This window comes from Arvicola amphibius, chromosome 7 (assembly GCF_903992535.2).
Source record: "Arvicola amphibius chromosome 7, mArvAmp1.2, whole genome shotgun sequence".
In the NCBI taxonomy this organism is placed as follows: domain Eukaryota; kingdom Metazoa; phylum Chordata; class Mammalia; order Rodentia; family Cricetidae; genus Arvicola; species Arvicola amphibius.
In genome coordinates, this window is record NC_052053.1 from 31519285 (window position 1) to 31807642 (window position 288358).

The 288358-nt window shown below is 43.3% G+C and overlaps 2 protein-coding genes across 3 annotated transcripts in view; both read right to left on the reverse strand.

The window, feature by feature from the left end:
- Positions 1–920: 920 nt before the first annotated feature.
- On the reverse strand, positions 921–154073 carry Kif5c (kinesin family member 5C). Its single transcript, XM_038337821.1, has 26 exons — positions 153651–154073; positions 106724–106814; positions 96802–96875; positions 90826–90930; positions 86536–86584; positions 86211–86266; positions 85392–85479; positions 81630–81754; positions 79217–79321; positions 78721–78869; positions 65732–65880; positions 55208–55380; positions 50321–50389; positions 47985–48191; positions 45604–45750; positions 42218–42406; positions 37884–38001; positions 35542–35618; positions 34450–34559; positions 31762–31863; positions 31484–31544; positions 26819–26890; positions 24394–24498; positions 18944–19160; positions 17805–17918; positions 921–4563 (listed from the first exon to the last, which is right to left on the reverse strand). Exons 1-25 carry the CDS (start codon positions 153774–153776, stop codon positions 17812–17814), a joined length of 2871 nt encoding a protein of 956 aa, XP_038193749.1. The 5' UTR covers positions 153777–154073; the 3' UTR covers positions 921–4563; positions 17805–17811.
- A 59664-nt stretch (positions 154074–213737) lies between these two features.
- Positions 213738–288358, reverse strand: part of Epc2 (enhancer of polycomb homolog 2) — a 96010-nt gene continuing 21389 nt past the window's right edge. Inside the window, exons 2-14 of one of the 2 annotated variants that reach the window (XM_038337148.2) lie at positions 280490–280649; positions 253921–254066; positions 244945–245151; positions 239091–239239; positions 237753–237885; positions 235624–235815; positions 232358–232447; positions 230885–231021; positions 230425–230768; positions 219262–219398; positions 217078–217237; positions 215958–216291; positions 213738–215000 (exon numbers count right to left, since the gene is read on the reverse strand). In XM_038337148.2, the coding sequence (XP_038193076.1) occupies positions 214928–215000; positions 215958–216291; positions 217078–217237; positions 219262–219398; positions 230425–230768; positions 230885–231021; positions 232358–232447; positions 235624–235815; positions 237753–237885; positions 239091–239239; positions 244945–245151; positions 253921–254066; positions 280490–280649 (2262 nt within the window). In that variant the 3' untranslated portion in view covers positions 213738–214927. The remainder of the gene's footprint in view (positions 215001–215957; positions 216292–217077; positions 217238–219261; positions 219399–230424; positions 230769–230884; positions 231022–232357; positions 232448–235623; positions 235816–237752; positions 237886–239090; positions 239240–244944; positions 245152–253920; positions 254067–280489; positions 280650–288358) is intronic. The other variant, XM_038337149.2, reaches the window with a different exon arrangement.

Below are 288358 nucleotides of genomic sequence, written 5' to 3' on the forward strand. Positions count from 1 at the left end.
AAACCTTATTCAGCAGATAATCCTGTGGTCTGTCGTTGGTCATTCTCCAAAGGTCCTCAGACTCTAGTGTCTTCTCATGAGATTTCAGATTTGTGCCTTAAAACTAGGAACCAACACAAAACAGGAATGCACTTGGCTCAATCATTCTCAAACGACACCGGGAGGCATTCAGCATAAATAGTACTTGGTTCCTCAGATGAAGAACAGCAGGCAGGGCACGATGCCTGCCATGAGAACAGGCGTTTTTCTCAGGCAAGAAGAAGCTCAGCCATTTCCTAGCTGGTCTACTGAGCTTTAGTCTGATTCTGCTGTTACATAGTTGATGTTACCATCTGAATCTTAACCGTCCCCCTACAGGCTCATGCTTTGTGCACTTGTCCCACGTGGAGTGTCATTTTGAAGGCTGTGGCGCCCAGCTGACTGAAGCAGGTCACTGGGGCGCTTGAGGGTTATACTTGCCTGGGGTTCCAGCCTCCTTTTTCTCCTTCCTAGTAACCGTGATATTGGCAGGTACCCTGGATGCCATGCCTAAGCCTCTCAGCATGCTTTTCCCTACTACAGTGGAGACACTCTGAAACCAGGAACCAAAATAAATGGGTCCATCATTAATCTTGCCACTCTGGTGAGAAATACCATTTAAAAAAATCCATATTTTTTCAGAGATAAAGGTAGAAATATTATTTTTTATTATTTTAGTCTTACTGTGCAAATTTAAGCAGCTATCAAGCCAATGAAGAGGAGGAGGAGGAAGAAGAGAGATAAAGAGAGAGAGCAAGGGCAAAGCTGACTTAGGTAGTACTACCTGCTAAGTGGCTGTTCCTTTGTAATGAACTTCTTTCAAAAGAAGATTCATTCCAACACAAACTTCCCGCCCTCAAGTCAGACGCCCTACTGAGACTCAAACAAGGACGCCAGAGCAGTCAAAGTTTAACTCAGTTTTATTGTCCAGTTTTGAGTATTTTCAAATTATACAACATGCAGTCTGCCAGAGTAGCCGTACATCTTCATTTAGAACCTAGGGGATAACCAGACTTTTCCAAGGGCTGGGGCAGGGGGTTACTTCCAGATCTTTGGGGGACATTTCTATCTCACAGGATAGCTATTTAATACACACTGCCACTCACCCCATCAAACCACAGAAACAAATTTCTCCACCGTTTTTCTTATTGAACTCTACTGTACAGAACATAAAGCCCAGAGAACACAAATCTGCAGTAGACACGACACTTCACAAACTAGACACAGAATTCTACAGAGCCCTGTTCCCCTTGAAGTGGCACACACGGCAAGTGTTTAGAATTGATGCACAGTTCTCAGTGACTAAGCAGACCTCAGAGAATGGTGCCCCCTTTGGCAGTTATCTGGTCCTTACTCAACATTCTTTTAAAAACTCAAAATTAAGTTATGGCAGTTTTTAACAGTGATGGTGGCTTTAGCTTGCTCAAGCTCGTCAGGATGAGACAATAAAGTGGAACTTGCCCCATGACGAACTCGCGCTAACGACAAGCTCCCCCAATGCCTTTCACCTAGAGTCCCATTGGCACCTGTCCTTCAAAGGAAGGGACTGTTGAGGCCTTATGTTCCCAGAGCTCTTTTCTAGAAAAAGGAAAGCACATAAAAACCTTCACACTCTGGTGAAGTCTTGGTAGCGTGCTGAGACCGAAAAAAATCACCCCTCTCCATGAACTCAATGGCTTTGAGGAGTCACTGGATCTGTTCAGGATGAACGTTCTTATCCCTTCATCTATTCTAGAGTGTATAAAAATCCTGATTTTCTTCACCATACGGTTCTAGAGGCTTTAAGAGTTTTACCGCCTCTTACTGTTATACTACCTGCTGTCCAATAGAGCAAACTGCTCGGCATTAAAGAAGTGATACGGGCACGCAGGATTCTCTAAGAAACGCAGCTGTTGCTGTGAGCCCCAACCATGACCGCATTCGCCGTCACCACCCCACGGTCCTGCAGGCGGAGGGTATCTGTATAAACCGCATCTCAGCACAAACATTCAAGACGTGGGCAGGAAACAGGAAGGTATTCAGAGTACACGTTGATATACACACCAGCCATATACAGCATATGACCAAAAATGTAACCATCCATTTGGCTGTTCAGAAGTGGGGTTTTTTTTAAGTTTAGAATATAGGATACAATAGTCTTTCAACAATGAAAATTTTTATAAACATGGCCTTTTTAAAAAGCGGCCTGAGAGTAGAATGTCCTGATAAAAGAATTAATAGTCAACGTGAGATTAAGGGACCCACTGGAATAAACTATATAATCTGTTCCAGTGATGTGCCTGGCTTTTAGTCACAGTGTGAGAAAATTAGATTAGAGGTCTTATAAAGACTGGCGCTAGATGAACTGACTGGCTGATCAGCAACTAGCAGAATTATCTCTAAAAGACATCAAAGCCAACTTTCTCCGTGAATAAAAGTACAGCGAATTTTGTAAGGCCCTTGTAGAGATCAAGCAATGGGAACTACAAATGAAAGCTGTCCTTTGAAACTTGAAAGTGCCCCACAATTCTCCAGAAGTAGAAAACGGGAACCTAGGGGGAAATTGCTTTAGAAAGAATCTAAAATAATCCATTTTATAATGGGTATTAATGAAAGCCAAGAACAGGGTATTACTGACCTGTGCCCAATTTCCAAACACAATGTAGCACAGTTGCATAAAAGACAATAGCAGGTCCTACAGACGAGAAGCGTTTAATTGGAAGTCCTCTTAACAGGCCCCCATTTCGGCTTCCAAAGCCAGAGGCAAGTATAGACAGCAAGCTTCTAATCTGGCATCAGTCAGAACCTGATGAGGTTTGCAAACTTGCCCTGCAAAGGACCCACAGACTCCAGACAGCAGCCAAGAAGTTATGCTGAGCAGACGGTGGCAACAAAATTAAACCAAGGGGACACAGTTAGACAAGCACAAAACCATCTCTGTGAAATAAATACTTCAATAGAAGGTGTCTTCTTTTCATGGTTAGCTAAAAACAAACACATGTGGCTAGAGGATGACAGCTAACTAATCAGTCAAAGCAACGTCGCTTTGTTAGGGAAAGGCTATACAAAAAGAATCTGAAAGGTAATGTACATGACACTCACTATTTTACACGTGCATGTGCACAAGCACACACATTAACTACACTACCTTTTTCTAGCCTCACCCTCGCAGCCGTGAGCAAGCCCAACACCTCCCCGGCATGGGCTTGACTTCAGTGGCGCAAGCTTACACAGACAGTGAGAGCTTACACTTCTTGGGCACATAAAGGTGCCAGGATGGATGATTTCTCTGAGGTTGGCGGGGACGTTACTAACTCTCAAACTACCAAAAACAAATAGCAGCACATAGTCCCGACTTACTTAAACCTGTTCGATTCGCTTGAAACTCTACTGCTACTTGGCAACTGATTCTTTTAGTAAGCCCAACTGGAAGTAAAGGAATCACTTTTAGATTCACGGATCTGAATAAAATAATAACTAAATGTTAAAAAAGAATCCAGTTATATTGCTTTTTCCATCCCCTAACTGTGCAGAGAAGAAAAAGTCTATTTGGTGCCAAAGCAATTCAAATTGGCAGCTCACAATGATGGGTTACAATGAAGACGAATTCACAGACAGGCACAACTCTCGTCCATGACTTCCCCGGAGGGAATTCTTTTCCAGCTACTGGAATGATGCTGGATTTCTTTAGGAACAGCTCCTTAAGCTCATGATGATTTGCTGAGCACAGGCCATCACAATGCAGGTTCCAGGGGATCAGGAGGAAGCGGTGAGAAGGGGCGGGGGGGGGGGCATCCCCATCTCCACTCATCCAATTCCGCAGCATTTCCAACACTTCTATAGGAATGATGCTCGAACAACTGGCCAGGCAGAGACTAGTCACTGCAGGTTCATCAGCAAGCAGCTCGGAGGTGAACTGTGTGTCTCTTCGCGTTTTCATAGATGTGTCTGAATGAGCAAATTCTACACTGCTACTGTCAAACTGTTTTTCTGCCTTGAAGAAATCTGCTTTACATGTGAACAGATGCCATACTAAAAGGTATATTTTACAGATCCAAAGATATGACCAGGATATTTAAAATGCTCTCTGGGGTTGGTTTTGGAAAAGTGTTCAGAATGAAAACTTTGAACCCTATAGCAGCACTTTTTTGTTCCCTAAAAATATAAAGTAATGTGTTTATTTTACAGGAAACCAGACAGTTGAGGCGGAGCATGGCCATAGCACTTGGTTGTCCCCTCAAAGACGGCACAGCAGGGCGTTCGTTCCATTCCAATGGGTCAGTGCACTGCAGGGACCTTCCTAGACCACGCGACCCTGGAGGCCGAGAAGTGGGAATGGTTCGGAGCAGAGAGTGGGTATTTTGTAACCACCTCCTTCCAGTTCTTAGGAGACAGATCCAAGCACGTATCTGTACACACAAATTCTACACAGCTCGGACATCTGAATCTGCTGTACTACAGACGGCTGGGCAAGCACGTGTAAAAAGAAATGGAAACTTATATAGGAGAGGAAAAGAAAGGAACAGGTGACTAATATAGTCCTTTTCATGCTACGTGGAGTCGTATCTGTTGAAAGAGAATGAGAGAGAGAACACAGGAGTTAGGGACCAGCAGGGATTCGTGCCTCAGCCCTTGCTTCAGTTTCCATGTTTAGAGCAGAGCCGTGCAATACAAATGCAGTGTGAGCCGCTTATTTTATTTCTTCCGGTGTCTGCATTAAAACGTTAAAAGTGAAGGGAAAAATTAATCTCAATAATCCATTTATGTAGTCTAGTATTAAATATTACTTCATTATGTACACGTGGAGCTATTTTTCACTACAATGTTGCCACTGAGAGATTTCTGCATACCCCACCCTGAGAGTGTAGTGTCTATTTCTTACTATCTGCGCTTCTCAGTTGGATCTTGGCTAACATAATAGATCATATAGCTTGTTTTTTTTTTGTATATCCTGGAGTTAAGTATTTTTGTCCCGACACAATCTCTATACTCTCTTCCAAGAGTCAGTACCTTCTGAGTCTGTGTGCAGCACAAAGCACTTCCTGCCCTAAGGAACAACCAGGCAGTCAGTCACTTGTTAACCGGTACAGGTATTACCAGGCAGGTCAGGCATGGTCCTGACCAAAGCAGGTCAGGCATGGTCCTGACCGAGATGTTCCACAAAGAGGGGACTTATCTTGAGGTGTGTTTTGCTGCAGTGAAGTCATTAAAGTTTCAGTATGATACCCCCTTCAAGTTCACTCGGCCTCTCACTAGAGGTCTGTCCATCTGGTCCTGGGCAGGTCCACTGGATGGGCATCTTTTTTTTCTTTTTTTTTTTTTTTTTTTGGTTTTTCGAGACAGGGTTTCTCTGTGGCTTTGGAGCCTGTCCTGGAACTAGCTCTTGTAGACCAGGCTGGTCTCGAACTCACAGAGATCCACCTGCCTCTGCCTCCCGAGTGCTGGGATTAAAGGCGTGCGCCACCACCGCCCGGCTTGGATGGGCATCTTGGACCAATCCTTATTGGAAGCCAACCCTGAGTGGTCCTCCTTTAATTCTAGTAGATTCAACACTCAGAACATACCCAAAGAATCAGTTCCTGCCAGCATCATGGGGGCCTGGCCCATCTGTAATCTGGCCTGTGGATTTCCTGCAGAGCTCCTGGTACCCTAGGGTTGGAGAGGTGGTGGTGGGGCATGATGGGCAGGTACAGCCTTATCCTTATGAAACCCAAAGGAAGGGGCACAACAGCACAAAGAACACTTCATCTGCTCTCCTGAGTTAAACAAGCCTCCATAACCAGACACGCTGTACCTCCCGTTTCCCTCTAGCCTCCAGTCCAAATCGATGCCCACGGGCAGTGTCTCGCAATCCTACCTCGGTACTTTTGCTTTGTTCCTTCCAACCTCCTCATTTATACTGTCAGTGGCATCACGTATTTTGCATAAATAAACACAACATAAATTGTATATGAATACAAGAGAGGAAGAGGAACTGGGCGGGAGAGAGGACACTTGATACGTTTTAAGGATGCCCGTCCCTCCTGGACCCACACAGTAAACAAACAGGAATCTCATCTGGTATCATTTCCCACACTTAGAGCCCTGCCCCATTAAAAGGAACTTAAACAACCTTCCATGATAATCCTGTAACTTCTAGAAGCTACAGAAAGATAAACAGTTTGTAGGAAGGACACACTTCACGTTTGGCCTCTTTGGAGAGAATCCATGCTTCCTGTTGAGTACAGAATGAGGCTGTCATTTCCAATCCACTTTGAGCTGAAAGCCAACAGGAAGCCTTTTTGAACACCAACCCTGAGATCCTACTTCACCTAAGGGTTTATTCTTCCCAACAGATCAGAGCCCTGGGCAGAGGGGATTGGTCTTCCAGTGTGCCTGGAGGCAGGGAGGTACAGGGTGCATACCTTACATTGTGAGGTTATGGACTCACACAATGATTGCAGGCAACCCATGTTGACACAGGAAGTATTCAGCACACAAATGCCGTGGCGCAGCCTCAAAAACTCCAGCAGACCATGAAGTGACAAGATTTCCACAAGAAAGATGGCATTCAACCCCCGCCCCACACTCCCCTGAAGTACAAGATCCAGCGCGTTTTGGATAACAGTTTGAACAGATGGGGGGACGGGGCACAAAGGAGGCCCAACCTACTTAGATTAGTCCCCTCAAGGGCAGTGAGAAAGAAGTGCGCTGTGACAGGCTGCTGAAAGAAAAGGCAGAAGCCAAAACAGGGTCCTTTCGTCTCTACAATGAAGCGTCCCCCTGCACTCCAATTTTCAGATCATTTTGGGTGAGCTAGAGTATCCCCATCCGCCTTCCCACGACCCGGACGTCCATTTCCTTTCATGGATGCACCACAGGAAATGGAAGCAAATGTCAAAGGCAAATTATTTCGCTCCCCAAGAAAACCATAACTGCCTGTTTTCATCTTAACACCCACACCTGTGACCTTCTCCAGTGTTGTAGAAGAGCTGCTCACTCGCCTAACAGTGGCCAGGGAGCGGACCAGGGCACCAGGCAGTGTGCTGACCTGAGGCTCTGCCAAGCTGAGGCCAGCAGTTCAGAGAAGGGACGTGTGACCAGATTTAGAAGGAAATAGAATCGCCTTGCTTTAGAAGGGGGGCGAAGAAGGCTGAAGGAGCTAATTATATATATATATATATATATATATATATATATATAATCTTATATATATATAATCTTATATATATATATATAATCTTATATATATATAAGAGTTTTGCAAGAAGTATTTAGATTCCAACCCTCAACTTTGGCTTTTGAAATTGCTTGCAGTAGGTTTAAGCTTAATCCAAACAGTACATAGTTTTATCTTTCCCTTTGCCTTTCTACAGCTCAATCCCCATTTATAAGAATTGCCAGTTACACTTCGCTTATCATGGTGGCACAATCTACAGGAGGGGAAAAAAATCGCTCCGCATTTACGAGGGGAGAAATGCATAACCCAGACTACTGAAGCAAGCGCTTCCGCTTCCTGGTGCCACCACGTCTCCCTCTGCACTCCAGGTGTAGTTTCCAAGTCACCAGCAGCACCACGCACAGCAGGAACCTCCGTCCTGGTCCCTGCAGACCCATTTCTTTTCCTTAGACCCCAGCTCCACCACTGCTCTAAGACGAGTCAGTATTGCGAAGGTCAACCTTTTGTTAAGTCCTTTTCTGGGCTTCTTTTTTTAAGTTCCTTCCGTATGGTCTTTTCACATCCCTACATGAAGACCCTAAACTCTCCACACATCACTGATCTCCCCTGAAATGACAGAATGGCTGTCGAGAGAAGGCAGAGCAGCGTGGAGAAGGAGCAGACATCGGTGTAAAGCGATGGCAATTAGCTAAAGGGTTTAAAAAAAAATCATCTTTCCCTAAAAGTGTCATGTCTTCCTGCACTCATTCATACGCACATACCTATATACAGACACACCAACACACACACACACACACACACACACACACACACACAGACACATACACACACACACACAGTTAAATAGAAATAAAATGTTTAAAAAGTGCCCACTGGTTAAGAACCATACTGCTCTTGCAGAGGACCATAGTTCAGTTCCCAGCACCCACACGAGTCAGTGTTCACACCCTCGGGTAACTCTAGCTACAAGGGAACTGCCACCCTCTTCTGGCAGTTTGGAGACATCTGTTTCATGTGTACATTCCCACACACGGACATACACAAAATTAAAAATAAAACTCCTTTTAAAGTCATTTGTGATAACTTATTTAAATGAACCATTCACTAAAAGTTTTACCTTCAAAAATTTATATGATGCATACATATAACAAATAAATAACAAAAGCCCTCTTGTGCCACTTTTAGAGTGCAAAGGGTCCTAAGGCCCAAACTTTAAGAACTGGCACACAGAAGCTGAGTCCCTGGTCGAAGGCCCAGTGTGGCGCTTCTCTTTGGAACACGGAATAAGGAGCCCTGGCTAGCCGGTTTGGACATGCGCAGAAACAGGCAGAGGGCTGCTTCTTCTAACAAGCCTGACCCCTCCCTCAGGCCAACGAGGCAACTGAAAGTGGGGTGAAGCACGGCAGCCCGGTCTCGTTGGTCCCCAGCTCACCACTTCTGTTTTGCCCCTTAGCCACTCACTCAGACCAGAGAGATCCAGCACCACTTCAAAGTCTAGTCATTGCTTCTGCCTATAGTGGGCTCCTCGAATAAACGAAAGAACGTTGTGATCACGCGGTAGCCTGAATGCTTGGCCCCTATCATCTCATAGGGAGTGGCACTATTAGGAGGTGTGGCTTGGTTGGAGTGGGTGTGGCCTTTCTGGAGGAAGTGCGTCATTGTGCCAGTGAGCTTTGAGGTTTCCTATGCTCAGGATACTATCCAGTGTCTCAGCTGACTTCCTGTTGCCTACAAGATGTAGGATTCTCAGCTATTCCCCCAGCACCATGTCTACCTGCAGGCCATCATGCTCCCTGCCATGATGATAATGAACGGAACCTCTGAAACTACAAATGAGCCACTCTAAAAGAAACGCTTTCCGTTACAAGAGTTGCTACAGTCATGGTGTCTCTTCACGGCAATAAAAATCCTAACTAAGGCAGATCATCTAGCCGCCAATAGCTAGGACTTTAAAAGAGCAATATGAATGGTCTAGAGGTTTATGGGGGCTGCACCTGTCTGGAGAATGCACCCAGGTAGACTCAGTGTCTCAATCTTAGGGGCTAAGCTGACAGCCACTTCTGGCACACCCTCCCTGTGCAATGTAACCCTGCTGAGGACTGTGAACATCTTAGGGGTCCACAAGATAATTTACTTGTGATTGGGTGTCACAACCGAGAAAGGGTGACTGTGAAGGGACATCCTAACAATGGTGCAGAACAAATGGGATTTGGGTGATTAAGACAAAAGGTCACAGATGAAAAGACAGACACACAGACAAGAGCAGAGTGTATGAGCGTCCCCTTGGGAAACTCGGCCAACACCCAAAGTCCTAAAAGGAAGGGCCTTGGTGTAGCATTAGCCAAATGCTAAGCAAGGAAACACCATTCTTCCTGGATGGAGGAGGGAAGCGGTGAAGAGGGCAGGAGTTCTGAGGACATTGGAGCTTCTTCTGATCAAAGAAAGACACCCATACTGCAACTGGGCCAGAAGTTTAAGGCTTCAGCTTCCTTGTAAGTAATGATGGTGAAAGGGTGAGTGTTTTAAGGGAGAGGGGTGTGGGGATGGGGGGAGTGGATGGGGTGGGGACTGGGAGCCAAGGAAACAGGCAGCGGGGAGTTGTGTTAGAATTACTGAATCTCCCATCTCTGCCGCACACCAGAATCTCCCTTGCACAAGCCCAGTTTACTGAGATGAGACTAGAAGGTAATGTGTGCATTCCAAGTAGGCGGCTCCATCGGGGCAGGGCAAAGGTCAGGTAGTGTCAGGAGTCACAATTTCAGGCTGGGTGACAGCTAACTACTGCGGCAGGCAGCAGACAGCAGCGGCCGCAGGTAGAGCTTCTCTACACATCCATTTCCACCCCATCATCCACGAATTTAAAGGTGCTGTTTATACTAATAATTCACAAGCCTATTCACATTAGAGATCCTGAAGAAGCAGGACCTACACAGGACAGATATCCTTCGATGACAGTTACCAATCCAGGGACAGGAGTGGAGGCAGGATCACAACAGGATGCCAGGCTAAGCAGACGATCCCACCAGGCTCTGAAAGTGGCTGCCCTGAGAGCTTTCCCTATGTCTCAAAACATGAAACCAGAACGGAAAACCATTGATTTGCTTCCTTAAATATATTTCCCGAGTGCTAGATAACACTCTACATCCAGCACTGTGGTTTCCAAAATGGCACTAAGCATTTTCCCAGTGCTTGGCAAACATTCCCCCACACCTATGGCCTCATACTCATTTTCTCTGACTTTAGCTGTCTCTAAGCTAGCCGCTAAGTAGGGAAATAAGGCAATTCATCCCTGCACAAGGAGAGGCCTGCTGTGGTTTTAACAGAAGGGGTGTAATACCTTGGTCTGGTCAAGGCATAGCAAGCAAGGGCCCATGGACAGAGCAGCTGCAAGTCTCATTGAACTTTGCTATTTATTTTCAATGAAAACTCAACTCGTCTTTTATTAAATTATGCTAAGGTTAAGTCGCCTGGATTTTTGATTTGTGGTTTTGTTTTAGTATCATTTCTAAATTGGTTTTGACTTTATGGCCATGTTAAATATGTAAGAACAGGGAATGTCTGCTATTTTAGATTTATAAACATTTAAGTATTATAAGTTCTGTCAACGTTATGGGGGACCTCTGAGAATTGTATTCCTTAGAAATGTTTTTTACCTTTATTTGAGAAAAAGGTAATGGTCTAGACTCATGGTTCTCAATCTGTGGATTGTGACCCTCTGGCATTCCAAAGACCCTTTCACAGGGGTCACCAAAAGACCAATGGAAAACACAGATATTTACATTATGATTCACAAAAGCAGCTAAATTACAGTTATGAAGTAGCAACCAAAATAATATGTTTGGGGGTCACCACAACATAAGTAATTGTGTATTACTGGGAAATTACTGTGTATTACATTAGGAAAGTTGAGAATCACTGGTTTAGATATAAGGGAAAGAGATAAATATCTCCCCTCTCTCTATATATGTCGATACATAAATATCTCCATATATATCTACACACACACACACACACACACTGTGGGGGAGGGTGGGAGCGACAAATACACTTTTAAAGTCTTAATAGGTGAGGATTCAGCAATGCCCTCCTAGCGCCATCTGGTGGATACATTTGACCAAGTCCCGATGGGATTGTCAAGAAAAAGCGCTATCCTTCAGGGCCCTCAGAACCAGAGCTGGATAAATATTTAACTGGGTGTCTACGCTCAGTGTGGAGCCTCTGACAAGCACTCCACACTGCCTGGGAGGGCCATTTCACACCTCCTCTATTCCCAGGCCTGCAGCCCTTCTCCCCTGCACCCAGCCTGCTGATAACCTACCTTTTTCATTTGCTTGAAAAGCAGGCCTCATGCTGGGCAGCCTGGCCTCTGCTCGCCACACCTCCCTTCTGGCTGCACCTGAACTCCCAGCCCTGCCACCTGAGCTGCATGGGAGCCACCAGCTGATAATCAGGTGCGATAGCACCTATCTCAACCCCACATTTTCCTTATCTCTGCCTTCCATCAAATATAGCCCCACAGTTTCTAACTCATTCCTCACCATCCCTCACCCCCACCACCCCTTCCCCATAACCACCACTCCCCCCACTACACAATCACCCCACCTACCACCACCCAATATCCAGTTCCACAAAGGCTCTCCTAAAACTGCCCAAGGTTGCCACCATCTGGCTTTCACCAATCCCCCAGTGTCTGTTACCCGGTGACCTTACATCGGCCTACTCAGACCTTCCCTGGTGTCACCTCCTTTTTGCGACCTCTTACTTGTCAGTTTTCAGGCCTGTCCCCACCCTCCTCTCCCCTCTCTAGTCTGTGGACACTCTCTAAGACATCAGATGTTAAACACAATCTGTGGGTCTCTGACTCTGGCCTCTGATGAGCTTCGGGCTCCTGCCCACCTACTATGGAACAATTTCCCCCAAACTGAAAAGTTCTATCCTTAAGACTATGGAAATAAGCAACCCACAAATATCAGGAAGTCCCTGAAACTGATCAGCCATATAAGCAGCCCCACCACCCCAGTGAGGTTAGGCAAACAAGACTACAGAGTAGTCTCCCACCTACTGAGCTACCTACATGTCATGCAGAAGGCACCAGGCTTCCAGTTGGACTTTCAGTGATACTGCTGTCTTTGGGTCATCCTCATTCCTGCAAGTAACCCTAAGTAATCCTCTTGATTCACCAAGTGACTTTGGTGGAATCAGTACTTTGGTCTGTTATTGGTTCCTTATCTGGGATGAAGAGACAATTATTTGCATTGCATCTCCAAGGAATAATATCATATCACATAAATGGTACCTAATCAGGGAAGGATATAAACCAAAGAAGGGCTGAGGAGGGGTGGCTGCATGGCCCCTGCAATGGTTGTTAAGATATATAACTGAGGTTGATTTCTGTGAGAGGAATTCCTAATAAGGCTACCTTTCCCTATCTGGTATGGGATGGAGTGACTCCTTGCTGGAAGTGGTGGCTGCAGTTTTCATGAAATTTGTGATAGGACATAAAACCAAGGCCACATTGTCTGGTAGTGGATTCTGCATCTTCCTCTGCTTGGCATGGGGTAGCATGAATCCTCGATGAATGGAGTCTACCTTGTGACTATGGGATGCCTCCACAGAGCCGATGGATTGAACCGTGTGTTACAGTCTCTGAGCGTGACACGTGTGAGATAAGCATGTCAGTAGCCTGGCCCCTGGTGTGGGTGGAAAGACGTGTAACTGAGGCCTGGCTGTCTTCCCAGGTAGAGGTTGCTGGTTTAAGAGGGAATTACAATGGGAAAAGAACATGCAGTAACTGCTTGTCTCTATATTAGCCTGATTTGAAAAGGAAAGGGGAAGAACGCGGGGTTGACATAGAGGCATTGCCTTGCCACTTCTTACAGATACAAAAGGCGACAGTCTACGCTAAGTAGCCCTTTCTGGGATCCAAAAAGCTGGAGCCTGTGGAAGAAGTCGACTAATGAGGAAGAAGAGAACAAAGTAAAAGTGACTTAAAGAAACACACACATACACATACATATGGACGGACACACACACAGACACACATATGCACACACACACACACACACACACACACAGAGAGAGAGAGAGAGAGAGAGAGAGAGAGAGAGAGAGAGAGAGAGAGAGCTGAGCAGTGGTGGTGCACACCTGTAGTCCCAGAACTTGGGAGGCAGAGGCAGGTGGCTCTCTGGTCTGCAGAGTTGAGTTCCAGCACAGCCAGGGCTACACAGAGAAACTCTGTCTTGAAGACAAACAACAACAAAACAAAGTCCCCAGGTCTGATCGTTAACACAGAGAAAGGGAAATCCATAACTCAGCATGTACATGGGGACCTTAAAAATGGTCCATGCAAGACCAGGATCACCAGGAAACATCTGTCTCTTAGCTTCTTGACCTGGGAAAGCCTTCTAAACATAAAAGGGGCCATCAGAGCCTGGCTTGTGAGGCTGGGGGACATGGGTGCTGATGGGATCAACCTGAGTGCGGTGGCAATAAAGAAACTTAGAAGTGGAACTACCCACTCCCCATCTCACCCTCCAGACAAAAGCGAGGGAGCCTGAACTGTCAGCACAAGGAACCAGTGTCTGATAGACTCTTCATAGGAGCCATTAGGACTCAAGGCTTCCACAGGTGTGGAACCCATGCATATGAGGGGCCAGAAGATGATCAAGGAGGACAGGTGTCACTGAGACAACTGGCCTGAGAGAGGCAGCGTTTGATACCTAGCTCACTGAGTCCGAGGAACCCGTTTTCACAAAGCTTAGAAAGGGACTGACTCAATGGGGATCCCAGGAATGGTACGGGGCCTTAGTGGCTTTGCTGAGCACCATGATGACATGGGACCTCCATCTGCTTTGGCAGATATGAACAACACAGCCAGCACAGACGGGCCTCAAACACACAGAGGCCTGCTTGCCTCTGCCTCCCAGGCCTTGGGATTAAAGGAATGTGCTACCATGCCCAGCCTCTAACATTGCACCTTTGAAGAAAGAATTTATAAATGGGATGAGATCTTTTTGTAGCATATTAGGTCTTGTTAAGACTTCTAGTCCGCTCTTAGCTGCTCAAGACCAACTGGCATTTACTTGAAATGGACTGCAATGGTCCTTTGGACGTCCTGCACACACTCTGTAGAAAGGTTTAGTTACATAACGCCAACTCTTGAGCATCTTATAGATTTATAAAAACGTGTGGAACATGTGGAAGAGTGATTGAGGCAGATGTTGAGTTTAAATGGAGGCATCCTGCATGAGCAGGAGTGAGTGCTCCTAGAAACCAAGATTCTTACAAAAAATAAACAAAAAACAAAACAAAACAAAACAAAAAAATCTCAGAGCCAGCAGTGGCCTAACTTTCTAGGAGTTGCTGGCTAGAGAAAAGTTCCACCCTGACCCCCACAAAAAAATAGCAAAAGGTCATTGCCACTGCTGCTAGTTTGTGCCAGAATTAAATGGCGAGACCTTGCTTGTAAAGAAGATGCATGCATTAATTACAAAACATAGAGAAATCAGACTGGGACAGAAAGTTTCCTCCCTGCTGGCTGGCTTTCATATGCTGGGAGGTGCTTACTCAGGCTGCTAGGGGACAACTGTCACCAATCATCTGACTGGACCCCGCACGCTTACTATCAAAATGCCAGCCAAGACATAATTGCAGGTGCAATAGTGGCACAGATGGTTTGGGGTCTGACCAACTGCTTTCCATTTAGATTTAAAGCCCACTCTGTAGGCGGGACTTCATTTCTGGTACTGTGTGCTAGGGATGTTCACAGGCCCCAGTGGAAAAGCAGCTGCCATGGTTTTGTTAAATAGAGGTAATGTGCCTGTCAAACTGCCTTCTAAATATCTGTGCATGTGTGTGTGTGGACCACTGTTGCTTTCAGAAGTTGGTCAAGGAGGGAAACTTCCTTCTACACCACAGAAACTCATAACCTCTGGGGAAGTTCTTGAGATCAACTGATGCTGTGATCCAGTAGCTTAGTGTGTGGCCTTAGCCAGGCATCTAGATCACCTGCCCTGGGGTTCAGGGAATATCACAGAAGACAGTACAGGAAGAATGTAAAGAGCTAGAGGGCCGGGCAGTGGTGGCGCATGCCTTTAGTCCCAGAACTGGGGAGGCAGAGGCAGGCGGATCTCTGAGTTCGAGGCCAGCCTGGTCTACAAGAGCTAGTTCCAGGACAGGCTCTAGAAATTACAGGGAAACCCTGTCTCGAAAAACCAAAAAAAAAAAAAAAAAAAGAGCTAGAGGAAGGCGTGGAATGTGGTATAGCAATTTCCTCTGGACTGAAGCATTCCATCCTGGAAGGAAGCCTCTTAACATTTAAGATATAAACAATCCACAAGTCCCAGAAAGCTCCTGAAACTTACTAGGTACACACAGGAAGCACCCAGCTGTGGGAACTGGATGGATAGAGCATGCTGTAAAGGGGGCTTCAGTTGCAGCTCAAGTCATCACAAATTACTTGCAACTCACTCAGCAAAGAAAGAAAGAAACTGCTACAGTTGTTTCTCTGAAAGCTTTGAAACTTTCACCAGTTGTGATTATTTTTTCTTGAGATGGGCTTTCTAGGTGTCAGGCTAGTCTGGCATATATAGTTGAAGATGTAAGGATGACCTTGAACTTTGATCTTCCTGTTTCTGAGATTATAGTCACAGCAATATAAAACCTAACTACCCTTTGGGGCACTGATGTGCCCAGCTAAAGAGCTGCCTTTTCTAGCCTCCTCTGTGGCCACATGCTTCTGATCCAGTCATGGGGATGGAGACCTCAGCTTCATGGGTCCTCTGGGGGGAGGCCAATGAAATGAGTTTGCTGTGGCTCGGGAAGCTGCCTTGTCTTACTCTAGCTTCCTCTTGGAAAGAAAGCACAAAGCTCACCATCCAGTAGGAGTCATTCTGGGGACCATGAGGTGATCTTGAGGAAAGGAGGCACCCACAGAAGACTGTGAGCCTGTTACAGTCTGGGTTTCTGTGGTCTCTGTGGGCCTTACCAACTGTCCCCAGGCCTTGTGCTTCCTTCCCACGAGAAACAAACTGCTAATGCAGATGAGCATGGTTGCTACAGAGAAGCAGGTATTACATTTTGGTGGATATCAAAACCACTGGCTAGGGACTGGAGAGATGGCTCAGTGGTTAAGAGCAGTGGCTACTCCTCCAGGGGACCTGGGTTCAATTCTCAGCACCTACATGGCAGCTCACAACTGTCTGTAACTCTAGTTCCAGGGGGATCTGACACCCTCACACCAATGCACATAAAATAAAGTTAAATAAATTATTTTAAAAAACCCACTGGCTATTCTTGGTAAAAACAGAGAATCCCAGGAGGCCCCATCCCACCAGTAGCCTGGCCTGTGGTCCAAAGTGCTGCCACCAACCTCCTGAGCTGACGCCTTTCTTACTGCTGTGTGGTACTGAACCCAGGTCCCATACATACTAAGGACACTCTCTACCCCCCACCCCACCTGCCCATCTCCACCTCCAGGCCCCACCAGGATTGGAGGTTTTTCTGTGTTAAACTGCCCCAAATACCTACCTTTCAGATTTTGTCCTCACTGCTGACAACATGCAGTCAAAAGCAATTTGGTAATATCCAATTTATTTTATTTCAGATTGGAAGCACAGTTTGGACACAAAGGGGCGGCTCACTGGCAAGCTCATTTCCGATCTGGTGCTACTGCTGGGTGTGCTGTACCCGTGCAGACGATCTAGGCCTGCCTCTGGCTCCTGCTCACCTGACCAGGCCTTGAACTATTCCTTGGTGCTTGGATAAAGCTTCAGAAACAACCTTCTGGAAGCTTCCAGCTGGGCCTTAGCAATGCTGCCATTGTGCCCTGTGCAAGCGCTCTGCTCCACCCACGCACTTATACGCTGATTCAGAAAGGACTGAACAAATCTGAGCTTAGATGCTCACCCACCTTGTCCACTAGCCTCCCTAGCGAGGGAGCCACATTCATGATCAACCATCACTTCACATCTATACACTCAAAGTCTGAGATTTCCTGTGCCACATCTTCTGGCCCTCTCTTGTCCACCTGCCAGCCCAACCTATTCAGTTACTGGGGGTAGACTTGGCTCTTCCCTTTCTCTCTGTTCAAAAATATTTCACTTTTCCTTTTGTGCTGTCAGAGCAATGTCGAGCATGTGGGTTGCAGGACCTAGAGCTCAGAGACCACAGTCTCAAAGAAAAGTGGGTCTAGGCCCACTTGAATACAAATCATACATTCTTTAAAATGCCATCTCAAGGCTTGCAATAAGTTAAAAAACATGACGGTTACCGGCTCTATATTCTGTTCCTGAGACGAAAAGCCACCCCTATGTCTATCTGTCTTTGTAGACACAGTTGCAGAGGGAAGCCCTGCAGACCAAAGAAAGCTCAGATGAGGCATTCATCATCCTGAGAGGCGATTAGGTCGGGCCTGGCTCAGGGCTGCACCAACCTCAGGGACCCTTGGCTAGAGGACCCTATGACTCTCTGTGTTGACAAGACTAGTGTTGTCTGGATCCCAGGCCTCTCCTGGAACAGAGCTGACTTATTTCTACTAGAGAATGTGGCTGGAACCTTGAGCGGGGTCCTGGAACAGCAAGATGGCTCTACCTCCACATAAGCCCGGGTCTGCTGTCAAGAGAAAACACCCCAGATGGCAGGGACTCACTCTGCATTTACTTCTGGTAGTGGGTGGGGTTTGAAGAGCCACCTCCTCCTCCTCGGACAGCATGGACAGCTGTTGGAGATGATGCCGGGTAATGTCCTGGCCGGATGGGCTTGGCTATACCCCAGAGGAAGGAGAGAGAACACGGTCAGTGAAGCCAGTCACAGTGCTACTCAACACTGCGCTGCTTAACTAAACCCCCAGACCTTCCTGCCACGAGGGGGCCTGGCCTCTGAGAAGTAGTTAGTAAATTCAGGGCATCCATGTAATTCGGGGAGCAGAAAGAACTGCTTGATTAATCGTCTTATTTGTAAGCATGAAAAACAAAATAAGTAAGTGGAAATTAGAAGCAACGGACTTTGGGTTTTATCTGCACTGGATTCATAGTCCCCCATGGATTTCACAAGAATTCCACCTATGATGAGTTTTCTAGAAAAAGTAGGCCACAATTTTCAGTAGATTCTCAAAGGGCAAGAAATCTAAGAAATTCAATATATCATTAATCTACAGGATTTTAAGAATGGAAACACAAAGGTGCTATCTCACAATACAGCTATAAAACAATATCTGATGGAAAATAACATTATATGTTATTAGAGATGTTTCGATTAAAAACAACTCTCGAGAACACCTGTAAGCCCCTTTATTCCTGGGCAGATGTCTGCCAGCTTCGGCCTGGCATCTACGATGGAGCAGTAGCTATGACTACCATTCCTATATGAGCAAAATGCGCAACTCCATAGGCCTGGGGGCTTGAACTTCAGGCCACCATTCAGCTTCCAAAACCACTCGGTGCTGCCAGCCTGGTCTTTCCAGTTATTTCCCTGAGGCAGACAGATGGTCCTCTTCATGATCCTGCTGAGAAGTAATCGTATATTACATTGGTTCCAAGAGCATGCCTCTGTTTACAGCCAAAAACTATAGCACAGCTGGCTTGTGGGGCTTAGCGCACAGCTCTGAAGAGCATGCTACACACGCTACACACGGCTATTCAGGAAGACAGTGGTGTCTGAATGGCATGTTTTCCCAGGATGAACACCCAGGGTGCCAGGAATTCCAAGGCCCACAGGCTCTACCATAGCCTCTCAGATGACTCATCTCCTAAGGGTCATGGTAGCTCTCAAGCTTTGGGACACACATACCGATCTGCGCGGAGTGTGCCCTCCTGGCCATGTTCTTGGCTCTCACAGCCTCCTTGATGCGATCCACCTCCTGCTGGTAGCGCTTCCGGTCCCTCATGGCATTCTCCTTGGCCTCTTTCAGTGCGCTCTCCAAGGCTTTGACGCGCTCGGCAGTGGCACGCAGCCTCTTCTCCAGTTTGGGGAGTTCACAGCGCAGATCTGCATTGTCCCGAACCAGCTGCAGCACAGACACAAAAGCTGATCCTGAGCTCCAGTCTGACAATACAAACATGTCTGAAAATCTTTCCTTAGAAAAGAGAGTCCCTGAGACAGCTTCTAGGGCATACTGCTTGGGTAGGGCCACCCAGGGGAGAGTTTTTACAGGCTCAGCCTGGAAGACACACAGCTGACTGCAGCTGTGGTCCGATGGGGTAAGACTACATTTTGAGGGATAACGGAACTTTGAGCCATTTACACGATACTGATTTTGAAGGCATGTAACATATAACGGGGAGGGGAGGAGTCATAGAAGCTTGCACCGGCATAAAGCCGGTAAGGCCGGCAGCGTGTGTTGAAGAAAGATTACCTGCACGGTACTTAGGATTGAGTTGTGCATAAACTGTGACGGTGAAGCCCAAGCTGCAACGGAGACACCAGGATACTGGAAATCTACATACAGATGTGCAGGTACTGAGTAGAGCCAGCCCACAGGTACCTGAGAGAGGCCACAGGTAGCCATGGCAACAGAGCCTGCGGTGTGGGGCTATCACAGACCGAGATCCTAGATATGGAACTGCAGGGTTTGCTGTTTGCCCTGCTGCCTTTCTACCTTGGTTTGTTCCAGTATTTTTATGCTTTTCCCTTGTTTCTTCCTTTTGAAAATATTTCATTTTGGTTTTCCCCTGTAGGCGCTCACAATTAGAATGTTACCTTTAGTCTCAGAGCAGACTCTGAACTTGGGCTTTCAAAAATGTTGGTGTTGGCAAGACCCTGAGAGATGAGCTAAATGCATTTTACATCATAAGATGGCTATGAATCAGGATTGGAGAGATGGTGAGGTGGTTAAGAGCACTGACTGCTCTTCCGGAGAACTTGTGTTCAATTCTCAGCACCCACATGGCAGCTCACAACTGTCTGTAACTCCAAAACCTGACACCCTCACATAGACATACATGCAGGCAAAATACCAATGCACATAAAATAAATTTTTTAAAAAGATAGCTATAAATCTTATTATTATTATTATTATTATTATTATTATTATTGGTTTTTCGAGACAGGGTTTCTCTGTAGCTTTTTTTTTTTTAAATATTTATTTATTTATTATGTATACAATATTCTGTGTGCATACCTGCAGGCCAGAAGAGGGCACCAGACCCCATTACAGATGGTTGTGAGCCACCATGTGGTTGCTGGGAATTGAACTCAGGACCTTTGGAAGAGCAGGCACTGCTCTTAACCTCTGAGCCATCTCTCCAGCCCCTCTCTGTAGCTTTGGAGCCTGTCCTGGAACTAGCTTTTGTAGACCAGGCTGGCCTCGAACTCACAGAGATCCGCCTGCCTCTGCCTCCCGAGTGCTGGGATTAAAGGCGTGCGCCACCACCGCCCGGCCTCTTTTTATTATTATTATTTGTGTTTTTGGAGTCAGGGTTTCTCTTTGTAACAGCCCTGATTGTCCTGAAAATCATTTTGTAGATCAGGCTGGTCTGGAACTCACAGAGATCCACCTGGCTTTGCCTCCCACGAGCTAGGATTAAAGGTGTGTGCCCCTGCCCAGCTGATGGCTATGAAGCTTCAAGGACCAAGGTGTAATGTTTTGGTTAAAAATCAAGGGGCTGGAGAGATTTCTCAGTGGTTGAGAGCACTTGCTCCTGCAGAAGACCAGGTTCGATTCCCAGCACCCACACAGTGGCTCACAACTGACTGTAACTTTAGTTTCAAGAGATCTGGCACCCTCGCCTGGCTTCCTTGGGCACCAGGCATGTACACGGTGCACAGACATACATGCAAGCAAAACACCCATAGACATAAAATAAAAAAATAAAGTTAAAAGTGAAATAAAATTGATCTTTTTGGATGTCCAGTTGAGAAGGTAGACTGATGGTGCCTAACTGTCCACTTGACTGCCTTTCTGATCGCAGGTCTAGGCATGCCTTCCATAATTTCCAGGAAGGTTTAACTATGGGGGAAAGATCCATCCTGAATGGGGGCATTATCACCCTACAGGATGTTGGACTGAGGAAAAAAATGAAAAAACAGAGAAAGCCTGATGAATTCCAGCATTCATCTCTCTGTCGCTTGATCTGCCCGATTGTGAGGATATTTCTGCCACTGCAGCCATCTGGCAGGAGGGAAGACCTTCTAAAGAGAGACACTGTGTCCCTGCCTTTGGTTACCAGACTATCGAGACAATGATCCCCAAGGAATTGGAATCTCCCCAGAAGTTTCGGACTGGGGAAGTAGAAAAACTGAAGTCCTGGTGCCAGCCAGGAGGACCTTGTTTCTCGGGAAGAGATCTCACACTGCTCTAACAATTTGTAAGACATACTGGAAGCAGAGGCAGAGAAAAGAATGTGCAGTGATGGGCGGGACCATAGTTTGACTAGGGCAGCTTAGTTATATATTTTCCTTGCCCTTTTACTTAAACCCAAACCTCATGAAAATACGCCACAATGAATTTGGGGTGGGGGTGTCAGTGGACCTCCTTGCTTGTTCCCCTTCCCAATGTGACCAACAATGATTCAATATTTCTCTGCCTTTCACCATGGCTCAGCATTTTAATTGCTATTATTGATGACACTGGCTGAGCTTAGCTTGTTGAGACTGCAAAGGTCCAGGCTTGCACCCCGAAACCTCAAGTCATGCCCCGCAGCTGTTAACTAATCCTGCCTCCATGCATCTCCTGCCATGATGGATTGTTGCTTTCAAACTGTGATGTAGAATAAGTCTGTTTTCCTTAAAGTGGCTTCTTGTCAGGTATTTAGTCACAAGGATGAGAAAGGAAAGTGCCACAGGGTCCACAAGAGTCTGGCAGGATTTTATTTCTGTCTCCTTTCTTCAGATCAGAATCCTGCTGGATGCCCCCTCCATCCCTACCTAACCTGTCTCATCCCATTCAAGGCTGAAGACACAGAGAGAAATCATTGTAACTTAATCTTTTCTCTTGAATTATCTTAGGTTCTAAGAACAGCAGGACCAATCCATAAATACCTTTGTGGCAAGGAACGGGCACTATCCCTAAGGAGCAGGCAAGTTTGCAGGACATTCCGCCCTACGATAAGGACAGTCATCCTGAAGGAGAGGCTGCGGCACTGCAGATCGCCTTGCATGCGACCCGCCCAGCCTAGCTTGATGGCACTGCCGGAGCCCAGGGCATGGACCTTTAATCTCCAGTTATAATTGCTGGAATCCATATGGATCAGAGAAAGGATCAAAAATCAGAAGAAGGTATCAGAGCAAGCTGCTCCTGTTCTGACCTATTTTGCTTATGCCGGCAGCAGCTCCATGCCTGGCAGACTTGGCTTTTAATAAATATTCCTTGAATTCATGAATAAAATAATGAGTTGCAGAGCCAGATTTCAAGATGCCTGGCGGTCTTTGCTTCTGTATTTCTCATTATCAGCTTGCTTGAATGATTTCACTATGTTGATCTCCCATCCTCTCTCTGGGGAAAATGTCATCAACAGCTCTATGGAAACAAACTTCACAAGTCGAAGAGAAATGCCGTGCCGTTAGCTCTGGCCCCAAAAGTTAGGCCATTTGCACCCTATGCCAAACCCTGAGAGGGAAAGAGTCACGGACAGGCTGACATTTACAGAAAGAAAGGGAGGCAAATGGCCTGCCTAAGTCTCTGCCATACTGGCCATGCTTATCGCTCTCTGTCACTCTGGATAGATGTCAGGAAAACAATCCCAAGAGACACCCAAGATGGCCAAGGCGAGATGAGACCAACAGAGCTCAGGTTGCTGGTTCTAGTCTCTGCGTTCCCACCTGTCTTAGACACTGTTCTATTGCTGTGGGGAGACACCACGACACTGCAACTTTTATAAAAGAAAGCGTTTAACTGGGGCTTGCCTACGGTTTCAGACATTAGTCCATTATCATCATTATTGGGAGTAAGACAACATACAACATGAAGAAGTATCTGAGAATTCTACATCCTGATCTACAGGCAGCAGACAGAAAGTCTGGGCCTGGCATGGGGCCCACCCCCCAGTGACACACCTCCTCCAACAAGGCCACACCTCCAGTCCTTCTAATCCTTTCAACATAGTGCCCCTCTTTGGTGACTAGGCATATGAGCCTATGGGGGCCATTCTCATCCAAACCACCACACCATCTGTGGAATGAAGTGCTGCCTATCTCCTTGGCAGTAAAACAAGGGACCTGAACCAGCTCAATCAGCACATGTACTCTGTGGAGACTTCTGTTCTATAGAGGGGCCTCAGAGATGCCAGGGAAGGGCACAAAGGCAGTTAGTATGCAAGGGTGGGTGAGGGAGGCAGGATGGAAACACAAGGCTCAGCACTCACTCCAAGTCCTAGAGTGTGTCCCCTTTCATTTTCCACAAATAGATTCCATATAAGGGGATTTCCTCAAAGGAAGTCAGCCTCATTAATGAGTGTGTGTGTGTGTGTGTGTGTGTGTGTGTGTGTGTGTGTGGTGTGAGTGTGTGTATGTGTAGTCTTACCTTGTATGTGTGCAGGCACTTGTGTTCTATGGCGCACATACAGAGGTCAGAGGACATTTGTGGAAGTTAGTTTTCTCCTCTACAGTATGGGTTCTGGAGACTGGACTCATCAAGCGTGGCAGCACACAACTATGCAATGAGCCATCTTGTTAGCCAAAGAAAGTTTTTCATATATGAAAGAAGTTACTGAGGGCTAAAGGGCTTTTCTGTTTAGTTTCTTAATTCTTTAAGAGATTTTACAATGTTTCTGGATCACATCCACTCCTGTCTCTTCACCCTAACTCCTCCTAGACCTACCATCTTGTTGTCACAAAGTGACAGGATCTTACTATGGCGCCCAGGCTGGTATTAAAAATTTAAGTGGGGGGGGGGGGGCTGGAGAGGTGGCTCAGAGGGGAAGAGCACTGGCTGCTCTTCCAGAGGTCTAGAGTTCAATTCCCAGCAACCACATGGTAGCTTAGAGTCATCTATAAGGAGCTGATACCCTCTTCTGGTATGCTGGCATAAAGCAGGCAGAATACTGCATACATAATAAATAAGTAAATCTTCAAATAAACAAACAAAAAACTTAAGCAATCCTCCCACCTCCCTGGTAGCCAGGAACACAGGAACATGCCACCATTCTCAGTCAAGAGTCAGGGATTTTCAAGAACACAGCACACACATTCTCCGACCACGCATAGACATCCAATTCCACAGCTGTTCTGTGTTGCAGCCAAGCAACCAAGGCTGAGCCAAGGGAGAGCAGAGGTTGGGGGTGGGGTACAGCAAGCTCACCCACCTGCTTGTGCACCTTGGTGAGCTGTTCCAAGTTATTCTCCAGGAAGGAGATCTTCTGCTTCTGGGCGGCGCTACCCCCTCCGTCGTCACTGTCCAGCTCCACGCTCTGTATCCACACGTGACAGTTAGTGGCACGCCCCGCTGCCCCACTCACCTACCCCGTGTTCAAGATACACCAAAGCTCTTGAAAAGGAAATATCCCCAATCCCACTAAAAGACAGTCTGGAAGTGAAAACAAAGAGAAGCTGTAGACGTGTCCACTCTGTGGACTTTCTGATAAATTCGCTTGGCTTGCGCTTAAGTGTTGTGAGAGGAATCTCTTCAGAATGCTGGAAGGAGAATACCTTCAGATCTGCTTTTGTACGCTGCACACATTTCTCTTTAATGAAACGTACCTCTTCCCTGCAGGTAAAGAGAGTCTTCTTCTCAAAAAGTACGCGCTTACAAGTTACTGAGAAGAACCAGTGTGAAAATAAGACTCCAGCTTAGCTTAGCCATCAGGACCAGAGGAGAAATCCCCAAGCCTGTCAGTCTGAGTCACTGTTGCCGCTGGGAAATCCTAATGGCTTCAGGTTGTCTTTTAAACACCCAAAGCTACGCACCCTCTCTGTGAGTCAGTCTCAGCTGCACCACAGCACCCAGGTGCTGAGAAAATCCTCCGGATTTATCAGATCTTGAAACTGGCAACAACACCACACTCTTGACAAGTGAGGGGGCATGGATAAATTGAAATACATGTGCAAACACAACCTAAGTGCAAAAATAGCAAAACATGTTTGTCTGGTGTAACTGTGGAAGAAATCATCCTTCTCCAGAAGGGCAATGGTTTCCACTGTCGGTTCAGCCCGAAACACACGCTCTCAAACGTGGATATCGACCGAGATCCCCAGGACGCTTATTAAAACTCGGATTGCTCAGCTCATCCCTGTCTTGGATTCCTCAGATCTGAGGGTGTATTATGCACTTAAACAAATTCTCAGGAGATGCCAATGTAGCTGCCAGAGGCCCATGGGCTGAAAATCTAAAAGTAGGGTCATCCTTAGGAAGTTTTACAAAATGAGACCAGGGGGGTTCCAGTGTCCTCTTCACCTTTCCTCTGACCAATCCCCCACTTCCCCCCAGGGACAGAGGTCTTTGTCATAAATGTTCTTCAGGGACCCATCCTGCCTAGTCTGTCCATCACATCTACCTTGACCTCATCTTCCTGTCTGGTGCAGGCCCCAAGGTAACACATGCTTTGTAGACTGTGGTCATCATACAGTGGACTGAGCATGCCATTTAGGCTTTGAAAACTCCCATGATTCTCTGCCTTCAATATTTGCATCACCAAGATTCCAACTTGTAAAGCCATGCTGCCATAGAGGCTTGCCAACTGCATGCTGTGTTCTGTTGGGCACGCACACCACTGCTCAGCAACCCACTTAACTCATTTCTAGTAGATTCCATTCACAGCAGGCTGAGTCTGATCTCATCTCCCCCAGCTCCACATTCTCCTCCCTCCTCCACTGAGGACATCAGCCATCAGATAGATGTGGCCTCTTCCTACCGTCCTAGGGTTTCCTGCAAAATGTTCCAGATTGACTCTCTCTGACCTCTGGAATACTCAGTGCCTTCTCTTTACTAAGTAGTCTACTCATTTGTGCCATTAATTCTGCCCCTCAGGCCTGTTTCTATCAACTGCTCTCCTTTGCTTCTTCAAATACACCCATGTGTACGAGTACATACACATGTACACACACTCAAACATGCATGTGCCTTTACTAAACATTTGCAGATGCTTCTCTGAACACGTTCCTTCAATCTTTTCATGTCACTTCCACGAGCCCGTGCTCCATTACACTCTGGCTTCACGTCTTAAATTTCTGAGCTGACCTACTGAGTTACCAGTATGGAGACCCCCTAGGCTCACTGGGATTCTGAGAGCTTGCACACTTATGCCTCTTTTCAGCCCTGTGATCACACCCAAGCCTACATCTGCACCTGCAACACAGAGAAGCAAGAACCCACTGCCCGGGAGCTGGGATAAGCAAGTACTACACTAAAGCGCCTCACCAATGGCCTGGACAAACAAGAGGCTCTGGCCAACTCACTTCTGTACGCTAGGGGACCATGCTTTTGTTTTCTGACAAGAATGTTCTGGGTTTTTCTGGTCCAAAACAGTGACTTTCACATAGCAGGGGCCAGACAAATCTATGCCATTTTAAATAAAGACCAGCCAGAGACAGTGTTATAACTTCCTTTTACTTAGAAGGAAAATCAGATGGCAAAATATTCCCAGGTAATTTCAGCCCCTAGCGCATTCTTTTAATAACGTTCTCTGGCATGAGGTAATTAATTTATAAGTATAACCAGCCTTTATTTCAGCCGGAGATGATACCCCGTGGCCGACATCTTCCCTCCACCTGTTCAGGCATGACAGCTCTCACCTTTTTCACGCGGGTGGTCAAATCCTGGACAAAGAGTTTGCGCAGGTTGTGAAGGGTCTGCAGTTCTCTAGACTGAAAGAGAGTTTTCACAGGTAGCATCTGTGAGGTGATGGACTTGCATTTTCTCTAGAGGTCATGCGCTCCCCTGACACCACCGCCGTGTTGCTGGGGCTGCCAGTGATACTGATGGTACCATGGTGTTGCCTGTGCCTTGCCTACTCTTCAGCCACACTGCTATCAGGAGCACGTGTGTGTGGTGCAGGATCCTGGGGACTCCAGCTACGGGCTGGAAGTCAGAACACAGCCAGCTCCTTTCCTCCACTCTTAAAAGAGCCAAACAAACTCCTTAGGAAGTCACCTGCCAGGATGAGGGGGTTAAGGGGTCTGCTTTTGCTTTTGTTTACTTCCCACATAAATATTACACATCATACCAACAAGCCAAATTAAAAGGTAACCGTGGCTCTTCTCAACCAAACTGGCTGGCATCTCCCATGATTCTGCACCCACTACTGGCATTTCCCATGAATCTGCACCTACTACTGGCGTTTCCCATGATTCTGCACCCACTACTGGCATTTCCCATGATTCTGCGCCTACTGCTGGCATTTCCCATGATTCTGCGCCCACCACTGGCATTTCCCATGATTCTGCACCCACCCACGACTGCCCCAATCCACAAGTATCTTTGCCTCATATCAGCAGCTCATGGGACGAAGCACCCCCCGGACTCTCCATCTGGTGGTTCTGGGCAAATCACCTGAACTTCCTATGTGTTTTCTCTTCAGGTAAAGATGAGAAGACTTTGACTCACTGGCATCAAGACTAGACAGGAAAGTCCAGCCCTTAGGAAGGTTTCTGGCACACAGTAAATGCTCAGTAAGACAGCTAATAGGAGTTCATAGCCCAAGAGCTGGCAATTTTCTCCTTCATTATTTTCTATGAATGAACCCCTAAGATTATAAATAATGAGATGAGGGCCTGAACCAAACCTGGCAGTCTTTGGTAACAAAACCAGAAGATCACAACATTTCCTTCTATTCAACTCTTAGTCTACACACACACACACACACACACACACACACACACACACACATTTCATTATATATATTAGCAAGGGTCTTAATTTCTGTAGCTCTGGTTGACCTTGAATTCATTAAATAGACCAGGATGGCCTCAAACTTATATTGATCTTCCTGCCTCTGTCTCTCTCAGGCTCAGATTAATGTTGTACACCACTTCCCCATCTATCCTTTAAAAGGTTTAGTGTGTGTGTGTGTGTGTGTGCGCGTGTGCGCGCGTGCGTGTGCGTGCACACACATGTGTGTACACATTTATATGAACGAACTGCTGGAAGATTTGAGAAGAGGGCATTGGATCCTCTGGAGCTGAAATTATAGGTGGTTATGAGTTGCCCTACATGGGTGCTGGGATCTGAACTCGGATCCTCTACAAAAGTAGTAAATGTTCTTAACTACTGAACCATCTTTCCAAGCCGGTTCTTCGTATGTTTTCTACAAGAGATATTAGTTTCATGTAAACTATTTCCTTATAAGTGAGAAGTAGATGGAGAATCTTTTAGGTGCTTTTATCTATGTAAGTTGACAGGATGTCAGGGGATGAATGCTAGCATTAAAAAGGTAGAAACAGGACCCAGAGTTAAGGAAAAACAGTCTCTTGAAATACAATTCTCTGTTAATTTAAGGCCTTATTATTAGGTTCAATTCTGTGTTGAAATAAGAAGCACCTGAAGTCAATTGCATCCTCGGATGAGGTAAATTGCTTTCTACGGGAAGCCACCCAGCTCTGATATTACAAATATTGTGCACACAGCACCATCTGCGAGTGAGCCGCCTCACGGCACAGGAACAGGGGCACAGTGCATTGTTCACCGTTACCCAGGCTGCTCTCCAACCCTGCCAGAGGGGCTCAGCCCCACCTCCCTTAACGTTTACAAATGCCCTGCATGTTGGTCTTTATTTCTGCCTACATTTTGATCACAGTTAATATTTTCTGACGAAAACCACCACCGCACAAAAGGAACACAAGAAGGTTTGATATGCTGTTCCAAAGCCAGGCCTTTCCATGGGACGTAAGGGTCCTGAGCTGGCCCCTTTCTCTCATTTTGAAGTTTGGTGGGGACAGGCAAAGGCATTTAAGGCATTTATACTGCTGTATGCTTGGGCAGTTGGCACTTGGCTTCCTGCAGCAATGATGCTTCCTCCGTCACATTCATAATTATTCCTCTTCCTCCGGCTTCAGACAATTCTCTTCCCTTCAGTGGCTTCTGCCCTCCATTTAAGAGCTCGAGGCTAAGCTTCCGATCGTGGTGAACCATAAGGACAGCACTAGAGAGGTGGTCATTGTCATTGTCATGTGAGGTGGGATCGAGAGGGAGCGGTTAGTATCCTGTCTCGAGCCACAGGACACCACAGATAGTCTACAGAGAGATTCCCAGAGTGCAATCTGCTGCGGCATCCTACCCCTCCCCACAACAACCACGAGGTAGGGCTGGTTCACACAGGAGGCCTTGAGAACTGAACGGACAGCCAAGGACAGCAAGAACCTGTCTCTGAAGACGATCTACAGCTCCGCTTGGGAAGGATCCAAAGCGAAGGACAAACATTTGAGTCTAAAACAGCACACGCTGCAGGAATCTAGTCCTAGATTTAAGGAAGAGGGTGTGGGGGTGGTGAGGGAAAGAGGAAGATGAAAAGGAACCACCATGGTTTGTCCTTGTGTGTGGGATGGAAGGACATGTGTGGACGTGGGGGGCAGCCCTCGAGAGTGAGCGTGTGTAGGCGCGGCCACATTACTAAAGAAATAAGCGTGTGGGAGGGAAGGAGGGAGCATAATTGAGCAGACAATGAAGACCACTAGGAAACATGTCACTTAATACATAGCCAAGAACCCCAGAAAGCAGAGCAACCGGCTACCAACCCTTTATCACACTCACAGGGACTGGAACAAGGAAGTGTGTGAGTGTGAGAATGTGAATAAGTCGGGATGTGAGTGAGTGGGGGGAAGAGAGTGGTGCGTGCGTGCGTGCGAGAGAGAGAGAGAGAGAGAGAGAGAGAGAGAGAGAGAGAGAGAGAGCGCCCACGAGAGTGACTTGCATGAGTCAGCATGAGTGTGAACTGTGACTGCGTGTGTGGACACGTGTGAATTTACTGAGCTCTTGTGCAGATCGGTCTGTAAGTGTGAGGGGAAGTATGAGAAAAGGCAAGCAAGTGTGAGTTGAAAGTTTGTTAACAATTTGTGTAAATGAGCAAAATGTGTCTGGGTGAGAAAAGATGCAGATGTGAGTGTATATGAGCATCATGTGGACAATCAGGGCATGTGGCCAAGCCCGGAAGACATCATGAAAATGAGTGTGTGGTATGATCACAATCTGTATGTGCAAGCCGTGTGTGAGCACCACAGAAGCACGGAAGGTAAAAAAGGATACACGGGGATGGGGGTCCACAGAGGTACAAGTAGAGGACATCCCATAGTTTCACATGTCCCTGCTGGCAGAAATCTAGTAAAATTTCAATGTTCAAAACTTTCCTGCAATTCTCTAAGTACCTTGAGTTGTGAACTGCAGAACTGCAATACTCCAGTAAACAACGTAGTTGAAACAATTGCCTTTGTGGCTGCTTTCCCTACAGACTTCACCCTTGAAAGGTCAGCTTCCGGTCAGCACAGGCATCTGACCTCTGTCCCCAAGGCCTGTGTCCTCATTCCTCAGAGGAGCAGTTTGTCCCGGCCCAGGCGCCAGCATGCAGCCTCAGTCCCAGATGGATGTGGCCATCTGCCTACAGTCTGACTCTCTGGGTTGGGCGTCTGATGTGGGGATGGGCTCTGTCCCATATAAACCACATGACCCAGGAGTGGACTCAGAAAGGGCTGCGGAGTGTAAACACATGTGAGCCTAGACCCATGTCCACCGCATTCCGCTGGTGTTAGAATGGTATGTGAGAAGCCACAGCTGCAACATGGGATCAAGCTACTAGCCTGGGTAGCCCCTGAGACCAACGCTGGCAGAGGCAGCCAGCGGCTGTAGACACAGCACAGAGAAACCCAATAGTGATTTCAGGCACAGAGCCTCCCCAGAGGCCGGTGGCATCTACTGCTCTTCTCTCTGGCCCCACTCCAAGGCACCTGCCCCAGCATTGTCTGTCCTCTTGTGCCTGTCTCCTACTGTCCTTCACCCCGCCGCACGCTGCCATCCCTGTTACCCCACATGCCACATGTTATTGCTTCCGGAATGTTCTTCCCAGCACACTCTTCCCCTCAGCTCCCTTCATCAAGGTCAGCGTCTACAAAGGAGACTTCCCTACACTACATAGTGATAGAACCACATACCTAGACAAATGCCAGCCTCCAGAGGTGCTCGCTAAACATCTATTGAAAGCGGAGTGGAATCACAAAGTGCAGCGGCTGGTGTACCATGGAGTTCAGTTCTCATTCAAGTTAGTTCAGGATTACAGTACTAATGGCTGACTAACCAACCAATGGATCACTTCTTCTAGGAGTAAATCTACAAATCCCAGTTTGCCACAGATTGTTTTGTGTCTAACTGCTATACAGGAAAGGCAGATGCAGATAAAATTATAGAATAAATAATTCAGTAGATCGCAAACAAACCAGGCCTCTGAGAGTGGACTGAGTTGCGAACTAACTCACCACGGTCTCTTCCAGCCCTTTGAGGTCCTCCCTGGCTTGGTCCCTTTTATCGTTGAGCAACCTGAGGGACAGAAAGCAACCATGAGTCACCAAGGGAGAACCAGACTGGGGCAGATGTAATTTGCACCTGTGGCAAAGAAGCCAGGCTAAGCAAAGAACAGACAAAGCCACCGCTGCTTTAACAGCTGGCCCTAGCCAGAATCCGGCCGGCCACCACCACGGAGGCTGTTTCTCAGGCCCTCCCAGGGACAAGCAGTTGGGATGCTGATGGCACTCACAGGAGTTTCTCCAGCTTGACTTCTCTCTCCTGGTCCTCTATTTTCAGCTTGTTATAGTCAGAGCTCAGCCTCTCCTGCTCCAGCTGCAGTTTCTGATTCAAACTGAAATGGAGAGGAAAAAAGCAATATATTCCACATCAGCTTCAACTTTCTGAGTCATCTGCCTAAAGCCCTGGGTCTGTTCCAGCCCCATTAGTTCTGTGCAATAAAGGCAGCGATTTGGGAGGATTTGGGGATCAGAGAACAGGCTCACAGCTTCTTCTCGGCCCAAGTGAAAACTGATTTCTGGGAAGCAGCTAGGAAGCATGAAACAAAGATGAAACAAAGGCTTTGAGGGTGCATTTATAGTTAGTTTGTGTGCAAGGGCTTCTGTGGGGGAAAACAATGACATCAGGGAAAGAGTGATGCAGAGAGAGAGAGAGAGAGAGAGAGAGAGAGAGAGACCCCCTTTCACAGATTTTGCTTCTATAACCACCCAGAGGACAGCTGACAGATGCTCACTCAGGTAACTATTTGGCCATTTCAAGCCCTCGCCCCCACCCCCACCGCAGCAAGGTGCCCCAAGCTATCTTCCAAGGAGAGCAGCTGTGGGATGTTCAGACAAGCGCTACGAAGAGCATCACTCAGGCTGTGAGCAGACAGAAAATCATCATCTGGTTGGGGGTTGTGCCGGCCAGATTCATGTCAACACGACATGAGCTAAAGTCATTTGGGAAGAGGGGCTCTCACCTGAGGAACTATCTCCAGAAGATCTGCTTGCAGTGTTTTTTGGGGTTTTTTTTTGTTTGTTTGTTTTTTTAACTGATGGTTGATGTGGATGTGAGAGGGACTAACTCACAGGGGAGGGCTGCTACCTTCCCTGGGCTGGTCCTGGGTGCTGTAAGAAAGCAGGCTGAGCTAGCAGGTGGTGATGCATACCTTTAATCCTAGCATTTGGGAGGCAGAGGCAGGCAGATAGATCTCTGTGAGTTCGAGGCCAGCCTGGTCTACAGAGCAAGTTTCAGGACTGCCCAGGGCTAAATGGAGAAACACTATCTTGAAAAACAAAAACAAAATAACAAAAAGAAAGAAAGAAAGAAAGAAAGAAAGAAAGAAAGAAAGAAAGAAAGAAAGAAAGAAAGAAAGAAAGAAAAGGAAAGCAGGCTGAGTTAGCCATGAGGACCAAGCCTGTAAGCAGCATCCTCCATGGCCACTGCCTTAAGTTCCTGTCCTGACTTCCCTGGGCGATGAACTGTGAACCGTAAGCTGAAATAAACCCTTTCCTCCCCAGGTTGCTCATGCCCTTAGCGTTTTATCACAGCAATGGGAACCCTAAGACAGGGACGTCTAATGTACTTCTGCATCATGCCAATGCTCATAAACCAGGCTTTATGTGGGGCTGAGACCACAGGATTGTGTGAAAGAAGTCAGAAGCACCCAGTGCCAGAGCTGAGGAAGCTCCCCAGGCAGGGACTCAGGCACTGATGTTCTCTCTCTCCCCCTCCCTTTCTTCCCTCTCTTTTCCCCATGATGCTTTGAGAGAGATTAATCAGAACCACATCCAGGGGAAGCTCAAGGTGTGATCAGATGGGGCAGGTGCAGGAGGGAGTGAGGGCATGCGAGGCCTGTCCTTAGGCAGACTGCACAGGGCCAGGCCACCTCCTAGACTCTCCTCCGCTGCCCCTTCTCCCTCAAGATGCAAATGCACTTGCAAGCGGCTCACATACTCGGCGAAGATTTGGATCAGTAGCCTGGAGAATTAAATGCTTAGCTCCAGTCTGATTCCGTTTAGCAGTGTGACCTTAAGCAAATAATTCAACCTTGCTTCCCAAATCTAATGCTTCATCTGCAGAAAGCAGAGGTGCTGGGGGGTGGGGGCACCTTGGCCCAGTGAGGGAGAATGGTATTTCAGTAGACATGTGTTCTTTGAGAGGACACCTTTTGGGGAAACATCTCAAGGGCTGCTCTGCAAAGGGGTGTGGAGACCGCCAAGGAGGTCTGCTATGCAAACAGCATAAAGAACCCCCAGAACAGGACCCCCCAGAAGGGAGCTTTGCACCTGGGGGACTTGTGCTACAGAAAAGGAAAGGGTGCTGTGGAACAGGGAGCTCCCCAGAGATCCTGAGATGGCAGGGTGGCGCTATACGGCAGCATCTGGAGTTAAAAGCTGCAATGGCACCATCCCGCTAGCAGTGGCCTGGCACATTGCTGGCGTCCATTGTGCACAGACGCACTCGCAGAGGTGTCTGAGGTGTGCACACAGGTGACCAGGTGGCTACAGGTGCATTCTTTGTTGGGCTGAATGGGTAGCAATGCCAAATGGCTTCTTTGGAGTGTTTATTGATTCCTGGGGGAAGAACCATCTTTTCTTTTCTCTCTAGCCCCCCACCCCCCACCCCATATTTTAATATATTCTCTCAGGCTCCTGGGCATGTATCTCCCAACCTGAGTCACCACTGAACTGATCCTGCCCCAGGCTGAGGTGATGGAGAGGGGTGTCTGAGTCTGCCTACCACCTGCTATATCAGAGCTCCAGGAGGCTGGGCTCCAGATGGAAGAACAGACCTCAGAGGTAGCACCACCCAGGCAGAACACAGAGCCCAAGCACAAGGAGACAAGGGCCCACAGCTAAAAGTCATGCCCTTTAAGGCTGGCTCACAAGGCCTGAGCATGCCCACCCCATGTCCCGTGAGCCCCTAGTCAACTCACTCCCGAATCTCATCAATGATTTTCTGCTTCTCCTCAATTTCGTCACGAAGTCTGGACAGCTGCTTCTGGTGCGCTTCCCGGTGAGTCTCCATCTGCTGCTCCAGAGCCTTCTGCAAGCCAGGCCAGGAGAAATGTCGCATCAGCTTGTTGGCATCCTGCCTACACAGTGACAAGCCCCGGATCCATGTCTACCTTCCTCAGATTTTAAATCCAAAAATTAAGGGTGGTTTTTGGCTCTAGGGCCCAAGCTCCTGGCCTTGCTTCATCTGCACAGCAAAGCCCACAGATCTGTCATGAAACTGAGTGGGCCTTGGAGTCAAACCAGCCCAATAATTGCACAGACGTTAGCCTTTGCCTTCAACCACTCATCTGAGCTATATGGTCTTCCCAGCCAAGCCAGTCAGAACACTGGCCTCTTACTACCCGAGTGACCTCAGACATGTCACTTAACCCCTGGAAGAATACTGCCTCACCTGCTGAATTGAGGGGCAGCCCCCTTTCTCTGTCCAGCCCACCACAGACCTATGGAACATTCAGAGATGCCCAAAAGCACTCTCGAGTCAGAGCAGGCCACCAGAGAAGGCGGGGCTGTGTTTTGTTGGCCGGAGCAGAACCCACAGCATGATATTAGCTGTGAGCTTCTGTTCAGAGAGGTTCGTGGTTTATCTAAATCGATCAGAATTCCTGCTCTTTGAAGACCGTTTTATCCATTTTTGAACGCTTTAGTTCCCAGTTGTTATTTTTTCCTACATTTTCCATTCTTGATTTTAATGTGACCATGAAGATCTGTGTTTTAGGAAACTTGGGTTCGAAGATCTTCTTTGTGGGGTTTCAAAGGAAAGGTTTCCTTGAGACGTTACCACTGGTCACGTGGCCCATGTGGTCACTGCGGTGCTGCCCATAATCCCAGGGACAGACCTGTACCCACAGATGCTTATGGCTCCCGGGCAGTCCCCTCACCACCTCCTGACTGCATGAGGCCCCAGGAGAGCTGCTCTGAAGGCCCAGCCAGGATGCCTCTCCTCTCTGTCTCACGCTGATGTGCACAGGTCTGAGGATGTGCACGCACACCTCAAACACACACACACTCACCTTCATCTCCTCAGCGTCCTGTAGCCTTGTCAGGTGCTCCTTCTCCTTATCTTGGAAACTGACTTCATGCATTTTTTCTGTTTCAAATTGAAAAAGTGACTTCAGCATTAACTGGCAGGACTTGTACCCAAATCAAAAACTCAGGGAAAAAACCACGACAACACAGTGAAAACCGCAGCCAGTTCGTATCAGAGTAGCACCAGTGTTGGCCTCCTGACCAAGCACCCGAAGCCGGGGCTGACCTCTCCTGTGGCCTCTGCTGGTCAGGTCACTTGGGACCTCACGTGGATTGGGGTCTCCCTACAGGGAGCAGCCAGGGAAAGGAAGGGGCTAATTAGAAGCAGGTAGCCCCAAAACTTTCTCCCACCTGGCCTCTGTGGGTGCCCCCCAGAGGGCACCAACATGAGGGTGTGATCAAGCCTCACAGATTATAAAGCCCCTCTGAGTGTGAGGTGACATCTGGATTCATGTCACTGGCAAAATTCCACTAGGAATTAATTTACCTCCCAGGAGTAGCTGATGGTTTTCGAAGGATCTGAAGCAGGAAAACAAGCTAAAGATGCAAACAAGGAAAGCAGAAATATATCCTAATGCTCTCTGGATTCACCGGGGCCCCAGGTGGGCAGGGCTGTTGCCAGCAGTCTCTGCGTGCTCTTCTTGCTCGGTGGGGCTTCCTGAGCAACAGGCAAGTGCAGCTTAAGCTGGAGAGCTTTGGGGGGGGGGGGTTCAGGGAACAAATATCATTTGGACAGTGACATCTAACTTATTATATCTCTGGTCTGTTTCACCTTATTTCAGGTCTTCTCCCTGCATGTATGTCTATTCAATGGCTCCACTGAAGGAAACATATGCAAGAGGGGAGAATGCTTTTCCTTTCTTTTTCTTTGTAGGCCAGCCTGGCTTTGAACTCACAGAGATCTGCCTGCCTCTGCCTGCCGAGTGCTGGGATTAAAAGTGTGCGCCACCACCGCCCAGCAAGAATGCTTTTCTTTAATGCAGCGTTAGGTGGCGTACTCTATTCTCAACATCACTCTTTATCACTACCATAAACTGTTCCAGAGCTATGGCAGGGCTCGTTCTTAATTTGCCTTTGAACCTGAAGCAGCATGTATATTATAGTAAATAGTTTTACATGAAAATAAAAGAAACAAAATAATAACATCATCAATCCTATTACTCATCAAAGCATTTTTATTTTAAATATTAATTTCTAAGACCACAGGATCCATTTTTAATACTTGCAATAAAGATTTTAACCTAATACTGTGTCACCAAACATCGCTACGGGCATGTCTTGTCTCCAACATGAAGACCGAGATTCTATTAAATTCTATTGAACTTTTAGATATTTTGGATGGTTTCCTTTCCCCCTCGTCTCTGCATTCTTGTTTACGCTTTTCTGATCTAAAGTTCTGTGATGAGGGCTGGAGAGATGGCTCAGTAGTTAAGAGCACTTGCTGTTCCTCCAGAGTATAAAGTTGAGTTCTCAGCACCCACAGCAGGTGGTGCACGAGTGCCTATCACTCGACCTACAGGGCATCCAACAGCCTCTTCTGGGCTCCTCAGGCACCTGTGTGCATGTACACACACACACACACACACACGATAAATCTTTTAAAATATAGTTAAAATTTGATGATCAAATGTTATGAAGAACTGTTATTGCTATTCAAATTGCTCTGTAAAAATTCAATTTTCATTTCAGCCTCTACTATGTATGGTTGGTCTCACTCTGCACATTGTAAAGTTCTTAATCTTGTTCTGCCTTCTGCGTTTCTGATTTCCACTCTCGATTCTTGCTCCTGTTCACTCAATTTATTAAGCATTTCCCACGTGTCAGATATCACTCGGCTAAGGGAAGACTTTGTTCAAAAGCTGAGCTTCCCAGCTCAGCCATAGTGCGAGTACAGAACTCTGTGGAAGGGTCTGACATAAGAGAACTGGCGGTTCAGAGTCACCCCTGGGATACAGCAGGTATACAGAGAAGGCTGGTGGGGAGACCCCCATGGCATATCGACTTGGCCACCATTTCTACCTAGGCTGCACAAGGCAGTCAGAACAGAAATGAGCAGAGCCAGAGACATCTGACAGGTGCAAGGGACAGCTCTGCTGAGTGACCAGAGGCCACCTGGGGTGAAAGAGGGGGATGCTGCCCCGGGCATCTGGGTGGACAGAGGGAGGCTGGGAAGGCAGCAGATTCAGAGAGGCTAGCATAGCTCTCTTTTAGTGGTTCCCAGCAGACACAGAATTGCTGTAACCAAACAGACCTAAACATCAAGACTCTGGCAGCTAGAGTCTGACTCAGGCCCGGAGCCTGGTGCCTGCAAAGTGTCAGTATTCACCTTGGGCTCGGAGTTTGGCCAGCTCTTCGTTGAGCGAGTCCTGGGACTCCTCCAGCTGCCTCCTCTTCTGTTCCATGTTCTGCATGTAGTCCGTCAGAGATTTGATCTTGGCTTCATGCTTTGAGGAGGAAGAAAACAGATGAGAAGGAAAGGTGAGTAGCTAGTGTCTGCTTGCCTAGGCTTGTCTGGAGCTGTCCAATAGGAAGCAAAAACTTAGAGACCTCACTATGGAATGCCTCATATTTCAACCTTTGCCTGGGATTCACAGTTGAAGACCAAGGCAGTTCTCTTTCACCTATGTGCTCTGCAGCTTGTGTCTACACCACACACACACACACACACACACACACGCACACGTGCACACACGCACACGTGCACACACACACACGCACACGTGCACACACACATGCACACACACGCGCGCACGCACACACATGTACACACACACGTGCACACACACACACTCTGCATACCATGCCCCTTGTGCTTTTCCACTTCGTGTGGAGATCAAAGCCTACCCTGGTTTCCTTCCTCATGGCAAACACTGAATAGCGACTGGTGTAGCTTGGCAGTAGAACGCCTGCCTAGCACGAGCAATGGCCCGGATTCAGTCCCCAGCACCGTAAGGAGCAGGAGAAGGATGTGTGTGAAGGCGCTAGGACCCATCTAGGGCTGAAGTCCTCTTTCTTTGAACATGTACCTGTAGACTCAAACAGTACATCTATTTTTCTTCTGTCCCTCAGACACAATGCACCAACTCTGGTAATTAGAGAGACCCATCACACACACACACACACACACACACACCCACACACACACACAATGTCCTGGCTGCCTCCTTCTCAGACCTTAGCATTTTCCTGAAGCTCTTGCTTTCATGTGAAATCCCCATTTTTCCCCCTATGAGGGTATAGAGTGGATACTTCATAAACATCAGTGGAAGGATTCAGGAAGTGGATGGGAGCTCAGTCACTGAACAGGCATAACGATGGCTTCTGGACAGACTACACAGACAGACAGACAGTCTACACAGACTGTTCCCGTTCTGGTACTGGGGGTTTGTGTTTAGGCAGGAAGATCCTGCAGAATAAATGTTGATGATATAACACCTCTGCAACTCAGTGGGAAGACACAGAAGAACGGCTTTTGGAGAAAAAGGTATAACCAAAGAAGAAAGAGTTTTGGTAAGGACTATTGTCATAGTCCTTAAACCACACCAGAAAACAAAGTGCCGTTAAAGTATTAAACCTCTAGGAAGCAGCGAGGGGACCGATGGCTTTCTGTACGTTATGGCAGTGCATAAAAGAGTATGAAATGGCCTCGTGGGAAGCCACACTCGCTGCTGACATAGGAAGACTTTCCTAACTTCAGTTTTCCACACTATTCCAGTCAGTGTCCCTGTGAGGTTAGGGCCCCATGCTTGCGTGTCAGTGCTCAACCTTGCTCTGGCCGGATGGCTCCAGTGAGCAGAGTTCTCAGCCTACAGTCAGCCGAGGGCACACGCCGAGCGCTGCAGACTGCGTCGGCCCTCGTCCAGGAGCTCCGCTGCTGCGTTTCCCTTCTCCCTCACCGACACAGGCCCAGCAGACCTAATCTGAGGCGTCCTATCCATGCGCACGGTGCAGCAGGGATTTGGACGTGGGGCCGCTTTGTCCAGCGGGACACAGAAAACATGGGGCTGCTAGCCACGGATGCACTGCCTGGGGCTGACTTCAGCTCTCGGGAGAAGACCCCTCAAGCTCATGCCACGGTCTTAAAGGTACCCTAAAAACTAGAACTGAGCTGTACCTTTCTCTAACGTTTATCTTTCTCTGTCAGTTTTTATAAATTATAAAAATGTCTTGCTGCAAATTAAAAAAGTTCTTGTTGATAATGACAATATAGTCATAAAATATAGAGCAAATCCACAAAAATGCAATATGAATTTCACCCACAAACCACCCTGTCTCACAAATTAAGGTACATTTTACGAAGATAGAAAATGGCATAGAGGGGGCTAGAGAGAAAGTTCAGAGGTTAAGAGCACTGACTGCTCTTCTAAAGGTGTTGAGTTCAGTTCCCAGCAACCACACGGTGGCTCACAGCCATGTGTAATGAGATCTGGTGCCCTATTCTGGCATGCAAACATACATGGAAGGAATGTTGTATACATAATAAATAAATATATCTTTTAAAAATAAAAATAAACAAATAAAATGGCATAGATACAACTCATTTTAACTTGATTTTATATATACTTCCCAAATACCCAAGTTTTATGGATTTTTATGTTTTATATAATATTCTTCCACATAACTTCATCATTTGTCTATCAACAGGTATGTATTTGGGTAATATATTTTATCATAATGTAAAATAGTAGTGCATTCAACAGTTTCCATATAAGCTTTTAATATTTTAATCACAAAACTATAATACCATATGAAATTTAAAATTTTCATCTCTATTACCAATGAAAAATAGAATACATAAAATTACTGGCCCAAAGACACTTCTGGGCTAGGGATATAGCACAGAGGACAGAAGCATGAGGACCCACATCTGGATCCCCGGAAGCCATATAAAAGCTGAGTGGTGGCATTTGCCTACAGCCCCAGAACTGCGGACGGGCAAAGACAGGTGGGTCCCAGGGGACTGCAGGCCAGCCAGTCTAGCCAAAACACAAGCACCAGACTCAGTACCACTAAGATATCCTGTCTCAAAAAAACAGAGAAGAAATAGAGGCTACCCAAATGTTAGGAATATTTCTTAGACGAGCCTCTCCGCCGACACAAATAATTCCAATCAGACCAAATCAAACCGAATAAAATATGCCCATGTTTAATGCAGTGCTCCCGGGTGGTCCTGGGAAAGCATGGCGAGGGGAAGAGAGGGAAGGGGAGACCATGCGAAGCCTGAAAACCATGCGTTCATTATCTGGGCGGCAGTTTGGGTAGCCTTGACTGTGGGAGTGGTCTTGACCCTCCCTGGGGAGGGGTCACCTCTTAGCAGGCTTTCTCAGAGGTGGAGTTTGGACTAAAGCAACTCCCAGGGGAGGGGGCTTGAAATGGAGTTTCCTGCCCAGTATTCCAAAGATGGATGCCAGGGGGCTGGGATGAGGCCCCTGACTAACTAGTTAAAACACCAAAGTGAACCTCTGGCCTCTACATGTGTGATACACGTGAGCATGTACACACACACACACACACACACACACACACACACGATACTTACTTTTTTTCTGGTTTTGTAATTTCCAAGTGCTTTCCAAAGGATTACCATCATATTGATCAACTTTCCTTTAAACACTATCTATGTAATAAAAAACCAACCGTAGACCCTTCTCAGATAACTAGGTTGGAGCTGTTTCTATTACTGCATATGTTTAAAGCCAAATCAGAATAAGATGTTCTGTCTGCCTCGCGGTGCTGTTAGACATTCTAGGCCACGCTGGTACCTGCCCCTCAAATGACTCTGTTACACAGCAGTGACCAGCATACTGGTACCATCTCACATATCTCAAACCCAAACAGTAAGCGGACACTTTGGTGCAGCCCGGAACTGCTCCACGGTCCCCTGAGCTACCTTCCTGAGATGAAAACACCATCTCCAGTGGAAAAAGAGCAGGCATAAACTTTGGGTTATGTCCAGCTCCGCCAGTATGTATTTGGACAATATACTTAAACACAATTTCATCTTTATTTTAGAACAACAACACCAAAAAAAAAAAAAGAATAAAGTCTGCCTTCAGAACTTTTTAAAGACCAAGCAAGAAAACGCACGTGAAATTTTTAGCCACGTGTGCATGTGACAAACCGTTCCTGTCACCGCCATTAAAGACAGCAGTTTCTGTTTGCACACTGTGTCCCTGTGGTGGGGACTTTCAGATGTAGAAATGTTGACTTTACTAAGAGGAAACTTAGAAATACATTATACATGCTCAACAACATTGTCACCCAGTCACCCACGGGCCCACTGAGAAATACGGATGGACCCTTTGAAGACAGAAAAGCCTTGAGGGATTTCTGTAATTTATACAATAAAACCTAGACTTAAGGAAAACCTTAGAGACCAGGCTCTAAGTAATAAACACCCATCACCCATATTCAGCAGGGGGCATGAGGGGATGCGTCTGAAATAGGAGGATGAGGAGTTCAAGGGAAAACTGGGCTACAAAGTGATGTTTTTGTCTCAAAAAGACAAAAAAGGTGTGGGTGGGATAACCTGAGATAGGCTGAGTGTCTTGACACCCCCCCCCCCAGTACACAGCACCAGCCCCACGAAGGACATGCAGGGGACAGGTCTCAACAGGGGAGCGTGAACGGGGGTGGGGTGGGGTGGGGTGGACAGCCCACCTGGGAGATCAGCAACTGGCAAGCCGCCAGCTCCCGTTCGCTGGCATTCATCTTCCTGTTGGAGTCCATCTGGGCGCTCTCCAGCTGCTTGCTGCGGTTCACAAGGGACTTGACCTCCGACTTCATCTTGCTGATGTACAGGCGCGCCATGGTGAACTCCTCTTCAATGACTCCATTCACATCTGCCAGCTGAGTACAGAAGGAAACATCAGAAGTGCGCGGATCCCTTGGAACCTGACCGTGGGTCCCTGAGGTGCCCATAGCTTTTTGGCAAAAAGTCTCATCATAGGAAAAACTGAAAATAACCTCTACCAAGTCAGTGTCAAGGCATTGGATACTACACAAGAAAGTTCCCATCAGAAACCACCATCCAACATACTCCTAAGTTAGCCGTGCGTTTCATTGGCATTGATTTGAGGATACACAAGATGATGCAGGAAGAAAAACTACTGAAGAATTCCTTAAAGGAGAAAATTTCTCAGAAGCCTTACCTTGCATGACTACAATCGTGTCCCTGTAAGGGCTCCTAGCCTGTAGAGAAGCTCAGCCCAGAATTTCAATTTTCCACACCCTCCTCAGTGGTGAGGTAGCCATAGAAGACTTTTTCCATAGTCTTCAAACAAACCTCTACTGCCTGGGAATGCATCACTCATTCCAGCGTCTCCTCGCGGTGAAGGTTTCCCTGCTTGGCTTCCTGTCGCTACCAATCTCTTTTTTTTTTGCCTTTTTGCACCTGCCCTTCCAAGTAGACCTACTTATTAAGATATCTAAGAACAAAGCCTACGTTTGCATTGAAAAGCGGTAATCTTGGAAGAATGCCTGAGTGAGCTATATCTGGCTTCTACATTTCTGAGCTCCACTGGGACCCAAAAATCAGAAACAAGGTATTTGGAATAGGCTGAGATGCTTGGTACACAAGCCAAGAAAGTCATGGAAAAAGTAGCGTTGTGTGTACTACATTTCGCCACCAGAGGGCAGCCTTGCACTTTAGGAAGACTGTTTAGTCCTGGGAGACTAAAGGACAGCAGCTTTTGCAGCAGGCAAGGACTCTAGCTCTGCTTTCTAAGACTCCACAGCGTCCTCTCACTGCCCCCCCACCCACCTCCTTATGTTATTACTGCTGCCATTAACTAGACATTTTTTTCCATGTATATATTTGAGGGCTAAGATTTAAATGATTCTGAGCATAAGCCCCGAAAACTGGGAGCAAATATAAAACACATTGTCCTGCATCCCAGCCCTGTGATTTTAACCTTATAAGAACTCATCAATACTTAACAGCGACTGAAATGTAATACCAAGCCGACAGTCGGGTAAAACACAGCTATCAGCCGCGACTCCCCTTCCTGGAGGCCCTTGCTAGGCTGTTGGGTTTGTGACTGCCTGAGATTTGCCTCCCAACAGTGCTCCTCAGTCCAACCCGCTTGTAAACGCAACAGCATGGGAACACCAAGTGGAAAACACTTGCAGCCTTTGTCGCTGGCCCATCAAGGAACAAGGCGCTCTAAGAACACCACGATCTACAAGGGAGAGTCATCAGTGAAATTAACTAGGGCAGCCAATGTCTGGAGTCTAAAAATAATCTCAAAACACCCGGAGAGTATTTAAAAATCTGTCTTCCAGCAGGAGGGGCCTCTGATGACAAAGCACAGGCACACTTTGGCTTCATTAGCAAGCTGATCAGCTCCGCATTAGACGCTTAGCATAAAACCAACTCCCCTTATTGCTGCCCGCAGCAGACACCAACTTTCCACGAATCAGCCCCACCTGGTCCTGCGAGGCCTTGGACAGCCAGAATTGCCTTGCTCAACACCAACACGTGGCTCTAAAAATTACCCCCCAGGCACAGAATAACCAGGCTGGGCTGACAGACTGACCCGGACTCAAGAGACACTCTGCAGCAACCAAGGTACAAGGTCTTCCCAGCCTAGACCTGTGGCACCTTTCAAGGGATTTCTGTTTCACAGAGGTGCTCTCTAAGTTTTGCAGGGGTTCCCAGAGTTTAACCACTGCCAACACACGGAAGGGCCATCAGTAAAGGCGTAAAGTACTTCCGTTCAGAGGGTTCTGTGTTCAGGATCTGTGGGCAGCAAGCTAAGGAGCCCCAGTCCTCAGCCCAGTGTTGTCAACACAGTAACTGCTCAGTCAGAGCTGCTTCGCCATTGGAAAGCAATGCCCTTCAGAACTGTGGAACACTAGCATCCTGGGGGAGGGGCAGGCTTTGGGGGTCACCACCGTCCTCAGAAGACAACAGTACACCTCAAAAGTGTGAAGGGGACTTCATCTAATGTTTACCCCAAGAGAGCTATTTTTGTGATTCTCTATCCTGTTTTCCTGGTTAATGGCCAATGACTGTTGCTCTTGGCAGACATCATTCTTTCTCTCTTTCCCTTCTCATCCCAGCTTTGAGACAACTTTAGATGGCCCTCCATTTCCCCACCTCTCTCACTTCCTTGCCTGCAGGAGCACCAGTGTGCATAACTCCAGAGGATAAGGTCACCCACCGCAATCTTACTCTCCTTTGGGATGGCCCATATGACCTGCAGCTGCTCGGCTACATCTACTGGGAACTTCTGGCATATGGTTCCCTCCTGGATAAAAGCAGTCAGTGTCGCAGCCCACACTGCCTGGGATGTAGCCGAGAGAAGACGGGATGGTCCGGGCTACAGCAGTGATCTTGCTCTATGAGGCAAAAGCTTAAGGCCATGCAAATGAAACAGGCTGAGGCCAGCCAGAGAGGAAACAGAATAGAGACGCTGGGTCCTCTGTATTATTGAGCCGCTTCGGGGAAACCAAATTTGTTTCCTTAACTTTAATAAGCCACGAGTCACCTGGAGAAGCTTGTTAAAAGGTAATTTCTGCTTCAGTATGTCTGAAGCAGGCCGCGGGTCTATATTGCTAATTAGCCCCAGGTGAAGCAGATCACGCTGAATAACAAGACTTCTCCACTGCAGATAATAAAGCGTGGTTTACTCCTAGAGCCGCTGCCGGTTGCCTGCGACTTTCATCTAGAAGCTTACATAATTCGTACTGCTTGGCTGGAGAACTCTCACGGCACTGGGCTCTTAAGCAGGAGACGACTGAGGTCTGACCTGAGACTTCCCCCAGCTGAGCCCCAATATGGGGACACCGCAAGTTAGGCCAAGGAATAAACCAAGTCACACAAGACCGACCAAGACCGGAAGACGCTCCCCAGATAGGAAAGGCAAATTGTTCCTCTCCTCCACCCCCCAACCTTCATGCACCAGCTTTTTTTTTCCCCCTGCCTTCAGCTATTTCCCAGCATGCCACACACACAGACCACAGCCCTGAGGCTCAGGTGCCACCAAGCCCAGGTCACACGGAAGTCAGCGTGGGAATGGAGGACGGACCGGAAGTCGGCTCACCGTCTTCGCGTCGTTGGTGCCGATGATCCCGCCTATCTCCCCCAGACCCTTCAGCAGCAGGTTCAGGATCTCCGTCGCCCTCTTCCTCTGCTGGTTGCTGAGCTCCTGCAACTGACTCAGCTCTCTCTGGGTGGTTGTCAGTGTCGTCTGGAGAAACCAATTCAACCACAAGTTAGCAAGGAGGCCCATGAATTTCCTTCCTGCAGCCTCCAGAGCTCAACAGCCCAGGCCAGACTCAGCTCCTTGATCATCCCTCTGGTCTAAGTGAAGGAGAACCCAGAAGGCCAACCAGTGACGGCACTCGGTTCTCTGACAGGGGAACTTAATACGGAGATAGTATCTTGTAAGACCAGGTATGTTTTTGCTGACAGTATCCACGTAAGCAAAGTCAGTTATTAAAGATAAATCCAGGGCCTAGAAGACGACACAGCAGGTAAACACAAGAACTGATTCCAGCAAACGGTGCTCTGACCTCCACCTGCAAATATAAAGTAATGCAGATTTTTAAATAAACAAAAGGGTCGGACTGCTGGCTCGGTCAATGAGGTACTTGGGACCTGAGTCCGATTCCCAGAAACTATGTAACAGAAATCTGGGTCTAGTGGTGTACCCTAGTTATCTCAGTGCTGGGCAGGAGTCCTGCCCCTGGCCAGCCCGTCTGCACACTCGGTGAATTCTAAAAGAATGAGACTGTCTCAAAAAACAAGACAGACAGCTCCGAGGACTGCTGCCCAAGGCTGACCTCTGGCGTCATGCACACGATGGTGAGAAAAACAGGCCCTTATGGCTATGGTATTAAATCATGTTCTCTAACTCGCCGAGCGTCGTCTCACTTCCCTCGTTCTAGTCCCAGTTCTATGCTCCCTGGGTCACTTCCAAATACTCTCATTAATGGGTCTGGAGTCAATGGCCCAGACAAGCATTAATGAGCATAGAAAACAACTTAAAACATCTTCTAATCCTCAGGGAAGACAAATACCGTAACTTTTCAAAACGACTCACGTTCCACAGCCCAGCTCCTTCCTAAGCAGCAGAAGCCCTATTTTCTCCCCAAACTCCAGCAAGCTCATCTCTTTGCTACCCTCCGCGTTTGCTGTCATGAGAAGTAATGTGTCCTTCACTCACAGCAACGGGACACCCGCCTCCTGGCATCTCGGCACCAATGCAGCCAATGCGGGAGCAAGTGCACTCCTGCAGCCTCGCAAGTCAATGCAAAGGCGTCGGTACAATTCTCCCGCTGCAGCCAGCTAGTCACTGCAGCTTATGTAAAACGTATGAGAGCAGTCTGATAATAGTTGTTTTGACACAAAATTAGAAGCACAGTTTGGAAAATCGTGCCTTGCTTTGAGGAGCACAAAACACGAGCTGTACGAACCCAGAAGAACACAGCCAAAGCGGTGTAGGTGCCTCCCCGAGTCTGCGGCAGCTTAGGTCGCCATTGCCAACTGTTCATTTCACCTTATTTTTAACACCACGGACCCCACAGTCCTTTCTCCAGGAAGCCATTAGGAAGGACTTTCTTTCTCCATACAATAGGAAGTAGGACTTCCTCTCCACTCCGCCACCAGCCGCCAACACTTTCCTAACCGTGTGGTGTGTGTCCCTGGGACTAATGTTTCGGTAAGGTAGTCCAGCACAGGCCTGGACACCAGGCCATTAGGCAGAAGCACCAAGAGCCGCAGGCTACAGCCACCTCAACTTCCAGTCAGCAAAGGGCATGGCATAGCTACCTCACCAAGTGCTCACTGGCCTTGCTGCCTGCCACTAGCCCACCAAGTAAAAGCACCAGCATCCACCTCTGTGGGAAGAACTGGAAAAACTACCATGTGCCGGCGGGATGCGAGTTCTCGGCCCCGGCTTACCTCTGGCCTCCTGAAGCTAGGACAGAAGCTGGGGGGGGGGCAGTCTCAGTCACCAGGATGTAAACAATGGAATGCACAATGCCAACGGGCCCTCCACCTTTGCTCTCAACGACAACACTTTTCAGTGTTACTCACTGCTCATCGTTACCATATCACACGCACAGGTCCTTGTTCGGTGCTGTAGATAACCGGCCACTAACTCAGGCCACTCAAGGAGCGTATTATTGCCCTTTTGATAGACAAAGCAATTACTGTTGGAGATACTGAAACATCTCGCCTGGGGTTCAAGAGTCATAAAGTCAAATCTTTCCCTGAGTTTTTTCTGGATCTAGAATCTGCACTCAACTATTTCCTGATCGCATTCTTGCTAGGGGTATATGTTTCCTGGATATAAAACAGCTGTGACCAACAGTCCGTGGGGGAGAGGACTGGTGGAGAGGTCACAGCATTCGGTCAACTGCCTTCCTATATAAATCTCTCAGCAAGGAAGTCCCGCCCGTGTAACACTATTGCTCCAACCGTTTTCTGGGCCAGCTCGTCAGTCAGCTGCTCATTGGCTCTGGTCTTGTCCTCCACTTCCTGTGACTTCTGGTCGTAATTGACAGCCAGCTCCTCCAGGGCCTGCAGGACTTCTTTCACTTCATCTTTGGCTGCCTCGTTCTCAATCTGGAGGCGTGTCAGCTCCTCCTGTATCTTCTCGTAGTCCCTTCTTGTGGAGGCCAGCAGCTGGGGAAGTGAGAAGGGAGGGTGGGTGACTCCACTAATTATATGGCAACGACCTGTGCTCTACCCACATAGAGCAACTTTATAACGATACAAGAAAACAGGCTGGAAACACGCAGGCTGCCAGGAACTCTCACTGTATGGTACAGATGCTAAATGCATTTTCAAATGTTATTTCAAAAATCTTTTCTCTTTTTTCCTTTTTAGCTCGGGAATCTTATGCTTAAGTCAAATACTGAACTACACGTGCATGGCGCACATACACGCACACACACACACACACACACACACACACACACACATGCCACGGCATAGAAAACAAGCTGACCGCCTTTTCCATGTTAAACGAAAGATGGGAAAACCATTCCGAATGACAATACTAACACTGGCAGAGCTTTTGAAACCAGTGCCACGATTTCATACTAGACAAAAGCTGATTTCAAAATCACCAAAAAGTACTTAAAATGAAGTCACATTTCCTTAATTTTAGGAATGTCTAGGAAAATTTGCCCCAAATACTGACACGTGGTATGGGTTCCTGGGCTCGTAGATGGTTTCTTTAGCTTTGTTCCTATTGTTATTTTCTGATTTCCCTAACACGAACATTAACTGCTTTGCAGGAGGGAAAATGTTTGAACTGTAGCAAAGTGAACTGATCCAAGGCAGCTGCATCTCTCTTGGAGAGGCAGAGGACAGCCTGAGGCAGAGAGCAGCAAATATAAGCAGGTGGTTTCAACCCCAGGTAAGATAGAAACCTATTCCATCTGGTTCCCGTGGCTCGACAGGCACAGGTTGTCCCCCTACAAAATCCCAGTCATTACACTGTAAAGACGATGGAAAACAGAGAGGAAGGAAATGGTTTCAGGGACAGTGGTTTCCAGGTGTGGGGACAGAGACTGGAGCATCACCTCTACCACCCGCCATCACTGCATCGTATGAGCCAATCAACTTCAGCAATGAAGCAAAGGGCATCTTAAAGCACAGAAGAGGAGAATACTTAGGTGATCTCAGCAAGAGAATTTTGAATTATCTGTGCTTGGTAGATTGGCTGGATGTGCTATACTTGGGTTCCTGTATATAAAATCCATGGCAAAACAGTGCGTTTACCGTAGCATGCTGCCAGGGGAGGCTCCAAACAGCCAGCCTCCTTTATAGTGTGCCAAAGATATAGTCCCACTCGCTTTCCCTCTGATGGTCTACATCTGATTTCGGTTTGGGTTTTCTTTTCCCTGTACAACAGTGGTAGAACATGGCCTATGCCAAATATAAACCAGATTTTTTTTTGCAAGAGTCAGGTTATAGAACCAGCTTAGGAATCCATCAATAGACGTCTAGACAGAGGAAATGTGAGAAGGAGATAGATTGGATGGATGGGTGGATGGATGGGTGGGTGGATGGGTGGGTGGGTGGGTGGATGGATGGATGGATGGGTGGATGGGTGGGTGGGTGGGTGGGTGGACGGGTGGACGGGTGGACAGATAGATGGACAAATCGAAAGGCAGGTAAGAAGATGACATGACTGATAGATACACATAATGAAATTTTATTTAGCAATAAATAGAAGATTATGTCATCTGTAGGAAAAGATCTGAGACACCACATTAAGAAAATCAGCCAGACGCAGGAAGGCAAATGTCACATTTGTTCTATATGGACTTTAGCGGGTTAGCTTGGAAAAGGAAGTAGGAAAAAAAAAAGCAGGAAAGGGAGGTGGGACAGGAAAGGAGAAGAGAGGGTGAACGCGATCGAAGTGCATTAGACGCGTGTGAACACGCCATGGACAAACCATTCTGTTTCTGTGCAGCAGCTCACGTGCAGAGGTGAAGCAGCCTCAATAGTGGAGTTCTGCTTTGCTGGGGCTGAGCGAGAGCCTCCCCCAGCCACCTGGAGAGAGGCGCCTGCCCTCCCAGGGCTAAGCGGAGCACAGGCTAACTACAAAGTCACAGGCTTGTTGTCTAGGGCCAGCCACAGTCCCCCTTTAGCAGGCACTGGTAAGAGAACCTACCAAGAAATCTCTGTGTGCTCTAAGGTCTTGAAAAAGTTATTTGCGAATTATATTTCTAGGACTAACATTAACAACAAAAACTAGTAAAAAAAAAAATCTGTAAAAAAGAATTTGTTGCATTCTTTACCTCGTCCTGATCCAACATCTGTTGCTTTAGCTTCTCAGCCAGCTGGCTCTGCTGGTTAATTTCATCATCCTGCAACGAAACATCATGTTTAATATTTGGTTAGTTATGTCAGTTTTGATACCCTGGTTTCCCTTCTGGAATCAGACACCAAGAGGCTAGTCCTAAGTTTGCTCGTTAGATGAGGGGGGAGGCGGGGACAGCAGGAGACAATCCCGGGAGCTTGTTGATTGGTGTATTTCTTTACCCAGCTTTTTTCCTGGGAAATGTGGCATCCACAAAGCAAACCCAAATTCTGTCCATCCAGAAATCAGATGTCTGGGACTTGTGGACTGAAAGGGACTCCAGATATATCCTGCCCCAGCACAGATGTTAACGGAATGGACTGTCAAGCGCGTCTGTGACCAGGAATGCTGCCAAGTGACCGGAAGGACTGGCCACTATTTGTGCGCCAGTGCTGTTTACTTAGCGTAGCAAAACTAGTGCTTATGTGGTGTTTTCTCTTTGGTATCAATAGACAGCCCTCTTGGCTATCTTCTCAGCTCAAAGACAAAACAAGCAAACACACCTTGCCACTAACTGGGTGTGCACACAGGAATGCCTCTTTGAAAGTAGCTATTACAGTGGGAAAAAACAGCAGCTCTCTTCACTGCCGCTAGGTGTCGCTGCTGAGAAAGCAAGAAGGCTGAAGGCCTCTCTCCCTGCCAGGAAGCCACCTCTAATGAAGGAGAGGCAGCCGGGCTTGACGCCTAACCACTGAGGCAGAACGTGACCTTTACTGCTCTGTTTTCATGATTTCAAATGAAATTTTAAGTCCAGTCTATGAAAAATGACAATGGGGCTTCAGGCTCACCTATCCTTCAGTTATGAGAGAAAACGTGCTGTTTGCTGACCTGTGTCAGGATGCACGTCCGACAAGCAGTCAAATCCATCTCCGTGTATTACATTGTCTGTGTGCCAGGTCCTGCTTCTGTGTTTTCCCCATTAACCTTACCCCACCCCGCACTGCCGCGCTCTGGATCTGTTCCAGAGGTGAGGTAAGAGGGGTGGATGACAGGACCTGTTTTCCACAGACATCCACAGCATGTGTGGTGGCGTCTACATCAGTGCTGGCCTGTGGTTTGCGGATGGTGTAGCTAGTGCCTTCCAGAGAGCACCAGCATTCTCAGGTCTGTAGCATAGGCTTGGAACATCCTTAGCCCGTGCCTTGGTCTTTCCTACACACTGGTCTCAGCCCTTTCTGCTCAGAAAGCCCATTTGCCTGAACTTTATACGTCACTGTTCTGTCAATAATCATAAATAATCAATAATCATAAAATATTGATGGTGTTCCTCCCCACTCAGATTGCCGGCAGAACTAGAGAAACGACAGCACAGCAAACCTGCCAAGAACGGGCTCCCCTAGCTAACTGGCCATTTTGTAGGACATGTTTCTCCTCACCTCCATATACTTAGCATGGCAGTTACAAGGATCAATTCTGCATTCCTGTTCCTCAGCACAAGAAGGGTAAACAGCTTAACGTAACAGACCCAGAGAGCTCGCCCTCCAGATCCACTATCTCATCTCTCCCCTAAGACAAATAAGAGAAACCTGCCTCCGAGTGACAGAAATGAGAAGGGAAGGGCAAGGTTCCTGCGCTCTTGGCATAGCCTGAAGATGCACCTTCCTCCCTGACAGGTGACAAGCTGAGATGTGATTTAAGTGGGGGCAGCCCCATCTGGGAAGGATGGAAATGGATTCCATTAGAAAGCAAATCAGTATTAGCATCATTACCCAAAGTAGATTCGCCCTTTAGGATGGCAACTTTCTAAGGATTTAGTGCTGTCTATTCTGACTTCATTTTCATCTCCTAAGCCTTTCTGAATAAGGTATGCTGTGCTTTCTGCAGGTCAAGTGTATTTCTTAGGACATGTTTAAGCATGCTCACACCGAGATTACAGATTTCAATGTACTTTTCAAAAATTAATTTTGTAGTGGGAATATCTTATACATGAGATAATATGGTCACCTTAGTTGTCAAAAGGTCACTGGTGACCTTTAATTCTGGAGATGTTTTTGCTACCCAGTAATTAGTGCAGTACGTAATCAACGTTCAGACCCTGAATTTACTGTCTCCAATGAGAGACAGGGCCAACATCAATATTTGAATGCTATAACCCGATCCCCATCATACTGACAGTCCTTTGACGTCACCACATGACATGGCTTCTCCATCAAGCAAAGAGAACACACAGAGGAGACTAATGAGGAATCTAGTAGTTATACTATACTCTTGTATACTAAAGATTTTAGTACGCATTGCTATCTCTGAAGTGGCATCCGGGAGTCCTGAGTAACAGATGAGGATAGCACACAGGCAAGCAGGGCATCTCCCTGGGGCTTCCTATACATTAAGCCACAGGTCAACTACAAAGGACACGCTTTTCCATCAAACAGCTGGACCTTGGGGTGTATCTGTCCTTAGACCCATGAGGAACAGCACAGAGGGTTTTGTAGAAACTGTGTTATCTTCCTCCCACTGCATCATAAAAGATTCACTTAAGATGACCAATTTCTTGGTTAAAGGGCTGAGGTCATTCCTGCTCTGCCACCAATGGGCTGGGAAAACTTAGTGAAGATACATGCAGCTACCCAGGCTAAGGCTTCCCCTCCCTCCAGACATTTCCAGTCCTACCATTCAGTAATCCAAGAAGACGCCATGACCCAACCATGCATTCTCAAAACACCTGAAGGCCTAAGTCCCCAGAAGCAGGGAGCTTTCTTTTAGAGTCTCTGAGGGAACACGTAAGGATGACAGCTGAGGGGACATAATTGAGCAGCTCACAAACACAATTAGCAGTGGATCACGGGCTTGATGCCCTCCAGGACACTGCCTCTGGGCGCTGTTCTCTCCCACACCTCAGCATCACAGAGCCAATTCCGACCCGCCATCCAAGAATCTATAGATGCCAGAATCTGTGAGGTGGGGAAGGGATTATATCTGGTTTTCTTCACTGTTCAAAACAATAATAGTTCTTTGGAGAAATCAGGAAGTTGGCATAAAAGATTTACTTATTATTGATCTCCTTTTGCATTGGGATCTTGATTGTAACACCCAGGTAAAATAAAGGCAAAGAGTACATGAAGGGCATGAAGGGCAAAGTAAGTACCCAGTTCTCGTGGGTGTGGGGATTTGTGAGATGGGTTTTTGGAAGGGTAGGATTTAATCTTTGGGGATCATATTAACTCCCAGAACTACAAACAAGCGGAAGGAGCATCCTCAAGACAGCCAGTCACATTCAGCTTGCAAAGGTGATACCAGACGCTGGGCTTTACCCCAAAGACAGAGAGCCCTGTGAGATTAATGGTGACATTTCCAGAACAAAGCTATTACATTCAGGCCAGAGGTGTCCCCATGGCACCTGAGCCGAACCACCAGAGAAAAGATTAAACCAGACTGACAGTATCAGCAATCTTGATGAAATGAACTGAGGAACTGGAGGAGCTTAGGGTATCCCAGGGGCAATGTGCCAGGATCACATGACACGCTGATTTAGTCTCTGTCTTGGGGGTTCCTAACTGAACCTTTACTGGGGAAGACTGGGACATGCTGTGTGCGGAGTCTTTCTCGTTATTCCAACCTTCGCAGTTACTCAGTTACGTGACTACCCGAGCCCTAAAAGTTTGTCCTAGGATTAAGTATCCCCAATTAGCATGGTCAAACTACATCACTCAACTATCTACCTCTAAAAAGGGCTTCACAGCAGAAAGGCCATCATCTCTAATGTGATTAGGTCTGAAGCTCAGGGCCTTAGAGCCACCTGATGTCCCACTTGAGTCCTCGGAGTCCCAGGCCGGGGCTACTGTTGACTTTTCCAAGAAGAAAAGGAAAGAGGCAAGCGCACCCACGCACACTCACACGGCCCTTCTCTCCTGCAGCAATCTATACAGACAGTTCGCTCTAAAGGAGAGTGCTTGTCTACCTAGACCACCTGCCCCCAACTTCCTGGTTCTTCTAATCACTCCTCCATGAAGGTTTCTACTCCCACAGCAATCAAACCAGAAACCGGGAATCAGGAAGCTAGACATCCACAGCAGTCTGCAGCCCCATCTCAGCTCCAGGGGCCTTGGTGCTGAATGTGCTTGCTACCCTCTGTCTGTGCCCCAGGGTGAAGGCGGTCAGTCTCTGGCTAACACATATAACAGGCATGCAGAAACTGCCTCTGTCAGGAAGCACTGGCCCCACAAAGCAAGGGAAAGCAGGATAAAAGTCTACTGCCTCTGTCTCGTCCTGTATGTCTCTTTCCTCTGTGTCAGTCACCTGATTAATTCTGCATATAAGCATGCTAAAAACTAAGGGGTATTTATCTCAAAACCTGTGCTATCTAACCTATCTTGTCCCGCTTCAAGTCTGAAGGCACAAACAGAGGAGTAACTGAGGTCCCAGACCACCTCAAAGGTCCCTAAAAGTCCACAGTCACTAACCTAAACCTGTAGTGCCCCTGGGTTCTAGTAAGAGCAAAGTCTTGCAGACACGTTAGCACTTGGTGAGGTCTTCAAATGAGAGCACTCGACTCCTAGGAACTGACTTGTCCCCACCCCCCGACCCCCAGATACAATAAGCATCCTGGAGAGCCAAAACTGAGACAGTGGCCAGGCCTTGACCAGGATCACTTCATTACACACACCTTTTGCCTCCCGCCCCAGCGCCTCCCCTGTTTAGCCCTGAAGAAGGAGCTGGGGTCTTGGAGCCCTGCATGCATTCTTCTCCCTGATGTGGCAACAATGATGGAATCTTCCTCTTACTTATCTCTTTGCCATTAAGAGATAACATGACTTATGTCTTTAACTGGGACTGAGTGGCGTCTTTGGGGCCCACGGAGACAGAGTTCTTGCCCTGAATCACAGACCTTATCGTCAAGCTGCCGGTACAGACTGGAGATTTCCTCGTCGTACTTCTCCTTCTCGGCGGAGATGCCGACAACGACGGGCGTGATGTTGTCTATGATGGGTGTGTTGTCGCAGGGCTCCAGGCTCTTTTGGTCCTTGGCACTGATTTGTTCGTCTTCAGGCACAGCTTCCCCTGAGGGAACACAGCAAGTGGGGCGCTGAGGACTAAAGAAATCAAGCATGCAACCCTCCAGTAAGTTCTAAAAATAGTCACCCCAGTGACAAACGCACAGCAGACACAATAAAGAGGCCTCGTGTAGAGCTGACGTCTGTTCTTTCTGTTTGGGAAGAAAGGTGTAGCTAAATGGCCAACACTGGACCAAGGACGCATGGCAGGAGTCAAATGGATCCACTGGTCACAGCGCTGGTAACAGGCCCCAGCCCAGCACTGCCTGGGAGCTCCTGCAAGCATTTTCTTTTTGTGGAGAAATATGCTAGTACTTACCAGAATCGTATTCTCTCTAGTCACTGATTCAAAGGGAACCAGACCTCTGAGGCATCCTAATTACCAATTAATTATGTTACTGTGTCATTAGTAGGAACAGCCAAAGCAAAGAACACAGGGCCACTGTTTAACTAGAACGCTGTGGGACCCCAGTCCTGCCAACCTGAGACTCTCAGGAGCCAGGGGGAGGAAGTCAGGGCAGCTTCAACTCAAGGACCAGACCTGCCCTGTGCAATCACTCTCTCCACCACCAAGAACTCCCCCAGGAAGCCCAGACTAATTGGCTCTGCTGGAGAGTTCAAATAGAATAATTTCTTGTGATGTCAGGTAGTCCCAGGAAAGAAAAAAAAAAAAAGACAGCCAATCTAGAATCCACACACTTCTCAGCCTGCAGAGCAGGCTTTGCTGGGCCTTCAAAGGAAGTCCTGCTCAATTTGGCCATGCAAATGTGGGAAAAGGCACAGACCTCAAAATGACCAAGGGCTGCCCCAACAGCAAAAGCATCAGGCAAAGAGAGAATGCGAGACACAGATGCCATGAAACCACGCAGCCTGCCTTTTTCAAACCTCCACCGAACAGACTTCTCAACCACAGCGTTTACCAGCAACTTCACGTTCTCACTCCAGCCCCTGTGCATCAGGACAGCCCAGGCCCACTCCGCTTCTCAGTCCACATTATCCGTTCTGCAAAAAAGTTCCCCGCCCTGAGCCAAAAGTGGGAACAAAGACAGAAGACCTGAGATCTTTATCTGCACTTTCATGAACAGTGTATGTCGTGGCTCGGGGAACCCACCTGAACACAGTGCACATTATCTCCATCTAAGCACAACACTGGGAGGGCCTGGATTGCTGCTTGTACGCAGGCTTCCGTGGAGGTAAAGCTAGCATCAGTGATCTCACTTTTGTGCCAGTACCATCTAAAACAGCACCATGAAGCAAAGCCTGGATAACCCATGCTTCCCTGCATAAGCCTCCCCGCCTTCCCCCTTTGACTGGACCATATACTATGCATATACTTTTCTCTGAAATTATTGACCTGAAATAAAACTAGAAGACCATGGTAGCCTTTTGGCTGAACCTGGACCAAATCAGTATCTTGCCAAGCACCAATCCCTGGCTTAAAATGTTCATCAACAACCTTAGAGTGAAGAAGGGTTTTATTCGATTAAAGAATCTATATTCTCTACAGCCTGTTAAGCCCAGGGGCTATGAGAACAGCGAGAGAGGTGAGTGGATGGATGGATGGACAGATGGACGGGTGAGTGGATGGATCAGGATGAACGCCATTTCCAACCACACAGAGAAGTCAGGATGTGCCCTCAGATAGCCCAGGCCATGTGCAGCACTTATCAGAACCGTGGAAAGCCTCTTCCTCCTTTCTAATTCTGCCCCCATTATGGAATCTGCCCCTGACACCTGGGATTTGTCGTGCCCTGCCTACGGTTATACTTTGGATTTTTCAGGAATAGCTTGTAAAATTTGGGAAACACAGCCATCCAGGACACTGTGAATTTAACCTTCCTGCTTCAACGTGCTGAAGGTGAGATTCTCAACTGTACAGACCCAGAAACCGGTCAACCATAACTATATCACCAACAGACTCAGTCACTGCAGGCAGAGATAAGATCCACAAACATCCAGAAGAGATGCACTCCCTATGGCTGGACAGGCAATGACATCTGGAGGCTAGGCGAACTAAGGTCTGCCTATGGGTGCTTTGTTTCGTAGGGACCAAGGATTAACTCCTGTGACCCACAAATGACCCGCTCAAACCAAAAGTCACAGATCCGATTCCCCCTAAAACTTCCTTCTTCTGCCATCTACAAACGACAGCATTGCCGAGACGTAGGTGAGGCCCCTGGCTACAGAGGCCCAGCAAGATGACGATGCTGCTATGGGCCCCCTGAAAATGATCACTAGGCTCTCACGTCTCCAGTGCTATCCCGTGGTCCTGAAGCCGCACTACACGTTTTCACGGCCTAATTAATCACAGGCCCTTAGCCTGCTTGGCCTCTCCGTTCGCTTTTTGTAAAGGAGAAGAGGAAACAGCCTAGCTTGCTCGCCAAATTGTCCTAAAGACAGTGGATTTCACGGGCACGACTGGCATCACAGTCTCAAGTACCACCCCGCTCTCCCTCTGCTCCCTGGCACGTGGGCAGCTTCAGATGCTTGGCAATCCCGTTATTTTTTTACTTTTACTCTGAATTAATTTTTCTAGTATATTCAAAATACCTGTGTGGCCAGTGCTCTTTTCAAAAACACCAGTTACGGAAGTCCATTTCAGGGCCATTTTTATCATTATTAAAACAGTCTTTGAAAGCCACAGCAGTCTTTCTGGTTTCTCGTGAGCACTCCTCTGAATCAGCACGTCCACACCTCCCACAAGCTGCATGCAAACAGCGAGCTCTCGCCAGTTCATATTCTAAAGGTCAGGCAGGCATTAGTTTTCGCAGCAGCCATTCAGATGGAGCTGAACAAGGCAGGCCCACGCAGAAGCAGAGGCAGCACCGCTCCTGCCCAGAGAGGAACCAAAGGATTTCCAAACACCGCCGCCCTTCAAAGAAGCTGGGAATGACTTCCAGAAGCGACCCTGGTAACTACGCTGTCTGGGGACTGTAAATTCCCAACACCAGGCAAGAGCCGACACCAGGGAATCTGTCTCCATGGCAATCTCACCGTGTTAATCGAGAATATTCCCTGCACTGTAGTGTACTCCACAAGATGATTACGGAATAACTGATCGAAAACAGAGAGAAGAGCTGCGAGCCAACCCGGGGAGGGATAACGCCCTGCAATCAGCTGGGGAGAAAGACCACCAAGTGAAGATTAGCAACGATTTTTATTTTCCTTCTGCTTTATTAAAAGCAGATTGCTTTTAGCCCAGCCCACGAGGCTTGTACCTGCTGTCTATAGAAGAGCTTATAACCTTGGAGAACGTCTGGTTTTCTAAGCTGAAAGGCCTCCTTTCTTTAAATAAGCATCCTGGCATTTACTATTGTCAGCTGTAATTACCTTTAAGGACTGAAAAGATTTGTGTTTACACGGGAGCATTCACTTGAAGCATACCTATAAGGCTTGCAGAGCCTTCTAATTATAAAACGAAAACCCCCAGAGAGCATAAATAACATTTCTGCAAAAATGGAAATCCATCAGTTTCGAGGCATGAGAATGGCAGACCACCACCACCAACAACAACAAAATCTCATTAGGTCTATTAGTTAAAAATTCTAAAATGGGCTTATTTGGTTCCTTTTTTTTCTTTAGGAATACCACTAGACTGCCAGGAAATCATTAAAATTTCACACATGAAATAGCAACAAGCTAGTTATTCTTTTCCTAAGTTGAGTCCCCAGAGCCTCTGGAGAACACAGGGAGGTAATTGCATTTTCTCAGCCACTCCAGGGCAGGGATTTGCAGGTCACTCACAGCTTCCACCAGAAACCACTGTAGATCTGGCCAACGAGGTGTTTTGTTTTAATGCCAATTAAAAAGGCCTAGCGGCAAACCTGATGGTAAGCAACTTCTATACGGGAGACACTACGAGGAAATCGTCAAGTTGCCAGATGGGCAGGAGCAGCTGGCTACAAGATGTCATTACATAAATGTGAAGTTAAAAAAAAAATCATTCCTTTATGAGACTGTTTTGCATACAAATAGCATCCTTCACCCTTGTTCCTGAAAATACTGTAAGCAGCTCCTGATGTCCCTTTATCCCGTCTAGAGCAATTTTCTAATGTACTGGCTAACCAGATCCTGTGGCCTCTGACATTCATGACCTTTTGAGCAGGCCACGTGGTTTGCTGAGCAGTTGGTGTTCTAATTAGTTTAGCTGCGCTCTCCGAGGAAGAAAGGCGAACTAAGCAAATTAGACATCCTGACTGAAACGCTCATTCCTGTGAGCTCACACCTACAAATCCAAGAGCAGACCCGCATCTCTCACAGACTCGAGGCTGAAAGAGCAAATCTCAACAGGCACAGTGATCCACTCCTCAAACTCCTGCACTCTGGCAAGCTAAGGCAGGAAGGAGGATCAAAGGTCAAAGCCAGCCTGGGCAACACAGCAACATCCTATCTACAGAAAGTCAAACAAAAGAAAGCATTTACTAGCATGGTTTCCACAGAAGACATAAATCAAAGCCTTCTCTACTCAGTTTATCTCTTGGTATTCAACAGGAGAGACGGCAGACATACCAGATGGCCTTTCCCCTGTCAGCCTGACACCTGGACTTCTGTAGGTTTTTTTTTTTTTCTTTCTGACATGGACCTCTGTAAACATTTTGGTTTAGGAGCCAACAACATGGCTTAGCAGGTAAAGGTGCCTGTTGCCAAGCCTATCCCCCGAGTTCAGTCCCTGGGACCCAGAGGGAGAGTACTAACCCCTGAAAGTTGTCCTCTGTCGTTCGAACGACGAATGTGGCTTGTACATGCATATATGCATGTGTATACACACACACACACACACACACACACACACACACACACACTAAATATAAAACTTTTAGAGTTTTGACAAAAGTGAAAAAATTAGTCGTGAATTTGAAAGAAAGTAAGGAGGAGGAGTGCCCGAGAGTCTGGAGGGAGGAGACAGAAGGTAGAAATGCTGAAGTAAATTAATCTCAAAAAGAAAATAAGTTTCAATTTTCAATTTGGGTTTGTTTTTTTGGTTTGATTTTCCCTTTGTATTTTCCTTTTTCAAAGAAATTACATTTTTATTCGCTTATCCATGATTTTGAAAAGAGAAAACAGTAACGGAGCTGAGACTAGACAGAGACAGCGCTATACCCTCTCTCGTGACTCCTTTCGAGGCAGGGGCGGTCTGCGGCCCAGCTGGCTGTAACCTGGACTCTCCCTCTTCCGCCCTAGGAGCTGGGGGAGGAGCTGTGATGTAGGTATGAGCTCCAGGCGCGAGCCACAGTGCTGGCCATTGATTTCTCTTAAAAATTACATTTACGTATTTATGTAGCGTACGTCCACATACATATATGCGTGTCATGGCGTCCATGTGGAGGTGGAGCACCATCCACAGAGAGGATTCTCGCCTTTCACCCCAGGGACTAAACCACTCAAAGTCTTTCCCAGCACATTCGCCCCACTTCTATCCTGGTCCTCCAAATCTCCAAAACGATGTGGAAAATGAACCCCTGAAAAGAATCTGTCCTGTCGTCACCACTCCGGCCTCGTGTTTGGGTGCTTTTTGGATTCTGTGAGCCCTTTATATTCTTCCCAGGCTGGCTTTCTGTGCAAGCTGGGCAGGGTCCATCACGGCTGCACTTGCAACTGAGGACAAGAAACTGGCTTCTTGGAGAATTAAGTCATGGCAGGGAGGTGACTCTCTCTTGTTAATAGTAATAGTAATAATAATAATATCAATAATAATAACAACAACAACAACGATGTGGCCAAGCAGAGGTGGTGCACACCTTTAGTCCCAGCACTCAGGAGTGAGAGGCAGATGGATATCTGAGTTCCAGGCCAGCCTGGGCCACACAGAGCAATTCTGTCCCCCAAAAAACAAACAAAAAAACCCCAAAGCAAACAAGAAGGTGTGGCCTCTCCTTAGGTCCCTATACACGTGCACAGAGCTAGCATCCCTCAATAGCAATGCCAAAATGAACTTGCAGAATATATGCTCCTCGTCACAGGTCCTCTTTTGAGAACGAAGGCCCAATTGTGTGTGTATGCAGGAAAGAACCACACAGCTTGCGATGCTGAAGGGGCTGCTATCTTAGTCACTTGGAGCTACTATGACAAAGTACCACCGGCTGGGGTCTTCTAAGCAGCAGAATCATTTCCCATAACTTAGAAGTTGGAAGACTGAGATCATAGTGGCAACACAGCCCTGACCTTGGATGGGACTGGGGGAGCTCTTCCAGGTTTGCAGACGACATCTCTTGAAGCACAGTCTCATGGGAATCACATAAGGCACCAATTCTCAAGAAATAATCACCTCCCGTGCTGGCTAGGTTTATGTCAACTTGATATAGACTCTTGTCATTTGAGAGATGGGAACCTCAATTTAGAAAATGCCTCTATAAGGCTTCGCTTCAGGCCTTATTTAATCTTAATTATTGTCTTAATTAGTAATTAATGCGGGAGAGCCAAGTCTGTTGTGGGTGGGGCCACCTTTGGGTTGGCGGTCCTGGGTTATATAAGAAAGCAGGCTGAACAAGCCATGGGCAGCAAGCCAGTAAGCAGCTCCATAGCCTCTGCATCAGCCCCTGCCTCCAGGATCCTGCCCTTGTATGAGTTCCTGCCCTGACTCCTTTCAGTGATGGACCACAATACAGAAGTGTAAGCCCGATAAACCCTTTCCTCCCCACGTAGCTTTCAGCTGAGGTGTTTCATCACAGCAGTAGAAATCGTAACCAGGACAACTCCTACAGAAACCACCTCCTACTACCATCACGGCGGGAATTGTGGTTTCAACATGTACTTTGGAAAGAACACAAACTTTCAGTGCATGCTGTCAATCAAACTTCGGAGGTTGAAAATTGGCCCAGGCGGAGGTAGGAGTGGTCCGACCTTGGAGGAGCCTCGAGGCATGTGATAGGGTAGTTAGGATTGTATGACTTTTCAGCGCTGCTTGTCTGGGAATGCCTCTTTCTTGGGCAATGTCTTGTCATTACCAACTGGGTAAGACAGGTGTCCTCATTTATTCATTCATCTGCCCGCATCTGATTGGCAACTGATCTCCTCCCGCCTTGTATTGCCCCTGCATTCTCTACGACAGCAAGTGAAGAAAGCCCCAAAGTTTTCAGGCACATCTGCACACACATGCAACATCTTCCTTACTCTCTCACAGCTGGAATAGAGGAGTGAAACTTCTGCAGTATAAGCACACCATGCAAGTAAGAAATACCTTTCACGGGGTAGGCACACATTGGCAGGGCTCCCAGAACGTGTTCGGATCCCAGTGTGGAGATATCGATACCCAAGGAATGTTGAAGTAAATAAAACAGCTGCCTTCTAGAAGTTTAGACGCAATGCACGAATGCCATATTTCAAAAGGAACCCAGCAATATCCTGCCACTCTGATTCGAGTGGAGAGAGCTGACGCTGTCTCCAGCCTAGTTTTTTCTCTATAAGTCTATCAAGCCTCAGGACTCAAGTATAAGGACCAGGGCAGGACAGCACCAAAGGGCTTTCAGCCCACTCCCCCTCTGGGACGACACTTTCTCATGCATCCCATTGACCTGCATGCAATCACTAGTGCTTGCTTTATGTGTAGGAATATTATCAACATTCCTTGATAATAGAAGGGACTGGACTTGGGTTAAGATTACAGCTCTCTTCCAGGATAGGCTCCAAAGCTACAGAGAAACCCTGCCTCAAAAAGCCAAATAAATAAATAAAATAAAATAAAATAAAATAAAATAAAATAAAAGAAAGAATAGCTCTTACTAGATGGTTGGTGACTCATGCCTTAATCCCAGCACTCACTCTGTGAGTTCGAGGCCAGCCTGGTCTACATAGTGAGGTTCAGGACAGCAAGGGCTGTTACAAAGAGAAACCTTGTCACACACAAAAGAAGATTACAGCTCTCCCAGAGACCAAGGGGCCATTAACGCCTGAGAGGAGAACAAAGCCTGGCCCTGGTGTGTTATGCATGTAGTATATGCCAACACATCACATGCCGCACAGCTGACCAGTGACACATCTCCTTACCCTGCCTCACTACGCTCCCCTAGAGTAGTTCCACCTATACAGAGTTCCACCTATAGTCTCTATCAGGCAATGTTCTCTGCATTTTAAAGACTGCTGTCTCCAAAGGAAAAAAAGTCTCTTCTACAATACAAATATTAGCAAGGGTGTCTGCAGAACCTTCTCCCATCTCAGCCGTCCAGTGGTTACAAGGCCATAGGCTGTGGGGCTCCGCCAATCTCTGCTTCCCCTCTTCTCTCCGCCCATCACTATGGGGCCTTGCCTCTCCCTGGGCCTTCAACCACTACCGAAAGATCAGGAAGTCCCTGAACTCCAGATGGTCAGATCTATGCCTTACTTTCCCCAAATTATGTAGCTTAAAGGTTTATGTAGGCTCCCAACAATCGACACAGAAAATCGTACTTTTTAAAGACGTACAATGGGGATGAAGTGGGACGACCAGTTAAAGGGACGGCATGTGCCTGGGCCAAGAGTGGGATATAGGACCCCAAAATAACGTTAGGCATGCAGGAAACCAGGCAAAGAGGCAGGGCAGGTTCCACAGGGTGGCACCGGATGTGGGATGAAGGACTGGGCTGCTAGAGTTAGGCAAAAGATGGGAAATTCCCAACTCACAACGCTTCTAAGGCCAGTGGGCCAACCTTTCACCGAGGGCTTTGCTAAATGGCCAAGTCATCCCACCAGGAACTGACCCAAAAGGATTCCAGCAATGCAGCAAAGCTGCCCAGAGCCTCCGCCTACCTTGTTTTCTACACTTCCCACTTCTCTGCCCCTGCCAATCTGCACGGAATCGTCACCCAGCACAGGTGCTGAGTTATTCAATTATTCTAGCAGCTTTGGAAACACATGTGTAGCTAGAAACGCTTCTGAAAAGAGGAAAATCCTGTTATTTAGGCTACTGGGTCAATTTTTGATCCTCTCTTGAATTCTTGTTTGCCACGTAACTGCTTCTGAATTAAATAAGCAGCCCACTGACACTGAATCCTTGCTAGCAAGATGCAGCAGCAAACACCATCACCAGCAATCGACTTCCGGCTCACTGCGCAGTTGCAAAGAGGCAAGCTACGTCCAGGGGTGTTCAGCAGCTCCTAGGCTCCCACCCTCAGGGCACTACAGGCTGCAGGAGCTGCTGAAACACTCACACCCCAGAGAAGCAAAGGATCTGAGGGAGAAATGACTGCCAGCTATTCCCATCCTCTGACACACAGCTCCAACCTGCCTTGCTCCCAGATTAAAACAGACTGCTACCTTCTGAGCTCTGTCATAATGCTAAAGTCACCAAAATAATCCGTCTGCCCTGGGATCTGGAAGCCACTCCTAACACCTCTCCCACAATCCACCCACCCGTGGCACGCCAGCTCTCTGAGATATTTTCTCCTATAGAACAAACCAGAGAGACTGTTCACCAAGGGGGGAAGCTAGTCATGAAGCAAGCCTGTCAGAGTCCATTTTAGACCAGGGTTTCTTTAGCCTTCTCTCTTTTACTCAGAAGAACTTGACAGAGAGGCAGGTTAGAAAAGACAAGTACTTGCCTGAGGTGACTTTTAACCCCAAAGAAACAGCAAGACTGAAACAAATCCTATTTTTTTCATTTAGTCAAAGCAATCTGTTTGAGTCAAAACAAACTCTCAGACGCTGTCCCATAAACATCAACCCAGGATCCCTGAGAACGAAGGGCAGTAGCGTACAGAAAGCAGCGCACTAGGGACAGGTTCAGGTCAGCGAGGAAACTGCACTCTCAAGCAAGTGCTTGATGCTCAACACAAGGACCTGAATTCCATCTCAGTAATACACATGAAAATACCAGGCATGGTCGCAAGCACTCAGAATCCCAGAGCTGGGGAGGTGTGGACATCTGGCCCATGAGGGCTCGTTCACTAGTCTAGACCCTGTCTCAAAGTCCTCCTGGGTAGAACACCCATAGCTGTTCTCTAGTCTCCACATATATGTGCAAACACATGAACCCTCACACATGTTCTACACACACACACACCTCCCAATACATGTATACCCTCCCAATACATGTGAACCCTCCATACACAGAGATTGGTTCAGGCCACCTTGCCCACACCAGTGTATAGGTGTGTATAGGCTATACCATATGCTGTATCATACTCACACACACACACACACACACACACACTCACATGATATAGCCTATATCTTGTATAGGCTGCAAGATGGAACAAGACATGGCTCGGTGCCAAGGAATAATAAAACATATTAGTAAAACAAAATAATAATACACTTGTCATAACAGAAATAGGAAATGCTTGAATTCCACAATCACCGCCTTCCTCGGGAGGCTTCCAGGATGCAACAGTCGCAGAAAGGAAACAGTGCCTGCCCTGTGTCAGCCCTGCGCGGTTCATTCTCACCATTCCTCCACCTGTTCAGCTCCATCTCCAGATGCTGGATGACACTCTTCAGGGCCTTGTTCTTCTCTTTCTCCTTCTCATATTTCTTCTTCCATTCTTCTGCTGTTAGCTCCAAGTTCACAGACACCGTATTCTTGATGGTCTTCGCTCTGGGGTTAAAACACAAGGAGTCAGTTCTGGGAACAACCATTAGCACTTAGTGATTTTGTATAATCAAGCCCCAGATTCCCTTCATATTCAAAAATGAACTGGGATAGCAGAGACTTCCTGCGGCATCTACCTACAACCCTCAAAGCTGGGTCAACAGCACTGCTACTTCATATTTTTTTTAGTATGTATGTATGTCTCTATGTATGTATGCATGTCTGTGAGTGTATGTACAGGTATGCACGTGTGTGTGTGTGTGTGTGTGTGTGTGCGCGCGCGCACGCGCACGCGCGCGCGCACTCTTAGAGGCCAGAAGAAGGCATTGGATCCCTGGGAGCTGGCGTTATGGGTGTTTGTGAGCTGTCTGATGTGGGTACTGAGGCCTGAACACTGGTCCTCATGACAGAACTAAAAACCCTCTGAACTGCCGAGCCATCTCTCCAGCCTCACACTATTACTCTTTGAGGCTCCAAAACCATCCTGTCCTTTTCTCCTTCACATTCCATCAGCCTTTCAATCCAATGGACTTCTATTCCAATTGTGTCTCAGGGTCCCGTCTTGTCTAACTTCCTGTTTTCAGACCTACGATTATAGGCTTATCCCAGTGTTCAGCATGTTCCTTTAAGCAGCCCACAGACCACTGCCAGGTTCATCTCTAGACAGAATTCCCAATTAATTCAATAAGCATTTCTAGAGCACTAGAGACATACCAAGACAGATGGGCGAGGTCCCCAGTCCCTTAGAGCTTGGGGTTTCTTATGCCAGTGACAAAACTGAGCAATCAGTCACTTCTCTTATTTGTTATTGGTGCCTAGAACCAAAGTGCTGGGCACATGCCAAAACATGGTTATAGAACAGGTGGGCCACATAGTGAGGGAGGCTGACTGGTGGACGCCATGGCTTCCTACTGATCCCTTCATCAAAGGCGAGGATCACCATGCTAGAGTAAAGGGCTGGTTGTTCTCAAATCATCTCATGCTTTAAAAATAGCCAGAAGTTGGGATTTTTTAATATTTGTATTTTGTTTTTAGCAAAAATAATGTGTGGCAAGCATGCAACACGGGCACTGTTTTTCATGATCTCCCAGGGCACGTGGCCGAGGGGGTATCATGCCCTGTGCACAGCAGCTGGACAGCTGGTGAAAGGAGAAGCTGGGAAGAAAAGACAAACACCACATCTGTACTAGGTGAGATTAAACAAAAGGCTCGGCTCACCTACGTCGGCACAGAAATGGACAGGTTTAGCCACATCCTAGAAAAAGTGGGTTCCTCGTGTAGGAGTCCATTTGCTACTTACTTGTTAGGCAGGTAAGCTCACGTGAAATATATGATGCTCTCTTACTTGCTATTGACATTCTCACTTTAATCTCCAAACAATTCTAGGACTGTCATGTTTGCTGGAAGGGCTGATGTGTGATCCAGGTTAATTACTGTTGTCATCAAATGACATTCGGGACCTGATTTCTATTTTGGTGCAAAAAACTCAGTCCTCCGCAGTTCTACAGATGTCGTTCCAAAATTAATTCTGAAAGCAGACAACTAAATAGCCCGACTGTCGAAAGAGGAGTTAAACCACTTAAGTGTTGGACTCACTGAAGAATTAGGATCATTCTCATTTGCCATAGCTTGAGGCTGCTCTCTCCGGAACTGTCTCAACTCTCATTGTTCAAGAGCAGTAATTTTATTACTACGTTACTTTGTTGCTGTCTGGCATTCTCACCCCGCCTTCCAGCATCCTCAGGCGGTGCTGCGGCTGCGGCTGGGTTGCAAGCACAGGCACAGCAGTGCCCGTTCCGCGACCAACTCAAGGCACAAAGTGAAAAAGATCGCTCATAGCTAAAATGCCTGCTGTCATCGAGGGATATACTTTAAGACTCCCAATTCTACTTAAGTCATAAACAGTCCCCAGATGGCCCCAATGGTACCAGAGGGGAAAAGATGGAGCCCCTGTACTGTCCCCAGGCAGGGCTAGTCAGGGGTACATTCTTTAAGAAGACCTATCAAGGTTTTTGCAGGACAGCTGATTCTGGTTTCTGAGCTGCCCAGAACATTCTTTTTCTTCTGTTTCTGGAGTAAGCAGAGTCTTGACAGTGAAGCGATGACCCATGCATCTTGCACAATATGCAGAGTTTAACAAAAGTACGGAAGGGTGCAGAGAAACACTGGGTGATGTAGTACCATTGTTAGAAGCCATGAGAGAAGCCTCAAAAAGAGAACTAGAAGAGATAACTTGCTTGTGGGACCCATAACGGCCTGTGGTCTTGGGCAATCCAGCCCAAAATGAGTCTTCAGGGAAATAAATACCTGGCACTCATTCCCTCTGTCCTTTTTGATCACCTACCCATGTTTTTTCCTTACTGGCCTGACACCACCCAGCTCTGCACACTGCCATCTGATCTATGGGAAGTGCACACACGGCCCAGCTGTGCACCACTGCCATCTGATCTACGAGAAGTGCACACACCGCCCAGCTGTACACCATTGCCATCTGATCTACAGGAAGTGCTCACAGAGCAGAACCATAGTTTTTTGATTTATGGCAATAAAACTCCAGTTCCGCATAAGAATCTTATCCCAGGTGGATCATAGGGTAAAGCAGTAAAATGTCTAAAAGGAAATACAGAGAATGTTCTCAAGACCTGTGTTAGATGAAGATTTCTTGACTATAACATAAAAGAAAAAAATCAACTATCAAATTTAAAACTTCCCTCACTAAAAATCATTAAGAGAGTTAAAAGGCAAGTCATAAAATAGAAGAAGACCCTGAACTACATACAGACAACAGAGCTATCTGGAGGAACTCCTATAAATCAAGAAGTAAAAAAGAAAAAACAGGCAAAGACTTGAACGGGCAGTTCCCGAAAGGAGTGCCATTAAACACTGCAAAGAGAATACCAGACATCATTAACCACTGGGAAATGCAATTAAAACGGCAACAAGATATCTTTCCATGCCCAACAGAAGAGCTAATTCATGAGAAAGAACAATGATTTTACCTCTGGCGAGCTACTATGAGTATAAAATTGTTACTATAATTTTAGAAGCGTGGTTTGTAAGGCCGTCTAAAACTATATGCCACACCCTATGACCCATATCTAAATTACCTAACAAATAATAGGGACACAGGCAGCAGATATCTGTAATGTTGATAATAACCCCTAACTGAAAGCAGTCCAAACGCTTACCAACAATACAATGAATACATTCTATATAACTATACACAAAACTGCTATACATACTATAAGCCCAAACACTTACCAACAATACAATGAATACATACTATATAACTATACACAAAACTGCTACACCCAAACACTGTGAATGAGTTCCCCAGACACAATAATACGGAAAAGGGGCTGGGTGAAAACAGTACTGTATGGTCTTATGCACCTGAGGTTCAAAGGCCTGCAATTCCAATCCATGCTTACTGAAGTCGGGATGGTGCCTACTGTTGTGCACATAGCACTGGCTAAACGGGTGCAAGACGAAGGCTTCTAAGGCAGTGGGAGGTGGTTACATATTTGTGCGCATTTGTAAATGCTTATAAATTGTACACATTAAGCTTATGCATTTTACTATATGCATGCTATATTCAATAAAAATGAGCTATAGAAGTACACTTATATAGAAAGCAACACACCCCCACCTAAACCTCCCTCCCCTTTCATATCACCTGTGAATGGGAGAGGAAGGTAGAGGAGGAAGGATAATTAACTCTAAGGATGTTTAGAAAAGCTATATGGAAACCTATTTTAGAAGCTTCCTAAGTATATACATATATTCATATGAAAGAGTTTAATTGGAGTTGCCCTACATAAGGGCTCATGCTCTTCTCATGGGCCATAGGATGCCAAATACAAAGCCTAGTGTCAGATATGGGCTGCTTTCCATTGAGTTACGCATGTCGGGGGCAACCCAGAGACCTCTCCAAAAACAACACAGGCCGGGGTTGGTCACCAAAACTTGGGGGGTAAGACCCTGTTGCTGAAGATACCACACACTTTGGTCAAGTAGGAGAGGAAGGTGCTATGTAGGCTGCTGGGGTGTGAAGTCATCAATAGCCTTCCCAGCTGTGATCACCACAATGACCAGTGCTGTGAATATGCCAAACTGGTACAAAGGCGGTTTGAACGATATGGGCGTAACCAACTGATTTCTGGTTGAACTGAATTCCATAGGAGAAAACACATACCTGGCACTATGAATCTGGCCAAGGACCCATGCTTGGGGAGCACACATGTCCCAGGGGTAACCTACTGTTATCATTTTGCTAAACAGACATAGTATCAAACTGATCTCTGAACTTATATCCCTGTGCCTATACATTAAGCAGTGCTGCTCTCTGTCCTCATGAGAGACATTTAAGGAAACACAAAGGTTCCGTGGACAGTGTTTAAGCCAAAGACTCCTAACTGGTCAAAGCACAAGTGTGTCTATGACACTCTCACCCACTACTGGTATATGTATGTGGCCCTTACACTTAGGTTCAAGGACCATCACAGAAGAGGTGGCAGAAATATTCTAAGAGCAAGAGGTTGGGGCCAGCATGAGAGAAACGGCCTTCTGGACAGGACAAGACTGCTGAGTCCATGAGCTCACCGCAGCTATGCTCGCCTTCACAAGACCTGCATAAGAACAGCATCCTAGCATGGAAGAAGAGACCCGCCTCGCAAGCCAGATCCCACCATTAACTGAGGAGCTTCTGACAGCTGATGGCTTCTGGGGAGTGACAGTTGGGTTTTTTAAGGATGTGGCCCTGGTAGGTCTACTATACGCCACCCATATGAGTACATATATACACACACATATACGTGTGTGTGTGTGTGTGTGTGTGTGTGTGTGTATGTGTATGCAGCACAAATTGGATCCTTCAAGTTATTTAAAAAAAAAAAAAAAGAGGACACGAAGTTGGGAGGAGTTGGGGGTGGAGGTGTGGATTTGAGAAGAATTGGGGAAAGAGTGGAAAGCGAATAGGATCAAAATACACTGTGTGACATTCTTAAGGAATTAATCCAAATATATTTTTTAAAAAGGAAAGGAAACACATCAGATACAAGCATTTCCACACTGTGGAACAAACCACAACTACTAAAAGAGAAATTGAATTTCTGTGCCCAGAGGGTTTTTCTTAATAGAACAAATATTCTCCTGCCTAGGATGGCTGGAATCAATCCTGAAGGGCGAATAAAAGGTTCTCAGTGCTCCTTTTCCTAAGAGACCAGAAGTAAAGCAATGTGGGATAGCGGCAATCTCTCTGTCCTTTCCCCACGAACTCCAGCAAATCAGAGCTGAGTAATCCGAAAGATCGTTGGTCCCTACCTTTCGCTCTGCCGACTGCCTTTCTTCCCACGCGTGCCCAGCTATGTGCCACCGCTCTAGGCTACGTAGTGGGATCTCAGAGTGTGTTTATACAACTAAGTGGGTTATCGGGTTAAGAGCAGAAGAGCTGACCTCCCTAGTTGCGCCCTACAGCAATTGTGAGAGAGAGCCCTGCACCTTGACCCTGGTGGTGTGAGTATGGGTGACCCAGATCCGAAGACCTGAAGCAGGAGAACGGGCCCCATTGCTGTAGGCTACGCTGGGTGAGGTAGCCCAGGCGGCGCTGGAGAGCTCATCTGGGTAGTGGCAATGAAGGAAAGCTGGTGGGCTGATCACCAGCTACCATCCAGTCCCAGAACCAGAGCTATAAGTTGGCCTAGTCCAGCATCCACCTCATCTGTGAACTGTTGGAGCAGGTGAAGGAGACAAACCTACAGATCCAAAACAACAGGATCTCCATGATCCAGAACAACAGAATGTCCAGGAGAAGCCCCAGTGAGATCAGTGGTGTAGCAGAAGCCAAAGGCCTTGAGGCAGCCCAATGACTCGCGGTAATGAACACTTGTAAGTAATGATGGATGAACTATAGAGTAAACGTGATTCAACGAGCCACACCACAGCTCCCACAAGATTCTCTCTCTCTCCCTCTCCCTCTCCCTCTCCCTCTCCCTCTCCCTCTCTCTCTCTCTCTCTCTCTGTTTTGCTATGTTTTGTTTGTGTTTTGGGTTTGTTTTGAGGGGAAGGTTGCAAGGGCAGAGATGAGTGGAATCGGAATGCATGATGAAAAAAATCCATGTATCTATTTCTAAAATCAGACTATGCTGTCTGTATAACATTATTCGTATGCATGTTGACAGGGCTGAGCATTTGGTGTCAGATAAACAATCATTGTGATCTCTTCAGAGAAGACTGTTTCTCCCATGTTCAGCATTCCTTAGTTGCCTGTAGTTCTTCGTGTAGAGTTGAGGCCTTAAGGCCTTGAGAGACAAAGAATGAAGTAGAATAGGTAGGAAGGGGGGTGGGATCTAAGAGAAGGTGGGGAAGGGGAAAGATGATCAACATATATTGTATGAAAAAAAATATAAAGCCAATAAATAAAAAACAAACAAAACAAGGTAAAACCCACAGCAGAGCCCAAGGCTGGAGATATGACTCAGGCAAAAGCACTTCCTGCTCCTGCAGAGGACCCAAGTTTGGTTCCCAGAACCTATATGATGACTCTCAGCCGTCTGTCACTCCAGTTCCAGAGGATCCAATGCCCTCTTCTGGTCCCCTTGGGCATCAGGCATGCATGCTGTACACAAACTTATCCTGGCAAATGTTCATACCCATAAAAAAATAAACACTTTGTTTCAGATAGGCTCTCTCTGTGCAGCACTGACTGTCCTGGAACTCACCAAGTAGACTAGATTGGCCTCAGGTTCAGAGATCTGCCTGCGTCTGCCTCTGAGACCTGGGATTAAAAATATGGGCTATCATACCTGATTGAAAATAAATCTTTTTTTCCAAGAGATTCTTTTTTTAACTTTGATGGATTTTATGTAACAACCATTAATGACATGACTTTCAAAGAGAACAAGGAAGGTACATTGGACAGTTTGAAGGGAGAAAGGAGAAGGGAGAAATGATGTAATTATAATTTCAAAAGAAAAAACTCACAATAAATGCCCAAAATATATAAAAAATGCCAAAACAAACAAAACAACAAAGCATCCAAAAGATGGAGTCTTCCAGATACAACATGGTCGATGCACATATGAGCTCACAGAGCCTGTAACTGCACAGTTCACACAGAGTCTCAGCACAGAGGAAAGGGGAGGTGGACATAAAGTCCCACCCCTAACCAAGAAGCTATTTGCAAGTGATGCCTGCTAGGATTGAAGTGTCACTGGGTATATCAACCTCGCTCAACGTCAGGCCCCATGCTCAGTAGTTGGCCAATGCAAAATGGTTTTGCCCTGTGCACATGTCAGATCCCAAAGAAACCCAGGCTCACCCAGGACCTGTGGCTCATCCCACCATGTCTCATACTGTCTCCTACCTAACTTCTTCAGCTCAAGGGCTTCCCTTCCCTTCACCCACCTTCTTTCCAGGATAAACCTGCCACACACTCGTGGTCCTTGGCTCCCCTCTTGGTCCACTTGCCCTCTCTCCTCTTCTCTTCCTCTCTTGCCATCCCCACCCCACCTTCTCCCCCACCTCTTCTCTCATGGCCTGGTTCAGTCTGGACCCTTCCAGATGCCTCTGGCTGAACTCCCCCTCATATCTACAATAAACCCTCTCCTCAAACATACTCAAGAACGATCCTCATTTTCATTTACTTTAGAGACTGTCAAAAGGCTTTCGCTTCCTGGATCTTTTATGTTTTGTTGTTGTTGTGTTTTTTTTTTAAATCCCACTTATTTACTGCCTAGAATCACACTATGGAGCATTACATGGAGACTTAGACATGGTAAGTCAACATGGATCCTGGCGCCCATGACTTGGGACACGGTACAGAAACAGATATGTGCCTTTGCTGCTCACCTTAGCTTGCAAAAGAATTTCAGTTAGTTCACAGCCACACACGAACCCACTAAGACAGCAGAAACCAAGGAAGAATCTTAAGGCCAGTTTTTATCATTTTGTCAAAAGCCTAACAGTCATACATTGCTTCAAAACAGGGTTTATTCAGAAATCCCTCAGGAAGCATTGTGCCAGCATCACAGAGTGCGTTTATACACATAAGAGGGATTAGACATCACGAGGGTGACATAGTCTCACATGATAGGTTGGTGTTATGCAAACAGCATGGCAAGAGGAGCAACGTGCAGCCAGATCAGATGGGGATGCTATCTCTATGACACAGGGGAACACGCCAGTGGCCTTCTAGAGCTGTATCCGAGCTATTTACCACTGAAACTGCAAGGGCCTGTGATTGACTCTAATGTGTGCTGACACATTTGCCTGTTTACAGCCGGAACCCCAGTCAGTCCTGAACAAAATCCTAACCATAGCTCCTCGGGGGAAGAATCCATATTCAATCTTAGTTCTGCCCTAAAAGAAGATCCATTTGGCAACACAAAGCCCACCGTGTGGATGCCAATGGTGTCTGTTTTACAGTTTGTCTTGCATTGCCTTGCTACAGAGATTCAAATACCACTTCAGTCATGTGTCACCTGGGTTTGCCTGGGTATCAGATCTCTTCTCCCTCCAGGGAGGAATGAGGCCAAGTTTCTTTTAAAGGCCCTTGAAGCTAACGCCTCAGGGAAGACAGCAGTGATCAGGGGATGCAGTGCACCTTCACCTGGATGCAAACACTGAGATGGTTCTTTTTAAAGAGTCTCCCCGCAATGCAAAGAAGACAGCCACCTTCTGCTCTCAAGCATCATCGCCTTCCCAGCACCCCCCAGGCCCTCCCGTCCCCGAGGGTCCAGTTCGCCCATGAAGAGGCGCACTCTCAGGCTCTGAGAGGAGTAAGCACATCTATTTCAACAGCTGAGGCTGAGCACCCGCACCTGACACTGAAGGCGTCTCCATCATGCACACTTGCAAACAGCCCTTCGTGCATCGGAGAAGACTGCCAGTCAGTGGCCGGGCTCACTCGACACCCTGTCAAGTCCCGGGTGTAGTCCTTGCCTGTTTCTTCATTGATCTCTTCATCTCTTCTACTTACATCCCCTGGCAATGTTTCTGACTACAAGCACACTATCTTTAGAGTCTCCTCTGACCACTCTGGCCTCCTTAAAGAGCTGAGGATGTGGGTTCTTGGTGCTGCTAGCTTCAGCATCTTCCTTTGCTCTCCAGGTGTTCCAGAAAATGCTGGTACTTGAATAAGGGAGCTCTGGGAAACCCCGCACTTTTCATGCATAGCAAATTCTGTAATTCACGCTTTGCACATTGAGTGTCGGGAGAGAGCGAGAGGAGGGTAGGAAGAAAGGGGAGAGAATGAGAGAGACAGCAGGGCCCTCGAGGAGGGCAGGAGGGCATTCATCTCCATCTTTCAGGGGTTATCAAGGAAACAGAGAGAGACAAGGCTATAGACCCCAATAGACATACAATGGATTCTTCTTTTAGTTTCCTAAGGAAACTGGCTCATGTGTCTGTCTGTGGGGGCCATCAAAGCTAAGTCAGGTCCAAGCTGCCAGCTGGAAATGCAGGTGCAAGTGTGTATTCTGGTCTTCAATTATTCCTGGGAAACCCCAGGTTTTGCTTTTCAAGTCCTCAAGGTCAGAGGACGGGCCATGCCCAGGGTCATCTACTTGACTTGGTCAAGTGAGTACAACCATTAACCATCAAAAAAAAAAAAAATACTGTCAGAGCAATAGCTAGATCTGTGTTTGTTTAAAGAGCCTAGTCATGTATTTGGGTGTGAAATTAACATCACATCACAACTTCCGATTGGCCCTGGGTCTCAGCTGCTGCATAAACACCTCAGAACACACATCTGCTCCAAAGCACCCTCCAGGCCTGGAAAGGGCTCCCTACTTCTGGGGGAAAGGGCCAGCCCATGAGGAGGGATGAAAACCCTGATGACCAGCGACGAGCTGGCGTTTAGTTAAACTTACACCACACAGTATCTCTTCCTGTAAGAGCTTCCATTACCCACCAGTGTGCCAGCAACAGGCTCGCCATCAGAGGTGAGTTAATTCTTGGTTTATGTCAAGTGCACCGAAGTGTGTGCCTTGGCCAAACTGCTCGCTCTGTCTCTGCAGGTAATTTGTCCGCGCACTGTTGTGCCATGAATTTTACATGTACACTATTCGGTCTCTGCAGAATCCAGCTGTCGCCATGGCAGGCAGCTTCATTCAAATGATGGCATGGTTTCTCTTTGATAGCAGTGCACACCAGGACACAAAGACCATTACTCTTCTCGAAGTATCAATCCCCATTCACATTCAACATGCAAACAGACGGAATTATCTGTGCTGGCCCAAGGTACACTGACTCAGGCCTTCCTGCACTGACTGGTGGGTCCCTCAAGGCCCTCTTTCCTTCACCCCACCCCCAACCAAATCAAGGCATGTTAAACAGACTTACAGATTTGAGTTCACACACATCTGAAAGTTCCAAATATCTTTTTTTAGAAAAATGTGAGAAAAATACTATGAAAGAGTAATTAAAAGCTAAAGAATAAAATTCTGGAGTCTAAAAACAAAAACAAAATTCACAAAATGTTTTAATGTGGCGTTTGATTTTCAGGTATCTGGATTACCTGCTTCTCTCTGACACACAGGTAGAATTGTCTGCCTCTGCACTGGCGGAGTGCTAGGCACTCAGAGGGCTAAAGGGACAAGCTTGATCAATTCAAAACCTAGACAGCGTGAATTTTACTTTTGTCTGAATCCAGTACTAAACCTAGAATCTTAAGGAAGGCTGGCTAGGCTCTTTGCAGGGTACCCTCAGGCACCTGTAGACCCTGATAGCTTTGTACAATTTCAAAGCACATGTTGCTGTTTATCCAGCCCAGGAAACATATATACTTCCCTTGTGTCCTTGAGAGAATCGCAGAACTCACGCTGCTCAAGGTTCTTCGACAAGAGCAAAATGAACACTGGCTATCTGACTCTTGGGACACACCCGGCAGCCTCTCTGAGTTCAAAGTTTCTGAGTTCAATCTTATTAGCGATCAGATCCCATATCTAACATGGTGTTTGGACCCATGTCTGCTGTGTAATTGGGCCCAATGAATATAGTTAATAAAGCAGATAGAAGGCCCACAGAAAAAACCACTGTCCTTACAGGGCCACTTCATATGTGGATAGAGAGAAAAGGAACAAACTATCACATATTCCTGATCACTAGATCCAGGTCAATGACAGATCAGTGGGACAGTGATGACCCAGCTCAGCAAGAACCCTGCAGAGGCTCACTTGCTGTCTTGTTCACTAAACATATACTTATTAATCACCTACTGCATACTCCCCATGCTGGAAAGCAGATGCCAATGGCAAATGTACTGTCTGCTGTCTGACCAACTATTTCATCTGGAAACATAGTTGATGTTACATTTTATTTCCCAGAATCCTAAATTACCTATAGTACTTCTTTACCCATTAGTTCCAGAAGTGAAATTCTATCTCATTCAAATCTGCCCCTTATATCACAAGGCTGTTCCTTATTTCCAGGCTAGTCTTAGCCATGACTATGACCTTCTAATCCTCAATACCGCTGGTGTTTAAGGCCAAAGAAGGTGAGCTTGAAATCAGTAACCTCCTCTGTTCCAGACACTGTCAAAGCGATAATGCCAGAAGCTCAATCATCCTCCCAAAAGTCCTTGCAAGGAACCCCTCCATCTCAATAGCCAAGAGATGTGACGCTCAGAGAAGTCAAGCAGAGAATGGCTCAATGGCCAGGAAACAAAGGTGTCACCCCACTGCAATGCCACTGCCTCAAACATTAGCCTAATCAAGGAAGTCATTTCGGAGGAAGCAAAGGGGCCCAACCCTGTTAAAAGGATAGGCCAGTTCTACAACATTTCAACACAGTTATTGTTTAGAGAGCCCACAGGTGCCTATGTTCTGTTGAGGTTTAGGAAAAGACCAGGATGTTCCAATTCAAACACGTAACAACTTCCCATAGAGAATGCCCACCCCATCTGCCCCATCTGAAACTACTTTATCCAAATAATCATTGGATACAAACTCCCAAGACTCAAGCAGGGGAGCACCAGGAGCCCCACTAACACCCAAGGCAGTAAGGGCCACAGACAGCTCATCAGCTGTCTAGCACTGAGCATAGCAAAGGTAGGAGAGTCCATATCTGTTCCCGCTCAGCCCAGTGCACACCAAAGATACTCAGATCATCTAAAACCTCAACACTACAGGCTTAGGCAACAATCCCCCCCCCCCCACCAAAGCACAGCTGAGAAGACAGGGTCTGGCAATCTAAGCAAACAAGACTGAAGGTCAGCTGTGGGCAGCAGGACACAGTAGGTAAAATAGAGTGTGTTAAGAAAGGCAAGGAAGGTAAGAACCACCCACACATGGGAAGCCTCACCCACCTGCTGAAGTCCACAGAGGCAGGGCATGTCGACTCGGGCCTTTCAAACAGTGAGAAGGTGGTCACCCTCCACCCTTTTCCCCCATACACCCTACGCCTCCTACCATCGGAGTTAATGCATCTGATTCCTTTCCTCCGTTATTCTTGCCTCTCCTCGGCCTTTATCTAAGTTTCTGGTTGTTTTTATGAACAACTTTGCAATGGATCCCAGATTCCAGACTTAAAGATAGTTATCAACCTTCAGATTTATGTAGGTGAAATTATATAGAGCTAAATGCTTAGCTTCAAGTCCATGAAGAACAAAAGCTATTGGACCAACGAGTTGGGTGTTTTGTTTTGTTCAACATCACTCTTCCAACAGGCACATTCCTGACCACTACTGAAAACATAATCCCTGTGGCCCCAGTCAATAATGCCTCAAGTTTACAGGTCATCTGCAAGAAGCAATGTAATAATTATTTGCCCCTCTGACCATTGCCCCAAGCCATCCACACGTAAGACATAACCTAGTTCAGAGCATGGGTTCTGAGACCCCGCACGCACCTCTGTCCAAACATCAGCGTGGACTTGGTCTCGGCTTCATTGAAGACTGACGGAGAACAGCAAATGACAATTGTGGTCCTACAGTTCCCACCCAGAGAGTCCTGGAGAATCCGAGTCATCTTGCTGTCCCGGTACGGCACATGTGTTTTCTAGTTAAGAAGAGAAGGAGAATTGGTTTTGACAGCCCATTCAAAGAAAACTACAGAAGCAAGCGGGCCAAACTTAGAAACACGAGGAATAAGAATTTGCAGCCAGGTCTTTGGCTCTTGCCAAGAAATGTCCATTCTGTGACCCATATCACTGGAAGTTAGCATCACCGTTCATAATTTCTAGTGGAGTGGATCTCCCGGCAACAAGCGCCCCAGCCAGGAATCCCTCTGCTCTCTTCCAAAGAGGAAAGCAAATGAATGGCTGGGATATGTGGCAAAGAGAACACATAAACCCCAAAGGCCGCTTCCCATAAAACTATTTAATAGATGGCGACAGGATTACTTACTGTCCCTTCTGCCAAGGCAGAGATCACATTTCCAAGAGCAGACAAAGACTTGTTGATATTTTTAGCTTCATCAAGAACAGCTCCCTCGGCACCAGTTTTGCTGACCTACCAGAGGACAGAAACAGCAGTGAGGCCAGGGGCAATAGAGAACAGAAAATGCAAACTCATGGAGGACAGCAGGCAGACCCTCCGGGGAAGCCCGGGATGAGCGTAAGAACCACAGCGATCCTGCTGTCCCTGGAGCCTGAAGCTGAGGATTTGATCTCTCCTGCTGTCATTTTCCTCTCAATTGAGTTTTAATGGAATGGCTGAAATGCCCCAAGTGGGAAAACTGTAGATACTTCCCCGGGGGACATCAATCCAAGAAAACCAGGCTCCTGGAGTACCATTGCCGCGGCGAGCTGGGTCCTGGGGGACTAAACCACAGCCTCCCAGTCAGACGGGGTCCATGGGGCACAGGGAGGAAAACACTAACGAGCCCAATTTCCGGCAGAGAAACTGGTGCTCTATTCCTTCTCTATTTGCTTCTGGAGCAAGGAGGGAGCGGGTGGGGACCTAAGGAAGACAGGGAAGGATATCTCAAATGCGAAAGACTTAGGGAGGTCTGAAAAGACAAGGGGATGTGCGCTACACTATAAATTTGATTTTCTCCTACAGCCCTCCGCACACAGTGCCTCCCCTACTGCGTTTAGTCCAGGTAATCTCACATTCACAGCATTTACTCTAGGCGGAGGGGTTTATAAAACCTGCCATTTTTTTAAAGAAGGACTGAAACTCAGTAAAAATTTTTCCTGGCTGCCCAGGCAAAAACTACAGGGTGGACAGCTGCTTTCTAAAAAAAAAAAAAAAAAAAGCAGAGAAATAACTTTAACTGGACAAAGATTGACTTCAAAAACATATTGAAGGAGAGGCCCCCTCCCTCCGTGACATAGGGAAATGCTTATGGCGGGGGGAACCTCTGAAAACAGGACAGAATTCTTCTATCCTGGAGCTGCAGAGGGCAGCTTGCTTGCAAACAGAGACATCACGAAGTGATGGCCACAAAAAGCAGCAGCCGATTGCAGGAGTTTTTAGATGATCTCTAATTTGAGCATCTTAACTCCATGAAATATTCAGAGTAGGGGCTATCTATCACCTTCCATTGACAGGCAAGGACAATGAGCTCCAGAGATGTCACTTGGCCAACCTAAGGGAATGATGGCCCTATGGGGTGGTGGAAACTAAAGCCCAGAGCTCTGTTCTTAAGACAGTCCACTCATATGGAGTCATCTGGGGAAAAAGAAAACAGAGGAACCAACAAAACTACAGGAAAGACACTTGAAATATCTTGTAAGTGCCATTAGAAGAAGCGCCAGCCACCAGCAGGAGGCCATTGTCTCAGGTATTTCAGTCCGAAATAACACATCTCCACATGATTCTCTGCATGGGCCTGTGCCGGACACAGCAGTTAATTTAGTGGTCAGGATAGAGCTGAATGATGCTCCCTTCATCCTGGTGAGTGACCAGGAACATGGCCAGCTCACACATAGAACATTTGAGATGCCCAGCCAGGAATATCCAATGTTTTTCTCTTTGGGACAAAGGCAAATTTGAGGACAATTCAAAAAGCCATGACTTACATGGATATTCGTGGCCATAGCTAGCGTTCAGGAACTTAGCAGTGTGAGGCTTGTAAACGGCAGTAAGTGGCAACCACCTGGACAGCCAGGGAGCCTGATAAGGACATCCAGGTGACGTCACTGATGAGTGCAGGAAGAGGCATTGTGCATGTGGACTAGCTCTATGATGTCTAAAAGGGGCTGTGTCCTGCCAGAGTGTGACAAGTGGGACATCCCCTGGGGCTGTGGAGGGGAAGATGGTGATTCCGGACGAGGTCTTAGCCAGTTCCTGGAGGCACAGAATTGACTACAGGTGTGTAAAGAGGCTTACAACAAAACCACAGAAAGCTTCCTAATCGGGAGGAACCAGTGTCACTCATAGGGGACTGTGGCTTCAGACCCGCTCCCGGTAGAACTGGAACACTGGGCGGGCCCAGATTCCAGACTTTTCCTTAGCAAGGCAAAGCTGCAGAAGCAGGGCCACCATGCTCCAGAGGCAGAGCCCTTCCTAGCCCACTGGAGTCCATACAACGGACGGCTCCCCCCATCCTAAGAGTGTCCCTCCCACCTCTGAGCTGCTGCCTTGCTAGGCGAAGTCATACTAACACCTTCTTAACGCACAGGCCCTACTAAGCACAAATGAACTTTTGAAACCGAAAAGGAAATGAGAAAAACTTGACAGTTGCGTGCCTCAACATTTTAAACCTCTTAAAAAAAAAAAAAAAAACAGGGAGTAAAAGGCATAAAAATTATACAGCTGTACACTTGAGCAAATAACGGGGAAATTATAGATAATATTAATAAGAACCAATTACCTTTTCACTCCCAGCCAAATCGACCAAATACAGCTTCCCACTGAGTTTCTTCTCCGTCTCCACGTTCTCTTGTTTAATGTTAATCAGGAAGATGCTGTGGCTCCTCGAGCTGTGTTCGTTCATGTCTGGAATGAAGAATGGTTTACTGCTCTACAGAGAACACGTGAGCAGAGGCAGCCAACCTCCGCCCTCCAAACCAGAGCCAGTCATGGCCCACCGTGGCAGTTCTCTGCGGGCAGGGCAGCTGATTTCAGAGTGTATTGGGGGCCACTGTCGCTTCTTTCAGAACAGAAAAAGAAAAAAAAAAGACACTCATCTCATTCCAGAGATGATAGATTTACAATGTCTTCAAGTAACAAAGGAATTAACCTAACCTTGTTGGTGAGCAGTTTAAGATAACAGATGCTCAGGGTCTGCCTGAAGCCCCGTATCCCATATGATGCTCTAATCTCACTCACCAAGAAGCTCACAGCTTCCCTGACGGACCCATGGAAACCATCGGACTGTACCACAGTGTCTGATACAGTTCTTCCTACTCATATGTGTAGCCTGTGTTACCAGGTCTACCATAAACTTAAAGGAAGATTAAGACACACAACTCTATAACCCACAAAGAGGCCTCCTCAGGGAATAAATGTGCTTTATTAGGTCAGGGTACCTTTTCCACTGAAGCCCACAAATGTCTTATTCAACTTTTGTCATCTCTCAAAAACATCTTATCAGATTGTTCCTAAAAATTCTAAGGATCCCATTTTAAAAATTACAAATGCTGGGCCTTTAATTCCAGCACCGGGGAAATAGAAGCAGGTGGATCTCTGAGTTCAAGGACAACCTGGTCTACAGAGTGAGTTCCAGGACAGCCAGGGCTACACTGAGAATCTCTGTCTAGAACCCCCCCCCCAAAAAAGGTCACAAATAACAAAAATAACAAACAAATTTGGCAACACTGCATGCTACAAAGTCAACATGTAAAGGGCATTTATGTTTCTATATATTACTAACAATGCCTGACCTGAAATATTAAGACAACAATCTATTTACGATAACAATAGAAAAGATAAAATACTTAAGAATAAACTTAAAGCCGGGCGGTGGTGGCGCACGCCTTTAATCCCAGCACTCGGGAGGCAGAGGCAGACGGATATCTGTGAGTTCGAGGCCAGCCTGGTCTACAAGAGCTAGTTCCAGGACAGGCTCCAAAGCCACAAAGAAACTCTGTCTCGAAAAACCAAAAAAAAAAAAAAAATAATAATAATAATAATAAAATAAAATAAACTTAAAGAAAATGATAGGTTTTTAGACAAAAGCTACAAAATGTTGCTTAAAAGATATTAAAACAGCTGGGTGATGGTGGTGCACGCCTTTAATTCCAGTGCTTGGGAAGCAGAGGCAGACAGATCTGAATTCGAAGCCAGCCTGGTTTACAAAAGCTAGTTCCAGGACAGGCCCCAGAGAAACTACAGAGAAACCCTGACTCGAAATAAAAGAAAAACAAACAAAACCCCAAGAAACCAAAAAGATGTTAAAACAGATACAGATGAATGGAAATAAAATCCCATAACTTATTAAAAGATTAAATAGTGTTAAGCATCAAAATCGGGTTTGAAGAAACAGCTTTAAAAGATAAAGTTTCACTGTGTGAGCATGAGGACGGGAGTTTGGAGTCCCAGAACCCATATAAGCTGGGCAGGCCTGGCAGCCATCTGCAATCCTAGCCCTGGAAGGCCGAAACAGATCAGGCCCAGAGCAAGGTAGCTAGTTAGACTAGCTACACCCAGTAAGTTCTGTATCAGTGAGAGAGGCTGCCTCAAGAAAATGTTAAGACTGAGCAATATCAGCTTCAGGCCTACACACACACACACACACACACCATGCACATGGACCTGCCCACATGTGATCCTGCTGTCATACACCACACATGCATCCACGTAAAGAACAGATGTAAACATTAGCCAAAACAATCTACTCAATGCAACTCAGTCTCAACGATTATTGTATACAGAAATAGAAGAATCGATCCTAAAATTTTTAAATTCATACAGATTCGCACAACATCCTGAATAATCAAGCTGATCTCGAAAAGTAAAACGGGAGCTGCGGAGATGGACAGATAGTAAAGCTCCCACTGCACTGGCGTGAGAACCCGAGTTCAGGTCTCCGCTGGGGAAGATTGGGAAGGTTGTGGAGACAGATGGTAGGATGTTGCCCACAATGCAAGTGGACCCAACACCAGAGCACTGTTAAATATACTTGCCGCACTGAAATAGAAACGGGGGCTGACGGGATGACTCAATGGGAAAAGATGCTTGCTGTCAAGTCTGATGTCTGAGTTCAATTTCCAGGGCCCACATGTCAGGGAGAAGCCACTCCCTCAAGCTGTCTTCTACCTTCCACATGTACATCTATACACAGGCACGCATGAGCACACACGCACTCACAACTTGACAGAATGCTAGCAACACTAGAAACGTCATAGACCCTCGGCTCTGAAGCTGCCAGCCAATGCTGGCACGCTGTGAATGATTCATGACTGACAGTTTAAGAAACAATGAGAACGTTTCCTTGTGTCCATGCAAGTTTCGGGCAGAACAGAAAGAATCCGTGTTTTCCTAGACTGTATGCAAGCCTAGGTCAGCTCTGAAAACTGCCCCAGCCATGAGCGTCATCTGACAAGCTACGGGGTAGAGAAGAGGCTAAGAATTTCAGTTCTGGATCACAGACCTGGACCCATCCACAGAGGAGCTGCTAGAAGAGTCTAGATCAGCCCTGTACTACAGCTAGTTTCTCTCTCTCTCTCTCTCTCTCTCTCTCTCTCTCTCTCTCTCTCTCTCTCTCTCTCTCTCTCTCTCTCTCTCTCTCTCTCTCTCTCTCTCTCTCTCTGTTGGTTTCTCAAGGCAGGGTTTCTCTGTAGCTTTGGAGCCTGTCCTAAAACTAGCTCTTGTAGACCAGGCTGGCCTCGAACCCACAGAGACCCACCTGCCTCTGCCTCCCGAGTGCTGGGATTAAAGGCATGTGTCACCACCGCCTAGCTAGAATCTCTTCTGGTCAGTAACTTCGCTCCCTTCCTTGGCAGCAGGCTTCACCTGGGGCAGCTGCCAAGCCTGCCTCCATAGCCTCAGCATCAGAACCCAGGCGGACAATGATGCACTGCACTGCCCACATCCTCTCCTGATGTGTGTGTGTGTGTGTGTGTGTGTGTGTGTGTGTTTACTTCTCCAAACTAGAAATTCTTAGTTCTTTCAGCTCTTTGTGAACTTATACTTCTTGGTTCACATCCCTCTAGAAAGGACAGCCCTAGTCTAGAGCCGTGGCTGCTCCAATACGCATGTGCAGCTCCTGGACACGTGACACAGGCGCGCTGCCCAGCACGTTAGCTTCTGTGAGCCTGTCTGTTGCAAGCGTGTGCTGCAGGGATTTCCTGGAAGCTACCAGCTCTATTCTGACTCCCCCTTTGCATTTATTCTCCATCTACAGAGGAAGAAGCCCAGTAGTTTTTCCTTGAGTTGGACACAAATTTATTAGCTCAGATTTTTTTTTTTTTTTTTTAAATCTGTTATCAGAACCCAAGGAATCTCACCCAACACTTCAGGACCTTGGAGTACGGCACACACTCTCCCTGCACATGGGCCGGGGTCCGTCTGCTCGTAGCTCCCTGCTGCCTTCCCCTGCAAACAGCATGTGTACTTCATCACCCGGCCACCCCACACAGAGCGCAGCTACCGGGATTCCACGTGACTGCATGAACATCACCACTGCACTTACTCGTCACTGCCACGTGTCGGTTTGCTTTGCCCTCATCTATCACATCCATGACCTCCTCGGGGCTTGACACAAACCTCTCCGTGCACCCCTGCAAGAGTCAGAAGTAGGTCAGGTGGGCCAGTACAACAGTTGAAAAACAACAGCATTTTAAAGCAGCACCCCCCCTTCCTTTTTTCCTAAAGGCACAGATAAACAGGACAGGTGCGCTGCCAGCCCACTGTGTTTCCGCCTTGCCTGGGGCTTGGATTCTACATTAAAGAGAAGTGGGAGCTAGCTAGCCCCAGGAAACTAGAAACTAGAAAGCTGGCCCAGAGATATAAAGCTAGAGGAAATGCTTTTTAAGCTGTGTTCATACCCTACAGTGAGACTTTCAGGGGACAGAAAAGAAAAAGAGAAAAATCTATGAGAGAAGAAATGCGAACGGACTTCCTCTTTACCATTTCAGACATCAACAGAGCACACAGGATGCTACTTCTATGAACCATTGCATTCAACCCCCAAACCTCTTTAAGATGAGCAATACTAAATAATACTATTTAGATAATAGCTTTCCTAACGAAGGCTGGGTATACTAGCTCATAGCTTACACACGAAGCACTGGATTAGATCCCAGCTCAAAAGCATAATAAAATAATTTACATACAGGAAAGCTACAGATGAAGCAGCTGAATGTTGATTTTTGTAGCAGATCAATATTCTAGATAAGGCTCAGGGTTAACAATTCCTTTTGGGTTCTCTTTATAGCGCTCATGTAATAATTATTTGGACAGTCACCGGAGAGAGAGAAGTCAGCGGTATCACCCTCAACCCTTCTCATACCTTTACATAAGGGACTCTGTTTTTATCTTCATGGACAGCCAAGTTGGTCTTGGACACTGTCATGACAGAAACAATGGCATGCAAAGAAGAAAAGGAAAGTTTAAAACCCTGTACTGCAGGAAGAACAGCCACGCTTAAAGAAGACAGGCAAGCCTAATCCTTCATAACTTGCAAGTTCAAGCTGAGAAGAGCACAGAGCCCAAAGGCAAACATCTCTCTAAATTCTCATCAGCTGTCCGGGCAGAAGTGCCCTAACTCATCTCAACCCCCCCCCCCCTCTTCGATTACAGAGTGCACACCAGGGCCACATTCAGGGGGAGCTTACCGTCAAGCAAGTCCCTGATTTTGTCCAAGTAGATCTCAAAATAGGAAACCTAGGTAAAGAGAAATTGAAATTGGAATAGAAATACCGTACCACGTTTCAAAAATATCACTACTAAACTCATGAAAGCTTTTGCTGGGGTTGAAAAAGTGGGCACCAAGTGAGAATCGGAGTCCTAAGCATAGAACTCATGTGCTCCTCCTGCCGGGTCATTGTGACTACCTGTCAAACACGGACCACTCTTGAGCTCCACACTTTTGGCTCCTCTGGACTCCACTCAAGTGCTAGACAGCTTCTTACAAGAGGACCTAAGTTTCACTTTAGCTGAACACCAAATAATGCTCATGTGTGGTAACAGTCACAAGAGAAGGCATCCTAAACCTGCGATGTTCATCTAGACCTCAAGGGATTGCATGATGCCACGGCCTCATCAGACCCAGGGGAACGCAGCTTCCACGTTAATGTGAAGGAAGCAGGCAGACACTAAGGATGCTTGGGACTCCGGGGGCTCAGAAGACACTTGGGAGAGTGCGGCGGAAGGCAGCCAGGATGGGAGTCTTTGAAGGGTTGGGACAGATGTGGCTGAGTGAAGATTACTGGCCAGGTATGGTGGCTTACGCCTGCCATCCGAGGTCAGAGGGCTGAGCAAAGGACTGTCATGAACCCACGGCCAGCCAAGACTGCAGAATGATACTCCTTCTCAAAAACTAAAGACAAACAAAGGGGGATTACAGCCTTTTAGGAAAAGGAAGCCTTCTAAATAATTATTCTCAAACCTTAGCCCGGACCCAAATACATCAATAGCGCTACAGAACTGGAGAGCCCTGAAAACTACCACAATGGTACTAGAGCAGCATCACAGATACTAGAATCCAGAAATTGGCTTCTAAATTCCCAGATGATCCATCTGATAGCTGAAGTAATAAAATGTTTAAGCTGAGAATGAGTTCTGAGTAATTTAATGTACACATAGCTTCAGTTTCCTGATATGGCAAATGAAGCCATTCATGGGAAAAAAAAATCTCTCCTGGATTTTGCACACTGTTTGTACCTGACTCTTTCCTCCCAGGTAAACTTCCCCCCAAATTCATAAGCATCTTTGAAATACAAATAAGAGAATGGAAAAAAGACAAACATAGACATGGGCTACATGACATTAAACAAGCGACTGTATGTATGGTAGCAGTCCCATAAATCATACTGTCTAGTGATAGCATAGAATCCTTGTTTGGCTTAAGTTATCTATGATGCTCACAAAATGATAAAATTATCTTACCGTTCTCAGGATATATCCCATCGTTAGGCCAGCCATGATTATGACTACTGGAAATCTGGGCACTGCCTACCCAGGTGAAACTTCAGGATTGGACAAACCCTACCTCTAGTTTGGGGAACTCCTGAGCCCTGGCACTAATGTCTCTCCCAGCTTAGCCCTGGCTCATCATCTCTCGTGTGCCGCTATCTGGAACCTCCCAGTTCCTGGCATCTTTGAGATCCTTGCTTTGAAATCTACAAGCAGCAGCTGGCATTGTGGTGCCTGCTCTTGGATTCCTGTGCCTGTAATAACTCCTACCTGTTCATCTGCCCAGCTCCTCATTCCCTCTCTTCTGACACTCCCGACAGGCAGAAGGCTCCCCGCCCTGTCCTCCCAGTTTTTTGTTTTTGTTAATTTGCTCTGGCTGTCTAGAGGTTTTTCTCGTGGCTTAAACCCAGGGCCTTGCACATGCAAGGCACAATTGTACTGTACGTCTGAGCGAAGCCAGCCCTAACTGTTCTATCTAATCTTTCAAGTTGCCACATTCTCCAGAGTCCAGTCCTCAAAGCACAGTGTAGTCATCTCTAACCAGGCCTCCTTGGCACCCCATTCTAGTGCCAACCTATTTAAGTTCCTGATTGTCCTACTGCCCCTACGATTTCCCACTACCTCTGAATTTTTTTAATGTAATATTTTTTATACCTTCACACAATGCATTTTGATTATAGTCTCCCTCAACTTTGGAAATCCTAAGCATGTAATTTTACTTCGACAAATTACAGAAAAAAAATAATTGCACTAAAAAACCAGGTACTGCCAAGTCTGGCAATTAAATTTCTATTCATATTTAATACAAGTTAAAATCAAATTCTGATTATTAATTTCTGCTTTTGTGAGATGTCAAAATTTATTTTGTTATTTCAAATGCCTTGTGAGACCAGACAGAAGGAAAACCAATAGGCATTGCTTGGTGATGAACAACAGCATGATCAGAAATAACATTCAAAACCTTTGTGGGATGCATTAAAGAGCAGATTTTCAATCCTGCCTTAATCGGGCCTCTTTTGGTTTAGCTTGTTAGCATGTAAGTTCAGAACGCAAAGTCTGCACGGCTAATAACTTATCCACTGACAATTCTTATTAATAGGAAAGCAAGATCAACCACGAAATGCACAATGGAAACCTGTACGGTGAGATTTCACTCTAGAGACGGGGGAACTATTCTTCCCCTCCCCCACCATTTCAAGCCTGCACCTCTCTTCATCGTAATAAGATTCTGACACAAGACACTAGTTCCAGGATGGTAATTGGTTTAACATCTTATTCAGGATTATCACTTAAGACCTCTGCAGTCATGTAAAGGGTGTCGGTGTAAACAGCCTTAAAGAGGCACTAAGCCTCTAAATCTTGAGCCCATCAAAGCTCTGTGGCCTCAGATGAGGAAGCCTGCTAGCGGTAGGAGCAAGCTTTCACCAGCGCACTTGCACGTGATGTGCGGGATGTAATTCATAATTGGGCAAACAGCCCGCAGTGGCCTTTTGGAATGTAAATTCGGGAACAATTTTTTTGTAGAAATAAATAAGGGGAGAGGTGGAAAGTGTTTGATTACTGCAGGCGTTTGTTTATTTTGTGTGGGGGTGGGAAAGGCCGAGCCCTGGGGCACGGTGTGGAGAATGACCTGGGAAGTCAGTTCTCTTCCACCTCGTGGTGCTCAGGGATTCAACTTGGGCTGTCAGGCTTGGCAGCAAATGCATTACCCACTGAGCCACTCACCAGGCCAGAAAGACTCCCATACAACAAAACAGGTGTTCAAGCTTTCAGGGCCGCTGATCCACTCAGCTCTAAGCCTCCTTAGAACAATCTCCCTTCCCTGCCCTTCAACACATCTGGTCACAAAGATGGAGACCCAGACACCGTGTGTATCTGGACACATAAAAGCAGGGCAGGGACTGCTCTAGGTTGGGCTGCAAACCCCTTCCCGGGAGAACGCAGACTTGGAAACGTTCGACAGGGGGCTGCCATGCTGCCCAAGAGCCTCCCAAGCGAAAGGAGAGAGGCAAATGGAAGTGTTGAAGAGAAGGGATAGAAAGTACAGTTTCCTCAGGGGTGGAGGAAATATTGAAGTTTTAGATAAGGATGAAGAGTGTACAGTTTGGGGAATATACTAAACTCCACAAAATTATGTTCATAAAAGATTAATTTTATGACATCTGAACTACATCTCATTTTTTCTTTAATTTTAAAATGAAAAGGAAACCCAGGTTGGAATGCCCTGATCTCCACAGCCTGCCCCAACCAGCCACACAGTCTCTACCTTATGACATCTCTCTCTTCTTAAACTAGTAGCCCTTCCGGAATTTACAAAGTTCAAATTTTAATGATTTAATGGCTATGATAATAGAATCCCCCTTTCAATTCAAACGTAAGCAAGATTATTGGTTCTGGGTTAAAATAAAATAATAACAAGGAGGAAGAGAAAGGGGGCTGGAGATTTCCTTCCAACTCTTCTCAAAGAGGGATGAATGAGTCACTATATAGTCGGGTGGGGAGTGCGTATTCCCTTTGAGAGGCACACGATTCAAGACAGCGCGTGAACTTGTACTAAGTTGAGCACTGGTCAACAAGGTATTTTTTGAGTTTCTTTGGCCATATAATACTTTTCTCTGCCAGCTCCCCAGTTAGAAACACAAGGGATTGCATTCCATGGACTTCATATTGGGGAATGGTGTCCTAGCCCACTCAGAGACATATTCCCGGCCTATTTTCAGACATTCTTAGGGTAATGGGGAGAGCCCAGGTGATGAGTAAGATGATCCCATCCTGGAGGGAGCTTGTGCCTTCTTTATGTTGCTATTTCAAGCAAACCATTCCAAAAGCTTGGTGCTGACCTAGGTCATTAACAGTACGGGTAGGGTCAGCTTCCCACAGAATACTTGAATTAAAAGAGACCATCTTTCATATCTATTTGAAAGGAAGAAGACCGAGAAATGTGACTTAGGACCTAGAGTCCTGTCTTGTTCTTAGGGAAAAGCGCTTACCTTGATGTGAAACTCCAGGTTCTCATCCATGGAATAGATATGATCAAAAATATCATGTGCGATCCTCGGTATGATACCCATCAGCTGAGGATCATGCAGCTTCCCCTGTGGGTGAAAAATACAAACACCGGCAGTCAAAAGAGTGTTGGGAGATACATGGAAGAGGAACGGGAGTCTTCATTTCTCAAATAATATTGTTTCAGCTGTAAAATCCAAGTTGATTTTGTGGGTCATGTTTTGCTTGGGTGCTGTACAACAAACAGAATTTTGTAGAATGATTGGTAGGGAGGGCTTAAAACGAGCATTAGTCCTAGCTACAAAACAGGAAGCACCCACATCTAGGCTGTTGGCTCCCTGGGGAATCCACCTGAGTACACAATGTGTTCCCCTTTTTATCCAGCAGAGGGCTGTCCTGGCTGTGTGTGTCGGCCCACCCTTGCAAATCCAAAGCATGCAGGCAATGAGGGGGTGGAAAGGAAGAAGGTGGGAGAGGGAACGGGCTTGCTTTAGCTTAACTTGTAATATTTACAAATTGGTCAGAACTACCACGCCCAGGTAGACTAATCCTGAATAAAATCACCGTGAGAAAGGATAATTAATCATTGTTCAAAAAATTCTAAAATCTTCACTCTCAAAGTATCTTCTTCAGGATTATTTTTCCAACCACCAAGAAAATCCATTCCATCGATTTCTTTTTGAAATCTATAATTCTCAGCCTGAATTAGTTTCTTTTTTAATATAACCACGTTTAATCATTTTACCTTGCAGGTAGAAGGATAGAGGGATAAATATTCTCTTTGAATATTACTAAATCCACTTTTAATGCCCAAAATTTCTTTTTCCACCTATGATGACTCTTAAAAGATGCCACAATGGCTGGGAATGTGGGGAGCCCTTGGGACCATTCCCTATTAGCGGGAATGTGGAGAGAGAGTGGGAGAGACAATAGCCTGCAATTCCTACCAAACGGATCCTGAAGGGTTTAAAGCCATGGTTTTGGTGTGAGCTTACGGAACACAGCTCCGTGGAATCTTCTCTTGAATACTCAAGTCCTCTCTCACCTGTCCATGGACACAGCCTGTCCTGCTGTGACCGAACACCTGAAGAAGTTTTCAGACTCTTTGGGAGTTATAAACCTCTAGGAACAACACAAAACCAGTTTTCTCCTCAGTACTCGGGGATGCCCAACAATCTTTTTTTACCAATTAGACCCAGATACCTGGGGCACAGCTGCCCAGTGCCATGAGGCCAACTTTGGTTTCCTCAATGAAGTCCCTTTTTCCTTCAGTTCTTCAACATACAGCGCCCTCATCAGGGACTTCTAAGTCAACATCTGAGTTTGTAAAAGCAAGAGCCCAAGAGGACAGCGGCATTAAAGGCTTGGTGTCATAATTTCTTGGCACATCAGACTGCTGACTTTCTGCTCTATTAAAAAGCAATATGGGTACAGAATTCAGACATGCTGGGCTACTCTCCTCTCTGCCTATCGTGGCATGCTGCCTTCGACTTTCAAGAACAATAAGTCAGATGATGTATTTACATTGTGTTTTAGTTTGGTTCTAGACACACTAAAAATAGAGTTGGCCTAACACTCAGGAGACTTGGCAAAGTACTTGCTGCATAAAATTAGTGCAGAGTTTAAGTTCAATAGAATCCATAAAGTGTTCCCGTCATGAGGATTAAGCAAATGTTAGCGTTCTAATATGCAGCTCCCAACAGGCTCGCTCTAAGCTGGGGTGGGGCTCGCTCGACCTCAGCAGTCTTAAAACAGTGTTCTACTCCAGGCTGGTTCTGCATGTTATCGTAGGAAAACAGCACCACATAACTGAGACTCGGGCTTTCAAATCTTGACCACATTTAAATCACGTAGTCCGTCACAAACAAAACCAAACAGACCCATGGCCGTGGCCTCTACACTGCAGAGACTATTAGCAAAAAATTCCTATGATAAAAAGACAGATTTTCTTCCGGTTACATTCCACTGCCCCATTCAGTCAATCAAAAGACTTTGCTACTCAAACCTCCAGGGCTCTTGAATAATCCATGATAACCCTCGAGCTTCTTCTTCGTGGTCCACCAACCAGAGATGAGAAACTGGTAATCTAAAAGTCATTTATAATTGACGCAAATGTGTTTTCCTAGGTCGTTCTCTCCCAACAGACCATCTTTTATTGATTCCTGATTTAAAATTAGCCTCCCTCCCAGGGCAGGGAGAGTGTGTGTATGATATTAATAGTATATAGCGAGTGAGACAGCACTTGTGGAATACATGTGTGATATATGGGAGTGCGTGATGTACATGAGATATGTGTCTATTTGTTATGTGGCAGTGTGAAGGGAGATTTATAACGTGTGTGTGTGTGTGTGTGTGTGTGTGTGTGTGTGTGTAGATGGCTCAGTGGTTAAGAGCACTGCCTGTTCTTCCAAAGGTTCTGAGTTCAATTCCCAGCAACCACATGGCAGCTCACAACCGTCTGTAATGAGGTCTGGTGCCCTCTTGAGAAAGAGACCTGGTCAGTTGTCCTCATCAACTTAGATCATGAAACCCAATATGGACAGGTTCAACAGAACCGCCCTATATGGGCTGCCCATGCGTCCTCCAACACTGTCAGGGCATAAATTTCATTCATTCATGTATATATATATATATATATATATATATAAGTATATATATAAATATATATATGGGAGGTATAATGTATATGTTTGTGATGCATATATGTGAAGGATATCTGTATGGTATACGTTTTCTGTGTGGCGAATATGGAATATGTGTGTAGCGTATGTATGAATATATGGAGTGCCAATGCATAAGTGTGTTGTGTCTGTGTCTATATTATATGTATGTGGAAGATGTGTGTGCTGCATGTAGAACACCTGTGTGTGACATATACGGAAAAAGTATGCATAATATATATGGAGTGTCTGTGTCTGTGTGTATTAAAGACCTTACTGTTTCCAAGTTAACTGCTTCCAGATGAAACAGACACAACACAGTCATCAGGCTATAAACAGAGGTGAATTCAGTGAGCGTGAAGGCCCTTGCAGCTGAGGTACAAGAGATGGCTTCCTTGGGAGCTTTCAGATTGTACGGGATGATTGAAATCTAGGCTGAACAGAGACTGTGGGCAGCAGGGGTGGGCTGGCAGCAGCAAAAACAGAAACTGGGAACAAACATGCCCTGTCAAAGACAGACAAAGTGTAGTCTGGCTCAGGGATAAGGGACATGGTACAAAGAAGTGAGCTGCTAGCTGTAGCTCCTCCAAGGGAGCCAACAGGACGAACACTTTATAGCTGTGTTCTGTAAGACGCTCTTCAGACACTTTTCCAGCTGAATGTAGCCTTCCAGGAACAGGTACAGAGGAAGAGAAAAGACACAGTCCGCTGGCCAATCAACAAGACTCTCTTTGTTCTCTATCAGCAGCCTCTCTGGCTTCCACGGTTTCCTCAAACACTGTAGATGAGAAGCAAGCGGCCTGCCATGTGTGAGCGCCATGCACTCTTGATTTTGTTAGGAATCATTAGGCTGGTTTACAAGGTGGCCGGAAATACTACATGATTCCTCTGGCCTCCAGATGTCCCTCTGAACAGAAGGAAAACCACAAGGTGACCCCAGTCATCTCCCAGGCGCACTCAAGAGGGCCACTGAGTGCACCACCACAAACCACCACGCAACAGCCTGCCTAGCATCAGACAAAGTCCAAGAAATGACAGATCCCACCCCCTGCCTGTCTGTAGCCAGCACTCAACACTCTCTCTATGAACCTGCATATTCTCTTGACAAGCCCATACAAGTTCTTGTATGACGGGGTCTACCATCCTCAGGACTAGTCTTGGCCAGTAGGTTCTATTTTACCTGAAAATCCCCCTTAAATGCAGCATCATGAGAAGCTAATCTTTCCAATTTTATGGCAGATTGTGTGTTGGTCTCTTTAACAGAAGATAAAGGCAACACCACTGGATGCCAGACCCAAAATAGGGGGATTAAGAAAAAATGAAAAACTGCACTGCTTTAAAATGTGACTGTCGGTTCCCTCGGGGAACTAACATCCCTCCTGAATGCCTTTGAAAGATCACTGTGTGTAATTTCTGAATATATGAACTCCTCCTTTTAGGAGACACAAACCCTGCCAAGCATTTCTTCTTTAACTGCATTCCAGGGTCCTGAATTTCTGTTTCCTACAGTCTGTGACTGCAGCTTGCAGCGACCTCTTTCCTCTGGTCTCCGCTTAGCAGACCCCCTGCCTTTCCCAGTCTGCCCACACCTACAGAAGAACAGGATCCAGTGCGGGGAGGGGAGGTGCTGGGTGACAGGGAAGACATTCAGCCAGCTCCTCCCAGCTGCAGGCGGACCTCACAGCAAAGAAGTAACTCAGGACAACTGACAAATGCGCAGAGGTGACAGAATTTGGGGAACTCAGATGACAGTATAGAATCCAGTTCCCCTCAGGTCCCCCAGGAGTGCGCTCAAGGCAGACGAGTTGAATTTACACTGCAAAGGTACCAAAGGCCCCAGAGAATCTCATTTTACAAAGTGTCCCCATGCCAGCACTGAAGGACAGGCACAACCCCTCCCCAGCACCTACACCCAGTTACTGTCTTCCAGAGTGGCCCTTTGCAGGACAGTCTCTCTTAATGTTTACAGTTAGTTTCTGACATTTAGCAAATACTTTATATTTCTCAATGATAAATTAATCCCAGAATTTAGAATTATCTCTTGTAAGCATTCCTTAATATCCTGGAGATTTAAAATAGTAAAGTTTTTTTTTTTTTCTCACATGTTATACACACCTTACTAATTTTCCAAAAAAAAAAAAAAAAAAAACTAAAAACTGAAAGATTCCCTATTGAGAACATGCTCTCTCCTTCTTCCACTCCATTAATCCCCCCACCCCCATCCTCCATCTTCAAAAAAGGCATGGCTGGGAACCATAAGCAACTAAACTTTGCCAGCGCCTGTAAGGTCAAGGGCCTAGGGGCCCTTAAGAGAGGCAAACTGGAGAGAGGAGAAACTAAGCCCAGGTCTTCTGGAATGTACTGCTGGGGGTGTGTGAGGTGTGGAGACACCTAGCTAACATAGCCCATGTTTGGGACAACAGTCCTGATGGAGAAGAGGCAGCAAATGAACCTCATGCTTCTTTAATCTGCACCATTTCCAAGCCACTTTGTCTTCTGCAAAACGAGCAAAAGAAAGTCAACACAACAGAAGCAAGATTCCCCCAGCATCCCTCCCTACTCTCCATTCAGCACCCAGAACATCCGAGCTCTGAAGCCTGTAGCCTCATGCCTTTGAAATCTCCTCTTCAATAGGAATGATTCATGAGCTGAACCTATTCTGCAACAGCCACCTCACTGCTGCTCCCAGGAGGGATTCAGAAAGGAAAAAGCCTTAGCTTGAAGGAATAAAGGATTCATCCTGCCCTGCTGCTTGTAAGCTGAATTCCCCAAATGTGCTCGGTGCTATGTCATAGAATAACTGTCCTTGCCTCTCCTCACCATCAGGGAGGCCTAGCCTTTGAATGAATTACCCAGCACCAAAGGCCTTCAGGAGTCCCAAGCAAAAACCAGGAAAGGAGGCAATAAAGGGTCCCCATTTGGGAGACAGCCTGAAGCTACCAAGCTCTCCAGGCAAAGCGTGAGCAGGGCCACCTCTTTCAGTGCTTGCACAGGCCGGGGATGCACCTTTCACATCAGAAGGTACACACCAGTATACATCCACTCTGGATGTGGACAAAGTTTCTCTGTGTAACAACCCTGGCTATCCTGAAACTCACTTTGTAGACCAGGCTGGCCTTGAACTCATAGAGACCCACCTGACTCTCCCTCCAAGTGCTGAGATTAAAGGCGTGTGCCACCACCCGCCCCAGATACTCAGTGCTACTTTAAAACTCCCCAACCTACTCATCTCTGCTGTCACACACTTCTCCAGCTTTGCCGAAAGCATTGGCCCCTCAGGTATTGACAGTGCAAACTTACCTCCATGGTATGGGTTTTTCCTGATGAAGTCTGCCCGTATGCAAAAATTGTCCCATTGTAACCCTCCAGGACATCTGCGAACATAAAATAGATTCAAATGAATTCGTTACTTTGATCCTACGCTGGTATTGGTTGCGTGACTCAGTTACAGTTTCCAAATGGCCCTTCTCATTCTTACACAGTATGTGCCAACTGCATGTGCTTTTTAAGTATGATTGTGAAATAAGTACAGAAATGAGTCTGTTGTCCCACAAATAACAAGAAAGGGACTCGCATTTCTACAGATTGTCTGACTGAAGGGGTAGAGCCATTTTTAGCTACTCAAAGCTTTCGTCTATATATTGGTCTCATGAGATCATTGAGGAGAAAAGGCAAGCAGGATTTTGGCTTCTGGAGAGTAGAAAAGACCATCTTGTCTGAACGTTTGGGTCAGCTTAAATCTGGATCCTTGGAGTTGCTTTCCATGAAGATCCCACCAGAGCCCCATCCGCACAAAGTAGAGCTAGAGGCAGGAGAGGCACCAACCACACTGCAAAGGGAGCCCCACAGACAAGCCAATCAGCCTGGAAACCAGCAGGCCTGATTTAGTGCCTGTGTTCCCACTGTCTTACTAGCAGGAAGGCCTGGGCCCACCGACATCAGGAGTTTCTCTTAATTACACAATAAGCACACTGTGAAAGCCCACAAGCATGGAGGGCCGGCTTCCGTTTCACACAGGGCCAAGAGGAGGCGAGCAGGTGGGGGCTGCTTCATGTTGCAGAGCTGAAGATCATCTGTGGGAATTCTCTCCAAGCAACAGAGGTGATTAAGACATATTCCCTCCTGCCTCCCCCTCATCTATACAGCCCTCGCGGAATGGAAAACAATGCATAATTAATATCCTTGATCCACCATTCTGCACCAAGGGAGCAATTCTTAATGTGGCTGATGGTGAGGGCAAGGAGGGGTGCCCTGCACAGAGGATGCTAATGTGGTGGACGGTGAGGGCAAGGCCGGGTGCCCTAAATAGAGGATGCTACTTGGGACCATGTGAGAAAAGTGTGCCAGCCCGTCAACTCTACCTCTTTCAGAGAGGGATGGTCCCCTCTCTAAATTTTATTATGTTCGCTTCATTTGTTTTTGTTTGTTTGTTTTGGTTGCTAGGGTTTTTTTTTTCTTAAAGCATACATATTTTACTAATCTGAGATTGTTAGAGTATATAATTTAGGATGAGAGAAGAAGGGATTTTCCTTCAGCGAGTTTAAAACAGAAAACAAAAAATAAGTTTAAAAAGAAAATCCTAGCAGCCTTTAAGAGTTTCCGTCACTGGGTGAGCTAGCTGAGGCAGCACTGGAGAGACTGCCTTGGGGGTGACAATGAGGGAAAGCGTGCGGGCTGACAAACCCAGCCACCACCCAGGCCCCGAACTAGGACTACAAGGTAGCCCACCTCAGCACCCACCTCATTGGTGAAATCATCTGTGAACTGCTAGAGCATGTGAAGGAGCCGAACCTACAGATCCAAAGCTACAGGATCTTTACGACACAGTGCAACAATAGGATGGCTATCCAAGAGGCTTCCCAGTGAGGGGGTAGCAAGGGGGTAGCGGAAGCCAGAGGCCTCGAACCAGACTCGTGGCAACGAACACTTACAAGTGAAGATATATGAACTAAAGGATATATATACTGTGTGACTCACTGGGCAACACTCTAACTTCGATGCCAATTTTTTTATTTGCTTTTTTTTTCATTTGTTTTGTTTTTGCTTTGTTTGGGAGGGGTGTTTGGTTTTGATTTTACTCTTAAATTTTGTTTTGTGGGGAAGGTTGCAAGGGCAGAGTGTGGAATTGGGGGTCTGGGAAGATGACCAGGATTGGGGTTGCATGATGCAAAATCCTCAAAGAAAAAGAGTTTGCATCAAGCTGGGGGTTGGGAATGCTCACTCACATCAGTCTTCTGGAAATGGTTTATGAGAGTGGTTTCCTTGGTAACAGCAGGAAGCCAAAAAAAAAAAAAAAAAAAAAAAAACCCAAAAAACAAAACCCACTGAAGAAGCCAGTGTTAGGGTTGGAGGTTTAAGCTTCAGTTTCCATGAGAATGTCAACTTTCAGAGAAAAGATTCCAGCACCAGAGCAGGGTGCCTCTACACTACGACATAAATGTCCTTTGAGGGACGGGAAGAAAGGGGCTCCATCCTTCAGCTGTGCTTTTAAAATTCAACACTCATAACACAAACAACCGCAGGCAAGTGGAATGCCACGCACCGTCACACTCCCAACAGAAACCCTTCCTTTATTAGAATTACGCACCTCTCCTCACACTGACGGGCCTTTCTTACTTTACCCTCCTGTGTACGCAGGGCTCCTGATTCCACCAGGCTCCCGACCCGGCTCCTGTCCTCACATGTGGCACCCTACTCTCTTCAGTAATAAAATGCAATGGATCTGAGCAACCAGTCACACCCTAAAGGATACTGGCTTCAGAGCCTAAATCCAGTCCACAGCTCTTCCTCTGCCAGAGAGAAGGAAGCTGGCATCTCCATGAGGCACCTGGACCACCCTCACCAAGCATAATACACAATTGTACCAACTAGATAGTTTCTGTTTCCTGTTCTCCTGAGGTTACAGGCAGGGTCCTATCTCTCAAAAGGACAGCATCAAGTCTCGGACAGATTGGTAGGAATACTCCTCTAGTGGTCACAAAGCACTGGGCTCAGTCCTCGGTGTTCCGCAATCGAGGAGTGATGGCACAGGCCTGTCACCCCAGTTCTGATGAAACGGAAGCGAAAGGATCAGATCTTCAAGGTCATCCTTAGCTCCATGAGGGCTTGAGGATAGCCTGAGCTATCACAGAGACTAAAGAGGCAACAATCACAGAGGCCCAGACCTCTGCATACATGCTGTGGTTGTGTAGCTAAGGGTGTTTGTGGGACTCCTAACAGTGGGAGTGGGGGGTGTCTGTGCCTCTTTCCCCTGCTCTTGGAACCCTTTTCCTCCTACTGGGTTGCCTTCTCCAGCCTTGCTATAAGGGCTTGTGCCTAGTCCTGTTGTAACTGGTTATGCTATGTTCAGGCGACATCCTTGGAGGCCTGATTTTTTCTGAAGGGAAACTGAGGAGGAATGGATGTGGGGGAGGGAAAGAGTTGGGGGGAAGGGTGGGCTGGGAGGAGTGCAGGGAGGGGAGGCTGCGGTCTGGACATGTTGTATAGAGAAGAATAAATAAAAGGGGAAAAGAGGAGCATCTAACTCTTTATATATTACATATCTAAGAATATATATATCTTTTTTTAAAAAAAATCTTTTGTAGTTTCTATTGTAATGGAGTTATATTAATAAGAATGTGACAGAAGCATAGGAAAAAAGGAACATGCCTGAATAGCACTGGTGGAGGTGCTGAGAGGCACGTAAGACTGTACTCAGAGAAAATTCATTCTCTCTACTATGTAAACACCGAGCATAACTACCTTTGTATTTTTTAAATAGAGAACATATAACCCACTAAAACAAACGCGATTTGGCCTTTAAAGTACCGGGAATCATCTTACAGCTAATACGTTCTTGGAGAGAATCTCCCGGACCAAAATTGAATGCAGCTGATGTTGCCCTCTATCGACTCAATTCTGAATTCAAAGATAATTTTAAAAGATAAGGTCCTTGGCCCGCCAAGTTATGGTTAGGATCTGACCGCATTTTGGCTGAGAGGAGGCAGCAAGGCCGCCCACATGGGCATGTGCATGCGCGTAGAGGAGTTACGGCTCTGTGGGTAACCAGTTTGAAATCATGATACAGAGTGTTAACCTATTACGATAACTGTTAAGCCAGAGGTGATGGCGAAGGCCTTTAATCCCAGCACTTGGGAAGCAGAGGCAGGCGATTGCTATGAGTTCAAGGGCAGTCTGGTCTACAGAGAGTTCCAGGATAGCCAAGGCTACACAGAAAAACCTGTCTCAAAAAAAAAAGATAGGGTCCTTTTAACCTAGAACTGTCTGTTTTCTCAGGTTTGAGAGGATGTGTTTGTTTGTTCAATCTGTGTTTTACATTTAGTGGAGGCACGGGTGAACAATGCAGTTGGGTCTGAAAGAGGTGCCAGCTCAGAATCTGCGGAGGGAAGACTCCAACCCTGGCTTGTGCTGGGCTCTCGGCAGAGCCATATCCCACCTCCAGGGCCACACTGTAACTCCCAACCAAAAGGCCCACAAAGAGACACTTTCATAGCAGTAAATGGCAGGCAGTTCCTGGGCCTGAGAAACACACTTGTCTTAGCTTCTGTTGGCTATTTCCACACCCTGACAACGCTCTTCCAGACAGAACCTTCCTTTGTGATGGTGTCTGGCATAGTATGATCTCAACTCACACCATGGAGCCCCACACCTCACAAACCAGTGTGTGTCCTTCCAACAACCAGGCAAACTGAGAAGCTTCTGCTGCAGGTGACCAGCGTCAGTTTATTTCACAAAGAAGAGGGGAGAGGGCCGCTACACAGAAACACTGGCTAGCTCCAGCTGCAGATGTCAGAAACCCAAGCATGTATCCTCGGTTCTGCTCATGTCTGAGGCCAGGGATGGCTGGGGCAGACCGAGTCCTTTGTTAAGTAAGAACCTGGGGACAGTTCATCACACCAACATATCAGTGTTCCCTAAGAGGCTCTGCCTAGCCTGCTAGACACCCAGGTGAAATGGTGGTGTTTCAGGGGCACTACGGTTTCTGAACACAGCTGAAGGTTGTCTGGTTTGAGATTCTAAGACTTTTATCAACCAACCAAACAACTCAAGCTGGCCATGACTATAGAGTGACGACCCATACAATAGTGACCACAAAAAGACACCTTCGTTGCAGTAAATGGCATACAGTCCTGGGCCTGAGAAACACATTTGCTTTAGTCTCTGTCGAGTGGAATGGCTATTTTCACCCCCTGGTGACACTCTGTCTGAAGGACATCATTCCAAAGCAAAAGCGCACTCCATTTTGGAATGGAAACGCACCCTAGGGCTGGTCAGCACAAGGCTGTGGGACCACAATGGCTATTCTTTCTCCTCTATTGTCCTCCCACACCTGTTCCTATCCCTGTCATTTTGGACTGTTGGTTAATAAGTCCATATGGCCTGACTGAAAAAGAAAAACTCATAAAACAATTACTTGATGATGGTGTGTGTTAAATGCTCATTGTGGACCCATCAGAAAGGAACTCACGGCACAGTCAGTCACAAACCAAGACTCACATGTTCTAGTTTGGGCAGAGTGCTTTTATCTCTGAGCATCAAATTCCATTCTAATAGGATAGGAATAGTAATGTTCACACTTCATAAACTTAAGCTTTCAGATGCAACACGCGAAGTGATTAAGCACCAACAATACAAAGCTAAGTAATTCTTTAGGAGTCATATAGAATAATGAAATAGACCTGAGTATATCTTCCTAAGCTTAAAGCTTTTCAGTCTGCCCTCACTGCCCACAGGATAAAGTCCAGCATGTCCACCAGAAGATCTGGACTGGTTTTTGCAACCTCACTTCCCATCACATACTCAACATCTTAAGCCACGCCCTCTGAACTACCCAAACGTGCCACACCGATTGTATCTTTATGCTCTTGCAGTTTGTTCTGCTATTATAGCACCACTATAAACTACAGTCCTCAGGGCCCAGCATTTCCAAGAAGGTTTCTTTAATTCTCCACATTCACCAAAATCAGCACAGTGTGGCACTCCTTTGTGTTGTCCAAGTATTGTGCACACACCATCTTAACCTACATAATGCCTGTATAATGTGCAAGCAGATGATACATGCATTTGCCTCCTCCTCTATACTGAGAGCTCTTAGCAGACAGTCTTATATGTTCCAGTGACCCCAGTCCCTGGCAGTGCTTATCACATAGTAATCACTTAATATTACCTGTATAAATAAATAACGGTAGTTTAAATAAATCAAAACTAGAAAATGAAAAACCACCTTCTCTAGCATTTAGACAGTCCATTTTAGTTTATTTGGAAGGCAAGTGCCCAGAGCAGCTTCTGCTGGCCTAGGATACAGTTGCCAGGACCTCAACAATAATATCCAGTAACTATGGTGTTTAATGACTAGACACCTACAGCCTTATTGGCAGTGATTAGTTACCAACCTTACAAAGTCTTCCCACAGAAATAGAGAGATCCACATGCCAACATGCCTTTTGGCCAACACTTTGAAAACCACACCAAAGATGGGAGTGTGGGAAACGCCAGGGCTCTGCCATTGCACAAAGGTCCTCAAAGTCATTCGGAGTGTAGACAGACTAAGAAGTAGAGGTCACCAGTCCATGACAGCATCATGAATCAGGGGACTATGACGATCTTCAGAATCATTTAATTCACATCTCAGGCTCTAGAGATGTCCACTGTGTACGCTGTCCCAACCCTAACTTAGGTAGGGCTCTTAGGACAAGACATAACCCAGCTATGCTCTGTTACCTACTCCGAGAAGGTCTTGCTGGTATATTTATGCTTTACCTTGATGCTACAGGAAGGAAAATCACTTCCTCTCACCATAGCCTGGGAGGTTACCTTTAAAAGTTCATTCAGGTCTCTGTAGAGCCCAGGAAGACAGAAAGGGCCCAGGAAAAGGAGTCGTGAAGAGCTCTTAAGTGGAAGAGTGGATGGAAGAAAACATGAGGGCACAGGATCCAGGGATTTATGGTTTAAACAGAGATGGAGGTAGGAAATGAAAAGAGAGAAGCTGGGCAAGATGAACTAACCAAAAGTAAGGATGTGCAAAGAATCTCTATGGAAACCGACTACTTTTTAAGTATTCTTTTGTTTAAAAAAATTAAACACACATACACGCGCACACACACACACACACACACGCACACACACACACGGAGTCTGAACACAGATACCCTGCATTAGTGGACAGTGATCTCCCTAGAGGACGTGAGTTACTAAATGAAATCTCAGTACCAAGAATGGGATATCTCACTGCAAGGTTTTGGTTAGGAAGGCCCCAGAGGCTCCAGAGGCCCCCAAAACAATACAGCTTTGACATTACTCTTGGTTATGTAACACAGCTAGATGATAAGACCTTATTGCTGAAAACACCAGCGCATCGGCTGAACAACATAGAGAAATCAGCTGGAACTGACCTGGAAGCTTCCTCCCTGCTGGCTGGCTTAATAGTACCAGAAGGCGCTCTGCGGGCCACCAGGGGAGGGAGAGAAGCTATCGAAGGTATGCCTGCAGCCAACCTCCATGCTACAATACCAACCTGCCAGGCAGGACTCACCCCCTGGTGCAATACTGACACCAAGATTATAAGAGCAACCAACTGGTTTGGGCTTGGATTTGAGGCCTACTCCACAGGAAGGAATTTAGGCCTGATACTTTAAACCTGGCTTTGCTCATAGTTCAGGAGGTCACAGGTCCTAACATATGATTGTTGTTCTGCTCAACAGTCACACAGTCAAACTGCTTTATAAATATCTATGCCCAGACCCATCGATGGCGCTGCCCTCAGTCCTGGCTTCTCTCGGCAGCAGTCACAGCTGAAGTGGAGATTCATAGCTGATTGAAGTTCTGAGAATAAGTGTTTCTGCAAGGAAGTGCTCAGCCCTCAATACATATCTAAGCCCCACAGCCCCAAGGGCTCAGAAAACATCGTGGAGGGGCAGAAAACGGGGTGACACGCTGTCTTTAGACCATGGCATGGCCATCGCGCCCTTAAACGCACTGAAGTTAGAAGATGAGTCCACATTCCAACAAGCATCGCCAACTGGACTCAGTGTCCAGAGAAACGGGGGTGGGAGAAAGGACAGGAAGTAGTGAGGGAGACGTGTTGGAGGTACGTGGGGTGGATGGGAGGAAGGGATGAGTTAGGGGTTCCTGGAACACTGGGAGGGAGGAGCCGAGGTGAGGGTTCCTCAGGAGAGTGGAAGCAAGGAGTTAGGGGTCCAAATAATCACGATGTATTTTTACGTGTATGAAAAGAAGAAGTAAAAGATAGTCTATTTTTTAAAGGTTTAACAAATGTGCAATCAGGCCTTTGTCTGCTTAACAATTCCTTTACAAGGGAGAATAAGGTATTCTTCATTGTTATCAAATGAGTGCGCCCACATTAGGGCCCCAGCGTCCTGGAGGTGTCTGTCTGGCCTATGCTGGGTGCCCTTCTTCTAAATGGTTTCTTCGTAGATCACCGTCTATATAGTCAGTTACCTAGGGTTAGGCACAGAGACCGTTTCTTTTCAATTTAGCTTTTAGCTGATACAGAAAAACCACAAAAAGCGTACACATTAACGGGGATGAGACTGTCTATTTCTGACATCTCAGACTAAGAAAAAAAACCAAACATCGAAAGAACACACACTAGTGCATAAAAACCCAAAGACGATCACTACTGCTTGTTAATCACAGGGTTGGCTCTTTTTTCCCTAATGGAGCGCATCCATTTCTAATTCCGTTGGCACAGAGGTAGCTGGATGTATTTAAACGGCCTTCATGCTTAGCACAGCATGTGGTAAATGCTATTTGCTTCCGATAATGAAATTGGGGGGAGAAAGGGATGGAAATTCTGGCACGTGTGATTAATCTCACTATAATAATAATAATAAAAAGCTATGTGCAATTCAATCACGGGTGGGGGTGAGGGTGGGGGTGGGGGTGGGGGAAGCAGGCCTGAGTAGGAGCCAGCCAAGGAAGACACACCTCAAAACCAGAGAAAACCAGAGACAACACTCAAAGCGAGGCAAAGGAGGAAAAGGACAAGAACTACCACTGCCGGGAGGGCCAAGAACGTTCATTCAGAACAGCTCAAATCTAGGCATACTTTCTCTCGTCAGTTGTCTAAAATAACCTCACTGAGAAAACCTTCAAAATTAATTGATGTCTGCAACAAGAATGTGAATAAGCATACATCTCAGCAAGGAACATTGCATGCTGACGTGGAGTCTCCCACGCAGGTGTCTGGGGTCAGAATTAATCTAACAGATGTACCAGGACTGAATTTCATGAATTTCAAATAGGTTAGTCAGCTCAGCTCCTGAAAACAACCGATCTAAAGCAGAAAAAAAAAAAAAAAAAAAAAAAAAAAAAAAAAACCGCTTCGGTCTTTTAAATCCATGGCTGCCTGTGTGGGTGGCGCTATCAGGACCTCTGAGCACATAACTGCTGTGGCATTCCAATCTGAAGGCGAGGATTCGATGGTGCAGAGCAAGGGAGCAGGCGATGCATGTCCCTCAGCTCTGTCCAGATGGTAGGCCCTGCCACGGCGTGCTCCAACCTGCTCCTGCTTTGAAAGGGCAAGAGAGAGCAATGTGAAAATTGCTTCATTGCCCTGCTGCTATTTTGACACAAATCCTCCAGGGCCAAGGCCAGTCACAGTAGAAAGGGACTGATCTCTGAAACACACAGGCAAGCCTGAGGCTACCTGTTTGGAGGAGCAAATGTTGGGGATGTGGTAGGATGGATGAAAGTGGGTTAGGCGAAGTTGAGATTAAGGCATGCTGTATCGCACGAGTAGCTCCCCGGCCACCTCAATCAGGGGACATCGTGACACTGTAGAATATCCTTTGATGGCAAGAGCAGCCTTGCGCCTGTAAGACTCCATGCTCAGTCATTATAAAAGAAACCGCTAACGATGTACAACCACAGCCCTGGGCCACGCATTTCTTCCTTCAAAAGCCAGGGGAGCACCATACCTGCGGTTTCTTTAGACCAAGACAGGAACGCTGCGGCCACAGCTTACCTTGCCTTTTCCGCTCTTAGAGAACAGAATGGCCCCACTGAAGAGGAGGCAAAAGAACCGAGGGAAACAAGCACTGACGGCCATCACAGCAAGCCAAGGCCAGCGCCAAGGCAGCCATTTAGGGTTTCCAATTAACAGGCCTCTTCTAACAGTCGAGGCACCCTGATTGCCAGGCTGCAAATGTCACTTAATGTTTTCATTAGTGGAAAGCCCAGGAGGAAACAAAGCGGCACTTACCTTTGACAATCTGTTTCGCACAGGCATTGTAGACCTGCTCTTGGGTTGTGTTGGGCGGCAGCACTCTGTCAAACACATATGGCTTCCCTTGCTGAAAGCAGATGAAAGAAAAGGGTGGAGAAAACACATTAGGGGTTTAGGTCTAAAAAGCACTAATAGTAGTAGTTAGACCACAGGCAACTAAATCACCCACCCGCTCTACCAGGCAGTCCTTTTCCTCACCACAGAACCCTTACAGCGTGAGCCACATGCGGGCTGCATGCATGGATGGTGGATGTTAAGGGCCTGAAAGCACACATTCTTAAATCTGGGCCACTTCCCTGGATTTGTGAATTGTCCCATTAAGGGGAGCCGATAGCTAAGAGGCCAGAATGCTAAGAGGCCAGAATGCCGACACAGGAAAACACAAAGTGCCTAGGGATGGAGTAAGGTGACAGAGCTGGCAGGACAGCTTGACTACAGACGTGTCAATTTGGAGGACCAAGAAAAGTTCAGAAAGGTGCACATCAGGAAGATGCCGTGAAAGAACATTCTAGGCGTGGGATGAGCAGACAGCCAAGGGTCTGGTACATCCAAGAAAGAAGGGGGTGTTGCCAGTGCAGGCTACAAGATCAGAAGCTGGTCATGAAGGGTACGGCTGGCCAAATATGTAACCAAATAAAACCCGTCTGTGTTGTATTTTCTGCAGGACCATGCGAATGGATTTAAGAAGCCATTCTCAGTAGAGAGACAGTGCGGCTATTGTCCCACACAATGCCGTTCCCTTGCCATGCAGAAGCAATGCCTAAACTGGATTGAGGCTTCTAAAACAAAGGAGCCCTTCTATGCATTGAAACAAGGCATTCGGGGGAGGAGGGTTGGGTAGGGGTTTGGTTGGCAGCAGCATATGTAAAATTCAAAGAAACCACCATTCTGGGGGTGGGGGTTGGGATAGGCAAGAGCTCTACCACAGCACCAGATAGACCCTGCTGCCTGTCCTTTAGTGTTCAATAATGACTAATGGGTGTCTCAGTGTCAGGCAAAGTGCTGAACACTGGGGAAAGTGGGGAGGACGCAGATCCAAACTGCAGTTTCCTCTGCCAACCGTGCCCAGGCAAAGAGAAAGTCTCCTTTCACAGCCTGATCCACAAACCCTGAAGAGGAGGACAGAGCCCAAGAGAGGAGCAAGGAGGGCTAAAAGCCATATTCCTACGAGTCAAGGGCAGACTGGCTCCTGGAGGAGACAGCTGCTCTTCAGAGCTGGAAGAACAAGGCCTTTTACATCCCACAACCCACACACAAGTGAGCACAAAGCATCAGAAGGGCTTCATGGTTCCTCGTTCATCACCACGGTTCCAGGCAACTGGGGACCACATCCTACGCTCTACGCCTTATGTCTGAGCTTTAGTATTTGAAAACAGAATTGAGCCAACCAGGTAAACAAGCTACTTCTAAACTGGTCTTTGAAAAATGGAGAGATTTTTGAAAACATGGAAAAGAGGAGAGGGAAGAGGTTTGCTTTATGTCAGAGGCAGAACTGCAGTCGTTCTGATAAAAATCATGGAAAGGGATAATTTCCTGTGCTTTCTTCACAGCTTTGTGTCCTGGTTAACGAACCTGGCTAACCAAGAAATATTCCTTACCAAAATCCTTGCCTTTCTTACCAGCTTTATCCACTTTCAAAATCAACCGACTATCAGGGGTTGGATATTGAGTTTGGTTAAGAGTGAGCATTGCTGTACAGGGTACCCAAGTTCAGTTCCCAGCACCTGTGTCAGGTACTTATTATGACTGCCTGAAAATCCAGCTCCTGGGATCCAAGAGCCTCTTCCGGTCTCCTCGGTCATCAGAGCTCATGTACAAATACCCACACAGGCGTACACATAACAATATAAAATGATTTTAAAAAAATTTTTAAAAAATCCATCCACTACCAAGAGAGTATAAAGGAAAACTAAACCTTGACAGAGAGCTGAGGGTGTAGCTGAGCCGGGGAGCTCTTATCCAGCATGCACAGGGCCCTGGGGTCTATGCTGTGCATTGAAAATAATGGAAGCAAACATTTGCAGAATTTGCCGAAGTCGTCCACTGAACAGCCAAGAAACTTAAAACGATTTTGACTATTTCTCCAGATTTAGAGGGAACTGGGCCTCCCCCAGCACATCCTGCTTCAGTTTTAGAGACCATGCATTCGGTGCAGCAGGAAACATGCCCTAGTGAATGACGCTGCACAGCACAGCATGACAGGGTGGCCAGCTTTGTCGTCAAGCGTAAATGCTTGCTGTAAGGCAGGGCATTTTCCTTTAAGAGAGGGAGAAAGCAAGAATTCATCACTCTCTTTTAAAAAATAGTATCAATTATCAATTGACCAATGTGATACTTGTAAATGACCTAAAGTTAAACCCCCCAAAGCAACCGCCTTCAAGATCTTCCGGCTGGGTTGACACTGAGAAAAGATGAAACTCTGAAAATAATTGATCCCAGGACCCATCTCATCAGAGCTAGCATGTTAGTTTAAAACGTGAGCATTTCATGTCCTTCATGTGTTCAGCTACTTATACAAGCTTGCAGTTTATTTTAACGAAACTTAAATGATTAAGAGAGCGGGAGATTAGCATTGTTGTGGAATATTTTCAGAGAACTGACTTGTACCAGCTATATACACAATTGCCTCTTCTCTTCCTCCCTCCACGTTTTCATAGTAAGAATAGCTCATAAATTTGGAGCAAAACAGAAACAAAAATCCCTCCGCAGAATCCCAAGGAGACAAGATTCTAACGGTTCTGGCACTGCCGTGGCTGAGGATTTGGTAGGCAGGTGACGGACAGCCCCACCTGCCCTGCTCTTTGCAGCTACAGAACAAAATTCAAGCAACGTTGCTGTGTAGGTGCTAGGCACTGGCACCGGGGCCTGGGTGGGACCACCATTCACCAGCCTCGGAAGAGTCTTTTCCTTCCCGGTGTCCTCCCCAGCACCTGGGTTTCCCCAGCCTCTCCAAGCACCCGTGCCAGGGTCCTCCGCTAGCATCTCCTGATGTGTATGTGTACTAACGTGGTCGAGTCCTGGCCTAGATGCAAGCCTCTTCGTTGTGCGCTTGACTTATAGGAAATTTAAAGGACTATTAATTCAACTCTCATCTAACACTCAGGCTCATATGCCTACTAGAGAGCTTCACCTCTTGGGGCACCATTAGCCACCCAAGCATTTCTTTTTTTTTAAGATTTATTTATTTATTTATTTATTTATTTATTATTTATAGTGTTCTGCCCGTATGTCTGCGTGCAGGCCAGAGGAGGGCAACAGATCTCATTATTAATGGTTGTGAGCCACCACATGGTTGCTAAGAATTGAACTCAGGACCTCCGGGAGAGCAGCCAGTGCACTTAGCTGCTGGGCCCTCTCCAGGCCTAGGCATCTCAATTTCACTAGCCAAAAGAGAACCATCATTCTCTCTATATCTGAGCATCCCAGCCATCACATAGATACTCACACTCAACACCTAAGACTCAGCGTGTACCAGAGATTCCCATCTGGGATACATCCCAGCAGTTATCATTTCTTAGTATCTACACCATGCAATTCTAGCCATCAATCTCTTGCAAAGAACACTCCAGACCCCCTAGCCAGTCACCCTGCTGGTCTTCCTCCCTAATAATCCATTCCCATCATCGGGCAGGGTGAGTATCCCAAACCTAAGATGGCATCACTTCCCCATTTGTGGCTCCTGTCACACACACACTAGACTCTGGGCCCCAGACTGTCTGCACTCTCCTTTCCCACCACAGTGTGGCCGGCCCAGCGGAACCTCCTGCACCCTGTTCATTCCCTGCTCAATGTCTTTGCTACCAACCTTCCTTCCCCCTTGGGATTCTCTTAGTTCAAACCAGCATTCGACTACCCACTTAGGAACCGTCATCTTAATTTGCTTTTGTGTTGTTGTAATAAAACACTATGACAAAAAGCAACTGGGGGAAGAAACAGTTTATTACATCTTATAGGTTAGGGTTCATCATCAAGGGGAGCTAGGGCAGGCACTCAAACAGTAACCTGTCGGCAGGAACTGAAGCAGAGGCCGTGCGGGAATGCCGCTCACTGCTGGCGCCCTGTGGCTTGCTGAGTCTGCTTTTCTATACACCTCAGGATCACCTGCCAAGGGACAGCACTGTCCAGAGTGGACTGGGCCCTCCCACATCAATTATCCATCAAGAGAATGCTCCAAAGGACGTACTCACAGGCCAGTCTGGTGGAAGCACATTCTGAGCTGAGGTCCCCTCATCTCAGGTCACTCTAGTTTGTATGAAATTGACAAAAGCAAACCAACACATTCTTCATATCTCATAGTCTTCATCCTTCAGGGCTTCCGTGATGTTTACTGAAGCAACCCCACCCCACACTGGCATAACTATTACCTGGAGATTTGGTTTGCTTCACGATGAGGAGTGTATGACCTCTTTCAACCAATGAAACCATTGCAATGAAAGCATTTGTCCAGCTGGAATGGAAGCTGCAGGTAGGCAAACCCACTGAGCCTCAGGAGAAGAATCTGGATGACACTCTCTGCACTCCTTACTACTGACAACGAAGCTTGCCAGCACCACCGCAAAGCCTCTCTGCATGGCAGTGCAATTGCACAGGAGCCGAAGAATAAAACTAATGACCTACCAGGATCCCAGACAAGAAAACAATAGCAGATGGTCCTTACACTTCCCCAGTTAAAATTAAAAACAAAAATCGTGCCACCAGAATTCCTATCAAGTTGTTGGGAGCAAAATGTCTGTGAACCATATGGCCTGCTATTAATACAGCTGACCTGTTACCCAACAACTGTTCCGCCGCCTGCAAGGGACTCAAGTAAGAAAGACAACGGGAGCAGAGGATCCAGGCATGCTCAGAGGATGCGTACCATAAAGTTAATTATTCTCACAGAGTGTTAATAAGTAACCAAAGGACAATCTTAAAGACTGGCCAAGAGTTGTGACCAAAGGTGGTGCTGAACGTCCCAGACAACTGTCCCATCCTACTTCTCAGAGTAACTGGACGAGATGTTACCATCCCATGTCACCGAGTGGCAAGCCAGTCATAGTTTCAGCTCTATGCTTTGTAGAAATACATATTTTTTTGTTTTTTTCAAGACAGGGTTTCTCTGTAGCTTTGGAGTCTATCCTGGAACTAGTTCTTATAGACCAGGCTGGCCTCGAACTCTCAGAGATCTGTCTGCCTCTGCCTCTGCCTCCTAAGAGCTGGAATTAAAGGTGGGGAGGAAGACTTTTGAGGCTCTGATTCTAAGTGTTAGTCCTTTTCATCAGTGGTTCTCACCCTGTAAATTGCTACCCCTTTCCCCTATTTTGTTCCCAGTCAATTCTAAATTATTTCTGAGTGCACACAATTAATTAGGTCAAGGAACAAAGAGCCAGTGCTGTACCAGCTGCGATCCAGCCGAATACGTACGGCAGCCGTTCCATCTCCTTACAGCGACAAGGTCCACCTCCAGGAGCCTGCACATGACCCAGCCAGCCATGTCCTTTAAGTCCCTGGAGCACTGTCACTGTCCTCCAGGACACGACAGACACCTGCCTAATGCAGCTCTGCCGCGTACTGGAAGCCAGCGTCCACCCTCCAAAGCACTTTCCTTCTGTTGGAAGCAAATAAAAGGATAGGTGTGCTTGCTTCTAAAAGCTGGATGGATGTGCCTTTTAATTGAAGGACTCTAAAGCTACCCAAGGTCAGGATATCAGGAAAGCATCATATTAGTCTACACAAGGAGAAACGAAACAAGAGACAATCGCGGGCGGTGAAGGGCTTTCCTGACAATCTGAAAGAATGTTTCCAAAACCTCAGCTAAAAAGCCCAAGTCCTTGGGCTAGTCACTTTTTACCAACAGAAATATATTCGCCAGAAGTTTGAGGGTTAGTTGTCAAAATATAACTGACATGCAACAATCTACACCCTTTTGTGCAGTTCAGTTTAGTGAACCCACGAGCCCTACATCCCCACCTAATTCCAGAGCCTTCCTGCCATCCGCAGAAGAACCCCTATTGCACTAGCAGCCGGTCTCCCTTTCCCCACACCCCCTGCCCTAGGCAACCACCAATCTGCTGCCAGACTTCACGAAACTGCCTATTAGAGTATTCCCCGTAAAGGGAGCCACAGCATGTGGTCTTCTGATCGGCTTCCCCTACCTAGTATGTCAGGCTCCATCCACAGGGTATCATAGTTTCATTTCAAGACCAAATAATATTCCACTGGTTGGACATACTTTATTTTATGTACTATTCATTAACTGGTGGGACAATTGTGTTGCTTCTACTCTGGGGCTATTATGAACGTTCTCATACAAGGTTTTATGTGAATCTATGTTCCATCTGGGAATGTGTCTAATAGACTTGCTGGGCAATAAAACAGCTCAACATTTAAGTTTAACTTTGAGGAACTGGCAAGTTATTTTCCAAGGTAACTGAGCCATTTTTTATCCCCACCAGCAATGTATGCAGGTTCCAATGTTGTATACCCTTGTCAACACTTGCTGTTGTCTGTCTTCTTTATTATCCTGCAAGGTAGGAGCCAACAGAGGCCACATCCAGGTTTCCTGAGAGGATCAAATATAACCACAGAAATAAAGGATCTACCACAATGCCTGGTGTTCTAGAAGATGCTCAAGATGGGGTCAGTGGTATTTTCTAAGGCAAGGTTTGAGGCCTGATGATCAGCTTAGACCAACAACTTGAACTGCACCAAACTTCCCAAGCAGTGAGCCTTCAAACGGAGAGATGCAGGAGAGTGAACCACTCAAAGCACCTGTTCAGAACTTGGTACCCAGTAGTCCTCACAATTCCCAAATAAAATGCACCATCAACTCTTGGGCTCCTCCAAGCCCCCAAGTCTGTGACTCAAGAGCTCAGCTCTAAAGAATGAGGAGAGGGAGACAGATTCAAAAACAGTGGCTTCCCCCAGGCCCCAGAACAATTCTAAACATTCTTCCAGAATAAATAGTCCCACGTTTGGTCATAGAGCCCATGCAGGAAAAGTAAGGAACTGGGTGTGATTCAGGCACTCAGGGTCTCAATAACTTTACTGCTAACGCTTTGGAGCCTTCCAGAAACATGAGTAAAATGCCCACTGCCAACGTGAAGCAGAGCTCTAGGGACAAGACTCAGCTGCTGACCTTCACAGACTGGCCTGACCGTCCACTGCCTACTCCTACAGACCTTGGCCTGTTGTGTGTGCTGGCAGTTGGAGCCCTCTGATCACCTACAACAAATAGGCTCAACCCAGTGGTCCTTACCCAATGGCAGATAAAACTTAGAGGTCAGTACTTTATCTCTCTGAGCTAAACGCGGTGAGAAGGGGTCACTGGACAGGTATTCCAACTGGTCCCTAGAGTTTCAATTTATCATGGCGGCAACTCCAGAGAAGCCACACCCTGGCTTCCTTTGTCCCCTGTCTTGCTTCCTTTTTCAGTGTTTCTAGGGTTCATCTCTCAAAGTAACCTCACTTTGCTCCAGTCTCGATCTCTGCTTCTAGGGAACCCCAAATAAAGTGGGACCCTGCATATTTTTCTCCTCTATGCCCATCATTCAGTAGGTACAAAAGGAATCCAGATTGGTGAAGTCACTGCCAAACACATTATGTGACCATCACCCAAAATGCACAGGCACAGTGGGGAAGTGGGGAGGGGAGGCGTAGAAGCTGAAGTCATTGTTAAAATTCAGCTAGCTAACCTAGTGCGGTCCATGCCTGCAAGCGCCAGCAGTTCAGGAGGCTGGAGCGAGATCACTTGAACCCAAAAGTCCAGGGCCAGCCTGAAAACATACCAAGACCCTGTATCAAAATAATAATAACAATAAATAAAAATAATAATATAAAAAACAAACAGATAAATAAAATAAAATAAAAATTAGCAAGCCATGCCCTGGAAAAAGGAAATGCCTTTTCCTTTACCTGGGTGCTGGTCACCTGCCAAAGTGGAAACATGTGGGGGCCATACTTACCCAGAAGATCACTAATCCCTAATTTGTACAAAAACAGCCTACTAGCTGCTGAAAGGCCTAGGTTAACAGAGTACTTTGCATTAAACAGTCCAGGGTAGATTCCCAATGCACTTGGGTATCAGGGAGGCAAGAAACGGGGTGTTAGGACTCCATCATACTGTGTGGGGGCATAGGAGAAACTTGTCTCTCTTGTACGTCAGAAATCCCACATTCTCATTCTCCTGTTCCTAAATGTTAACCGTCCTGGGAGTTCCCTGTCTTCCTATACCCCTTATCTCTCATCACTACTCATCGACCCTCTTATTTGTCTGGAAGTTACTAGAAAGTTCCCAAGACAGAGGTAGAGAACTCTGTGCAGCTACCTGGCCTTTGTCACGGCCCCAAGGCCGGCGAGACTCTAACAGCCTTACAAGGACACTCTAAAATGGGGCCGTTTTCTCCATTCCAGCTGCACGCTCTCCCTTCCACTTCCCTGCCTGCAAGGGGATGGTGCTGTCACTGGGTTAGAAACACTAAGCCACGGGGCGGTCGGACCACTGTCCTTCCCCACATTGGCTCTACGCCCTCAGGAAGGTGGCTGGTGCCCACGCTGACTGAAGCCAAGGCTGCTCCCAGGGAAGTCAATAATGAAGCAGACATCCACAAAGCAGTGCCCGGCTCCCAGTGGAGTTGCCAAGGCAATGCCAACCACTTCACAGATCGAGAACGAACAAAAGCAACGCACAAGAATGAATCTTGTAAGCCTTCTCCTTTCAGGAAACCAGGCTGCAATTCTCTCCATTCTGCCAAAAGCCCTGCTGTGTGGACACACAGGCACTGTCAAGATGGCAGACAGCTACAGAAAAATGTTCTGGAAGGCACACTGCCAGAGAGATAATAAAGAAATTCAGAATTATCGCCTGGCTAACAGAAGAAGGGAAACAGAAGTATGACTTCTTTTAGGGAGAATAATGGAGACTGTTTCAAAGACACAGTGATTTTTTTTACTTCCAATCAAAGCAAAATGCATTCCTTCCTCTCCCAGTTTCTGGGCTCTAACCTGCCAGAGCGCAGAGGAGGGCAGAGAAGGGCGGGGTGGCTGGTCCTTCCCCGGAAGCTTGCTCCTCCCATTCTTGTGACCCAAGACACTTACCTGTGATTTCCATCTCTATGGCTCTAACATGCAGTGACAGTAATGGGACACAGGAGTCTATAATTTTTTCACAAGTGGTTTCTACCTCAAACACATACAGCCCCAGAAGGTTAACTTGAAGCTTTAATAGTTCAGTGTTCGCTGAGTATATATGTATACTCAGAGAAAGGAATAAAAACCTCTGCTACGGTTATCTCAGTAGATTTGGTGCCCTGTCAAGTTCTGAGCAAAAGATGAAATTTTCCTCAGAGAGGAGGCAGAAAAACCGCATTCACTAAAGGCAAAATGGGGAAATTATTTTTGCCAGATTCACAGTAACATGGGCAATGTGTGCCTTCTTTGGGGGGGGGCATGGTGCCCTGGAAGGAGCTACCAGGAGCAGGAACAAGTACTCAGGTCAAACCTTCCTCAGGGAGGCACTAACACCAAGGCCACATGGGAATACACGTGACGTTGATAGGAGACCTTCTGCCCAGACCCTCACTTGACTAGCTCAGCAAACCATGCTGCACATAACCACACGGAGTAGAATCAGAATCTTAGGCATTTTCTCACTGTTAAGAAACAGTTCACATAATTATAATTACCTACCACATTGGATGGCAAGTTTACTTTCATGGGATGTTCAAGGTGCCTTGTTTCTGTTTGCTGCTCAGGGGTGTGGGGTGAAAACATTAGCCTCCATGTCTGAGAAAGGAGAATGGTTTCCCTGGGCTCTGCAGAAGGCAGCGACATGAGCTTAGGCACACACCAGAACTCTGGTTCCCTGCCAAGCCTTCCACCCATACGACCATACTGCATCTTGTCATTGTTCCTCTAAGAACACAGTTATTCAATGATAGATTTTTCTAAGAACTCCACGCAGTTGGCCAAATCTGTGACCTTAGACAACGTATCGATATTTTCTGGGCCGCCTCCTCTACAGAAAATGAGAGGTGGAATCCCTCCGGCTCTAATATGCTATAATAATAGAACATGTCATGTTCAGAACAGGACATGGCACAGCGCACAGGGCAAGAGCTGCTCTTCCCTGTAAATTGTGGGAATGGAGTCTCACGAAGAAAGGCATGATGACATTGACTAAACCCGGCAGGGCTCAGTAGGCTCTGTTAGCTGTGTCTTGATGGCTCAGGCCCCACAGAGGGCGGTTGGGATTCATCGATGCTCAAAGGGAGAGCTGCTGGCCGCGAACTGGATACAGACCTCTGTCACCTGCTCCCCTCCCTACCGCTCCAGATTCCATCACGTCACCCTGCTCCCTCTCAGTCTGTCCCCTCCCTTTAGTCCTCTCGGCCCTGGAGGTGCTTTAAGTATACCTGTAGCTTCAGCCGCAAGCTTCATAGGGAAGACACAAACATTCACCTCCAATGCAGAGTTCCAGACCTCCGTTATTAATTGTCTAACAATAATAAATCCAACTGAATGCCCCAACTTCCCTAAACACAACGTGGAGTTGACCTCTGTAACTTCCGGTTCTCTAGCTGCACCGTCAGCCACCACGGATCTGACGTACTTCTAACGGCCTCTGTCTGTACTAACACTCCTCCTTGCCATGACTGTCCGCAAGATGTGGCATACCAACAATTTACCCAATGTTTACCTCTTACTGCTTATTATATTCTAGAGATGATTTAAAGTGTACGAGATGTGTGCAGGCTACACACAAACACTGTGATTTCACACGGAGACCTTGAGGTACCCTGGAGTCGGCCCTGCACACAGATGAGGAACAGCTGTAGACTGACAAGAGAACTCACACGTTTCTCCTTCTCCTCTGCCTCTTCTTTCTATTCTTATCCCTAGTCGGCAAGGGTAAGACGCCATCTTACCACTTTTTGTCAAAACCCTTGCAAGCGTCTTCTAAGCGGTCATCTAGTCTCTCAGTACATCTCTGTATCCTTTTCCAAATGCATCTTCCTTGGCTAACGTCCTTTTTAAAGGGGCTCAGCAATTTGTGGGATGTCTACTGTACTACCCCACACCCTGCTGCAATACTTGTCACAACCCCCAAGCGGGTCCTTCTCCATCAAACACCCTGGCAATGTGCTTGCAGCATCCCTGCAGCATCCCTACAGCATCCCTACAGCATCCCTGCAGCATCCCTACAGCATCCCACAGCCTGCATCATCCCGCTAATCTGAGGCCATCTCAACACCTTGACCTTGTTTTCTGTCAAAATACTGCCCATCCCTTAAGACGCAGGCCAAACGTTCTCTTTTCCAACACGGGAATGCGGTCTTCTCTTGAGACTCTTCACCTCTCTCTCTTCCTCTTCCTAGGAGCCAGTGGGATGCACACTGCTCAGCTGGGGGAATTACTGTCACTTGTTCACCTAACAAGCTTCCTTTCTCTCCTCTGAGCATCCACAGTAGTCCTCCTCCAGGGGGGTCTCTGATCACAGCCTACTGCAGGCAGCGGGCATCTGGAAGCACCAGGGTTGTGGGAAGCAAGCAAGATCCAGGGTTGGAGTGCAGGGAAAGACGGGGCGGACGCATTTTAATCAGCGTGCTAGGCCCTCTGCTGTGGACATTTCCAAGTAACCACACTTTCGTGTAATTGCTACTCTGCATTTTACAGGGAGCAAGGTGAGATTCAGAAAGCTCTCTCACTTGCACAGGGTCACAACCTACATCGTTGGCTTCCTGTGTTGGTTCTGAGAACGTGTAAACAAGGGACAGTCTAAAGCAACCCTCTAGCTTACCTTGCTTCTAAATAACATTTAAAACTACTAATTCTGGAGGTCACATAGCTGAGCAGTGTGTTGTTTGTCTCCCACTAGCTTCGTTCTGGACAGCACTTAGGATGCAATGTCGTGATGATACCCATTTCCTGGGCTAATTTTCAGAAACTCAAAGGCCACGTTTGCTAAAAATCACTGACCCTTCATCTAAGCCTGCACAGGTTCCTGGTGGATAAGTGAAACCTAACTAATGATGCCAAGATGAAGAAAATGGAGACATTGCCAAGACTTATAGGGGCATCATGACCTGATAACTAGGAACAAAGCAACTGTCATGTTTCCCAGTGGCCCCTCCAGACCGTCAGAGCAGCACATAGAGGCCCCGTCACCAGCCTTTTCTACACTGAGATCCCGTCCTTCCCTCAAGCTCATGGTAGGTTAACACGGCTCTTTCCAGACCACTACTGACATTCCAAGGAAATAAATCTCTTTTGCCTTGTTCAAAACTCATCAGGCCCCTGTCATGGCAGTAAATAAACCAATTTGAGTTCAGTAATAAACCAACTTTGAAAAGGCACGTAAAACCACTGTAGAAAGTGCCAAGCATGGTACTAGCATCATCACAACCTTCTGAGAATTTTAGTCAGGAAATGTATTTCCTACCTCACTCCTCTCTGGGGTAAGTGCTTAAATATTCATTACAGGTGCTTAAATAATACAGTCATTTAGAAATGTCACTCCAAAAATACTGACAACATAAAATCTGTGTGCCAAAATCAGTCTTCCACCTTGAATGACCATACCAAGCCCCGAGGCGAGGAGGACTAAACACCCATCCTAAGACAGGGAAAGCAGATGTCAGAAAGAACACTTAACATTATTACCACAGCCGGGCGGTGGTGGCGCACGCCTTTAATCCCAGCACTCGGGAGGCAGAGGTAGGCGGATCTCTGAGTTAGAGGCCAGCCTGGTCTACAAGAGCTAGTTCCAGGACAGGCTCTAGAAACTACAGGGAAACCCTGTCTCAAAAAACCCCAAAAAACAAAAAAAAAAACAAAACAAAAAAAAAACATTATTACCACAATAGCAGAGGCAAGAAGGGCCGATTTCAGAGGTCACAACTTGACCCCAAAGATGCAGTCCTCCGCATTTCAATCCAGCACTTCGGCATGGACAACTGAACAGGGACTTTCTGCCAGGTTGTAATTGTGGCTCTAGAGGATGTGACAACGGAGCCAAGGCCTGAAGGCTTTGCCAGCTTCAGGGAAATCAAGGGCAGAGTGCTCCAGACAGAGGTAACCGAAAAGCGGCCTTATTTAAGAAGCCCTTGATGCGCTGGAAAGTGGGCCACTCCACCCAGAGAGAGCAAGGCACAAGATGGGGAGGAACAGCTGGAGAGTTCAGAGAGCAGGGCTGGGAAGCAAAGGAATCACCTGCTCTGGTTTCTGTTTTGCCACTCTGTAGAAGCCTGATGCTTGGGAAGATAAATTACAAAATAAAATAATCACGAAGGACCATTGAGGAGGCAACCGTAGAAATCCTGAAAGAGCTCAGGCGGCGCAGCGATGAAGACAAAAGGAGCTGAGCTGGGAGGAAGGCAACAAGGCAGCACGGACAACTAAGAACCATGTCACAAGCTCTTGTAGAAACTAGGAATCTAATTTATTTATTGGTCATCTATCATTTCCAGCGTCGGTGCTGAGTGGGCCAAGAAAGGCTGTCCATCTTAACCTGACAACGCTCCAGAGACTGCGTCTTCTCTTTCCACCTTCAAGTTCAAGTGTGTCAGCTGGAAGCAAAGGAGAGAGAGAGAGAGAGAGAGAGAGAGAGAGAGAGAGAGAGAGAGAGAGAGAGAGAGAGAGAGAGAGAGAGAGAGAGAGCGAGCCCAGGGATCCCGCAAATTACCAATTACATCCACAGCAATTCCACACAACTGTGGCATCACCTGCGACATGACAGGGACAGAAGGTCAACTCCTCAACACATTCAATGGCAAGTGGCACATCCATACCCAGTCCCGTTTCTGACTCCAACAGTCACGCTCCTTCGCCATGGCAGGCACCTCTCGTGGGGGCGGAGGGGTGTTCTTCACAGTGGCTAGAGCGGCCAAGAGCTGCCTGCACGCTCTCTTGAACTCCTGAAACAGCTCTGGATCCTCGCCCTTAATTCAATCTCTCCCATTTCGTTTGACAAGTTTTTCTTTCTCCTTTTTATGTATTTATTTTGAGACAGGGTTTCTCTGTGTAAAAGCCCAGAACTCACTATGTAGACCAGGCTGGCCTCGAACTCACAGAGATCCGCCTGCCTCTGCCTCCCAAGTACTGGGATTAAAGGCATGCGCCACCACTTCCTGACTGACCATTTTTTCCAAGTACAATATCTGTATTTCTGTAGCATGTAGCTATCGATTCTCCTGATCAGGCACCTGCTAGATTCTAGGAAGCCAACCATGGGAAGGAGACATTTCCCAAAGACCAAGTGTTCAGGGTCTGATGAGGAAGACAAAGAGGTAAGAAGTACGAGAAGCAGTTGTCTTTCTTTACCTTCTTTGACGTACTTTAAAGTTCTATAAATAGGTGAAAATTCAGATGATATTTTTGAGGACTTCACTGCTTTTGTGCCACACTGGCCTCATTATGTAGATAACTTCACAGATTTGTTCCATTGTATTATTCTGTGCTACTTCTGTCTGATGAAAAAAAGGTGTCAGTTTAAAAAAAAAGCGAAGCCGCACATGAAGTAAGACTTCTATTTGAAGGAAGCCTTCAGAATGCTGGCAGTGCTGCTCGGCACCACCCTCCAGGGTCAGGTCTCCACAGCTCTGGAACCTAGTGTGAGTGGGCTGTGCTGCAGAGACCAGCTCTCCGAATCCTTGGCTGGTCACATGGAATAGGTATTAGGATGCCCACTTCTGAGTGGGAGAAACCGAGCTCGGGTGACAGTACAACTTGAACAAGATTTGAACCTAATTACATGTGGGATGGAATACCTTGCTCTTACCTCCTCTCCCGTTCTGCTGAGGTCAGGACAGATCTTTAAGAGGGCTCAGGGTTAGAAATAATAGGCAGGGTTCGTGGGCTCAACTTTCAACTGTGTGGAGCAGAGCCATTTTGTGGGATGGCTGGTACCCACGCAGGGTCTTTTAAAGTTAAACAGAGATACTGCTCTCTACCTCCCCAATGGAGGAAGAAAAGGTCTTCATTGTCCAACTGGCTGGATAAAGCTAAGATAAAGAATGTCCAGTCGGTGAGGTCTTGGGGGACCCATGGGAGCTATGCTGTCTGTAAGTGCTTACCAACCATCAACGCCTCTGTCACACAGCCCCCCTGCCACAAAGCCATCTTTCTTTTAATTAATTAATTTATTTATTTATTTATTTATTTATTAAAAATTTCCACCTCCTCCCATCCTCCCATTTCCCTCCCACTCCCCCTATTCCCCCCTTCCCCTCCCTCTCCAGTCCTAAGAGAAGTCAGGGTGCCCTGCCTTGTGGGAAGTCCAAGGCCCTCCCCCCACTCCATCCAGGTCTAGAAAGGTGTGCATCCAAACAGACTAGGCTCCCAAAAAGCCAGTACATGCAGTAGAATCAAAATCTGGTGTCATTATCATTGGTATCTTAGTCCACCCTCATTGTCAGCCACATTCAGAGAATCCAGTTTGATCACATGCTCATTCAGTTCCAGTCCAGCTGGCCTTCGTGAGCTCCCATTAGATCAGCCCCACCATCTCCGTGGGTGGACACACCCATCGTGGTCCTGACTTCCTTGCTCATGTTCTCCCTCCTTCTGCTCTTCATCTGGGCCTTGGGAGCTCAGTCCAGTGCTCCAATGTGGGTCCCAGACCCAAAAAGAGGAATATGGTATGTACTCACTTATAAGTGGATTCTAGCCATAAACAAAGGACATTGAGCCTATAGTTCATGATCCTAGAGAAGCTAAATAAGAAGGTGAATCCAAAGAAAAATGTATATTTATCCTCCTGGATATTGGAAGTAGATAAGATTGCTGAGCTAAGTTGGGAGCAGGGGGGTGGGGGTGGGTTGGGGGGGAAGGAGATGGGGAGAGAGAAGGGAAAAGGGGAGGATTGGGGAGAGCTTTGGGGAATGGGATGGTTGAGATGGAAGAAGGGTGGATATGGGAGAAGGGAAGAAGATATCTTAACTAAGGGAGCCATTTTAGGGTTGGCAAGAGACTTGGCTCTAGAGGGGTTCCCAGGTGTCCAAGGGGATTTCCTCAGCTAGGTCCATGGGCAGCAGAGAAGAGGGTGCCTGAATTGGCCTTCTCCCATAGCCACACTGATGAATATCTTGCATCTCACCATAGAACCTTCATCTGGCGATGGATGGAGATGAGGACAAAGCCATCTTTCTAGGGGTTTTCCTGAGAGTCCATCTTCTCCATGGTTGGATGGCAACTCCCTGCAGAAAGGTGGGTAGGCCTTTCTATCCAGTCTATGCCCACGTGGGTAATTGGAAAATGCATACGGTAACGCTTCTAAAACAGTCATGTGAGCTGCCTGGGAAGAGCTATCTCCGCCCTTGGGAAACGCCTGGATGCCTGTTCCAGATCAGTTCCACATTGTGACTGTGGACAGCACTGATATCAGCAGGGCAGCAGAGACTCAGCAGGCTGCAAAGATTGGAGATCAAAAGGCTGGTAAGAACTCTGACAGCACCTCCCAGTCTGCTGGGAGAGAGGTGCTCCTCTCCACTGACCAGAGAGATGAGCGCTGATCTTAACTTGGAAGAGTCCGCTGACCACATGGTGTAAACACCTGAGCAGGCAGGTGAGGGCAGGGCACAAAGTACTCTCCCCTTCCTTCCCTCATGGCAGGCCACATCCGTCACAATGGCTAACTCCTGTCGGTTCCTCCGAGGATTCCTATCCTCCCTGCTTTCTTCACTCTTCCTTTGACGCCACAGGCCTCGATTTGAGGTCAAGAAGCCCCAGACTTGGAGCTGGACATGGAAACCACTTCCCCATCAGATTCCAAATGACACTGCTCCCACATGTGGAAGAAAACACACAGCAAACTAGACAATAAGACAACATACAGCCCTGGGCCAAAGAGCACAGCTTGGGGCTTATCATGCAATGAGTCGGTTCCTTTCCTGTTTTACGTTCATGTCAGGGTACCTTAACGTCACTAGGTCTGAAGCCCTTGACCTTCACAAGCTCCCAGGTGAGGCCCCCAACACAGCAGTGGCAGGCTGCCAGTCACAGGCCACATCTCCAAGATCATCCCTGGGGCACAAATTGCAGATCACTCGCAGTGAAGGCTAGACTGGAGCAATGGTGGTCTAGTGGAGAGATTACATGGATTTCCTGAACGGTCTGCAAAGCCCAGCTTTCCTCAGAGCCTCTGCAGCAAGCCCACTTCCTGTGTGCAGAGCCCTTCCTTCCCAGAGGCTTGTGGGTTTCAAGAGCTCCCCTCTCCAGGGACGCGCAAATACTCAATGAGTATGCGCCTGGATTCCTCAGTCTCTCTCACAGACATTTGCTTCCCTCCAGGCCCTCAGTCTCCACTCTCGCTTTCTGCTGAATCATTCAACATAAAGAAGTGGCTAAAATATTACATGTAGGATTTACCAGGACAGGAGGTGCCCTGCCCCCTGTCCTACCTCTCTCCGGGCTGGTCTCTCTCCTGTCCCGGGTGAATCGGTCCTCCTTCCTCCTTGCCCCTGAGCTCTCTGTAGACTCTCAGGTGCACATTTTCATCATCTCCTTCTCAGTTACCTAAAAGTGTGCGGCTCTTCTGCGGCTCTGAAAATCAAAACCCGCGCATCTGCCTTGGCACCATCGCACGCTCCAGATCCTTCCCCTAAGGGGGCGGCAGCTCACTGCCTCTGGTCTTTTGCTGAACTGACAGAAGCAAAAGCCTTGCCCCTGCCTCCCTCTATCGCCCTCTCTACCGCAGGCCCCCATTGCCACCTCCTCTTCTGCTATGACGTCCCTTGTGCATTGCATGTTCTCATTGCATGTTCCTTCATGTCTATTCTGTGTAAACACTGGCCTTCCCTAGGGCCAACAGCCTTTTGTCCCTCTCCCCCAAACACTGATGTCACCCAACTCAGGATTCTGCATGGCACCTTCATCATTTTTGCTGTAACACATATATTCTACATTTCACTTAATATTTTCTTAAATCAAGTATTTTTTCTTAAATATATTGCCAAAGGAAGTTTTATGCTACAATGGTAAGTAAAAATAATTACACGCTACAAAGGAAGACATTACAGATGGAAGCAGCGCAAACAACACACTAATGAGCACCAGGCTTGTATCACTGCTGGACACGGGCTCCAAGGTTGTGACCCCGTCTATCCTTTTGTTAAGAGGGAAATTCCAAAGAAAGACTAAGAACTATCAGCAAGCTGGGGCCTTCTCTTTGACAGACTCCCAGTGCCTGAAAGAAAAACCAAAAGGAGTCTCTTCTCCCTGTGTTTCTGTGTTAGCTAAGGCCCTATCTGTGCACCACTTAAGATGATCAACCACCAAGACCATTGCCAGCTGTGTGCTAGGGTTTCCCTCCTGTCCCCGAAGGCTTTTATCAAGAGCTTTGCAGCTTCAATGTCTTCAGTGGTTAACTGTATTTCTTAGCTCCATTTCACAAACCCTTAGCAAACGAGATTACAGACAGCAATCTGAAACAAAAGAAATAATGAATTCTCTCATGTGACAAGAGCACAGAACAGCAGCGATCCATCCAGGCAGGAGCCTACACCTACCCCAGCTGGGGCCACACATCGGGGCTGGAGCCTGGAATGTGTCCAAAGCCTGCCGTCAACACGTTACCAATAATAATAAATTAAGACAAGAGGGTGCATACTGCCTGCAACCCCAGCATTCAGGAGGCTGGGACTAAGACCAGCCTGGGCAACGTAAGCAAAACCTGGATGCAAAAAGAAAAGTAATAATAATAATAATTAATAATTATAATAATAATAAAAACAATAGGCAACATCTGAGAAACTGGCAGCCATGCACCCACACACATGCTAGCCAGGCCATACACTGCCTTTCGATGACCATCATTTATAGACACTAGGCAGTCAGCCCATAAGTGGCAGATTCAGAATTTGCAGGAAATCTGTCCAGCTCCAGATCCTGTGCTCTTCATTCTTCTGCTTCCCCGACTCTGAGACCAAAGCAATTTCAAACCTCACAAACTGCAAAATAAGAGCCTGCTGCTCTTAAGCACAATTAAGACAACGGGGTTGACACAACAGGAAAACTATTCGGGGTGTAATTAACCATAATCACTGGTATCCTCTAATTGTTGGGGAAAATAAAGTCTTTTGCTCTTGACAAGCTATAATTCTGGAGTGTGCCGAGAAGGTTCGAGTCCTAGCTCGGGTCTGTATCCTTCCAGCACGTGCATGTGCTATTAGTCAGATCTCACTGTGGATCCTTGGGAGGCTCCAGGGAACTTCAGTGTGTAACTGAGAGTCAAGTCAACTGGGGCTTGGGGGAGAGCTAAGCCATAGTGCTCAGCCCTTCCTTTTACAGCTGGGAACACAGAGCAAGGCTACAACTTTACCAAGAATATACAGAGCTCTGTATCATAGCCAGGCACCTGGGGCACCTCAGGAATCCCATAAGCTAAACACAGACATCCCGGAGCTGAACCCGAGGCCCTGCCTCCTAGCAGCTAGATGACATCAGACAGATCACACGTCGTCATGCTTTTCTGGTGACTAAAGGACTCGAGACATGTGAGAAACCGGGAGCCTGCACACACGGTGCACATCTGGCCGCTCATACTACCGTCTCGAAAGCCTGGTGAAACGTGAAGGATCTCGTCAAGGCTGCTGAGAGCAGTGGCAAAGGTTCAGAAAGGAGACCTTAGAACCTTTGTCATTTTAATTCCACAAGAATGAGTACCAGAGGTAGTCACCATGCTCCTGTGGCCAGACTTGTTGATTCCACTAACCCAGTTTCCAAAAGAACAAACTCGGAAGCAGCAACAGGAGGGAGTATTTACTTAGCATATACTTCGTGAAATGCAGCAAACACTGACATAAAAAAATTATGTAAGGCCGGGCGGTGGTGGCGCACGCCTTTAATCCCAGCACTCGGGAGGCAGAGGCAGGCAGATCTCTGTGAGTTCGAGACCAGCCTGGTCTACAAGAGCTAGCTCCAGGACAGGCTCTAAAGCTACAGAGAAACCCTGTCTCGAAAAACCAAAAAAAAAAAAAAATTATGTAAGGATTTCACCTTGCCAATTTGTTAAATAAAAATTAACAAACTAGCTGAGCAGTGGTGGCACACACCTTTAATACCAGCACTCAGGAGGCAGAGGCAAGTAGATCTCTGTGATGTTCGAAGTCAGCCTGTTCTACAAAGCTAGTTCCAGGACAGTCAGAGCTACACAGAGAGATCCTGTCTTGAAAAATAGAGCGAAAGAAAGAGAGAGAAAGAGAGAGAGAAAGAGAGAGAGAGAGAGAGAGAGAGAGAGAGAGAAACGAACGGTGTTGCCTTCTTTCTTGTATCCTATGACAGATATCACCCATCAATCACACAAGCAGAAGACACTCCTGCCAGTTCACATTTTGAGTTCTGGAAATGAAGGTCTAAGCAAGCAGCCAGAGAATGAGGCCTGGCACTAAGCAGCAGCATCCAGGTTACTTTTACTTCAGTTCCTTTGGTAAGACATTTGACTGGAAACAGTTAAGGATATAATATGTAATACATCTTGCATGAGTAGTGAGGGAAAGATACAGAGGGTTCAAAACCCAAAACACAGCAATGTGAGATGCTCTCAGCCTGAACCACAGAAGCACAACAAAACACTCCTATCCTCCCCAGGGTCCGTAAGCAGCATCTTCACCTGACAGGGAAGAGTGAAGGAACACAGACTGAGATAAAGGTGCTTTTAAAGATGCTCCAATGCAGAGAAGCTGGCTCGGCCTGAATCCCTATAGGCCCACTGAAGAGAACCAAAGAGTCAAATGACAGGCCAGAGGAAGGAGAGTCCAGGAACATTAGCAGCACCTCCTCTGGGCACTTGGCCAAGAAAGGTTTGAACAGGTGTTAAGTCCAGTTGCTGCCTAGAAAGGAGACGTTAAAGCAGGAAAGATCTTTGGGCCTTCATGCCCTGGGCATAGCCTGACTACAAGATCTCAGCTCACTGTGCAAACACCCAGTGAACTTAACGAAGAGGTCTCTGCCTTACATGAACCATCCTGAGAGATAAGAAACAGAAATGAAGTTCCGAAGACACTGGGACCTCTACAGGGTCTACCAAGCTTCTAAGAAAAAGTTGTCACTATGAAAAAAAGACCAGAGACTATCATCTAGAATATAAAGATGGTAAACAAGGCTTCCTCATAAACACTAAAGAAAGACAGGCCTGGTGGTTCAGACCTGCACTGGGGAGGATTGCTATGCATTCTACACCATTCTGGGCTACAAAGTGAGGGGAGGGGAGGGGAGGAGGGGGAGGAAAGAAGAGAGAAGAGCAGAGGAGAGGAGATGAATGGGTAGACAGAAGGAAGGAAGGAAGGAAGGAAGGAAGGAAGGAAGGAAGGAAGGAAGGAAGGAAGGAAGGATGGGGAGAGACTGAGTCTGTTTCTGGGTCTCACGTGACAGGTGCAGGGAATAGACTCCAAGTTATCCTCTCATTCCACATGCATGCATGCCATGGTGTGGCAGGTGTGTCACACACACACACACGTACATAACTGGGGATGGAGACAGGGAAAGAGGGAGAGGCTGACTGAGGCATTCTCAGGAGCAAGGGAGTAAGGGAAGAAGAGGAAGCCAGGGGCTGGAGCACCTGCTGTAGACACCCAGCAAGGAGGTGACACTTCTGTCATTTTGGTTACCACAGAACTGCTGAGAGGAGGCCACTTTAAGCATTTCAATTGTAAACATCCTTTCACAACAAGAAACTGAAACCACTTTCTATCTTAGCTTACAATCCTTTAGTTCTGTGTCAGTGGGTTTTTTTCCTCCTTTAATTTTTTAGATAAAAAATAGATGTACATGGTTCAAGCACAAGGAATATCTTTTAAAAAAGCATTATCTCTATATTAATCCCCATCTACTGCAAAAAGATGAGTGCTGAGAGAGGCATCAATCTATGGGCGAAAGGAGGCAGGTTAATACTCTCTCCATTTAGCAGAAACATAGAAGTAGGTTCTACCACCACGCCAGCAACAGGTTTTTGTCCCAGTTAACGGGACCAAGGTCAGGGACCACCTTGAGGAAATGGCTTTAAATCCAATCACAGGGTGATTGGTTACTGCCCTAACAACCAAGCCACTGCTGCACTGCACACGTCTTGCCAGCCGGTCATTAATGTAGCTCACAGGATTCACAGCTGGGGAGATTGTTGATGATTTTCTCCTCCAGTTGCATGTGTAGAACCTTCCAGAGCATGTGTAGAACTGTCCAGATTCCATGAAAGCTGCCCAGGAAGAATAAAGCTTCCAGGTTGGTACTAGCTTCATTTCTCCAGGTTCTACAAGACTCAGCAAGAGGGTCTTATCATCAATTAAGAGAATGAGCAAGAACCGTGGCAGCTCCTAGTGTCACAAATGCCAGTTAACACAGAGACCACACAACTGGTCTGTCACCAAGCAGAGAACCTGAGAGTGTAGAGTACTCAGCTCTAAATGGGACATCTGTATCCCATCCCCTCCCCTACAAGGTCTGTGAATTTTTGCAGAAGAGGGGGCAGACAGATTGTAAGAGCCAGAAGGAGTCTGTAGTAAAACAACATTTTCCAGACAGGGCAGGGCCATTGCACACGTGAACTCGTAGTAGCTGTGACTACATGTATAAGACCTTCCAAGATCAAGTCAACCGAAATCCTAGTGTGGATGGGGAGAGGGACTCAGGATGGCCCACCCTAATCTGAGACACTATTGTCAATTGATGGGTCCTGGGAGGGTCACAGGAGGCTAACTTCAAAGACGTGAACCTTAAGAGGTTACCCATGCTACAATAGATGGTCCCACGCCCACATATAGGCAGCACTGAATTGATTTACTGAGTATTAAGAAAGAGAGAGGGGGAAGAGGAAGAGAAAGAGAGAGAGAACATGAGACATGAGGCTGGGGGAGAGTAGTTAGTAGGGTGGGGAGGAATTGGAGGGAAAAAAATGAGAGGGGTGATTTTCTCCAAACACGAACTATTTCTGAAGGCCTGAAGTATAAAAAATGAGACAGCCTCTCACCTTCTCGCCCTCTACTTCCTGGGCTTCCAGCTGATCACTTCCAGCCCGGCATTGTCACCAGACCCCACCTGCCATCCCTGAGTCCTCTGTGCATGCGCAGACTCACATCCTTAGCACCACCGCCTCAGGTTGTAAAGGGGCATTTATTCACATCCGCCTCTACCTTGCTTTTTTCACTCAATGTGTCTTGAAGGTTCCCCACGGATCACTAGTCTAGGAAGGTCTGCCTTTGTGATTCAACCCACTTGCAGATTAAAAATATTGTTTACATGTCTTTCTGAACATGGAGGCTTCCTGCCATATTCTCTTAGCAACAGAGCATAGCAACCAGCTTCAGAGCGTCTACATTACAGCAGAAGTGTAAACAGCTCAGAGAGACCTTCAGGTAGACAGAGAGGTGTACAAGCAAATCTGCAGATGCCTTTCCTCTTGTGTAAGGAACTTGAGTCTATAGATGTTAATGTCTGTGCAGAGGGGATGGAGGAAGTATTACAGCCCATCCCCCATATTTCTGGATGGACAAATACATTATTCCATAGGTGGAAAGCTTCCACATACTGGCTTTTTGTTTTTTTGTTGTTGTCATTGTTATTGTTTTTTTTTGACGGGGGGGGGGGGAGGTTTGAGACAGGGTTTCTCTGTGGAGCCTTGGCTGTCCTGGAACTTGCTCTGTAGACCAGGCTAGCCTCGAACTCCCAAAGCTCCACCTGCCTCTGCCTCCCGAGTGCTGGGATTAAAGGTGTGCGCCACCACTGCCCGGCTCATACTGTTTTATTTTTAATTTGAGAATAAGTGCGTACATATAAAACATCCCACTAGATGGTCTGAGTATCATGCATCCTTTTATAACAAGCATCCCAAACGAAGAAGACATTGTATCGTGTCCCTTCCTAGGCAACTCCATGTGGGCAATTACTCATTTTTACTTTATAAGTGGGGTTGTTTTTGCTTTGCTTGCGTTTTTTAAGGCTACGAAGAAACACTGTTCAGAAAGCACCGCGTCTCCAGCCAGGATCCCTGCCCGCCCCACTGCTGACAAGATGCCCTTATCTACCCCACACCTGCACTTCCCTCCACCATGATCCACAGTGACCTGTAAAACAATGTCTCCCAGAATCTGTCAATTCAGATTCCATTCCACTGTTACCTAGTGTCTCTGGGATCTACTGAAAAGGAACCAACGAAATGTTCGTTAAGTCCTTTCCCAAAGCCAGTTTATAATTAGAAAGCAGAGTGTCATTCCCTGCTCCGGGTTGCTATGGAAACGACGAAATGCAAATGTCACTTCACAGTGACAGTCCCTGTCAGAAAGGAGGCAGGATGCTTGCAGAGAGCCAAAGGTGCCTCTGAGATGGGGAAGACACACAGGGGCTCGGCTTCAGCCATCTGCCTCCTCTGACGGAGCGAACACTTGAAGAGCTGATTTACAGAAGTTGGGAGCGAACAAGGGCCTTCCACGGGACGCCCATGCAATGGTCCCGGAATTGCATGCCATGCAGGACCAGATCATGGGACCGCAAGCTCAAAGGAAGACGGTGAGGAATGGGGTGCTCCTCAGTGTCCACAGTGATTTGAGTAGCAGGAAGGGAGACACTTTATGAGGAAAGCCACAGCCTTGAGGTCTTCAAAGTAGACAGAACTGGCAAAATAGAACCCGCTTTGAGGAATAGAAAAAGTGAGCTGTATAGAAGACAGGGGTAGGAGAGGGAACAGGGCGGGATCATAAAGTTTACAGAACCACTTTCCAAGGAACAAGCGAGGCAGAGTAGAAAATGGTTCAATAAAGCTGCCAGAGCGGCCCAATTCTGGGACAGATCCAAACCTTAAATGTCTCTGCAACAGGAGGTGCAGATTAATGGAGGCAGGAAAAGGGGCTGTCATTCTTTGCTGCCTTTGAGGCCCCAAATCACCCTGCTGTCAACAGTCCAGGCAGAGCAGGAAGCGCGGACATGGTTGGGAGAGAGTGGACCAGATCTCAGGATTCTGCTGCAAGACAGGCCATGCTGGCCCTGATCCTTAAGGAGCCTATGTGGAGGCAGGTGAGAAATAGGAACTATCCAGTTTGTTTCTTATGAGAAGCAGTGCAGGTCTAAGACCTTCACCTCCAACAGAGCAAGACAAAACTCCTGTCAACTATTTCTCCCATATCTACCCACGAGCTCAGACTGCCAGGGAAACTTAATCATGAAGCAGTAGACAGTCTGGAAACAGAAATAAAACGAAAAGGAAACCGTAAGATACAGGCTTTATATGCTTTTCCACGTGAGCCCATTGTGAGCTTTAAGTCTTCTGTGCCAAAAGGAATGGCACAGATCATTAAGTGTGAATTCTAAAACAACGGCCCTTACCGTCTCACACAGTGAGCACCTACTATGGTTCTCCATCGCACAAGCAAGGCACGCGCACTGACACCCGCATTGCACAGCCGAGTCTGATCAGTGCCTATTGGTGGTTAAGGTGAAAATGAGCTCTTTAAAATCGTACGTCTTCCTCATCTCATTTTCATCTCTAGTAAATAAATAAATCAAAGATATAATACAGAGTAGTGTCATACTGTATTAGTTTTCCACTGCTAACATAATAAATTGCCACAAACACTGAGTTCCTAAACAGCAACGATCTGAGCTGGGGCAAGCATGAGGACCCAAGCTTGATCCTTAGAAACCCTGTTTTTAAAAACCTGCTCATGGTGGCACGAACGTGTCACCCCATCACTGAGAAGGCGACAGGCAGATCCCTGGGGCCTATTGGCCAGCCAGCCTAGCCTAAATGATAAGTTCTAAGCCAGTAACAGATCCTGTCACAGAAACAACAAGGTAGATAGCTCCTGAGGAAGGACCCAAGGCTGACCTCTGATCTCCAGCCTACACAGACACACACAAGCACTACAAATCTATGATCTTACAGCTCACGTCTTACTCATGAGTCCAAACACTGGCCTGGGTTCCACAGAGCTAATAATAAATATTGGATCAGATTTCCTTCCTGGAGGCTCCAGAGGGCAGCTTCCTCTTTCTCTTGGACACTTTCTAGGGTCTCTTCATTGCTTGGTTCATGTCGTCTACTAAATCCACAGCGATAGTGGCCCTCATTTCTTCCTTCCTTACTGAAGGATCTCTGTGATTGTAGTGGATCCATCCCAAGAATCTACAATAACCTACTTGAAAGCCAGCCGGTTAAGTCCGTCTGCAGTCTTGATTCCTTCTCATACTGGTACATTGCATACGCAGATGCTGGATTAGGAAGTAAACATGTATTAAGGCCACTATTCTGCCTACCACAGAGAGGCATCACATGAGACACCCAGAGTCCTGGGTCCATGTGCACCTAACACAGTGACTCTCCACCTGTGGGTCGCGACCCCTTTGGGGTCACCTAGGACCATCAGAAAACACAGGTTATAATTCATAACAGTAGCAAAATTACAGCTACGAAGTAGCAGTGAAAGTAAGTGTGTGGTTGGGGGTCACCGCAACCCAGAGGAGCTGTATTAAAGAGTCACAGCATTAGAAAGGTTGAGAACCACTGATTAATTGGTGGTAACATTAAGCACAAACCTGCCACTCTGCTTTAAGGAAACTGGTGAGCTGGCCTCTTCCGACTGGATAGAATTGCTCGGCGTAGGACTTTTTACTCCAGGCCTGAAAGCCTCCACAAACTAGAAGAGGCCTTCTGACGGACGGGGAAGGGAAGGGAACGATCAATCTGTGTCCACGTGCAGAAAGTTCTGGAGCCACTGGTCATTTAGTGCCAGGTATCCAAATAAAGCCCTATTCATCTTTACTCAAACCCAGGTTTCCCCCCACATTTTCCATCCTCTCCCCTAAAAGGTGACTTAGAGGGACCAGGTCAGACATTTATATCACTCTCATAAGGAGATGGAGAGAAGCAAATTCTTGGATTTCATAAGTGCTGAGATCCACAGCATCCATGTAAATGCCCAGTGGGCATTGCAGTCCAACTGTAATCCCAGCACTACAGACATGGGATCCAGGAGCAAGCTGGCTACCCAGACTAGCCATATCTCTTAACTCTGGGGCAACTGAAAGAGCCTCCGCCTTAACCAATAAGGTAAAGAACAATCAAGGTCAACCTTCAATCTCCATGTACAAGATCATGTGTGTCTACACACATAGGAGTTCATACATGTGAACATGCACACACACACACACACACACACACACCTGCAAAAATACCAATTTTAAATTGCATCCTAGCCAACATGCCACCAATCCGGCAAGATGATTTTACTAGTCCCTTGCATTGTATCTTGAGTAGACAAGGTGATTTTACTAGTCCCTTGCTCTGTGTCTTGAGTAGACAAGGTGATTTTACTAGTCCCTTGCGTTGTGCCTTGCTCAGAGCTAGAGTATGTCTACTGCATAAGTAACTATCATATTTTATAGTCTGTCAAGAGGATTGTAAAGCTAAGCGGGACATAAAGACGGTAAAGAGTGGGGCTTTGATGTCCTCTGGCCCTTCAAAGGCACCTTGGGAAACTTGATGCTTGACAGGGATTTGTAAACCCCCATAGTCCAAGAAATGCACCTGCTATGTGCTGATTTACAAATCAAACCCGTCAGGTTATAATCAGCACACTGGCTAATTTCATGTCAATTTGATACAAACTATAGTCTATATCTGAGATATAAACTATATCTGAGAGGAGGGAGCCTCAGCTGAGAAAATGCCTCCAGAAAATTGGGCTGCAAGCAGACAAGGCTGTACAGTATTTTCTAAATTAATGATCAGTGGGGGAGGGCCCACTGATCAGCCCACTGTAGGAGGGAATACCTCCGGGTTTTATAAGAAAGCAGACTGAACAAGCTATGGGGAGCAAGCCAGTAAGGAGCACCCCTCCATGGCCTCCGTCTTAGCCACTGTTCTGCCGCTGTGAAGAGATATTGTGACCACAACAGCTTTTATAAAGGAAAGCATTTAATTGGAGCTTGCTTACAGTTTCAGAAGCTTGGCCCATCATCACCATGGCAGGGTACATGGCAGCATGGTGCTAGAGAGAAAGCTAAGAGCTGCACTCTGATCTTCAGGCAAAGGGAGAAGAAGAAAGACTGGGCCTAGGATAGGCTTTTGAAACCTCAAAGTGAACTCCCATTAAGACACGTCCTCCAACAAGGCCACACCTCCTAATCCTTCTCAAATAGTGCCACTTCCTGGTGCTGAAACATGCAAGCATACAAGCCTGTGGGGGCCACTCTTCTTCAAACCACTACAGCCCCTGTGTTAGCTACTAACCCCCAGGGTTTTGCCCTATTTGAGTTCCTGCCCTGACTTTCTTCAGTGATAGAATTACAATGGAGGTGTAAGCCAAATAAACCCTTTCCTCCTCAGCTTGCTTTTGGTCATGGTGTTTCATCATATCACTAATAACCCTAACAAGGAAAACTAGCATTCTTCACAAGGGGTCAATGAGACAGCCACCAGGAAATATCAGACCATCCCACTTTAACAGTGGCACTTCATGAAGCCAGTACGTCAGGTGAGCATCTCTGTGTGCTAAGCTGTGACCAGAAGTATTTCTTGGGTTTCTTAGTAAAATACATAAAGGTACCCAAACAAAAAAAAGGAAAACCACTGATCTAGAACTATTCCCACTAGAGCCCTGGCTTAGGAGAGGCTTCCTGAAGAAGAAGCTTTTATAGTAACTTGGTCCCAAATGGCTGCTAATTCTCGACTTCTTAATTCTTGTTGTCTTTCATTCCAGACAGTTTCAGTAAGGCAAGGTAGGGGGATGACGATAGAATTGCTATCCTCTTTCTGTACCAGGGCACTGTCAATTCTTTATCAAAGCATTTGTCTGGAATTCTCTTTCCTCCTTGAATAAAACAGGCAAGACAACAGTGTCAGGATGCTCCAGAAGATGGTCTGGGGGCTGTAGATCTCTGTCTATGAAGATACATGCTACACTAGACAGAAGAACCTGGACTTCAAGAATGTGTCTGCAGACACACAGGCCTCGGGGTCCAACAGCATCCACTCCATGGCAGAACGGACAAACTGCTCCACTGAGATATATCTGTAGTTGTATATCAAAGCCCACACGGGCCTCCGGGCTCCCTCAGTCCCAATTCACTAGTATTGTTACACACTTCAAAGCCCCTACGCTGGCTCTTCTCACCTTAGATTCCTGCTGTCTATATACTCTCTGTCCCTGGCTACTCCTGATATTCTCAGCGCTCTCTCTCTCTCTCTCTCTCTCTCTCTCTCTCTCTCTCTCTCTCTCTCCCCTACTCCCCCCCCATACTATTCTCTTTTCTTGCTATTCCTTTTTCTTTCACAGATGGTCCTGGCCATATCCATAGTTAGTTTGTTTCTCTCTTCTCTCTGCTCTGGACTCTTCCAGATGCCCCTGGCTGTTCCCGCTTTCTTGTATCTACAATAAAAACTTTCCTATTCCACGGAGCAATCATGTCTCCAGTTTCTTTACTGTGCCCACTTACATACATACACTACCTAAATAGAACTGCATTTCAATGCACTGTGATTTTTCCACCATCAGAATTCTCAGCAACTCCAAAAAGCTATTTTGAAATATAAATATTAAAATATGATAGAGAAAGCATGCAATATCTGTAAAAATATTTTACAAATTCAATACCAAACAAAATCACACACACACACAAATCCTAAGACAAATTAAAGGTTAATCCTGAAGTGTTCCCATATCTAGCATGAAGGGTAGCAGCCAGGGCCAAGGACAAGCCTCATGATGGTTTCCTGGGTATCAATTTGATTAGAACTCACAACTTATTTTTGTTACTTTTTTAAAACTTCAGTTTTTCTCACTTATTTGTTTTTGCGTGTGTGCGCACATGTGAGGCGCTGCAGAGTATGGGTAGAGATCAGAGACAACTTGTAGGAATCAATTCTCTTCTTCCACCATGTGGTCTTGAACATCAAACCCAAAACTTACCCGCTAAGCCACCCCGGATGCTTTTTGCTATGTATTTCTGTATGTATCATATTCTAGGGTAGAATTAATAAACAAGGTGTGGAAATACTTTAACTCCCGTAAGACAGTTATTCAAGGGCAATATAGGGGCTTTTCCACTTTCCAAACTGTACTTTGAATATGCTTAATGATTGTAAAGAATATTTTGTAAATGAAATCAAGAAAACTAAAGAAAGTAGAATAGAGGGAGAGAGAAGCCTCCGTGGTTGAGACTGCTTGCAGGAGCTGGGCAGTGGAGGCACACGCTTTTAATCCCAGCACTGGGGAGGGAGAGATAGGTGGATCTCTGTAAGTTTGATACTAGCCTGGTCTACAGAGCGAGTTCCAGAACAGCCAGGACTACATGGAGAAACCCTGTCTCGAAAAACAACAACAAACAAATAAATAGACAACAACAACAACAAAAATACGCTCCAGAAGCAAAGCCCTCTTCTGTCCTCCCTGGGCACCTATAGCCTCATGCACATGCGCACACCCGGAGAGAAAGACACACATACACATAAATAAAAGAAAAATTTTAGAGAAAAAAAAAAGAGGCAAGTAAAATAGAATGTCTGTCATCACTGATACTTCCTTTAATCCTTTCTCTCTCCTCCCTCAGGTTTGCTAGGAAAGGCCACCAACCATTCTTAAAAAACATATGAGATGATCGTAGAAACAGCTTTGAACTCCAGATTTTGCAGCTCGGACGGATCTGTTACATAGATTGCATATATGTTTATTGGAAATATAAGCGTTGGCTGAAATCAGCCCATACTCCTCGACAATGAAAAGAATAGCCACGGGGATAGAACAGCACCTCAATGGCTCTCCTGCCTGGTTATTAGGAAAACACAGGGGAACAGACATCCAAGGAAGGAAGTTTCTTATTTCTTTTCTTTTCAGGGTAATTTAGGTAAATTATAGACATTTTCCTTTCAGAGCAGCAGACTATCAATAGAATTTTAAGTGTGGCTCATTTATATTAATGGCGTCAATTTAGACCTTCTTGGTTCCATCTTCCTTTATGATATCAGCCTTCAGCTGAAATTAAAATAATTTTTTTAAGATTAGTAAGTTGCAAATCAAGAGAAGAATGTTCTGTGTGTGGATCTCAGGTTTGAGTAGAAAAGGAAATAATTTCAGAGCAATCATCTTCTGTGTTTAATGAGTCTGAACGCATCCCATTCAAAACAATGTGAATGGGTTCAGTATAAAAGAATCTATTCCTTGAAAAGTAAAACCGCTTTGCCAAATCTGTCATAGCCCTGAAGGTGTTTCATCTTCAATAAACTATTTAGTGTCAGTCGTATTGCTATCGTGGGTGTGTGTGTGTCGGTGTGTGTGGGTGTGGGTGTGTGTGTGTGTGTGTACACCAATGTGTCTGAGTGTTTGCCCATCTCTCTTACTAGGCAGAGTTATTTTGATCATAGTTTTAAGGTGCAAGTCAATTAGCCCCCATCTTTTGGGGCTTGCGGTGGTGACAGCACATGGCAAAGGAAGAGGTAAGGTGGCACAGACCTCTTAGGGGGCACACACTAATGACCTATGTGACCTTCCAATAAGTCCCACCTGTTACCTATCATCCCCACAAAGTGCCAAGCTGGAAAGTAATTCTCAACACACAGCTTTTCTTGAACAATCTAGACACAGTGGAAAAAATAGAGCATACTCCGTAAGAAATATCTGTCTTTGTGGGCAGGTCAAATAACAAGGAAGCGTGAGTGTGCCCACGCCCCCAGAAAGAAACAGAAGAAACTTTGCTTTCCCTCAAAATGTAGGGAAGGTAGCTCAGTGAGAAAACAGTTACCCCAAGTGAACAAGGCCCCAGGTTTAGTCCCCAATACTAGAAAAGGCCAACAAACATAGTCCAAACTACTGCTGTACATATTCCAAACTGGAGGCGTCTCGGGCACAGTGCAGGAAGCTCCTGGGGACGTTCGTATCATAAGCAAAACATTATGTGGCGTGTGACTATGTCACGCACGCTCCGCTGTGCGTGATTCCTTGAAATGTGGTTCTCCATATATAGTATCCTGTGAAGAGAGCAAGCTCACCCCTCAGCTACTCGCATTTTCCGCATTACGAACGCCGTCTGTTCGTCCTTCTGTCACCAAGTCAAGGCCCTCTAATAGTTGAGAGTCACTTGGGCCTGAAGAGAAATGGATGTTTTATACTATGCCATAAGCCATAAAACTGTGAAAAGCAACTATTACTTGCATCCTCCTTTCCGGGAACCTAAAAGGGGCCAAGGGAGGCAGCACTGAGGCAATGTCTCGTGGGAGAGTGCTTCTAACCCCGGCCCAACCGCAGCAGTGAAACAAGGTGACCGAGTCAATTTCATTTCCTCCAGCCACTTTGACGAGCGGACTGCCTGACTATATTGCTGCTTCCTCCACACTGGCCTCCCACGTGTGGCCACCCAGTGCTCCACTGTCCTTTGGACACCGAGTGGTCAGCTGTCCTCTCCTATAAAAGGCTCAACACACCCTTCTTTTCTCTTTAGCTCCTCCAGCACCACTTAGTTTGTATGTCATACATGTGTGCTCATTTACCAGATTTTAAAGTAATAATTTAACTAAAGCCATAGGTAACGTTTCGTGGACCACTTAATTACCTTAAGTGACCAGTGCTCAATGCGACAGTTATGGATACTAAGAGGAATCTCTGGGCTTAAGTGACTAAACCCATGCAATAGAGAGCAAGCAATAGTCTGTGGAAAAAAAAGAAGAGAAAAAAGAAAGAGAGAGAAGGAGGGGGGAAGGAAAAAAGAAAGGAAGGAAGGGAAGGAGGGAGGGAGGGAGGGAGGGAGGGAGAGAGAGAAGAGAGAAGAAAATTCAAGACATGGGGAGGACCCACAGGCTTCGGCTCCTTCTCCTCCTGCACTGGCCTGGCCCTCCTCTTCACATGCCTTCCTTTCTATTTATTTAGCTCAACTCAGTTGGTGCTGGCTGCCTCTGTGGATCAGGGCTAGCCAGTGGCACCGACTAGAAGATCAGCCAAGGGCACTATCTCTCCAGAACTAGAGTGCTGTGATCTTGGATGGCACAGAACCTTCAAAATATGAAGTTATTTCTTCTGTGTAGTGTGACGCCACCTCCCAAAAGGATGACTTCCCACCACAGCCAGCCCAGCATACACTAGGCATCTAGAAAGCACACTCGTGTGGATGCTGCCGTATAGCCAATGCTCATCCAGTGCAGCAAGAGGAATAATCGTATCTGAGTGTTTGTGAGAAGAGCCTTGAGGTCATTCCAAATATAAATGACCACCTCCACTCAATTCTTCTGTCATCCATTGGATGTTGGGGATACAGAAGTGATGGTCCCAACTCTGTCCTTCTTTCACATTGCCAGGTTAGACAGACACACAGACACACACACACACACACACACACACACACACCAGCCTGACCCTGGGAATGCTCACAGGCAGTGATATTCCAATTTTCTCTAAGACAGTTTACTAGATAGTGACACCATTCATTTAAGGTTCACCTACATCCGAGCAAAGACCAGGGGGAAATTCCTATAGATTTTCATTAGACCACTGCTGTACTTAGAATATATAATCATCCTTTCAAATGATTCAGTTCCTCTACTTTGGAAGTGGATTTGCTGCCAGATGGACCAGTCACACATTCCTGAAGGCTGCAGGAATTAGCAGAGTCTTTGTGGACAACAACAGGCTAATATTTGATAGGATCGGATTTAAGCATTCACAGCACTGGACCAAGGAAATCTGCATCTGATAAACAAATTGTCTAGAAATAACTGAACTAATGAAAATAGCGCCACGCATAGAGATGCTCGCTCACTGACTATGAGCCAAAGTAAGCGCAAGGTGGGGTTCTCAGTCAAAAATGGAAAGACGGGTTAACAAATTGCTATGCCGGCACAATGGGCATTAAGCAATCACTCAAAAGTAGCATTATGGAGATATTATACCACATGGAAAATCCTCAGATAGCATATTAGGTAAGCAAGAAGAAAAGGGGCAGGGCTGCATGTATACTCATGGCTGGTATACGTTGTTTTTACTAATTGCCAACAGACAGGCGAAGGGAGGATAGGAATAGTAAATAATGGCAGATTTGTGGTGATTTGGGTAGCTTCCTTTGTGGGAATGCCTGACTTCCGCCATTTACAAAGAAGATCAATCAATCCTGCATCGATTCAGGTAAGAAGGACCTGGGGGGAGGGACAGATTTTCATCACTGAATCAAGTACCTGTGAGTTCCTGTATGGCCTTCTTCACCTGAAAGCAACCTCTTCCCCAGATGCACAAAGAATGCCCCCCAAAGCCCCGAGTGACAAAGGTGGCTTCCTCGGCTTCCCATTGTAGCTCCAGCTCCGTGGTCCCCACATCCTAATGGCTGCTTTTATCCCACTGGCAGAGTGAGCTCATTAGAAGCCACCATGCTAATGGGAAATGCATTTCCAGGACAAAAGATTTCATCATTCCCACACCAGGGACAGGACGGTGACAGAAGGTAAGCAGCAGATTTGCAGTCACTGAGGTATTTCTTGCCTGGAAATGGAGAACAAATCTCCCTAGGAGGAGACACTAAGCACCCCCAAGCTCCGGAGCTGCAGGGGTATGGGGGAGACCCCAGGTCCTGAGTCCCTGCCAAAGGCTGGCTGCAGGGCTGGCTGCAGGGTCGACCACAGAGCCACCAGTCTCCAAAAATCTTGTCCTTAATAAGAGCACTGTTGGGCTGCTGTTCCCAAGCATTCTCAAATGTCCCAGCATTTGCATGGGGAAGGAAAGGGTGAGGCCAGCAGACACCCCACTCACACCTCTCCTCAGTAGTATTACAAACTGAAATGTAGAAAATAGTTACGAAGAACTGCAGAGTAACTGGGGTCAAGTTTACACTGGCAAAGTGTCCCTCGGGATAAGGGACCAAGGGTCCTTCAGCCTGCTGTCCCCAACAGAATCAGGTGTGTTTTCTCTATCTCAGCAAGGCTTTGCTTCCGCTTCTCCATGGAATTATTTGCAAGGTTCATTCTTTTCTTCTGGTTGATGGCAGCGCTCAGGATGCTTAACTGAGCACTCTGTAGGCCCTCAACACACTGGAGTGGAACTAACTCCAATGAACGGGAAGTCTGAACACTGAACCGAAAGACTAGGGAAGTTGCTCAAGAGAGCTAATGCTGCCCCAAGTGCAATTTTAAAGTGCAGAGTAATCACATCTTCATAAAGCAAAAACAGACCCAAGCATATTCCATCCAAAATATCCCTGCAGTGTGTAACGGATCGTATCTGTGTTAATGACGTCTTTTACTGCAGTTTTTGGTTTGTTGCTTTGGTCCGGGGAGGTACTATTTTATTGTGCTTTTTGATACTAAGTCTCTAATGTCTCATGCATATTTTGCAATTACTAAACCCCCTTACATGGATGGATTATCTTTCCAGTTGCTCAAAAGACAAGTGTGACCAGTGGCCACCAGACTGGGCAGCTCGGAGGGAAATTCCAAAAAAAAAAAGAAAAGTTACAATGCACAAAACACCTTTTTTAGAAGGAAACATTTTTGCAGTGACAATATATTTAATGACAAATTTTCCATAATCTACTTGGTACTGCTTTCAACTTGTTTTAGGTAGTTTTTCGAGGAGGGGGGCAGTTGCATGAACTTGCTTTCACGTGTAACAGCCAGAGGCCATCTCAAGTTACTTCTTCATGCTCTCTGGCTTACTTTCTGAGATAGTCCTCTACCTGAGTCTGGAATCACAGGATTCAGACAGACTAGCCAGCCAGGGAGCGCCGGAACCCATGTGCCTCTACCCCACCACAGCTAGGAAGTGACAAACAGGTAGCTACTTTCCCCTTTGCAAATGTGGACAAATCTAGATCAGAAAAAGTATCAAGAAAATCTCAAATCAAGCCTTTGTCCACAGCCACGCTTGCCATGAAAATCCAGTAAATGCACGCACATGCAAATGCTGCTTGTGTGGCACAGAGTACCCCGGATGTTGCTTCCTACTAGTTTAGACAGATTAATTTGTGCTGTTTCATTCAGCACTTTCCAGAGAGCTATATAATCTTCTTCTAAAGCTAATATTTCTCTCACATATATTATAAATATGAACTTAATGGGATCACGATGACATCAGCACCAGGGGGACCCAAGAATACCACAAGCTCCTCTAAAATCCAGCTGTTCCTTTCTTCCACCCTTCCACGGGGCTTGTCCCACACAGGAATCCCCTGACACACAAAGTATTCAAGCATGGTGCAGGCAGGGCACCAGCACCCACTGTTCCAACACTGAGACTAAGCCCAAGGGTGAGTGAAGAGGATTATATTCTCTTCCTACTCTCCCCACCCTATCGCCCTAATGCCCTTGCTGCCCGAGCCTACATGAACTTGAGACTAGTTCAGTTGGATGTGGAAATTGTGAGCTGCTCAGCCACTGGCAATGAAGAGAGAACAACAGCCCTGGTGGCCAGGCCAAGAGGTGAGACCCTGCGAAGGTCACTTTACCTCAGTTTACCACAGAAATCAAGTCATGATTCAGGACACTACCCCATAGAAACCAAGACTAACAGAGGTCTAGACACCGGCCAATCAGACAAGCACGTCCCTCCCTTTGGGGTAAGGTGGCAGCTGTGAGAAAAAATAAAGTCCCTTCCCCCAGGACTCTCCAAGGTTTCTGACCTCAGAGGGAGCGGTTATTGTCTTCCGTTCCCAGGTGGAAATCGATAAACTCTGAGGAGCAAGGCTCCAACAGGTTTGGAGATTAAACTATACGACAGCCTCCCCAAAGAATCAAGCAGACAGCTCTGGGCTCCTCAGAAGGCAAAGGGTGTGCAGGAAACTGGAGCAAAGCCCTGTGTGGGAGTCTGGGAAAGAAAGTCCCTAAGGCTTGTCAGTCCCGAGCTGTGTGGCCAAGATCTTCACAGAACAGGCATCAGTGACATAGGTCTGCAGCTCCGCAGATCCTCCCCTGCCAAGTGTTAAAACATGGATTACCTGGATGGGTTCTTCTTTTCTGTTTTTCTCTATTTCTCTCCTCTTTTAATAAGAAAGCAGAGGCTACTGAACTATTTTCCTTACACACTACACCAAATTTTGTGCCCACACACTACCTTCGTCCTCTGAAGATGCGTTTCCCAATATCCAATACGCACCAAGGATGAAAAGATAAGATGAAAACCTCCCAAACACACCTAAAAGAGCTTCTCCAAACTGATCAAACAAGGTCAAGTCCTGTGGTTGGGAGACAATAGCGTGTGTTCGCCTGTCCCAACATCTCCCCAAGCTGACCCAAGCCAGGGAGTGCAGCAGCAAGGCAAAGCCAAAGAGTGTGGAGCTTTTTCAGCTGCCTTGTGACCATGAAGCCACCAGCCTTGCTTGATTAAAAAGGATAATGAGAACATGGGTACTGTTGGCAGAAAGGGGTCTGGAATCCTGATCAGCCCTCGTCCTGTGTGCATGTTCCTGCCTCCCGATGGCTCTGTCCCCGAAGAGTCCCCTTTGTTGTTTCAAGGTGAACATTTCTCTCTCCCCAGTGGAAGAGAGTACCTGCCAATCAAAGTACCTGCCAAGCCAATCCAAACACACTGGGAAGGGTGGGTGAAATTTATGAGGCGATGATGGGTACTTGTCAGTGAGGAATTAACGGTAGTGTTTTAGCTACTGTGTGTTTCATTTATATTTAAGGGTTCTGACCTTCTAGAGACACATACTGAAGTTTGGGGGTCAAATGACATGAAATGTGAGGGTGATTTTTCCCCATAAAGGAATTTATTGAGTATGAGAAAGATTAGGAGATGACGGCTATTTGGGGATGACAGTTAAAGCTGGTCAGGGGCACACGGAAGTGTGTCTTTCTATTCTTTCCACTCTGGTGTACATCCGAATTTTTACTATTTTATTAAAACAATAAGTAGTAATCAAGGAAAAAGAAACTAAGGACATCTTTCAAGGGCCTTGCTGAGAGGGCTACTTGGTCCCTCCTCAGCACCCCACTTCCTTAGGCTATCACAGGCCATTCAATATCAACAGCAGAAGGTGGGGTACATTCATCCTATTTCTCTTTAAGACTACAATCTTGGTCTCTATCTCCATCTGCCTCAGGAGAAAGATTTAGCTTTTGATCCCTTGGAAGAAACAACATCCTCTGGGATATTGAAAATGACAGGAGACCGCCTACAAAACCCTTCAGTTTACCCTGAGAGTCTGCAGGCATCGCCACGCTCTGGATCCAGGAGTTAACAGTGCATGACGAAGACACATTCTTGGTAAGAATTTAATTTAGCACAGTCCAGACGGGCTGATGAGACAAACTGGCAGCAGCTCCACAGGGCAGGCGGAGCAGCGAGGCTATAAAACACAAGACAATTCCCATCTTTAAATCGCTTCCTCTCCGACTGCCGGTGCCCTAGAATCGTGGCTAACCATCAGTCACCCTGCGATCTCAATTCTAGAAACACCCTTCACTGAAATAATAGGGGAAATTCGCAAAGAAATCTGGGGGGCTGAGGTCTGTTGATAATGGGTGAAAAGCAGAGAAAACCCCCAAGTGCTCCTCAGAATGAAGCCGTTAAATAATTGATTAGCAAACAGTGCAGTTGTAAGCACTCATCAAAATGCAAAAGTCTGAAGTATGCCACTTAGTCAGCTGGGTTCTAGAACACGCCCTACAACAGAATCTGTTTTAAAACAAACAGGAAGGAGTGGTACATGCCAGGAAATATTAACTGGTATTCTGGGTCAGAAACAATGAACTATTTTTGCTGTCTTGGTGATTTTCATGATCTGGCTTTTTTCAATGCGCATGTATTTTAAAAACACCCCTAAAAACTATTAAAAGCTTTTTTTCCCCTTTCTGCCATAGAATCTCAGTATGTACCCCAGGCTCCTGCTCCTGGAGATGCTCCTGTCTCAGCTTCTTCTGTTCTGGCATTACAAGGGGGCACCACCTAGGTCAGAGAAAAGTTATCTCGTTTACAATGAGATACAAAATCATGACGGTACCTACGGCAGGAAAGACATGTTTCCAGAGCCAGAGAAGTCAGGGTGGTGCCCCTAAGCAAATAAAAGCGGGCTCCAACAGGAAGAAGGCCTGTCTTTCCGTAGACACCTTGTACTAAACAATACTCTGTTCCAGGCATCATCCCAGGCCTTGAAACAGAATGAACGGTATGTTTTCCTTGCCCCCACAGGGTTTTCAGCCTAATGGGATGAAAGTCTCCATTGTGCCTGACTGGGAGAACATAGGGAAAGGGCTAACCCTACCTCCTCGGCAGGAATAGAAAAGAGTCTCTGAGGGAGTGCTCAAGGAGCAAAGAAAAGCTATGGGGGCAGCCTCTGGGGTATGAAGATGAGGAGCTGGGAGTGGGGGGGGAAGCTGAGCGAGGAATAACACAACACAGTTGGACCATGGAGTAAGGGGTGAGGTTGGGGAAGTGAGCAGACTCCTGATACACAGAGCCCCAAATGTCTCCCGGAAGCATAGGGGCCATTCTACAGACACCAGGAACCGCTGAAAGCCCTGGGCTTTCCCCAGGGGAATCAGTCCCCCAGTTCAGAGAAACAGCCACTAGTTGGCTGGCCTAAGGAAGGATTTCTCAATACCCGTTGTACACCTGCAGCTGAGTCTGTGAATTCGGGGTTTCACATCACGCGACCCAAGAGGGGAACTGCTGCCATCTTTACCTTCTAGATGGGGAAGCTGGGACTCAGTACAGGGCAGCCAATTCCCAAGCTAAGAAGCAGCGGGTGTGGGCGTCCCTCCCAGGCTGACCTCACATGTTTGGGCTTGGGAGCCACTAGAATGGATCTCAACTGTTCCCTCCCAGTCTGTCCATATTTACAGATGATCACAAATGTGTGAAACAATTTCTACCAAAACAAATTTATTCCCTCTATGCAATAAGAGGGAAGGGGGGGCTTTCTTGACCACAAAAATAAGATTTTTTTTCTGTTTTTTGTTTGAAGCAAGGAAGAATGAGATGAAATAGGATTTGTCAAGGGAGCTTTTTTTTCTTCTTCCTCAAGAGAAATCATTTGGGAGCAGGTCTTTGTTTTTGACTTTTTTTTTTCCAACAAGGAGACACAGGTGAAAAATACGAGGCAAGAACCAGGGAAAACACAAGCAGGGGAGGGGACAGACTTTAAATGGGGTCGGGGAGCTGAGAGCGGAAACATTAATATTAACTTGAAGAGCTGGGCCACATGAGTGCAGATGGAGGGAAAGGAATATCTCCAGTGATTCCCAAGTTATTTAAAGAGATACAGAAACCAGCATTTATGCAGAATCGCTGCCAAGCAGGGAAAAAGAACAACCTTCAGTCAGAATACATTTGCGAAGCAACTATACTATCTACAGTAAAGCAGACAGAAATCATTAAAACAAAGAAACAAACAAACAACTTCTGCCCCCGGGAAACTCCAGTGCAGTGGGGAGAAGATGCACACACACACGTAATCTTGACCATGATTGTGTCAGGTAAGGAGACAGCGAATGGAACCCATAGCTACATGGAACATGAGCTTTGACCACAGGTCAGATGACAAGTGGCTACTTAAGCCAGGGAAGGAGGCAAAGAGATGCCAAAGAAATGCAAAAGAGGTGTTCAGAGGCCAACCAGAGGACGGCAATAATCTGCACGACCAAATGGAACTCTAGCAAGGAGGGATGTATAAGGTAGATGTTGACCAGTTCATTTTAGCCTAAGGACCCTGTTACATAATTCTCCCCACTTTTACTATGAGAAAACTGAGGCCCGGAAGAGTTAAGCCACTTGGAAGAAGTGTCACCACTAGCTAGGGAATCCATACTCAGTTTTGCCTGACTGTCCAGCTGCCTCTATATACCTCTTCATCTATGACGCACCAACTGTATATCTCCCTGGCAACGGCGAGCACTGTAATAGCATATGGAGTACATGCCAGCTTATGGTTACTCACTTGAGTTCATGCACCTCAATATTTGATGGCATTGTTATAGGAAATTACTATCTACTTTCAAGAGCGAGAAACATCGCCGAATTCAGAGCACAGGATGAAGGGCGGAGACATTGGGACATTACTAGCTTAGCACGCACTTAAACAAAGTGACTGACTAAGCTATTTAAAACTTTGGCTTAAAATGATGCTGCTTTTAGATAGGAATGCAAAAATGGTCCAACCACTTTGGAAAAGACTTTGGCAGTTTCTTATAGAGTTAAACATATAGTTACCGAATGATACAGCAATCCCACTTCTGGGCACTCAACCAAGAGAAACAAAAATGTATGCTCACATAAAATCTATACGCAATAGCATATAGCAAAGTTTCTTCACCATCACACCAACTGAAAACAATCCAAACGCCCTTCAGAAGATTAATGGACAAGCACTGTGGTACATCCATCCATATAATGGAAAAGTATTATGCAAGATAACAACAAACCTATTTACATATGCATATACCCAATATAAGTAAATCTCAAAGAGTGGCTATGTGAAAAAAACCCAGACTCAAAAAGATATATAACATTTTATGACAACATGGGGAAAGCAAAATTACAGGGAGGAAAACCAATGAGTGGCAGCTGAAAAGGTGAATAAAGAATTCCTGTCAGTTTGTGGTTGATGTGTGTGCCTGTGTATGTGTGGGTGTGTGGTGTTATGTTATTTTGCTGAGAGATGAAAAGGTTTTATGTTCTAGTACAGTATTGCATTATTAGGCAGATTAATGTTCCTTAAAGATGTCCACACTCCCTAGCCCCATTATATGATAATGTTATATGATAAATGGGATTTTGTACACAGAATTAAGCTTGCTAATCATCAAACAATAGGATAAGAAAATCTGAGCTGATCAGGGAGTGGGCCTACAAGCCACTGACTTCTGCCGCTAACTTGAGTGAGCAGAGATATAGTTTCCCCCTAGACTCTCCAGAAAGAGCACAACCCCACCAGCATCTGGGTTTGGACCCTTAGAGACCCAAAGCAGAGAAAACAGTCAACTTGCTGGGTTTTTGACTTGTGCAAACTGACAAAATTAATCTGTGTTGTGCTAAGCCGCTAATTTGTGACAACTTCTTACTTAAGCAATAAAAACCTAATGTAAGAGTCATCAAACATTGTTTTCCAAACCACTAGAACTATGCTCTTAAGAAAGCTCTAGTACTGGGTAGATTTTTTTTTCTTTTAATTCTTTGAAAGATCAGTGGACCAGATGGCAAACTCTCAAGTATAGCTCGTTTCTTCACACCTGGATCTGCAGTCTGTCAGGTGCCTTCCTTTCCTCTCCATGCACTCTGGAAAACTAACGCCAAGCTCCCAAGTCCCGAGGTCATTTTCCTCACCAGTGGCCAGTTCCGGGTTTGTGGCTGACTGTGTGACCCTCAGAGCTTACACAGTCTCGGGGGAAAGGCTTATGTTCTCAGGGCTGCAAACGGAAATGCCCAACAAGAAGAAACTGAGGTAGGAAAGGCTGTATCAAAGAACCATTTGGAACTGGCCAAGCCAGAGGTTTCCCAGAAGTACAGATGCTTCACAACCAAGAGGCAGAGCCCCCAGTGATGGATGACTCACCAAGATTTTAGCAGCTAATGAAGGTGTCCTCTGAGAAACCCTATAAATCCAGTAATTTTCTCTGATGAGATAATGTGGTACAAGAAAAAGGCCCCTTTCTAATCCCAAGCCCTCCCCTCCCGCTCTGGCCCACCACCAGTGCCAGTGGCTCTCCCAATTCTCAACAAGCTGAACATAATAGCATTTCTTTTCTCTAGTTTTTATGGTCTTTTTAGTATAATTAATGATCTCTTATAAAGCCCGCTCAGAGGAATGGCACTTGGAATTATTGTTTCTTTTAACTATTCCCCACATCCTGCTGTCTGTAAAGTCAAGTCAGTAAGCTAAGTTGCTATATCAAAGCAGAGACTGGCGTGATTGTTTAGGCGGGAAAGTGCCAGCTACACAAATATGAAGACTCAAGGTAAGCCTCTAATGTCCACAGATGAAGCCAGGCATAAGGGCACACGCTTGTAATTCCAAAACCGGGAACTCAAAGGCAAGGGCATCCCTGGCTCTCAGTGCCCAGCCTGTCTTGCCCAACTGGCAAACTCCAGGTTCAGTGAGAGACCCTGTCTCAAAAAAAAAAATAGATGGAAAGCAGCTGAGAGAGAAACCTCAATGCCAACTTCTGGCTTCCACACACAAGTACTCACACATTCACTCGCCCTCTCTCACACACATACATGAGAAAAACTACACCAAAGATTTCCAGGCTAACAGCAGATATTGCAATACCATCTATGGGTAAGGCCCTAGAAAGTACAAAGGAGCAAAATCTGCATGGATCTTACCTGTAGAGCAGCTGAAACTACCACTAGATATGTAATCAAGCTAGCAATACGATAAGGGGAAGCATTGAGATCATATGTAAAATATATACAAGCATATTTGTGATAGTTTAAATAAAAATGTCCTCTATAGGCGCATGTATCTGAACAGTTAGTCTCTGGCTGGGGGTGAAGTTTGGAGAGGTTACGGAACTTTTAGGAGGCACAGCCTTGCTGGACAAAGTGGTCACCGAAGACTGGCTTTGAGAGTCAGTTAGAGCCGCACTCCCTGTTTGCCCTCTGCCTGTGTTGGTGCGTGAGGATGCCAGCTGCCACATCTCCCCAGTCACTGAGGACTTTCCCTCTGGAACCATTGGCCCAAATAAACCCTTCCAGAAGACTTCGGTGATGGCATTCTATCTCTCACAGCAGCAGAAGGTAATGAATATCGGACCATTAGGTCAGAGGAGAGAGAGGCTGTTTGTGGCTGGAAAACTCGGGGTGGAGGAAAGGAGAAAAAGGTTTGGCATAGAAACTTCAAACAGAACAGGGGTGGTGAGGTGACTCTTCCAAGATGGAGCATGTCCTTAGATGAAAACCAGAAATTACACCTGGAAATCCTCCTCTGTTGACATACAACAACGTAAGAACTGAACAGGACTTTAAGGGGGGAAAAATTGATCTCTGCTTCAAAACTAAGAACTTTCGGGTTTCTGACCTCAGACTAACAGCTAAAGAACATCCTCCTTTGTGTCTGCTGAGGGTAAAAATTTCTGGGTGGTTCTAAGTTCTAGGTTCTCTGGACATCCTCACCATTTACCCTACCCGCCGAGGCTGTTTCTATGTATAATTGAGTCATGAGACTTTCTTCGTGGTATTTAAGAATCATACACGCTGCCTGACCGTGTTTACATCTATATTAATAATTAGGAATGGGAAGGGTCTTAAGGCCAAGTAAATACAAACCTCAACTCTTAACCATATGAGTGTGGTCTGTTCTATATGTTCTTGAGTCAAAAGATGCACAAAGTAGTACATACAGCAACATCCCCCAGGCTAGTCACCAAATGGAAGCAGACCAACTACCTCCCAACAGCTAAAGGGCTTGGTGGCACACGCCTGCAATCACAGTGCTGTGAGGGCTAATGCAGGGGGCTCATGAAGTCAAAGCCAGCCTGGGCTACAAAGCTAGACCCTCTGTAATATATCCATGCTATATTTGGCACCCAATGTGGGGCTCAAACCCACAACCCTGGGATTAAGAGTCTCATGCTGTACCATCTATTAATCTGGTGGAATACTACTGCAAGCAAGATCAACTTGACAAGCATAACATTGTAAGGTTGGTTGCCAGAAATATAACAGAAAACCCACTATAGGGTTTTACGTCAATAAAAAAAATAAGTAAAATTTATATGTGATATTGAAATCAGACCATTGGTTACCCTGAGGTGTTGGGGACTGAAGGTGACTCTAGAGAAACCTCTAAGATCCTGAAAGTGCCTGTTTCTTAGACAGAAAGGTGGTTATTGGAAAACCATAGTTCATAAAATCATCAAGTTAACTGATAAACTTTTCTACACACTGCTTTATCTCAGTAAATTATCTTTAAAAATTCATTATATTAAAGAAATATAGTAGGATGAGCAACAACAACCTTAAAATTGAAGTGCAGTACGTATATTCACATTCATAACTTTCTCTTAAAATTCTTCTGTGTCTGCTTGCTCTAGCTTCGTATTAATGTGCACATTTAGGCGGGGAATAAGCATAGGCTCACAGTAACTGTACTAAAACTAAGGATCTCTGCTTGCACAACTAAAAGGATTTATTACTCTTCTTCACTGGTCCTTGGAGAGGAGGAAGGTGGGGGAGGAGAAGGAGCAGAGGATTTTAAGAGTTAAAGCAGCAGGGGTATGGGAAGAACTTCAGGCCTTTTAAAGCATCGGAAGAAGGGGGGGAATACCAACACAAGGCCACCAGATCATTTTCAGCAGCTGAACAATTGTTACTTTAAAAAATGTTACAAGCCAAGAGGGAGGGACTAAGTGCCTAGCAACTACCACTCGGCTTGAACCACGCCTCACTCAGGGAACAACAGATCCGGCTATGATGGGATCTCATGCTAGAAGCTGTAACCCTAGCTCCAGGCTGCCATGAATACATCACTAGCCCATAGATGCCATTAAGTATAGGACTGCCTCATCAATAACTGTAGCACACATCCTTTTCTGCAAGTTAACACTACGTAAAGGAAAATATCCCTTTCCTACCCTTAGGTCAGGTACCAGAATGAGTGACCGCCCATCCACACAGCATTCAGAGCTCTGTGTTTTCCTTTAGCTGTGAAAACCGGGAGGGAAGGGATCATGCTCTGCAGGAAAAAACAAAGGCGCCTTCTTAAGCCAGATATAAGATGAAGACCCCAGGCCAGGGCTTGGCCTCTAATCCCCTACAGAGGAAAATACCCACCTACCAGTACAACTAGCACCTGCTTGTCCAAGGTCCCTTTGCAGTGACTGCAGCAGGCAACCTTGCCAAAGATGCTGGGGACAGCCTAGGCAGAGGAGCGCGGGCCTCACACTTGGAAAAGGCCAAGTGTTCTCTAGCTATACTCTCAGAAAACTGTCACCTGTCAATCACTTGACCTAAATACAACAGTCACTGAGGGAATGGGGGGAAGGGGAGGGGGTAGTCCGAGCATGCTCAGTGATGGAGATGACATCACTTAATCAATGCTGGAGTCGGGAAGGCTGCATCAGCAGCCTGGAGCTGGCTGCCAGGAACGTGTCAGTGGGGACCTAGAGGCTCGCATTAACTCAGTCCCTTCCCACACGGCTGGAATACAAAGAGGGCACCGTGGGCCACACACTCGAGGGAGAGCAGACTAAGAACGGGGGTGGGGACAAGGCTAGTTTATTTCATTTGGTATATTCCCTTAAGAATTATAAGCCATTAGTATCCCCTCCCCCTTCCAGCAGCCAGACTGCAGAAGGGGAGCTAAGTTGGGGAGAGGCACTTTGTGGGGAAAGGCAGGGAAGGGTGATCAAAGGGGAGATCCTGGATATGCTGAAATAACTTCTGCTATTGTCACAGAGTGGCTATTTAGGAACTCCCTCTTTCAGCAGATTGGACAGTCCTCCCTCCACCCTGAGCAAGGATATCAGACTACCTGCGGACACTCGGGAGAGAGGATGGGGGTGGGGGAGAGCATCTAGCAAAGAAAGCACGAATCTAGGACAATTTGGGGTAATAGGAAGCGGGAGACTTGAGAGACCTCCTAGGGATACCAAGAGCACCCCTCACCTTCCACACGGGGAGCAAGGTGAAACCGCCTATGCGAGGCCCAGGCGAGCATTTTGTCTTTCTTGCACCTTTCCCTCCCTACCTTTTTGGTTAAGGTCTTAAGACAAACAGAAGCCTGGATGCATCTGCGGGTTGTAGAGCTTATACTTTTGACCAAGGCCCGGGCATCCCGACTTGCTGGCAACCCGAAACACTGCCCACGCGGCGGCGAGCGTGGGAACAATAGGCCCACCCGAGCCCCCACCCGCGAACAATGGCGGACCTCGCACGCCCCCGCCGCCCCGCGCCACCGCCACCGGGAGGGAGTCATCGGCCAAGTGCTCTCGTCTGGTCCAGCCGCGAGCCCAGCCCCGCAGGGATGTCCAAGGGGGTGTCCGGGAGATTTCTGCAGTGCAAACCCAGAGGAGGGGCGAGATACCAAGGCCACTTACCCCGATCACCACCGTCTCGTCGCCTTTGAATTTAGGGATGAATTTGTCCCCGCGGAGGATCTCCGCTTCGTTGAGGGGCCGGAACCGGCACATCACTTTGATGCTGCATTCGGCTGGATCCGCCATCTCGGGACGTTGCAGGAGGGGACGCGGGGATGGGTGGGGGGCCGGGCTGGGCAGCGCCACCGATGAGGTCGCGAACCAACCGTTGCCCGCAGCTAGGCCACCTCCCGCAGCCTCCCGCAGCTTCTCAGCAGGTCATCGCTAGTCTGCGCTGGACAGCCGGGCTGCTCTGGGAAGGAGAGCAGCCTATCAGCTGGGCCCCCTTGCTGCTGTTCTCCAGCCCGGTCCTACGCCCTGGCCCACCTGGCCGCTGGAGGACTAGGCGATGCGCAGGGAGAGATCCCCGCCTGGCTCAGACCTCCCGGGCTCCGGCGCGCTCAGCCATCCTGCGTCAGCACCAGGGTGCTCCGACACCTCCAGGCCCGCCCCTCTGCCCCGCCTCGGCACGGTGATGTCACTGCAGAGCCCGCCCTACCCTGGGTGTGAGCGCTGCGCATCCTGGGACTTGTAGTCAGTCACCCTACCTACAGGTAGGATGCTTGGATTAGTTTGTGAGGACACCCCCTCATCCCCACTCCCCACCCCCGGGGAGCTACAGGACTGATGTGACTGCACAAGCCAAGAGCAGAATGGAAGCCATAGTTAATATTCCCGGTTAAACACTTCATAAAAAAAAAAAAAAAAAAACAACAGGTCACATCTTTTCTTGATCCCAAAGAGAAAATACTTATTAACACAGTGTATAACTCAACAGCCGAAGAGTGTTTCTCCGTGTAGCAGTTTTTGCAAGAGTTCTAAGGAAAACAGGAAGGAAATGAGATTTGCATGGAAGCCAGTGATGTCTGGAAACGCCTGCACATAGGTAGTTCTTAACAGTTCAGATTCGATGAAAGTCAAGGACTTTGTCACTGCAAAACTAAGTCAGGAAACAGATCCGCACACACACATATTTGGCATGGTACTTTAGAGCTTGGAGATTGAAACTGCCTCTTGAGTCCCAAATCAGGAACCTCTCAACCAAGTGTGATGGTGCATGCTTGGAATCCCAACACTCAGAAGACAGCTTGGGACAAGTGTGTATGTGTATGTGTATGTGTGTGTGTGCGTGCGTGCGTGTGTGTGTGTGTGTGTGTGTGTGCATGTATGTATGTATAGGACCTCTCAGTTACAACCAATCATACATCAGTTTCTAATTCTGTTGAGAATCCTGCAGAATGAACAGAATGTATAGAAAATCAAATCCAAAGTTCTTGACAGGCCCAGGCCCCCATAATCACATTTATCTGAATATATGTAAGCTTCCTTCTCTTCTGTAACTTCCTGTTTCAACAATTACAATCTAATAGGTATCAAACTTCTTGAAAGGTCTTCCACTCAACTGTCCTGCTTTTTTCCCCTAATATTTGTATAGGCCATTTGCTCTGCTGGACTGGTGAATTCCTGTCCATCCAGGTCTTGGTGACCTTATGAAGGATGATAGAAATGTGATAAGAGTCACCAAAGCAAGTGGAGAACTTATTAGAATACAAATGGTCTTACTTATCTATTCAAGAAGGTACTAAACAGCCAAGCCAGAGAAAGGGTGGGCTACTAGAACTCTGCCTTTGGGGCTATTATCTCAGTACTGATCTTTTTCTTACTCAGGACCAATCCCCACCTGTCAGGAAACCAAGTGCCAACAGCTTATCATTCTCCAGCATAGATACAGATAGGTGGTTTTTCCAAGTTTGGATTTGAAACCTCCCAGGAAAGGTCTATGGATGGTCTAGGATTAGGCTAGCATCTGCCACTAGCACAATAAACTAGAGTCAGAATGTTTGGAACTTCATGAAGGACTCTCATAAGAGGAAGGTTCCAGAAAGAAAAGTGATGCATTCCCATGTCCCACAAGAACACACTGTCCCACAAGGACACCCAGTAACTACATGTTCGTCACAGTTTGCCAACACTTATTTGTCAAGCCTAAGACTACCTCTACAGAAAAATGTTCCTAAGGGCCTGCGGCTGGTTGTCCTTACTTAGTGCCTCAGGCTTCTGTGTCTGCATCATTACGTTGAGACAAAGAAAACCTCCTTGCTTTGTGCCACCTGCAACACGGAGTGCAGAGTGGAAAGAACACTGAGTGAAGAAGTCACCAGAGCACGAATACTTCCTCTCTCACCTGTGGCAAGGTATTTAGTTTCCTTCAGACTCAGTTTTCTAGTCTCTGTCATTAGAATAGTAATAGTGCCTCAGAACGTTTTCAGCAAATTAAGAACAATATTACTTGTAAAGGTTTAGCATGGTGTTTGATATATATATATATATATATATATATATATATATATATATAAAATATTACACACACACATATATATATTGGCTTCTATATATAATAAGGCAATTTTTAGATGCTGTTATTATTCATTTTTCAAGACAAGATTTCTCTTGTGAAACAGTTCTGGAATGCAAGCTTCCTGCCTAACTGAGAAGACAGATCCACTGAAGTGAACATTTCTAAACCATAGTAGGCAATACCCATTTGGTCTTCTCTCCTCAGAAGCAGCTAAAGTGGTGATGGGGGACCTGTGATGCCCCTTCTCATCTGTGTCAGACTAAGCCTGTCTCAGACTCTGGCTCACAGACCGCTTGTCCTTTGGAAAATCAGCGTCAACATTCGGTTGAGAGCTAGTGAGGCCTGTAAGAGGTGATTAGGTCATCAGAAGGGGATTAATACCTTTCTCACAGGAGTTAGCTCTTGCTCTCATGAGACTAGGTTAGTTACCATGGGAGTAAGTGCCAACCAGGCTCAGCTCCCTCTGCTCTTTCTTGTTCTCTCTTTCCCTCCCAAGGGATCCTTCCCATGGATGTTTCTTCTGGCTATTCACCATGTGTGAAGCAGCAAATGGCCCTCACCAGACAGAAGTCAAGCAGGTGCCAATGTCACACCCATGCCATCCCGGATCCATGAGCTAAGTCAAACCAATTTTTATAAGCCAGCGAACCTCAGATGGTTTGTTACAGCAATAGCAGCAAAACCAAAACTTAGTATACCGGCAATGACGTAGCAGGCTTTCTTTTGGGCCACCAGCCAGCTCCCAGATCGTGACTCAGAGACTTATTAGCTATAAATGTGCGACCTTATCCTATGTTTGTCCCACCAGCTCTTATAATTTAGTTTAACCTGTTTGTCTTCATCTACATTTTGCCTTGGGGATTTTTACCTTTCTTTCCTTCTAGATGTGCTAGTTCCCTGCTTATTCTGTGTCTGGCTGCCTGGAGGCTGCCTGGCTGCCAGGCTGGCCCCGGGTATCTCCCTTTCTTTCTCCCTCATTCTCTCCTCTTCTCAAACTTGAGCCTAGATTTGTTCTCCTACTTATTCTCTTTGCCCACCAGCCCTGCCTATTCTTCTACTGCCTAGCTATTGGCTGTTCGGCTTTATATTAGACCAATCAGGTGCCTTAGGCAGGCAAGGGAACCAAATGCAACACATCTTTACATAATTAAACAAATGTAGCAAAAACAAACGTAACACACCTTTCCATATTTAAAGTAATATTCCGCAACATGAGGATATTCCTACTAACTTCCTTGGGTCCAATAAAGGATGCTCACAACTCCATATACACTTGTTTCTTTGAGAGTCTCATTCTCACACCTATGTATAATCCAGGATGCTAAAAGACCTGCCTGTGTGTTGATGGGCTCCCTCTTCACGCATCAATTCATCCTTTCAGCCATCTACTATTTACCAGGCAAGAACATTTGTTCTCAATTGCTAAGTGTATGAAGTGAATTCTTACCGAGAAGGTCATCATAGGGACCCCATTGAAGAGGTTACAAATACAGACAATAAAGCATTCACTGTACCTGAGAAGATAGGCTAAAGAGGATTCAAGAAAAAAAAATACCAAGGCCCCCAACGAGTAACAAGAGAGAAAATCTGAAACATTTAAATACATAAAAGTGTAAACTGTGGGGCCTAGCGAGATGGCTCAGTGGGTAAAGACAAGCTGTCAAGCCCAACAAGCAAGTGCAGCCCCTTTCACCTACATGATGGAAAGAGAGAACTGACTCCCGAGAGTCGTTCTTGGACCTCCACAGGAGCACTATGGCTTACGTGTAAACACACACACACACACACACACACACACACACATGTATGCATGCACACAAGCACACATGCATGCACAGATGCACAGACAAAATAAAAAAAATAAAATGTAGCTTAAAGCTTTTATGCATTAAAGAATGGTAATAATGACAATAAAAAGTAATGTAATAAAATAAAATAATTTGTAAATAATATATATATATACATATGATATACAGGTTATCATATATTCAAAATATATAAAGAAAACTCCTGCAACACACCCAAAACCAAACAACTTAAGTTTAAAAAAAAAAGTTGCAAGAGAATTGAATAGACCTTTCTCTGAAGAAGATGTACAAATGACTAATAAGCACAGGAAAACAGAGAGGGAACAGCAAATTAAAGACTCTAAGATACATTACTTAAAACCTATTAGGATAAGAAAGGAAATGAGGGAAGAGAGAGGGAGACAGGGATGGGAGGGAGGAAGGAAACATTCGCAGTGTGAAGAAACTGACGCTCCTGTACACAGATCTTGGTAAAAATGGTAGAACTATTGTGAAAACAGCATCAGCCCTCCCCCCCCAAAAAATGAACCATAGAATTATCACACAACCCAGCAATTCTACTTCTGGGTATATGTTCCCCGATCAACCGATAATTGGAAATTTTGACATCAGTGTTCATAGCAACGTTATTCGCCAGAAGGTGAAATCAATCCAGTGTTCATGGCTGATAAATGTATAAACATATAATGAAATATTGTTCTGCCTTTGAGTGCTAGGAAATCCTGATACATACTGCAATATGAATGAACCTTGAACAGTCTATGTTGAGTAAAATGAGTCACTCGCCAAAGAAAACAGGCAGCTGTCCTCCGTATCTGGGGGTACTGACTCCTGGATCCCTTCTCTGAAGATATCATAAGGAAGCTGAAATATCTCGTAGAAAATGGTATAGCATTACATAGCACCTTTACAAAGCACATAATGCGTCTTTCTGTGTTCATTAAGTCGTCTCTAGGTTACTTTTTATATCTGTACAATATAGACACTATATAAATGGTTGATAGACTGCATTATTCAGCAAACAACAGGAAGAAAAGCTTTGCCCAGCTTAGCACACACAGTTCTTGAGTGTTCTCCCACTGCAGCTGGTCAGACACACAGATGCAGACTTCCTGGATTCAGAACCATGACAAGGAGGACCACCAATGAGACCACCAATGCTGTATGACCCCACTTGTGTGGAGTGCCGAGACTAGTCAAGTTCACAGGGATGGAGGCAGTGTCGGTTGCCAGGAGCCAGGGAAGGAGGGACAGGAAGTGATTCTTTAACAAAGGAAGTGTGAGTGTGATGATGATACAGCTTGATTTCTGTTCACAGTTTCAGTTTTTGGCTTTTGGCTTTTTTTCCTTTATTCCTGACACAACTTTAGATCAATAAATGTTTTATTAAAAATGTGTCTTTCTTATAATGGTGGGGCTCCACAGGCCTTGGCTATCTCCCAGGTCTTCTCCTGCCCACCTTCCACCTGCTTCTCCACGTCTCAGAGTAATCCATAGAAACCAGGGTTTTTCTTCCCTGGGGTGAGCCTGGTGGCTATCAACTTGACAGGCTCCAGAATCACTCAGGTGACAATCTCCTGGGCCTATCTGTGAGTGGGTTCTAAATTAGGTTAATTGAGCTGAGAAGGGCCACCCTGAATTTGGGCAGTACCATTCCATGAGCTGGGGTTCTGGACTCAATAAAAGGGAGAAAGTAAACTCGATGCCTCCCTTGTTCCCCCTTCCTTTGGAATGGTAATATTTACTCTAGGCTATTTCTCCTGGTTGCTTGTTTGTCGGTTTCACCTCAACAGAAGCTAAATTTATCTGAGAAGAGAGAACTAGCTGAGGAAAAAAAACGCCTCAGTAAGATTAGCCTGTAGGCAAGTCTGTGGGTCCTTTGCTTAGTGATTGACATGGAAGGGCCCTGCAATGGAGGGCGGTGCCACCCCTGAGCAAATGGTCCTGGGGTTTGTAAGAAGGCAGGTTGAGCAAGCCATGAATGGACGAGCCTACAAAGTAGCATTCATGCCTAGCTTCTGCTTCACTTCCTGCCTCCAGGTTGCTGCCCCAAGTTCGTGCCCTGACTTTGATATGAAAATGTAAGATGCAATAAACTCTGCATGCAATAAACTTTCTGTCATGGTGTTTCATCACGGACAGCCACGGAAGCCCTAAGACAGCCACTGCACAGGACTCACACTTAAGGGATTGCCTGAATCTTAGACTCTTGGAGTATGCACATTCACGGCGAGGACTTCTAAAGTAAGACTGAATGCATTTGCTTGTAAGATAGCCATGAGAACATGAGCCATGAGAACAGGGAATGATTTGTCTGCATATCAAGTTAATTAAATGTCTTCCTTTATAAGCTGCTTTGGTCATGGTGTCATGGTGAGTCTTCACACAATAGAACACTAAGACAACTCAAAACCAAAACAAACAAAAAATAAGGAAACAAACCAACAAAACAACCTCCCCTAAACTATAACAAAAAAATCAATAAAGCACACACAAAAAAAAGCATGGAACCTATTTTGTGTTGGTCAACCACTGAGCACGGGGCCTTCCTTGGAGTGTGGTTAATATACCCAGTGACATTCCATTAGACAAAACTGATTCTTCCCTTTCCCAACAGATATCAATCACAAAGAGCTTCTAGGCTAGGGGTGGGACTTTGTGCCCACTTCCTCTTCTCAGAGCTGAGACTTTGTCAGGCTTGAATTGGCGCAGGCCTCCTGTGTGCTGACCCAGTCTGAGAAGTCACACGTGCATCCGCCCTGCTGTGTACGGAAGATGCTGTCTCCACAGAGTCCCTCACCATCTCTGTCTCTCACACTGTTTCTGCCTCCTCTTCCATGGAGGTTTCTGAGCCTTGATGGGAGGAGTCTGACATAAACATCACATTACTGAGTGCTCCCAAGTCTCACTGCACGATCTCCAGTTGTGGGTCCTTGTGCTAATTCCCATCTAATTGCAAGAAGAAGCTTCTCTGATGAGTGCTGAGTAATGCAGAAACATGGGTCCCAGCTGAGGCTGGTAGAAGTGGAGGCTTAGGAGAGAGCAGCTGTGCAGGAAGGAGTCACAAAGGAATTTTTTTTTCTTTTATTTCATTGGCTTCTAGGAAAGCTGTTTTGTTTGTTTGTTTGTTTGTTTGTTTTAGCATAAATGGCTCACGTGGTATTTTGATTGTTCAGCATTGGTCTTGTTGCTACTTCCCATTCAGTGTGATAAATAAGTGTGCAGAGGAGAGTGTATCGGCAAGGAACTGTGTGACCTGTTGATGATCTTGGTTATCATGAACATTAGAATACAGTCTTAAATATCCCCCACCCATGTTAGGGTATTTTGCATAACAAAGACCTAGGGCAGGCTTACTTCATTTTTAGGAGGATTATTTTGGCTCAGATTCTGGAGGTATGGAGTCAAGAGTCCAGGTATCTTTTGATGGCCCTTTTACTATTAGAATCTTAATGGGTCATCCAGCATCATATGACAAGTGATAGGAAGGGAGGTGTGTGTGTGTGTGCGTGTGTGTGTGTGTGTGTGTGTGTGTGTACATGTATCTGGTCCCTCTTTTTATTCTTCTAAAGCCACTGGGATTAATCCTGACACCTCTCCCTAAAGGTCACCTCCCTTTTAAACATGATTAGATTAAGTTCCCACTGGGCTCATACTCACACCAGAGATTAAATTTCAACACCTATACCTTGGAGGACACTCAAACCACATCTAAGCCATGCAACCCCATGATGAAATCTCCTCTAGGTATCTCTACCCCACAGTCTTATAACAAAGATGCCAGGAAGAATGACAGCTGGGGACAAGGACAAAGGACTGTTTGCCACATCAACTCCTGGCTGAGACCTGCATGGGAGAGCAGCAGCAGTAGCACATTGAAGGAGAATCATACCTGGGGCATAGGGGCTAGGATAGGGCAAGACAGAGTATGCTGCTCAGCGGAGTTGAGGCAATGTTTGGGAATACACCACCGAGGAGGAGACGTGCTGTTCCCTTAGGGAAGAATACAAAGCCAATATCTGCTTTCCCCAAACCTATTACTGGAAGATATGCCAGGCATGTTGGCACATACCTTTAATCCCAGCACCAGGAGGCAGAGGCAGATAAATCTCTATGGTGCAAGGCCAGCCTGATGTTATTCAGAGAGTTCCAGACCAGTTGGGGATATATAATAAGACTCTCTCTAAAACACAAATCAACTCCTGGAAGATGATCCTGAGAGAAAAAGAGGGAAAGCAAGCCCTGCTGACAGGAGGGGAAGGTCCCCATGGGTCTGTGAGCCTCTCTGCTCATCACAGTGCTTCAGGACCCGGGTGCCTGATGCTCCTGGCCCTGCTCACATGATTACTTCCCAGTCTGTCCATGCCTGGTACTTTTCTCTCACCTTCCCCAAATCCCAGATAGCCAAGAACCTATCCAATATTCTCACATGGAGCTGGCATTTGGAACCATGAAAACATTCTGAAACTAGATGATGATATGCTTGAACATTATGGATGTACTTGATGCCACTGAGTTGGGGCCCTGGAGGTGGTTTAGAAAGGTAAATTGTGTGATCGCTTTATTTACTCGTTCACTTTCTGCCGTCGTTTCCCTCCAACTCAAAACCTAACAATTTGGCAGCCTTACCATGACCTTCATGGTGACTCTGTGCCAGTTCCCTTCCCTTCATAGCCTTTCTCCACGTGTCAAATGCTTCCTGTGTGTGTGTCTTACTCCATTTTTATGTTGTGAGAAAAGTGTGTCCTATTTACTTGCTTGATTGCCCTTTTCTGAATGGCTGATCTATTTCCATCACATTCCTGGTGAGGCTAAGAACCAACGAACGCACACAGGACCCTGCAGGCCATAGTGCTAAATTCTGGATGGAGCCTCAAGCACAGGGTCCTTCTCTTTTCATTCCAGATTTGCTGCTGACAAATTCTGGTAGAGATAGAGTCTATTTTTGCAAAAATTTTCTTGTCTATGTTTTTTAGCCCATCTGCTGAAATGGTACTAAAAATATCTATTCTGTATATAAAAGAATTGAAAAAGAAATATTTGGGGGGAAAACGCTTTGAAAACAAAATCTTAAAAAGGGCAGTGATTGAAGATTGAAAGACGTGTTCTTCCCAAGAAAATCTGAGACAAAGGAAGAAGGAATCATAAATATGTGTATGTATATTCACATGTGTATGTATATATATATCATATTTTTTATTTACTATTACTGTAGGGGAGGTGTGAAGACGGAGGACTCTTCTGAAGAGTCAGGTTCTCTCCTTCTACCTTCACATGCCTTCCAGGGATGGAATCAGGTTGCCAAGTTTGTGCAGTGAGTACCTTGACCTTCTGAGTCATTTCATTGGTCCCTAAGTATTTTAAAGTACCCCCAGGTTAGCCTCAAACTCATTATATAGCTAAGAGTGACCTTGAACTTTTGCCTCCACCTCCCAAGTGCTAGAATTAGAGGCGTGAGCCACCACCCCTGTCTCCAAACAGGCTCACACAAATATGAAGTTGTTTTCCACCTCCAAGGCCCAGCTTAACGCAACCCAGCCAATGCTTCTTTGTGAATTCCCTCACCGTTTTGGTTTTTCTACAAATGCGGGTTTCCAGTTGTGGAAAATGGATTCTGAGGACTCCAGTCAACAAACATTTGTTTCAGAGAATGCTGGTCCTTGAGTTCAGCTCAGGGCTCAATTCGCAGTATGATTTATTAGCAGGCTGCTTGCCCACTCTTTTTTTTTTTTTTTTTGAAAATGGCTCATTTATTATTAGCAAGCAATGGGAAGAAGGGGAAAACAAAAGGAAAGTTATCACAAAGCAGTCTACTAATTATATTAGTTAGGTTTCGTGAAATACTGGACATCATAGATGTACAACAAAAATATGCTATCCTCTATAACGGGCATTTTCAAAAAGGAGATTACAGGGTTGAGGATGTGGCTCGGCTGGTACAGTGCTAGCCTAGCATGCACAAGCTCTAGGTAGATCCCTAGTATGACATAAACCAGATGCAGTGACTCACACTAGTAATCCCAGCACTCGGGTGTAGGGTCAGATTATACAGGCCAGGAGGTATTAAAGTAAAAGAGTATCCTTGGCAACACCAATTCTGAGGCCAGTCTGGGATACATAAGACCTTGTCTCAAAGAGAGAGAGAAACAATGCCCAGTGTGGTAGTGTATGCCTTTAACCCCAGTACTCAGAAGCAGAAACAGGTATCTCTAGGATTCATGCCAGTCTGGACTCCTTAGTGCTTGCCCACTCTTCAGCTTCCGGGCCCAGCGAGGCCTCCCCACAGCAAGGATTTGCGCGTGCTTTCAGAGGGTTAATGAACCGAGAAACTCACAGCTAGCAAGGAAAGGGCCTCAAACAGACTGGAAAGTCCTTGGTCTCTCCCGCCACCTTTACTAGCAACACTTGCTCAGCCTGAAGCTTCATTGTCGAGATGAAACAGAAAATGGAGAAATCTCTGGATCACTCAGACAATGAACAGTCTTGCTTTGAGCGACTTGCACCTGATAGAAATCGAGGCCAAAGCACGTGAATTCTTTCCATCCTTGTGATAACCCTGCTTTATCAGAATCATTTTCCAGCACTCTGCCTCCCTTTATTCAGCCTGCTCCTAGAGAATAGTTTCTGTCCCCGTCTCTACTGCCAGTATGAAGTGTAAATGGAAGCAATTATCTGGATTGTTCAAGGGAAAAAAAAGCTTCAGAAATTCTTCTGCCTGAGTGACCCAGGTAATTGCTTCAATTTTCACGTCAGCTCCTGTCTTGGCAGTCCCCGGGATGGCCATTTAACTGAAACCATGGGGTCCGCAGGTTACCATGTGGGTCTAATCACTCCTGATTGCCCGGGCCCAGCCCCATTCTTATAAGCGTGTAAAGGAAAGATCTGACCCTAGTAAAGATTAAAAACCAAAGAAGCAGATGAACTAGTTTTAAAGATGCTGGGGGAAAAAGTCCTTTTAAAACGAGCAAAAATAATGTGCTATCATTGAACAGAAAAATCCGGATGTCTTTCAAAAGGCATCACCTCGGCTCGAGCTGTACCGGTCAGCGAGGGAGAAGGACCAGCTATCACATCCCTCTAGCACGACATCATCTGACATGAGAGCGAATCCTTTCTCTCCTCTGAGGACTGGCACATCGGCTGAGGCGTCACCGGACTAAACCCTTCGTGTTCTTACAGAAACATGGTGAAAGAGTTGGGAAAAATCACACGGGGGAACCCACTGGGCCGAAGAAAGGCCAGGAAAAGAAATGTCAAGTTGCTCACATGTGAGCAGGACGGCATCTGTGAATGGGGATTGGCCCTCCCGGGTAGCTGAGTGACAGGAGGCAAGGGCCACTGAAGCACCCAGCCCTCTCAGGAATAGCCCGCCACAGTCAATGTGCTGTAATTTATCCAAGACCCGCTTGGGCATCCAATTCCTGTAAAATCCACCCACAGGAAGTCACTATGAGATAAACTCTCCCAGAGTGAACCCAGAAACACAATGGGGATATCTGCTCTCCGCTCTACAGCAAGCTCCATAGACATCCACCTGATACTTCATGTTGTTTTGATTGTCACTGTGCCCTACAACCTCAAGGAACCCTTTCTCTTACGATCGCCTACATAGCTCCTTCCTTCTGCGGAGAATTCTCCCCGACAGATTCATTCCATGGTGGCCCAGCTTTGTCCCAGATTTGTGGTCTCAACTATGACACCATACTGCAAAAAACCAAAGTCTGTTACTGCGATCAGCACTCTGGCTCCTAGACCGTGGGAAGGAAGAGAAAGAAACGTGACTTTCTATTGCTCACAATGCAGCATCCAGAGCTAACTCCCTCCATCTACATAGTCACAGACACTGCAGACAACGGTGGGGGCACCCCTCCCATAGAGCTTCCTTTTCTTTTAGAAGCCATGAGCCATGTTTTCTTCAACAGAGGACAAAGGAAAGCATTCAGACGCTGGGACCTTTTCCCCCCCAACGCTTGTGTTTGTTTTCTATTGCTGATAACAAATCGCTCCAACTCTCCAAGCAGCACCTGCTGTCCTTAGTTCTGCCATCTTGGAGCCATATACTTTGGTCTTGTGGCCAGGGCTCTGCCACCCAGCTCCTTCTGACATGAACAGGTGAAGCCATTGGTCTATGGAGGAATTAACTGAATGAGACTCTGAACTTACCCAGAACACTGATCGGTTTGAACGGTACTTTAAAACCCTCCCCTGTCATCACCGGCCAGGATTCCAGGCTCTGCTAGTAGAAGCACATAGCTGTGGCCAGTGCAGAAGCTTGCAGTCATTGGGCAACTCTCCCCAGCCCTGCTTGAAGGGCTCCTTTCGCTTCTAGCGCTCACGGTAGCAGTGCTCAGCCTCACAACCCTGGGTAATGTAGATCAAGTCTGTCCTATTTATTTGTCCATGTTTTTAGCATTCAATGCTAGCACCACAGTGAACTCTACTGTCTCACAGGATTTCATCTGTGCTATAGGCTTATGTGCTGATGATATGTTTAAGTATGGGTGTATACATGGCACATTATATATAGGGTAGAGATCTTGTTCTAGCATTTAAAAAATGTGTTCATTTATTCATTCTACATATATCTTTATCTATTTATTTATTGACGTTGCATCCAAGTATTAAGAATTTATTTTAAATATATTTGGAGAGACAGGTGGTGAGAGATTCCGGAAGAGAAAGTTAAGATTCAGCGAAAATACATCAAGAAAGGTATGGTGGTTTGAAAGAAAATGGCTCCCAAAGGGAAGGGCACTATTAGGAGGTGTGGCCTTGTTGGAGGAAGTGTGTCATTGGGGCGGGCTTTGAGGTCTCTTTTTCTCAAGCTTACCACGGTGTGACAGTCAGTCGACTTCCTGTTGCCTGCAAGATGTAGCACTCTCGGCTCCAGCACCCTGTCTGCCTGCACGCTGCCATGCTCCTCTTCATGATCATAATGACTGAACCTCTGGAACCGTAAGCAAGTGAATTTCTGCTAAGTGTCTAAGGTAGACAGATGTGGTCCAAGCCTTCACATGGTTTGCTGACGGGACTAGCCAATAGACATGTAGCTATACGACATGGTACCAAAGCAGTAATAAGGGCCATGAGCTACAGTAAAGATGCAAGGAAGGTTAAAAAGCCAGCAAGGGATGGAATTCTTTTCTAGCTTTAGGACTTAAAATGAATTTGTAACTCTGTTTCAGTTCTTAAGCTTCAGCATACATATACACAAACCAGAAGGGGGCCAGGGAATGGAGAGGGGACTGGGAATCGTCATGTAGCAAACCACCCCGAAAGTTGGTGGCTTAAAAAGCCATTTGTGCTCATGCGCACGCGTGCATGTATGTGTGTGTTATACATGTGTTCGTGTAAGTATATATACATGTGTGTATTATACACGTATTCTTGTGCATGTGGAGGCCAGAGGTCTCCTTAATCACTCTCCACCTCATTTTCTTAGCTGGGGTCTCTCAGTGTACCTGGACCTCAGTGGTTCAGATACACGGGCTTTCCAGTGAACTCCAGGGGCTTGCTGTCTTCACTCGCCCTCCATTGCCGGAATTACACATTACTACATAGGGCTTTTCCTTCTCTCTCTGTCTCTGTCTCCGTCTCTCTCTGTCTCCGTCGTCTCTCTCTCTGTTTCTCTGTCTCTGTCTCTCTGTCTCTGTCTCTCTCTGTCTCTCTGTATCTCTTTCTGTCTCTCTGTCTCTGTCTGTCTGTCTCTGTCTCTGTCGTCTCTGTCTCTCTGTCTCTGTCTCTCTCTGTGTCTCTCTGTGTCTCTCTGTCTCTCTCTGTCTCCCTGTATCTCTTTCTGTCTCTCTGTCTGCCTCTGTCTGTCTGTCTCTGTCTGTCTCTGTCTCTGTCTGTCTCTGTCTGTCTCTGTCTGTCTGTCTCTGTCTCTCTCTCTCTCTCTCTCTCTCTCTCTCTCTCTCTCTCTCTCTCTCTCTCTCTCTGTCTCTACCAAGGATCTGAACTCCATGCTTGAGCAGTAGGAACTTTTACTGACTGAGCCATCTCCTCCTCAGCCCCTTAAACAACGATCCCTTTCTCACAGTCACAGAATATCTGGGCAGGGTTGCAGACCCCTGCCATGGGCTCAGGACATTGTATGTCCGTCTGCTGATCGTGGTATGACCTTGCTCCATAACGCTTGGCCGGGAACATCCTGGTGCAAAGGCAGAGGACAAAGGCTGGCCAAGGCAACTGGGCAGGAGAACCAGTGAACATGTGCCTTACACCTTCATGCTTTCTCTCGCCTCCCAGTTGATAACACTGACCAAATTAGGACAAGTGGCTGCAACCAGACACACTCAGAGCAGACTAAAATATTATGTAGCAAAGAATGTTACTATAGAGTGTAGGCTAAACCTTGCCTCTTCCTTGTGTTCATAAGCCCTGACCCTCACGTGGCTTCATCTGGAGACAGGGTCTGTAGCAGGGAATGACATTCCGATGGGTTCCTAAGTTTGGAGATCTCTCTGTCTCTTTAGTACAGACAGTCCTAGAACTTGCAATCGCCCTAGCACAGCCTCCTGAATAGCTGTGATTATAGGTCTGTCTGTGCCACCAGGCTCAGCAAGTTTGGAGTTTTAATCAAATAGGTATACTATTCTGAAAAGGAAGAGAGAGAGACCCCCTCTCTATGCAAGTGAACTCAGTGAGAACATGCCTTCACCAAACTGAACAACCTTGACCTTAAACTGCCAGCTTCCAGACGGTGGGAACATCACGTTCTGTTGTTTGAGACCTACGATGGTTTGTTTCTTTGCTGCTAGTATTCATTTGGCTTACAGGTTATATAGTCCATCACTGAGGGAAGCCAAGGTAGGAACCTGCAGGCAAGGACTGAAGCTCAGATCACAATGCTAACTGTTGGATTACTCAGCTCCTTTTTTTCAGACAGCCCAGGCCCATCTGCCTAGGAATGGTAATGCCCACAGCAGGCTGGGCCCACCTACGTCGGTTAGCAACCCAGAAATTGCCCCACAGACATGTGCACAGGCCAACATGATGCAGGCAATTCCTCGAGTGAGGTTCCTTACTCAGCTGATTCTAGTTTGTGACAAGTTGACGTGACATTTTGTTCTGGCAGGATGAGGTCACCTCGATAGGTGTGGGCACAAAAGGGTCATTCACTCAGGTCTTTCATAGTCTTCGACCTCCAAAAAGAATGAAGGAAAGAAGATAGGAGGGAGGGATGAAAGAAAGGAGGTGAAGGGAAGAGGGAAGGAAGGAAGAAGAACAGAAGAGACGGGAAGAGGGAGACGGTTCTTTCAAATGTGAATAGCTGGAAGAATAAGCAAAGTCCTCCTCCTTTTATCTGGCAGTCATGTGCTTTGTAACTTATTTACAGTTTCCATCTGTGACCAGACACAACCACGAGGGAAAGAGCATTGGAGCCAGGGACAGAGAAGGAGCCTTGGACTGGCTCATTCTATTCCAAAAATAAATGGAGATGTTTTGGAGACGTTCCACGCATGGAACAAAGATTGTGTGAAAAGCTCTAGTTCTGTCTGGAGGACTCTCGTCATAGCTATTCACGCCCTGCCTCAAAATGGCAGGCAAGCTTTAGGAATAGATTTGTTTAAGAATATCGTTCTGGTCCAACACCTCAGACTACACCCACTCCCCTGAACTCCATAGTCCAGCCTACAACTTTGGAACACAATTTAGGCTTTAGCGGAGACCAGACCAGATTTAGGGACCCCAAGCAAGACAGTGTCCACTGCCTGCCAACACTCCTTAAAGCCTGCCCAACAACCCTGGACTGCGCCTGCCTCCCCAGGCTCCATATTCTGGCCTACAACTTTGGAAGAAAACTTCGGCTTTACTGGAGGCCAGACAGGATCTTGGAACCCAAGGTTCCAAAAATCTCAGTGGAGATACTTTATTGGACCTGAAGACTTGCTAGTCTCTAGAATCCTTGACCATTTAGACCAGAAGACCAGAAAGGAAAGATAAACCAAGGAACAAAACATCCAGCCAGCAAAGACATATGCAGGAATCAACGCCTACACCTATAATCATCCCAAATCCAAATGCTTAAACACCAGTGTAAGAACACAATCAATAACAGAAAGGGCAATGTGGTACCACCAGAACCCAGTTCTCCTACAACAGCAAGACCTGAACATTTCAATGCTGCTGAAGCATAAGAAAAGGAACTTAAAAATAACTTTATGAAGAGGATAAAGGTCCTTAAAAGAGGAAATAAAATAATCCCTTAAATAATTGAGAAAAACACAAACAAAAATTGGAGGGAATCAATAAAGCCCTGAAATGACAAGAAAACCAAGAAAAAATAAAGAAATAAGTGAAGGAAACAGCTCAAGACATGAAAATGGAAAGAGAAGCAATAAGGAAAACACAAACTGAGGAAATTCTGGAAATGGAAAATCTGGGTAAGCAAACAGGAACTATGGACGCAAGTATTACCAACAGAATAGAAGAGATGGAGAGAGAATTTCAGGTGTTGAAAATACAATAGAAGAAATAGATTCGTTGGTTTAAGAAAATGTTAAATCTACAAAATTACTAACATGAGACATCCAGGAAACCTGGGACACGATGAAAAGACCAAACCTAAGAATAATAGGAACAGAAGAAGGAGAAGCATCCCAGGTCAAAGGCCCAGAAAATATATTGAACAAAATCATAGAAGAAATTTTTCCCAACCTAAAGAAAGACATGTCTATAAAGGTACAAGAAGCTTACAGAACACCGAATAGACTGCACCAGAAAAAAAAAAAAACCTTGCCAAATAAAAATCAAAACACTAAAGATACAGAATAAAGAAACAATATTAAAAGCTGCAAAGGAAAAAGGCTAAGTAACATATAAAGGCAGACCTATCAGAATTACACCCTGCTACTCAATGGAGTCTCTAAAGGCCAGAAGGGCCTGGACAGGCGTCTAAAAGACCATGGATGCAAGCTCAGACAACTATATCCAGCAAACTGTCAATCACTATAGATGGATAAAACAAGATATTTCATGACAAAGTCAAATTTAAACAATATCTATCCACAAATCTCAAATCCAAATGTTTAAACACCAATATAAAACCTCCAGTCCTACAAGAGGTTTTAGAAGGAAAATCCAACTCAAGGAAGTTAGCTACACCCATGAAAACACAGGCAATAGATAATTTCACATTAGCAAAGCCCAAAGAAGGGAAACACGCACACATACATACACACACACACACACACTACCATCACCAACAACAACAATAAAGTAACAGGAATTAACAATCACTGGCCATTAATATCTCTCAATACCAATGGACTCAATCCACCCATAAAAAAACACAGGTTAACAGGATGGATAAAAAAACAGGATCCATTCTTCTTCTGTATACAAGAAACATGCCTGAACATAAAAGATAGGCATGACCTCAAAGTAAAGGGTTGAAAAAAAGATTTTCCAACCAAACAAACCTAAGAAGCAAACTGCTGTAGATATCCTAATATCTAACAAAATATATTTCAAAATTAATTAAAAGAGATGAAGAAGGATACTTCATATAAACCAAAGGAAAAATCCACCAAGATGAAGTCTCAATTCTGAACATCTATGCCCCAAATGCAAGTGTACCCACATTTGTAAAATAAACATTACTAAAGCTAGAATCACACATTGAATCCCATGCATTAATAGTGGGAGTCTTTGGTCCCTCATTCTCATCAGTGGACAGGTCATCCAGCCAGAAACTAAACAGAAATAACAAAACTAACAGATACTTTGATTCAAATGGACTTAATATACATCTACAGAATGTTGGGTCTAGAGGGGTCACGCAAAGATGGGGGCAGACCACCAAAGTCTAATAAATCAGAAGCAAACTTTATTCTAGAAACCAGAATCCAGGAAAAACTAAAGTAAATAAAATAAAAAATCTCCATGGGGCATAAAAAGCTTATCAGCTAGCTGAGACCACAACTAGAGATGGTTTGTGTAAGGCTGTGGCAGAGGCCGGTTTCTGAACACATCTTTTTATAGTAGGAGCGCCAAGCATTAGGTCTGAACAAAGGAATTTTTATAATCTCAAGGTAAAACTCAGATACAGATTGTCTTACTTTACAATCTCCATTAACAGAGTTTCTCAGTTAAACTAGTGTTTAACTGAGTACTAAATCTATTATCTTTCTTGGTATTTCCAGGTAATGTTTACTGAAACCCTGTGGTCTCCCCTTCGATGCTGCCAGTTTCATATAGCAGGGATAATGCATAACCCAGAGGTCCTATATCTATTTCCTAAAAGTTGACTCAGCTCATATCCGTAGGCTAGCTCTCAGTTTGCAGAGAGATGCTTTGGCCTTGTAAATAGAGCTATGGGTTGTAAAGCAGAGTAACCCACTGTTAATAGTTAATCCTCAAGCTGCTGAGAAAGCTGCTGACAGTCTGTTCTCTTTCTCCTAGGCTTACAACTTTATATTTCTTTATTTCTACATTCCTATTTCTGGAATCTACATTCTTATTTTCTTATTCTTGGATTCTTCACAGAACATTTCACCCAAACACGAAAGAATATATTTTCTTCTCAGCACCGCACAGAACTTTCTCCAAAATTGATCAAATACTCTGTCACAAAGAAAGTCTCAACAGATACAAAAAAAATTGTCAGATCACCATGGATTAAAGCTAGAGTTCAACAAGAACAAAAACAATAGAAAACCTGCAAACTAATGGAAATTGGACAACTCTCAACTGAATTACCACTGGGTCAAGGAAGAGATAAAGAAAGAAATTAAAGGCTTCCTAGAATTCAATGGAAATGAATGCATAACATACCCAATCTTATAGGACACAATGAAAGCAGTGTTAAGAGGAAAGTTCACAGCACTAAGTGCCTTCATAAAGAAATTAGAGAGAGCTCATGCTAGCAACTCAACAACACACCTGAAAACTCTAGAACAAAAAGAAGCAAGCACACCCAAGAGGAGTAGACAGCAGGAAATAAACTGAGGACTGAAATCAATAAAATAGGAATAAAAAGAACAATAAAAAAAATCAATGAATCAAAGAGTTAGTTCTTTGGTTAAAATCAACAGGATAGACAAACCTTTATCCAAACTAACTAACAGAGAAAAAGTATATCCAAAGTGGCAAAATCGAAATGAAAAGAGGGATATAATAAGAGACACTGAAGATATCCAGAGAATCATTAGGTTGTACTTCAAAAAGCTGTACTGCACAAAATTGTAAAATCAAAAAGAAATGGACAAATTTCTTGATAGATACCATATACCGAAATTAAATAACAATCAGAAAAACAATTTAAATAGACCTATAACCCTTAAGGGAAAAGTAGCAGTCATTAAAAGTCTCCCAACCAAAATAAGCCCAGGGCCAGATGGTTTCAGTGCATAATTCTATCAGACTTTCAAAGAAGAGCTAATTCTAATACTCCTCAAAGTATTCCACACAACAGAAACAGGAGAAACATTGCCAAGTTATTTTAATGAGTCCACAGTCACTCTGATACCCAAATCAGACAAAGACTCAACAAAGAAAGAGTATTACAGACCAATTTCCTTCATGAACATTGATGCAAAAATATTCAATAAAATACTCACAAACCGAATCCAAGAACACACCGAAAAGATGATCCACCATGATCAAATAGGCTTCATCCCAGAGATGCAAGGATGGTTCAACATACACAAATCTGTCAATGTAATCTGCCATATAAACAAACTGAAATAAAAAAAGAACTACATGATCATCTCATTAGATGAAACATGGTGTTGGCATAAAAACAGACAGGTTCATCAAAGGAATCTAAATGAAGACCCAGATGTAAATCCATATACCTATGGATACCGATTTTTGACAAAGAAGTCAAAATTATATGATGGAAAAATTCCAACAAATGACATTGTCATAACTGGATGTTGGCATGTAGAAAGATGCAAATAGATCCACATCTATCACCAAGTATAAAACTCAAGTCCAAGGGAATCAAAGACCTCAACATAAATCCAGTTACACTGAACCTGATAGAAGAGAAAGTGGGAAATAGCCCTGAACATATTGGTACAGGAGAAAACTTCCTGAATAGAATACCAGGAACACAGACACTAAGATCAACAATTAATGGGACCTTATGAACTCAAAAGTTTCTGTAAGGCAAAGAACACTTTCAGTAAGATAAAATGACAGTCTACATAATGGGAAAAGATCTTCACCAAATACACATCTGACAGAGGGGTCTCCAAAATATATAAAGAACTCAAGAAATCAGACATCAACAAACCAAATAATCCAATTTAAAAATGGGGTACAGATCTAAACAGAATTCTCAACAGAAAAATCTCAAATAGCTGAGAAACACTTCAAACAAGTGTTAAACATCCTTAGCCATCAGGGAAATGCAAATCAAAACAGTTCTGAGATTCCAAACTTACTCCTGTCAGAATGGCTAAGATCAAAAACACAAATGACAGCTCGTGCTGGAGAGGATGAAGAACAAGGGAACTCCTCCATTGCTGGTGGGAGTGCAAAGTTATACAGTCACTTTGGAAACTAAAATGGTAATTTATCAGAAAATTGAGATTCGTTTGACCTCAAGACCCAGCTATATCACTCTTGGTCATATTCCCAAAGGATATTCAATCATACCAGAAAGACACTTGCTCAACTATGTTCATAGCAGCTTTTTTTTTCATAGTAACCAGAACCTGGAAACAACCTACATGTCCCTCAAGTGAAGAATAGATAAAGAAAATGTGGTACATTTACACAATGGAATATTACTCAGCTGTTAAAAACAGTGACATCATGAAATTTGAAGGCAAATGGGTGGAACTAGAAAAACAATTATCCTGAGTAAGTTAATCCAGACCCAGAAAGACAAGCATGGGTTGGACTCATTTACAAGTAGATATTAGCTGTAAAGGAAAGGATAACCATGCTCCTATTCACAGACCGAGAGAGGCTAGGTAACAAGGAGACCTCAAGGGGGACATACACAGATCTCGCTGGAAAGGGAAGTAGAAGAGAATTTGTGGGAGGGTTGTGGGCAGGTGGGGAGGGGAACATGAAGGATCAGGTTGGGAGAGTATTGAAAGAGATGACTGGAAAGTAGCTGGATTTCCAGGTGAGGTAGAAACCTGGTGCAAGGGAAACTCCCAGGAATCTACAAGGATGACCACAGCTAAGACTCCTAGAAATAGTGGACACATAGCCTGAACTGACCATCTCCTGTGACCAGGCAAGACTTCCAGTAGAGGTATTGGGACACTAACTCAGCCACAAAACCTTTGACCTACAGTCTGTCTGCCTAAGGGATGTCATCAGGTAAGAGTTGTGCAGAGATTGAGGAAGTGGCCAACCAATGACTGGTCCAGCCCTAGACCCATGCCATAAGAGTGAACTCATCCCTGGCACTTCCTGGAGTGCCAGGGCCTATAGGCTGAATGCACAGAGCCCTAGGATAGAATCAAACATGACTGGAGGAAAAAAATGTCAATGTAATGATGTCTAACAATATTCTGCTATACTCATAGATAGATGCCTATCCCAATTGACATCAGAGAGCCTTCATCCAATGATTGGTGGGAACAGATGCAGAGACCCAAAGCCAAACATTAGGTGGAGCTTGGGAAATTCTGCTGAAGAGAAGGAGGAAGGATTGTATGGGCCAAAGGGGTCAAAGACATCACAAGAAAACCCACAGAATCAACTAACCCAGGCTCAAATGAGCTCACAGAGCCTAAACCAACCACAACCAAGGACCCAGCATGGGCTCTACATACATGTGACAGCTGTATAGTTTGGTCTACTTGCAGGACTCCTAACAGTGGGAGCAGGGACTGTCACTAATGCTTTTGCTGGCTTTTGAGAACCTATTCCTCATACTGGGTCACCTTGCATTAAGGTCCCCAGTCTTAATGCAAGGAGAGGTGCTTAGTCTTACTGCAACCCAATATAGCATGCTTTGTTGATATCCATGATGTCTGCCCCTTTCTGATCAAAAACAGAGGAGGCATGGATTGTGGGGGCAGGACAGAGGGGAGAGGGGATGGGAGGAGAGGAGGGAGGGGAAACTGTAGTTGGGATGAAACATAAATAAGTGTATTTAATTAACAAAAAAAATATCTTTCGCCGGGCGGTGGTGGCGCACGCCTTTAATCCCAGCACTCGGGAGGCAGAGGCAGGCAGATCTCTGTGAGTTCGAGGCCAGCCTGGTCTACAAGAGCTAGTTCCAGGACAGGCTCTAAAAAAGCTGCAGAGAAACCCTGTCTCGAAAAAAACCAAAAAAAAAAAAAAAGAATATCTTTCTGTTTAATAGAGGATACTTGTAGGCTTCCATACCCTAAAATAGAAATAGAAAATTTCTAATGAGAAGAGTTTCTTTAAGACACATTGGTTTGAGCGATTATAAGATCTTACAAAAGGAAAACATTTTCATTCATGTATTTGTTTTAAGAAATTGTACCAAATATCACTAAGGACTGTTTTGTGTACTGGGCGAGAAGGTGTCATTGAGAATCGAACCCAGGGCCTAACACATGCCAAGCAAACACTACCACTCAGCTATGTCCCCATCCTTCTGTAAGGCTGCTTTTTGACTAAAACACAAAATAAAGCAAACATACATCAAGCCCAATGTTATGCCATTTCTATCATGAGAGCTATTAAGGTAAGCAAGGCATTGTTCCTACCTTCCTAGAGTTTACCATCTGGTAAATAAACAATGGTGGAGGGTCACACGGGGCATAAAACTGTATGTGCACATCTCTGAGGTGAATTTGGGGCTTTCTTCTATGCATTGAGAGGAGTGAACCTGTGGCAGTCACAGGAGAAAGCTGAATTCTAGCAGATGAGACAGGCAGGGTCTGTGAGTGGGGAAGGGAAAACAAGCCCATAACTGAACTGCTGGAAGAAGGCAAATCTTAGGCAGATAGGAGAGAGGTGGTGTGGGAGGTCCTTCTGTCTATGTGTTGTGTTATTGGTTAATGAATAAAGATTCTGCCTTGGCCTGTTGATAGGGCAGAACTTAGGTAAGCCGGGTGGGTGGGGAACTGGACTGAATGCTGGAAGAAAGAAAGTGGAGAGAGAAATGCCATGGAGCCACTGCCGGAGATAGATGTGCTAAAATTTTGCTGGTAGTCCATGACTTCATGGTGATATACAGATTAATAGAAATGGGTTAAATTAAGATATAAGAGTTAGCCAATAAAAAGTTAGCACTAATGGGCCAAGCAGTGATTTAATTAACACAGTTTCTGTGTGATTATTTTGGGCCTAACCTAGCAGGGCGGCCTGAAACCAACAAGCAAGGTCCAATTCTCTTGGAATTTTCTGGAAGCTGGGTGCCAAGGGATCAGATGGTAGTGGGGGGGGGTGCTGTCATCTTGTGACCCAATGGAACTCCAAGGCTTTCTGCTTGTCTGCTCAGTGACTCAGGGAGCCCAAAGAGTGACTATTGCTCACCAAGGCACGAAGGTACTGTGCCCAAGGAATGCCACTTGCAGGTTTCCTCAGCCTGAGTTGTTAGAGTAGGTCTCACAGACACTCACTGTGGTGCCTCCTCCACTCCTGCTGGCCCTGCCTGGCCTGGGCTTTTCTCTTTGGATGGTGCAACCTGCCCTCAGGAGCCTCTGCAGCTTCAGAGAGTAGGCTTTCCTCTAGTGGAAAGTCATCAAGGAAGGACAGAGGTGTGTAAGACACACCAGACTCCTTCAGCAGGGTAAGGGTCGTGGTGGTTAAAGCAGAAATTCCTGTGAGCATGATTTCTTAGGGAGTGGGAAAGGGCAGACCTGAGGAACAGGACCAGGAAGGAAGTAAGCAAGGGTGTGGTTCTGCAAGATCCTGCCCTCAGCCCAGCCTGTGATGAAATCCTAGCTCAAAAATTGCATCACTTTGTGGTGTGGTCCTCGATACAACAAGGCTAGTCGGTGAGTGTGGTTGCTTCCTCCCAGACGGGCAGGCTTTATTTTTAGTCCTTTGCAAGAAGGTATTTCATCAGAGAAAAGAGCAGCTAGGAGCTGCTGGCAGAAGCTGAGGGAGGAATGTGACGATGGTGGCCATGCTCAGCTGAGAGGAGGACTGCTTGTGTGGCAGTGTGGCATGCCCAGAGCCCACATACTGGTACCAGTGAAAACATGGAACACTCTGAGATGCCCGACAAAAAACTCCAGATCTGTAATTCTCACAGGGTTGGATGTCAAAGCCAGAGGGGTAGAAAAGATATAAAGTGTTCTCTGGAAACTAGAGGTACCATACAAATGCTCATTCTTGAAGATGTGACTTGAGTTTGACAAGATGTGCCCATGGGTGCAATAATGGCACAAATTATGGGGGTAACCAACTGCTTTCTGATAGGATTTAAGCCTCAATCTATAGTGTAATCCTAGCCTCTGGCCTTCATCTTTGGAAGACCCTCCCCTGTGCCATACAAATCTTTCCCCCAAACCTTGACTCCTCCTCAGGAAAGGTCAAGACCATTCCCACAGGCTACTTAAACTGATCCCCAGAAAATAAACACGTGGTTTTCCCACTTCCTCTCTGGTGGTCACGTTGGCAGCTTTCTGTTTCCCTTTGGGGCCACCGGGGAGCACAGGTGTCTAATTAAACCTGGATACCCTTTAATTTGGTCTGCTTTGGTTTGATTGGGATTATTTTGCACCTGTGGGGAGGCTCAGTAAGGAAATGTCATAAAATATAGGAGGAAACCTATGTCAGGTGCTGTAACTCTGCCCAGAAATAATGATTTGGGAGCTCATATGCTTCTCTCAGTAGTGAACCTACTATTTCATTCTATGAAATGAACGTGATCTCACACTGGTTTCTAAATTCATATCTTTCTGCCCATAAATTACTGTAGGTCTCAGACCTCATTAGAGAAGTTTCCTTATGTAGAGGACAGTGGTTAATGCAGGATCTCACAGCTGATTAAAATACAGGAAGTAAGTATTCTATTCATGGAGTGCTCAGCCACAAAAGGTTATTTGTATCATACCCCTCCTCAAGGCTCAGGGACAACAGAGGAAGAGGAGCACAAAGATTATGAGAGCCAGAGATTGGGGAGGAACAAATCAGAGCAGGGTCTTACAGACATGAAAGGACCCCTGCAATCATCAGCTCACAGGAGCTGTGGTTACCTGCACTAGACCTGAATAACAACAAGCCAGTCAGTACTCATCCTGAAGTGGGGAAGGGGCTTGCCATCCCAGCCGGCTTTCTTTACGGCTGTGGTCCCTGGCAGGTAAACTATTCCTCAGCGGGTGGCCCCACACTCACGAATATATAGGCTGTACAATGGACTCAGTGGGTTATTAAGAAAAAGAAAAAGGATACAAAATTGGGAGCGAGTTGGGGAAGGAGGAGGTAGGGAGTGGATCTGAGACAAGTTGAGGGAGGAATAGGGGTAGATATGATCAAATTACATTGTATACATGTATGAAGTTATCAAAGGATTAATAAAAACACCACTAAAAAAGATGCTTTGGTTGGAGTACCCTGTATCCATCAGGGATGAACATGAGCATCCTGGCGCTTAGGCCCACCTCCCAGGTTAGGTCAGGGAACAGACCACACAGTCACACAAACTCCAAACTGCAACCAATAGAGAGCATGGGAAAGAGGAAGGCAGGATGCTGAGAGGCAGCATAGTGAAACGTGTCCGTGGGCTGGAGCCATAGTGAAGGATACCTTGGGCAGGACCCATTAAATCAAGATAGTAGAAGAATAAATACCAGAATAGGATAAAAACACTTAGAAGGACAGGATGGTGGGTATATATAGATATATATAGAGAGAGAGGAGAGAGAGGGAGCGCAGCTCATAGGTGAAGCCATCAAGTGAAAACGAGGGTGGATAGCTCAAGGAAGGAACACTGAACCAAGGCATTTTAATTTTAAAAACTGTGCTTCATATCTTTTATTAACTATAATTCTAGAGGCCAGCTTGAACAACACTATAAGACCCTGTTTCAAAATAAAAGACAAGACATATGCTAATACTGTTGCTGATGGAGATCTGGCATTCATCTACTGACTCTTAACTCCTTGGACTGCCAGCCATAAGTTCTCAATAGGTTCTGACATTTATTAGATGTTACTGTACCATAGATCTCTTGGTTTCGGGCAGCGTGTGTTTATTTTATTGCTCACCTACATCTCAAGGTAAGGCAGTTCTTTGCCAAGACATCTTTCAAATATGTGGCCTTAGCAGTCATCCTAGATAAACCAATTTGACATCACAGCAAAATTACTGCAATGGCCCCCGCGTTCCCTTATCTCATGGGTTCGTCTGACAACCACCAGGAAATGCAATCTCATTTTTATTATTCCATAAACTAGAGCTGATGCAATGAGACAGAAAACAGAAATGGGAAGCATAGCTACAGGAAGCATGGAAACAAAATCCTGAGACATTATTGCGGGAAACATGGTTACACCCCATACTTCACAGGAGAGTTAGGTAAAATGCTAACAGGACTAACGTCTGATAGGGAAGGTGACTGGGTGAAAGGGAGTAGAGGAGAATATCACTTGTTTTTCTGTTCTGTAGAAATATTCTGCTAGTAGGGCAGAGCGGGTCCCACTGGTGAGAGCTGCCAGCACTCAGGGCTGTAGTCTGAATGTTCACGGCCCTTTGAAATTTGTACTCAAATCTAATCTCCAATATGGTGATATCAGCTGATGGGCCACTGGGAAGTAATTAGAATATTTGGGCAGATACTTCATCACGGTGATGACTGAGCCTACAAAATAAGCCCAAGATAGTATGTCTGTCTCTTTCGTCATGTAAGGACACCAGAGAGATGGTGCTGAGATGAGGGGACCCAGAGGCCTGACCTTAGATTTTCCAGGGTCTAGAACTATGATGTTGCTGTTGTTTACAAACTACCTAGTCAATAGTTTGTTTTACAGCATCGTGTAACCCTGATTTTATGCAGCAATGGAGATAAATGGGCACCTAATCCAGTGTGGTCTCCATGGGGCATAGAGGCACATTCTTTGGTGACCCTCCTGTTCTTAGTTGCGTGACTTTGGGAAGTTACCGAGTCTCCCTCTGCTTAAACTTCCTCATCTGTAAAACAAAGTATACAAAGAATAAGCACTAGAGTTTACTGTTTCTTTGCTTTTATCTTCTTCGTTACCAGGCTTTCAAAAATGCCAGAGAGATGGCTCAGGGGTTAAGAGTTCCAGCTGCTCTTGCAGAGGCCCTAGGTTCATTTCCCAGTGACCACATGGTGACTCATGGTGCCCATAATTCGAATTCTAGGGATCCAATGCCATCTTCCAGCTTCCATGGGCACCAGGTACACATCTGGGGCACACACATACAACGTAGGCAAAACACTCGTGTACGTAAAATACATTAAAAATAGATGTCAAGGTTCAGAACTCAACATGAGCACACCAGACACACACATCTACTCCTTTTCTGTTCCAAAAGTCTTTGAGATAAGGTATCTGTGTCCTGGAGGCAGCAAAGATGCAGTAGGATCCCTGCGTTAAAGATGACGAGTAAGATAGATTGTCCAATGTCATTTACTATCTCCATATATTTCCTCTGTTGCTTCGAGCTCTTGATTGCCTTTGAAAAATATCTTTCTGCCTATCCTTAGCTGTGCCACATGGAATTAAGCAAAAGGTTGTTTGCCTCAATACATGGGCTGAAAGTTCAAAAGGAACGCAGAGGTCCCTGAGGCCAGCCTGTAGGCAGGAGCGGTAATTGGTGAGTTCTAGGTTGAGACTGAATCTTGGGAAAGGAGCTGGTCTTTGAGGTCCCACCAGTATTCCATACTCAATGGCCCTTCCCCAGTAGCAAGCCTTGGAGGGCCCCAGCTAGATTTTATTAGGCAGGCCATCTGCATTCCTTATAGCATAAAACCTAAGAGTATTTCTGCCAAAGGAGAAGCAAGGCTGAGACTCCGTACCGCAGGGAAGTCAGCTGCACATGAAATCTCGGAAGAAAGAGAAATTGTTTCTATCCGTACAGGGATGAGGCAAAATTTCACAAGGATGTTGACATTTGAGGGAAAAAATAGTAACTTAAACACACAAGCTTTGCACTCTTCATTAGAAAGCAACTCGGCATGGACAGGCAGCTCGGCAAGGTTACAAAGGACCACAATGAGACCCAAAGGTTTTCTGTTACTGCTCTGCCATCCTTAGGGCAGAACTTAAGGTTGCTTCTCTGTCCAAGATGACTGTGAGGACACCAGCCAGCAAGGCCAGATTCTAACCGACAGGAAAGGCCAGGGCTCTCATTCCCGACTGAATAACTCACTCTGGCGCCTTTCTTCAGGACACAAGCAGCATTTTCATGTCCACCCCTAGACTAAAATGTATTTTTAGGATCCTACTAAGCAACTGTGATCATTAGGAGGCCTCTAAAATATTTCTGCCTCAAATAATGCTGGGAGTCTGTGCATGAGGGAAAAGGGAGAAATGAGCATAAAATCCCGATCATTTTGAAGATTTCTAAAATAGCCATATCAATCAAAATGCCCCAAAGAACAACATGCCATGAGAAAGGAGTAAGAATGAAGGTTCAGCAGGGAATTCTATTTCCAATGTGCTTGTGCGATGTTCTGCAGACCCTTCTCCAGCAAAACGGGTCAGGTGGGAGAAAACTTAAAAAAAAAATAACTATTTAACTTTTACAGAAAGTGTCCTAAAGACACACAACAAATTAGCATTTACCCAAGGCCAACTATTTATTATTTCTTTTTTATTCTAGATTACTGATTTGTAAGGACCAAGTCAAGCCAAGAAGACAGAGGCTGCCACAGTCAGTACCCACTCAACTGTCAGCAAAGAGGCCTGGGGAGTCTGTTTAAGGGGGAAGGCAATACGACAAGAGGACTCTGGCCAAAGAAACTGACTTCATTTCAAATAGTGACAGGTGGATCAAACCTAAAAATGCACATCTTTGCCTAAGAGCAGAAAGCAAAACCACAGGCTAGCCACTTTACCACAAATAGCTGGGGAAGAAGAACCCTCCTGAATCAGAGGGTGCAACAAAGACTGACCCCAAAATCTGTCCCTGGGGGATTCTGGGAAACAGTGGAAGAAAGAAACAGCAAGGCACCTACCTCTGCTCCTAGACACCCCCAGAGTCTGACTAGGGCACTACTGTAGGTTTTAGCTTCTAGAGGAAGGCTTGGGAGGTACAGTGAAGCTAACTGTGAAGCTAAGTTTAGTTAGTTCCTGCTCTTAGCATAGTAGCAGTCAAACCCCCAAATCCCCAGGAACTCCAGGAGAAGGATGCAATCTGACATCCAGAATTACTCCACTATGGAATCTAAAGGACAGATTTCAGAAAAAGAACATCACAAAGCAAAAAAAAAAAAAAAAAAAAAAAAAAAAAAAAAAAAAAAAAAAAACCTCGGGATATTCAAAGAAAAAAAAAACAAACAAAACAAACAAAAACCTGCACAAAACCAACTCTGGAAAATAAGTGAAGGCAGATAAGGCAGATGTGATTGACAGCGATCGTAAAGCTCCCTCCTCAGAGGTGACAGAGAACTCAAAGAAGACATGCAGACAGAAAATCAAGAAAACAGTTCTTAGGAAACTGGAAATGCCAATAAAGAGCCGTCTGAAACCTAAAAAGAAACCAAAAAGAAATTTTGGAACCAAAGTTGGAATCCATTATAGGAACTTAAGGGCAAATTGGACAGAGGGAAGAATCGATGAATTTTCTTTTTAACTGAATCTGGGACAAAACAAAACAAAACAAAAACTGAAGAAAAGGGAACATGACCTAAGGAAGCCAAGGGACACATCAGTTGGATGAGCTAACAGCCGTTTAACAGCTGGATTGCAGGTGTCTCATAAAAACAAGACAAAAGCAAACATGCTGAGTTGATAGTTGCAGAACCCAGGGCTGAAATCTTCTATTTGCTGAAAGACACAAATAGACTTCCAAGAAACTCAATGAACTTCGAACAGGATGAGCTCACAGGCCCAGTCTGAAATGCACTATAACCAAACTGTCACGAGTAAATAAGGGTTTCTGCACCAAGAAAGAGAGCTCATCGTCCACAAGGGATCCCTAATGAGACCGTCAGCATACATCCCATCAGAAACAATGGAGGAGAAAGGAGGGCTGAGATGTTCACAGAGCCAAGCAAGCAAGAGAAAGGCACACAGAAATAAAACCCTGCCAACTACCCCACAAACAGAGAGAAAAAATGATGAATAAAAAGGAACCCAGCCTCATAAAAATATGAGCATGTTTAGGCACACTAATATGTTAGAAGGGAAGCAAGAGAAAGAAGCAGAAAAAGCATTTAAAGAAATGATGGATGAAAATGTCCACAACTTGCCGTAAAACACTAATCTGCACATCCAAGAAGCCCAACAAACTCTAAGCAGGATAAAGGCAAACATCCTCATTCAGCCACATCATGATAAAAGTTCTGAAAGTATGCCGGGCGGTGGTGTCACACGCCTTTAATCCCAGCACTCAGGAGGCAGAGGCAGGAGGATCTCTGGGAGTTCGAGGCCAGCCTGGTCTACAAGAGCTAGTTCCAGGACAGGTTCCAAAGCTACAGAAAATCCTTGTGAAAGAAAGAAAGAAAGAAAGAAAGAAAGAAAGAAAGAAAGAAAGAAAGGAAGGAAGGAAGGAAGGAAGGAAGGAAGGAAGGAAGGAAGGAGAGAGAGAGAGAGAGAGAGAGAGAGAGAGAGAGAGAAACTCTTCCCATGCAAAGGAAACCCAAGAATAACAGATGCCCTCTTGGCAGGACCAGGGACAGCTAGAAGCAGTGGAATGATGGCTCAGCATGATAAAGGAAAACAGCTATCAGCTAGGCGTGTGTGTCAGCAAAGCTGCCTTTCAAAGACGGAGAAGAAATAGAGGCGTTCTAAATAAACAGAGAGACTGTTACCGACAGATCTGCCATGTAAGAAACACTAAGCGATATTCCTTAACCAGAAACTAAATAAACCAAAACAGAAATTTCAATCTACATGGAAAAAAACAAAGAAAACTCATAAAGGTAATTATGTAACTATTGATAAATAGTATGTATTCTTATTTTCCAGTTAGCTGCATTTTAAAAGCAAGCTTATTAGATTATATGTAAATAACTATGTTGTTTGACCTGTAAGTGCAGAAAGATAATCACGGCGAAAGGAATGAGGTGACAGCAGAGTCAGATTGCAGTAACGAGATTACACGGTGTGGTAATTCAAAACACAGGCACAGGGAAAACCTGAGACAGCAAATTAGAAAGAGAGAATATTAAACTTTTAAAATGATATACTTATTTTCCTTTCTTAGACTCTTTAATAAATATAAAATTAAGTGTGTCATAATTTTAACAATTAATTATTGGATTTGTAACATTTATAGGTATGATGCATACAAAAATCATAGCATAAAAATGGAAAAAAAGGAAATACAGAAACATAAATATGAGTAAAGTTTCTCCATGAAGTATGGTTTGATAGGTTTTCTAAAGCATGCATACAGCAAACCCTGCAGATTGGAGCAGAGACAAATGGATTAGGGATGACAATAAAGACTCAGTGGTATCAGAAGCTGGCTCCCCACCAAGACTAATAGAACTGGTAAGGCTTTCCTAGAGCTGATGAAGAACAGAAGAGAAAAGATCCAAGTTTTTCAAAGCACATTACTATCCAATAGGAGGGATGCGAGGGAATATTTACCAGACTAGTTGAATCACTTGGATGAGGTGAACAAATCCCTAAAGAAACTCAAGCTCTCTGTAGGGAAAGGAGTGGTGGTTGCCTAGGCGAGGAATCACGGAGGACCTATAGGGGCTGAAATCCAAAGGTACAAAGTTTCTTTGAGGCTAATGAAAATGTTCTAAAATTGATTGTCATGATGGTTATACAACTTCGTGACTACACTAAGCATCGATACATCGTATACTTAATATTTGGAATGTGTGCTATGTGAGAATGTCACTTAAGCTGTCTTTATTTTCTGATGCTCTGGATGCAGAGGGTCTAAGATACAAACCTGCTTGTAAGAGCCCAGGCAAGAAGACAGGCACCTGAGCTAGAAAGAAACCGAGAAATGTAAACCAAGAGGAATGAGTTGGCCTGGCTTCTGTGGTAATAGAAGATAAGTCACTTGGAAATAAATGGCCACAGAACCAAAAACCTAACTCTCAAAGGCAAGTTAGGATCATTAAAATACAAGAACACTGTACACGGTGATGACTATGGTTGGTAACAATGTATTGTACACGTGTGAAATTGCCATGACAGCTGATGTTAGGAGTTCTCAACACAAAATTAGCTACGTGTTACACAGGTTCATTAGCTTGATTTGGCTATTCCAAAAATATACATATAGCAAAACATCATATTGTGCTTCAAAAGTAGACCATAATAAATAAATGCTTAAAAAAAGTCTCAAAAATCCCTTTCAAAGTAGAAGAATATAAGAAAATGTTAAGGGCTTGCAAATGACAATAAGTCCCATGGATTTATGAGAATTCGCCACAGGGCTTCCTGGTACTGGAGAAAAGGGTTTATGAATGGCTGTGGGTTTTGAACACAAAGAAAAGATAGTCCTGGCAAAGAAGACAGAAGCTCCTCAAGTGAGTCAGGTATCCATTAACACGCTCATCAAATATGAAGAGTCTGCCACGAGAAACAGTCTGGTTTCACCGTGCTTAAGAGCTAGCTAGTCACAGACATTCCAGTCTAGCAGGGAGATAGCTCTGAGGATGCACACACACTGCATGTAGCACATTGCAGAGGAATAAATGCTAAGCTAGCGAGGGAGACAGGGCAGAGAGATCAGAAGCAAATGCCCTGGGGAGATTTATGTGAAGAGTGGAGGCATAGTCCTATGGCTCCATGGACCAAACATCGCAGAAGAGGCTACTGCAGACAGGAATGACCTCAAGAACTAGAGAAATAGCAAGAGCAGCAGGATGACGGATGGTGGTACAGACAGCAGGCAGGGAGTAAGAGATGCTAGCAGGGACCAGGTTATTAACTAGGGCTGTAGGGGAAAAAGCAGGAAGGTTTAGTGTTTGGGGGATGGGTACAGGTATCTCAGTAAAGCATGAAGATTTGATTTTAATTCCCTGAGCCCGCTCACTTTATAGTTCCTGCACTGGAGAGGAGAGGCAGATGGATCTCTGTGGCATGCTGCCCTGCCTGCCTAGTTGAATTTGGTGTGCCCTAGGCTAGTGAGAAACCCTGCCTCAGAGAAAGTCTTAGCTTCTTAGGAATGACACTTGAGCTTGGCCTCCACATGTGTACACACATATGCATGTAAGCACACATGCATGCATTTTTTTTAGTTTAAAAATATGATTTTTTAAAGATGAGGACTTGGTCCTGATACTGACACATATTGAAAGTAGAGTTAGCAGGCGATCTTTGATGTATTAGGTTGGGCAGGCAGGTGCAAAATTAGTTGGCCAGGATCATGCTTAAGGAACACTTTGCAAAAAAACTCCCAGACCAATTAAGAAGCCTTTGAATGTGGAGCATCCAAGGGATGAGACGGATCAATGGAATCTCTTGAGGTTGCAGGAGCATGGGGAAGATGCCCAAGAATAAACAAGCAGGGTCTACTAGGGTTGCAAAGGTCATGCTTCTGTTTCTATGGCACAGCGTGAAGAAGGGCAGATTATAAAGCGCCTGAAATTGAAAAGTTAAGCACAGCTACCTACATCAATATATGAGACTTATCATAGGTCCTGATGACACTAAGGAGAGACACTGGAAGACAGATGATTTGAGTGTAACGTTAGGTCCAGTTGCCTAAGGAAGCTGCCAAGCCTGTGACTGAGAGAAGTCATTTCTTTCTCTCCTTTAAAAAGACTTATTTATTTATGTTTGTTTTGTTGGTTTTGGTTTTTAGAGACCGGGTTTCTCTGTGCAGTCCTGGCTGTCCTGGAACTCACTCTATAGACCAGGCTGGCCTTAAACTCACAGGGGTCTGCCTGCCTTTGCCTCCCAAGTGCTAGGATTAAAGGCATGTGCCACCACCGCCCCAGCTGAGGAGTCCTTTTTTTATGAGAGGATTTCCTTAGCCACACTGGTACACTGGAGCTAAGGGCTTAGGTAAATTGTGATTTTCTGTGGCTATTCAGTGATTCAAAGCCAGTCACAGGTATCCAGAACCACCAAATGTCCCCGGAGCCCCCGAAATCTACTGAACTGCTGTTTTGGCAGTAGATCTTGGAGGTATGGAAGGTTCTAAAGAATAGGAGTAGAGAGAGCCTGTGAACTCTTGATTGCTGGCTGTGTGTTAACATTATGACACCAATTTTACATTTGGTTAGTGTGGTGGCTTGAATAGCAATAGCTTCAATGGGCCCGTGTTTGAATACTTGGCCACAGGGAGTGGCACTATTGGGAGGTGAGACCTTGTTGGAGTAGATGTGGCCTTGGTGGAGGAAGTGTGTCACTATGGGGGCAGGTTTTGAGGTCTCTTATATGCTCAAGCCACACCCAGTGGGACAGACTCATTTTGCTGCTTGTGGATGAAGATGTAGAACTCTCAGCCCCTCTCCAGCACCGTGTCTGCCTGCATGCTTCCATGTACCACCACAATGATAGTGGACTAAACTTCTGAAGCTGCCAGCCAGCCGCAATTAAACATTTTCCTTCACAAGAGGTGCCGTGGTCATGGCATCTCTTCACAGCGGTAGAAACCCTGACTAAAAAGAGTTACTGTCTCCTGGAAAGCACGACTGCTTCATTTCACATCCAAAGAGACTGGAGGGGTCAGAAAGGCCTAGTAGTTATCCAGTGTCCCTGCCTCAGTACCCCTGACAGCATTGCCAACCATCCATGAGGAGCTGTTGTAGCTAAAAGTGGCAGTCACGAGATGGGAGCTATCAAGGGAGTAGCACTGAGACTAGAGGAGGACTGTCTATCTGTCCAAGGCCAGAAGAAACACAGCGGCCATCCTTACCTGGCCCTGGTCTAGGCTCTTTTGGAGAAGGGGTTATGGCACCTCCCTCAGAAGTCCATGTCCTCCCTCTTGCTTTGCACTGCCAGTGACTGCGGATATGCTTAGGACACAGTTGGTGTTCAGCTCCCCTCAGCTCTCAAAAGCAAGGCTGGCGGATAGGAGAAAGGCACAGGGAAGAGGCAGCTACAAGAGGAGGGCAGCTGAAGGCAACCCCCGCGCTTGGCCCGAGGCAGTCCCGCCAGTCAGCGCTCCAATCCATCATCCTTTAGAACAAAGCGTGCGATGCCCTCAGCAGCTTGTATTTTTCCAAATTCTTCCTCAGGAGTCTGGCCAGTGTGCCAGCACTCCACTTTCTTGCATTAAACCTGTCTCTTCAATTTGTGATCATTGTTCAAGCCACCGAGGCGACTTGACTCTGAGCTCTAATGGGCATCGAGCAGTCGAACTCAGACAGCAAAACAAAAGACAGTGAAACAAAAATGCTCTCTTTAGCCAGCTGCACACAAGTCCCAGCGCTCTCTGCCCTGGACCCTCAAGTTTGCCCCCACACTGGCTGCATGCACCTGCCAGCGGCCCTCTTGTGACTTCTGCACACCAGCAGGGTTGGTGGTCAATGTGTTGTCCAGAAGAGCTGTCATTTGACATTTGAGGTCTCTGAGAAGTGAAGCTCACATGAGGATGACCAAGAAAACCCACGACCTGCAGAGCCTCATACTCAGCCCAACCTGACCCTGCTCGAGGCAAGAACGGCCTCAGAGGCCTGCCTCTGACTGCCCACACATCCTTGACTGCCCATCCTGACAGCCTGCTCAAGCCTGCACAGATACAGATGAATAGGAAACCATGCACGGCCTGTTCTTTTCTTCCACCCATGCAGGACTGTGTATCCCTGGATTCTGAATCCAGCCCTGGCTGGAGTCCTTGAGATTTTTCTACTGCTTTCTTGACCTCAGATTCTCAGCTCAGCCTGTGAATGCACACAGCTTTGCACAGCTGGCCCTCCTGTATGCTGTCTCTGCATCCAAGAACTCAATCAACTGTAGATCAAAATTATTTTTTTATTGATTTTATTGGGCTCTACATTTTTCTTTGCTTCCCTCCCTTCTTCTCCCCTCCCCCCTTCAATCATCCCCCAAGGTCCCCATGCTCCCAATTTACTCAGGAGATCTTGTCTTTTTCTACTTTCTACTTCCCATGTAGATTAGATCTATGTAAGTCTCTCAGTGTCCTCATTGTTGTCTGGGATTGTGGTTTGTAGGCTGGCTTTCTTTGCTTTATGTTTAAAAACCACCTGTGAGTGAGTACATATGATAAATGTCTTTCTGGGTCTGGGTTAACTCACTCAATATGATGTTTTCTAGCTCCAGCCCCTTTATCTCCTTTTGCTGTCTTAGTGTTCCAGCTAAGACCTCAAGAACTATATTAAATAGATATGGAGAGAATGGACAACCTTGTCTTGTTCCTGATTTCAGTGGGATCGCTATGAGTTTCTCTCCATTTAGTTTGATATTGGCTGTTGACTTGCTGTATTTTGCCTTTATTATATTTATGTATGTTCCTTGTATCCCTGTTCTCTCCAAGACCTTAATTATGAAGGGATGTTGTATTTTGTCGAAAGCTCTTTCAGCACCTAATGAGATGTAGATCAAAATAACTTTAAAAGCTGCTTCCATATAGAACATACACAGACTGCTCATTTTTCTCTAGGCAATACAATATAACAGGTAAAATGCATTTCATTTATATTACATTAAGTAGTATCAGCAACCTGGAGATGATGTAAGGTCTATGGAGAATGTGCAAGCTTATGTGTAAACGCTCTGCCGTTCCGTAGGACAGAACTGAGCATCTGAATCCCCTGTGGTACTAAGGTTCAGCTGTGCTCCATTCTCTCTGTTTCCGGGCATCTGCACAGCAGCATCATAGTCTTCCAGCTGTCAGTCTTCTCCCTGTCCAGCTAATTGCCCAAGCCCATTGGATTCCACAATCAATCTGTGCTCAACTTCTCGGCAAATGGCTGTGCCAAGGAGGCTGCCCTCCCCCTCCTCACCTGTGCCTGTAGTCCATCAAAATGGGTCACATTTCAGCAGTTAGAAAGGAAAGAACAACTGTGTGGCCATTTGCCTCAGACTGATAGCTAGGCACATCTGGGGGAAAAAATGTAAATTGTGTAAAAGCTGATACTAGTCACCTTCATTGCATGGCAACATCTGTCTTATATTGTCACCTTTTGACCCAACCCAGGAAAACAAACCTAACTGAAGAGTCAGTCTACAAGACACCCATGACAGATGTAGACATGACCCATCATGTTTGTGAGTTTGGTATCTAAAATGAAAAAGTAGATGAAAGAAAGTTGAATAAAAACCTTCATCCCAAGTCTACTAACCTCGATGTTCAATATCACAGACCGTCAGTGGTAGATTTCAAACCTGGGGCAAACGGCTGAGGTGCCCATTTAATGTATCAAAGAGGACCTGGCCTCCAGGTTCTCCTTGTATCCCTCAATCCCTACCTGTTACAGGGTCCTCCTGGCTGGTATACCCCACTCACTACCCTGACCTCTCCAGCTCAGGGGACTGGGATGTCCTCCCTATATAATCCAACCATTTTTGTTTCATTGACTTTTTGGGCCTCCTGACTGCTGTATCTGGTCCCTTCTCCTCCCCTCTCGGCACATAACTCTGGGTTGTGTCCGCTCTGGACTCTCCCAGCTGGCCCTGCCTCTGACTATGCTCTCCCTTATATTTTTAATAGCCCTTTCCTCTGCCATCCCTAGGGGCAGTCACATTCAGTCAGCGGTCAGATGGGGTGGGAGACTCGCTGTGAACCAGACTATTGACGAGTGAAATCACGAACACTGAGGGAAAGCTGGGCGCTCCTCTTCTTCAGCAACCCACAACCTGTGTTAGTCTCCCTGTGACAAATGGCTGACATAAGTCTCCCTAAAAGGAAAAAAAAATATTTGTTCTAGTTTACGGATTCAGGGATTACAACAGCCTTATTTTGCCCCCATTGGATTTTTGGCTTTGGTAAGGCAGCACAGTATCATGGAAACATGTGAACACGACCTGCCTTGTGGCAGCCAGGAGGGAAAGAGACAGAAAAAGGCTGGAATCCTAATATCCCTTCAAGGACATGTCATTATGACTGGACTTCCATCTAGTAGGTTCGAAAAGTTCTACTACTTTCAGTTGGTGCCGCAGGCTGGGGGCCAACCCATTAGAAAATATAGCACTTAGGAGACATGAAGACCCAAGACCCAAACTGCAACATATCCTAACTTAGGAGACTTCTAACAATAGAGGTGACATAGGAAATGGTTTCCTTGGTAATAGAACTGGCTGAGGGGATGGGGGATGCTTCCCCAGGATATTTCTAGCATAGGGTACCAGTCTAGAAGCTCAAAGAGCAGAGACAAAGGGAATAAAAGATAAATCAGGCAGGAAGGCCTATGCTTACTTAGAAATGATGGGCACAAAACCAGGAGAAAGTGCATCAAGAGGAGGGCATTGAATGGAGTCCATTAGACATCAGCAATATCTGTGATTGATAGGCCTAAGTGCAATCTAAGGAATGGACAGAAGACAGTACGGTTAAAGTAGCCAGGAAGAATACACCGCCATTGTGACAATCCAGTCTGGACAGTTTCCTAGGTTGTGTGACTGTGGATGTTTATGATGTGTTCTTGGATTTGTTTTTGCAAGTTTTTTGTTTTTGTTTGGTTTAGTTTGGTTTTGATTTGGTTTGGTTTTTCAAGACTGGTTTCTCTGTGGAACTGTCTTGGCACTCCTGGAACTTGCTGTGTAGATCAGGTTGACCTCAAACTCAGAATTTCACCTGCTTCTGCCTCCCAAGTGCTGGGATTAAAGGCAGGAGCCACCAGAGCCCAACAGGTTTGCAAGTACTTTTGTATTAATGTTCATAAAAAAGATTTTCTTTTCTTCTTGCCTCTTTATCTGTTAATTTCGATAGAAGTATGTTAATCTTGTATATCTCTTAAAGGAATCTACTTTATTTAATTGACTTCTTGGATTTTTTGTTTGTATTTATTAATCTCAATCTTGATTTTGATTATTTCTTCCCACCCATTATATAAAATGATACAATTTTATACAATTTTCTCAAAGACTCCACTAGGAAATTTGTACAGTTGATGAACACTCAACAAAGTATCAGAATACAAAATCATTCTACAAATATTCTCCTCAGATATTCTTTCTAAAGGAGGCATAGCTTACACACATACGTCTCATGTATGTACAGGTTGCTAGTGTCATTTTTTACCGTTTTGTTTTTGATAAATGCACATTCTGTGTGTCTGTTGCCCTCTTTCCATCCACAAGAAGTCCCCACTCACCCCTTTCCTGTCGATCCTACCCACTCACTCAGAGAGAGTTATTTTTTTTAATTACTGCAGACAGCATTGGAATGGGACTCTGTAGTTTTTGGCTTCTTCCTTGTATTTTTTGAGGCGTATCTCTGCTGTTAGTGGCCTGTTTCTTTTGAACACCGAGTTGCCACACATCAGAACTTATTAATCTTTCCACCATCTGATGGTCATTTGGACCACTTCCAGGTTCTGCCTATGATGAATAAAATTGATACAGGCGTTCAAGCCCGCATTTTATTATGGACACCTGTCTTCATTTCTCCTGGATGAGAACTGGGCTTGGATTTTCAGTATTATATTCTTTATGAGACACTTTACCAGTTTTACCAAGTGATCGCACCATTCCAAGTGATTGGAGCACCGCATCTGGCTACCTTACCGAGCTAACATTCTAACAGTCCCCAGCACTGGGTGGTACCAGACCACTGAATTCTGGCAGCTAGAGTAGTTACAGAGGAGCTTCCACTATTTACACTTCCCTACTAACCCTGCTGATCTGTTTAGGTGCTTGTGAGCTATTCTTGGGTTCTCCGCTGTGGTGTGCCTGTCCTTTGATCCTTGGTTAATGTCCTATCTATCTTTCTGCATTCTAGATACAAATCCTTTGTCAGATAGATGTATTTTAAGAACTTTTTCTTAAGCCATAGCTTGTTGCTTTCCTTCCTTCTTTTCTTCTTGCTTTCCTTCCCTCCTTCCTCCTGTCTTGGTAAAGACTGGTGTTGCATTTCTAACCACACACATACTAGGTACCTGTTTTACCCCTATTATTAGTCTCCAGCCTGGTTTTTATTTTATTTCATGTTATTCTTATAATCCTGGGTCTTCCCTCAACTGTAACCCAAGCCCAAATAGAATATACCATTTTCTGAGCACTAACTTAGGATCCTCTGCTGAGTTAGTTTCTCGATTTCCATGGACTACACTTTTGGAGGCAAAGAGCCGCTGCGTGCAATCAGTCATCCGGGGTAAACAACCTCCCAATGTCTCTAGTTGGGAAGTGGCAGACAGGCCTTGAGCAGTGATTCTCAAACCTGGCTGCAAGTTTGACTGCCTGGCAGCAAGTGAGGTTAAAATGCCTGGTGCCAAAGCACTGATCTCAGCAGCTCAGCTTTAAAGGGCCTCGTGGAAGCTCCCAGACACGGATATTTTAAAAAGCTCCTTAGATGATGCTGATGGCCAGAAAGTCTGGTTCAAAATGTTCTTGGAGTCCCCTGCTCAAGGTTTGGCTCTTAAGGGTCGCCCTCCCATCAGCTCAGGCCGGATTTAAATGGTAGGCCCTCCTGAGCCTGTAATCAGCGTCATCCCAGACTGTGCACCAAGAGCACTCCTAGCTGACGCAGTTCGGCTGCGAGACGGGAACCGCTTTAGGTTTTAATTTAAGAAATCTTGAAAATCAGCTCTGTCTTCCACCCCCACCTCCCAGGAGGCAGCACACCCAGACGTCAGCTCCAGAAACCAGGTCCAATTCTGGAAGCTGCAGCAGCCTGGGGAGCCATCTAAGGTGTCCTTGGAGTCAGGCAGCCTCCGCTGGTACTCCACAATTGCAGGCGGGTCTCGGTGTTCCTTCGTCAACAGCTCTCTCGTGGACAATTTTCAATTTGCTGTCATTTAATGAGGCTTCAAGGAAGGATGCTTTGTGGTGGGGGAGGGGCCCCCCTTCGCTCTGCCGTGTTCTGACAGGATTGTGGCTTTGGAGACTGAGCTGTATTCCCCAACAGCTAGCAAATAGCTTCCTCTAAAATAATACCTGTCTTGATGTTCCTCATTGTGATGTTTATAGCTACTTGCCACGAGCCCCAGTGGTCCTCATTTATTCTAGAATCAGAGCTCCACTATCACTTGGTTGAGGCAGGGAGAAGAGGAGTTTCATGAATGACTCCCTGGGAGCACTGAAGAATGTCATCACCACTGGAGTGTCAAAAACGCGGTATGCAGATGATGCTGGCGGTTTGTTTCCAGGCACCAAGCTCTGCAGTCAGCATGGAAGATTGCTTCAGGGGAACCAAATGAGTCCCCGCAAGACCTGCTCTCTCCAGAAAGCTCAGGAGCCCGCTCACCAGAACAGATCCAGGAGCCAGAGGCATCCCAGGTGGGGTCTCAAGGCCCCACATCCAGTGCGACGGCTTTCAAGAGTGATCCCTGGGCCATCCGTACGGGCATCACCTGGACATGGTAGAAATGAAACACACTGGCCGATTTCAGAGTTCTGGGGCTGGAGACAGCCATCCATGTTTTCACAAGCCCTCCAGGGATGCTGAGCGCTTATGAACCACTGGTTGAGTCTTGACTGTAGAGAACATCTCTCTCGGAAAGCGTGGGCCCTCCTGAATTCAAATCATCTGAGAGGGACCAACCCCCGTTCCCCACCCCCCACCACCCCCACCCCCGCCCCGCGCAACGCAGTTAGTTTTTGGGCATTTCCTTGCTGATGTGTAGGGATGTTCCGGGGAGAGGTGGGTGGTGAAGGCAAGACCCTACCAGGAGCAGAGCTGAGCAGCCAATCTTTGCAGACTGCTGTGCCCGGTAGAAGAATTCTCAGCCACAGAAAGGCTGCTTCAGCAGACAACACATCCCGATGCACCAGGTCTGCAGATAGACCCAGAAAAGATGAACAGAAGTTAGGGAAGTGGGATGATGGGAAGAGGGGTGTCAGGAAGTCTTCCCAGCCCATAGAAACAGACTGAATATCAGCTGACTGCTGTGAGCCATACTCACAAAGACCGTGCTCAGGAAACGGGAGCTTAAATAAGTAAATTTCATCCCCAAAGTGGAGAGGCATGGAGAAAAACAGGATGGGCTTGGGGTGAAGATGAACCCCAAAATCAGGGTATTCTTACATGCTAGCCGGGTTTAGAAAGACACAAACCACAGAGATGGTTATGGTGAAAAAGAAGCTTATTGGACCTGCATATTTGGAAACAGAGGGCGTGGTGTCACATAGGGACCTTCGGAAGAAGCCTGGAGGGGGAGAAAGCCTGGGTTAGAGCCTCCCTTGGACTCCCAGCCGTGCTGCACAGTGTGGTAGGTGGGGCAGGGCCCACAGGCCTAGACCCAGCTCCATGAATAATCCCCCTAGGGCTGGGCCTCAGGGGCTGTCCTTGGCTGCGTGAGGTAGGTTCCAGGGGGTGAAAGGCCTCAGGAGCAGACAATGAAAGGGATGTCAGGTGTCCTTTGCCTGACTGGTGACTCCGGAGAGGCAAGTGTCCCCATGGGGGCGTGGCTAGGAACCCACAAAGCAGAGCTTCTGGTTCTATTTCCCTGTAAAAACAGGTACTACAAGGTAGTGAAGTGAGATTCTGAACGCCTGTACGTGGCCACTGTCATCGCTAGCTGTAGAACCTGCATGATCTTCAGCCACCACACACTTGGGGAATGGCCAGTGTGACTGGGGGATTGGATTTTGATTTAGTTTGTGCAGCACGAATTCTAATTGTTCTTAATAATAAAATCCCAGAGTTAGACATTTAGAGGGTAAGAGTTGAGAGATCAGAGAAGCCGTGCAGCCAGTCACTGGAGAGAGACCTTTCACCTTTACCAATGCTCAGATCAAAGGGGTATTCCTGTCGGGGCATTCCTGTCCTCAGACGGAGTCCTCTTATTGCTTCAGACTGCATCTCAGACTACATCCTTGGACTGCAGCTGTCTCCACCAAACCTCAGACTGAGCTCCTGTCTCCTCCCACTTACATTCCTCTCTCTGGCCGGCCATATCCCTCCTGTCTCCACCTCCCTAGTGCTGGGATTAAAGGCATGGGATCCCAAGTGCTGGGATCACCTTTGTGTGAGCTCTGTTTCTCTTTCAGACAGATTCATTCTCGTGTAGCCCAGTGTGGTCTTGAACTAACAGAGATCCCTCTGCCTTTGTCTGGGATTAAATGTGTGTGCCACCACTGCCCGCCTCTGCACTCTGATCTTCAGGCAAGCTTTATTTGTTAAAACACAAACAAAATATCACCACAGCTTATATACACACAAACTTGACCAGGGAAACTGTTAAGGAGACTTTACAAGAGTACAAGGTGTCTAATTTCCAGGGAAACTCATGGTGAGCACCCAGGCAGGAGAGGCCCTTGGAAAACGGCATACACATTAGAATCTGAAAGGCTTCTATGCAGTAGGAAGAGGTTGAGAGGCTGAAGGGAAAAACTCAAGTTTCCTAGGCAAGAAAGGGATCTGCCTTGGTGGCTACAAATTATCAATACCCTGGAGCCCCAGGCTCAATTTACAGCTTTCTCAGGCTACGGTAACCTTTGAGGCAGCAAGCCTGCCTGGACGCCTCTGTTCGTCTTCCACGGCAGAGGCTGAAACTCTCCAGGTAGAACCAGACCAGCAAAGAGGAACTGACCACAGTTTTTGATGAGCAGAGAACTTGGGTACCCAACCACCCCATTTGACCAGCCCCTCTCCCAGGCAGCTCTTGTGTGGCCGCCAGCTCTGGGGAGAGCATTTGCTCCACAGATGTTCTCAAGGTCAGGTGTTCGGAGCATCGTGTAGAGAAATTAGCACAAAAGGTTTCTTGGCGTGGGATCCCAGAGCCTTGGCCAAGTTTCAGTAACAGGAACACAGCTCAGTTGATGGGGGTGTGGGAGGCAGAGGAGGCCGTGGCATTGGGTGCCAAAGCTGTTAGAGCAAGGACAGAGGGCCAGGCTCACTAAGGGAGCCCTGAGGTTGAGTAGGGCTGGAGTGGGTGACTCAGAGGAAAGGTGGCAGAGCACACCCCCCCTCCCTGTGCTCCATCCGGAGGTGGGGCTTGGGGAGCCTGGCTGGGAACCCTGTATATCACAGGCAATGAAGTTGTTTTTCTCACACCTTAAAAACTCATCCAAGCAGATCAATGAACCAAGAGCTGACAAACACAAAGATCTGACTAAAAGCCAGAGGATGAAATCTCCATGTCTTTGGATTTGATTGTGTAGTTTTAGATCATGGGAACCCCAAGGGCATGAGCAACAACAGCGGTAGTAAACCCAGCGTCAAGACTGAAGACCTTCCGTCGGCTTTCTCAGGAAACTGAGAAGGCAAGTGTGGAAAGAGGAACCCTTACAGGCCGGGTCGCTCTCAAGGATCTAGTATCCAGGATATAAAGGATTCTCGAGGACCCCAGCGTGGTGGCAGAGGCTGTGCCTTAGTGAGGGTTACTATGGCTGTGATGTAATACCATAACCAAAAGCAAGTTGGGAAGGAAAGGGCGTATTTGGCTTACACATCCATACTGATGTTCCTCATCCAAGGAAGTCAGGGCAGGAACTCAAACAGGGTAGGAATTGGAGGCAGGAGCTGATGCAGAGGGCTTGGAGGATGCTGCTTACTGAGTTGCTCCTCGTGGCTAGCTCAGCCTGCTTTCTTATAGAACCCAGGAGCACCAGCCTAGTGATGGCCCCACCCACAATGGGCTGGGCCCTAGCCCCACCCACAATGGGCTGGGCCCTCCCACACAAATCGCTAATTAAGAAAACGCGCTACAGGCTTGCCTACAGCTCCAAGTTATGGAGGCATTTTCTTAATTGAGGTTCCATCCTCTCAGATGACTTAAATTTGTGTAAAGTTGACATAAATCAATCCAACACAGCCTGTAATCCCAGCACAAGGGAACCAGGGGCAGGAGGACCACACAAGGCCAGCCAAGGTTACATAGTGAATATTGTCAACAAACAGACAAAATTCCTATAATTTAACCAAAAAGGCAAGAAACACGGCCTTTAAAATGCGCAGAGGACTTGAACAGACATTTTTTCAGAGAACACACACAATTAGTCAACAAGCATATTAAGTATTTGAATTTCATTACTCCTCGGGGAAATGCATAATGGCTACAATTTTTTAAAAGAAAGTTAATCTTGGCAAGGATGTAGGGAAATTGGAAATCTTTATATCAATGATAACAACTTCATGTGGTCTGGAATGAGTTCAGTGAGTCTTCCAAAAGTTACACAGAGACAGCAACAGATACACACAACATACACACACACTCATGTTTATAGTAACATTATCCTAAAGGTGTAAATGATCCAAAATATCCTCCAACAAATTGGTTAATAATTATGTTTACATATAATATGAAGCCATAAAGAAGATGACGTGCTGAGATATGTTACAAAATAAGTAAATCTTCAAACCAGGGTGCTAAGTAACAAGCAAAGGGAGCAGAAATCCAACAGAAGCAGAGAGTAGGTGAGAAGATGCTTAGTCTCCTTCATTAGAAGAGAAATTAAACCCACAGAAGCAAACAGGCCTTACTTTTCAGACCGACAAAAACTCCGAAGTTGAAAAACTCTGTTGGTCATGCTGTGAAGAGCAGCCACAAATATTCCTGGCGAGAGCGCACACCCCCCTTTATTCTCTTCGTTGCCACCAGCATGGCAGCTGCATCTGTCCTTCTAACTGACGGGTCCTGTTTGGGGGCTGTCCCTGACCCGTCAGTCCACACTGGGAGTTCATTAAGATGGAGCCCACAAACAACAGCCTGGGATTTGTTTTCATAAGCCATCACATTGGGGGCTCGAATATTCCATCTGGCAAAAGCAAAGTTTGAGACCAAAGTCATGGCTTCCATTCCATTCTCTCCATTGGTGGACATTCAACACCCCCGGAGGAGCCATGCCTTTGGACCCTTTTTATTCTCAACAAAATTGGATTGCCCCCAGGGTGTTTTCGCACAGAAACTAGTCAGTAGTTACAGACAAATAAATAAACGAAGGAAGAAACAGACGTCACTTTGGTCTGATGTCCATTGCAATCACTTCATCAATCTTAATTTCTGTGTCTTGCCCTGGAGGACTGTCACATTGTACCACAAACTGCTGAGTGACTTGGGATGTGGCTCAGGCTCACTTTGAACTCATGTTGACCATCCTGCTTCAATTTCCTAAGTGCTGGGATTATAAAGTGGGCCGCCACAGCTAGAATTTTATAAAGATTTTTTTAAGGTTGTTAGCTGAATTTTAGGCCTCTTCCATGTACCTCTTCCATTTGAAATATATATGTAATAAAGATAAATGCAAAGAAGGGCCTTCAAACTAATGAAATTAAGCTAAACTGGTGAATATATTAAAACTTGATTTTTTTTTTAAATATTTGTTCTAAAAATGGAGTTTGGGCTTGGCATGAGAGTAAATGTTTTTCATTCCTGCTCCCAGGATCCAGAGGCCAGAGAAACTAAGGCCCGAGAACAACCTGAGCTACTTAGAGAGATCCCACCCCCAAATTAAAACTAGACAAATGAAACTGGATAATTTGATGAGCTTCTACTTAGATATAGCAATCTTAAATCTCACCGTAATAGCAAATGAGCATTGAAAAATATTGAGTTCAAAGCAATATTTAAGAAGAGTCTAACCTAATGATTCTCAACCTGTGAGCCACGACATATTTGGGGGTCAAACAACCCTATCTCAGGGGTCACCTAAGACCATTGGAAGACACAGATATTTACATTATAATTTGTAACACTAGAAAAATTAGTTATGAAGTAGCAACAAGATAATGTTATGGTTGGGGTCATCACAACGGGAGGGACTGTATGAAAGGGCCACAGCATTGGGAAAATTAAGAACTACTGCTCTAACCTATACAATATATATGATAAAGTGTTTCAGTGTTGTGGGTAATAATGTCACCTGACATTTTCAGAATTATAACTAAGAACTGAAAGCCACTGAAGCAATTTATGGGGCTGCAGTCTTGTAAGGGAAGCACGTGGAACTGGCGTGCATTGGCACGGGTCTTGGATTGGGTACATCCAGCCTGGTTCAGACAAGCTCTTTCACTTGTCTGGGGCCCAGTTGAGGAATGGGTTGCATTATTTGTAGAGTTCTTCTCCAGACATTAAAAAAAAAAATTGCCGTCTATTTCCCAAGTCATATGGAAGAGAGCGAAAGTTTGAAGGAAAGGGTTTTACACGCGTTTGTAAACACAAAACCGAATTTCCTCAGCTCCTTCCGAAGCGGTGAGAGCAGAGCTGTTTAGAGATGACAAATCAGCTTGAACCAAACCAGCTTTGGATAACCGGTGCTGAGCATCAACCTCTGGAGACAGAGTCCACCCTGCACCCCCTGATGTGGCTTCCCACGGCTGCAAGCAGCCTCCTTCCACAGAAGTAGAAAGCTGACCGCTCACTGAGGGATCACGGCTGGCATGTCACCTTGACAACACCATGCAGAAGGGAACACGGAAGAGGCTGCCACGAGTCTCGCGGGAACCACTGATGAAATGTTACTATCTTACAAGCCCGACAGCCATAGTGCTGCTGTCAATGTACTCCCGGATTCTCTCACACTTGAACGCAAATACTCAGCCGTATAAATAGAGGCAGAAAACCCACTTTGGGGACTCTTCGGTGCTATTTTCTGCCTCTTTGCACCCACAACCATCTGCTAAACGATGGAGGAACGAGGCAAAAGATGATCACTACCTCACAGGAAGGCGTCTTAAGGAAAAGCAAGTTCTGACCCGGAGGGTCAGTCTGTTTCAGCAGGAAACTATTTTACACCTCAAATCTGCTGGCGTAAGATCTGAAGCCATGTTTGGTGGCCACTGCATTTTGTTTTAAAATGATAACAGAATGGGACATGGAAACATCTCCTACAGCTTATTTAAGAGTACTATAGTTATTCTTTCACTTGCTTATTCAACGAACATCACAGCAATTGCCACGTGCCTGGTCCCGTGCCGAGTGCCTGAGAGACAATGGAGAACAAGCCCCTACCACTATGAGGCTCGGGAGACAGATGAAAGAGCCAGCGAACAGACAAATAATAGAGTTATGTCGTGACATTCGTAGTAGGACAGAAAAATAATGATCCCCGTGCTCTCAGAGAAGGATGGCCAGAGGACAAATTCTTGAGATGAAACAAGCAGGAGGGGGACCTTTAAGAACTAAAAGATAAGAGAACAAAGAGAAGGATGCTCTAGGCAGAAGCAAGGAGGTGGTTAAAGGCAAGGACACAGAGCAGGGCAGAAGAACAGAGGGGGTTTGGCCAGGAAGACAGGATAAGAACAACAAAGGTCTTAAGACTTGGGTGGGAACTGTAATGGGAAGCAATGGGGAGGGAGGAGTTCCGATGTTTTTTTTTTTTTCTCATCTGGTTGTTAGAGGGTCATATTTGCTACCAGATTATCAGTGACAGGAGTTGGGAGAAGCATCATGGGAACATTGCTGTAGAAGAGCTGGCTGCCATCTGGACGAGGCAGAAACAGCATGGACAAGAGAACAGGTGGGCTTAATATATATTTTGGAGCATGCATTGAAAGACTTGAGATTTGACTGCAAGGGAATGGGGTGGTACCGTACCCTGAGATCAGGAAGTCTAGGAGGGGATGGGATGGAGAGGTGGTGGCCATGACTAGGAAGATAGTCGGAAGCCGTGTGTAGGTATGTGTGTGAAATTTTCACACAGAAATGCCACGGAGGACTTGTGTGTAAGAGAGTGTGATGTGGAGCAGTTCTGGACTCAAGGTAAACATTTTGAAACCTCAGGATAAAGATGACAAAATAGATCCTAACCCAAAGTCGTAAGTAATGAAGAATGTTATTCATATTGACTAAAGGAAAAATCCATCCAGAGAACAATACAATTCTAAATATAAACCCACTGAAGTTCAGCCGACTTCAGGAAACAAATACTACCAGACATGGAGTCGCAGTTCTAGATGGTGACTTTAATACTTCATCCTCAACAATAGACTTGACTCTCACAAGTTGTCCTCTGATCTCCACGCCCTCACCGTGGTGTGTGCAACTCTATGTACACACACACACACACACACACACACACACACACTTATACACATACACAGTGTAAAAAAGAAAAATGAATGGATTTCTAGATGTATATGATATATCAAAGTTAAGTCAAGATAAATAGGTTAAACAGATCAATAAGTTTGCAGTACTAATTACATTTTTTCCCCCAACTTAAAAAAGAATCCAGACCCAGACAAATTCATTGCAGTGTCCTGGTCCTACTTTAAAGATGTACCACTGAGTCTTTTCAAGTTGTACCATAAACTAGAAAAAGAAGGAATGCTTCCAAACTTATTTTATAAAGCCAGTATTAATTACCTTAACTCCCAAACCAGAAAAAGACACAACAAAAAAGGAAATGATATGCCAATCTACGTGTGGAACATAGACACAATGATCAGCAATAAAATACTTGCAAAGTGAATGCAAAAACACATTTAAAAAAAGAAAATTCATTGCTGGGCATAGCAGCATACATATTTACTCCCTGCACTCAGTAGCAGATCGCTGTGACTCTGAGGCCAGCCTAATCTACATAATGAGTTCTAAGCCAACTATGACTACATAGTGAGACCTTGTCTCTAAATAAATAAATAATTAAAATAATAACATTAAGAGAACATTCATCATGATCAAGCTGACTTCACTACAGGGATATTGGGATGGTTCAACACATGCAAATCAATAAATACAATATATCACATAAGGTATTCAAGGACTGAAATCACATGATCACCTCAACAGGTGCTTTTTAAAAAAGCCTTTGACAAAATATAACAAAACTTCATGATAAATCCAAGAAGAGAGAGGCTGGAGAGATGACTCAGCAGCTAAGAACACCGGCTGCTCTTCCAAGAGGATCCAGATTCAATTCCCAGCACTCATACACAGCTTACAACTGTCTGTAGCTCCAGTTCCCCGGGATCTATCATGTCATAGAGACATACATGCATGTAAAACACCAATGCACATAAAATAAAAATAAGTGAATCCTTAAAAATAATAATTAAAAAAGCCCTAAAGAGATGAGAAACGGAGGTAACTTACCAAAAGCTATAAATGACAAACCTACAGCCAAAATCATGCCAAATGAAAAAAAAAAAAAAACCTCAAGGCATTTCCGTTAGGGTCTGAAGCAAGACAAGCGTTCATTCTCCACTCAGACTCAATTTAATGCTTGAAGTTTTAGCTAGATCAATCAGAGAAGAGCAGGAAATAAAAATGATACAAATGGGAAAGGAAGAAGTCAAGGTACTTTTATTTGAAGATAATGTTATTTTATGCACAAGAGTCCATGAAGAATCAAGCAACCTAACCTGATAAATAGTTCAGCAAAGTGGCAGGACACAAAGTTAACACTCGAAAACCAGCAAGCTTTGAGGTCTCTTTTGCTCAGGTTTTCCTCAGAGTTGGGGGACAGGAAGCAAAAACTTTCCTGATGGGTCACTGGGGATGATAGTGAGTGGAACTATTCTTCTTTCCATCTCTTGATTCCTGGATCCCTTGATGCTGGCTATGGGAGGAACTGTACCATATATTGGATGCAGATTCAAAGCATATACTATCTTCTGAGAAACCTGCCCCAGCCCTCCATGCTGCAGAGGAACCTTGGGTGACTGTCCAGGCAGCCAGATGTCTATAGTTTTGAAAGTTCTTTGCTCTACACTTCCTGTTTATTCAGGTAATATTTTATCCTTCTTGGATCTTTAATGGGTTGAAGACTAGTTAGTTATAGTTACAGTTTTCCTTGTTACCAAATTCAGAAAAGAAACTTACACAAGAGATATAAAGTGCATAAGTTTGAGAAACACAAAAGCCTAAGTTGTTTATCTAGAGAGATGTTTGTAGGTCTAATAAGATATTTTTAGGATAGTAATACAGTTATGATAAACAATGGTTTGGATATAAAACTTTGGACTCACCAAAATAAGATTCACAATGGAGTAATTTCTCTGAATTTGTCAAATACAACTGAACTGGATATTGTAAATGTAGCTCTTACTTGATAATTGTTCTAATGTATTTGCTTTCACTGTGTTAAGTTTAAACTCTTTGTTGTTTACTTAGACAAAAGGGGGAGATGTTGTGAAATGTTTGTTTACATTGTGAAGATGTGTCTTTGCCAAGGCACCTTCTGATTAGTTTGATAAGAGCTGACTGGTCAATAGCTAGGCAGAAAGAGGTTAGTCTCAAGATCTGGAACAAAGACATGTCATCTTCTTGCCTTAAGATCTGGATCACAAGTGTGCCCTCCATTTCTGGATTGCAGTTCATTCCAGATATAGTCAAGTTGACAACCAAGAATAGCCATCACATACCCTCTTTGCTTTGTATTGTGGTTCAAGATGCGAGTGCTTAGCTTTCTGCTTGAGCCACCGTGTCTGCTTGCTGCCATGCTTGCCAGCCATGACAGACTCTTGTCCCTCTGCAGTCATAAACCAAATAAACCTTTTCTTTTATAAATTGCCTTGTTCATTGCATTTTTCACAGCAATAAAAAAAGTAACCAATACAAGATGATAACAGAAAGTTGTTATTTGAATGAGAATGATACCCATAGCCTTATAGATTTAAATGGTTAGTCAGTAGTTGGTGGGATTATTTGGTAAGTATTAGGAAGTGTGGTCTATTGTAGGAAGTGTGTGTGTAAGGGTGGGCTTTGAGAATTAAAAAAAAAAATCTACCCATTCCAGTTAGCTCTTTCTGCCTAATACTGAAGGGTTCATTATAAATTCTCAGCTACTACTCTGGCAACATGCGTACTTGCTGTTGCCACGGTCCTTGTCATGATGACCATCAAGTCTAACACTTTAGAACTGTGAGCCCCCAAATTAAATGCTTTCTTTTATAAGTTGACTTGGACCATGGTGCTTTTTCATGACGATAGAAGAGTAAATAAGACGAAGTGTGTATGGATGTGATTAGAATAAATTCTGTGCATGTGTGAAAGCATGGTTTCGTAATGAAACCCATTATTATGTAAAATTAATGTGGTCATAAATGTTTTTTAAAAGATTTATCTTTTTTATGTGTATGAGTGCTTTCGCTAGCATGCGTGTTACATACCATGTGTATTCTTGATGCTCACGGAGGCCAGAGAGGGCATCAGATACCCTTGAACTGGAGTTACAGACAGTTATGAGCCCTCATGTGGGTGCTGGACATCAAATCTGGCTTCAGCACCATGTGCTGTTAATCACTAAGCCATCTCTCTAGCTTACCCAAAACAAAAACATACTTAAAAAAAAAAAGACTTGTGTGTTTCAAAATGATATAGGCCATGCACCTAATTGCCTCCCAGATCTTGAAGGTAAAACCCTGTTACTGAAGACACCGCACACTGTGGACACAAGCTTTGGAATGACTGAGCTTAAACTCATCTGGAAGCCTCACAGTATCTGAAGATGCTATGCGAGCATCCAAGAGAGGAAAACAACCAATGGTCCTACCAGCTGGGACGCTCACCCACCATAACCATGACCAGCATGTCAAGATGCTCCCAAAGATGCAATGAATGGCACTTGTATTTTGAAGTTAACCAATAGCTGTCTCATTGAACTTAAAACCCACTCAACAGGAGGGAATTTGGGTCTAATACTGTAAACCTAGTAAATTACTTGTAATTGGAGATTATGGGCCTTAGTGAGACACTACTACTTCCACTTTCATAAGCCAGTGTATTCCTAACTGCATTCCACATACTTTTTCTTATGTCCATGGATAAGCATAGCTAACATCCATCATCCAAGAATTTTTTTTTCAGCAGGCAGAGATCATTATAGAAAGCCACAATTGGTTAAAAAGCAAAGGACAATTGATTGTGAGTTGTTTAACCCTGTTCATTCGTCTATACTACAACCCCTCACCTAAGGCTCAGAGAACGTTGTAGATGAGGGGGTAGCAATATTATAAGAGATAAACATGTTCTGTGAGAGAGTGACTTCTATAGATGTTAAGGAAGCTCTATCCATGAAGCCTAAAAAAATGTGGTCACTTAAATAAGACCCGTTCAATGATAACATCAGTTGACATGCCAGTGTAGGTGGGGAAAATCTCACATGGATCCATACCTAGATGAAGAGCCCCAGGAAATAATTGACTACTGAGAGAAGGAGAATATGTCTTTGTTAGTGATGAACTCCAATTGGTTATCCAATCCCAAGTGACCAACCCTAAACATACACTCACATAAGCAACACATACATACGTATAGCCAACAGTAAATGGGCCCAGAAAGTTGTTATTAAATATACATATGTAGATATATAGTTAAAGAAGAAGTCAAGAATTTGAGAGGGAGAGGAGAAGACACAGGAAAAAATTAAGGTAGAGAAAGGATGGGTAGAAATGACATAAATACAGCATCCACCTATGAAATTCTCAAAAGTAAATAAATAAAAAGCTCCTGCGTTAAAAGCTTAGTCCAAGCTGCTGAAGGTCCAATCACTGAGGTGTGATTGAATCTTGAGAGGTCTAACATAATCAATGGACTAATCCACTGACAAATTTTCAATTAGATGGCATTATTGGGAAGTGATAAGCACTTTTGGAGCTAGGGACCTATGTTGAGGCTGTACTCTTGGGACCATAGTTTTTCGTAGGTCTCTCTATGCCTGTCTTGTTCATTGTTTCCTTGTAGGCAGAGTTTTTCATCAGAACCACTGACCAGCTCCCAAATAACCACACAGACTTAATATTAAATATAAATGCTTGGATAATAGCTCAGGCTTATTACTAACTAGCTCTTAGAACTTAAATTAATCCATACTTCTTATCTACACTCTGTCATGTGGCAGTGCCTTTTTTAGCATTGCATACTCATCTTGTTTCTCTCAGCATATCTTGGTGACTTCTTCCTCCTCTCTTCCCCCCAGCACTCTTTCTGACAACAAGTCCTGCTACCTTTTTCCTACTTAGCTATTGGCCAGTCTGCTCTTTATTAATCAATGACAGTGATACAACTTGACAGTGTACAAAACGATTGTTCCACAGCATTTCCTGATCCTCCGAGGTGAGCAGCTTTGCTCTGCCATGCCATTCTTCTAGTGATGTTCTGTTTCATGGGGCCCAGGAACAATACAACTGGCTGATCATGGACTGAAACTGTGACCCAAAATAAATCATGTCCTCTTTTGACTTGTTTCTGAGGCATTTGCCATAGCGATGAATGAAACACTAACCCTCATACTCTAAACACCTAGGGGCTCCAATTTCTTTGATACAACCAACTACAAGGAAAAAAAGAATCAGAAACAAATACAGACTTCTTTGGCTGTCATTACTGAAAGAGCAGATAAGAGCTACCTATGTAGTGCTGGCCTTGTATAGGTAGTCTAGTCAGGACTTAAGTGTATGCAAGAAGACAGCTTTCACCAGGGCCTCACTAGGTAAAGGGATGGAACTAAAAGTAGGTTGAGTGAGGTGAGACCCAGAAAGACAAATGTCACATGTTCTCTCTTATCTGAGGCGCCTTGTTCCAAGTCTTCAGATGTGAGTATGTATACTGGAGTCACTGTAGAAACCAGGAAAGTCAAGGAGGGCCATGAGAGGAAGCCAAAGAGAGGGGATGATAGGTTACGAGAGAATGGAAGGGGATGAGAAAAATGAAGGTGCTTTATTTAGGGATAGGGGAATGCAGGAGGAGGGATGAGGATAAGACAATACTGAGCATTCTGGAAAAGTCATAGGAATCAAATTAGTATCTATCCACATAAAATTACATATAAGAAATCTAAATCTGTATATACATATACAAATTTAGTTTAAATAAAAATTTCCCATCTGGGATGACAATGCTTCCTCCCCCCATAGATCATAACAAAAACTCCAACAACAGGCTTGAGAAGCATCCTCTTGACTTTTTAGTTAGCACTGTCAAAAAGACTCCCCAAACATTACAAGGTAGTCTTCAGTTGGCTTCCAGAGGTGGAAGGTAAGTCCTTATTGCAGGAGACATCATGTACCTTGGACCCAAGACCCATAGAACTCAGCAGGGTCTAATCTGAAAGCTTATTCCCTATAAGGACTAGCTTTCAGGGTAGGAGAGGGTTCCATGCAGGTTTCCAAGGGAGTAAGCAACCCTAGGAAGTAATCCGACCCAGCTATGATGCCTATGAATCACAACAACAAAGGGAGAAGAAATGATGCAGTTTTGATTTAAAAAATGGTATTATTTCAAATATATAAATATATTAAAGTATATGGAAGGGTGTGTGTCAGTCAGTGCAAATTGTTATGGCACATACAGTTGGGACCTAAATATCCAGGATTTTGATACCCCACTAGGGTCCTGTGTTGTTGACTTTTTTTTTTTTTAACTCTTTGGGGGCTCTACCACCCATCTCTCAAATAATCACACAGAAACGTATTCTTGTTGATGAATATCTGGCTTTAGCTTGTCTTATTTCTAGACAGCTTTTCTTAAATTATTCTGTCTATCCTTTACCTCTGGGCTTTTACCTTTATGTCTGTATATATTTTTCTTTTCTTCTTATTCCGTCTGGTTGTATAGCTGGGTGGCTGGATGCTGGCATGCTCCTCTTTATCCTTTTCTCACTCCTTCCTTCTTCTCTCTTCTCTATGTATTCTCTCTGCCTTTCAGCCCTGCCTATTTCTCTCTCCTGCCTACCTAATTGCTATTCAGCTCTTTATTAGAACAATCAGGTGTTTCAGGCAGGCAAAGTAACAAATTAAACAAATGCAACCTAAAAGAATGCAACACATCTTTGCATCATTAAACAAATATCTCACAGCATAAACTAATGTAATACAACTTTGATTAATATTCTACAACAGTCCTGGAACCCATTTCTTTGGTGCCCACTGATTCTGATACCCATTAGGGTCCTGGAATCCATTTCTTTTGGATACCCACTGATGAGCTGAGTAGAGGGTTCCATGCTATCCTGGGCTTCAGGCATCCACTGGAGGTCTTGAGATTTATTCCTGGGGGCCTAACACGACAACACACACACACACACACACACACACACACACAAAACTTGAACACTTGAAAGTGCTCATCATGCTGCCATAGAGGGATAATTTTTTTTTTTTTTTTTTTTTTTGGTTTTTCGAGACAGGGTGGCTTCTTTGTGGCTTTGGAGCCTGTCCTGGAACCAGGTCTTGTAGACCAGGCTGGCCTCCAACTCACAGAGATCCGCCTGCCTCTGCCTCCCAGGTGCTGGGATTAAAGACTTGTGCCACCACCGCCCGGCTACACAAGCAAATAACTGCAATGATCTAAGCACACACCATTAATATCCTGACTCAATCTTGATGGCTCCAGTTCAATCAGCCTGGCATGCGAGGGCATATACCTTTTTTCAGTATCTTTACCCCATTTGGATGGGTATTGCTGTGGCCCAGATTCAGCTTCCTAAGTAGCTGGCATTACAGGTGTGACCTGCCATGTCCTACACATGTAGTTCTCGAATCTTAGAAATTCTTGAAGCCCAGGAGTGCTGCACAGAACTGTCCTCAGGCTTTCTCACATCTCCCAACTGTCCTCAGGCTTTCTCACATCTCCCAACTTGATAATTTCCGTGTCCCAATTTCCTTGCAGATTGCTCCTTTCTCCCCACACTCTGCTTCTGCTGGTTCTATCACCTGACCGCTTGGTTCCTTGGCTACTCTCCCACCCTGCCCATGTAGACGCTCAGGCTCTGCTGCTTGCTGTTCTCACCGATTCCAGCTTCCACAAAGGCTTTGGGGTTGTTGATGTCTTCCTTCAGTCCTGACCTTATCGCTTGCCCAATAAAACAGCTGTTTGTATTTGAGTGTCTTAAATTATTTCTTTATAGAATTTGGCAAATAATTTAAAAGGTATTTTCTCAAGTAATTTTGAATATTTCAGTGTCCTAGTCTAATGCCCCGAGTTGAAGGCGTGCTGGAATAAATTGTAGCAAGATGCAGTTATCTGATCACAAAGTGGGTGAGGCAGACACACCCTCTAATTCCTGTTATTTATGCCAAAATTATGCAAGATCACTGACCCGTTTTAAACCAATATGATATAGCAAATATGAAGGTTTGGAAGATGGGATTAAAGCCCGAATCACTCAATGGAGCTCACCAGGCAGCTGAGTTTGGTTTCATAAACTATGAATTTCATAGCCACAAGGAAAAGAATGGTTACAACCTAAGGAGCTTGGAAATGGACCCTTCTCTATTTGAGCGGCTAGACTAGAACGCAGTCCAGGTACCAGGACACTGCAGCAATTCCAAACCTACACAGTGACATTATTCAGCAGTGTTAACATACTGGTATCCTATGCTGAAACCCAAAGCCTACATCTTGGCTTTCTTAACCTGACCTTTCTCTGTTATGGATCAAAATCAACTCTTTTCCATTCAACACATTCTTAAAAAGTTGTGTGCCATATGTCCTGGTTGCCCAGATTAAGCGTTTTGTATGAGTAGTTACAGGGCTTGAATACCACTGCTCTGAGTGTGTGGCTTTCTGAAATGGTTTGGATTTTCATACGAAAGGTGAAATATTTGATATGGCATCAGACTCTTTTGGAACAACCTAAAATAAGCACCAAATGATTACTGAAATACATGGCTGTTAACTTTCTCTTACCTATGTTAAAACTTTTGACAGCTAAAAGCCCTTCATAGAGTATGAAGTATAGGAGGGCACATACCTGACTTGCTATTGATACTATATGATGGTTTTATAAGGCAATGGATACTGACAAGGGCAGGGAAGATTCTGGAATGCCTTGAGAAGGAGCTGCCCAAATGATACAAATTCAGGGATAAGAGCAGAAAAGGATCAAAACACCCCTCTCAAATTTGTACTCCACATTCTGCATTCTCTGTTGGTTATAGTCATTAAGTTGGTTACAATTACTCTACATGAGTTTATCTAGACATTTGCTGCAATACACTCACTGTTAGTCAGTTTCTCTGTCATTCATGATTCAAAGAGTTCTAGAAACTTAGATCTGACATTGGCAAAATGTCCCAAAAGGGCCAACCTCAGCCAAGTCCTGCTCCCAAAAGTGTAGGCAGACTGCAAGTTTTATAAAACTCATTGGCTACATCTGGAGGACCGGGAACAGCCAGAAGCAAGGCTTGCAAATGCATGCTGCTTGGTGGTGAAGAAGTGTGGGTGAGGTGGAGGTTGTCTGGGTAAAAGCCAAGCACAGGGCAACACAGTGGGGCAGCTCAGGAGGGGACTTTCACATTGGAGGTGGCAGGTATTGACTAGTATGGTGACTACGTGGGTTTAACCCCCAGCTCAGGAGCTCAGCTTGCTCCAAACCTCCTCTGACCGTCAAAATGAGGTATTACCTTGTAAAACTGCTTGTCAAAAAGAGTCAAGGGACAATAAGCACATATTATGTCAGAAGGTGTAATATCATACTCGAATTCAGCTGAACATACCAAGTCAAAGTTTCTAAAAGGTAGATTCTCTTCATTGTTCTCAACTCCTTCCAGCCCAGGCCATACACAGTGTCCTGTATTTTTCAGCCAGCTACAATGCTATACGTACACACTTAAAACATGCACTGTGCAAACACTTTTATTTCCTTTTGGTCTTTTGCAAAAACATACACTATGTCCTCCAATATACGTGAAGCTGTATGGTAATATTGACTTTGATTTACTGAGAAAGGGGGTATTATGCAGTAAGGCAAAAAAAAAAATACAGTTTGTCAGATATTCTGCCTACACCAATTAAAGGATGATCCAGCATATAAATTACTCTTCTCTAAACCAAGGCACACATACAAGTAAAATCTATTCCTGTCCCCACACCCTCCAAAGGAATGTATTTCCACAGTATTCTGTAATATTTCAAGAAATAGTGGAGATGGCAGCATGCTGAGTAGACACACAAGCCACCTCCTTAATTAACTGTACCTCTTCCTTTCAGACCTCTTCTGGGAACCACTCATGAAGCAGGTACAACCACCAAAATAAGGGAGGCTTAGATTTTCTATTTTACTTCAAAAGGAACAAATTGGCCATCAGTCTTTGATAAATTCTGGACTTGCTATCACCTCCAGACACTGTACAAATAAAGAGTTCTCTAGTTTTACTTATTTATAACATAAACGCACGCACACCACACACACACACACACACACACACACACACACACATATATCACATAAGGCAAATTAACTTCATGCTTTACTTCAGCAAAATGGGGGAAAAGCTTTCTCTGAAATTGGCACTGGTTTCAAATTCTTAATAGTAAGAAGATACATCCATCTGTAAGCAGAATGAACAGTCATATACATATCAATCAAAATTATTTCCTTTATATCATCAGCAGTGAACCCCAGAGGTAGTATGGCAGAAACGAGCATGGATCCTAACAGGTCACAACCAATGAAGTAATTCAATTTATTTTTTTTTCTGTGGTTTTGACCATAAATTGCTTTACATTTAGGATCTGAATAAAAACCACTCTTCAGCAGAAATCCTGGTCCATTAATTTAACTGACAATAAGTTTACAACTTTCAGACTGCAGATATAAAAAAAGGTATAAAATTATGTTCAGTTTGAAATGGTTTTAATCGTATTCATTAAAAATATTTACATTTCCCAGGACTTCCAAAACCCCCTTGCAATATAATTCTACACTATATTCTATTTATTTATAAAATGAGGCTCATTTATGAGATTTCAATGACTGCTATACTGCAAATTACCTACATTCTGTAAAATACCTTAAGAACTTTTCATAGCAAAGGTAGTTTATATAGGATTATCTGAAACCCAACTGTCCGCAGATGAGCCTCTTAGAACTCTTGGCCTAACGCTTGGGGAGCACTGTGGGATGACAAGTGCTACCACGTGCTAGCCTGTCCTTCGTGTGCACTCACACTGTGCACATGGTGAAATAAACACATATGCAGCATGGCCGTGTTTGATATGTATTTTTATTTCCCTGCAGTTTTCACTTACCAAGAACAAGTAACAGGGAAAGTTGTCTGAACTAGTGCATAAACAAACATCCTGAAACACCACTACACGTATCTAATTTACAAGAACCGTATAAAAAAAAGTCACTAAAACACTACACTATGAAGGTGTCCAACACTCACAGTCAGACTTTTTCCAACCCGTTACTTGCCTTGTAGCCACAGGAAAACTCTCCAAAATTGAAAAGACAATCTTGCCACAACCCTCCCCCCTCCCAAAACCTGGGATGGCTCGATATATAGACTTCCAATAATTATTGCAATGATATAATGCAATACATACCTGGTAAATATCTTTTATGTGGTGTGTTACAGTTTTAAAGCCAGTTAAAATATGCAGTCTTCAGATAAAATGTAATCCATGAAAAATTTTCATATCTGCACAGTTTAAATGTGCTAGATGCATAATTTTCCTAGTCCACTTTTTCTGTGTAATTATTTTTTATAAACTGGTATTATAAATAGAAATATACATTCAAAATATATGGAAAAGTGGGTCACTCCATTAAATTTGCATGTATCGATCCATCCCTTTCCCCTGCACAGTAATAGAAAATACTATTTTGCCTTGAAGTCGTATTTGACAGTGAAATGCCACTAAAGTATTTACCAAAAAGTCCATCTAGTCAAATTGTGAAACAGAATGAACCGAGTGAAAACTTTACAGTTCCTTTAGAAAAAAATTACAAGAATTTCATTTCCTAGCTATGAATCTTTAACTTTTTAGACACAAAGTTGGATTTATTTTTTTTACAAGATACAAAATGTAAACATGGCAAAATAAATAGTTAAAACAAGTGATGCAGGATCCCATTTCATGCTCATGATCCCATTAAAGAATTATTTTTAAAATCCATTCAGTTGCAAATTCAAGTGCAAAAGCATGATGATGAATATCTACTATTCAAGTAACAGAAATAATATTGATGATACAAATAAACTATTTTACAAGGTAGTGATTTTCCCAATTTTACAAAATATACATCATATATCGATTTAACATCTGATATACTGTAGTCCATTTAGGTCCATTGTTCTGCTCTGTGATCCACAGAGTGTTGCCTTTTGTATTCCGATGGAATATGAATGACTGCACACCATCCACACAGGTCAAAGCCACATGCTGTAGGTTATGTCACTTCCATAGCTACTGTTGTCTCTGCTATTCCATTCAAACCCAATCTTTCTGGTTCATGGTTCTCTCTATAAGAAGACAAGAGTAGAATAAGCTTTAGAACTTTTGAGAATCTATGGATAGGCCACATTTTTTAAGTAACTATAACTAAACCTAAAACCCTCAATTTTCATCTTTTCCAGGCAGAAATGAAGATTTTTTTTCCTTCAGCCCAAAAATTTTAGTAATTTCTAATACAAGTGATAAAATAGGGAATATATAACATGATTAATCCAAGTTTCTTTTTATCGGCTTATGGTCAAAAGCTTATTTACCCATACAAAGAAATTTACTTTCTGCTTCACTGTCCTCTTTACATAAAAACTTGCCCTGCAAAATATTATTTAGTTTTAGAGAGTTCTTAAAATCTACACACATACACATAATATCAAAATAAAAATTGTCTTTAAAAATATAAAGGTCAAGGTCACAGAGTATGATTTCAATTTAAGCTCTGGAATGAACCGATGACAGCTCCAACCTAGATTATCATTCTATAAAGATATGATGAAGTAAGAGTGGAGAGATGGCTCAGCAGAGGACCCAGGTTCGATTCCTAGCACACAATGTTTTATATCCCTCTCTAACTCCAGTCCCAGATAATCTGGTGCCTTCCACTGGTATCCACAGGCCCCAGGCATGCACACATGGTGCACACACATGCATGCAGGTCAAACAGTCATACACATAAAATTATAAGATTCAATCTAAAAAAATTATTTATAAAATTATAAAAAATATGAGGGTGACTGAAGCTTCTAAAGTATCAGTCAGCTTGACATTCTCTTGTCTTTCTATACCTCTGGTTGGCATTTAAGGATGCTACAAGTGTCTGTAAGCACAGAGGTTTCTTTCTGTTCAGCAAATCCTCAAGCTTTTTGAAAAATCAAGTCTGTCACTGCCTTGAGCAGTGAAAAGCCAAAGGCCCTTCTCTTCCTACAGCACAGCTGGTGTAAAGCTCAAGAATGGTCCCCACACCCACACACCTGGCCATGCTGCTGATGGCACTGCTGGGAGTAACCTTTGGCACTCTGTCCATACTGGCAGCAACTGTGGCAAGTTTTAAGGCTGTTGGCGATGGTGCTGAAGTCCGTGTATTGATATGCACATTGACAGGAGAAACAACACTGACGTTATTGAGGTGCACTGCATTGGTCAGGCAGGAATTGTTCATGGGAAGTGGCTGAGGACTGCTTGTGCACAACGCAGGGATCAAGTGGTTTGTAGTAGTGTGGCCAACTGTCCTTACAAGCTGTACAGCTGAAATCCCTGCGCTGGATGATAAAGCCATATTGGTGGAATATAATGTTTTAGACGGTCCTGAAAAAAAGAGGGGAGAAATTATTCAATTGGTATCATGGGACAAATAAAAAAAACTCCTAAAAAATTAGGAATTTAGTAATAAAAGTAAATGTACTCATATTCTAGTTCAATAAATTCTAAGTTAACTTTGCATATCACAGTCGTATAAAGAGACTTCACAAAGCATTTTGCTACCTCCTTAAATGTCAACTTTGGAGAAAAATATAGTAAGACAGATGAAAATGATAGCTGGATTGCCCTAAAGATTTATAGGCATACAAGGATGAGCAAGGGTAGACTAAAGGAAGAAAACTTGACAATTCTGAGCGTGAAAGCCTTGAGGAACAGAGCAGCACGTCTCTGGAGCTCAGGAGGTAAGCAGCAGACAGGCTTTCACAGCCATACTGTATCACAGGAGGAAGAGTCAGGGGAATTATTCCTATGAATACATGCACATGGGAAAGTAAATGTGACCTCAAGCTTTTGAACTGACTGTGCCGTTCTGTATTTCACTTTTTAGTCAATTCATAGATCAATCAATAGGAGTGGTTGATAATGAGCTCAATGGATTTCCTAACACGTGAGACAACTGATAGTCTGAGGATGAAATCAGGATGGATGGAGGTAGGTACACACAAGAGAGCGTGAGAATTCTGGAAATCACTCAGCTATTCATCCATATCCGCCTAACACATTCTGAAGAGCATGTACATACACTTCCTCTGTGCACATGATAAAAATCAAACCAAACTTAGTAAGTGGCAACTTCAAGCTACTAAGTATTATGTGAAACCCCAATTGTACCTGAAGGCTGGACGACACCATTCATGTTGTTGTGGCCAGTGTTCTGTTCCTTGGATACCTCACTGCGACTTGGAACGGGAGCACTGACTACTGCAGATGCAGCAAAGTGGGCGCTGGCTGAGTCAAGTGTTTTAGACATACAGTCAGAGGTGCCTGAGCCCTATAGAATGGATAGGAGCAGAGTTCAGTTTTCCACATTTATTTGTCTGTCTGTCTATCTATCTATCTAATCTAACCCCTCAGTGGTAGGGGGGACATCATGTTCATGCACAAGTCAGAGACAACTGTCAGGAGTTGGTTCTGTCCTTCCACCATGTCAGTTCCAGGAATCCAACTCACGTTGTCAGACTTTGGCAGCAAGTGCCTTTACCCACTAGGCCATCTTGCCAGCACCCTATATTCTCAGTTTTGTTAGATGTGATTAATGAGTACATTAAGGAATGTGTGAAACCCAAAATGATATTGTCTAATTGTGAACAGTTGTATTTAGATTAGAGACATAAGACTTTAGATTTTTTTGTTTATGAAACATGAAAATCACTAAAACTAGCAAGTAATTATTTCTGAGAAATAATTTTTCTAAACCGAAAAATCCATGCTTTATTAATTTTTCTAGGTAATAATGAACACTTTTTGATGAGTAGATACCATAAATAGAGTAAAATCACATACACGATTAATAGCCACTTCTGTCACATTGTAAAATCATAGACTACCCCAACTTTGAGGCAGACTGCAAACACTTCAGGTTAGTTATTCAAAGAGACTCACAAAAAAGCAAAGCAAACCAAACACAGTGGCCACTTTTCTATGATTCTGTGTAAAACTGGCTGTTACTAACACTGATGGTCATAGACTCTAAGTCAAGCCCAGATCTATTGGGACTACCAGAAGTGTGTGGACAGCAACCAGAGTCACCAAGATTGTCATGGTGTTGACTCAAGACTTTAAGGTGAAAGGATCAACCCATTGAGAATAAACTAAAACCACTGTCGGTAGATCCTGGTTTGAGAACTCAGAGTGTGGTTAAACTGAGTAACTCTAGGTTATCATTGAAACTTGCTTTTTTTGGAGTTATGGAACGACAAAACTTAAGACCTACTGGTGCGGGACAATTCTGTATTCTGTCAATTATGTTTTAAATAAACGCTAATTGGCCAGTAGCCAGGCGGGGCAGGTGGGAAGTACAGGCGGGACAACCAGACAGGAAGTAGAGGTGGGCAATGAGAACAGGAGTATTCTGGGAAGAAGGACGCTCTTTCACCAGTCCTGCCCAGACACAGAGGAAGGAAGATGTTACCTACCCTGCTGAAAAAGGTACCAAGCCACGTGGGTTAACATATACTAGAATAATGGGCTAATATAAGTTATAAGAGTTAATAAGAAGCCTGAGCTAATGGGCCAATCAGTTTATAACTTACATAGACATCTGTGTGATTTTCTTTGGGGCTAAACGGCTGTGGGACCTGGTGGGAGAACAGAAACCCCAACAAGCAGGCCCACATGTTACAACCTACAATGTGAAGTTTATTCTCTGATGACTCAACTTTGAGATTATTTCTTTGTATTTTTGTTTGACTTTTAATAGCTTAAAACAATGTATCATATTCTTGCATAGTTCCAGAGGTCACAGTCCACAACGAATCTTATAAGGCTCATGCCAAGTGTTTGCTGTGTTGGTTTCTTGCAATCTTATATAGTATTCTCATTCATATCACTTAAGTCTGCATTTATGCGTAGCTATAAACTTCTGGTGGCATTTCTTTTTCCCTTCAGGAAAAAGTGGTTCAGTGAGGCAAGGGGGGCTATACAGTTTAGATTTACTGCACAATTCAATGGAATTCCTTCTCCTTATGTGCTATCCTGACATAGTACTTAAGCACAAACTTGAAGAAGAGGTTAGAAAAGCCATATTCTTGAAAAAGAAAATGGGAAGTAAGGGTAAGGAATGATGGTTTCAAAAATATATAATAATTTTATAAAGTCTCAACAATCCTTCCAAAAACTAGTTATTTCTTTCTTAAATCCAAAGTACATTTGGCTCTCAAAATAACCAGAGACTATCCTATAAACTAGCCATTCAAAAATAGGTGAGCTAACTAAGGAAATCTGGGTTATGTCAGACTCCAGAGCAGAGGTGTAAAGTCATCTGGAGGAAATGGGAAAAGAGGAGCAGGAGGTCACCTGTGCTTTTGGATGTGTCTGCTGTGAGGAATGCTGGGATTGCTGCTTCTGCTGAAGCTGAGCAAGCTGCTGCCGCTGCATTTGAACTAGCTGCTGTTGGTGTGTCTGGAACTGCTCTTCTGTGATGCCCCCTGTCACTGAGGAAGGATAAATAAGCGAGAATTAAAGCATTTTTAATGACATAAGTAGAATACAATGCAAACCAGTTAAGAAAAAAAAAAAAAACCATCCACAAATCACAATATACATCTGTAAAGTAAAATCATAATGGCAAGTCTTACAGTGTGATATACGTCTACTATCTCCTTCACGCCTATGCAGTTTTGAACTTTATAACAAGATTCTAGCACGAGGAATTTACCATTTACTCAAATTGAAAATTTTCTTTGAATTTTTGTTTTTTTGACATTGTGTATTTAGCACGTGGGTGTGTATACCACAATGCACATAATGGAGGTCAGAGACAGCTTGCGGGAGTAGGTTCTCTCCAGTCACCATCCTGATGATTGGTGGCAAGCCTTCACAGTGGCCTCAGATTTAGTGCATTTAAGATTCTTAGTCCTCCGCAATAGGGTTCCCGTGGAGTAACAATAAAAATGATGATAAACACTCACATTTACTAATGCAAATATTAATAATGACCAAATTACAGCCTTAGTAAGAGAGGGCCACCTGCAAGACAAAGTGACTTCTGCCAGTTTTCGTGACACTAAGTGAAAATACTTTCCTTTCTGATTCTAAACTGGAGTACAAAACAAAGATATTCAGCAACCATAAGCCCAATACATTCAACACCTAAAATAAATTCTACCAAAGGAAGGGCAGGAAATGAGATATTTTCAGAAAACTAGAGTCACAATGGACCTTCAGATGCAACCACCAGTGCTCTGACCAGTGTGTGAAGTTATAGGTTTCAAGTACAAGCAAGAGACCGGTTTCTTAAGTTGACAGAGGATCAGCTCAAAAAAGACAAGATACAATTTTTCTCAAAGAAATGTAAACCAAGTTTCGTGAACTGATACTTAAGTGGGTACTGATAGGCCGACTTAACGAACATAAGGCTCTTCGTAGAAATGAGCACACATTTAGAATACAATGTCCCCCAAACCAGAACACACACGTACTTTCAAGACTAATTCTCATTCTTCTTTTCTTTTCTCTTTGCTGTGCTAGGGGTCCACATGCTCAGCTAAGCAGATTCCACACAGAGCTATATCTCAGTAATAAATTACTATCTATTCCCATGCAGAATGGTGCCCTAGGAATTGCCGTGACTAAAGGGAAAGCAGATTAGGAAAAGGGTTATTAATATAAAGTCCTACAGAAACAAAGTGCCAGTCAATGTTTGCATATGTGCTAAGGGATCTAACAATATGAGCTATAGCCAAGGCTACTTTATTCCCCAAAGTTTCTGTTTAGTAAGATTATCAAATGAGAACATTTTGATATAATACAGACATATAGCCAAACTGTGTCTAGAAAGTCTTATCTTTTTAAAAAAAATATAAAGAGAATTAGGTCTAGATATGGACAAAGCTTTAGACATATTTTCATTTCTCTTATATATCATCATAATTTCTACTGAGCTATGAAGGGAAAAATATTTTGTTTCGAGAAGATTTCAAACTCTGCTATATTTATTATACTGTTCACTTTAGAATCTTTACCTGTATTTTTATAGTTATTTTACTGAATTATCAACAAAAATCAAATGTGTTTCTTTGTATATGTTAAATTCAGTGTTCTATTTTTAAATGAAAAAAATTAACTCTAATGTTATAATCTTCAAAATCAAATGAAAATATGAAGTATTCATGAATTTCCAGTTTGAAAACCTTGGGGAAAACATAGCTTATTAAATACAAAGGCAGGAGGAAAAACCATAAATTTAGCAAGTCTTATATGTCTTCTAGTGCTGGGCCATTTGGAAAGGAAAGGCATGGGATCCAGAGCTAGCTCAGTTCAACGAGACATTGCTCTTTTACTAGAGCTGAGCTTTATGTTGTGGAAAAGTGTGGCCCATGCTGGTTAACTTATGGATAAAATATAAGACACCACACACACAAAAAAGTTGTATTTAGAAACAGATAAGTGAATAAGACTCTTTTTTCCCTTTCCAAAGCCTGTGAGGCAGTTGGTAAAATGGTTCTAATTTAGAATAAAATACAGGTGATTGACACTGCTAATCAGAAATGCTCTAGAACCCAGAACCTTTTCATTGTACTCAAAGAGCTTACACATTCCAAGAATGTTTAAGCTGAGCACTGTGAACTCCTGATATCCTGACTAGGGATGCTTAATCACTTAAGTTCACACGAGTATTCAAAAACTTGAAAATTCACAACACTTTGGTCCCCTTAAATATTTCAGATAGAGAACAATAAACTATATCTAAATTAGTAAAGAGAATAATTTGTCATTTTTAATCAAATAATTTTTGGCATTGAGTATGGTGGTACCTGGCTGTGATCCCATTAAAGTAGCAAGGCTAAGGCTAAGTTAGCTAAGGCTGCACAGGGAACAATTATTCCTGAGTTAGTCCATGGCTAACAAAGTACTGCCAACTAAGAGTTCTGCAAGTGGTCTTTTGGGCATATATAGGCTATGTGTTTATGTATGTATATATGAATATATATATATATATATATATATATATATATATATATATATATATATATATATATATATTACTATAAAGTCTCATCCCCGATCCCACTTCTGGTTAAGAATCACTGATAAAACAACAACAAACAAAACCAAATCCAAAACCTAAAATCAAACAAAACCTAATTCTACAATATAGACAGGCTTTTAAAATTATACCCTCTCTGTTTTACTCCAAGCTTAGTGTGTTCTTTCCATTCCTGACATCCAGTGCTTTACTAAGGTGTTTTGTGTTTCAAACAAACTGATGTTCTTTATCCAGAGTTTTCTAGAGTACTGTTTAGTATCACTTAAATTCCTTTGCAACAATTATCCCCTCCTAATGCCTTCAAGGCAACGTTTCACCTGACCCAGGCTGGCCCCGAACTCACTATGCAGTGGAGGATGATCTAGAACCTGGGATCTCCTGCTTCTATTATAAACACGCGCCTACCTACAGCACAAACACCTTGATTCCTCTGTTACCAGACAGAGTGGTGAAGAAAAGGTGGTAAGAGATACACAGTTTTCATGCTACAGACACAACAGTAAGCTGTTTCTCAGGGCTTACTATTGGTAGTAAAAGAGTAAAACTTAAGATTAAAAACACTTCCTAAATGGATTATTTTTCCTTTCATAAATTGTTGGATTATTTCCAAGAGCGTCTTTTTTTTTTTTTTTAACATGGGGTCATCTAGTGGCACAATTAAAATGCATCAGAAAGGTCACAGTTAACAGTGAGTGAATCCACTTGAGATTCAATGCAGGAAAGGAACTCTGCTTTGGTCAGGGTTGTAGTGGCAAAGGCTAAAGTGAGAATGGACCAAATAATAAGCTCTCTTCTCACCTGCAGCCAAATGAACCCTTTTGTCTTACAAGTTGGCAGCTTAAGAGGAAATTAAGCTCACTCCCCATAGTTCTATTAGGTCACAATTACTACAAACTTGTCTGTACTGAAAGGTGACAATATTTGACTAAGTGCTTTAAGTAAAAATGGGAAGCATTCTTTTCCTTAAGTAAACGGCCTTACAAGTCTTCCTGGCAAACATCCTCTGAGGGACTGGTGTATCTACTAAAGAATTTCTCCCTTTCTGTATTGAAGTCTGCACAGAGTAGCACCTTTGCATTTCTAGCTGTCTGTGTATTACTGACAGTGTTCTCCAAAAGCACCCTTTCTATGCACCAAACTTACTACCCCTCTTGTACTAGCTTAGCCTTGATTGTTCAGATGAATCCATGCGCTCTTTACAGCCACCAACCACCATTCTATTCTTTCCTGCTGTGTGCTTTAGTATGGTGCTTTGCTTGGGCTGACCTCCTTGCACCGTTCTCTCCTAGATTCTGGACAGTGACCCAGGAAAACTACTCTGGGATTCTTCAGAGTTTATAGTAACATATTACAAAGTCCTCAGATTGGATCCACAGAGCTATTCTTGTGGTTATATGAAATATATCTTAGCATTTCTTAACTGTGTATTGCTGTCCACTGATAAAGAGAAAAAACAGAAACATGTTCTAGATACTCTGGAATGATCATCCTACAACAGAATACTGAATACCGAGCTTTTTTTTTTTTTTTTTTTTTTTTTTAAAAAACTTGTGTCCACCTTTGTTCTTTAATCTTTAACAGTGTTTCTTAAACTGGGCCAAGATGATGTACTTTTAAGAAGGCATGTTTTTTTTTTTTTTTTAAAATATTGTCCTAGAATGAGTTTTCAGTTTAATGGAAAGCACCTAATGTGGTAAAGATTATGCTATCTTGTATTTTCTACTGGGAAGGTCTTTGTTATGAATTATAGCAAATGGTTTACATCAACACTGACCACCAGGATTTCATTTTAAAGGACAGATCTGGGTCTGAACTGGGGGTAGGCAGATAGGGAGGTTCTGCCTTAAATCTTCAATGTCACAATGCAGAGTAAGTAGCAGTCCTCATAAGTGACTATGGGAGTTAGGGAAGTTGGAATGAGCGTATAAGCCTACAAACATTCTATAATCATAACTTCTAGATACAGGAAAATAACTCTAAGTGTTTCAAGGGTCAGGAAATGAGGAACAAACGGATACAAGAATAATGAGAACAAACTTCTGATGCCCAAGCATAGTAGTTAACATTAAAACAGTACACACTACAATGTTTTAATACCTTAGGTCTGAGCCTTTTTCTTACCTTTGAAGGCAATCATAATCTCCCCCAAATACATCTTATAAATATTTATGTTAGTTGTTAAAGCAGTTTCATTTGCTAACACTTTTTATGGTTATAAACACTGCATGGCAATGTAAGAATGGAAAAGAAACTAAGTAAATAAAACCTCAAGAATTCCTCCTGGAACACTGAGCAAACTACTAACGACAGTGGGGTATCTGTTGGTATCTATCAAAAACGCAAAAGAAAACGGTAGCCAGTTAACTTGACTGTATCAGTGAAACCATGTTACATGTAAATCTGGCCCTTCAAGTTTGAACAAGTAAAGCTGTTTCATGTATTTAACATATTTTTTGAACTTTATACTACAGAAAAAAATCTAAAAAATTGACAGTATCAGTTAAGTAACTATAAATTAGTATGCTTTACTTATATTAAGAATGCAATACTGCCATGTGCTATAAGCTCCTTGGAGATGTTTTTCTTCCTCACTTTTCAACTGTTAAAAAACATGCTTTTTATATAAAACAGAATGTAAACAATTTTGTATTATTTTTCTGCTTTTTCACTTATTATGTTCAAATCCAGCCTGTCTTTACTTCTTCTGTCCTGTTGAGTTTTTAAATTAAGAAAGATTATTTTAGCCGGATGGTGGTGGTGCATGCCTTTAATCTCAGCATTCAGGAGGCAGAAGCAGGTGAATTACTGAGTTTGAGGCCAGCCTGGTCTACAGAGAAAAAGGAGGAAGAAAGAAAGAAGAAGAATAAGGAAGAAGGAGGTAGAGGAAGAAGAAGAAAGAAGGAGGAAAATCTTTAGATAGTAATTAATTATGTTTGTCACTTAATTCAAAACAAGTTTTCTGTTTTAGTCTAATACTTAGGGCACACATTTAAATTTTTCTTGAAGCATATAAAAATAATAAATATAAGTTAGATATGAAGGGATACACAGGTAATTAATTCTAGCACTCCAGAAGCTGATGCAGGAAGATCATTGAGTTTGAGGACAGAATGGGCTATACAGAGACCCTGTCTCTAAATAATCAATACATTAAATAAGACATATTTAACACAGTGACTTTAAAGTTAACCATGTTTATTAGTAACATGAAAGTAAGAAGACGCTAGGTCACTTGGCCTCGATGCATACAATATAGCCTCCTTACCTGATTTCCTTAACAACTAAGAACATGCCATATAAACAAACACTACTGCTAAGTACATGAGATTCCATTTCTGCGTAAACACTTCATTTATTAGGATTTCTCAGCTGGGAAAGAAAACTTAGCATTAATAATGTAGAAATATTCTCCAACAGGTAAAAATATGTGCCTGTCTTATTAGTTTTAACAATGTACAGCTTTCAAGACTAACATTCACTAAAATGAGTAAATGACAAAATTGAACAATTTAAATTCCCTTCTAGTTGTTATTCAGCTGCTGTTTACAAAATGACTTCTCATTAGGTAACTACATTCCCGTGTCTGACCCTGCCCCTCCCCAGTGGTAAAGGAACCTAACCTAGGTCTGCTAGGCGAGTTCTACCACTGAACAACATCGCCAGCCGCCAATTCCACTACTTTAAACCAAAACCCTCATGATCAAGGATGAAGAGGACCTCAGAAAATCTAGAAGGAAATAAATTCTTTGCATTACCAACAAATACAGAGACCTGATTTTAAGACTGGCTTCTGGGGCTGTGGACATGGCAGAGCTAGCAAAGTGCTTGCTGTACAACCATGGTGACCCGAGTTCAGGTTCCCAGATTGAAAGCAGGGGAAGCAGAAAGCACCTGTAATCTCAGTACCAGAGAGACAGACAGGCAGATCTCTGGAATGTACTGGCCAGCCAGAATAGCTAATTGGTGAGCTTAGGCTCAGTAAAAGATCCTGTCTCAAAAAAATACAGTGGAGAGCATCAGATAACTGACATGAACTCCAGTCTCCACACATGCACACACATGCTGATACACATACATACATATACCACATAAAAATAAGCAGCAGAATGCCCTCTAATGTACCTTTGTTATTACTTAAACACAAGCATTGATTCTGTGTGTAGACATGCTCACGTTTGTGTGCAAGTGTATGTGTAGAGGAGAGAACAACCTTGGTGTTATTATTCAGGTGCTGTCCATCTTGTTTTTTTGCTTGTTTTAAAAAAAAAGAACTGATTCTAATTACTGGCTTGGAACTTCACAAGTAGGCTCAGCTAGATATCAGAGAGCTCCAGATGTGTCAATCTCCACCTCCTTAACTCTGGGATTACATGTATGTTCTACATGGGTGTGTGTGTGTGTGTGTGTGTGTGTGTGTGTGTACACATTCTAGAGACCAAATTCAGGTCCTCATTCTTGAGTCATTTCCCCAAATTTATCAAGGAAGGAAGTTATGCTATTATAGCAAATATATTTAAAAATACATGAAAATGGTAAGACATGCACGCACACTTGTGATGGTAATTTAAATGCTTTCTCATGATGACACATGGATAACATACCTCATTATGAGAAAACAGTTTCAGTTACATTAAGTAATAATTTTGGACCAATATATATTCAGAATTGATATAGCAACAGAGAATATATATAATCTAGAAAGCAGTCATCAAATCCAGAGTTCATATGGAACATATACTAGAAATCTGTAAATACTCAAATTGAGAATTCATTCAAATCATTTTTAATATGCTATATTGATAGACTAAAAAGTTAATATATAGTCAAAAACAACTGTAAACACCTAAATATATGTTTTGAATTCCCTTTTTGAATGTTTGGTACAGAAAGTTCTATTCAGATATTTTGAACAATTTTGGAAGTTGGCTGGAGAAAGACTCAACCTAGTATTATTTAACTTTGTTATGACTAATTTCTAGAAACTCTATGGTCTCAAATTATACTACATATTTTTATCCATTTTAGATAAATGGCCATCAGTTTCTTAAAGTTCAGCTAGTAGAAAATAAACCAGCATATTCGGGGAAATACAGGTCAACTTCCACTCATTCAAACAATTCTAATTTTCTACTGCAATGTTTAAATGGATGAATGTCTATACCAAGTTGGAAAACAGCTCAATACACACAAGATTGTGAACATCAGATTCCAAACTGAAGGATTTCAAAGAAGTCTACTATAACTAATCTAACTGCAGATATGCATACATTTGCTTGTAGCCAGCAGCAGTTAATGCAGAGAGACTCATAGCTAGTCAAAAGGCAAAGAACAACTGTCTGCTTTAAACCACACTTGCGAATCACCCCATCCAAGGTTCAGGGAACACCGAGGGAAGGGGATAGAGAGAATTAAGACAAGAACAAAAGGGAAAGAGGCTGTGAAATATGCCTTATGCTTACAAGACTGTGGTCATGTCATTTAGGAAGTCACAACAGCTGTGGCGGACTGCATGGGATATATATAAGAATGAACTGAAATACAAACATTCACAAAGAGGGGCGGGTCTCATGGGCCCGGCACCATCCACGGGAGCTAATGGCAATCTAGGGGTGTTGGAATACACACACACACACACACACACACACACACACACACACACACACACACACACACATGTATATATACACATACATACAGAGAATCTTGATACTGTATGCTATTATGCTCTCTTTGAATTGTTTGAATACTGAGGAAGGAGCAACAGCTGCTAAAAGCTATTTGTTTACAAATGCTGCTGAACTAATCCAAGATAGATATTTTGAAAATACCTTGACTTCAGATTTTGGATCTAAGGATATGATACTTTGTAAAAGAGATTCTTCTTTTGTTTTTACAGAAAATGAGACCCTATGGATTGCTTCTATCCCAATTTGGTATGATAGACCACACCCTCCTGAAAGGTTGCTGTGAACACCTTCAGAAAATTACTTCACCCAACTGATGACTGAGATGAACCTGGCACACAGGTTACACCATGAAAGATGTGATTAGCAGCTCCCCCATTCTGCAGGAAGCAGTTTGGAGAGAAATAACTGCGTCCATGTTCCCAAATATTGTTTATAAATGTTCTTTTACATTTAAAGGGGGAAATGATATATATGAATAATTTACATTGGTATAAATTTTTCTCTATTGATATAAATTTAAGGTCAATTTTGTTATATGTATATGTATTTCTGATATTGATTAAGGTATTGTTATTGTGTAGTTCATTTAAAAATGTAATGTATAATTAGGAAATATAGGTTGTTAATGGATAATCATCAATAATAGTCAAGCTTGTAGTCATGTTAATTAGATTTTCTAGATATATAGAGATATATTTCAGTTAGATAGGCATTCTTCATATTTTTCAAGGACTACAGAATATGGCATTTAATGTTTTAATAACTTAGAGCTTTTCATGACAATGAGACACATCTGCTCCTGTCAGCACCAGTCTACTTCAAGAGGAGGATGGGCATCAAAGAGGATCCTTATGGAGTTTGATAGCCATTTGGGCAAGAAACTGCTCTTGCCTGGACTGATGCATAGACTGGACACAAAGAACCCGCAGAGAGAGGACTGCTGAACTTGCCTAAAGGTGAGATGGTCTTTTGGGGTTCCTGATTCATGAAAGAGTCTGCGAGACATTCTGCAGGACACAGCAGATAGTGACTGAACTGTCTTTGGAATTTCCTGCTCCATGGAAAAGTCTGCTGGATTCTGTGGGCATGAAGGCTGAAGATGGATGCCCCAACAGTACCAAAGAACTTTGGGTGACTGTCCAGACAGCGAGATGTCTCTGTCATTTCTAGAGTTTGGAAGTTGCTTATTTCTTGTTTACTTAGGTAATATTATATCCTTCTCGAGTCTTTGATGGAGTTGAAGAATAGATAGATGGTTATGGTTTTCCATAAATATGATAAAAGATAAAATAGATATAAATATTGTAACTGTAATTCTTGCTTGATAACTGTTTTGTTACATGTAATTTTACTATGTTAAGGTTAAAGCCTTTCTTTTTTGTTTAAACAGAAAAAGGGGAAATGATGGAGGACTCTCATTGCTTAATAAAGAAACTGCGTTGGCTTTTTGATAGGGCAGGATTTAGGTGGGTGGAGCAGACAGGACAAGATGCTGGGAGTGAGGCAGACATCTCGGGCAATCGCCATGCCTCTCCTCTCTGGGTCAGATGCAATGAAGCTCCGGCCCAAGATGGACTTAGGCTAGAATCTTTCCGGTAAGCCACCACCTCGTGGTGCTACATAGATTATTAGATATGGGTTAAAGCAAGATATGTGAGAATTAGCTAATAAGAGGCTGAAACTAATGGGCAAGGCAGTGTTTAAATGAATATAGTTTGTGTGTTATTTCAGGGCATAAGCTAGCCAGGCAGCCGGGAGCTGGGTGGCAGAAACACAGCCTGCCGCTCCTTACTACACTGGAAGAAGTCAGTTGTCTTCAGTGATGCAGCTACTCTAGTGGATAGATTCACACCCATGCACACAGCAGGGACCATGATTAAACCCAGTGAGACCCCAACTAAAAGCACAACAAAACGAAAGGACAGAAAACTGGGATAGGGACTTGGTGGGTGGAAGAGAAGCTTTGAGAGGGCTTGGAGGAAGGCAAGAAAAAGGGAAAAATGAATTATTTTAAAAATAAAACAACACGTTTTATAAGAAAGGCTACTTAACAGTATTAAATTACACATTTTACAGAATACCATGCATAATTGCAGTGCACACATTATAAACATTTATAAATTACATATACTTGTAAACACGTGATAAGATTAATCACAGAATAAAATAAAAACTACATTTTAGAATGTCTAGGCATTGAAATTATTTACAATATATACATCATAAAATCACTAAATTAATTTGACCACAAACTCCTATTTTTTCTGAGCCTCAAACTAGCTATAAAATCAAGGATGATCTTGAACTCCTGATCTTCCATCACATCTAGCACAGTATCTCTTAAAATGAAAAAGATCTTTCTGATCTCAACTAAAAAGTTAAAACTATCAGAACAAAATCACTATTCAATGAGGCTCCTTTAAAATTTTTTTTTCCCAGAAAGGCTTTCAAAAGAATTCTCAAGGAGCAATGCTTACATTCCCTCCAAGTTAATGAATATACATTATTTAAACATAAGTAGACAGCATTGTACAACGATTATCAGGCGGCAGCTAGTAAGCAGTAAGCTCACAGGGAACACTGTTCAGCCCACACATTCGCCATACCAGACATTCACATGCCAAATTCAAGCCTTTTAATAGGGTTATGTTTCTTATGCTTAAAACTAAAAATAAATCTATTTCTTAAGTAGAAGCAGGAAATAAGTCTCCACAATTGATTATGAATTAATTTATCATATAATGGACACGAAGAGAAGGGCGGCAACAGACCTTTGATGCTCACCTGATATGCCATTCTTGCTGGTGTTCAATAAAGCTACAGATGCTGCAGAAACCCTTCTACTGCTCACAGTCTGTCCTGGTTTTCTTGAGGTACATTCTTCATTATCAATGTCCTGTACATTTAGTAGCCTTGGCTGGAAACACTGTAGTCGACATGATCTGATATTGCTTAATATTTCAGAAAGGGACAGTCTATTTTCACAAGGTTTACTGGAAGCATTGGTCCGAGAAAAATTAGAAGAAAAGTCTATAGTTTGGGAAGAGCTTGAAGAACCATTCAGCATCTCAGGGTCTATCTGTTTGAGGACTGGGTCATGTTCTGTAGATATTCGGTCCATTATGACCCTGTAAAGCAATAAGACATTCATGTGCATGTGTATACCACATATTAAATACTTAGCTGTTTTTTTAAATCACTTCCATTTCAGCTAGAAAATGAAAACAAGGTCAAAGTAGCTTACCTTCCACCTCTGCCAATTCGCCTCCGTGCAAACCCTATACATCTTCTTGGAACTGTAAGTGTTGTAAGACAATGCTTATACCTCAACTTATCCAGGTCTGCCAGCTCTGAATTTTCACACGTATGGTCCAAACGAGGCTGTAAAGAGAGAGAGAAAATAGAGTAATTAGGAAAAAAGAAAAGTCAAATCATGATAAAAATGACTGAAGGTAGTATCAGGAGAATAAACAAAATTTAGATTAAAAAACTGTAAAACTGGGGTTTAAATGTATTAATCCAGTTAAAATTTATAAAATTATATAAGAAGTTTCCTGTTCAAATCATCTATACTAAATACATTTAGTAATGCATTTTAAAAAACTTAAGAAGAATATATCTTAGTATTTATTTATACATAGAGAGTGGATATAATTATTAATCAGTTTTTTTCTATCTGATAAACTAGAATTCATTTTTTCTGGGGGGTGTGCTAGAGACAACAAAAACTTGAAGTGTATGCACAGGTTAAGCTTAAGCTTTCTCTTTACACTTAAAGAATGCAGAGCCTATTTCTTGGCCTTCCCATTATATGTATCATTCTGTTTTTCTGTCTCACCACTTTGTCACCCTTCCATAGTAGTCTTATCTTCTTTTATCAGTGTAACTTGAGGACAAATCCCCACCCTTCCTACATTAAGTCTACTCCCCAAAAAGTTATCTGTACATACAACAATGCAATCACATGGTTTCTATAAGCCATGTTAAAAGGATGAAACCACCTCCACTCTGCTCTATAGCTCCATGCTTAATGGCATTAGTATTGCAAAATCAAAGTCATTCTCTCAATACTGCACCCAAAATATGACATTAGCAACACAAAGAGGTTTCTAAATGTGTCTGAAACTTATGGATACAATTATAAGACAACAATCTCATGAAAGAAGTTTAAAAATTATACTTACAGGGTATTTTACACACACACACACACACACACACACACACACACACAATTTCAGTGAAAATCCAGAAACCACCAAAGTTCCAAAGCCTACTTAGACATGTGCAATTTTTAAAATTGCTAATGCTAGAATTAAAGCTCCAAATGAATAATTTTTAAAATATAAATTGTCTAATTCCAAGTAAAGGATTCTAAGATCCTTTGAAAGAATTTGGTATCTTCCATCTACTTTTGTTGGTACTGACACACTACAGGAGGCATTAAATAAAAAATATTGATGCACTTCCCACTTTTATTTTTTTTTTTTTTTTTTTTTTTTTTTTGGTTTTTCGAGACAGGGTTTCTCTGCAGCTTTTTTAGAGCCTGTCCTGGACCTAGCTCTTGTAGACCAGGCTGGCCTCGAACTCACAGAGATCCGCCTGCCTCTGCCTCCCGAGTGCTGGGACTTCCCACTTTTAGACTCAGCCTAAGTTACCTTGATATGAATGCTCTCTTAATTCCAGCTCACAAAAATATCACAAAAAACAAAGTTCTTACAGCATAATACTGGCATCCTGCCCTCCTTCTGAAAGCACAGGGACCATCGGGATCATTTTCTTCCTCAGGTTCTGATGCTGGAGATGGTACCTGGATAAAACAGGTGTTCTATTTAGCAGTTATCAAGTTAACTGATGAATGTACATAATAATCAAAAATAAAACTAGATCACAACACACTTGCCTATATCCATTGAATTGCTAATTTGTCCTAAACATTTAATAACTGGTAAATGTTTTCTGTGGCTATAAATCCATTATTTTTAAGATTCACTCTTGCATCTAAGTACACATGGTATTGTTTTCCTGTTTCTGAACGTAAAGGCTAGACTTAAAAATTATATGTTTATATTTCCCATTTTTCTAAACTGTGCAGTCATAAATACTTGATGACAATTATGCTTCCCCTATCGGTAGTTGTATTTTTATATGGAAACTTCTTTCTATAATAAAAGTCAAACGGTAGGAAATAGAGGATATTAGATTCCTGGGAACCAGAGAAATAGCAGTGAGGCACATTATAGGTACTGGAAATAAACCCAGGTCCTCTTTAAGAGCAGCAAGTGATCTTAACCACTGAACCATCTTTCTAGCCCTTTAAATCTGTGCTTAAACCTAACAGGTCAGAAATAAAATGGAAGACAGAAATTTGCTAAATTATAAACAGATTCGTTGCTGAGAAAAAGCTTAAGACCACAACAGTAGAGTAAAGTATAAAGACTTGAGTTGCTACATTAAAAAGGATTTTGCCAGGACCAGATGCTACCAGTCAAATATCCTTATATAATCTTATGGGGACTCTTAGGGCAGCATTGACTCACTAGAGCACAATTTATGTCATAAAAACAGGTTAAGTGACATGCAAAATATACTTTGACACATCAGAGAAACAATAAATATAAACGTTCGCCCTAATAACTAAATACCATAAAACCTTAGCACATAAGTTTTCGTTGTCTTACTTTACTTTGCAGTACATCTTTTTCTCACAAATGTCTGCTTAATCATATTTACTTGGCAGTTTTAAACATCACAAATCCTTTATTCCTTTTTAGAGAAGATTTTCTTTTCTCCACATTAATTCCAAACTGTGTCACCTTGGGAAAAGGGCATTTGTTTGAGGTTCCAATATCTGTTCAATTGCCCATGGAGGAGAAAGGCACAGCAAGCCAAGGTTAATTCTCCTTCCTGAGGTATCAGTTCCCAACTCAAAACTATAAAGAAACCTTAACTTTACATTTTGATTCCTTTGCAAGTATCTAACTCTTCTAAAACAGACAAGAGGTGATACGAAGTGTCCAACAATTCTTTGCATAAAGCACTTCTTCCCAACTTACACTCTCTAGGGAAATACTCCAACATTCATAGAAAGGTAGCACCATGGCGCGATGATGACAGTAGGACTGGAACTATAACCAAAGGAGGCATAGGCCTTCTTCCCAACTACAATCTGTCAGCCTGGCTACAATGCTCTCTTAAAGTTATTGACCCCCTTGTTCCTTTTCTACTGGACAACATGCTATCTTTTCCTACGTGTCCTGCAATCCACCCCTGGGAGAATTTAGAAGAATTTAGACATCACATTATTTAGTGATGCCAAGGAACAGGCAAGCAGTCCCCAGTAATGTGAAAATACCATTAAAAAATACTGAAACTTGACTAAGACTTAGTAAAAAGTTCCAGAAAACCCTAAAAGTTGTATGATGCAATTTTAATGTGGGGATGGAGGTTAGGGATTATGTGAATAAATATAAAAATTTTGAGCTGAAATGAAGATTTCTTGATATACAAGGAATGTATGCTGAGTGAGCCCTTATCTAAGGCAGTAGATGGAATAGCAATCAGGAACACATTCCCCTTATGGTTACAGTGTCTCATGGCACCCTTTTTATAGAACACAGAGCATATGCAAGGCTTTCTAGGTTCTCACAAGTACTGACGGTAACCTACTCTGCAAGTTTTACAGACATTTATTTAACCGTGTCATTTTCTGACTTAAGCTTTTAATAATTTCCCATTTGCCTACTCTTAATACCTCATCCCTTCCACCTTTTCCTCTCTCTTCTGACTTCAATGCTAAACTGTCGCATTTATCTCACAATGCTGAATCTGTTTCCAGCGTCTTTATTTCCTCTACCTGGAAGAACTTGATAGATCCACTATTTGTTACATTTCTCATTTCTTCAAAATCGTCATCTGATGACCGTTCTATGCCTGCAAAGGGTTATCCCAGACTAACTGGACAATTCTTCTGGCAAATGTAATGACTGGTTTCATTAAGTGGTTCCCAGTAACATATAAAATAAAGCGTATTTTTGTGCATTTATTAATACATATGAATGCCAGAACATCATTTGGGGGAGAAAAGTCAGTGACAGGGCAAAAAAATAATATAGCCACAGGAGGCACATTTTTATGAACTGGGATTTTAAATGGCTCGAACAATAAAAGTCTTTACAAGCAGTCTTGTAAAGTTATATTTTTGATGTTGGCTTTTAAAAGAAAAGTGATTTTAAGTAAATAAAAATATTAAAATATGACACATCTGATAGCAGATTCAAACTTTTACAGCATTTTCTTTTGCATGCTTTCTATATCATAATATAGAAAGAAAAATAGATTACTGTCAGACCAGGTGCTCTGTGAAAAATAAACTGATCCTTTATATATAAAATAAAAATCTTGTTTTAAAAAAAAACACCGATGAAATGAAATTCAAAAAAAGTAATCCTAAATACTTTGCTATGAAACTGTCAAACAGTTGACAAGTTTTCACAAGTAAAAACTTTAATTAGTTCTTTTAAATCTTCTTTAAAGTAAAATAGCTATTACCTGACAAATAAATAAAATTTACATTAAATATAAAAAACTATTACACTGGTAGAATTTGACAGAAAGTGAACTACCGGTAAATATTTGTACTCATGTTTAAATGTTTTCAAATACTGACATCTTGGACTCAGGAACGTTATTTCTAAAAGGCCTCTTTACCAACAGGAAGAAGACAAAGAGGCTTGTTTTTATAAAGGGGAAACCTGAAACTATCTACAAGCCCCACAGAATACATCTCTACAGCTGATAGAAAAACCAGAGTAAACACTGTGAGTGGCAACGTGTGTGTTTCCATGTACACTCATGAATATGTAGAAAATGTTTTATACCACTATGTGAGCGAAGCAGAAGCAAGACTAGGATGCCAATTACGTTGCAAAATACAGCAAACAAAGAGTAGGAGGACATGTGTTTAAAACAGTTTCAAACAAGCACCTGTGGAAATTCATCTTCATCTGAGCTCTGAAAGTCATATTGCTTAATGTCACTCTTATTGATCACAGGCAATGTCTCAGGAGTGGGCTGCGGAGGAGCTACCGCAGCCTCTGCCTTAGGCTTCTTTGGGCACTTCTTCCTTTGACGAACCACGTCAGAAGCCTCTTCTCTCAAAGACAAATGCTGAGGGTGCTGCTTACGTGTCGGGTTCCCCCAAAAGGAAGAAATAAAATCATTTTAGAAGTCATGAAAAACTATGCTGCTCTTTGAAAAACACACACTTTTCTTTAGGAGTTAATCTGAATTATTGTTTTAAGTATGAAAACTTTATTATGGTCATAAACTGAAACATGATTTAGATTTACTTTCTGTAATTTATAATGAAAAATAATTATGGTGTTTAAGTTTGTTTTTATAAATAGTTTTAGATTGTTATATTATCAAACCATTCAGTGTTTTAAAGTATTTAAATTTAATTCTTAGTTAAATCCACTGTGCTGGTGAACAAAATTCATTACTTTATTTTAAAAGTAACTGAATAGATCACAAACTTATTAATTTAGCTCTACACTTATGTCCAATTTTAAAACTGTCTACATGTGGTAATCTTTTGAGAAAAAAAAGCTTTTGAGCTAAACAAACACTTTCATTTTTTACAACATATAATTATTGCCTTGACTGAACAATAATCAAATGGTCCTCAAGTACCCCAGGGTTCTGTGGAGTCCATTTGGCAAAGGGGCCTACTGAAGGGCTGGGCCCTCCTTCTTTCCACAAAGCAGAGACCTGTTTCTGTTTTATAGACTGGCTGGTATTGCTTTTGATAAAGGGAGAACTGCCACTTTAAAAAAAAATGCTGGAAAGACTGTTCTGAGCAACAAAGAAAAAAGATATTAAAAGTGTAAAATTATTAAGGAAATTATATATTGAATCATATAGCCAAGATATTAAAATTACCTTAGAATGAGAAGCAGTGCACACATCAGAAATGCTGTTTGAGGGACAGATCATACTAGTGAAATATAAGCTGCTTGATAGAGATGGATAATTGGGTATAAACTATTAGATCAAAAGGAAAACTCCAAATTCTCAGTAATTCTTCATGTTTTAAGGTCAGATGAATGAAAATTAAATATAGTAACTATGTGTGCAGGGTAAGACAATAATATATTACATTGTATCTCTAAAAATAATAGTTAGGCTATTTCTATTTACTTAGATAAGACCTAAAGATTGATTCAATGTAATTCTGTCAATAATTTTGGGTTAAAATTTTATATTCAAATGCTTAGTAATCATACTCTTAGGAAAGGCTCTGACTAATACAAAGTGGATTAAAAAGTAGTTTTCAAAGTGTCATTTGTTGTTGCTAACTTTTTTTGGCTATCTTTGCGAGTGTGATCCAAAGGGAAGTCGATGTGGGCTAGATGCCTGTGATTAATAAGAACCTGCTGGTTAAACTGACATGAGTTGAATGAGGAGGAGTCATACTGCTCCACATTCTTCCTTGGTGTTTAAAAATGAACCCATGAAAAATAATGACATTTTTAAAAGATGAATTTTCCACAAACACCCCAAGTCACTTATAAAATCTTGCTGCAGAGTAAGTCTCTACTTACTGTTCAGATGCTTCAGGTCAATACTTATCTAAACTTATTAAAGGCTCTATGAATTTTTACATACCCAAGTTAAATAATACTTGAATATAGCAAATGAGCACTAAATAAAAACAATTCTTTAACCTAAAAATAAAATGTTCACCAAGGCTAGCTCTTTTACTTGGAATAAGCCATATTCCAGAACGTAGAGGACTTTCTAAAGTCAACCAAGGTATGTAACTGGCAAATGCTGGTTCTGGCAATGACCCTGTTCTCTACAGAAGCAGACAGCACATCAAAACAATGCACTTTGGTAGGCATGACCTCAAACTGTAATGTGACACTAGCTGTGAGCTGGTGTCACAGAGGTAGAGCACTTGAGGTGACTAACAGGTCAGCTCTATTTAAAGACCCCTCCCCCCCCCGAATGGTGACAGGACAACAACAAACCATGCCATTTACTTCCTTCCTTTACCACCATATCATGTGATTAATATTACCACCCATGATTCTCTCCAAAGAATTATTTACCTTAGTTTTACATTCTTGAACTTTGTGATGGTTTCCATTATGAAGAGTTGCTGGTGTGGCATATAACTCTTTTTCCGATCTATTAACTTTTACTTCATTAAGGATTTCACCCCCATAGTCTCCCAGATGATATCTTGAAAAGATAATAAAGTATAAGAAAATAAAGCAGAGTTTAATGATTAAGGAAAACATATTAAAAATTAGGGCATTTTAAGTAACTGTTTTCTGTTTTTTGAGACAGGGATTCTCTGTGTAGCTTCAGAGCCTGGCCTGGAACTCACTCTGTAGACCAGGCTGGTCTCCAACTCACAGAGATCTGCCTGCTTCTGCTTTCCAAGTGCTGGGATTAAAGGCGTGCACCACCATTGCCAGGCCATTTTAGGTAAATGAATGAGCAAAATAGAACTATCAATTTGGGGGGATGGGAAGGGGTGAGACAGAGCCTCAAGTGTCCAAGTGGCCTCAAATTTGCTTCAACTCCTGATCTTCCTGTGTCAACCTCAACTGCTCAGATTTCAGGTATGGACCACCAAGCCTAGCTTTAGGGTATCAGATTATTGTTAAAGAAAAGTTACAGAGGGGGCTGGAGAGATGGCTCGGTGGTTAAGAGCATTGCCTGCTCTTCCAAAGGTCATGAGTTCAATTCCCAGCAACCACATGGTGGCTCACAACCATCTGTAATGAGGTCTGGTTCCCTCTTCTGGCTTGCAGAAATACACACAGACAGAATATTGTATACATAGTAAATAAATAACTATTTTAAAAAAAGAAAAGTTACAGAAACAACAAAGTTTATATTTGAAATTCAGTTAAAAACACAACAAACGAGAAACTTTTAAAAAGTCTAAGGCATATGATAAACAAATTTCTCACATAATGTATTTTTTATCAGGCACTGGGAATATTCCTTAGAATGTTTACTTCAGCAGTAACACAAACTCACTAAAACTTAATGGAACTTCAGTCTATTTAATTATGCAGGAAAATATTTTTGTAGATACTAATTCTGAAGAATAGAAATAGGAAATTTTGCCTTTCAACCATTCATTTCCTTTAAACAGTGTTGAAGAAAAACTAATATAAAGAAAAGGGCAAAATAATCCTTCGGTTTTGTTAAAAAAAAAAAAAAAAGAAGTACAATGATTCTGACAATATCTAAAAAGATTAATTCTCTATACCAAAATTCTCCCAAATGAAATCTAAACCATAGCACATTTATTTTAAAAACAACTAGTTACTATAAATGTAAAGCTAAAAATGAAATTCCACTATATAATCACTCTCTATGGACATAAAGCCTGGCTAGCATGGCCCTAGTATGAACAGTGGCAATGTTACCTTTTCTCCACGACTTCCAGAGTTAAGTGCAATAATTCCCTTTTGGTTTTCTCTCTTCTCTTAATCATTTCCAAAATTGTTATGGCTCTGCTGAACTCCCGCCTCAGCTTCAGCATCTTTTCATAAGAGGCTTCATCATTCTTACGGTTCTTTGGAAATAATAACAATTTTAGAGAATAATGAAATTATCCATGTTTCCAGTTTCATTTAACAAGCTCTTACTAAATCTGAGTAAGTTTTAAATTATTAAAACAAACAAATACCCAATAGCAACTCCACAAGAACTCATCTGTTTAACTTTGAAAATTTATGTATTTTGATAACTAATGGCACAAAAAGAATAATTCTAATATAGAAAAAAAATCCGGGCTGGAGAGATGGCTCAGAGGTTAAGAGCATTGCCTGCTCTTCCAAAGGTCCTGAGTTCAATTCCCAGCAACCACATGGTGGCTCACAGCCATCTGTAATGGGGTCTGGTGCTCTCTTCTGACCTGCAGGCATACACACAGACAGAATATTGTATACATAATAAATAAATAAATATTTTTAAAAAAAAAGAAAAAAAAAAAGAAAAAAAATCCAACTGACACAAAATGTAGTATATAAAAATTATGAAATCCTTTTACTGCAGTAACGTGCTACCCAATGCTAAAAACAGTTCTACCAAGATCAAGGTACCTAAAAAATAGACTAAGTGAATGTCTATCCATCAAATCTGTAGGTGGGAGCTAAAAGGTTCACAGCAATACAATATACTCGAGAAAAGTGACAAAGCTTTACTTCTAGCAACTCAGAAAACTAAAAATAGTACATTGATAGCACCTCAAGAAATGGCATTCTCATGCTTTGATAGATACATCATTGGAGGGGATGAAAGAGATCTAGCAAAAACTTTAGACTTCAAAACATCGGTAACTTTTAACTTGTAAGCATAAAACATAACTTCAATAAAAGATGGCTCATTGTAATAAGCAGCAGTCATCAGAATATAAAATCACCAGTGACGTGTGCTCTCAGTACATGTCCCCACAGTGTCTGACTTATAAAGAGCCACATTTAAATACAGACCTCTACTTCTCATCTAATACTGTCTGCTAGGCAGACCTACACTTATGCAATCTTCTCATTCTTGAGTTAACAACTAAATATAATATTAGAAAGAATTTGAAGAATATCAAAGGTTTACAAGAGATTATGAATGAAAATATTAAGTCCTGAGTTTTATTTTTCTTTTTTTGCATAGTTCCTTGGACTTGGAAAATAATCCTCTACTGAAAATAGCATAAATCATATTCCTTTATGTTATTGCATATGGAGTATTTTTAAATGCTAATAGATTACCTTATTTTATCAAAAGAAAATTGACCTTATCTCCCTCCCCCACATCAGCACTCAGTGGCAAAAGGTAGCATGTAGATCATAGTTGTAAGCAATTTGAGGGTGAACGGGAAATAATTTTTAACTGAAAAAAATGAACACAATCAACAGCAAACATTAAAATGCCTACTATTCTGCTAATACTCTGTGTGCTTCCCAAATGTGCACAAGAGATACAAAGAATCAAAAAGTAAACATTCATGATGACACACCCACCTAAATTACCCTTCCTAGCCTTTTCTTTTCTCTGCTGTGTCTGTTCTACTCTTCAAAACATTATTTTAAAATAATTTCAAACATACAAAGTTACAAAAACAGCACAAATATTTTCCATGGATATATAACCAGATCTCCCAAAGGTATAAAGTTTAACTACCTTTTTTTAAAATCTCTAGTTAGGTGTATAAATATACATAATATTTGCAGTATTTTCCAAATTTGAGATGAACAAATGTCCCTTAATAGTCTAATCTGCTTTTCCAAAAACAATGTTTTTATATAATCACAGCAGAGCAACCAAAATCTGTAAACTAAGATCAACAGAAAATTAGTGAGATGGTAATTTTATTTTCAAAATTAACTCTTTAAAAGTTTGACTCCAAGGTTAAAGACGTTTTTTAGTTCCTATGCTTCTAATACTCTTTATTTGAACAAGTTCCTTTTTCTGTGATCATCATGACCCCATTTTTAAAATGGAGAATATATATTTTTATAGTGTATTCTTCAATTTAAGTTTCATTGATATTTCCCATGATTACATTCAGGTTGTATGTTTTTGGCATAATTAACACAGAAATGATACTGACTCTGTCTCACAGCCTATCAAGAGTTAGATAACACAATTTGTCCTTTATTGCTGATTACTCAATTAGGATGGTGCCTGTCAGATTTACCTGCTAAAATATTATTTTCTCTTTTAAACTAACCTGGTATGCTGTATAATTACATAAGCAGTGTTTGTCATTAAAATTTCTCTCACGAGAAATTAATGTTCAATGGTTCTTTCACCTGGAGTAATTATTAGTATTATGGCGGCCAATTGGTGAAGTTTAAACTATTCCTGTTGATTTTTTTAAGTTATGTATGACATCTAAAAAAAGATGTAATAGATGGATAAAGAAAAAGCGCATATACATAGTGAAATTTTTTCAGCTATAAAAATGAAATTAAGTTTAAAAGAAAATGAATAAAATTGGAGATCATTATGTTAAATAAAATAAGCCAGGACTCAGAAAGACAAATACATTTCCTCCAATGTGCAGATATAGATTTAAATTTTTGTGTACACAGATGTGTACATGTGTAGTCATGACAACAAAAAGAGGATGAGTAGATCTTGAAGGGAGGCATTAATATATGTGACACAGAACATAGGGGAAGACTGTGGTTGTTTGAAAGAAAATGGCCCCCAAAAGGAGTGGCACTATTAGGAAGTGTGGCCTTGTTGGAGGAAGTGTGTTAACATAGGGGCAGACTTTGAGGTCTCTTGTTCAAGCTTCCAGTATGACTGTCAGTCGACTTCCTGTTGTTTGCAAGATGTTGGACTTTTAACTCCTCCAGCACTACAGCTGCTTGCATGCCACCATGCTCCCTGCCATGTTGATATTGAACTAAACTTCTGAAACTTTAAGCAAGCCCTCTCAATTAAATGTTTTCCTTACAAGAGCTGCCGTGGTCATGGTGTCTCTTCACAGCAATAGAAACCCTAAGACAAAGACTATCTGCAGGTGTTAAGAAGAGGACCAGCAGGTGGAGAACAGCGTTAGGAGTGGGGGAAGACAGCACAAAGACAAACATGAAACTCATCACTTTGAGTACTGACTTAAAAATATTTATATGTACCCAGTCTCCTCCCATTTATCTTAAGTATGGGCTCACGGGCTATTTTATGAGTTATGATTCATTACTCTCATTATTTTGATGCTTAAACTTTCCCGGATCTCTTCAGGCTGGCTCCTGTGCCCTACTATGGCTCCAAGGTTATTTTCTTGCACAGCAGACTTATTCTCCCAGGCTTATCTTTCTACTTCATCAATATTAAAAACAAGTTCACACTGACACTGTTTCTATTCTCTTCAAACGGCCTTACTCTCTAGTTTCTAACTCTTTACCCCTTCTTATAACTGTCTCAGCGCCAACTCGTGTTTCTTTTGAAAAACCTTTTCATTTATGTTTTATTTTATCTTAATGATATGTGTGTGCACCTATGTATATATGAGTGCAGGTGCCCACAGAAGCCCCAGTGTTGAGTCATCCTGGGATTGAAGTTACATAAGTTGTAAACTACAAGCCAAACTTAGGTCTTCTCTAAGAGCAGCTTTTAACTGCTCCATCTCTCCAGCTCCTGAGGATTAACTCTTTTCTTCTTATGCAGCTAAAAATTATACTTCTGTACCTAACATCAAATCCCTAGGGAAGTGATTTTTAAACTGCTGTCATTTGAAATCAACTGCAGATCTTTTTGTAATAAAAGATGATTCACAGATGATTGATGTGCACAGGTAGAACTGGGAACCTGGGAGTTTCCTTTCCCACCCAGTTATTTTTTCTGAGTCAGAGGTAGACAGATGGCACAGGCAATAAATAAGACTGTTTCTATATAGTTAACATATTAAATACACGTGTTGATTAGGACTTTCTAGCCAGTACATTCAGATAAGATCATCTGGTGTAAAAACGTCCTAAAGCACTTATTAATGTCCAAGTTAATTTTAGTTCAGTGACTTGTGGCTAAATTCTAGACTGCCATGCAAGCACTGTTGTGCAAACAGTAGTCTTTTTGACCTCTGAACAAGTTATAAGTGTTTTTTAGTTTATTTAATGAAGCAAAGAAAGGGAGCAAGGCCTCGTGACCAACAGTATTATCCATCCCTTCATGCCCCACCCTGCCCACCTCTTCTATACCTAGTGTGCATGATCTATGGAGCACTTCCCCATCTTTCTAATTTTGAAACACAATTGTTTATAGCACACAGTGCATGGCAGGGATAATCCATCTAGTCTACAATAGAAAAGAAGAATGAAAAGCAGTGAGTACTAAAAAGGAAAATGTAGTATCCTGCAGAGGAAAATGAAAATAGTGAACTAGACAAAGGTGAGAAGCAAAGTCAGGAAAAATTGCTTTGGTGATTGTGGGGTGGTGACATGCCAAATTTAAGAAACAATTACTAGTAATTTTTACAATACACAGCTGAAAAAGAACAAAGTATATTTTTACATCTGGAATGTCACTTATATGCAAATAAATCATCAATTTCAAAGATTTCACACCCTCTCACTAGAAGAAGCACAATCCCACTTTCCCTCAAGAAATGATCATTAACAGTCATGTTCATGGTGTAACCCAACCAACAGCACTGCTTTCAAAAGACAACTTCAGATTGCCCATGCTGACAAGCCTTTCTTCACAGCCAGTCCACATGCAAACAGTTACTGTGGTCACAAATTTAACTCATCTCAATCTTTTCTAATTAAGATGTTACAACCCCCAAATCCTTAGGTCTTCTATGCTAAAACTGGGGCACTAAACTAGGCAATAGGTCTGTGCTAGTGACAGCCATATAACATTGGGAAATCCATCCTCTTATGTTTAGGAAAACAACATTCATAAAAAAGACTCATACAAAAATTCTAATTATTAACCAGTAGGAGAGTTTTTCCTAAAATAATACAAATCCCGGCATCTGCTGTACTTCACAGCTGTTACATTAACAGCTGACAAAGATAAGCTTTCAATGTTAACAGAAACAAGAATCCACAGAAAATGCTTTGTTCCAAATTATAATTCTTCAGTTTTTATCTTAAGTGTTCCTGTTTTCTTGTGAAGTTAACAGACTATGATACCATGTGTTGTATTTACTGTTCCTTCCTTATGATAAATGCAAGCCAGCGAACAATCCTCTGAAACAATACTTCCATTTTATTTTTAATATATCACTCCACAGCCCTAAATTTTAGTTCTCTTAAATACTCACACTTCTGGAATTCAGATGTAGACATGTCTGTTAATTTATAATCTGACACAACTGACAATTAAGAAAGTGAGGAAAAGATGCCATTGTTACTTTTGGTAATTTTCAGAACAGGTTTGAAAGAAGTTTTCCTTACTTCCTAAAAGTCCATAAAACTTAAGAGGCAACAAGACCATTTTCAATTGTAAGAACAAGAATGCCATTTCAAAACTCCCCAGTAACCAAGGAAAAGTAGTGTTCAGATTCTTCGTTTCTCCAATAGAAGTGATTCATAAGTGAACTCAAAACCTGCAAGTGTATAGGCACACACAGCTTTTCCTATAGTTATAACTGGAAGTCTAAACTAGTTATTAACAGACTGCTAAGGCAGGCAGGCACAACAAATGCTCAAAAGATCAAATGAAAGGTAGGCTTTCAGGTCATAGTGTCATGGTTTTCTAGAAATACAATCAAACTACAGTCAATGAAATACAGCTACAATCAATGAAATACAATGTTGATATTACCTTCCGAGTCTGCATTTTCTCCGTTCTCCTTCGAAATGCAACGTAAGGATCATTGTTGGTAGAGCCATCTCTTTTCTCTTGCTTAATCTGGGGGATGAGGGATGGCCCCCTGCAGTTTTTCCGCTTTCTTACCCAGTAGTCATATACAGCTTTAATAAGGTAATCGTCCTCATTTAGCAGCAGTTTTGCTTCTTGAAGTGTTACAAGCTAAACAGAAAGCACAAGATGGCATCAAGGGCAATGCTGAGAAAGAAATCAGTTTAAGCTACAGCAATTGAAGAAAATGTGATCCATTTAAATAATTACAATTAGATATTGGAGTTGCTGGTGAAGATGTAATTCTATTCAACCTAACAAAATATACCTAAGTTGGGATGTTATTTAATTTATTTATTTTTAAAAATCAGTATTTTGCCCAGGGAGGTAGTGGTTCTACTATTTAAAATATTTGATAAGGGGCTCGGGAGATGGGGTTCAGTAAGGAACTACAACTAAAAAGACAGAGGGTCACTGAAGAAGAAAGCACGTGTAAACCTCTAGACTCTACACACATACACACGCATACACACAAACACGTACATACACGCACATGCAAATTCATCAAATTGTTAAAAAGTTCTTGGAATGTTAATATAGAGTACTAAAGTCTACAAGAACAGGACTAGATCAAGAACTGAGCTTTCACCCTGATTTCTTTGTACATCTATGTGTCCTTGGGAGGATGTAGTAGATTGAATTTAGGACCTAACTCAGGCTAGGTGAATGCTTATCTACTGAACTACACTGTTGTCCAGAGCAGACTTCCTAAAGCTCATAAAATCCTACTTCACACTGACAGCATCACAGCAGCATCATGGGCTGCTCTCATGTTCTAGAAGCCAGGAAAAACAATGCTATGCTGTATGTGTTGCTGATACTATTTTGCAATCTTTGCTAATTAAATCAACAACTTAGTCTATTGTAGAGCGAGGAGAACAAGAGCGCCTTTCCAGCCAACAGACCAATAGATTCCTACCCCACACCACACTGACTACTTTCTATGCTCTAGCATGTGCAGAAGACTAAACCATCTCCTTTCTGGTGTTCGTTGCTCCAGCTTACAATGTCCTTTTGTTTTCTTTTTAAATATCCTATAGTACAATTAATAATTTAACATAAAATTTATAGTTAAACACTGACATTTTTCCAATGTCAGCTATATTTTACAAAAATCTATAAAATCAAAACCCCACGCCATTTACTTATTGGTGCTTGTTTACGTGTGGTCCTCAGCTCCTTACTGCTGCAGTTACAGGCAGGCACGAGTATGCTGGGCTTTTCCTACCACTTTGATAGAACCTTTAAAAACCCCTATCACTTAGCATGCACTTTAGTCACTAAAAAACAGTGGGAGTGAGTAGGGGCTGGAAAAAGGTCTGCAGTAAATTTGCTCTGAGCTGTCTGGTCACCTGGGTATCAACAGACAGGAGGAAACAACAAGCTCTGTGGTATCAAGGACCATTAAGTTTGCTGGCAGATAAAAACCCAAGGCCTTGCAGTGTCAATATATTTTGAATAAACAAATAAATTACAAAAGAAAATTGAAGTTTTTTTATTTACAGAAGTAAATCGGGCAAAAAGGAAATATTTCCAGCTCACCATTAGTTCAGATTGTAGAGAAGGGGAAAATAAACTAAGATAAATTCTCTAGCTAAAGAAACTTACAAAATATAAATAAAAGACAAACATAAAGCTGAAATAGAATTTAGGAATTTTAGAATAGATTATTGATGAAATCAGATACAGGCAGACAGAGTGCAGGAGCTCTTCCTTTGGGAGAGCTTCCATTTCTTTTCTGGGAGGGGGACTCACTACAGACCATCTTTGTCTTACCTTTCTTTTTCCAAATCTGCTGGTTTCCAAATAACTATAATTATCTACATTAAATTTAAAGTGCTAAATGATATTTTTTTACTTTATGTTCTTTTAAGAATGAGCAATAAAGGTTGGTTTACATTGGACATAGTGAAGGATGACATAATTTTATGTAGATAACACAAACATTTCTACTTATCAAATGACTCTGAATACACAACTATGGAAAGCCAATGCAAGGAAAAAAATATCAGCATTCAATTAAGTAGAAATATACACTGTAACACACTAAGTAATATACATGTATTAAATTGAAGAAAAAGCAAGACTTTTATCAAGGGCCCAGAAAATGGAAAAGGTTTTCAAACTACAGCAATGAATATTTGATATAATCACAAAGTCTCAAGGACAGGATTCCTGAGAAAGCACAGTAACATCAGCCATGTATTACTTTTCAAAGGACATGTGATCAAATCAAAAAAGTCTTCTATTTCAATTCTAAGCCTATTAATGAAGCAGCTAAATAACAGTACGTTCCTTGTTCATAGGGAACCAAAACTAATCCATATGATTGCCAGGCTTAATGGCAAAACACCTGTAATCTCAACAGTTAGGAGGTAAAGGCATGAGGATTAGGAGCCTTAGGCTAACCTGATCTACACGAGACCCTAAATAAAACAAACAAAAAACCCAAACAGCCAAATAAATAAATCACACTATTCCACTACCAATATATTTGAGAAAATTACTAAAGAAAAATCTGTGTAATCCATTCTGTCATTCAAAGATTTCACTACAGTTTTCATAAATGAAAAACAAATTTTCCTAGCCACATAGTGCTAAGACAACTAACCTCTGCAGCAACGTGAGCAACGCTGGTTTCCCAGCAATACAAAGTTAAAACAAACCTGGGGGTAACAACACTTTGAGCTGTAATGGAAACTATAAACACTATTGAGGGCAGGAATGCTGGCTCCACAGTGAACAACACATGTTGCTCTGCTGTGGACCCTGGTTTGTTACCCAATGCCACATGGGCACAACCACCCCGGACTCCAGTCCAGCTGATACAACACCTTCTTATGTCTACAGCACCAGACATGCACACGGAGCACATACAAACAGGCAAGCAGCACTGTGTTCATAAAATTTTAAAAATCTAAAAAAAATTTAAATTTAGAATCTCTTTCATTGATTTGCTAACACACATGCACTAAAACTATCACTGCCTATAGTGCAACTATTAAAAATTATGTTTTGAAAGCCAAAGAGAGGACGAGACAACAAAATAGCCCAGAATCAAGATATTTTTCTTATAGTCAAATAACCATTTGACTATTCAGGATGTTCTACGAATCTTCCCAGGAATATGATACAGAAATGATAAAAGGTAGATAATAAAACCTACTTTAACCCCCAAACACCTGTTAATCTCAAAATACTTTATATTGGTATGGATTTTGGCTTATTGAAAAAAAATTAAATTATTTTTCCATTCCTGTTTAAAATAATTTGTATATTGACACAAATGCAAAATTATGCCATTGTATATATATTTCTACTTCTCTTAAAAATATTTTGTACACTTTTTAAGTATAAGATTATTTTTGCCATATTGTATGTATGTTTATACTTATGTTTAGGATATTTGTATACTGATGCAAATTAGGGATACTTATGTCACAATGCACTACATATTTCTACCTCTGATTACGGTAGTTTTGTATATTGTCACAATTTCGAGGTTATTGTCCTCTGTACATCTGTTTACAGATTGTTTATTTTTACAATGTGAAACTTTAGTTTTTAAAGCTATATAGGTATTAAGAATTACAGGTTAATAGTCACCCATATTTGTCATTGGCTAAACAGACTGAGCTCCCACAACACAGGAAGATGCCATAATTCTAGCTTCTCTTCTGTTTCTCATCTCATAGCTTCTGGCAGGAATCTAGCACCAGAAAAATTGAACTGATACAAATCCTGGAACTTCACTATGGATTTTAGCTGAGTAGAAGGAGCAGGATAGAAATCAGTGTGGCTACTTTTTCAGACTGTGAAGATGATAGACTTTAAGCAACTGTGAAATGTTTAGTAAAGATCATCAGACTAGGATTTAGACGACTGCATACCAAACCACAGATTAGAAATGCAGACTTGCCTTCTGGGCAAAGGGAACAGGGAAGATCTATAAATAGGCACAGAGCATTGGGAACCAGAGAGTTACACCAGGAGCCAGGTGGAAGACAGTCTTTATCATAAACCACCTAATAACTTTTTCTCCTTCTTAAAAAATGGTTTTTAATAAAACCACAACTAGCATAATGAAAAGTCCAGATGAGACACCATAAAAATGGAAGAGGTGGATAAGACAATAGGACACTTCAAAACAAAAATCACTGGTTTTATTTAGTATACACTGGCTGTGGGTGGATATAAATAAGTCAATCATCAAGTACAATGCTGGTCAACTACATGAGAGACAATGCCCTTAATTAAGAAAGAAAGAGATGGGTGTGAAAATGATGAATTTGAAAATTCTGCTATGTTAGAAATGTTATAGAGAAATATTGCCTGGAGCTTAGCAGGTAGAAATAGAACTTGAGGGCCAGCAAGAAGCTGATGGGAACTTAAGACAAAAGAGTAAGCTGAGGACAGGACACCAATGTGAATATTAACACATGACAAAAAAGGGCAAAGGAAAAGGAGAAAACCAAAATCATCAAATGTGGCTAATATCATCTGTTATAACACAGGGACACTGAGGTGAGCACAGGTTGAAAGAGGCCCCTGGATGACAATCTGGAGACTACTTGTAACTTAAAGAATTCAGTGGCATGAGTAAAAGATTATGCTATGTAGAAGGCACTAAGTATTTCAAATTATCCTTTGAAAATTAATATATGACAAAAAGAGAGAGACAAGATGGAAGTTTGTTGGAAAAGATGAGATTAAATGAAAGAGTTATCTTGGCAACAGGGATCCTTAGATACTTTTTTGAGAAGACAAAGACTTAAGAGATGTGAGAAAAGGTAAGTAAAAATGAGATATGTTAAGAAATAGTAGTTATACAAGAAAATAGTAAGGGCTGGGATTCTGCCTTTGTAAGAGGATAAAAAGAGATACGAAAGTAGGAAGGAAGGAAACTGTAATTCATGGGTGATGGGTCTCTATTTCCCCCACATACTGTTAAAAACTTTCTATCTGGGGCAGGGGTAGTAGAAGGCAGGAAGTAAATGGTCTTCCTATGAGAATTGTGCTCCGTGAGGAGCAGTGTTAGAAAGTATGTGAGAAGAGGGTGTTAGGTTAAAGAGATAACAGGATTAATAATTGAAAACATTAAAAATCATTTTAGAAAATGTTTGCTTTAAAAAGTGGGCATGATTCACAAACCAGCAATCCCAACACCCAGCAGGTAAAACAGGAGGAACTACAGCAACTTTAAGGCCAGCCTAAAAAGACCTTCTGCTTTACAAAGTATTTTATTAAGGTATTGATACTGAGAGGGAAGTCAAAGAAAAAGAATGCTACTTAAGGTAGCTTATGGCAAAACAACAACAAAACCATTTCACTTAGAAATGACTACAAATGTACAAAGAGGCCTACAAGAATAAACCATTTCAAAGAACACCTGTGTGCTTTTAGACCTAGACTCATCCACTGTTATCTTTAATACTTTTATCTAAACTAACAACTTCTTTTTCTTTTGATTTTTAGAGACAGTGTTTCCTGAAACTAGCTCTGTAGACCAGGTTGGCCTTGAACTCAGAGATCCGCCAGTCTGGGATTAAAGGTGTCCACCACCACCGCCTGGTATTAGCAACATGTAATTAATTATCAACATTTATATTTACACTATATATTTATATAATATATTTATAATTTTGCCAAGTAATTAGAAAAATGATCCTATTATTTCCCCCTTTTAAGTATGAGGTGCGATCTAAGTTCCGGAACTATAATTAGCTGTCTCAAAGTAAAGAGGATTTAAAAAAACATGGAAGACCATCCAGGATAAGACAGTTAAAGGGTCTTGGTGGAGATGCCAAGAGGTTTTATGAAAAGAGGGAGAAAAAAAATCCAGAAGTCCCTCAAAGAAGTCATGAGCAGAGGTACATGGCTTATTATATCCATTAAAATCAGCAAAAAGGTGGTATCACTCCCAAATGCACAGGGTAAAAACACTGAGAATAAAATTTCAACAAGTCAGCAACACTCAAGGAGGCTGCGGCCAACCCGAGCTACACAGGAAGCTCCACAACAGCCAAACAAGGTGAGAGGTCTTGCCTCAAAGAAATAAAACAAACAGAACAAGAGGAAGCAGAGTACAGCTGAGAGAGATAAAATCAGAAGGGACAAAGCTGCTTAAGAACAACGCTGGAGACAGTTTTATGATAGCGAAGTGTTTAGGAATAGCCAAATTTCTTAGCATGCACAAGGTCCTGAGATCAGTCTCCAGCACCACAGAGGGAAAAAGGGTAAGTGAACAGAAAATAAGCAACAGATGGAGACTGACAGTAACCATAGCTTTTGGTTAAGTCTCAAAAAAGACTTCATTGCAGCCACCTCCAGCATGACAGAAGCAGAAACTTTGCCTGTCTTTTTAAGTTTTTCCTCTATTAACCTATTAGATACTAGTTTACTACAAACTCAATCCTCTGCCTTGTGATATCATGACAGCCCTCAAAAGGAATTAATGAAGCAGGGAGTTAGTAGGAGGACAGTTAGCCTTTCGGGGTCTGTAACTCCTTAGTTCTGATAACAGGCTCTTCTCCTGGTCCTCTGTTGACCACTCTGCCACTACTTCTGTGTTTTTAAGTAGGAGCTATCATGTCCTCTGTTTAGCAACTTGTTTGAAGGCCTAGAATCTAATTCCTAAGCAAAGAGGAAACAAGATGGAACTAAGCATACGTGCATAAATGAACTACCAGGTGTGAGCCTTTTTGTTTATCCTGTTCCTATTTGATAGTTTATTATTTTTTATGTACATTGGTGTTTTGCCTGCATGTATGTTTGTGCGAGGGTGTCAGATCTTGGAATTATAGACAGTTGTCAGCTGCCATGTGGGTGCTGGGAATTGAACCCAGGCTCTCTGGAAGAGCAGACAGTGCTCTTAACCTCTGAGCCATCTCTCCCAGCCGCGTTCCTATTTGAATAAGCTGTACAAAGGTAGCGCTTGTTTATCTGTCTCATTCAATGTTATCATCTATTTGTTTGCCTAGACACTAAGATAGTAATCAATTCAACAGGGAACAGAAGACTACTGATGCTATAATCTCAGCCACACCAAGTGAATTTCCATTATGGAAAACAATAAATTCCAAAAGGCTAGCCTAGTCTAGATTTGCTGGGAACATTTATATATAAAAGGACCCCAGAAACTGTTTGATACTTGTGGATCTGAACTCAGAGCAACTGTGAGCATTTTAAAACATGGTCTCATGTTTCCCAGGCTAGTCTTAAATCTGCCATGCTGTGAAACTTTGAATCCTAGTAATAACTTCTGACTGCCTCTGAAAAGCTGGAATTATATGCACATGCCACCACACCTGATTCTATAGCAGTGTTAGGAATCAAATTCTAGACCTTGAGCATGCTTGCTAAACACACTTTTCCAACTGAATTTTAGCTCCACAAAATATTGGGTGTTGCTTTCAGTCAAAACAAGGGTAAGATTGGTGAAAAGTACAGTCAAATAATTTTTTCAATGGAAAGGCTCTGAAAATGTTCTGAAGAGCTGGTACACTTTAGAACAGTGGTTCTCAACTTTCCTAAGGCTGCAACCCTTTATAATACAGTTCCTCATGCTATAGTGACCTCCAAACATAAAATTATTTTTGCTGCTACTTCATAACTGTAATTTTGCTACTGTTATAAATTGTAATATAAATATGTGATATGCAGGATATCTGGTATGTGACCCTCCAACGAAGTCATGATCCATAGGTTGAGAACCACTGCTTAGAGATGTAAAGAATTTAAGTTGTAAGGGGAATCAACTTTTATAGGTAAACTAGTGAAAAAAATTAATAATCGATTGTATAGTTTATTTGCAATTTTTGTTATATCCCTAACTTCCTTATAAATAATTAGCACATTAATATACCACACAGGTACACCAAAAGTAATTTTAAAGACAGTTTATTTAATCTAATTATGCAAAAATACATCTTTTATTATAGCAAGCTTGCAAAACAAAAATAGCATAAAGAGTACAAAAATCCCCAATAATTTCATCATCCAAATACAACCATTGTTGGCATTTTGTTGTATCTTCTTTTTCTTACTGTACATGTGCGACTATGCCTTACCTAAACCTCAGTTTACTGAGTCAATTCTATATCCTCTTTTCAAAACTTGGTTTATGCAATAAACAATATCCTCTGATATTAGTCACCTTTCAACTCATTCTTAAAATGCCCATATTATATTCCATCATACAGGTAAATGTCTCTCTTTTAATTTTTGTGGTGCAAAGGAGATGATACCAGGTTTTCCACATGTTAAGTAAGAGCATCCAATCTGAGCAACATCCCCAGCAATTTATTTATTTTTCTGCAGAATAATTCTAGACATGAGGTCATTAAGTCAAAAGGATAAGCATTTAAAGTCTCCTGACATGAGCAGTTTAATTCTTTCTTGAAAGACAGTTACTACTCTAAATTCCTTGTGAAATTTTGCTTACTAAAGAAATTCTCATTACTTTGTGAATGATTTTCTATAATTTAGCATTTTGAGTAATATGCGAGTTATTAAACTTAAAACTCATTGAAAATAATGGAAACTTGTATACATTTGGGAAACTAAACAAGATTTAAGATAACTACCTCAGAAATCCAATTGAAACAAAATTAGGTATGGAAATATCAAGAACATAGCAACTACGCAAAGGATCAAGGCACTCAAACACTATTCAATCCATATGGAAAAAGTCAGGACGTTATTCTCCATGCTCCTATTCAAGAAAATGATAAAATATTTAGTTCACACAGAAATTCTAGGATGTCAGAAAAACAAAGAAATTCAACGAACAGTAAAATGCAGCACATTCCAACAACACACTTGGACGAGGGGAAGCGAATTAGTTTAATTATAAAGAGATATTTTTACATGGTACAGTACCTGGTTAGAACTGGCTTTTTCAAGTCTGTCAATCATAATTTCAAATTGCAAAGGTTTAATTTCCATCTTTCTGTTAAGTCTATTTAATAATGTCTCATCTTCTGAATCCATATCATAATCTGGTTGCTCGTTGTCTAGGTTAAAAGCTAGAAAAAAAAAAGAATAATTCTTTAAACTGAGTTGAAATCATGAAGTTATACACACACAAATTAGTTTTAGAGAATGTAAAAGGGCAGGCATATGGCTTTACACATGATTTAAAGTTTGACAGAGTAAAACATCAACTGAGTTTAAAGTATCTCACACATAGGACAAAATATAAAATAGTAGTTATAAAAGAAATGCACATGCCAGTGTAGTACAGAAGAACTACAGGAGAACATTCAAAATCCGCAATTAAGCTTAGCATACAACAAATAATGCGAATCACTGAGATAAAATGTACAATAAAAGTGTTTTAATGGTGTTAGAATGGCAAACTAATTACAACATAAATTGAGGCTAATTCCTATTCTTATTATAAAGTTAATAAATTACTCCCTATATCTCCCTATATTTTTTAAAAAATCAAGATTCACTAAAATATAAGAAAAAATTGCAGGAGGAAAATATATGGATAGTTTTAAATTCAAACACCATAATAACTAATTTAAAATACTTGACTATATAAAAATTTAAATTTCTATATATAAAGTTTTATAACAATAAGTCAAGAGACAAAGAACTAAGGGTAAAGTAACATATAAAGGGCCACTTTCCTTATGATTTCTCAGAAATATAAGCAAAAACTAATCTTAAAACTGGCAAAGAATTTTTAGTGGAGAATACCAAAGGACTTTTAAACATGCAAATTAGGCAGACACAGATACAATATTTGTCACACATCAGCTAGATAAGATATAAAAGCTGACATTAAACTAGTTGGAGGATAAAAGGAACAAATTATAACTGATATTTATCAATTAAAATACATATTCTCTGACTTAGTGATTCCAATAACTTAAATTTACATAGAAAAAATACATAAAGATTTTTTTGTGACAGTATGAGAAATAAAAAAAATTGCAAACGAAGCATTCTACAGAGGAAAAGAGAAATGACAGTGGATACATGCTCAGACTGTTAACAAAGCCCAGGCGGCAATGAGCTGTGAGCAGTCACAATGAGGTGAGGCTGAAAGGACTGTGCAGAAGGCCAAGGTGTAGAAAGGACATGGGTGGGCGTACGCACATATGTTTTATGTGCAGCGTATTTTGAGAAAAAAAATTGTAAAAAGTTGCTGATAATTTGCTACTTCTGCTCAAGAGAGGCTATCAAGATAGGAGTTCAAGGATGGAAAAGGAATACCAATTTTCTCTCTGATATGCATTGTTGGGCATTTAAAAATATCTGTGTCTTTACTGAAAGGGCTAAAGTGCACAAATAAGTCCTGAAAATATGTGGTGAGAATTGAGAACAAAGCAGTAAGAAAAGTCAGTCCCCAGCATACTGGTTACTTAATGCTGCCTGCACATGAAGGTGGACCCATATGTAACTATCCTCCACATCTGTACTATTTGTAGAATAAAGCATGACATTCTTAGGGGTAATTCCCAATAGTGACAACAGAAACAGGGGTGTATGCTTATTAAGTTTAATAAAACCAGTCACTACAGATAAGATTTGAACTCGAATTCATTCTTTAAAATACTTTACCACTAAAAACAACAATAAAAATAAATGTTAGCCAATACTTCTATACTTTTATACCAATTATTATGGGCTAGGCAATAGCTAATTAATGTACTAAATCAACTGTCTCAGCTTCTCCATGTAGTAGATATTTAATGCCCCAATGAGTCTTAGATTCTGAAATTTTACAATGTTAGTGTATTTAACTTGTACTATATCCTACACAATGAAACTACAAAGTCAGGATTCTAGCTATTGCTTAACTTAGGACATACTACACTGTACTTATGATTGATTTAAAAATACACTTGAAATTTTAAAAAATGTAGTTTTTAGCCTTTATAATTATTTTGAATTTACATGACTATCATTTATTCAAAAAGGCAGCCCAATTCATATCAAACTCAATGAGAGACATTATAGATCCTATAAACTATACAGATTACTAAACACTCGTCTTTCTTCCATAAGAAAATGCTATTAGCTGTTGTACACAATGAACGCCTTTGTAATGCAGATTAACAACAGTTAACCAGGTAGCTGATACAGTAGAAGCTAAAGAAAGACTTTCCTAACTGCTAAGCAGCATTAACCCAATATGCTACTTTCCAGTCATCAGAAATTCCCAAAAGTTCAAGGGCAAGACTATATATAAGATTTGCATGACCATCTTGTACACACCTACCTAATCTTACTCACCTCTTGTTCCTCCACCTCCTATCTGCTCTATCTTCTTATTCTATGCTGACAAAAGCCAGCACCCCCACTTGTGAGGCGGGGGGAAAGGACAAGAAAAGCTGGGAAATAGTTTAGAAAAATTAATGGTGAGAATTGACAGGAGATCTGACAATGCGCTAAATCAGAATTAGGGCAAAGACTAGCTTAAACTAGCACTCTAATTATTCTAGCACTACCATTTTCCCTTTTATCTGATAACTATACAAGCGTCATTAGAGACTTCAACTTTCTGCTGGTTCCAAACCAGGTACAGGTGTTTCAGCATTCTGTTTACCCCATGCACGGGTTTTTTTTATATTATCAGATAAAAGGCAGACTCTCTTGTAGCAGCTGTCACTGCTTTCATCATATTTATATAGCTCTACATAGTACTTGGGGAAAATGAATACTAAAGACTGCTGGCTAAAACAGTATTTGTTAAATATGGTATAAGACTCAAACTATAAACAGAATATTTCTAATTTATTGGAACTCAGATTTTGAAACCCAGAAAACATCTTTCTTGCTATATAAAAATGATATAAACAATGGGTTAGTGTTGCAGGTCAGTCAATTAAACAAAAAAGTAAACACTCCCTATATACAAGAAAAAGAGAGGTAGAGAGCTGGAAGAGCTAGAAATTTTCTTGTACTTCAGGGAACATTGAGGAAGTGGGGGCAGAAAGATTTTAAAAGCCAGAGGAACAGGGAGCTTGCTGATTCTGTGTCTTCTAGTAATGTTAGAAGCTATATCCATAACCTCTCATCAACATGATTGACCAAACATGGGCTGAACAAGGACAATAGACATGTCAACGTAGATGGGGTGAAAAGTCCACAAGGTAACCCTACAAGCAACTAAAGAATGCTGGGCAACGGAGAAACCATTTTCTCAGGGAGGAGCGCATCAATTAGTTGTCCAGTGCCAAACAGTCAGCCCCAAATATATATACACACAAATAACACAATATGGACCAAACAGATTATATTTAGGAATACCTACACATACACATTATGCATATATGATTGTAATAATAAAAAAAGAGGCCATGAATTTGAAGAAGAGTAGGGAGCGACTATGGGAGAGTTTAAAGCTTAGAGGGAGGAAAGGGGAAAAATGTTATAACCTCAAAAAATAAAATTTAAATAAAAAGGCATCGACAAGGTTAATAGGGGCATATATGTCCCTGCATGTAAATGTCTTGTGGTAAAAGTGTATCAGCAACAAAACAAAAAAGAAACAAGAGAATTTAAAGATGTGCATAATCATGCTAAGAAGGAAAAATAAAGCAGGAAAGAAAGCAGAAAATTCCCTTCAGTGTCCACCAAGAAAATTTGGTTACTTCTGTAAGAAGAGCAACAGCTGCTGCATGGGAAAAAAATTTGTATAGTCTCTTGACAGAATATATAAATTCTTTTCAAGTTGACTGGTTATAGCTTAAGGAATGAATATATGCTTAGTTTAGCTAGGAGTACCTATCAAAGTCAGTTAGCATTTGGTCATATTCATATCCAAGTATCTAATAACCATAGTAGCCTAATGGAATGAAAACACGTATAACCAGAAAGATCATATTTTCAATAGCAGAAAAATGGCGAGATGTTTTCCGATGGAAGTAGCTAACTAAGCATGGTATAAAGCGAGTGGTATCCAATTCAGTGGAGCACAATAGTGAGGCAGCTGCTCTCATCACTTCACAGTACCACGAACAACATGACAGCTAACTACTATATATTGTCATGCTCATTACATGTTGCATGGTACGGAGAAACATTTATTCTCTCCCCCTATTTTCCCTCTCAATCTCCAGGAGGGAAAGATAAGAAATGGTAATAACTAACTGAGTTTCTTTCTACCCCTTCACAGTTTCTTGACTGGTGGAGCTGGGAGAACTTAACTGGGTATATGATCTCTCATGTATGTCTGTCCTTCCTTCCTTTTTTCCTCTCTCCCTTCCTTCCTTCTAAGCCTCTACCGAATGGTAAGCACAAGAGACTGAAGCACCTACAAGTGGAGACCAGATACCATTGCTTCAGTAACGAGTGGTACAATAAGTGTTTCTAATGAAGGTCTTAATTAGAAAGTCATTTAGGACACATTATTTTTTACCTTCTTTTTTTTTTTTTTTTTTGGTTTTTCGAGACAGGGTTTCTCTGCAGCTTTTTTAGAGCCTGTCCTGGAACTAGCTCTTGTAGACCAGGCTGGCCTCGAACTCACAGAGATCCGCCTGCCTCTGCCTCCCGAGTGCTGGGATTAAAGGCGTGCGCCACCGCCGCCCGGCTTATTTTTTACCTTCTAATGCTACTTTAAGTACTATTAAAACTGTTTCACAATCTTAAAGTAGGAAAAGGAAAGGAATGGTACTTTGCTCAATATAGTATTTTTAAATAGTCAGTATTTTCTGCTACTCCTTTTTGTTTGTTGATGTCAAAACATTCTATTTTCTATAATTTGGTCTCCACCTCATGGCCTTTAGATAATACAGCCAACTCTTCTATTTGTTTTACTTATGCTCTTATTATTGACATAAGAGTGCTGCACCATGTGTAGTCTAAGTATTCTCTGACATACTGTACTGCCAACCAGAGTCCTTAAAAATCAAGGTTTTACAAATAACAAAGCCTGTACTGTTCACCTCTCTACTTATTTGTGAATTCATAACTCTTTACACAAATCATCTTGTATTTATAAAAGTCTATCTTGCCCTGGACACTTACCCAGTTCTGTCTGATACCTTTTCATAGATTACTTGACCCAAACAGGGGTGTCTATTGTTGCAGTAAAACACCAAGATCATGAGCAACATGGGGAAGAAAGCATTTAATTTAGCCTACAGTCTACAGTCTATCGCTGAGGGAGGTTAGGGAAGGAACTCAAGGCAAGGGCTAATGAAGAAGCCATGGAGAAACACTGCTTACTACTGGCTTACTTTCCATGTCTTACTCAGTCTGCTTTCTTATACAACCCTGAACCACATGTTCACGGGTGGCACATCAATCACTGATTAAGAAAATGCATACAGGCTTGCTCATGGGCCTATTTGATGGGGGCATTTTCTCAGCTGAGGTTCCTTCCTCTCAAATTATTCTAGCTCATGTCAAGTTTATATAAAACTAATCAGCACAGTAATAGATACAAAGAGAAGAAAGCCATTTCCTTTGAAACTACAACTTAATCAAGAAACAACATGAAATCACTGCTAATCACAAGTATCAGCTGAGTATACTGAGACATGAAAGAACTAAATTCTAATCTTAAATAGTATGAAGAATTTTTTTGGGGGGGGGGGCTTTTCTAGACAGGGTTTCTCTGTGTAACCATCCTGGCTGTCCTGGTATTCACTTGGTAGACCAGGTTGGCCTGGAACTTATTATTGAGATTCACCTACCTCTGCCTCCCATGTGTTGAGATCAAAGGCTTGTGCCACCACTGCCTGGCTGGAGATAACGTTTTTAAAATAGTTAAGATAGTAGTATCATTATTTGGAATTTTGAAGACAAACCTTTCCTATTCTATAATAATATACTGTGACAAAAGCAACTTAAGGGACAAAGGGTTATTCTGGTTCACAATTCCAAGTTACATCACAATAGGGAAGACAGGAAGGAGCTGAGAGCAATGGGAATGATGATGCATGCATGCTAGTACTCAGCGAGCTTTCTCCATCCTCCTACAATCTAGGATCCCCTGTCAAAGGAATGATGTCACCCAGAGTGGGCAGGCCCAACAAACATACTCACAAGACATGCTAATATAGACAATCCCTCTGAGACTCCCTTTCCTGGACATTCAAAATGCTGTTAAATTGACAATTAAAACTAAACAACATCATATGCTAAGTTTAATAGCTGCTACTTCAATAGAGACTTTCTCTCTTCTTTCTTTCTTTCTTTCTTTCTTTCTTTCTTTCTTTCTTTCTTTCTTTCTTTCTTTCTTTTTTGGTTTTCTGAGACAGGGTTTCCCTGTAGTTTCAAGAGCCTGTCCTGGAACTAGCTCTTGTAGACCAGGCTGGCCTCGAACTCAGAGATCCGCCTGCCTCTGCCTCCCGAGTGCTGGGATTAAAGGCGTGCGCCACCACCGCCCGGCTGAGACTGACGTTCTAAGATGTTTTTATTACATACATTATGCATAATAGATTTCATAACCTTCATACATCTAATGTACTGAATTTGCACCGCAAACTCTTACTGCCTCATTCTCCTACCACTATCTCCAGTCCTCTTTTCTTTCCAACAATCCCACTTCTACTTTCTACTTTCATGTCTTTGCATATGTGGTTCTATGATTGCATTAAAGGTATTTCTATGTGATATGATTTGTCTACAGGCACATGGAACATCTTAATAGTGCTTCTTCCATCAACCTGCCTTATCAACCTTAACTGCATGTAAATCCTCAGAAAGGAGTGGGCCCACGAGGCTTTACAGGGTACAGAAGGGCCCCATCTTGGGTAGATTTTGTACATGCAATCACAGTTGCTGTGAGTTCAGGAGTGCAACAGCCGTGCTGTATCTGCAAGTCCATGTCTGACACCAGACTGACTTATGTGAGAAAAAAAATTAAGTTTAATATTATATATACTGCTTTTATTTTTTAAATAAATTTAAAGTAAACCCTAAAAGAACAAAACAGACATAATAGTTAATGATGAAAGCAAAGATGCAACTTAAAATAGGGATCATGGAAGATCCAGCTTTGAAGCAGTAAGGATGAGGAGGAAAAAGGAGAAATAATTCTAGATCCAGCTCACAAGCATTAAAAATTGTAGCGGCCCTAAAATGTGAGCCTATTTCCACCCTGTCTGAGGTCCGAGAGTTTGAAGTTGCTCAACTGTCAACAAAAATCAGGGCTATACATTCTGAATCAGGATGTGGTTACTTGGTTCTTTTGACATTAAGAAGGCTTATACAGGTAGATCCATTCCATCCTGGAAGACGGTCAGGATATACAAACATACTTCTACTCCTTCTTTTGTAATATTACCTGGGGAATGGCTGCCTTCAGGATACTTGGTCTAGAGTGGCTTCACTGCCTAAACAACAGAATGCTAATGACTTGATGTTTCAAAGTGTTAAAGTTAACTGTCGAGCTGTCCTTTGTATCATGTTAAAGAAGTTTGTTGCGTCTCCCCTCTTTTGTACTGGGATATAAAACTGTATACAAAATTAAACACTGGAAATTTCAGTATTCACTGGAACTCCCTCCTAGTACTATTCTATGTTTTCTGTTTATTTTTAAACATGTCTTCATATTCTATACTTATATTTTTGATTCCCATGCTCCTACCCTGGCCAAGAGGTGTTTTTTGTTGAGGGTAGTCCCCAACAAAAAATCCATTCAATAACCCCTCTTGATTTCTGTTTTCATTACTTGAATAGTCATTAGCCTTATGAAAATTATCCTTATGAAATATTTTATCCATTTCAAAAGGCTGAGCTTTTTTTCTAGCTCCAACAATCTTGGTGAGGATAGAGGGTAGAAGCTATCCTTTGATTTCTTTATAGCCTAAATATTTCTAGTTAATTTTAAGTACCTAATCGAGTCCTAATTAACTAATATTATAATACTACAAATTACAATTATGCTTACTTCTGATGTTTTTCTTTTGTGCACTTGTACATATATATTTTCTTTTCTTTTCTTTTGTTTTCCGAGACAGGGTTTCTCTGTAGCTTGGAGGTCTGTCCTGAAACTGGCTCTTATAGACCAGGCTGGCCTCGAACTCACAGAGATCCACCTGCCTCTGCCTCTCGAGTGCTGGGATTAAAGGTGTGTGCCACCACTGCCTGACCACATATATTTTTTCTAATCCACAAATCCAGAAAACTATTTTTAATTTCATTTGTATATACTGACACTAAGATTCTAGAAGTGTTTTAATCAGCCTATGTCAAATCACACATTCTTAGCACCCAACCTGGCTGGATTCTGAAGAAAAGATATTTTATTTTCCCCCTACTCCCTGCTGCCTGGAAGATGTGCATTCATTAGTGTCTCCCTCCAGTCTGAGTTCTATAATGTCTTGGTTATCAGAAAGCTAAATTTTTGTAGTCTTTGCCTTTATAGTTTATGTTCTTTGCCTGAAGAATTAGGAGCAAGGGAATTAGCTCAGTGAGTGAAGTGCTTGCCATGTGGGCATTAGGACCTCCTACCTGAGCTTCATCTCTGGCACTCATGTCAACAACCAGGTATTGGCAATGCCTACAAGCTGAGCAGCATGAGGTTGGCTGGGTCTGTCTGCCTTTCTAAGGTCCTAACAGAAGGGTCTTGAAAATATAAGCTTTTTTTTTTCTTTTTCCTTTTTGTTCTTCCTGTTTCTGCCTTTCAAATACCAGTCAGAATGGAAGTATGCTTTTTTGGGTGGGGGTACTTTGGGGTTCTCTTTCTCTAAAGCTCCCCTCCCCACCATGTAGCTGTTTGTGGGCTATATGCCTGATATCCATGCCAAGCTTAAAGGACACGGTCTTCCCTCCACTTCTCCTCCAGGGAGCTGCTGAGATTTTCAGCTTGATTTTCAGCTTGATTGCCCTGTTCGTTTTGTTTTTCTTAAACTCCAATAAAACTGTCCTTGAGCTTAAGAAAACAAAACAATAACAAAAAATTAAAACAGGTATGCTTATAAACTCAGTGTTGAGGATGCAGAAGTAGTGGTTTGCTTATGCTTGCTTCCCAGCTATCCTAGCCTAACTGGGTAGTCACAGGCCAGCGAGGGGGGAGGGGAATCAATGTGGAGAGTTACAGAGGCTCAGCATTTGAGGAAGACTTCAGGCTTCTACATGCACAAACACATGCATACACAAACATGTATATATATTGTCTTCTGTATATATACTGTCTGCACTTTTAAATCATGACGATAACATTATATAATCTCTTCTAAAACTGTTAGTACTGCTGTTCATATTTATTCTTTGTTTCTGTAATTTTTCAAATGGAAAACTAACTGACCTAGTACCAGCTACCAAATAATTCCACCCTTTCCCAATGATCTCCAATTGTTATTTGGTCTTTGTGAAGGTCAAAATTGCCAACTTGACAGGATATCAATGAAGAGACAGGTCTCTGACCATGGTTGTGAAAGAATATTTAGATTAAGTTAACAGAAGCAAAGACTCAACCCAAATACGGGTAGCATCATTCCATAGGCTGGATTAAGATAGGGAAAACTAGGTCAACACCAGCATCCATCACTCTCTGCTTCCTGAATGCAGATGCAACATGACCTCCTGCACTTGTCATCTCTAACTTCCCACTGTCATTTCTAATTTCATGATGGACTGTCTTTCCTGAAATCACAGGCCAATATAAGGCCCTCCTTCCTTATGCTGCCTTTGTCAGGTATTTTGCCACGGCAATAAGAAAGTGACTGAGATTCTCTAACATTAAAGTCCCACTCCTGTGGGAGTCTTCCTGAAATTTCTGAATGAAAGTTCAATATCCTAAACCATGATTTTAGGAAGGGATTAATTTACAAGGAAGAAATAGAATAGCGGTAGGGGCAGGAGGTAGAGAAATACAGGGAAACATCTGGTTTTCTTTGAATACAGCCTGTATCATTACACTTAGAACCATTTTACATGCTCAAAAGCAAGCCCACCAAGGCAGACAGAGAAAAACATCACATATATAATAAAAGAAACATCATCAAAACAAATACATTTATGTAACACATAATTCATATACCGAGATAGTTAGAAGACACACAAAAGGGGTTTTCAACCATCACATTTGCTAACAGCCTCAACAAAGTTGTCAGTAGGAATGCACAAAACCACCTCAGTATGTTTATTCAGAAAAACAAAATCAATAATTTGTCAATATATACCTGTCATCTGTATAAATCCTCTATTCAAACCCAAAGACCAAGAATGGGTCAAGCTGATTAGAGCTCATCTTTAGAAACGGAGGCTTGTGTTGGAAGAAGGTTAAGAACCCTTAAAAGTGAATAGCATGTAAAATGTTTCTAAACATAATGATATAGGCTGTATTCAAAGAAAAACAGACCAGAGCCCAGATGTTCATATTTGCTGGAAAAACAACAGGTGTGTAGAAAACTATGCAATTAACTATGGTTGCTCATGTAATATGTAATAAAGGAAAAAAATTAGTCTTAAACTTGATTGTTGTGCTTACTCATTTGTGGAATCCAGTTTAAACAAACTTTTTATTTTTATTTTTTATTATTTTCTCCCTACCACCATTTTATTCTGTATGGAATACAGAAACAATCAGAGTATGCCATCCTAAAATATGCCACATTGGCCCTTAAATTGTTCCCAGATAAGGTCATTTGGAAAGCAGAAGACCCAAGAAAAAGACTACCTTCCCTTTTTCTTTCCCAAAGCAAACAAAGCTCTCATGTGAAGACACCTCCCCAAACAGGAGATGGAGGACAAGATGGTCAAGAGTAATGGTTACAAACAGACCTGTTATCTGTGTTTAGTTTCCTCATATATTTAATTACTTTTCTACAACTGCTACTCCATATTCAACACACCACATCAGTAACTGGATCCATCTATTTTTTCTGGTTTTCATTTACCTATGAAGGTCCCCCATGCAGCTGTAATAATCTGTGTGCTTTTCTTCTAATACTGTATTTTATGTGGCTGTACCCCCCAGTCCCATCCAGAGCGCTATAAAGAAGCCATGTTTCACGATAAAACTCCTGTTGAGGTCTTATTTTCAAAAGAGCAAGAATGTTAAAAGAAGACAGACATAGGAATTTATTTATGTGTTAACACAGCAAATTTGTATAATTTAAAGTTGAAACACTGCACCTTACAGCTCAGAAAATGGTCAAGAACCCTGGTGAGCTGAGCAAAGGCCTCAGGGTCATGATATAAAGACTGGTATTTTAATTATGCACAAAAGCTAAATCACATCCTTCTAGTCTTATGAGCAGTAATGAAAAAGTATTTGGATCATCAAAAGGGAATAAAGACATGAATATGACAAAAGATAGTTTTTGTTTGACTTTGAATTTAAATATTTAAGCTTACAAATTATATCTAATAGCCAAAAACAGCAAACAGATTAAAGTGGGTTGGTGACATGGCTCTGAAGATCCAGGTGCTTGCCTTATAAGCTGATAACTTGAATTAGAGCCCTGAAACTCATTTAAGGGTGGAAAGAGAAAACTGACTTCACAAAGCTTTCCTCTGACCTCCACACATGTGCTATACTTCCAACATTTTCCTATGAATTATAACAGTTTTAGAATGCATTAGTCATATCCATCTATTTCCTAAATGCTTACCTATGGAAACCACCTTAAAAATCCCTCTAACTGGGCCGGGCGGTGGTGGCGCACGCCTTTAATCCCAGCACTCGGGAGGCAGAGGCAGGCGGATCTCTGTGAGTTCGAGACCAGCCTGGTCTACAAGAGCTAGTTCCAGGACAGGCTCCAAAACCACAGAGAAACCCTGTCTCGAAAAATTTAAAAAAAAAAAAAAATCCCTCTAACTTTAGGAAACAAAGACAGAAGAAACACCAGTACTTCTTGTCCTGAAAGGCTCATCTTTGAGCACTAATAACAGTGCTTTCTAAGACAAGTATGTGTTTAGACTAACCAGGCTATGTTTTCTGTCCAATTTTTCAGTTCTTTCTTATGGCTTTTCAAAAACATTATTACTTCATTTTATCTAATAATAGTTAACATTGGCTCCTCAAGTACAACATGTATGACAGGCTCCTCTTGGAAACAAGCAATGTACCAATACTACAAAACACAGAGAAAGTAAATGCAAAGACATTCTAGAAAGATCAAAAGGATCAAGGATAGAAATGTAGAAGAGACATATTTAACTAAAAATATAAATTGCCAAACATGAGACTGGACAAGTGGCTATGTGACCCAAATCTACCTTCAAAGTAAAACAAGTATCCAGGACTACAGAGCCAAGGAAGTTGTATGAGCAGAGATGAGACATACGTCTGAACCAAAATGCTATACAAGTTTAGCATTAAAATGTTCTATCTACATACATAACATATATATATATATCATATATATGATATCACACACACACACACACACACACACACACACACACACACACAAATTCCAAGTCTCAGTTAAGTGGAATAAAACCACCTTCCAAAAATTTCACATAAGATATAAGTCCCTCTTTACATGGCTATCAGCAGTCTTGAAGTCAGTTTTTTTCTCAAAACTTAGCCATCCACCAGAAACCACATGGAGGACTTGTTAATTCTGTGATTAATCACTGAGGTTTATAAGTCTGTATTTCTAACTCTCAAGTTGATACTGGACTGTGTTCTGAGAACCACAACTCTAGTGGTCTCTAAAACTTCAGAATTATTTTTTGTGTCTAATTTGCAAAATACACCGAATTTCAAGAATCTGTAAATCTTTCAGGTCTTCTGGGTTAAAATAACTTTTTAAAACAGCTACTGAAAGCTAAGATAGAAAGAAGCAAAGAAAGCGCCTGTTTGGAGCTCTCCAAGGTTCTGATTCAACACACAAGAATGGCTGAGAGCCATCAAGTGAGTCTGAGTATAGTAATCAGAATGCAGTGATTCTCTCAGACTTATAATCCTTAAAACTATAAGATTTAACCAGGTGGTGCTCATACCCACAGGGGAGTTTATCTGAGAAAAGACAATAAAGGAACTGATAAAGTAGCTCACCAGAAGAAGCATGGTTGCAGTGCAAGATGAGCATGCATGATGCTTGTTTCACATGTCTTTTTTCTTTTAGAATCAAAATGCCATGTTTTATTTAAAGCCATCTTATTTATTTTGTGAGCATAAAAATCACTTTGTGTCTTAACAATCTTGGGTCAGTGGTTCCTATTTACTATCTGACATTCTCCTATTTTCCCTCTAGACAATAATCATTCTTGTTCACTCTCAACTTTGGCAAGTAGGGAATGAGAGCAAAAATTCTTACATAGACTGAGATCATGCAGCAAGTGAGAATCAGAATAAACTAAACCCCCATACAACACATACATGAGAATAAAGTTCAGTTGTATCTCATAATACAATATCAAAATTCAAAATGTATCTTAACCAGTTGGAAAGAGGAGCACTAACAGTATTTTCCAACAGACTGGATGTTTCAACATTAACAAGACAACAATGAGCCAGGTTTGAACTCAGTGCATAGTAGATATCAGAGAGACCTGAAGTAGGCATAATATATCCAAAAAAGCTTATAAGGCAAAATTTGGTGGGCAATTAATAATTTTTCTTTACTAATGACATTCTTTACTAATGATTATACCAGTTCTCCAAAAAATAAGTATCTCAGGGGCTGGAAAGATGGCTCAGTGGTTAAAAGTACTGGCTGCTCTTCCAGACGACCTGGATTCAATTCCCAGCACCCACATGGCAGCTCACAACTGTCTGTGGCTCCAGTTCCAGGGGATCTGACACCTCCACACCAAACCACATAAGATAAACTTTATAAAAAAAGTCAATAAAGAACTTAAAATAGATAATAAATAAATAGCTGTGCTGAGGATATGAAAGATCTAAATAGGAAAATATAAACTGCAAAGTTACAATAATTCAAACAGTATGATATGAATGTAAGTTTGTACAAAGTAGAGAACTCAGAAATGAATCCCCATGTATATATTCAAATGACTGCCAACATGACACAATTGGAAGGTACAGATAATGGAAACTGAACATTCACATGGGGAGATGAAGTTGAATTCTTATCTTTATACTAGAAAAAAAAAACAGCTAAAAATGGATTAAAGATCAAGATATAAGACCAGAAACTACAAAACTACTAGAAGAAAACACAGGAGGCAAATTCTGACAGAATTTCACACTAAATCTTCCTTCCTGTACTTCCCACCCCACCTCTAACAGGGCCTTACGGTATAAGCCAGGCAGACCTGCAACTTGTCAGCTCACAGCACTCCCACTGCCTAAGCCTACACATAAAAGGCTCTCATTTGTTTGCTATGACTAAAAACACCACAACACACTTTGCTTCTGCAGAGCGAAGGAAACAATGAACAGTAAAAGAAAAAGGGAGACAATTCAAGGCATGTATGTGATAAGAAAACACTGTCCATAGCACACGAACTACAAGAACAACCCTCCTAAATAATCCATTTTATAAAAGGACAAAAGGTCTTGAATAGGTATTCTCTAAAGAACAAACCACTAAGCATATGAAAAGATGCTTAACATCAATAACCATCAGAGACTGCAAATCAAACCATAATAAGATCTCACTTTCCAAATGTTAAGATGATCACTAACACACACACACACACACACACACACACACACACACACACACACACCACCTAACAGAAAAGGGACTGCTGATCATTATCAATGTGTATTAGTATATTGGCACTTAGATTGCTTCTACCTGCTTATTCTAAACAAAGCTGCAGTAAGTGTGTGTATATACAGCTCTTCAGGATCCTGTTTTCAGGTTTTTTGGCTATAAGCTCAGATTGGTTCACTGAATTGTGTAGTAGTAGTTAAATTTTTTTATGTGCCAATATACTAATGAATGATTTTATAAAAATGTAGTAGAGGGCTGGAGAGACGGCTCAGAGGTTAAGAGCACTGACTGCTCTTCTAGAGGTCCTGAGTTCAATTGCCACCAACCACATGGTGGCTCACAGCCATCTATAATGAGATCTGATGCCCTCTTCTGGCATATAAGCATACATGGAAGGAATGTTGTATACATAATAAATAAATAAATAAATAAATAAATAAATAAATAAAAAATGTGGTAGAAACATACAGTGGAATATTATCTGGCACTATAAAAACAAAATTCTGTTATAAAATACAACACAAATGAATCTTGAGGACTTTATGCCAAGTTACCAAGTCACAAATGATAAATACTGTTGAGATATCTAAAATAATCAGGCTCATGGGACAGAAATTAGAACAGTCAATCAGGAGCTGGCGCTGGGTAATTAAGCAGTAAATATCCAAAAGATAAAGAGGATTAGTTTTACCAAATTAAATAGAAGTTTCAGAGACTTTTTGAACAAAAATGTACAAAGCTAGTATTAATATGTATATAAAATTATAGGCCGGGCAGTGGTGGCGCATGCCTTTAATCCCAGCACTCAGGAGGCAGAAGCAGGCGGATCTCTCAGTTCAAGGCCAGCCTGGTCTAAAGAGCTAGTTCCAGGACAGGCTCTAGAAACTACAGGAAAACCCTTTCTCGAAAAACAAACAAACAAACAAACAAATAAAATTATAAAGGTAAATTTATGCTCTGCCATTTCTTTACTATAATGAAAAGGTAAACAAAAACCCAACATGTACTCAGAATCATGTCATAACTGGTAAATCCAAATTAAGGAGAGGTCTATTAAATAATTAGGCTGCCTTCTAAACACATTACTGACATAACCACAAGAAAATTTAAGAATAATCTGAGAAGACATGACAGAAAATGGGAAAAGTAGTTCCTGAAATTTTCCTTTGTTATAAAGATTATATATAATGACAGCTATTAAATTATGTACAAAGTCAAGAGATTAGCTAATCATATTATACAAAGGACGATTTACTCATTTTGATAACCATGCTGTGGTTAAATGAGAAAATGCCTTTGTTCCTAAGAAATATACACTGATGTGTTTGTAACTAAATCTAAAATTTACTCTAAAAGGGCTCAAAATGAAAACTACAGCAGGAAGAAAAGAGAATGACACAGGAATAAGGAAAACTAGAGAAGCAGCAGCAAATACTGCTAATTCAACATTTACCGGATCATGGTGAAGGTTCTACAGGTTTGTTATGTCATTCTGGCAACTTTCCCATAAAGTGGACATTATGCCAAATTGTTAAGAATTTAATTTAAATTCATCAAAATAAAAAAGGTCTCAGAAAGTATGTTTAGGCAGAATTTTCTCTCACTACCAATTTCATCTTCTAATATGAACCTAAGAAAATTTAAAGACAAGAAACCCAAATAAAGAATCCATAAATATTATAATTTGGCTCTTTTCAAGGTTGAACTAAGCACTACTAGTATCAGAAGAGAACCATAGAAAGATATCAAAGAAAAGTAAACTATTTTCTACTTCTACTGTCTAGTAGCACAGTTGTAATACTTCTAATAGTAGTTCAGTACTTCAGAAGAGGAGATACATCTACTGCAAACATTAGGCATGATGAGGGATTCTCCTCTGTATGCTTTTAATTTAAACAGGAAAGGGGAGATGATGTGGGATGCCCTTCTGTATATGTGTTGCTGTTCTTGGTTAATGAATAAAGCTCTTTTGGCCAATGGCGAATAAAGTCAGGTGGGAAATCCGAACCAAGATAAAATAGAGAGAATAGGCAAAGTCAAGGAGAAACACTATGTAGCTGCCAAAGAGAAAGATGCCTAGAAACTTTTCAGTAAGCCACAGACTTGTGGCGATATATAGATTAATAGAAATGGGTTAATTTAAGATGTAAGAGCAAGCTAGAAATAGACCTAAGCCACTGGTTGTTGTAATTAATATAGTTTCTTTGTGATTATTTGGGTCTGGGCAACTGGGAATGAAAGAGCAGTCTCCATCTACAATTGGTGCCCAACATTTGGCAATGTACATCTACATAAAATCTAAAAAAGCTTAAGGAAAAAAAGGAGGGCTTCTAGACCCACAAAAATGAAAACCAAGAACAGCTTCTTGGCAGCTGCGTTTTTGTTGCTCCTTCCTGGTTCACAATGGCAGCAGGAAGCGCTCTTTTGGGAGGTCCTGATAAAGAGCACTTATGGGGTTTGTGAGCAGCATGTGGCAAGTTCCTTAATGGCAGTAACACAGACCTGAGGCATCCCAGGAGTTGGGGCAATGAGCATGGCTCACAGAGGCAGTGAATATACCTCCTCTTAAAGGATGGGGAGGAGCCAACAGGTAGGGCTGTGGAGTCGACCCTAGCCACGCCTGTCAGAAAATGATTACATATATGTAATAAAGACAGATTGAGGCAAAAATAAACCTCTGAACAGGTCACAGTGTGTTTAAAAAATGTACGTACGCTTAGGAGAGGAAAAAGAATACAGACAAGAGTACAGACAGCCATAGATTAAAGGAGTAAAGATAAAATATAAAAAATATTAAAAAATAATAGTTAAAAAATAAGTCACATAAAATGTAAAATACATAGAGTCACTGGATTATGTGTATTACTGTGTTTGTATGAATTTCCTGACTAGAGAGATATTTGATTCTGGCAGCTGCTAAGCTAAACCAACATACATATTTTAAAGGTATCTTGACTTCAAAATTTGAGTCTAAGGATGTGTTACTTTGGAAAAGAGGTTCTGCTTTTGTTTTCTTTCAGATGAGAGCCTGAGGATTACTTCCAGACTAATATGGTTTGATGGAACAAGAACCCCTGAAAGGTCTCCTACAACCCCAAAAATACTTAACCAAACAAACAGCAGGAAGCAATTTGGAGAAAACAATGCCCAAATCCCAAAATGATTCTTTATAAATGTTTGTTTTCATTTAAAGGGGGATATGACATAGATATGAATACTTTGCTTTGATACAGATCTCAGTCTACTGATACAGATTTAAGGTTGATTTTGTTACACTGTGTATATGTATTTCTGCTCTTGTTTAAGGTATTGTGTTTGTGCAGCTCATTTAAAAATGTAAATGTATAATTAAAAATTACATGATGTAGGAGGGTCTTCTATCTATCTGTTGCTTTCATTGGTTAATTAATGAAGAAAACTGCTTGGCCTGACAGGTCAAAACATAGGTAGGCGGGAAAGACAGAACAGAATTGTGGGAGGAAGAAAGCAGAGACAAGAAGATGCCCTGGAGCCAGCCGCCAGATCAGACATGGTGAATCTTTCCCCATAAGCCACCACCTAGTGGTGCTACACAGATTGTTAGAAATGGGTTAATCAAGATGTGAGAGTTAGCCAATAAGAGGCTAGACCTAACGGGCCAGGCAGTGTTTAAATGAATACAGTTTCTGTGTAATTATTTCGGGTAAAGCTAGCTGGGAGCCGGGCCGCAGTCTACCGCTCCTATCACTACAATTACAGATTAATAGTCATCTACAATTGTCAAACATAATCACGTTAGTTAGGTTTTCTAGATACACACAGATATATTTCAGATGGATAAATATTCTTTGACCCTTTCAAAGACCTACATAATATGGCATTTAAAATGTTTTAAGAACTTAGACTTTTCTCAACAGTGAGACATGCCTGATTCTGGCAGCACCAATTACTTCAGAAAGGTTGAGGGACATTGAAGAAACTAGTCATGGAATTTGCTTTCAATGGGACAGGGCTAGCCATTTGGCCAAGGAATTGGTCTTGCCTAGACTGCTTATAGTATGATGTATGAACTGGACATGAAGGACTCATAGAAACGTGACTGCTGAACTTTCCAAAAGATGGGATGGTCTTTCAGAGTTCCTGCTTCACAGAGGAAACTACAAGACATTCTGGAGAACACAGAAGAAAGTGACTGACAAAGTGCCAATATAGGCAAAACAGTCTTTCAAATTTCTTGCTTCATGGAAAGTCTTCCAGATACAGGCTTGATGGGTACAGGTGACCAACTCCAGTCCTATTACTAGTCCTACCAAAACAATTAAAGAAAAAAAAAAAGGAAAGGAGGTAGGGACGGAGGAAAGGAAAGGAAAGGAAAGGAAAGGAAAGGAAAGGAAAGGAAAGGAAAGGAAAGGAAAGGAAAGGAAAGGAGGAAAGAGTGATCCGGAGAAACACTGCTGAAGCTCACAATCCAGACACCCAGGACCAAAGACAACTCCATCTGTCTTTTGTACTATTAACTAAACCTCCATTTATATCACTAAAGTCATCTTTGCTGCAGTTCATTTTGCCCAATACATCACGTCTATAAGATAAGGGCACTGAGCCGGGTGGTGGTGGCGCATGCCTTTAATCCCAGCACTCGGGAGGCAGAGGCAGACGGATCTCTGTGAGTTTGAGGCCAGCCTGGTCTACAAGAGCTAGTTCCAGGACAGGCTCTAAAAAAGCTGCAGAGAAACCCTGTCTCGAAAAACCAAAAAAAAAAAAAAAAAAAAAAAAAAAAAAAAAAAAAAAAAAAAAAAAAAAAAAAAAAAAAAAAAAAGATAAGGGCACTGGCCGCTCTTCCAGAGTTCCTAAATTCAATTCCCAGCAACCACATGGTGGCTCACATCTACCTCTACTAGTATCTGATGCCCTCTTCTGGTATGTAGGCAAACATGCAGACAGAACACCATATACATAATAATAAATCTAAAAAAAAAAAGGTTTGTCCCCCATTGGTTCTACTACAACCCCTTTAGAATAATAATGTCCACTGTGTATCAGAACTTGGAATTTACAATGATAAGCTACAACCAAGAGACAGTATCAATGGTAAAAAAAAAAAAAAAAAGGCAAACAGTAGAGCTATTAGGTCTCAATTCAAATCTTGAACTCTACTTGATTATTAGCTGCAATATCTTGAGCTCTTTGTAAAATCTTGGGTTCTAAACTGGGTGTCAATCTTAAATGAGTGTCAAAATATAAGATGCCTCACAGCCTTCCTTTGATAATAGCTCTGGTAGGAGAGGAGACATCATAAAGATGATGCCCTTCCTTTATGCATCCTGCTGAAACAATGGATCCCAAAAAATTAAAATTTCCAGGAATTCCATGCTGAGGAAAGGGAAAGACTGAAGCCTGGTGCCAGACAGCAGGAGGAGTTGGCCTTCCCAAAAAGGGATTGCCACACAATTTTGATGACTTATGGGACCACCTTCAAGAAAGACCAGATCTCGTCGGGCGGCGGTGGCACACGCTTTTAATCCCAGCACTCGGGAGGCAGAGGCAGGCGGATCTCTGTGAGTTCGAGACCAGCCTGGTCTACAAGAGCTAGTTCCAGGACAGGCTCCAAAGCTACAGAGAAACCCTGTCTCGAAAAACCAAAAAAAAAAAAAAAAAAAAAAGACCAGATCAAAGACAATGATGACTCAGCGATGGGCAAGACAACATCCTAATCAGTACAGTTAATTATGCAAAGCTTTTGCCCTCGATTTAAACCTAAATTTCATGCCCTGTATCCTAAAAACCGCTCTATGGGTCACTAAACACCCCCCCAATCTATTTCTCTTCCCATTGTGGCAACACTCGACAAATCTGTTCTATACTTTTCACAAAATTACTTGTTCATTTGACATAGAGGATGGGTGACTGAACTTAGCTTATTGTGGTTGACAGTGTGCAGGCTAATACCCTAAAACTCTGGGCAACCGTATAAGAAACAACTAACTGGCCCAGTATAATTAAAATGTATAACAGCAAACAGAGCCTAGACACAGGACAGTTTACATGAACTATTTCACTACATAAGAAAAAAGGTTTAGTTTCCTATTAAGAGTCTAAGAAATAAGCATTTTCAGGAAATTTTAGGGCAGAAAACAGTTTTATAGGTAGGTGATCCACAGAATTATAAGGCAGGAAAGCAAACTTCCCTTAGATTTTATTCCAGATAGGGAGTCAAGATATTGAATGGTGCCAACACCCAAGGTAGGATGGCATCACTATAGCATCATCAGGAGAAAAGCTAGCTGCTGGGTGAGTGTCCTGGTTAACTCCTACTAGCACAACCAGACATGCTCTATTTTTCCATAGTATATTCTGTAGGAAGACACACAGAAAGGTTCTAAGTGCTTGCATGTAAACAACAATAGTGCCCTCCCCATCCACCCACCATGCCTAGAACCTTGCCACTTCTCATGCACAATGTTCTGCCACTTCTGCCACTCATTAGTTCTCTGCCAGGCAAGCAAAAAAAAAAAAAAAGAAAAAGGTATGTCCCATCAGTTTTTTCTTTCAATAGGCAACATGTTCTCTACAGCCAATCTTATTTTTGTGTGTGTGTTTTATATACTTAAATAGCCAAGTGGTGCAGATGGGAGGCAGATGGATCTCTGAGTTTAGGGCCAGCCTGGTCTACAGAGCAAGTTCCGGGACTGCCAAGGCTACACAGAGAAAGCCTGTCTTGAAAAGCCAAAACAAACAATAAACCACAACCCACACACAATACATGCAACTTAACTATTAGAATGGCTTTATTTCTCTCAGTTTTAATCATGATATTTAATCTATTTTCTTTTGCTTTTTAAATTCCATCTCCCTCCTTTTAAGTATCAGATATACGAATCTCACTGAGGTCAAAGAAGCATGCACTGTCCTGAACTCAAGACATTTTCATCTCCCCACCACGATGGCCAAGGGATTTATTATTTTGCTTTAACCCAAATACCTTCACTGGGTAGTATCTTCCAGGTTAGAAACATTCTTCCTTACTGAACTAGCAGCCATCCAAACACTTTAAGTTTCAGAGCCGGCTGATCTCAGCAGCAGCTGAGACTACTGTCTATGTCTGCCTTGCTCACTCTGTCAGTCATCCTTCTAAATGCCTGAGCCAACTTAACCTGGAAAATTGTTTGCCACAAATCTGATATGATCTGCCTCAAACTAATGGCACTGTTTTCTAGAATTTGTGTATTTGAATAGGGGATGTCATTTCATGCAATCTACGATCAGTTTGATTTCTTAATATTCAATGACATTTAAAAAGATGTCCCTTGAAATACATTCTTTCTGCCGTGTAATTATAATGCAGAAATGCAATAAAACTCAGCAACTTCCTTGGACTGTTTTTTCAATCAAAGGATATTTAGATCATCCCTAACTCTTTTCAATAAAACTATGCTTGCCCCTGTCTCAAGGAAAAGGGTCAATGTTCAGTCCTATTCACTGGAGAAAACAATGAAGAATATTTCAAGGATATCAAAGTAAAATTAGATGTTAGTCTGGCATATATTTCACACACGTGCTGAAAGCAAACAATATAATGGTCTAGTTTATTCTGGGTGTCGTTTCACCTTTTTCAATGCAGACTGAAAATAATCAACTTCCCAAGGAGCCTACGCCAAGTATACTGAAGTGAAAGCAGTGGCCACACATACTTATCTTCCCAGGCGTCAGGATCCTAGGAGCAGATTAGAACAATTCAATTCTCTGAGTGTGGTTCTGACCTGACAGGTAACAAGGAGCTACTTCACCAACTCTTTCTCCTGAACTCTCTTTAGTCTAGCAGGGGAGGTGATCTATAGACATATGGCCAAAGGTATTAGTGAAAGAGGAGATGGACCTTCCTTTTAAACCAAGGAATAGAGGCTTGCTTCTAAGAACCATTTAACTAACTGTAAAAGCAGATGCAAAATTAACATTAATGCAACATTTCAAATTTATTCATATTCTATAATTCTGACACTTGACAACAACTGTAAAATATTTCCCCACTAAATAAAAGAGGTAATGGGAAATTAAATAACTGACTGCAAGTAACCAACACTGTCCTCAAGAGGTCCCGAATTTAATTAACTTATTGAAGTCCAAAAGGAATACCCTCATGTGTTATGAGTAAATTCTCAGAATGCCAGTGTGGTGACTACAGAAAACACACTGAAAAGGACAGGAACAAACAAGATGTTTATCTCACATCCAGACTCATTCCATTCTCAGCACTGGGGGGTAGGGGGTAAGATAGGGAGTCTGTGCTGGGAGTCAAACCAAGGTTTTGTACATCCTAGACAAATGTTCTACCACTAAGCTACATTTCCGGCTTTTGGTTTTATGAGACAGGACCTTACTATGTAGCTCAGACTGGCCTTGATCACACAATCTTCCTGCCTCTACCTCCCATATGGTGGGATTATACATATGTAGCATAAAACCTGACCTACTCTCAATTCTTCTACCCTAAAATAACACTGCTAATGAGTAGGAGAACACACTTTTTAATTTCTGACTTGGGTGCCACAGAGCAAGTCTTCAAATTTCACTGAATGTGTTAATAATTTTAGTTTTATATTTAACTCAGTATACAATTTTTATGTCTTGCAAAATTACTAAGAACAATCAAGGCATGTATGCATTTATCCTGAATCATTAACTCATTTACTCATTTATTCAACAAGCATTCAATTTAATCAAAATCATGTTAAATGGCATGCAATGAGATTCAGATTTTAAAAATCTGAGAGACAACAGAAGGCTTTTGCCTTCTTTACAACTGAAGAGGCTTTTAAGCAAACAGCTACAAAAACTTTGTTGAAAGGAGACATGAAACACTCCTAAAAGCAATCCCAGGGACAACACTTATCTTAAAAATAAGAGCAGAAGGACTAAGAAGGTACAAGCAAATAAGGTATTTTATATATAAAGTGAGTTTTAGAGCGTTCCCTACCCCTATAGCTCAAAACATGAAAGGTCAGAAGCATTAGCAAACCAAAGCTCACTGAAAGAGCAGCTTCAGACTGCATGGGTAATGGAAATAATCAAGTAAATGTAATGGGCTCCTTCTAATGAGCTTAGAATTCAGAGGAAGAAAAAGACACCCAATTTTAATGCAGTTCAATAAAGTTGGCATTATAGTAAAAACACAGAGCCAAACGTTGTTGGAGAGGTGAAAGAAAGTCATTACATTATACAAGTATACTAAATATTCTGTCCTATAGGCAATGCAAGGTGCTGAGAGATCTGGAAATGTGGTCACAATCATAGGAATCACATGATGGATGCATTCTGTGAGTTCTATTCCAAGTAGTCCTCCAGTTAAGCAAAGCCACAGTCACAGAAGATTTTAGCCAATGCCTACCACTGTGATTTTTTCCCCTAGCTAGGTAAATGGGATGCTTACAAATCTTTTAGTAAGAAGGAAGGGAAAAATTTAGTGACATTTTCCAAAATCCCATATATTTATAGGGTTTGTAAGAAGTTGTATTTAGGGCTGAAGAAATGATTCAGCAGGTTAAGAGGACTGATTGTTCTTCCAGAAGACCTGCTTCAATTCCCAGGACCCACATGGCAGCTCACAACTGTCTGTAACCCCAGTTCCAGAGGAACTGACATAAATGGCAAAACACCAATAAATATAACAAAAAAAAGAAGTTATATAAAATTTACATTATATATACACAACCTTAAAATTTAAGGGGGAAAGGTAGAATATAAAACTACCATGTACAATATGATATATAATAAAATACATACTACATTTTGACAAACTTAGAATAAAATATAATGGAAAGATTTTTAATAACTGTTCTTGGTATTTAGCTCTGCTATTAAAACACAAAACAACTGATATTTTTAGCTCAGGAAAAATGTTTAAGATTCCCACTGTGAAAATCTGTCTCCTTCCTCATTGATATAAAGGCAAAGGCAAATTCAAGAAACTGAAAGGATTAAAAGTCAAAGAACACAGAAAGCAAGTCACATAAATAATGTTGGTGAATATATTCTCCCTGAATGCTTCAGAGGAAGGGCTGGGGTGTGGCCCAGTGGTATGGTACTTGCCTAGGTCTATTCCATCCTGAGCACAGAAAGAAAACAAAATGAAAAAAGGTCTCTACAAAATGATTCTTTTCCCACAGGGCTTAATTTTTAGCATCATTTGGAAACGAGTCAATAAGCATATAAACAAGAGAAAAGTATCTGCTCACCAGGGGGATCACAGTCTAAAAGACAGAAGAATGATTACCAATGGTTACTACACATAGAAAATCTGAAAAAGATTTACACCCCCACCTCCACACACAAGCACAAGATAAACAAAGAGGAGAGATAGAATGAGAAACGTCAGGGTAAACTTCCTAGGGGAATTTAGTCTTAAATGAGCTGTGGGATGGAAAAGAGCTTTTGAGTACGCACAGGCAAGGAAATGTAGGTAATTTGCAGTACTTCCTAGGACAGAGTAAGGGGAAGAGGAACAGGAAATGACTCTAAAGATTAAGGCATGACCCAGGCCACAAAGAAGGTTATATATTTACTCTATGATTGATTCTATCTAAATTGTCATTAATTACAAGATACAGCATTACTATATGGGTCCTAAAGCTTTATGACTGAGTCCTACTATTAAAATGTTTAATAGTTTACTTTAAGTGTAAGATAAGTCAAACATGCAGAGAGACAGAAAAAAAAAAGAATTGCTCAATTTACTATGGTAGAAGGAGGGGGGCAGGAATCCTTTTGAGAACTGAACTCTGAGTCGGTCTGTAATATGAATTAAAGCTAACAGCATAGAGCAAAGCAAGAGATTGAAACAAACAAGCAACTGTTTTCAAGTAGCCTTAAGTTGGCAGTACCCTGCTGTCTCTCAGAAATACATTAGGATTCTGTTCAGAGGGGCAAACTTCAGTTAGGGACAACAGCAACTGAAGACAAAAACTCATTTCAAAGATAAAAAACCAAAGATGGACGTCTTAGGATCAATGAAAAAATAACCAATCTTAAGTGTGACGTTTCACAATTACCTAGGAAACTTTATTAAAAATTGTCATCGCTGGGAGGATGGCATCCAAGGGTATAGTACCTGCCAGGCATCAACAAATCTAAAACCCTATGCTGTCAAAATATACATCTCTAGTCCCCATACCCAAGGATAGTCAGAAAGATAAGCACTTCAGCAGGAATTCCCAAAATAGAGCCCTGGAGTCTCATCTTAACAAGTCATCCACATGTAAAATGTAAAATCTGTTTACAATTCTGACAAGATATGAAGGCACTGACACTTGTGTCTATAATATTAGCAATAAGGAACAGTAGGATTTTAATCAAGAACACGACTGGATCAGACTGAAAAGTCTGGAAGACCACTGGTGGAAGGCAAACTTTGTAGAGCTGACAGAATAGCCTAAGAATGGAGAACAAGGGGTAATAAATGTTATAGTTAGGAGATCATCAAAATAATAAGGTTAAAGATGATGACCATTTATGTATTAACAGTGAGAGTAGAAGAGTAGTAAAAAAATTAGACTTTATAAAACGTAAACAAAAAATGTTATTTTGAATTTTCTAAAGATAAAGCCCTACTAGTGAGCATTATAAACACTGGCCTTTAAAAAATAAATCTTATTGAGGATTATAGCCCACCATCTTTTTACCTGTATAGTAAACTGTGTTCTATATAATCGTATACTATATAAACATTACATGGTTCAAATATGATTAAAACTAAAATGATCTTCAAGCTCATGAAAATATAAACAAATTTAAATCTCTAATGTTTAACATTCTATTAATCAGAGTATATGAACTGAAAGTTTAAAATCTCAGACAATATAAAAGATTTTCAGTGAGTGATAATTTAAAATTACAAACAGAAAACAATCAATTAGCAAACTTACGCTGAATGTGAATGAACTGTTTGGGCTGTTTAAACTCTCCTTTGTACAAGCGATTGTAATAGTTGACGTTGCTCTCTGCCTCGGGAACTGGAATGACCATGCTCTCTTTTTTTTCTCTAAATACTTGCTGCGCTGAAATAGCTCGCTGTAAGTGATGTTCCTGGAAAATGTAAAGTAGGCAACATAAGCTGTGTTGGTAACAGTAACTCAAAGCATAATTCTATTTAAAAGCTACTTGGTTAATTAACTGCAAAAAAATCAATTATGAATAGTCCCTCTTTGCTAAGTCATAGGATTTTTTTTCTGCATGCCCAAGAAAGCTTTCCCATCATTCTCCCTTAATAACTGTGGCTTATTATTAGTATCACAACTTAATAGAGTTTAAAAAAGACAAACCCATATATGTTCATAACCTAGAATTTTAATATTTCCATTATAAGTCTATATCTTGTTTGCTAATAAGTAGAGGTATTTGTCACCACTACCAGGTTAAGAAAAAATTCAAGTCATAGGTATTAATTCTTAAATATCATCTATACTTTAAACTTAATGAGTACAACATTATGAATAATTTAAAAACAAAGATGAAATTATGCCCAACAAATAGTATTATAACCATGGCAGGAAATATTTAATAAATATTAAACAAATAGTTCCTATAAAATATACACATGTTCTAATGACTTCTCATCAATAGCCTCTGAATATCCTACTATACTCATTCCCATTATAGCAGTTTCCCTTCTGGAAGGTAAATCAGATCATGCCATTCCCACAAACATTTCTATCATATCAGTGTAAAGGTTAAAATTCCTCAATGACCTTTAAGGCTCTGTAGTATTTCTCTGACACCTCAACCTCTCATCTTTTGCTCTAGCCACAATGTTTCTTCCTGTTTTCAAGTAGTATCCAAATAGCCTACATTTAAAATCCTTTAGTTTCATCTTCCTCGGTTTTCTTCATCTAAAACAGGCCTTGCCCATCACACCTTGGAAAGCTTTGTTTTTTCTCCATTCCACTTAGCTACAGATGATACACACACAAAATCTCATTTTTCCATTCACCTACTAAGCATTAAGCATGCTCTTTGGGAGCAGCTATTTCTGCTTCTTTTATAAATATTTACATCTATAAATTACACAAAACAGTACATACAAAAACAGTTAAATATATACTTAATAAATTAAACCTACGATATTGCTAATATTTCAGAGAATGCAAAAATATATTGTTCACACAAAAACTGAGCTGTTAAATATGCCTAGTAACTTGTCATGGCTACATAATTCTAAGTGGCAAAACAGATATGAACTTGGCTATATATGGGGAAAGTCAAATTCTTCACACTATCATTTTATACCATTTTAATTTATAAAGTTCTACAGGATCTAAGAAATTAGATAACTTCACTCACGTCTTTTATGTAGGGGTGCCCAGTCCCAGCCACAGGCTGACAATAAACAAAATAACTATGAATATGACCTAACATAAAATCATAACCTTACTTAAAACATTAAGAGATCTTGATAATATTTAGTAATTCAAGTGAGTGGTTCTCAACCATGTACTTTATACATTAAACACCATCATAGAGTCATGCAAAATAAACTTTATAGTCTCACTATTTGTATGTATACATGGGTTCAGTCTGAAGGTGGTATTCACCTTTACAGTGTCGGGTTCCAAGCACAATCCAATTTACACCATCAGACATTACACGTGCTCATGGCGGCATGATAAGTGAAATGCAGCAATTATCAATAACATTTTAGCCAACTATTATAAACAATAGGTGTTTAATGTTATTCAAAAGGCAATATACTTGATTATTAAAATACTTCCTTCCACACCTTGGTCATGCCTCAAGCATCATCTGCTGCATTTTGTACGTTGGCAACCCATTTGAGCTGCAATGGCAGCTGAAGGGCTTTTTGCTTTTCTGTCAATTAATGTTCATAATAAAAGTAAATATAGTCCCTTAGCTATTATTTTTTTTTTGAAGTACTAGCATGGCTTTTGTAAGAGCTGAGAAGAAAAGGAAAGGAAAGTGTCTAAAGGAAACTTGCAGAAGAAAAGGATGAGTCATCAAACAGTGGCAGATGACTAATATGTCAAAGCACATAGGAAGGCACTGCACTTTTGGGAATCTATCCAAACTTTTGAAAACTATGATTTGAAGAGATATCACATGCAAAAGAATATTGCCAAATTTAGTGAGTATCAAAGATATCATAAAGACAAAATGTTAGAACTGAAAAAAATAATTCAGATGGATTATATTATAAAAGCAAGATATGTGGTAAGACACTTAGAAAAAATAAAAGTCATTTACTTTGATAGTAGACTTACTAAACAATGTGGTAGACATAATATGCTCTGGAAAGATAGGAAGGCATGTCTAAAGTGCGTCTGTCTCACAAGCCTACAACCAAGGGGAACTGGAGCATAGCGCTTTTAATCACAGATATTTTGGTGATGACAACAACACTGATGGCACAAATAAGACTTGGCTACTACCACTTTTAGGAGAGATACTGATGAAGATCATGACACAAATAAATCAAGAGTTAATACAAAGCAGTAAATTTCCTTTGTTCATTGTCAAATTATGGTACAGGTGATGGGAGGCAAAGAGAAGGACCTGTAAAATTAATAAATCACAATGCAACTGCTACCCAAACTCATGCTGATCACTGCATAGCAAATCAAGAAAACTTATGTGGTGGAGAGAAGGCTCAGCAGTTAAGAGCACCTTACTGCTTTTGCAGAATACCATGGTTCAGTTCCCAGCGCCCACAATGTGGCTCACAACTGCAACCCTTGGAGCTGGAATTATAAGCGACTGTGAGCCACGTGGGTGCTGGGCATGGTGTCCAGGTCTTCTGCAAGAACAAGTGTTTCTAATGCTAAGTCATCTCTCCAGCCCCCACTGAGTCATGTTTCTTTCTTTACGTTGTCATTGTTGCTTGGTTTGGTTTGGTTTTTTGAGACAGGATTTCTCTGTGCAGTTCTGGCTGTCCTGGAACTCACTTTGTAGACCAGTCTGGCCTCGAGTTCCCATTTCTCTGCCTCCCAAAGTGCTGGGATTAAAGGTGTGTGCCGCCACCACCCAGTGTCATTTGTCTCTTAATACAATGTCAAATACCACACTAGATTTGCTGCTTAAAAATTTTTTTATAACTAAAAAGTGTATTTTTAAAATAATAACTAAAAAATTTAAATAGAAAATACTAAATGGAGAAAGAATGTTATCCTATAGCCATTTCAATAACATATATGTATATTCTTAATCAACTACAATAAAAACCTTTAAAGAATTCCAATACCATAAACGTGGTAAAGTCTTAGTGCTTCTAATGAAATTAACTCATAGCCTTCAAAAGATTTGGAGAGTCTCAAATAGCAACATAAATTGTTTTTCTGACCTACAGTATCATCCACAATGAACAAACAATACCCTATTTCTAAATAACAGTGTCTGTAGGATTCCTGTTTAAAACAGCACATTTGAAATGAAATTTAACCAAACACTTTTCCCTCCTGGTATTGAGAACTCTAGGTTCTATAAATCATCCTCAGGCTTCTAAGTTCTCTTTTCATTAAAGTTTTTTTTTTTTTATCATTTCTCAAATTCATACACCTGTCTGCTATAAGCCTCTCAGACTTACATGCTTTTGTTCTGTTTGTCTATTTATTTATTGCTCTCATGCTCACAGAGCTTCTACATCACATTGGAATAAAAGAAGACTACTGTCTCATTTTCTGAGCTTCATGAACATGTGCCTCCTCAACTAGTCAAACCTCTCATTCCATCTGCATGCTTGTCCCTAAGCATCCTTCCCCTAGTACCACAATTTCTACCTTTTCCTCTGCATCCTCCTACCTTCCTTTGCCTCTCAAAATCCTGGCCCTCTCCTGAAGAGAAACAACTTCTACTTTCCAACCTTAATTCCACATACATCGCCAATCTGTTAGCAACAGTTTGTTCCCCAATTTTAAGAAAAGCTTCAGTTTCCTATGAAACTCGCTCATCACCCTCATTCCTTATCCAGGTCTGGAACACACAGCTGAGACTACTCATCTTCTCGCAGTGCCCTCCTGTCTATGCTTCTTCTGCTCTTCTATTCTATGTGAAAGTATCGACCAACTTAATATAAATATTGTAAGACCTTAAATTTATTTAAGCTTTTAAAACATATTCAAACACTAATACACACAGCACACACACACATACAAAAATGAACTGAGCTTCAAGATACAGAAGTATACTACACTAATACAAATGAAGATCAGATGATAAAATAGATAAATTTTAAAATTATTTATTATCAGTCATCCTTTTAACAAGTTTAAGTGAACCAGTTAGTACACTGATATTATCTTGTCACTCAAAAAATCTTAGAGCGAATGAGCACAGTCTCTGCTGTTAAGAAGCTTGTTTGACAGAAGTGAAACACTCGGGTTACAATCCTGTTTGAACCTGACAAGTATGTCTCCTCTCAATAGTCAAACCACTGTTTCAAGAGAACAGAAAAGATGCCCAAAGAATGTAATATATATTATATAATTAGATTATATATCTATATATAATATCTATAAATAAATTCTAATTAGATACTCTTAGGAAGACTGACAATTTGACAAAACAAAAAAATCCCAGGCAGCAAAAACAACATGAACAAAATGGATATAGGTGCAGCCTAGCAACAAAAGCTAGGTAGTTGAGGACTGGACTAGTTGTCTCCACACTTTCAATGCACTTTTCTTCACAAGGTAGGATCCCAAGCTCACCAATTACATTTTCTCATATATTAACAACTAATACTATCCTATAAATTTGAAACATATTAATGGTACAAATTTAAGTCAACCAAATGATTATGAGGATCACATAAAACAACACAAACTGCATTCTGGAAGGCAAAGCTTTGGATAAGTAATGTCTAGTATCTAAGGCTGTATTGTGCTATAACCTTGCTGAGTAACTCACCTTATGGTCACAGAAAGTCAGACCACAAGTAACACCTTCCTACAGTTACATAGTGCTTTCTAGCTTTTAGAGACCATTGACAATCCCACAAACTCACAATAACCTTAAGATTCAAGAAACAAGTGATCTGTTCTTAGATAAATTACATGCATATTAAAGAATCAAATTTCAGGGCTCTGGTTACAGTGTTGTTTGACTATTCCATCCTCACAAGACAAGGACATCTGTTAAAGTAGAGATGAGAAACCATAATCTTATAATACTAACAGTTTGCAACACGGGTGGAAATAAGAGGGATTTAGATTGAATGGCAGCATGTTTTAAAATCTGCACTCTTCTAATATAAATGTCACTTTCCTCCAAATATAAAACATTTTAAATCATTAATATCATCAAGCTTTAAAGTATTAAAATTATCAAAACATTTTTAAAACATGTTAATTCATAAACATTAAGACATTTATTTAATTTGGTGAACAAAGGGCCTCCTGCTTGAAATTACTTGTTTACTATTTACAGTTCTAAACAAAAAAATTTTAAAGTAGATCAGAAATTATTTTATTAGAAGAGTTGGCAGATGACAGAGCTGTAGCCAGAAATTGAAAAACAAGACTACAACACTCTGCTATTTTAACTTAGAGACAAAATTTGTCTCTAAAAATAAAAACTCAGCTATTATTTCCTTCATCTCTCAAAAAGAAGGTAGGGCAGATGGAGAGAAGGCTCGGTATTTAAAGGCACTTGGAGCTCTTGCAGAGGACCTGGGTTTGGTTCTCAGCACCGACACAGTGACTCACTACTATTCGGAACTCTCGTTCCTGCAAATTTGATGCCCTCTTCTGAGGTCTGTGGGCACCAGACTTCCATGGAGACTCCCAGAAACTGGAGGTAGAGGTAGAAAGATTAGGTGTCTGAGGTCAGTTTGAACTACACAGCAAAAACTTTGTCAAAGTAACAACAAAGACTTGGGAATACTGGAGCCTGACTATTTTAATCCTAATATTTAAGAGGCAGAAGCAGAAAGACCTAAAGTTCAAGTTCAGCCTAGATTATATAGCAAGATCCTGCCTTTTTAAAGAAAAAGAATAAAGTTAACAACAAATCATATTCCTTGAAATATAAAGTATAAAATTACAGATCAAGCAAGGTCTCTCTATTATATAGTTCCCCCGGCCCCTGTAGACACACTGTAGACCAGGCTGGCCTCAAATCCCAGAGAGATCCGCCTGCATCTGTCTGCCTCCCAAGTGTACCACCACATTCAAAATAGTCTGTGTTTTTGGAAGAAAGGGAACAAGCAAAACATTTAAACAACATTCTGTCCACATGGAAAGTTTTCCATGCCTATCTTAGAGCATCCATTTCACTAACAGCCTTATATACCCGGGGCTACTGAGAAAAGAGTTCTACATCCTGCCACAATATTGGAGACTCAGCAGTACATAAGACAGACATCAGAGGGTGCATGCAATTTCGAGTACCTAAAAAAAGTCATACAGCTTTAAAAAGTTTTGGGAGACCCTCAGAATCAGCTGGACTGATTAGTTAAGGTCTTCCCCCACACAAAGTCAGTCCTCAAGAGGTGGCTGCTTCCTCAAATGTTCAACTGACAGAGAAAGAGAAAAGGGGGGGCATAAAAAAATCTGGGAAGTATAACCCAAGAAAGGAAAAAAAATGAATCAATGAGTTGAGGAGAAAAAAAAACTGAATCAACAGAAATTTACACACTATCTAATAAGAATTTTAAAGGCACTATCTTGGAGATAGATGCAATACAAACAAGAGAACACCCACAGGCAAATAAATGAAATTAGGAAGGCAAGGGATGTGCCAAATGATAGTATCAGGGAAGTGAAGAAAATTACTATAAAAAAGAAAGAAAGAAAGAAAACTAGGCCTAGTGACACACTTACAATCTCAATACACGGAGGCAAGGAAAGAGTTCAAAGTCAGCCTATACTACGTAACAAAGTCTTATCTCAAAAAAAAATATAATAAAATACCATCATAGTTAGCTTCAGTTGTCAACTGACACAAACCTAAAGTTAGACTAGCCAGCAGGCTTGTCTGTGGAGCATTTTCTAATTTTTTAATAGATGGTGGAGGATATTAGGTCATTGTGGGAGGTCCCACCCTAGGGAAGTTGGTCCTGTGTTTCATAAGGAAGACAGCTGCTGAACAAGCCAGAAGAAGCCTAAAAGCAGCTTCCATGGTCTCTGCTTAAGTCCCTTCCTTGGCTTCCCTCAATAACCAAAGGGAAAACACTTTCCCCAGCAAGTTGCTTTTGGCCAGAGTAGTTCATCAACACAACAGAAAAGTAACTACAGTAAACACCAAAAAGAACCTTGGAGCTTTAAGGGAAAACAAAACAAAACAAAACAAAACCTGAATTGAGAACTTAAGAAGCTCAATAACAGACTTAACCAACCAGAACAATCTTTGAATTCAGAAGACAGGTATCATGAAACTATTAAGAAAAAAAATAGAAAAAAATGAAAAAATCTAATCCTAACGGTACACAATCAAGTGGGAAAATAATACATTTTAAAGGAAATTAAGATGGAAGCAGGAAAGAAAAAGCAGCAAAGTACTTACTTGAGAAAAAAAAATGGCCACAAAAAAAAAAAAACCCTTCCCATATCTGATAAACAAGAAGGAAAAGGGAAAGATAAGCACACTGTGAGACTGTTAACAGCCTAAGATTACTGTGGAAATCATATAACTTATTACAGTACTCAGAACAGTTCATTGCATAACACAAGGAATGTTGCAAACTTTTATAGGAAAGGCATGAAAACAGAACAATGAAATTTTAAGAAAAGCAAAAAAAAACTTAGAAAAATTAAAATGTTTAATTACTTTTGAAAACCTTTCAGTAA

Coding starts and splice junctions, on each gene's coding strand:
- Kif5c (XM_038337821.1), bottom strand. CDS start 153,776: ATGGCGGATCCAGCCGAATGCAGCATCAAAGTGATGTGCCGGTTCCGG. Junction 65,881..78,720: donor ACGCTGATGTTTGGACAGAG/GTGCGTGCGGGG, acceptor TTTTAACCCCAG/AGCGAAGACCATCAAGAATA. Junction 31,864..34,449: donor ATCATTGATGAGATTCGGGA/GTGAGTTGACTA, acceptor TCTCCATTTCAG/TTTGAATCAGAAACTGCAGC.